At 38.9% G+C, this 288,358-nt stretch overlaps 1 protein-coding gene and 1 non-coding gene across 2 annotated transcripts in view; one reads left to right on the forward strand and one right to left on the reverse strand.

Annotated features, from left to right (window-relative positions):
* LOC141596968 (germin-like protein subfamily 1 member 16) overlaps nt 1-1,954 on the reverse strand; it is a 2,050-nt gene extending 96 nt beyond the window's left edge. Inside the window, exons 1-2 of the mRNA XM_074417252.1 lie at nt 1,723-1,954; nt 1-710 (exon numbers count right to left, since the gene is read on the reverse strand). The exon at nt 1-710 is cut by the window's left edge and continues 96 nt beyond it. Of these exons, the coding sequence (XP_074273353.1) occupies nt 118-710; nt 1,723-1,858 (729 nt within the window). The 5' untranslated portion in view covers nt 1,859-1,954 and the 3' untranslated portion in view covers nt 1-117. The remainder of the gene's footprint in view (nt 711-1,722) is intronic.
* A 202,449-nt stretch (nt 1,955-204,403) lies between these two features.
* On the forward strand, nt 204,404-204,510 carry LOC141597685 (small nucleolar RNA R71). Its single transcript, XR_012522906.1, has one exon. It is a non-coding gene; the product is annotated as a small nucleolar RNA R71 (small nucleolar RNA).
* The last annotated feature ends 83,848 nt before the right edge of the window (nt 204,511-288,358 follow it).

Genomic DNA, 288,358 nt, shown 5'->3' on the forward strand with positions numbered 1-288,358 from the left:
AACACTTATTCGGTAGTCTAAATTTGAGACGATGATGCTAAAATTAAGTACTTGATACTAACGCACTATAAATTAGTGGCGCCAGATTAATTACTATCCTTACATTACTGCAACATTTCATGTGGCCTCCGTTATGAGCTTTAGCAACGATCTTCCGGTCTCAATACTATCGTCTTCATCAATAAACTGGTTATGAAGTTTCTGTATCACCTTCTCATTCACCTGGAATGCTTTTGTAAGAACGTCACTAAAAATAGGTGGTGTAGTCCCGAACAAAGCGTTAGCAATATTAGTTCGACCCGGGTTTTGGCTACCAAAGCCAGCTATAGCCAATGCATTTGTCCTACCAATATTCAATTGAAAGTGTATTAAACCTTGAGGAAAAACCACGACGTCACCCTTTTTAATGACCGCATCAAATAGCTTGTTGTCGGTTGTCACAAATCCAATGTATAGGGTCCCCTCTAACACCGCGAAAATCTCCGAGCCGAGAGGGTGTAAATGAGGCTGGTTTAGCCCGAACGGGCCAAAGTCGATTCGGCCTATGGATATTCCGAGAGTGTTTACCGCTGGAAATAAAGCGTCGTTGATTAAAAGTGCGTTTGCTGCTAGTGAGTTACTTGTGTTACTAGGTATGTCAAAGCCTTTGTACAAGAAATCTTGTATAGTCACGTCCTTGGGATTCTTGCAAAATTTGCCATTGATAAACACTGAAAAAATAAAGAAACGAGGTTAGTAGCAATGTGATTACTGGAGAAGGTCTTAATTCTCTTATTGTTCCTGGGCAGCCCGGTGGAGGAGGTGAGGTGGTGGGCAGTGATCAAATTGATAATGGTTAATTTAGGTTTCTGGAATGTTAGAGGCTTTAATAGCCCTGCATATGAATACAATTTGACTATTTGGACTGGTAGAGAATAGAGTACCGAAAATTTCTATAAATAAAGTGCATAATAGGTTAGGTAGAAGTTGACCTTTAATTACTAATACTGGAATAAAGGAATGAGAAAGAATTTGGCTCATATAGAACCTTGAAATTTACATGGTGGATCTTATTCGTAGAGAAGAACAAGTTATACATGTCAATGTCACCTATCTGCCTACTAGTTGTTGGTGGTGGTTATCTTTGGTGTATGGTAAAAATAGAGTGGCTGGAAGAACAAGTTATACACCTCAATGTCACAATACTTTTCTTATTTTTTTTTTTGGTAAGGTTTTATACTTATTTTAATCAACTTTCCGCAACACTACCCACAATGTCTTCCCTCTCTCCAATCACCTCACTACACAACAATACTTTATACTTATTTTATTCAAACTCTTAAATTTTGTACCAATGCCGAATAGGGATGATTATGCGGAATAGGAGGGAGTATATATATTTAGTTCAAGCTTGACCTTCAGAGGATAATTCTGAAACTATTATAAAATTAACTTGGACTTTTAACTTTTAGAGTAAATATTAATATTTCAAAATGTTTGTTTCCACTGTTTCAATCATTTGTATACCTATGATTAAAATCCTTAATTAAAAAAAATGTTTGGTGATAACGAGAGTATATAGATAACGATACATTGGCTATGAGCCTATGAGTACAGAGTACAAAGTTTAGGATTGACTAGCTAATTAATGTTTACATTTTGGCTGAGTTAAATGATGATAATATGGCAAAAAAAATTTAAATGCTTATAATTCGTGTTTACGAGTACAAAAAGGGCATGCACCTGAGGATTTATAATCGTCAACACCAACACAAAAGTCTTGAAGAGGAGGAGGATCAGCTGCATTAACAACGTGAATAAAACTAACAAACGCCATGCAAAAACCAATCATGGCTAACATTATTATATTCTTCTCCATATTATTATTATTATTATTATTATTATTATTATTATTATTATTATTATTATTGTTGATTGGTTAGACTTTTTCCTCAATAAAATAACTTGTTATTATGATTAATTCACGAGGAGACTCGTTTTTATAGTGGCAAGGTGCCTTACTTTAGAGGTAACCACGCACCAATTACTCTACAACTATACTCCCTTGGTCCCGATTATTTGTTATTCTATTTCATTTCGGGTGTCTTATTCAATTATTTTCCTTTCTATTTGAGAAATGTATTTAATAAGTAAATTAATCATTCACACTCATTTTAATCCACTTATCATCTAATAATTGTCTTCCTCTTCTTTCTTTAATCTTTGTCCAAAACCAAATGACAACAATTATCTGAGATCAAAAAAGTATTTATTATCCACTATTACTCATATTTTTTGAATTTAAATATTTATAACATCACATTAAGCACAAATATGTCTCTTGTTATTTTATGATAAAAAGTTTTTTTTTTCACTTTTGTCTAGCTAAGAAATTTTTTATTATAAACATTCAACAACTTTTATGATAAGAAATTAAGGCTATAAATATATTATTGGTAAAAATTTATAGGATAATATCATTAACTTGGCTAAAATTTTCAAGGGACTCAGATTCAAACCTTCTCATGAGCAATCTTATGGAGAGTTTATGACTTCAGCCAATGTTTTTCAGGCTTCGAGCATGTCACTCCCGCATGGGCTTACCAGGTGTACATACATGTCTTGCAAGCTATCATGTCACTACAAGAAATCCTATTTCGGGCAACTTAAAATGGCGACTGACAAAAATAGTCGCCAAATTGGCGACTGAAACAAATTTCGGGCGACTGAAATCAGTCGCTAATTTGGCGACTACCAAAATCCTTCAAATTTTTGGACCTGACGACTGATTTTCAGAAAGGGCGACTGAAATCAGTCGCCAAATTGGCGACTACTCCGCTTCAGTCGCCAAAGTAGTCGCCCGCTCAACGATTATATCGACACACGCAGATCCTTTCTCCCCTCTCTCATACTTTACCAAAAAAACATAAACACACAAAACAACTCAACCGCAAACAACAAATCCGACTTGTACCCGACCACCACTCCGACCACCGCTCCGACCACTGCTCCGACCACCATTACTGTGACGACAAGGTTCATCCTCTCTTTTATTTCGGTTCATCCAAGGTATAATTTTTTTGTCTTAAATTTCAATTACTTTGTTTAATTTTAGATTATTTTGTTATTGTAATTAATATTAGGATGATTTGATATGTTTATATAAATATTTGTATTCATTATTAGGTTTTAAATTGTAATTTAATTAGGTTTTGGTGAAATTGGGATTAAGGGTTGTGTAAATTGGGGGTTTTGATAGTGATGATTGTGGTTATAGTAGTGTTGTTGATTTTGATTAATATTAGTTTTGTTAGTTTTGTTAATTTTGTTAATTGGTTATATTGTTTAGTGAATTAGTATAATGTTAGTAAGGTGGAAGTTATTATATGTTATTAATGTTGAATATAGTAAGGTAGTATAAAGTTTTGTTTTTTAAAGGTAGTAAATTATTTTAATTAGTTTGATGTGGAGTATTGTTAAAGGTAGTAATAAATTAGTATGGTTAGTATAATTTTAGTTAATTAGTATAAATTAGTATAATTTTAGTTAATTACTATAAATAGTATAAATTAGTATAATATTATTTAATTAATATAATTTTAGTTAATTAGTATAGTTAATTAGTTTGTATGGATTATTGTTAAAGATGGTTCTATGTTTTATTGTTAAAATTATGATTTATATATTATTTAGATTAAAATGAATAGATTGGAACGTGGATGGATGTACGAAGAAAGAGTAGATAAGAAGAGACGTCCTACCGCTAGATTTATAAAGGGGGTTCGTGGATTTATTGAATTTGCTAAACAAAATGATCAATATGATTTGGTAGAAAATAAACTTAGATGTCCTTGTACTAAAGGCAAAAACGTGAAATATCTACATGACATAGAGGTAGAAGAACATCTTTATACAAATGGGTTTTGTCCAAACTATTACAATTGGATTTCTCATGGAGAAGCATATTCTCCCGAACAACATCAAATCCAACAAAATGAGAACCCATATAGAGATATGGTTGTTGATGCCTTTGAGTCTAATATTTTCAATAATGACGATCATCTTGCAATGAACGAAGAAGAACCACCAAATCCACAAGCAAAGGTCTTTTTTGACATTTTAAAAGCTTTTGAACAACCATTATATGAAGGGAGAAAAATGTCATTGTTACAAGCCGCCTCTAGGATAGTAACCGTGAAATGTGAGTTTAATATGACATTTAATGCCGTTGATGTCATTGCTTCTTTGCTTGAGGATGCTCTCCCCGAAAATAATGTCATGACTCGAAGTTTCTACAATACCAAAAAAATAGTTAAAGGTCTTCAACTTCCGCATCAAAAGATTGATGCATGTCCCGAAGGATGTATGCTTTTTTGGAAAGATGATGCTTTCCTTGACAAGTGAAAGAAATGTCAAAGAGATAGATATGAGAGAAGGGAGAGAGATATTACTTTGAGGGGAAAAAAAGGCAACAAGGGTTGTGAGAGAGGTGGAAAGAGTAAGAAACCAATATCAATAAACCCGCCATTAATTTACTTTACACTCGCTCCAAGATTTCAAAGAATGTATGCAACAAAAAAATATTGCCGAACAAATGAGATGGCACAAGGAAAATCCTCGTACTCCGGGAAAGATGTGTCATCCGAGTGATGAGGAGGAATGGAAGCGTTTTGATATGATCTATCCTGATTTTGCCGATGAACCCCGCAATGTGCGTTTGGCTTGTGTACAGATGGGTTTTCTCCATTCAATTAGTTTGGTAAATCTTATTCATGTTGGCCTGTAATGGTCACTTCATACAACTTACCACCTTGGTTGTGCTTGAAAAAATAATTTATCTTCCTGTCACTTATTATTCTCGGTCCAAAGAATCCAAAAAGTAATTTAGATACCATTGGTGGAAGAGTTGAAACATTTGTGGGAAGTTGGTGTGGAAACATATGATGTGTCCAAAAAGCAAAATTTTCAACTAAGAGCTTCACTTTTATGGACAATAAATGATTTTCCCGCTTATGGAATGTTATCGGGTTGGTCTACTGCTGGGCAAAAGGCATGTCCTTGTTGCATGGTGTAGACACCTCATTTCTGCACCTCCCGCAAACCACCCGGTGATGATTGGGCCGCATGTTTGATTCGCGGAACGATTTGTGACAATTCGTAAGATTATCGTCAAGTGTTTGCTCAAATATTAATGTCACCTCTTAGTTGTCATCTACGTCCTGATACGGTCATTTTGGCAGTAATTAGAGTACATTCGGAGTTCGGGTCAAAAACCGTCTCCATTTTCTGATAACTGTTAAATCCCGAGTCAGAATGTTCTGGAATGTTCCGGATATTTCTATTCCATATTTCATAAATTCTATCTTTTGGCAAATAATATCCCGTAATATTCATAAGATAATCGAATTATTTCCGTCCTACCATAACTCAAACGCGGAAATCTTTCTTCAGCAGGAGGAAACCTCTCGGGAATAGACAAGCAGTCTTTGCGCTCTTCCAAGGGACGCAGGATGGGGCTGCTGCGCCTCTTCCCAGGCCCTTCTTTGCATGATTTACATATCTTTTTTATATCTTTCCGAGATTCACTTCCAAAGAGTCTCCGAAACCCTAATTCCTTCACGTGATTAGTATAAATAGGAGCCTTCGCTCCTCATATTTCTCACGCGAGTGTCCGCCCTTCTCTTCTCCCTTTGCATTCTAGACTTTGTTCTTACTAATTGGCGCCTACGTGCTTGGACTTCCGACCACTTAAGCTCGGATCCTTCCGGGTACCAGCCTCTCCGTTGCATGACCGACCAATTTGACCAACTACACTCAATCAACCTTAATTAATCAATCGTTTTCCTCTTACGAGGGCACTCTCTTTGCATTCGCGTCGAGCATTCACTAGTCGATATCTTAGTTCGTCTCGTTTCGTCAACATGTAAATCTGAGGGTGTATAATCCTCTTTTATTTATTGTATTTTTATTTTATCGTATCACTCATGTAAGATTTATGTCGAATACACCATTAAAACCGATTTCTAAAACCGTGCTTTAAAACTGTTTTTGCGGATTTCCGATGTAAATAACAGTCGAGAAAGGACGCAAAGAATCGCTGCGCCTCTTGAAGGAGCGATTCTTTGCGCCTCTTCGTGAGGCCGCCGCAGTTCTGCTTCCTTTCTTCTTCGTTGTCCTCTCGTAATTCGTATTCAAATCTTTCTTTTGCTTATTCGTCGTTAATTCTTCGTCTTAATGTCATAGTAATTCACATGTATATTTATTATTCATCATAAATATGTTTAATTCATCAAATCCGACTTAAATCCCTTATAATTCATATTTGCGGGTTTCCGTCATTAAATTCAAACCCGTATTTTAGAGATTCAATTTGTTCATATTGAGTTTCTGGAATTCGCCATTGATATAGTTTTCATCTGCTTATTCGCATATTCGTTGTATATCCGTCATATTTAGCCTAATTGACTTATTTCAACAGAGGACTCATTAATATCTTCATCATAATCTCATGTAATTAATTCGTTTACATCCGTATCATTCATGTTTATCGCTTTTATGACCATCATTCACATGTAATTAACCTGTTAATCACTTTCATCCGAGTAAATATCATCAATTAATCCTTTAAATCACCAATCGGCATTAAAGGCTTGCAATTACGCTTCACGGCCCGGATCGAGGAAAGGACGGACGCGGCGTCACGCGCCTATTCCAAAGGACGCGGCTCTGCTGCGCCTATTCAGTTGAGCTCGCCTCGAACTCCTTTCCGCCTTGACTTAGTTTATTAGTTTACGTATTAATCTACTATTAACCGTATTATCACCTTCTGACTTGTTCGTTCAATTATTCTTTTATTCCTTTTTCTCAAATTATCCGTTTTAAAGGTATTTTCGACATAAATCGCCTATCCTATTGTAATTATTGTAATTTTCATTATTGTAATTTATAATTATCATATTTCTTGTATCATTTGTATGCTTTCACATGTAAATCAATATTAAATCCAACTTTGACATAATTGTATGCCTAACTAATTACGTGTCAACCGACTTAGTTAATTCTCACATGTTAGGATTAAAACTTGGATGTTGCATTGCATGCATTATAGCCGACGATATATCGAGTACGAATAACTTCCCTAATCATTAGTAGAGGCCGCTATCGAGGCGGGCGGGATTAGCTGTTCGATCAAAAGAGCTTCCTAATACGTACCCTCACCCCTTACTCCAGATCTCCGTGAGCACCCGTGTTCATTGGCATCCACGAGAGTCATTCTAGACATAGAATGCTAAGGGTAACGATTGCTTAGTGTTCATGTCACTACTTTGTGTCTTGACAAGACACGAGGTATTCGAACGGTTCCAATTTCCCATAAAAATTGGTGGCGACTCCATACAAAATGCAAACGCTTGTCCCCGTTTCTCACCAAAGCGCCCGTGGGCGGCCCGTCATCCACGGTTTGGCGACTCATTGGGGATAATACACTTACGTGTAGCAAGGGTGAAACTTGAACAAGGTTAGGGAATAAGTTTGTACAAGACAATTGTCGGTTTTCATAACTCGGTCTTCCTAGATCGTTTATTCGGCCTTCCTAGGCCCAACCCAACCCATTCGACCAATCGTCCCGTCTAAACGGTCCTAATTCTTATTTGGGCCTAAGGATGGATAGCGATTGACGTCATCCATACCATGATGCTTACTCTTGTTTGTATCAAGGGCCTTCACTACTTGAGGAAATGGACTAGGAATCGGCCTTACTCTTGTTTGGCACGAGCCTCTCCCGAGACCGGGTTTGATGGTTCGGTATGGCAACCCACCCTTTTAAACCAAAACCCTTTTAAATGCACTCAGCATCCCGTTATAATAAATGTGTAAACCTTACGTGATCACCACTTCTAAACAAAACCATGACGAATTTTCAAAAAAAAAAAATCAAAATCCTTATTTTCAAACAAGAATTTCGAAAAGTAGGCCTTTAATTAGCGCAAAATCCGGTCAAAACTCTGTCCGTTTGCCGCGTCAAAATTCGGGCCACAAGCCCATTTCAAAACCTCACTTCGAGTCCACTCCTACAACTACACTACAGTTGGCTAGGACACACATTTTCAAAGACCTTGTCTTTCTTCAAAACTCACTCAACACAAGTGGCACACACCCACTTCACGAGTCAAAACTTTTCCTCTTTTAGCAAGTGTAATAGAATGGTCGATCGTGTTTTGATTCGTCGCCGATCTCTTATCCAGTTTCCAAGATGCCAGGATCAAGTGATGAAACAAATCTCCAGCAAATTCAAGAAAGTAATGATCGAATCCTAGCCGCGATAACCCAAATGCAAATCACTCAAGAACAAACCTATGACCGCCTTGAACTTATCGAAGGCCGTATCTTTGATGTAGAGGGAAAGTTGCCTCCCCCTAAAAGTGAAATACTACGTTTCTCCGATGACGAGTCTAAAGATGAGAATCCTGTCCTAGGGACAACCGCAGCTGAGAAGAGACTTCAATACCTAGAGGAGCAATTGATGTACCTTAAGGGGGATGACATTTATAGGGAAAACAATCGCAAATATGAAGCCGTCAATTCCAAATTGCCCACTAACTTTAGCATGACGGATATCCCTAAGTTTAAAGGACATGAGAACCCTTTGAACCACATCCGCGCCTTCAAGGACTACATGTCTATCAAAGGCATCAAACCCGAGATGTTCTTAAGGATCTTTCCTTCATCTCTTGACACCATCCCAAAGCAATGGTTCTACACTTTAGATCACAAAAAGGTCGCTACTTGGGAAGACGCCGCAATCGAGTTCTCGAAACAATACGCGGATAATGCCGAGATCCAAGTCAACATGCGTACTCTAGAGGTTCTTACCCAAAATGACAAAGAAGGATTCACCGACTTCCTAAGTAGGTGGAGGAAGACTAGTACTCAACTAGTTGAACGCCTGGATGAGCCTACTCTCGTGGAAAAGTTCGTGGATAATCTCAAACCCATATATGCCAACCATTTGAGATATCAAAACATCAAGACTTTCAAGGACTTAACCGTACTAGGGACACGAATTGAAGATGACATCCGTAAAGGACTCTTGTCCAAAACGGTAGGTAGAGGATATCAAGGGTCCACAAGTCGTTCATACGGCTCTACTAGCAAGACCGACGAAGTTAACCTTCTCGAGCCATCCAAGAAAACTAGCCCACCAAGGAAGTTCACAAACCTTGGGGATACGTACTCCAACGCTCTAAAAAGGCTAATGAAACAAGGCAAACTCCAACCCATTGGACCTACTCCTGAACCCGAAAAGAAGTCCCAATTCTGGGATGAAAACTCCTACTGTGAATACCATAGGGGCAAAGGGCACGACACAGAAAAATGCCATAAGTTGAAACACGTGCTTCAAGATATGATTGAAGATGGTCGACTTCCAATTCCACCAGGAGGTAAGCCCAACAACACTCAGAATCCTCTTGGAGTTCTAGTGATTACAAGTGACGAATCTACCTTAGATTGCTCACACCTCATTTCTCCCACCGAAAATGAAATTCATGCAATTGAGAAAGAAAGGCTATACTCTACTATCTCCCCTACCATTTCCGACTTCATCGCATGGGCAAGGAGTGTAGATAGACAAGTGTGGGAACTAGAAAACATGGTAACAACCTTACGCAATCCTAATGTAATACCTAAAGAACGCATACCATTGATCTTCTCTCAAAATGCCACTATACAAGAAGTAGTCGCCGTGGTTGATAAACTAGTCGATCAAATCATACAACTAGAAAGTGATATCATGAGAATGAAGGAACTAGCTGCAGTCAATGGGGTTTGGGCCGATGACGATGAAGACGAATACCTTATTGAAAACTCCTTGGTCAAGGAAATAGTCCAAAATGGTGAAGACCAAGATGTGGATCACCTAACTCGTTCGGGTCGCCCATATCAAAGCACTACTCAAAACGGTCCAACCAACGTCATCACACCAAATGACAACGAAGATGACCCCACTGACCATTTGCTCAAGCAATTACAGAAAACCAAGGCTGATCTTTCAGTCTGGCAACTAGTGGCAAGCTCATTTCCGCACGCGCAAGCTTTACTGCAAGCTTTGGCCAAATTGAATGTAGCGCATAACTCCACTCCCGAAGACGTAGTCAACTTGGTCTTCCAAGAATCACCGAGGCTAAGTAATCCTATTACTTTCTCAGATGAAGACTTGCCACCTTTTGGCGCTAGTCACAACCTTGCTCTATACATCACTGTCATTTGTCTAAAGAAGAACGTGCCAATGACTTTTGTAGATGATGGCTCCGCGGTCAACGTCATACCCCTCAAAACGGCATACAAGCTAGGCATGAAAGAGTCGGATTGGACTCCCACCAATCAAGGTGTACGTGCATATGACGGTACACGACTTAAAAGTGGTTGGACTTGCTAGCCTAACCATAGCCACGGGACCAATCGAACGAAAAGTTAACTTCCAAATAGTGGACATCGAAGCTTCATTCAACATACTTCTGGGAAGGCCTTGGATTCACGCTTCCAAAGCGGTAACATCCACCCTTCATCAAAAGATCAAGATCCCACTAAATGGCAAAGTTGTGACGATCACCTCGTCACCCATCAAGGCAATAATCGAGAAGCAATCAAACAATCAAGTCCTTGCGGATCCCATATACGAACTTGGGGGCTTCCAAAGTGTGAATGTCATAGAAAGTGAGTTGGCACCCTTATACTATAATCCCTACTCCAACTTGGTGGTCAACCACATACTCAAGTCTCAGGGATACTTCCTGGAATGCCTTTAAACCCAATTTGGAAGAACACCTTCGCACCATACAAGAAAGGCAATTCAACAAGGATACCACTTGGACTAGGGTACAAACCCACAACAGAAGAAGTTCTCGAAATGCTCGCTCAAGTCCAAAATCGCAAGCACGTGGGAGTCCAAATGAGACCATATATCCCCACTCTAAATGGGTACTTCGTCCAAGAAGGAAGTTCAGAACCCTTTCATGGATTTCCCGAACCTTGGCATTATCTTGAGAGGAAGTTAGCAGGAATCGAGATCTTTCACGATTGCTACTTCATTCCTCCCGAAACGGTTCCTACCGTCAAAACCCGTCAAGCACCTTGCTTCGACGAACAAGCTGTTAGCCTATTGTTTGGAGAGGACCGATTCATTAGGGCCGCGCAGGATGAGATCATTACTATGATACTTCAGGTTGATCGCTTCAACCCCACGCGTTGATCACGAGAAATCGACACAAAGCAGTGAGAAAGGATGGAGAAAATCTATCAAATGGACCAACAACCAAGGAAGACTCTTCAAGCTCTCTCTCTTTGGAGAAGGAGAGATGTTCAAAGGAGAACCAGGAGAAGACGATGAGTTCGAGTCGGAGTCGGAGTCGGAGTCGGAGTCTAGAGAAGTCATTAGAGAGTCTACTCCTGTGGTCATCCCCACTCCCTTCGTTTCTCCTAGCTTAGCCTTGAGTAGTCACGGTAGTTGGGAATGCCCCCCATTCTGTTCCTTTGCCACCACCGACCATGGATCGGTTGGCTTCTTTGTTTCAACTTTACTCAAATCTTAATATGAATAAATCAGGTTCTGCTTACTCTCTGTGTTCTTTCGAGTGCAATGCATTTACGATGATACCGAGGATGACCAAGACCGGACTTGACCGAAATACCTCCTACGTAGCCAAAGAAATATTACGGGGAAGGGGAAGGGGGACCGGTAATAGAAGATACCGAACCCATCAACGTAGGAACCGAACTAGAACCCAAAGAACTTAGGATAGGGACTACCTTGAGCTCCAAGAAAGGGCCGATTTCATAGACCTCCTAAATGAATTCAAAGACGTTTTCGCTTGGTCCTACAAAGACATGCCAGGGATCGACAGGAATATCGCCGAACATAGGATTCCGATTAAGCCGGGTTTCAAAACCGTGTGAAACGAAGCTTCGACCAATGAGAACAGAATGGGCTCTAAAGATTAAGGAAGAAGTGGATAAATAATTCAAAGCCGGGTTCATCAAAGTTTCCGAGTACTCACGATTTGGGTAGCTAACATAGTACTGTGCCCAAAAAGGATGGGAGAATCCGTGTTTGTGTTGACTTTGGGGACTTGAACAAAGCAAGTCCGAAAGATGACTTCCCTACCTCACATTGACATATTGGTGGACAATCTGCAGACCACGATTACTATCCTTCATGGATGGATATGCGGGTTATAACCAAATCAAGATGGCCATGGAAGATATGCACAAGACCGCATTCGTCACCCAATGGGGAACATATTGCTATCTGATAATGCCATTCGGATTGATTAACGCAGGAGCTACATACCAACGCACCGCAACTACACTCCTACATGACATGATGCACAAAGAAGTTGAGGTATATGTAGATGACATGATCGTCAAATCCAAGGAAAGAGAGGGACATATTGCGAACCTTCGCAAGTTCTTCGCGAGGCTACGAAAGTACAACATGAGACTCAATCCTCAGAAATGCACATTTGGGGTAACATCCGGCAAACTCTGGGATATGTCGTTGCTTAGCCAACGCGTATAGAAATAGACCCCTCAAAAATCAAAGCTCGATCGAAATGCCACAACCTCAAACGAGAAAAAGAAGTCGGAGGATTCTGGGAAAGGTACAATATATAAGTCGATTCATATCAAAACTTACCATGATTTGCGAGCCTATCTTCAAGAAACTCAAGAAAACAGACCACACCATGTGGGATGATGATTGTCAAAAGGCGTTTGACCGAATCAAGGAGATATTGGCTAAACCACCAGTGCTCATGCCACCACAACGAGATCAACCTCTTGGTTTATATCTCACAGTAACTGAAACTGCCATGGGTGCTATGCTAACTCAAATCGTAGGAAGTGAAGAAAGAGCTCTTTACTATCTAAGTAAGAAGTTCTTGGAATATGAGTGCAAATACTCGCAACTCGAAAAGACATGCCTCGCTCTTGTGTGGGCAACGAAGAAGCTACGTCACTACATGCTTAGCTACTCCGTCAAAATATACTCCAAAATGGATCCAGTCAAATACCTCTTCTAGAAACCCGTCCTCAACGGACGTCTGGCAAGATGGACTCTGATGCTCTCAGAATTCGACCTCAAATATGTGCCACTAAAAGTCATAAAAGGTCGCGCCGTCGCCGAATTATTCGCAGAAAATCCTATCAACGACGCACAAACCATAGATACTTGGTCGTTTCCCGACGAGGATATACTTCAAACAGACGTAGACTTTTGGGATCTATACTTTGATGGAGCATCAAATTTAAGAGGATTCGGAATAGGAGTGTTGCTCATTTCTCTTGAAGGTGAGCATACACCAATTGCTGTCAAACTCGACTTCGAGGTGACAAACAACGCTGCAGAGTATGAAGCCTGTCTCATTGGACTACAAGCGGCAGTAAGCTTAGGTATCAAAAACCTCCGAGTACATGGGGATTCATCACGATCATCAACAAGTTACAGGATCCTGGAAGATCCGAAGCGAAAGCCTCGCACCCTATCAGGCCAGGATAGACCAAGTGGCTCAATTCTTTGATCACGTAACCTACTTACACCTACCTCGAGAGGAAAATCAATTTGCAGACGCTCTTGCGAAACTTGCATCTTTGATAAATATGCCAGATCACATGGTGGAAATGCCTTTGTGCATCGAACGACGGTCGAGCGGCTTATGTCCATCAAATCACCGATGAAGAGGAAATCGCGCAGGAACCCTGGTTCCAAGCAATCCTAGATTTCAAGCTTAATGGTACCTATCCACCGGATATGGACAAAAGGGGACAACGTGCTATACGCCTATTAGCTTCCCAATACATTCTGATGCAAGGAGAATTATACAAAAGAACACCTCTTGGTGTAGTCCTACGTTGCCTTGATCATTCACAGGCACGAAAGGTGATGGAAGAAGTCCACGACGGAGAATGCGGTCCTCACATGAGTGGGCCTATGATGGCAAAGAAAATCACACGCTTGGGATATTATTGGACCACAATGGAATCTGATTGCATCAAATACGTGAGACATTGCCACAATTGCCAAATCTTCGGGAATGTACAACATGTCCCTCCTTCGTTGCTATACACGATGACATCTCCTTGGCCATTTTCTGCATGGGGAATTGACATAATCGGAAAGATAACCCCAGCCGGAACAGGAGGTCACTGTTTCATTCTAGTAGCAATTGACTACTTCACCAAATGGGTAGAAGCGGATTCCTACACTGCTCTTACGGCTAAAAATGTGGCAAAATTCATACAAAACAACATCATCTGTCGATATGGTTGCCCACATGAGATCATCAGCGATAATGGGTCACACTTCCAAGACGAAACCGAGCAATTGCTAGCCAAATATAAGATTAAGCATCACCACTCTTCGCCCTACAGACCACAGACTAACGGCGCGGTAGAGGCGGCAAACAAGAACGTTGTCACAATCCTCAAGAAAATGACTGACAACTATAGAGATTGGCCAAGCAAGATACCCTTTGCTTTGTGGGGGTACCGCACATCTGTTAGAACGCCCACTGGGGATACTCCTTTCTATTTGACCTACGGCATGGAGGCCGTACAACCAGTCGAGCTAGAAATACCATCCTTGCGTATTCTACTCGAAAGCCAAATCCCTGAAGCCGATTGGAAGAGGGATAGATATGAAGAACTCATCCTCCTGGATGAACGTAGGCTACGCGCCTTACATAACGTCCAAACCTATCAAGCACGTATCAAACGAGCTTTCAACAAAAGAGTTAGGCCAAGAAACATCAAAGAAGGAGACTTAGTACTCAAATCGGTTAGAGCTCTTTTACCTGTCGACCCAAGGGGAAAATTCAAACCTAATTGGGCCGGACCATACCTAGTCAAATCCATACTCCCAGGGGGTGCGGTTAGAATCACAGACCTAGATGGGAATGAGTTTTCAAACCCCACAAACCTTGACCAACTGAAATGATACTATGCCTAGAATAGGACAAAAACGCGCCTCGCGTAAACCCATGTGTCGCTCTTGTGGCACTAAATAAACGCCCCCGGCCGAGAAATTTTGAAATAAGCTAAGTGTCACTATGCTCTTGCATTTTGACAAGATTGTCATCCTCATATCATCAAATAAACTAAATTCGCACCTTGAGAACAAGCAAAAGCTCATGCTTATTTTCTATGTTCATTACAAGCTCTTGCTTCGAACAATTATTCTTTTACATTTACTCGAACTACGCGCAAGGGTTTGATTTCGCTTTTTAAGTGAATACGTAGGCAATCCTTCACGGGATTCAACCCGTTATACCTAAAATGTAAATAGAAGGACATTTGCATTGCATTTGAAATTCGACAAGAATAATAAAAGAAAATCACAGCGGTTTCATAACCATTTAACCTTTTTATTCCATTCGCTTTCTAATAATAATAGTACGCTACATAATAAAAATAGAATAGGCTAGGATTCTAAAAATCCCTCCTTTTTATTACAACAATAATAATAATAATCAAATAATAAATAAGGACTCGGGCTATTCCTCCATCTTCCCCTTGCCCTTGTCATTCTTGTCATATTTCTTGTCACGACCTCGAGCTGGACGCTCTTGCACCACTTCAGACCTAATCACCGACGGTCTTTCTCGAGGCCTGACTCTTCCATTCTTGCCAACCACCATTTCCGCAACAGCAGTAGTCTTTGATTTCTTCGAAGGATGAATGACCTGAAATCCAGCTTCTTCTTCTCCTTCTGTCAGATGCTTCAACTTCTCTTTCTCTCCCTCGCGCACCTTGTAGTCAAGAGGCTCGCGTTTCCTTAGTCTTTCGCGTTCTTCCGAAGTTGCAGCCTTTCTCCACCTCAGATAGGAATCCGACACCCACAAAGCATTGGCGGAGAAGCTCAAGAACCACATGTTCCTTTGGGCCCATTTGATGGCCCACTCTCTTCGGCTCTCGGTGGTAAGCGCTACAAAGATCTGCATGGAAGCAGTATCAAGCCCCGGATAGTCCTTCACCCGACTTGCCTCATCAATCTTTAGGAAAGATGCATACCACAACTCCAATCCCGGAATGTGCACGGACCTAGTGGGATCCAAAGAAGACACTCGATGAATGATTTGAGGTGCCACCGTGGTACAACCCACCTAATCAACGGGCCATCATTATTCTTGACTTGTTCTTCCAATAGTCGCGGACCGAGTGAAGTCCACCATGTACAACCGCGTCCTCATCGCAATCATACGGGAATGATAGGAAAGTGCATGAACCGGGGCTCGGCGATCGGAGCGTTCCATAAGCCAAACCTACCAAAAAGCGGTATTAGACACCAAAAAAAAACGAAAAACAAAAAAAAAAAAAAAAAAAAAAAAAAAAAAAAAAAAAAAAAAAAAACAAAAAAAAAAAAAAAAAAAAACAAAAAAAAAAAAAAAAAAAAAAAAAAAAAAAAAGGGTGTCTTTTACCTGTAAGATAACGGGACTCCCCAAAAATGGCAGATCGCGGTTGGATTTCCTATTGTCCAAACCCAAGATAATCTCCCCTAAGCATAAACAAGTGGGCTCTGCAAGACTCCATTTGCTCGATAAGACCCAAAAGACGGGGATCACCTCGCAAATCTTCATCAACGTGTCCATGGAAGACATACACATGCAACAAACAAAAGCCAAATGCTCTCCTCCTAGCAACATAAGAGACAGTGGGGTCAGCCCTGTTAATGAATCGGTCTACAAAGTCCAGCATTCTCACGCCTTTCGGGGTAACCAAGCGATCCACCTCGAGTCTAGTCAATCCGAGCAGGTCTCTGAATTTGCTCTTATACCCTTGTGAAGTGGAAGGAATGGCGGGTAAATGCTCGGGGTCCCACCCACCAACAAAGCAATTTCTTAGGAAAAGGACAAATATCACCACCGGGAACGCGAAAACATGACAATTTGGGTCCCGTGAGTCAAGACAAGCATCCAAGAACGGTTTTACAACCTTAATGAGTTTCAAACTCAATAGAGACCCAAGGTTATGAGCACCCATGTCGTGCTTCTCAATATTCGAGAATTCATTAGTCCATTCCTTCAAGCGGATCTCCAAAGTGTTCATGATGACAATTTTCTCTTAAAAATTTATTTTGGGAGTTTTTATGTGGATTAACGGAGAAGAGACGGAAGAATTATATAATTTAAAGCTTCGTCGACGCTTCTATTTATACTAATTGCTGTTTCCAAAAATCCGCCAGAAAAGACCGGCTTGGGAACAGTGGCGCTTTCTTTGCGCCTATTTCAAAGGACGACTCTCATGCTGCGCCTCTTCCCAGGTGCTCACTTTCTGCGATTTCGCGTTTGGATCTTTCCTAATTCTATAACGAATAATTTCCTATTCCTACGGGATTTTATTTTGGTAAATACGAGCAATTTACCATGTTTCAAGTTTCCTATTTTCGCGGGCACGCATTTCGAGGCGACGTCGACACCTTCGCCATTTTCATCACACTTTATTCTTCTTTTTATTATTATTTTAATTCATTTATTTATTCTTAGGAAATAAATTTCATTTTTTTTTTTTTTTAGGAAGTAAATTTCATTTTCAGGAAATAATTTTCTTTTGTTTTCATTTTTTTAACAAATTTCAACATTTTCATTTCTACACTTACAGATCTCTCTTTTTTCTTTTTTTAGGGGGTAACCCTCCCTACCGTCCGGTCATTTTCGGCAATTTTTTTTTTTTTTTCATTTTTGTATCCTTTTGAGTATCATTTCTGCGCTAATTAAGACCATATGTGTATAAAATGTATGTTTTGGTGTGATTTTTAGTGTAAATTTCGGCGACATGATGGCGTAAACCGTTGTCTACCAAACCTGTTCAAGAACTAACCTGCATGTACAAGCAACACAACCCAGCAGCAAAGGCACTCAGGCCATCATATATACAAATGTACAAGCAAACTGGGGGCTTGCGCCCCAAACCAAGTCCAAAGTCCAAGCAAACTGGGGGCTTGCGCCCCAAACAAGTCCAAAAACATTCAAAATCAAATGTACAAGTCTACGAAACTACGCAGAACTACTGCTGGACACCCTCCAACTCAGCAACCCTCGCCGTAAGAGCAGCAATCTCGGCGTCCCGAAACTCGAGCTCCCTCGACAGACGAGTTGTCTCCTCCCGAGACTGGGTCAACTCTCGCTCCAGCTCACGACCAGCCTGTAGACAACAAGAAATTGGCTCATGTCAATCAACTCAAACAAAGCTAAAAATCAAAAATCAAAATAAATCAAATGAGGTTCATACCTGACGACCTCGACCACCGACGAGTGCCTCGATGGCGGTAGCTCGTAGCCGGTTGGCCACCCTCCATAGTGCCACGAACCGAGATGGCGCGACCTGCATTTCAAAAGAAATTCTCAGTAAAGTGAACAAGTTCAATCAAATGTGTTCTTACACGAAAGGTATATAAGCTGGAGGCTCACCCTCCGAATCAGATGCTGTCAGTCGTCTAGGCCAGCATCCGTCACAGCTACGTCAAAGTCACGCAACTCGGAGATCGTCGTCCTCCCAGTCGCGTCAGTGTACTCAAGGGTCTCGGGGTACACTGGGGGCTCGATGCCCGCCGCCTCAACCTCCTGCAAAGACCAATAGCTCTCATTAATCGATGATCTTTCATCATAATTCCCGAAATCAAATCAAGAAAAGTAAAGGATACTCACCACTACTGGCCAGTACGCCAACCTCCCGTAAAGGAACGCTGAGTAGTCCTCGCCCGGCAGAAGAAGGTCGTCGCCACTGGCACCAGCCAAGTCCGCCTCCCTCTCAGCCTTAGAAGGCTCCCTGAACATCGTCCTCGGAGGATCAACGGGAACCGTCAACGCGCCCCGAGAGCACTGATACCACACAGGACCCATCGACGTCCACAACAGCAGCCGACTCGGGCTCCTAGGTCGAAGGACCTCAGCGACAAAAGGAGGCGCTCCAGCGTACTACGCCCAAGGTCTGGGCACCCACTGCGACAAGATAAAGCAAAGATCATTCCTATGATCAAGCGGAAGCAAAGGACAAGAAATATAAATACGAGTGGGATACTCACGCTGCTCAGCTGAAGGGCGTTCACATCCCGCCGGTAGACATTGTGAGAAGAGCGCTTGCTCTTCGTCCGGCACATCACCCAATCCCTCACCACGGGATCGGCCTTCTCCAGCGGCTCCGTCCTCTTCGGCGCGAGACTCGGGAAGTAAGAGTACACCCATGCCTGTAAAACAGAATAATCAATGACGATCTTTCGTGATTCAATAAAGAAAGGAATTTACTTTGGTCTAAAGGAAGGTTCATACCTCCAACAGTAGTCCAGGTCCGACAGCGCCAGGAGAAGTCCCCTTCTCCATCAACTCCGGACGAACCATGGCCCTCATGAAGCGGATGAGGACTGCAAAACGAGCAGTGACCCAGTCCCAGCGTCCTAGGGAACTCAGGTCAGAAAGAAAGGGAAGAAGCTTCGTCGATAGCCTCTCGCCCTTGTCTCTGAGGTAAATCGAAGACAAGAACCACCAAAGCCACAGACGAGCCCCGCTCGGTGCAGACAAGGAGGAGGAGCAATCTCCCTCCCATTGATAAATCACCGGCGCCGGGTCTTCCCGCAAAGTAGTCTCGAACGTAGGTACTGGGTACCAAACAAGATCGCAACAGCCTTCGGCGACAGGGTTCCACCCGATCAATCTCCTCGCCTCGGCCGAATCCGCCCTCATAGTGAGTCTCGGCCACACCATCTCCTCGGCCCCACACGGACGCAGAAATCATGCCGTAGTCCTCCAGAGTAACTCCCACCTCACCGAAAGGCACGTGAAACGTGGAAGTCGTATCCCAGAATCGATCCAAGAAGGCACGGACCAGGCTAAGGTTGGCCCGCAACTTCCTCTTCACGATATCCCTCCAGACCTGAACCAGAGGACCGAACGCTCCACGCTCGATCATGGCCCACTCCTCCGCCGACAGCCGCTCGTAGTGCTCCATCGCTGTCGTGTAACCCGAGAACGACCTGATGTTCCCGGCCTCCTATTATGATTTGAAACAAAGCTATCTTTAGTTTTGGATGAAATTTGCAAGAAGTTTGGACAAAAAGAATGAAAGAGAATAGGTAATGAGTAGTGAATTCTTATTTACCAAGCTCTTCACCGTCTGTAGGACGGTGACCCTCTGCGCCCCACACGAGGTGCCTACTCTCCCGGAGTCTCAGCCCACGCAGAGCTCCCCTCGACGACGACCTCCTCGCCTGACGTTGGCCCGTCTCGGGGCCTCCTCCTCCTCCTCGACGGCCTCCTCCTCGTGAGCCTCGTCTCCAGTGGCCATCACCGCAGCGGTGAAGGCCTGCTCTAAAGCCTCCTCAACCGTAACAACGTCTATCTCCATGGGAGTCCTCCCAGAAGTAGAAGCCTCATCACCTGCAACATTAAAGTAAATTTAGGCCGCGTCACATGACGACAAGCCTTTGTTAAGGAGTTTTCGAGCCCTCAGAGCCCTGAAAACTGCCCTTTCCATGCCATCCTTGGCCATATTCCCACCAACCCAATAACTCATGTGATAAATTGGGTCAAGTCAAGTCCAAGTCAAAACCTAGTTCCGAGTTCAAGTCGAAAATTCGGCAAAGATTTCGTTATAACGGCGATTATGTCCTAGAAAGGTGCCCTGAAAAAGTTGTCACAAACCAAAATTCCGAGATGGTAGAAAGTTTACCCATCATCCAAGGATCCCAAATATCAAATTTCATCGCCAGGGGCAATCCTAAGGCTATTTTCGAAGCAATTTACGGTTCAGCTGTAAAACTGTCTCAAAATTCGCTCAAGGGCTCAAAACTCGATGAAAATTCAAAGCAAATACATGGTTATGTTCCTAACATTGCCTACTATCCGTTTCTAACATCAATTTGGCAAAGCAAATCCAGTTGGGGGAAAAGCCCCAAATTTTCGATCAAAAGGGTCGAAAACCCTAGTTTTCGCGGCTCAAAATTCAACAAATATAGATGATTAATGCAAGATTAAGACACATACCTCGATTAGTCATGTTTAAAGCAAGCTTTTGAATCAAACCTCGACGGAAGTGGTGAAGATTTGAGAGAGAAATTGAAAGAATTGAGTTTCGAAATAATGAAGTATAATCCTTCTGATTTCGCGTTTTTACGCGGAAATAGCCAATTTGGGGAAAGGACGCAGCAGGCGCTGCGCCTCTTCCTTGTGTTCCCTCCATACGAATTTTCAAAAATTCGTTATGAGTTCGTTATTTGTGGGCCCATCTTTGGTGCGCCTCTTCTTCAACGCTATTATATTCTTTTGGTCCGTTTCGATGATTTTCTTTCGTTCCGGCCCGCATCATTTTATCCAGCGCAGCAGTATTTTGCAGTATTGCTCAAAATCATTATATCCAGCGCAGTAGTATTTTGCAGTACTGCTCACTCAAGATTTCTCCCATGACGATCAAGATGTTCCTAGTCGTCACGATATTCCCCAGCAAGAGTTTGTTTGAGACCGACGCAAGCAGATTCAACCTCAAGTTTTGCCAGAGTTCGCTTGAGACCGACGCAAGCGGATTCCCCAGCAGTTTCTACCGACGTCCTGCTGCTTTCAATATTTCTTGTTTCCCCGCGAAGTTCGATTAAGTCTCAGGTATGGTCTCTTCTTATGGCTGGCGAGCCTCCTTACGTAGTCTAATGGACTTTAAACGACCCTCCCCGATAGTCGACAGACTCTAAAATGTTCCCGACGACAGGTCCTTGGTTCAGACCCCTTGAGCCGCCTCGCGTCGCCATAGTCGTCAGGTTGTAATCTTTGATTGACCTGATGGCTATACTTTGACTTTCGCCTTGTCCAAGCCTCAGTCAAAGTGGGGGCTCTGTTAGACACCTCATTTCTGCACCTCCCGCAAACCACCCGGTGATGATTGGGCCGCATGTTTGATTCGCGGAACGATTTGTGACAATTCGTAAGATTATCGTCAAGTGTTTGCTCAAATATTAATGTCAACCTCTTAGTTGTCATCTACGTCCTGATACGGTCATTTTGGCAGTAATTAGAGTACATTCGGAGTCCGGGTCAAAAACCGTCTCCATTTTCTGATAACTGTTAAATCCCGAGTCAGAATGTTCTGGAATGTTCCGGATATTTCTATTCCATATTTCATAGATTCTATCTTTTGGCAAATAATATCCCTTAATATGCATAAGATAATCGAATTATTTCCGTCCTACCATAACTCAAACGCGGAAATCTTTCTTCAGCAGGAGGAAACCTCCTGGGAATAGACGCAGCAGGTGCTGCGCCTCTTCCAAGAGACGCAGTGGCTGCTGCGCCTCTTCCCAGGCCCTTCTTTGCATGATTTACGTATCTTTTTTATATCTTTCCGAGATTCACTTCCAAAGAGTCTCCGAAACCCTAATTCCTTCACGTGATTAGTATAAATAGGAGCCTTCGCTCCTCATATTTCTCACGCGAGTGTCCGCCCTTCTCTTCTCCCTTTGCATTCTAGACTTTGTTCTTACTAATTGGCGCCTACGTGCTTGGACTTCCGACCACGTAAGCTCGGATCCTTCCGGGTACCAGCCTCTCCGTTGCATGACCGACCAATTTGACCAACTACACTCAATCAACCTTAATTAATCAATCGTTTTCCTCTTACGAGGGCACTCTCTTTGCATTCGCGTCGAGCATTCACTAGTCGATATCTTAGTTCGTCTCGTTTCGTCAACATGTAAGTCTGAGGGTGTATAATCCTCTTTTATTTATTGTATTTTTATTTTATCGTATCACTCATGTAAGATTTATGTCGAATACACCATTAAAACCGATTTCTAAAACCGTGCTTTAAAACCTGTTTTTGCGGATTTCCAGTAAATAACCGTCGAGAAAGGACGCAGCAACTGCTGCGCCTCTTCGAAGGAGCGCAGTTCCTGCTGCGCCTCTTCGTGAGGCTGCCGCAGTTCCTGCTTCCTTTCTTCTTCGTTTGTCCTCTGTAATTCGTATTCAAATCTTTCTTTTGCTTACTCGTCTGTTAATTCTTCGTCTTAATGTCATAGTAATTCACATGTATATTTATTATTCATCATAAATATGTTTAATTCCTCAAATCCGACTTAAATCCCTTATAATTCATATTTGCGGGTTTCCGTCATTAAATTCAAACCCGTATTTTAGAGATTCAATTTGTTCATATTGAGTTTCTGGAATTCGCCATTGATATAGTTTTCATCTGCTTATTCGCATATTCGTTGTATATCCGTCATATTTAGCCTAATTGACTTATTTCAACAGAGGACTCATTAATATCTTCATCATAATCTCATGTAATTAATTCGTTTACATCCGTATCATTCATGTTTATCGCTTTTATGACCATCATTCACATGTAATTAACCTGTTAATCACTTTCATCCGAGTAAATATCATCAATTAATCCTTTAAATCACCAATCGGCATTAAAGGCTTGCAATTACGGCTTCACAGCCAGAACTGAGCCAAGGAACAGACGCAGCGTCTGCTGCGCCTATTCCAAAGGACGCAGCTCTGCTGCGCCTGTTCCAGGTTGAGCTCTGCCTCTGAACTCCCTTTCTGCCTTGACTTAGTTTATTAGTTTACGTATTAATCTACTATTAACCGTATTATCACCTTCTGACTTGTTCGTTCAATTATTCTTTTATTCCTTTTTCTCAAATTATCCGTTTTAAAGGTATTTTCGACATAAATCGCCTATCCTATTGTAATTATTGTAATTTTCATTATTGTAATTTATAATTATCATATTTCTTGTATCATTTGTATGCTTTCACATGTAAATCAATATTAAATCCAACTTTGACATAATTGTATGCCTAACTAATTACGTGTCAACCGACTTAGTTAATTCTCACATGTTAGGATTAAAACTTGGATGTTGCATTGCATGCATTATAGCCGACGATATATCGAGTACGAATAACTTCCCTAATCATTAGTAGAGGCCGCTATCGAGGCGGGCGGGATTAGGTGTTCGATCAAAAGAGCTTCCTAATACGTACCCTCACCCCTTACTCCAGATCTCCGTGAGCACCCGTGTTCATAGGCATCCACGAGAGTCATTCTAGACATAGAATGCTAAGGGTAACGATTGCTTAGTGTTCATGTCACTACTTTGTGTCTTGACAAGACACGAGGTATTCGAACGGTTCCAATTTCCCATAAAAATTGGTGGCGACTCCATACAAAATGCAAACGCTTGTCCCGTTTCTCACCAAAGCGCCCCCGTGGCGGCCCGCTGTCCACAGTTTGGCGACTCATTTGGGGATAATACACTTACGTGTAGCAAGGGTGAAACTTGAACAAGGTTAGGGAATAAGTTTGTACAAGACAATTGTCGGTTTTCATAACTCGGTCTTCCTAGATCGTTTATTCGGCCTTCCTAGGCCCAACCCAACCCATTCGACCAATCGTCCTGTCTAAACGGTCCTAATTCTTATTTGGGCCTAAGGATGGATAGCGATTGACGTCATCCATACCATGATGCTTACTCTTGTTTGTATCAAGGGCCTTCACTACTTGAGGAAATGGACTAGGAATCGGCCTTACTCTTGTTTGGCACGAGCCTCTCCACAGACTTCGGGTTTGATGGTTCGGTATGGCAACCCACCCTTTTAAACCAAAACCCTTTTAAATGCACTCAGCATCCCGTTATAATAAATGTGTAAACCTTACGTGATCACCACTTCTAAACAAAACCATGACGAATTTTCAAAAAAAAAAAATCAAAATCCTTATTTTCAAACAAGAATTTCGAAAAGTAGGCCTTTAATTAGCGCAAAATCCGGTCAAAACTCTGTCCGTTTGCCGCGTCAAAATTCGGGCCACAAGCCCATTTCAAAACCTCACTTCGAGTCCACTCCTACAACTACACTACAGTTGGCTAGGACACACATTTTCAAAGACCTTGTCTTTCTTCAAAACTCACTCAACACAAGTGGCACACACCCACTTCACGAGTCAAAACTTTTCCTCTTTTAGCAAGTGTAATAGAATGGTCGATCGTGTTTTGATTCGTCGCCGATCTCTTATCCAGTTTCCAAGATGCCTGGGTCAAGTGATGAAACAAACCTCCAGCAAATTCAAGAAAGTAATGATCGAATCCTAGCCGCGATAACCCAAATGCAAATCACTCAAGAACAAACCTATGACCGCCTTGAACTTATCGAAGGCCGTATCTTTGATGTAGAGGGAAAGTTGCCTCCCCCTAAAAGTGAAATACTACGTTTCTCCGATGACGAGTCTAAAGATGAGAATCCTGTCCTAGGGACAACCGCAGCTGAGAAGAGACTCCAATACCTAGAGGAGCAATTGATGTACCTTAAGGGGGATGACATTTATAGGGAAAACAATCGCAAATATGAAGCCGTCAATTCCAAATTGCCCACTAACTTTAGCATGACGGATATCCCTAAGTTTAAAGGACATGAGAACCCTTTGAACCACATCCGCGCCTTCAAGGACTACATGTCTATCAAAGGCATCAAACCCGAGATGTTCTTAAGGATCTTTCCTTCATCTCTTGACACCATCCCAAAGCAATGGTTCTACACTTTAGATCACAAAAAGGTCGCTACTTGGGAAGACGCCGCAATCGAGTTCTCGAAACAATACGCGGATAATGCCGAGATCCAAGTCAACATGCGTACTCTAGAGGTTCTTACCCAAAATGACAAAGAAGGATTCACCGACTTCCTAAGTAGGTGGAGGAAGACTAGTACTCAACTAGTTGAACGCTGGATGAGCCTACTCTCGTGGAAAAGTTCGTGGATAATCTCAAACCCATATATGCCAACCATTTGAGATATCAAAACATCAAGACTTTCAAGGACTTAACCGTACTAGGGACACGAATTGAAGATGACATCCGTAAAGGACTCTTGTCCAAAACGGTAGGTAGAGGATATCAAGGGTCCACAAGTCGTTCATACGGCTCTACTAGCAAGACCGACGAAGTTAACCTTCTCGAGCCATCCAAGAAAACTAGCCCACCAAGGAAGTTCACAAACCTTGGGGATACGTACTCTAACGCTCTAAAAAGGCTAATGAAGCAAGGTAAACTCCAACCCATTGGACCTACTCCAGAACCCGAAAAGAAGTCCCAGTGGGATGAAAACTCCCTCCGTGAATACCATAGGGGCAAAGGGCACGACACAGAAAAATGCCATAAGTTGAAACACGTGCTTCAAGATATGATTGAAGATGGTCGACTTCCAATTCCACCAGGAGGTAAGCCCAACAACACTCAGAATCCTCTTGGAGTTCTAGTGATTACAAGTGACGAATCTACCTTAGATTGCTCACACCTCATTTCTCCCACCGAAAATGAAATTCATGCAATTGAGAAAGAAAGGCTATACTCTACTATCTCCCCTACCATTTCCGACTTCATCGCATGGGCAAGGAGTGTAGATAGACAAGTGTGGGAACTAGAAAACATGGTAACAACCTTACGCAATCCTAATGTAATACCTAAAGAACGCATACCATTGATCTTTTCTCAAAATGCCACTATACAAGAAGTAGTCGTCGTGGTTGATAAACTAGTCGATCAAATCATACAACTAGAAAGTGATATCATGAGAATGAAGGAACTAGCTGCAGTCAATGGGGTTTGGGCCGATGACGATGAAGACGAATACCTTATTGAAAACTCCTTGGTCAAGGAAATAGTCCAAAATGGTGAAGACCAAGATGTGGATCACCTAACTCGTTCGGGTCGCCCATATCAAAGCACTACTCAAAACGGTCCAACCAACGTCATCACACCAAATGACAACGAAGATGACCCCACTGACCATTTGCTCAAGCAATTACAGAAAACCAAGGCTGATCTTTCAGTCTGGCAACTAGTGGCAAGCTCATTTCCGCATCGCCAAGCTTTACTGCAAGCTTTGGCCAAATTGAATGTAGCGCATAACTCCACTCCCGAAGACGTAGTCAACTTGGTCTTCCAAGAATCACCGAGGCTAAGTAATCCTATTACTTTCTCAGATGAAGACTTGCCACCTTTTGGCGCTAGTCACAACCTTGCTCTATACATCACTGTCATTTGTCTAAAGAAGAACGTGCCAATGACTTTGGTAGATGATGGCTCCGCGGTCAACGTCATACCCCTCAAAACGGCATACAAGCTAGGCATGAAAGAGTCGGATTGGACTCCCACCAATCAAGGTGTACGTGCATATGACGGTACACGACGAAAAGTGGTTGGACTTGCTAGCCTAACCATAGCCACGGGACCAATCGAACGAAAAGTTAACTTCCAAATAGTGGACATCGAAGCTTCATTCAACATACTTCTGGGAAGGCCTTGGATTCACGCTTCCAAAGCGGTAACATCCACCCTTCATCAAAAGATCAAGATCCCACTAAATGGCAAAGTTGTGACGATCACCTCGTCACCCATCAAGGCAATAATCGAGAAGCAATCAAACAATCAAGTCCTTGCGGATCCCATATACGAACTTGGGGGCTTCCAAAGTGTGAATGTCATAGAAAGTGAGTTGGCACCCTTATACTATAATCCCTACTCCAACTTGGTGGTCAACCACATACTCAAGTCTCAGGGATACTTCCCTGGAATGCCTTTAAACCCAATTTGGAAGAACACCTTCGCACCATACAAGAAAGGCAATTCAACAAGGATACCACTTGGACTAGGGTACAAACCCACAACAGAAGAAGTTCTCGAAATGCTCGCTCAAGTCCAAAATCGCAAGCACGTGGGAGTCCAAATGAGACCATATATCCCCACTCTAAATGGGTACTTCGTCCAAGAAGGAAGTTCAGAACCCTTTCATGGATTTCCCGAACCTTGGCATTATCTTGAGAGGAAGTTAGCCGGAATCGAGATCTTTCACGATTGCTACTTCATTCCTCCCGAAACGGTTCCTACCGTCAAAACCCGTCAAGCACCTTGCTTCGACGAACAAGCTGTTAGCCTATTGTTTGGAGAGGACCGATTCATTAGGGCCGCGCAGGATGAGATCATTACTATGATACTTCAGGTTGATCGCTTCAACCCCACCGCGTTGATCACAGAAATCGACACAAAGCAGCAGAAAGGATGGAGAAAATCTATCAAATGGACCAACAACCAAGGAAGACTCTTCAAGCTCACTACTGGAGAAGGAGAGATGTTCAAAGGAGAACCAGAAGACGATGAGTTCGAGTCGGAGTCGGAGTCAGAGTCAGAGTCGGAGTCTAGAGAAGTTATTAGAGAGTCTACTCCTGTGGTCATCCCCACTCCCTTCGTTTCTCCTAGCTTAGCCTTGAGTAGTCACGGTAGTTCGGGGAATGCCCCAATTACTGTTCCTTTGCCACCACTGACCATGGATCAGTTGGCTTCTTTGTTTCAACTTTACTCAAATCTTAATATGAATAAATCAGTTCGCTTACTCTCTGTGTTCTTTCGAGTGCAATTGCATTTACGATGATGCGAGGATGACCAAGACCCAGACTTGACCGAAATACCTCCCTACGTAGCCAAAGAAATATTACAGGAAGGGGAAGGGGGACCAGTAATAGAAGATACCGAACCCATCAACGTAGGAACCGAACTAGAACCCAAAGAACTTAGGATAGGGACTACCTTGAGCTCCACCGAAAGGGCCGATTTCATAGACCTCCTAAATGAATTCAAAGACGTTTTCGCTTGGTCCTACAAAGACATGCCAGGGATCGACAGGGATATCGCCGAACATAGGATTCCGATTAAGCCGGGTTTCAAACCTGTGAAACAGAAGCTTCGACCAATGAGAACAGAATGGGCTCTAAAGATTAAGGAAGAAGTGGATAAACAATTCAAAGCCGGGTTCATCAAAGTTTCCGAGTACTCTGACTGGGTAGCTAACATAGTACCTGTGCCCAAAAAGGATGGGAGAATCCGTGTTTGTGTTGACTTCAGGGACTTGAACAAAGCAAGTCCGAAAGATGACTTCCCTCTACCTCACATTGACATATTGGTGGACAATCTTTGCGGACCACGATTACTATCCTTCATGGATGGATATGCGGGTTATAACCAAATCAAGATGGCCATGGAAGATATGCACAAGACCGCATTCGTCACCCAATGGGGAACATATTGCTATACAGTAATGCCATTCGGATTGATTAACGCCGGAGCTACATACCAACGCACCGCAACTACACTCCTACATGACATGATGCACAAAGAAGTTGAGGTATATGTAGATGACATGATCGTCAAATCCAAGGAAAGAGAGGGACATATTGCGAACCTTCGCAAGTTCTTCGCGAGGCTACGAAAGTACAACATGAGACTCAATCCTCAGAAATGCACATTTGGGGTAACATCTGGCAAACTCCTGGGATATGTCGTTAGCCAACGCGGTATAGAAATAGACCCCTCAAAAATCAAAGCTCTGATCGAAATGCCACAACCTCAAACAGAAAAAGAAGTCAGAGGATTCCTGGGAAAGGTACAATATATAAGTCGATTGATATCAAAACTTACCATGATTTGCGAGCCTATCTTCAAGAAACTCAAGAAAACAGACCACACCATGTGGGATGATGATTGTCAAAAGGCGTTTGACCGAATCAAGGAGATATTGGCTAAACCACCAGTGCTCATGCCACCACAACGAGATCAACCTCTTGGTTTATATCTCACAGTAACTGAAACTGCCATGGGTGCTATGCTAGCTCAAACCGTAGGAAGTGAAGAAAGAGCTCTTTACTATCTAAGTAAGAAGTTCTTGGAATATGAGTGCAAATACTCGCAACTCGAAAAGACATGCCTCGCTCTTGTGTGGGCAACGAAGAAGCTACGTCACTACATGCACTAGTAGAAAAAAGCCCTATTGCGTCACTTGAATTACGTCGGTTCTATAAAACACGACGTAAAAGGTACTTATTTTTGGCGGGAATGCATTTTTTGCCTTTAGTTAAGCTATTTGCGTCAGTTCTATAAATAAACTGACGTAATAATTGCGTCGGTTATGGTGCAAAACTGACGTATTTGATAAAATACATCAGTTGTTTTCTTTAACCGATGTATTTGATAATATGTTTTTGCATCATTTTTAATTGAAACCGATGCAACTGATATTTAATTAAAAGAAAAAACCACTCTTAACCCTCATACTGATACAGTCTCGCTCTCAAAACTAGCAGCCTCTAATCTCTATCATCAAATGCTCCTACCAATCACCAAATCCTATTTCTGCTACTTCTCGATTGTCCCACCACCACCTTTGTCCCCTCATCGCTCCTCTCGCACCACCGCCACCACGCTGCCTGCCTCTTTGCTACTTCTCGAGTAACTTATTCCCATATCCCTTCGGCAGTTTCTCCTAGCTTGAGACTTCCGATTCATCGATCCCCCTTTCCTTGCCTCGCAACCACTCGACGCTCGATTGCCACCACAGGTTCGTTTTACATGTGATTTTTCTTTTTTCAGATTTTGATTCATATTGGTATTTAATATCTAGGGTTTTATCATCATATGGTTGTTCAATGGATATTTTTTTGATAGTACGATTGAGTTTTAAATCTCTCATTTTCAGCCTCCATTAATCAATCTCTCACAAATCGTTTCTTTAAACCCTTCATTTTGTTAGGATATCGAGAGTCGAGAGAAGAGGCTTTTGGCAGTATAAAGCCCAATTGGTTATTCAAATTAACGGTGATCGTCGGTGCCTTTGTTAGAGTTGAGAAGGAAGCATATCCCCAATTTGCAATTTCCCTCGTAATATCTGCGATTTAAATACAAACAATGGCGGATACCCTCGCTCTTTTCTCCTCCCGTCTCAAATCCAACGGGTTTCGTTCGATGTTCCTGGCTTTTAATTTAATGCATAATAATGTTTGTAATTTTCATTTGGATTTGCGACAGATTGGAGGAGTCGACACTTGAAATTCGGACCGAATCTTGTCTTCATCTAAAGATGTTAAAGAAATGCAAAGCATCTCCGGACTCATCTTCTTCAATTTCTCACTTCACAATCTGTAACAATTATTCGCCATTCCGTCGAAAAACCCATCCTACACGGAGCTCTCTACTCTTGACTTCTTCCTTCGCGCCTTCCTCATACTTAATGATCTACATGTCTTTTCATTTTGAGCACCTTTCGCTATTATCGTTTTCGAATGTCTTTTCATTTTGAGCATGCTTTTTTATCGCTATTATCGTTTCTAAGGTTTTAAATAATCGCCACCATAAGCAGTAATTGTGGTACAATACAGATATAATTATGTCTATCTATTTTGAGGCTTCTTATGATTTTATCGGCGAATCGAGCAGCGAAGGAAATTGGAATGGAGATTTCGAGTGATTATTGCGCTTTCTTACGATTTTTGAGACAGCAAAGGTAATTACTCTTCCTCGTAATTTCTAATCAAATTATGTAAACCCCGTAATCATTCGGTGTTGATTTTGTTTGAATAAGGAGTTTTTATATGTTAATACTCCATTACTTTGTCGAAGCCTGGTAATGACCGGTGCGAGGAATGTAAAAATCCATTTCGGTGTGGCCACAATAACCTTAACCTAAGCTACCCTTTCTATGATGGACAAAACCGTCCTTCATATTGTGGTTATCCCGATTTTCAGATTGATTGCGGAGATTCTTCTCTTCCTGAAATTTTAATGTCATCAGACATTTACTACCTTCTCAATATGAATTCAACTTGAGATCATCAGAATCGTTGTTTCAAAAGTATAATTACACGATTAATGGTGTTTGTCCACGAAATTTGAACATAAACTTGACTCTTTACAAATATGCACCCACAAATGATATCGGTTTAGAATTTGGTGTAGTTGTCGATCATTGAATCTTGTATGTTAGCTTATGATGAACGCCAATTGTGGAGTAATTTTTATGCCGGATATTCTACTTCCCCACCCGTTGATTTGATTTTCGTACGTTTGTTCAAAATATGAGGAAAACAATGAATAAACTACTAGCATTTTGAAATGGAAAATGGATGAAGTATCAAGAAGGCATATATTTGTGAGCTATGTAAATAGGCTTATATTTGCTAATTTAACATATGTACATCATTACTCCAACAAGACATCCACGATTATTAAATACGTGGAACTATATCGGATCAAGTGTGTCTACGCTCATCAAAATTTGTGTGACCTTATTTTTATTTGTGAACTATGTAAATAGGCTTATATTTTCAGTTTCTTATTTCTTTCTTTTATATTTATATGCTTTCTTTGAATGTTGATCATATATTTTATACTCAACCTTGCTAAGTGCCATTTTCGGTAAGTCTGTGTTTCTCATTTGATGTGTTAACTGTTGGCTGGTCCTAGATGTCTTGTCGAGTACTAGGCAATTTACTTGTATAAAGAGATGCATCTACATTTTATGGAGTGGGAAATGATAATAGTTGGTCAAGCCAGGGCTCAATGTCGGCTACCGACATCAATATTTGATCAGTTGTTGAATAATTTGGTTGTCTGTGTCATGTAATTCAACATATTATGGATCCCTCCTCTTTGTCAGCTTGTTTTGATAGTCGAATAGTGGTGAATTTTGTGAACCTGCTAATGACAATTCCATATAGTTCTAGAGAAGGCGGCTCTAGACTCGCCAGATACCATCATACTTTATACCTTCTCTTGGGCCGCCCCAAATGGTGTTCATATTTGGAAAACATGACGGTAAATATTGGGCGTCTTGGCATTTAATATGTAACTTCAACTCAATATTTCTACCTGTTCATCTGATAGTACTTAGTAATCCTTTTTGTTCTTGAAATTATGCGTTTGGGTGGCGAGTGTTAACTGTTACTTATATATCTAATCTATTTGTACAAATGGGTTATATTTTCAGGAAGAGCTGGAAGAGACTGGCCAAACAACTATATATGATGACTACAAGTTCTTGACCAGAGAAGAACGGAGATTAAATCTTGTTATACAAAAAGGTAAGATATAGTCATTGTTGTTGCCTGTGCACTCGACCCTCGTATGTGGTTAGTTTACTTTTGTCATTTTAAAAATAAATAGCCAGTGCATACTCTTGGATATTTATCATGTATGCAATGACATTACCCCTTCTAAGCTTCTATTATTCTCATTCTTTGATCCAATACTAACAAGGGGATTATTTGGTCTTGTGTTTGGTGGTTATTGCAGGCAAAATCATTAGCAGAACCGTTTGATTATAAGGCCGTTTGATTATAAGGCCTATACTGACAAGCGCATTAAATAAAAGATGATGGTGAACCAGGTATGCATGGCTAGTCCCTACCCGTTCCTCATATGAAAAGACGGTGGCACCGACACAAAGATAATCCTCGCTTATGAACAAGTCGAGGGCTATAATGCCAAGTGGGTATTGGTGTGCTTATGAACAAGTCGAGGGCTATAATGCCAAGTGGGTATTGACACCAGGCTCATGTTGTCATATTTATCCAAACTCAGACGGACTTATTATGTAAAGCCGAAAATGGGTCTTACGTGAGTGCATCCGCTCTAGAAGTCGGCGGATGTCGGTTAACTTTGTTATGATCACTCGAGTGCTCGGGTGGTGGTTTTGCGGATGGCGCACCTAAGCCCCTATAGCACCAGGTCTAGCGTGTGTATCTTGATGAGGATGCATCGAGCAAATGTAAGCCGCAGCCCTGCTAAATAACACTACTACCAAAAGCTCTTGAATAAGACCGGTTTTAATTTGAATAACATGATTATTGTTTCGTAAAGTAGCTAGTTTACTACTAGCGATTGGATTTGAAGAAATGTATATGATGTACTGGATTTTAATTTGAATAACATTGGTATTCATTGAGCTGTGAACAATTTACTTTGGGTAATTGGATTGTGATTTTATGTAAATTCGGCAAACAAAAATATATATATATATATATATATATATATATATATATATATATATATATATATATATATATATATATATATATATATATATATATAAAGCTTTAGTAAATTACGTCGGTTTTTGAAAGAAATAATGCAAATGAGAAAAATGAATTGGCCCTAGAACAAAATATCAATTGCATCAGTTATTATAACAAATGACGCAAAAAAATAAAGCAAATACATCGGTTCTATAAAAAACTGACGCAAATGTTGAACTATTTGCGTCAGTTGTACATATTTATTGCGTCGATTTTTGAAACATAACTGACGCAAATGGTAATTTTTTGCGTCGGTTTTCAAAGCACAACTGACGCAAATGTTGAACTTTTTGCGTCAGTTCCACAACTGACGCATATCAAATACGACCCCTCGATATACGTCAGTCGAAAACCGACGCAAAAGGCCATCCACAACTGACGCAATAGGGGTTTTTTCCATTAGTGATGCTTAGCTACTCCGTCAAAATATACTCCAAAATGGATCCAGTCAAATACCTCTTCTAGAAACCCGTCCTCAACGGACGTCTGGCAAGATGGACTCTGATGCTCTCAGAATTCGACCTCAAATATGTGCCACTAAAAGTCATAAAAGGTCGCGCCGTCGCCGAATTATTCGCAGAAAATCCTATCAACGACGCACAAACCATAGATACTTGGTCGTTTCCCGACGAGGATATACTTCAAACAGACGTAGACTTTTGGGATCTATACTTTGATGGAGCATCAAATTTAAGAGGATTCGGAATAGGAGTGTTGCTCATTTCTCTTGAAGGTGAGCATACACCAATTGCTGTCAAACTCGACTTCGAGGTGACAAACAACGCTGCAGAGTATGAAGCCTGTCTCATTGGACTACAAGCGGCAGTAAGCTTAGGTATCAAAAACCTCCGAGTACATGGGGATTCATCACTGATCATCAACCAAGTTACAGGATCCTGGAAGATCCGAAGCGAAAGCCTCGCACCCTATCAGGCCAGGATAGACCAAGTGGCTCAATTCTTTGATCACGTAACCTACTTACACCTACCTCGAGAGGAAAATCAATTTGCAGACGCTCTTGCGAAACTTGCATCTTTGATAAATATGCCAGATCACATGGTGGAAATGCCTTTGTGTATCGAACGACGGTCAGAGTCGGCTTATGTCCATCAAATCACCGATGAAGAGGAAATCGCGCAGGAACCCTGGTTCCAAGCAATCCTAGATTTCAAGCTTAATGGTACCTATCCACCGGATATGGACAAAAGGGGACAACGTGCTATACGCCTATTAGCTTCCCAATACATTCTGATGCAAGGAGAATTATACAAAAGAACACCTCTTGGTGTAGTCCTACGTTGCCTTGATCATTCACAGGCACGAAAGGTGATGGAAGAAGTCCACGACGGAGAATGCGGTCCTCACATGAGTGGGCCTATGATGGCAAAGAAAATCACACGCTTGGGATATTATTGGACCACAATGGAATCTGATTGCATCAAATACGTGAGACATTGCCACAATTGCCAAATCTTCGGGAATGTACAACATGTCCCTCCTTCGTTGCTATACACGATGACATCTCCTTGGCCATTTTCTGCATGGGGAATTGACATAATCGGAAAGATAACCCCAGTAGGAACAGGGGAGGTCATTGTTTCATTCTAGTAGCAATTGACTACTTCACCAAGTGGGTAGAAGCGGATTCTACGCTGCTCTTACGGCTAAAAATGTGGCAAAATTCATACAAAACAACATCATCTGTCGATATGGTTGCCCACATGAGATCATCAGCGATAATGGGTCACACTTCCAAGACGAAACCGAGCAATTGCTAGCCAAATATAAGATTAAGCATCACCACTCTTCGCCCTACTGGACCACGGACTAACGGCGCGGTAGAGGCGGCAAACAAGAACGTTGTCACAATCCTCAAGAAAATGACTGACAACTATAGAGATTGGCCAAGCAAGATAACCTTTGCTTTGTGGGGGTACCGCACATCTGTTAGAACGCCCACTGGGGATACTCCTTTCTATTTGACCTACGGCATGGAGGCCGTACAACCAGTCGAGCTAGAAATACCATCCTTGCGTATTCTACTCGAAAGCCAAATCCCTGAAGCCGATTGGAAGAGGGATAGATATGAAGAACTCATCCTCCTGGATGAACGTAGGCTACGCGCCTTACATAACGTCCAAACCTATCAAGCACGTATCAAACGAGCTTTCAACAAAACAGTTAGGCCAAGAAACATCAAAGAAGGAGACTTAGTACTCAAATCGGTTAGAGCTCTTTTACCTGTCGACCCAAGGGGAAAATTCAAACCTAATTGGGCCGGACCATACCTAGTCAAATCCATACTCCCAGGGGGTGCGGTTAGAATCACAGACCTAGATGGGAATGAGTTTTCAAACCCCACAAACCTTGACCAACTGAAATGATACTATGCCTAGAATAGGACAAAAACGCGCCTCGCGTAAACCCATGTGTCGCTCTTGTGGCACTAAATAAACGGCCCCTGGCCGAGCTGAAATAAGCTAAGTGTCACTATGCTCTTGCATTTTGACAAGATTGTCATCCTCATATCATCAAATAAACTAAATTCGCACCTTGAGAACAAGCAAAAGCTCATGCTTATTTTCTATGTTCATTACAAGCTCTTGCTTCGAACAATTATTCTTTTACATTTACTCGAACTACGCGCAAGGGTTTGATTTCGCTTTTTAAGTGAATACGTAGGCAATCCTTCACGGGATTCAACCCGTTATACCTAAAATGTAAATAGAAGGACATTTGCATTGCATTTGAAATTCGACAAGAATAATAAAACAAAATCACAGCGGTTTCATAACCATTTAACCTTTTTATTCCATTCGCTTTCTAATAATAATAGTACGCTACATAATAAAAATAGAATAGGCTAGGATTCTAAAAATCCCTCCTTTTTATTACAACAATAATAATAATAATCAAATAATAAATAAGGACTCGGGCTATTCCTCCATCTTCCCCTTGCCCTTGTCATTCTTGTCATATTTCTTGTCACGACCTCGAGCCGGACGCTCTTGCACCACTTCAGACCTAATCACCAACGGTCTTTCTCGAGGCCTGACTCTTCCATTCTTGCCAACCACCATTTCCGCAACAGGAGTAGTCTTTGATTTCTTCGAAGGATGAATGACCTGAAATCCAGCTTCTTCTTCTCCTTCTGTCAGATGCTTCTCCTTCTCTTTCTCTCCCTCGCGCACCTTGTAGTCAAGAGGCTCGCGTTTCCTTAGTCTTTCGCGTTCTTCCGAAGTTGCAGCCTTTCTCCACCTCAGATAGGAATCCGACACCCACAAAGCATTGGCGGAGAAGCTCAAGAACCACATGTTCCTTTGGGCCCATTTGATGGCCCACTCTCTTCGACTCTCGGTGGTAAGCGCTACGGCGATCTGCGGAACGGTATCAAGCCTCGGGATAGTCCGCCGGCCCGACTTGCCTCATCAATCTTTAGGAAAGATGCATACCCCGAACTCCAATCCGGAATGTGCACGGACCTAGTGGGATCCAAAGAAGACACTCCGATGATTTGAGGTGCCACCATGGTACAACCCACCTAATCAACGGGCCATCATTATTCTTGACTTGTTCTTCCAATAGTCGCGGACCGAGTGAAGTCCACCATGTACAACCGCGTCCTCATCGCAATCATACGGGAATGATAGGAAAGTGCATGAACCGGGGCTCGGCAATCGGAGCCGTTCCATAAGCCAAACCTACCAAAAGCGGTATTAGACATCAAAAAAAAAAAAACGAAAAAAAAAAAAAAAAAAAAAAAAAAAAAAAAAAAAAAAAAAAAAAAAAAAAAAAAAAAAAAAAAAAAAAAAAAGGGTGTCTTTTACCTGTAAGATAACGGGACTCCCCAAAAATGGCAGATCGCGGTTGGATTTCCTATTGTCCAAACCCAAGATAATCTCCCCTAAGCATAAACAAGTCGGGCTCTGCGCGACTCCATTTGCTCGATAAGACCCAAAAGACGGGATCACCTCGCAAATCTTCATCAACGTGTCCATGGAAGACATACACATGCAAAGAAACAAAAGCCAAATGCTCTCCTCCTAGCAACATAAGAGACGGTGGGGTCGGCCCCGTTAATGAATCGGTCTACAAAGTCCAAAGATTCTCACGCCTTTCGGGGTAACCAAGCGATCCACCTCGAGTCTAGTCAATCCGAGCGAGGTCTCGAATTTGCTCTTATACCCTTGTGAAGTGGAAGGAATGGCGGGTAAATGCTCGGGGTCCCACCCACCAATAGCAGCAATTTCTTCCGGAAAAGGACAAATATCACCACCTGGGAACGCGAAAACATGACAATTTGGGTCCCAGTAGTCAAGACAAGCATCCAAGAACGGTTTTACAACCTTAATGAGTTTCAAACTCAATAGAGACCCAAGGTTATGAGCACCCATGTCGTGCTTCTCAATATTCGAGAATTCATTAGTCCATTCCTTCAAGCGGATCTCCAAAGTGTTCATGATGACAATTTTCTCTTAAAAATTTATTTTGGGAGTTTTTATGTGGATTAACGGAGAAGAGACGGAAGAATTATATAATTTAAAGCTTCGTCGACGCTTCTATTTATACTAATTGCCGTTTCCAAAAATCCGCTTGAGAAAAAGACCGGCTTGGGAACAAAGGCGCGGGGCCGCGCCTATTCAAAGGGACGCACTCATGCCGCGCCTCTTCCCTGTGCTCACTTTTCTGCGATTTCCGCGTTTGGATCTTTCCTAATTCTATAACGAATAATTTCCTATTCCTACGGGATTTTATTTTGGTAAATACGAGCAATTTACCATGTTTCAAGTTTCCTATTTTCGCGGGCACGCATTTCGAGGCGACGTCGACACCTTCGCCATTTTCATCACACTTTATTCTTCTTTTTATTATTATTTTAATTCATTTATTTATTCTTAGGAAATAAATTTCATTTTTTTTTTTTTTTTTAGGAAGTAAATTTCATTTTCAGGAAATAATTTTCTTTTGTTTTCATTTTTTTAACAAATTTCAACATTTTCATTTCTACACTTACAGATCTCTCTTTTTTCTTTTTTTAGGGGGTAACCCTCCCTACCGTCCGGTCATTTTCGGCAATTTTTTTTTTTTTTTCATTTTTGTATCCTTTTGAGTATCATTTCTGCGCTAATTAAGACCATATGTGTATAAAATGTATGTTTTGGTGTGATTTCCGTGTAAATTTCGGCAGCATGACGGCGTAAACCGTTGTCTACCAAACCTGTTCAAGAACTAACCTGCATGTACAAGCAACACAACCCAGCAGCAAAGGCACTCAGGCCATCATATATACAAATGTACAAGCAAACTGGGGGCTTGCGCCCCAAACCAAGTCCAAAGTCCAAGCAAACTGGGGGCTTGCGCCCCAAACAAGTCCAAAAACATTCAAAATCAAATGTACAAGTCTACGAAACTACGCAGAACTACTGCTGGACACCCTCCAACTCAGCAACCCTCGCCGTAAGAGCAGCAATCTCGGCGTCCCGAAACTCGAGCTCCCTCGACAGACGAGTTGTCTCCTCCCGAGACTGGGTCAACTCTCGCTCCAGCTCACGACCAGCCTGTAGACAACAAGAAATTGGCTCATGTCAATCAACTCAAACAAAGCTAAAAATCAAAAATCAAAAGAAATCAAATGAGGTTCATACCTGACGACCTCGACCACCGACGAGTGCCTCGATGGCGGTAGCTCGTAGCCGGTTGGCCACCCTCCATAGTGCCACGAACCGAGATGGCGCGACCTGCATTTCAAAAGAAATTCTCAGTAAAGTGAACAAGTTCAATCAAATGTGTTCTTACACGAAAGGTATATAAGCTGGAGGCTCACCCTCCGAATCGATCTTTGTCGATCGTCTAGGCCAGGCCAAAGATCCGTCACAGCTACGTCAAAGTCACGCAACTCGGAGATCGTCGTCCTCCCAGTCGCGTCAGTGTACTCAAGGGTCTCGGGGTACACTGGGGGCTCGATGCCCGCCGCCTCAACCTCCTGCAAAGACCAATAGCTCTCATTAATCGATGATCTTTCATCATAATTCCCGAAATCAAATCAAGAAAAGTAAAGGATACTCACCACTACGGCCGACGCCAACCTCCCGTAAAGGAACGCCGAGTAGTCCTCGCCGCGAGAAGAAGGTCGTCGCCACGGCACCGCCCAAGTCCGCCTCCCTCTCGGCCTCGAAGGCTCCTCGAACATCGTCCTCGGAGGATCAACGGAACCGTCAACGCGCCCGAGAGCACCGACGAGCCAAACGCTCGCCCGGATACCACACGGGACCCATCGACGTCCACAACAAAGCAGCCGACTCGGGCTCCTAGGTCGAAGGACCTCAGCGACAAAAGGAGGCGCTCCAGCGTACTCCGCCCAAGGTCTGGGCACCCACTGCGACAAGATAAAGCAAAGATCATTCCTATGATCAAGCGGAAGCAAAGGACAAGAAATATAAATACGAGTGGGATACTCACACGCTTCGGTGAAGGGCGTTCACATCCCGCCGGTAGACATTGTGAGAAGAGCGCTTGCTCTTCGTCCAAGACATCACCCAATCCCTCACCACGGATCGGCCTTCTCCAGCCGCTCCGTCCTCTTCGGCGCGAGACTCGGGAAGTAAGAGTACACCCATGCTCGTAAAAAGAATAATCAATGACGATCTTTCGTGATTCAATAAAGAAAGGAATTTACTTTGGTCTAAAGGAAGGTTCATACCTCCAACAAGTAGTCCGTGTCCGACGGCGCCAGGAGAAGTCCCCTTCTCCATCAACTCCGGACGAACCATGGCCCTCATGAAGCGGATGAGGACCGCAAAACGAGCAAAGATGACCGGTCCGGCCCTAGGGAACTCAGTCGAAAGAAAGGGAAGAAGCTTCGTCGATAGCCTCTCGCCCTTGTCTCCGAGGTAAATCGAAGACAAGAACCACCAAAGCCACAGCACGAGCCCTCCGCTCATTTGTACAAGGAGGAGGAGCAATCTCCCTCCCATTGATCGTCACCGGGCCACGGGGTCTTCCCCGCAAAGTAGTCTCGAACGTAGGTGCGGGTACCAAACCCAAGATCGCAACACCTTCGGCGATGGTTCCACCGATCAATCTCCTCGCCTCGGCCGAATCCGCCCTCATAGCAGTCTCCGGCCACACCATCTCCTCGGCCCCACACGGCTGGACGAGAAATCATGCCGTAGTCCTCCGTAGTAACTCCCACCTCACCGAAAGGCGGGTGAAACGTGGAAGTCGTATCCCGCAGTAATCGATCCAAGAAGGCACGGACCAGGCTAAGGTTGGCCCGCAACTTCCTCTTCACGATATCCCTCCGGACCGAACCGAGGACCGAACGCTCCACGCTCGATCATGGCCCACTCCTCCGCCGACAGCCGCTCGTAGTGCTCCATCGTTGTCGTGTAACCCGAGAATGACCCGATGTTCCGGCCTCCTATTATGATTTGAAACAAAGCTATCTTTAGTTTTGGATGAAATTTGCAAGAAGTTTGGACAAAAAGAATGAAAGAGAATAGGTAATGAGTAGTGAATTCTTATTTACCAAGCTCTTCACCGTCCTGTAGGACAGGTGACCCTCTGCAGCCCACACGAGGTGCCTACTCTCCTGTGTCTCGGCCACGCACAGAGCTCCCCTCAGCTGACGACCTCCTCGCCTGACGTTGGCCCGTCTCGGGGCCTCCTCCTCCTCCTCGACGGCCTCCTCCTCGTGAGCCTCGTCTCCAGTGGCCATCACCGCAGCGGTGAAGGCCTGCTCTAAAGCCTCCTCAACCGTAACAACGTCTATCTCCATGGGAGTCCTCCCAGAAGTAGAAGCCTCATCACCTGCAACATTAAAGTAAATTTAGGCCGCGTCACATGACGACAAGCCTTTGTTAAGGAGTTTTCGAGCCCTCAGAGCCCTGAAAACTGCCCTTTCCATGCCATCCTTGGCCATATTCCCACCAACCCAATAACTCATGTGATAAATTGGGTCAAGTCAAGTCCAAGTCAAAACCTAGTTGCGAGTTCAAGTCGAAAATTCGGCAGCATTTCGTTATAACGGCGATTATGTCCTAGAAAGGTGCCCTGAAAAAGTTGTCACAAACCAAAATTCCGAGATGGTAGAAAGTTTACCCATCATCCAAGGATCCCAAATATCAAATTTCATCGCCAGGGGCAATCCTAAGGCTATTTTCGAAGCAATTTACGGTTCAGCTGTAAAACTGTCTCAAAATTCGCTCAAGGGCTCAAAACTCGATGAAAATTCAAAGCAAATACATGGTTATGTTCCTAACATTGCCTACTATCCGTTTCTAACATCAATTTGGCAAAGCAAATCCATTTGGGGGAAAAGCCCCAAATTTTCGATCAAAAGGGTCGAAAACCCTAGTTTTCGCGGCTCAAAATTCAACAAATATAGATGATTAATGCAAGATTAAGACACATACCTCGATTAGTCATGTTTAAAGCAAGCTTTTGAATCAAACCTCGACGGAAATGGTGAAGATTTGAGAGAGAAATTGAAAGAATTGAGTTTCGAAATAATGAAGTATAATCCTTCTGATTTCGCGTTTTTACGCGGAAATAGCCAATTTGGGGAAAGGACGCAGCAGGCGCTGCGCCTCTTCCTTGTGTTCCCTCCATACGAATTTTCAAAAATTCGTTATGAGTTCGTTATTTGTGGGCCCATCTTTGGTGCGCCTCTTCTTCAACGCTATTATATTCTTTTGGTCCGTTTCGATGATTTTCTTTCGTTCCGGCCCGCATCATTTTATCCAGTATAATGAAGATTTTTGATATTGCTCAAAATCATTATATCCGGTAGCAGAGTATTTTGCAAGATCTTGCTCACTCAAGATTTCTCCCATGACGATCAAGATGTTCCTAGTCGTCACGATATTCCCCAGCAAGAGTTTGTTTGAGACCGACGCAAGCAGATTCAACCTCAAGTTTTGCCAGAGTTCGCTTGAGACCGACGCAGCGGATTCCCCGGCCAGTTTCTACCGACGTCCTGCCGCTTTCAATATTTCTTGTTTCCCCGCGAAGTTCGATTAAGTCTCGGGTATGGTCTCTTCTTATGGCTGGCGAGCCTCCTTACGTAGTCTAATGGACTTTAAACGACCCTCCCGATAGTCGATGACTCTAAAATGTTCCCGACGACGGGTCCTTGGTTTAGACCCCTTGAGCCGCCTCGCGTCGCCATAGTCGTCAGGTTGTAATCTTTGATTGACCTGATGGCTATACTTTGACTTTCGCCTTGTCCAAGCCTCAGTCAAAGTGGGGGCTCTGTAGACACCTCATTTCTGCACCTCCCGCAAACCACTCGGTGATGATTGGGCCACATGTTTGATTCGCGGAACGATTTGTGATAATTCGTAAGATTATCGTCAAGTGTTTGCTCAAATATTAATGTCAACCTCTTAGTTGTCATCTACGCCCTGATACGGTCGTTTTGGCAGTAATTAGAGTACATTCGAGTCCGGTCAAAACCGTCTCCATTTTTCGATAATCGTTAAATCCCGAGTCGAATGTTCGGAATGTTAGGATATTTCTATTCCATATTTCATAGATTCTATCTTTTGGCAAATAATATCCCTTAATATTCATAAGATAATCGAATTATTTCCGTCCTACCATAACTCAAACGCGGAAATCTTTCTTCAGCAGAGGAAACCTCCGGGAATAGACGCAGCAGGTTGCGCGCTCTTCCAAGAGACGCATGTGGCTCGCCGCGCCTCTTCCCGTGCCCTTCTTTGCATGATTTACGTATCTTTTTATATCTTTCCGAGATTCACTTCCAAAGAGTCTCCGAAACCCTAATTCCTTCACGTGATTAGTATAAATAGGAGCCTTCGCTCCTCATATTTCTCACGCGAGTGTCCGCCCTTCTCTTCTCCCTTTGCATTCTAGACTTTGTTCTTACTAATTGGCGCCTACGTGCTTGGACTTCCAACCACGTAAGCTCGGATCCTTCCGGTACCGGCCTCTCCGTTGCATGACCGACCAATTTGACCAACTACACTCAATCAACCTTAATTAATCAATCGTTTTCCTCTTACGAGGGCACTCTCTTTGCATTCGCGTCGAGCATTCACTAGTCGATATCTTAGTTCGTCTCGTTTCGTCAACATGTAAGTCTGAGGGTGTATAATCCTCTTTTATTTATTGTATTTTTATTTTATCGTATCACTCATGTAAGATTTATGTCGAATACACCATTAAAACCGATTTCTAAAACCGTGCTTTAAAACTCTGTTTTTGCGGATTTCCGATAAAACCGTCGAGAAAGGACGCAAAGAATCGCTGCGCCTCTTGAAGGAGCGATTCTCGCCGCGCCTCTTCGTGAGGCTGCCGCAGTTCCTGCTTCCTTTCTTCTTCGTTTGTCCTCTGTAATTCGTATTCAAATCTTTCTTTTGCTTATTCGTCTGTTAATTCTTCGTCTTAATGTCATAGTAATTCACATGTATATTTATTATTCATCATAAATATGTTTAATTCATCAAATCCGACTTAAATCCCTTATAATTCATATTTGCGGGTTTCCGTCATTAAATTCAAACCCGGATTTTAGAGATTCAATTTGTTCATATTGAGTTTCTGAATTCGCCATTGATATAGTTTTCATCTGCTTATTCGCATATTCGTTGTATATCCGTCATATTTAGCCTAATTGACTTATTTCAACAGAGGACTCATTAATATCTTCATCATAATCTCATGTAATTAATTCGTTTACATCCGTATCTGTGGACAAGGCCCTCGGGAACTGCGTCCGCGGGATCCACACTAGGCATAATCGACTCGAGGTTCTTTCGAATCGAATTAAGACATATTAGAGTCGCCACCAAGTTTTTTGGGAACTTGGAACCGTTCAAGTCAACTTTACACCTTTCATCGAAAAGCATAAAGCCAATCGACTACGAGTGATTAAAGATAAAGACTTGTACCCTATATCACTCGATTTGAATGACTCTCGTAATCCAATGGTATTTAGACGGATCCACAAACCATAGATCTTGAGTAAGGGGTGAGGGTACGTGTTGGGAAGCCCATAAGGACACCCAACCCCGCCCGTCAATAACGGCCTCTACTAAGTCAAGTGTCGGATTTCAAACAAGGTCATAGCTACTACGATGTATGATATGCAAACGTTGTTTTAACCCTATCATGCGACAACAATTTCTATGTCGTTTTAGATGCAACTAAACTAGCTTTGTCAAAGTTGTAATTTAGCATGTGGGTTGATTGATCTAACAACATACAAAACAAAGCAAGCAAGGCTTAAGGGGGAATGGGGGAGCCGTTGGGATCTACCTATTACAAACCAGGCATTTCATGCCGACACAACAACAAATTAAAGATACAACTCGATCTAAATACAAAGCTATACACACGACGCAATACACGGCCGTTTGGCCTAGAAAACCGTGCACAAGAGGGGTGACTCACGGCCTACATGACACACGGCCTTGGGTCACTCCTCGTGATGTGTGCTTTCGCTCAATCTCATCGAATTAGACATAGGGCCACGCGCCAAAGCATGCATTAGCATAAACCGGGCCATGTTGCTTTAAACAACATGCGATTTACTACGCTTCTACAAGCATTGGGGAACAACCGTCTAAACAAACAAGACTAAGGTTTTTTTTGAAGAGGTTTTGACTCAATAAAAGAAAACTAACTCGAAAATTACAACTCGATAAACAAACTATAAATTACAAGCTACAAAACAACAAAGAACAAACGATAAACAAGGAAAGAAAAACGAAGAGAGAAAGACGAGAGACACGGCCTACTCACGGCCCAAACCAACGGCCACCCTCACGGCCAAGACAAGGCCAACCTAGTTCCTAAGTTAGGTTCATTGGTTAGATCGAATGATTGCGAAACGGATTAGAAAACGAGTTAGAAAACAAGTTATAAAACAGGTTGATCGATTGAGAAGAAACGCGCGAGTGTGTTATTCTACACGGCCTAAAGGGTCCAATTAGGTCAGATATCATAAGATTAATGCTTACTCGTCGAGTGTTAATAGGAAGGTGCTAATCATGCACTCCTATGCTAGCGAGAAATCAAGTGATAAGAAAGATGTATTCAATTAGGTTATAGAATTGTTAATTGATTTTTAAAGCTATGTCGATGCCACCTAACATGTCTAATTAGGTTATTAAATTAATCTAATGTCGTCTAAATATGTCATATGTTAACAATCAGAGGTTAAACTAAAATACAACGGGTCCTAGGGTATGTCGAATTGGCCGAAATAACAAAAGGGGTCAAAAGCGAAGAGCGAAGTTAGAAATCCGTTTATTTATGCCCTACCTTGAACACGAGGATATGTAAATGAGACGGGGGTGTACGACCGACTGAAGTAGCGGTTTATTTTCCCATCTCAAGTCAACGCGGGTGTTCATGGTGGTACTTTAACTCATACTCGGACTAACTAGTTTCATAATTAATTAGAACAATCGATAAACAAAACGAAAAACAAACAAAAACAAGACAATAAAAAAACAAGCATAAAACAAACGAAATAAAAGGGAAAAGAGGAGGATTTGATGCACCCTCAACCTACATGTATCGTTGACACCGTCTTGGGTCGTAATCGATGGTAGATTTTATCTCGAGAGGCCGTCGTCGACGAAGAAACAAAGCAACACGCGTTTTTTGACAAATCTGGACAGCAACTTTCAAACGATGATATCTCCCTCGTTTCACGACGAAAATTCGATTTAAAAGATGTTTTGAAAACGAGAAAGAGAGGAGAACAGATATCTTAAAGAAACCTCTGCTCGTTTTGAGTTATTGGGCACCAAAAACGAGCACAAACAGAACTGGACAGACAGGAACAAACCGCGAAAACAGAGTGTATAACACTCTGTTTTTCGAGGGATTTCGTGTACTCTCAAGGGCAATTTGGCTCATAAATCTTTGTCTAATGTGTAGATGGATGTTATGTGGTTAATTAGGAACAAGAAACTCGAGTTTTGATGGAGGTTTGAAGGAGGAACGAATTGTTTTTCGAAGAGGACACACAAACTTTTTCAGTTTGGATGTCGGTTTTGTGGAGGGTTTTTGAGAGGCAATTAGGGTTTTTTTATGAGGTTTAAAGCTTGTGAGTGAAGGTAGGATGTATGGAGAACTTAGAGGAATGAATGTATGGTGAAGGGGTGGTATTTATAAGGGTTAAAGTAGGGTAAAAGAGAGGGAGAGGCAATCGGGCTTCATCCCGTATGGCTGCTGTCCAGCCGGTTTTGGGAGGGTTTGAGAGGGGTTTTCTTGGTGATTAAGCTAGGATAATATGGGTAGGATACTAGGGTATGGGTTAGGGTTAATGGGTACGGGTCTTGGTAGTGTTTGGAGCGGGTTTTGGGCTTGGGATTGAGCTGCCAAAACAGGGGGCTGCTCGGTTTAGTGCGGGCTGTTTGGGGCCTGTTTTGGACGAGAATTTGGGCCGTGGTTAGGGGGTTCGAACAAGGGTGGATGGGTAGAGGCTTGGGTTGGTTAGTGTACTCGAGATTCGTGCCAATTCGTAAAGGAAACGGGCTCAAAAACCGAGCTAAAAACGAGCTCCAAAACGCTTGGTCAAAACGAGTTTTTCTCGATTTTTAAATCGATTTTTCAAATCAATTAACACATTAAAATAAATGATTTTTCAAATCAAATATACTCATAAAATGATTTTTCAAATCAAATATTTATTTTATTTTCAATAAAATAAATTTAAGAAAATAAATTCAAAATAAAATAAAATAAATTGAATTCACCTAAAAAACCATAATTTAAATATCATTTAAATTAATAAAATGAACTCACTAAAAAAACATTAATTTAAATATCATTTAAATTAATAAAATACTTCATCGACGACGCCCATTCTACCTCGTAAAACGAGCTCCAAATAATGACAATGACAACTAAAGAATACATGTGTCCTATCATCATCGGGTGTTTGTCGGGTTCTCTATAAATTCCAATATCGACGGATACGGGTATCTACAGTATCATTCATGTTTATCGCTTTTATGACCATCATTCACATGTAATTAACCTGTTAATCACTTTCATCCGAGTAAATATCATCAATTAATCCTTTAAATCACCATTCGGCATTAAAGGCTTGCAATTACGGCTTCACAGCCAGAACTGAGCCAAGGAACAGACGCAGCGTCTGCTGCGCCTATTCCAAAGGACGCAGCTCTGCTGCGCCTGTTCCAGGTTGAGCTCTGCCTCTGAACTCCCTTTCTGCCTTGACTTAGTTTATTAGTTTACGTATTAATCTACTATTAACCGTATTATCACCTTCTGACTTGTTCGTTCAATTATTCTTTTATTCCTTTTTCTCAAATTATCCGTTTTAAAGGTATTTTCGACATAAATCGCCTATCCTATTGTAATTATTGTAATTTTCGTTATTGTAATTTATAATTATCATATTTCTTGTATCATTTGTATGCTTTCACATGTAAATCAATATTAAATCCAACTTTGACATAATTGTATGCCTAACTAATTACGTGTCAACCGACTTAGTTAATTCTCACATGTTAGGATTAAAACTTGGATGTTGCATTGCATGCATTATAGCCGACGATATATCGAGTACGAATAACTTCCCTAATCATTAGTAGAGGCCGCTATCGAGGCGGGCGGGATTAGGTGTTCAATCAAAAGAGCTTCCTAATACGTACCCTCACCCCTTACTCCAGATCTCCGTGAGCACCCGTGTTCATTGGCATCCACGAGAGTCATTCTAGACATAGAATGCTAAGGGTAACGATTGCTTAGTGTTCATGTCACTACTTTGTGTCTTGACATGACACGAGGTATTCGAACGGTTCCAATTTCCCATAAAAATTGGTGGCGACTCCATACAAAATGCAAACGCTTGTCCCCGTTTCTCACCAAGCGCCCCCGTGGGCGGCCCGCTGTCCACACATGGAAAAGAGTAAAGCATTTTATCTCCCTAATTACAAAAAAATAAGTTAGTTTGATTGTCATAGACACTTCTTATCGGAAAGACATGGACATAGGAAGAACAAGAAAGCTTTCTTAAAAGGTAAAGAGGTGCGTGACGATGCTCCGGATCGACTTCCGGGGGATGAGGTATGGGAGTTGATATGTCATTTTCCAACTACTGTTGATGGTACAGAAGAAGAGTTTAAAGAGTTGAAAAAAAAATGGTTGGTTTAAAAGAAGCATTTTTTGGGACCTTCTGTACTGGAAAACAATGTTAATTAGGCACAACTTGGATGTAATGCACATAGAGAAAAACTTTTTTGAGCTACTGATCCATACGATTATGGATGTAGAAGGAAAGTCATGTGATACTATTGCTGCAAGAAAAGATATAAAGAAATTTTGTGACCGTCCCAAATTGCACATTCGGAGAGACGGGTCAAAGCCAAAATCCATTTTTACTCTTGACAAAGCTCAAAGGAAGGTATTGTGTGAGTGGTTATGAAAGTTGAAGTTTCCAGATGGATATGCATCGGATTTTAAACGATGTGTTGATATGAAGAAGCTAAAGTTGCAAGGCTTGAAAAGCCATGATTGTCATGTCTTCATGGAACGATTATTATCCGTTGCTTTGAAACATCTTCTCCCGACTACCGTGTGGAATGCAATTGTTGAGATTAGTCAATTTTTTCGAGATTTATGTTCCTCCTCAATATGCGTTGATGACATGATACGTCTCGAAGAGCAAATACCAGAAATATTGTGTAAACTTGAGATGATCTTACCTCCTACATTTTTTAATTCCATGGAGCATCTACCGGTTCACTTGCCTTATGAAGCCAAAGTTGGAGGACCCGTCCAATATAGGTGGATGTATCCATTTGAAAGGTAATAAAAGTTAACTAGTATTATTGAAATTATAACTATTATTCTTTTATACACTTTAATTTTTTAACTTTATCAACTTTTAATTAAGCTCTACAATTATATTATAGGTTTCTTAAACACATGAAGAAAAAAATTGGTAACAAAGCTCGGGTAGAAGGTTCTATATGCAATGCATATTTAACAGAAGAGATTGCAAATTTTTGCTCACTTTACTTTGAAAAACATATAGAAACCAAGGCAAAATACTTGAACATTGACAAAGAGGATGAAATTGATGCAAGTTTACCCGAGTTTTTTCAAACTCATGATGATGAAGGTTGCTCAACAATTGGAGGAACAAGATATTTGGATGACAAAGAATATAATCGTGCTCACCTTTACGTTCTATCTAATTGTGAAATCTTAGAACCATATGAAATGCAATTTGTGACTGATTTCATGAAAGAGAATCCTAATGTGAGGAGGGATGATGTTTGGAATAAACACGAGGAGCAATTTCCATCATGGTTTAAGAAGCATGTTATTGAGTTGAATATCGAAGATGATTTGATAAGGAGTTTAGCCTCTGGTCCTTCACGAATGGTTAGAACTTGGAATCGATACCTAGTTAATGGATTCAATTTTCATACATTCAACTATGGTAAAAATAAGGCTAGATGCAATTATGGTGTCACTATTTCTTCTCTTGATGACAATGACTATTATGGTATAGTAGAGGAAATATTTGAGATGTGTTATAATGGGCGTGACCGTGCTTATAAGACTGTCTTATTCAAGGTTGAATGAAAGGACAATTCTATGGCCGGAACAAGAGTACATGAACGTTACAAACTTGTAGAAGTGAATCATACTAGAACATATTCTAAGTATGACTCTTTTATACTCGCACATCAAGCTCATTAAGTGTATTTCTCTTCTTATCCATGCACGAGGAATGATAGAAATCAAAAGCAATGGTGGGCAGTCTTTAAGACAAATGCAAGATCAAAAATAGATACCTCTTTTTTCCAAGAAGAAGTAGTATCAAATAGCACAATTTTGTCTTCAATTGAAGAAATCAGTTACGAGAATGAGAATGAAGAGGGTGAAGAGTTGGAAGATGAGGAAGAGGAGGAAGAGAATGGAGAAGATGTAGAGTTGGAGGAGTGGGAGGAGGAAATAGATAATGATAATGATGATGATGATGATGATGATGAAGAAGTTGTTGATGATGATGATGATGATGTTGATGATGATGATGAGGAGGAGGAGGATGAGGATGAGGATGAAACTGATGAAGAAGATGATGAGAATTAGTGTTAGTTATATTGGTAAATTTACTAACAACATTGTTTAATTTTATTTTATATTTTATTACAATTATGTTTTTATTTTACTAACAACATTGTTTAATAATTTTTTTTTTGCAATTGTAGATGGCAGGAGGTCGCGCAAGACGAGGTAGACAGCGAGGCGGATATAGTCAGCGTGCTAGTACGTCTTCTTTAGAGGAAGAGGAGACGGAGATTGAGCAGCCGTCAGTCGAGGAAGCGACCAATGATGACTCATCAGATCAGGGGCCCGAGATTCAGTGGACTAATGATGGGAAGATGATACTTGATCCGGCTGGTCTTTGGTAAGATATATGTTACTCATATGTTCATTTCATATACTTCATTAAAGTTACAATATTCAGTCTTTGTTTAATATAAACTCGTACTTGTATTTAACATATTGTATTTCAGGTTTAACTGCAGAACGGTTGTTAGTGGTTGTTCGGCAAGTACGAAACATAAGATGACAGGGGATGTTCCTACTTGTTGGTCTGACGCTACGCCCCAACAAAAAGAAGAATGGTTCAATATCTTTCGGGTATATTTTTGTATATATTTAATTTGTTAATTTATATCTAAGTTTCAATTAGTAATTTATACTAATAAAAACTTTTTATAGAAATCCTTTGATTGGCCGGCAGGATTGGAACATATTGTCCGTGAAAGGTACAATCATATTTGTACTAAAAGATATAGAGATATCATCTATAAGACTGTGAGGAGGAAAAAGGAGCCCAAACATTTGAAAGGTGTGTATTATTTTATTAGTTTGATTACTTGTATTTAGTTATAATAAATTTACGTGACCATTTTATTTTTTCTAACACTATTTTGAATTTTAGGTGACGCATATGAAGGTCTAATGAAGAAACGTGAAATCCCGGAATTTAAGATCAAGTCGGAGCGATGTTCACTCAACAAAAGAGGAGGAAAGAAAGAAGGCATTGTTGAGGCTACTCACTACGGGGGATCTCGTTCTTTCTTGGATCGTGTTTTGGGAGTAAGTATACATAATAACACCTTAGATTATTATTAAAAAAAATTTAACGTGAAAACCATGAATTTATGCCTTGTTTTTTTTTAGAAGGGGAAGAGAAAAGGTAAGGTAGAGATGACGGCTCCCGAGCTCTTTGCAGACACGCATAGCAAGGTTGATGATTAGGATATTAGGCATTGGGCTAAGGCGAAAGACAAGGAATTACATGTAAGTTTCATTTAATTAGTCAATTTCCCTTAATAACATTATATATTATAGGTAAATTTTTCATGAAAAAATAACCTTTAATGATATTTGATTTGACTTGTAGGATGCTTATTTGCGTGAAAAAGAGAACACCCCCGATAGGCCCGATAATGATATTTGGTTTGACTTGGTTGAGGGGTACAAAAAGGGCTCGGTGTATGGAACCGGAGAAGCTCATGGAGTTTTCTTCAAGGCGCCAAAAGCAAGGACTTCTTCAAAGTCCAAACAAACTTATGAGCCGGAAATTGTAAGTGTCTTACAAGCACAACTTGATGAAGAAAGGCGCCAAAATGCCGAAGAAAAGCGCCTAAACGCTGAAAGGGATCAACAAATGCGGGAAATAAAAGCAAAGTTCGACCAGATGGAAGTCTTCTTCAGTTCGTGCAACTCCGGTCCCCGTCCCCATTGGCAAGATCCTAATGATCCATCCGGAGGAGGTGGTTTTGGCGCGGGTGCTTTTTTTCTTTGTGCTTGACTTATGTGCCCCTTTCCCAAACCTTAAGAACATGGTAGTGTTAGTTAGACTTGTGACGGATTTGGTTTGATAAGGATTTGTTGGTAACTTGTTAACTTGGTTTATTCTCATTTTATATATGAGATTTGGTTATTGGTGTTCTATTTGTGTTGTGTTGTGAGTTTGGTTTGCTCAAGTTGGTAATATAGTAATAGAAATGCAGGTACGAGCAATGAAAAGGATTGGGCAGTATGAAAAACCGAATTTTCATACCAAAATTACAGTGGAAATGGCGACTGAAATGTATTTTTGGCGACTACTTTCAGTCGCCAAAACAGAGCACCAAAAAAAACGATATGCGAGTGCAAAGGCGACTACAAGCGATCGAAAGTAGTCGCCAAATTGGCGACTGAAAGGCAAAGTAGTCGCCAATTTGGCGACTGAATATCAAGAAGGGCGACTGATTTCAGTCGCCATTTTGGCGACTACTTTACCATTCACTCGCCAAATTGGTGACTACTTTCAGTCGCCAATTTGGCTATATGGCGACTACTTTGTCAGTCGCCAATTTTTGACGACTTGATCGCCGATTTCCAATTGGCGACTAAGTGTTGCTACAGTGCTCTGGCGACCAATTTCAGTCGCCATTTTCGTTTTAGCGGCTGATTTCAGTCGCCAAACGTAGTCGCCCGAAATAGAATTTCTTGTAGTGTGTGTATTCGAGAGTTTATCCAGTACGGACCAAAATAGAGGCGACGGGCTGACCAAAATAATGAGATAACAATTTTAAAAACAGATAACACCCTAAAAATAAACTCAATGTATATTGTTCATACATTGTACGAGATCTATTGTGATTCTAATTACTTTTTAAGGTCTAAAACATGAATTGCCCGCCGCCTTTGTTTTCTTATGGTTTAGGAGGGGTCCTTTTTTTTTTTTGCTTTCGGACTCTTCTCTACCACCCTTGGTATTATTGGTGGGGATTAATTTTTTGGTGGGGGATTGTATTAATTATTGATATTTTTAACGGAATTGATCAAGAGTATTAATATTTTTTTTCGGGGTATTGAAAGCAATTGAATGGGTAGATTTTTTTATGTTTGAATTTTTCTTTTACAAAAGTCAGAAATCAAAATTCATTATCATTTATTTAAGAGATGAGAAGCTTTGTCACTCACACTAGCCAAATTTATTGAATTATTGATATTCAGCCTCCACTTATCACATGAAATTTCATAATTTTTAAAGTTCACGAGAAATTTTTTGAGGAAAAAGTCTAAAAGTGAATGAAGCCATTAAGTTATACTCCCTCTTATTCACTATATTCTTCCCCTTTCCTTTTTGCACAAGGAATAAGAAACTAATTTTGGACCACACAAAACATATTACCCCACATGTAATTTAATTTGGGCCACACAAATCAACCCAAAAAAAGAAATAGGGAAGAAAACCCGAATAATCCGAATAAGGAAATAAGGAAGAAAATGGTGAATAGAAGGGAGTATGATCTTTCTTATGACTAGTAGTTTAATAATAGAGTAGTAAAAAGTACATGTCAAATCGGTGAACCATAGTATTAATAAGATGAGACGCAACAACTGTTAATCCGGGTAAAAACGGAGTGAAAAAACATTATAAGTTGCAACCCTTTTACGAATACTCCTGCACGACACTCGGAAATTTGAGTCGAGCACTTAACAAACTGTGTCATTGTTTTATAGTTTTGACACTCATTAGATACTCTAAGATATAATTTAAAGACATTTTATGATAATGCCATGGTTATTATTTGTATACATGACTTACTTTTTATAACTGTTAATAGATGGGTTATTAATAATCTAACTGTTATGTTTGGATTAATTAGCATGTGCTAGTTTAGGACTCCTCCGTAAATTAATCGATTGTCATTCTTTGATTTTGGAACAAAGATCAAGAAAAGAGGAGCGGGCTAATTATAAGATAACATGTGGACCAAATTAAGTGTGAATGATCAAATTGCTCATCAAATGCAATTCTAAAATAGAAAGGACAACAATTGATTGAGACACCAAAAAATGGAAAAGGACAACAAACAACCGGGACAGAGGGAGTATAATATTTAATTTTTTATTTAAAATTTAATATTCCTTCCGTCCCGGTCAATTGTTGTCCTTTGGTTTTGGCACAAAAACCAAGGAATGAGGAATGAACCAATTACTAAATGACAAGTGGAATAAATTGAGTGAGAATGATCAAATCCTCATTAAGTTCATTCTTAAAATAGAAAGGAACGCAAATGACTGAGACACCTAAAAATAAAAAAGAACAACAAATGACTTGAATAATAAGAGAGTACCATTTTTTCTACAAGAGATACTATCATGGTACGTTAGAGTGTACGCACGACACAAACACACACTTGTAAGAAACTACGGAATACTCATATCATTTTTCAATAATGAAGAAAGTCGAAACTTCTATGATTTCAGACAGTAAATCGTTAAAGTGTACATAATAAGAACATTTCTTATTTGTAACGGACATTTATTTTACAAGCTTGTGACATTTCACAAGTTGCAAATGAGAAAATAAGTGAAAGAGTAAGTGGGAAACAAATTGTGAGAGGTTATAAGTTTGTGACAGTCACGAATAAGATTAATGAGCTCGTTACACAAATAAGATTAATGGGCTTGTTACAGTCGTTAGTTGACGCTTCGACCACCCAATGTGTGTCTGCAGAAGAAGTCAAGAACTAGTTATCGGAATAGTGGTATACGGTACGTGGTATAACAATTGACTTATATGGTGCGATCTAGTGACTACTTAGTGGTGCGATATCTTCGTTGTGAGACTTGGTTATGGACTTGTGGTCCTATGCACTTGTCTTGTGGATGTGATTTCAAATGAATGGCTGTAATGTAATAGAGATATTCTCATGTTGATAACATCGTAGATTGGTGAATAGTTGATATACTAGGTCAGGAAACTAGGAAGAATATGTCATTTGGAAAAAACTAGATGTGAAATCGGAATTTTAGTAAATAATTTTCTCATATTTATTTTGAGATAAACACACTTTCATTGTCACTGTAAAAGCTTTTTTTTTTCCTAAAAGGTTCATAAAAAAATTTCTATAGTTGCCCCTTTATAATATACTTAAATTAATTAATTTCCATTAGGTAAGTTTTTTTTTTCTTTTGCTAAAATGTAAGTGGTATAATAATTAAATGAAATTTACATAGATCACGTCTCGAAAAGTAATAGGAACATGCTGTTATCACTTAGAAAAGTTGAACATAATCAAAGCCAAAATACAGGGGCTAACTAGTACTCCCTTTGTTCCGATCATTTTGAGGTGTCTCAGTTAATTATTGTTCTTTCTATTTTAAAAATGAATTTGATGAAAAATTTTGATTATTCGCACATAATTTGATCTACTTATCATTTAATATTTAGCCTCCTTTTTCTTTCCTTGGTATTTATGCCAAAACAGAGGACGGTAATTAATCAAAACGGAGGAAGTATTAATTCTCACAAACCATTTGAAATCCTTCCCTTTAGAAGGAACTTGATCAATTGGTTACATCTTTGTTTCACCTCATCTAGATATGCTAGACAATGACACTAGGACTTCCAAGGTCTTCATCTATCATGCACTTGTTACTTTACTGTCGTACATAATTTACACAGGCACTAAAAACAAACCAAATTTACCTCTTTTGCATCCTTCTTTTAATACATTTAATTTGAAACCATATTTCAATACTCTGAATGATTCTGGACCCATACTCATATTGAAAAAATAAATGCTAAATTATCTCTTCAGCAACTTAACATAGATAGCAATTAAAGACTCTCAACTATCCCTAAGTTCATCAGCTTCACTATTGTATTCAATGCAGACCTTTAAACCAGCTAAGAAATCATGTTGTGTCTAGGAACAAACCATGCATTCCAGACTTGATGCTGCCAGTTCACCTTAGTACTAGTATCCCTAATAGCGTCATATTCATTAGCTATTTTCTGGTCTTTAGGAGTTGTTGAAGTATGAGACTTTTAGCGTATTCTAAAAGTTTTCCGAATATTCTAGATTTATCCGGAATATGCTAAAATAATCTAGAAACAACTAGAATAGTCTAGAAGAGTCATGTATGTTCTATGTTTATGTAGAACAACCTAAAACCTTTTAGACATGTGTATAAGTGGTAAGGGCTACATAGCCCAGTATGCCTGCAGCCACTCTAGAATGTTGTTTGGGCCGCATTGAGCCAGTAGGAAAGCAGGTCCATTAGAGCTTGCATGATAGATTGGGCCGAATAAACCAATGGCCACAAGGAGTCCGTAAGCTAAGAATAGTCAGAGAGATTTCAGGGAGATCTCAAGGAGATTAGGGAGAATAGGGTTCCGGGTAGCCGATCATGGGAAGAAGTCTAATAAGATCCCACTACTACAAATGAGCACTTGGGCCACGGCTAAATTCGTGGCGCAAGTGTTAAATTTCCGTGGCTAAATCATTTGGCCACGAGAATACCTTCCGTAGCCCAAGTGGCCGTGGCAAAGAGATAGCCACGGGAAAAACAAGAACGTGGCTATTATTAAATTTTTGGCCACGGATTCCCTCGTGGCTAATAACTCCCGTGGCCAAAAACATTTCCCATGGCGAAAAAATAATTCCCGTGGCAAACAATATATATGAAAATTAAATAAATAAAATGTAAAATAATTTTTTTTCACGATCGATATTTTATCATATATGGAACCGTGAATCTCGGTATTGGTTTCGCTAGTTAACTCGATACATTAGAACGTTCTTTGATTTCACCAGTCATGCATTTGCGCATATCAGAGAGGCTTCCCAGGAGGTCACCCATCTCAACACTACTCTCACTGAGCACGCTTAACTGTAGAGTTCTTTTGATGTGCTATTGATATTGAAAGTTAACTTTGTTGATATAATTAGCACTTTGAATCCTTTAATGTATAATTTTTTTTTTCTTTCAAAATTTACCTCTAGTACTATTTAATTAAAAAAATGTTACATGATTTACGAATTTTTGCGGAGAAAACATTATTTTGCAAAACAAACAAATTTTCGATGTTACCCTCCCGACTAATGATTTTAACGTCATTCTTTTTTGTCCAAGTTAGCAAAAACATTTTCTCTAAAAAGTAAACTTAATTGTGTTTTCCTAACATTTTTTTTATTTCTTTAGTTTATCGACATTCTTATTTTTATTTCTCTTGTACTCATTTTTTTAAATATTGTTTTACGCAAATTCTATTGTATGATCGTCGTACCTACGATATGAAAAATGTAACCATTTTTTGTAAAATAATGACCACTTTTTATAACTAAAGGTTTTTTTTGCCCCAAAGTAATCACTTTTTACCCAAAAAACAAGAAAAACACTGTCGTACAACAGAATCGCTTATTTTCTTAAACTGATTTCTCTTTGTTATGATTTATTGTTTCTTTTCTAAAAATTTTCACATTATTTGTACATGTGACATTAAATTATAATAATTTCTATATTTTCTCCGTGATACGCTCATTTTCAATGAAAAAAATTTCTCCATATTGAATTTGGGTAAATTGATAAAAAATTATAATCGTCAACATGTCATCTCAAGGTATGTATTTCCTCTTGAATCCATTTGAGTTTGTTGGTCTTTTGATTGATTGATTTAGGGCGGAATTTTGTACCCTTAAAAATCGATTTGGGCGTTTTTGACTGAGCCCATTTCGAGTGAAATTGATGATTGTATTAGGTTAGAAACCTGTTTAGGAGTATAGGGGTGCTTTTAGTTTGCAATTTGGTCCCCGTTTACGTCCCCTATGCTCGAAAAACGTGAGTGAGGCGAAGAAACCGTCTCATTTCACAATGCCAAGTTTATTTGCTTGGGTAATGGGTCCCACTAGGTTGTATTGTAGTCATGAAAGACTGTGTTTGCCATCGTGGACCTTTGTCGGGTGTTGTGGGCAAAAATTGGAATTTTCGCTTTTGAAGCGGTCCCCTGTCTGACGAAATAAGCGCCTGTCTGGGCTTGAATTGAGTCAGTTTGTCTTGAAGTGGACCTTATTGGTAGTTTAGGTCGCTTTGAGACGTGGTAAAATCACGTTGCCTCGTTGTGGTCATATTTTGAAATTTTGACCGGTTTGCGCTCAAACTGGCGTAGAAATTGCCTTTTTGAGCTGTGGAAAAATACCCCATTGCATCGGGAACGTATTTTGGGTCGTTGGCGGACCTTGTGTGGGTTATGAGATGCCATTTTTGTTTGTTGTTGTTTTGACTCGTCTTTTGCTTGAAAACAAGGGCGAGTCGTTTTTTGTGCGTTTTTTGTAAATTGTTTTGTTTGGTTAGGTTTGGGCGGGATTGCCCTTGTTCTGCTTTGAAGTTTTTTTTTGATTTGTCCATTTTACGCCGTCGTAATGCCGAAATTTCGGCTGACGTTCTTTGTTTGTTCTTTTGATTGCAGGGGAGTGCTCGGGACCTGTCAGGTCCATTGCTGAGGTCTTGGAGGGGGAGGATGATCCGGGAGGAGCATAAGCGACCGGGTAGGCTGCTGGAGCCGAGGTGGTGGTAGAGGATGCTTCCGTAGAGAAGGGGAGGCGGCTGACGTGGCCGACTTGTCCTTTTCATTGTGGCTCATAGAGAGGATGGCTGATGATTGGGGGTCAACACCGGGGTGGTGCGCCGCATCATGGTTCTTGGCCTCCTTATCATCCAAAGTCTGCCAGACACTGTCTTCTTTTTTGTCGTCGAGCAGGAGCGAGGTATTACCGTCATGGTAACCACCTTTGCTTCCGTTGTTGCTCCTCTATTTCCCGTGTTTCTCCTTTTCTTTTCCGTTTGGAAGGATAGGGAGTGCTTAGTTTGGTAGGTGGCAGATAGCCCCCAGTTCGTTGTTTTAGGCCGATTTAACGTATGATAATTATGCATCGGATCCCGTTTGTACGGTCAGTCGCTTGTATCGAACGTGCGTCGATGTATTTTGCATGTGGCGGTTTGTATATATGTGTTTTTGAATTGTGGTTTATTTTGTGATTTTGGCTTTTTGTGTTGTGTTTCAGAGAAGCGCTGTCGGTTGTCAGTTCCCCTTTTGCTTTGCACCAGTTCCTGCATCGTTAGTGTAGAAAACAGGCGACAGGTAGCACATACGCATAAACGTGAACACGTAAAAAAGACATTTGATTGAAAACAAAATTTAACCTCGATAAGTCGAAGTTAAAATTGGAATTCGAAATTTGGAATGGTATTTTGAAAAATTCCGCGACGAGTCATCGCGTTCGGACTTATTAAAAAGAAATTGATTTTAAAATTGAGCAATTAACTCGTGTTTTGAATTAAATTGCATCGAAATTATTGAAATTGATTTGTAACTCGAAAAAAATTCGAACTCAAACCGCCAGGGGTGAATTTTAGAATAGATTTTTTTTTTACGAGTGTACTTGATTTGATTTTTGTGAGATCAAGACTCGAATTCGTGAGTGCTTGAATTTTTGAGGAAAACTGATGTTGTGTTATCATTTTTCGATTTTTATTTTTTGCTGGGAAAATTGCGAAAAAGCGAAATTTTTTTTCGGAATTTCGACTGACATGGAAACGATCCGTCGCGGATCGGGGCGACAAGCCCTTCCCCCTTTAAAAAAAAGAAAGAAAAATCCGTATGTTTAAAGCTGCGTCGTGGAAACCGTGTCGGATTTCGTAAAACGCGAAAACAAGGAAATGTGAGTGTGAGAAAACAAAAAATGTCCTGGACCATCCCGAAGAGGCGCGAGCATTCCGGGGGAGGTTTGAGGTGTTAGGAGAAAACACAACTTGAAAGGGACAATTCAAGGTGGGAATCCTGAGAACAGGGCCAAAGAGGCGCGAGCTGCTTGGCGATAGGAGCTAGCTCTCCCTTTTTTCTGAAAAACGCCCTGATTGTTTTGTATAAATAGGTATGTTTGTGCTTCATTGTTTCATCTTCCGAAACACGAAAAACATCTCTACAAAACTTCTTCTTCTTCCACAAAAATATTTCATGGATGCCTTTGAGAATGCGTTGCGACAATGGTGCCGGGATTTGTCGCCTCCCGAGAAGTATCAACTCATTTGCATGGGAGTTGGTAAATTGTTGGTTCTTCATCAAGTCAAGGTGCAATCCTCATTTCTCGAAGCATGCTCTCGGTTTTGGGATTCGAAACATCATGTTTTCGTTTTCCCGAAAGGCAAAATTTGTCCTCTTGCCGAAGAAGTTGGAGCCATTGGTGGGTGGTCGGGTTGTGTTCCGGTGCTTCCTCCGACTCGGTTGTGTTATAAGGAGAAATTCCGTTCAATGTTGGGTTTGTCGACAAGTCAAGTCAACTTTCTTCTTGCTCCTCATGGTGTGGATATGTTGGCTCTCATCAACATTTTCTCGAACCGATTGGATGCCAATGTTTCGGAGGTGGCTAGGAAAAGGGCTCTTGCCTTTTGCCTTGTCCATGTATACCTCTTTGTTGATGCTTTGAAGAAGGAGGGGCCAAGATGCTATGGTAGCATGACCCTTGTACATGTAGTTGAGCAAATGGAGCATGGTAGAGATCCATCATGGTTGGTACTTGGCGAGATCATCCAAGCTTTAGACAAGGAGGGCTCTTGTGGAGAAGCTCCCTCGTTTGAATCTCCAAGGATCCTCCAAGTGTGGCTATTGGAGAGGCTAAGGTATGTAGAGCCTCCGGTTGATTCTTCCTCTTATTCCTTCCGTCACCTTACCATGAAGAAGAAGTCGTACTCGGATAGCTTTGCTTCCACCGAGGTCTATTGGGCCGCAAGATTGGAGGAGGAGGGTGGTCCTCATATCCGTTGGGTGGTGCCATGGTGGCACTTGAGGTCCTTCACGGGGTTGCCCGCTTCGGGTGTTAGTCCTCGTTCTTTGATGGTGGTGGGTTTGAAGGTTGCTTCCTTCATTTATCCCGAAAGGCTCATGAGGCAAGTGGGGCATCAACAAAAGGTGCCCGCTCAAGATACCCTTGTCCAAGAGAATGTTTTCCGAAACTTCGAGCTTGTGGAGGTCTTCGAAAGATGCTGGGCCACCCGGCCACTTTGGGACGTACCAAACCCGTTGCCAAGACATGGGTGACTCCCGCTTATGTCAAGTGGTCAAGAGCTGCTACCTTGGAGGAGAGGTCCAAATCCCGTAAGGACGAGGTTATTGACTTGAAGTATCGAGAGGTTGGCAAGGCCAACCGTGCCTTCTTTGAGGATTATGTTGATGGAGCTAGCCCGGATGTGATGAGACCACCAAAGAGGAGAAGCTCGGAACCCAAAGATGTAGTGGGCCGTGCATGGGCTCGTTTTGGATCGAGCATGGGGTCTTGCAAAAGACCGGAGGCCGTCGCCGTTGTAGATCCGTTGAGGATCCGTTCCAAAGAGGAAGTTCATGCTAGGTGGGCCAACAAGAAGAACAAGGGGAAGATGTACCCCGAAGGAAAAGGCAAGGGTAGAATGGAAGAATGAAGACCTCCATTACCCACTTTATTATTATGTTGTATTAGTGTTGTGAGTTTTTATTATGTTGTATTAACTATGTATTGTGTGTTTTGTGCTAGTTTTACTATGTGAGGTGTTTTAGTTGACACCTTAGCTTTGACAAGTTGTAGACTTGCCGAGCTTTATTTGTTATTGAATTTGTAATTCCTCCCATTATTAATTAAATAAGAGGATTGCTTGTGTCAAAAGAAAATTGTGAACGCTTGTTTCTTCCATCCATTTCATAAAGGCAATTCGGCTCGAATTATCCTTAACATTTGCACTTGGGAAATGGGATTTTTGTAGGAAGGGAGAAAGGCTTCTTTTTTGTATTTTTGTGGGGAAGGGAATGTTTTTTTCCTTTCTCTTTTTTTTTTGAAAGTTGATATGAGTGATTTTTGTATGTGGGTAAACATAAAGGAATTTTTTTTGATGGGGATGTATTTTTTGATTAAGGGCATGGTTGTATCCTTCTTGTGTAAGAAAGGACTGCCTACGTATCCATCTAAAGAGGTGAAATCAAACCATGATCGTAGTTCGAAATGTGTTGTAATTTTTGATTGGGTTTTGTGGTTGTATCCCTCATGTATAAGAAGGACTGCCTACGTATCCACCTGAAGAGGTTAAATCAAACCATGATCGTAGTTCGAAATGTCTTGTAATTTTTGATTGGGTTTTGTGGTTGTATCCCTCATGTATAAGAAGGACCGCCTACGTATCCACCTGAAGAGGTGAAATCAAACCATGCTCGTAGTTCAGGGGGTTTTGTTTGAGTGCAAATGGATGTTGCCTTTGACAGATCAAAAGACATTTGAAACGGGCAAGGTGCCACCACTTAGACTCGATAAAACATGCAATTTCAAATCAGAATGCGTTGAGGAACTTAACTTGAAAAGGGTTAAGGTGGTTGCTAGTTGTAAAACTAGGGTTAGGTCGTTGGTTGCTACGGTTTAAGGGTAATATTTCTTGAGTTGGTCTAGGTTGGTCGGGTTTGTAAAATCCTCCCCGTCTTGGTCACTCAGTCTCACTGCGCCCCCCGAAAGTATTTTCTTGACCAAGTATGGCCCGGCCCAGTTGGGTTTGAACTTTCCCCTCGGATCGACGGGTAATGGTGCTCGAACTGACTTGAGGACCAAGTCGTCCTCCTTGATGTTCCCGGGTTTAACTTTCTTGTTGAATGCCCTTTGTATAAGTCGTTGGTATAGCTGGACGTTGTGCAAGGCGTTGAGCCGCCGGTCGTCTATAAGAGTGAGTTGTTCGTACCTTCGAAGGGTCCATTCTGCCTCAGGGACTTGACTCTCCAGTAGGATGCGTAGAGAAGGGACATCTAACTCTACCGGTTGAACCGCCTCCATATCGTATGCTAGGTAGAAGGGTGTAGCGCCTGTCGGTGTTCGGATGGAGGTTCGATATCCCCAGAGTGCGAATGGGAGTTTGCTCGGCCAATCGCGGTAGTTGTCTTGCATTTTATTGACAATGGTAACAAGAGTTTTGTTCGCTGCCTCCACTGCTCCGTTGGTTCGGGGACGGTAGGGGGATGATCGATGTCGTTTGATCTTGTATTTGTCCAGCAAGGCCTGAGTTTCCGCCCGGAAGTGAGAGCCTTGATCGCTGATGATATCATGGGGTACCCCATATCGGTAGATGATGTTGTTTTGTATGAATTTGGCGCTTGTTTGGCGGTCAAGACTGCATATGACTGTGCTTCCACCTATTTAGTGAAGTAGTCGATGGCGACAAGGATGAAGCAATGCCCCTTAATGCCTATCGGGTTAAATTTGCCGATGATGTCGATGCCCCAGGTTGAGAAAGGCCAGGGTGATATCATGGTATATAAAAGGGATGGTGGTATGTGTTGTATGTTGGTTAAGATTTGGCAGTTGTGGAAATGTTTGACGTAGTTACGACAATCGGCTTCCATGGTGGTCCAATAGTAACCTAACCGCATGATTTTTCGGGTAAGCATCATTGCGCTCATGTGAGGGCCAGATTCTCCGTCGTGGACCTCTCCCATGACTTTTTTGGCTTTGTGATGGTCAATGTAAAGGAGGAGAATCACCTGGGGTGTTCTTTTGTATAGTTGATCTTGGTTTATCACGAATTGTGATGCAAGTAAGTGGATGGCTCTTTGTCCTCTTTGGTCAGAGTTAAGAGGGAATTCATTTTTGGTTTTGTAGTTGAGGATGGCTTAGTACCAGGGTTCGACATGGTTTTCCTCGTCGCTCTTGATGGCGCAAATGTGAGGTGGCTCGCTCCTTCTCTCGACACATAGAGGCATTGACGTCATGTCTTCAGGTATATTGACGAGCGCGGTAAGTTTCGCTAGGGCATCGACAAATTGATTATCCTCTCGTGGCAAGTGGAAGTAGTCAACTTGGTCGAAGAACTCGGCCTCTTGATTTATTTTCGCTCGGTAGGGACCTAAGCTGTCACTTCGGATTTTCCATGATCCGGTCACCTGATTGATGATGAGCGAGGAGTCGCCGTGGACCGTCAGTCTCTTGATGCCAAGTGTTATGGCTGCTAGTAGGCCGATGAGGCATGCTTCATATTCAGCGGCATTGTGGGTGACGGCGAAGTCTAGCTTGACTGAGATCGGAACATGTTCTCCTTCTGGCGATATTAGAAGGATTCCTACCCCGAAGCCTCTCAGATTAGATGCACCATCGAAGTATAGGTCCCATGCGTCGGAGTCGCCACAAAGGATGTCTTCGTCAGGAAGTGACCATGTGTCGGTCGCTGGATCCTCGTTGACGGGATTTTCTGCCAGGAAATTGGCGACTGCCCTTCCCTTGATAACCTTGAAGGGTACGAACTTGAGATAAAATTCAGACATCATGAGTGTCCATCTGGATAGCCTTCCGTTTAGTACGGGTTTCTCGAAGATGTATTTGACCGGGTCCATCTTGGAATAGATGTGGACCGTGTAGCTGAGCCTGTAATGCTGCAACTTCTTTGTTGACCATACTAGGGCAAGGCATGTCTTTTCCAGTTGGGTGTATCTCGTCTCATAATCGATGAACTTTTTGCTGATGTAGTAGATGGCTCGTTCTTCACCGTCGACTGTTTGTGCTAGCATTGCTCCCATGGCAGTGTCTGTGACAGTCAAGTATACGGATAAGGTAATCCCTTGTTGAGGTGGCATGAGGACAGGAGGTTTGGATAGGATTTCCTTTATCCTGTCGAAGGCCTTCTGACAGTCGTCGTCCTAATCGGTGTGATCAGAGGTGCGAAGCTTCTTGAAGATTAGTTCACAAATCATGGTGAGCTTGGCTATGAAGCGGCTGATGTATTGAACCTGATTGAGAAATCCCCGAATCTCCTTCTCATTCTTAGGCCGTGGCATTTGCTGAAGGGCTTTGATTTTGGTTGGATCAATCTCAATGCCTCTTTTGCTGACGACATGTCCCAAGAGTTTTCCGGAGGTGACCCCGAATGCACATTTCTGAGGATTTAGTCTCATGTTATACTTCCGTAGACGAGCGAAGAATTTCCGGAGGGCGCTGATGTGGCCGTCCCGTTATCTTTATTTGACGATCATATCATCGACATATACCTCTACTTCCTTGTGCATTATATCATGTAGGAGAGTGGTAGCGGTTCTTTGATAGGTTGCTACAGCATTGATGAGGCCGAAGGGCATGACCGTGTAGCAGTATGTACCCCACTGTGTAGTGAATGCAGTCTTGTGCATGTCTTCCTCAGCCATTTTGATCTGGTTGTGCCCAGCATACCCGTCCTTGAATGATAGAAGAGCATGCTCGGCGGTATTATCCACCAGAATGTCAACATGTGGCAAAGGGAAGTCGTCCTTTGGACTCGCCTTGTTCAGATCCCTGAAGTCGATGCAAACCGGAATCCTCCCATCTTTCTTCGGTACAGGAACAATGTTGGCCACCCAGTCAGAGTACTCAGACACTTTGATGAACCCGGCCTTGAACTATTTATCCACTTCTTCTTTGATTTTCAGGGCCCATTCATGACGCATTCGGCGCAGCTTTTGCTTCACGGGTTTAGCTCCGGGTTTAATGGGTATCCGGTGCTCTGCAATTTCCCTGTCAATCCCAGGCATATCTTTGTAGGACTAGGCGAATACGTCCTTGTATTCGTGGAGGAGGTCAATGAACTATTTTGTTTCCGAGAGGTCAAGGCTTGTCCCTATCCTAAGTTCTTGAGGTGTGTTGTCGGTTCCTACGTTAATAGGTTCGGTCTCCTCAATGATGGGGGTCCTGGTTTCCCGTTTGTCAAGTTCTTTGGCTAAGTGAGGTGGGTAGTCACTCGAGTCAAATTCCTCATAGTCATTCAGAATTGCATTGCAGTTAAATTGAGACGATTCATAAGCAATCTTAGCGTTCATTAAGTTGACACGAGCGAAACGCTCGGAGAGGACAGACATGTCATGGTCAATCAGAGGTGACACAGCAGAGGAGGTGGCCCCTGGAACAGGCTCCAGGTTGTCACCTTCTATGGGAGTGGGGATGACCCTAGTTGACTCAGCCTCTAAAGCAGCCACAAGCTTGTGATAAAACAGCGGGAAGGGGACCTTGACTCGGACATCAGGAGTCTTAGGAGCTATGACAGACTCATACTCCGACTCAGACTCAGATTCTTCTCCACTTCCCTCTTTGAACATAGGGCCTTCTCCAGTTGTGATCTTGAGAATGCGGCCTTGGCGATCGGTCCAGTTGACGGTCTTCCTCCAGCCTTGTGTAGCTTTCTCCGGGTCAGTATCGGAGATCAAGGCGGTGGGGTCAAATTGGTTGTCCTTCAGGGCGATGTTGATGATGTCCTCATAGTCGAGGCGCTTGATATTATCCTCTCCAAAGAGGAGAGTGACCGCTTGTCCGTCGAGGCATGGGGATGATTTAGACTCGGTTGATGCAGCTTTGGTGTTGTTGGGGATGAAGTAGCAGTTCTGGAAGACTTCTACACCCGAGTGTCTAACCTTAGCCACAGAGTTATAGATCGGCTCAGGAAAGCCATGGTAGAGCTCGGACTCTCCCTCGGGGACAAAGTATCCATTGAGGGTCAAATGATAGGGACGATGGATAACTCCGTGCTCCTTGCGCTTCCGAACTAGGAGGTTCATCTCCTGGATATCCTCACTGGTAGGTTCATAGCCCAGCCCAAAGGGGATGTTGGGGATCTTAACTTGTTTTAAAGGAGGTAAGGCGCTCTTCAGCGGATAGAGGGCTAGACCCGGGAAATAACCCTGGCGCATCAGAATGCGGTTGACTGTGAGGTTGGCAAATGGGTCACAATCAAAGGGTGCTGATTCGTCAGTTATGGCATTCACAGCTTGAAATCCCCACATCTCGTTGTCGTCCTCTTCAATGGCTTGGGAGGCTATTCCCTTTTTCATGACGGCTTTGATCGGGGAAGCAGGAATCATGATCTTTTTTCCGTTAAAGGGAACCCTGATTTTCTGATGAAGGGTAGAAGTAACCGCTTTGACGGCGTGAATCCAGGGACGTCCTAGAAGCATATTGAAGGAGGCGTCAATGTCGACTACCTGAAAACTGGTTTGCCTTTCCAGGGCGTGGTCCGGTTGCGACGGTTAGTGTGATAAGCCCTGCGACCTTACGACGAGTGCCATCATAAGCGCGTACTCCTTGATTGGTTGGGACCAAATCAGCCTCTTTGATACCCAGTTTGTGAGCCGTTTTGAGGGGAATGACATTAACCGCAGATCCGTCCTCCACAAGAACCATAGGCACATTCTTTTTGAGGCATTGTACTGTGATGTACAGGGCCAAGTTGTGGTTGGCTCCGAAGGGAGGCATATCTTCGTCAGAGAAGATGACTGGGTTGCTCAAATCAGGGACATCCCTTGTCATGTGTGCCACCACTTCTTCCGGGGATGAGGTAGAGGGCACGGTCAGTTTTCCCAAGGCTTGTAGTAGAGCTTGTCGATGCTCGAAGGACATGGCAATCAGTTGCCAAATTGAAATTTCGGCTTTTGTCTTCTGCAGCTGTTTGAGGATCGAATTCTCGAGAGCCTTGGGTTGAGTGTCCACGTCCGAGACAACCTGGTCGCTCGTTGTTGGAACGACTGTTGGGTTTTGATAGGGCCGTCCGGATCGGGTATGATGACCGATCTCTTTCGCCTATTTCTCTTTCCCTGGGACAATATAGACATCCTCAACATGATCTCTCCAGATGCCATTGATTTTGGGATCTCGAGGGTACCTTGGAGGGGTATTCCTCGGTGGGGAGTTTTTGTGAGGGAAATTTTTGTCAGGGTAGTTTTTGTGAGGGAAATTTTTGTGAGGTTGATTATTGTGGGGGTGATTATTGTGAGGGTGATTATCGTGAGGTGCATGCCAGATTGGTCGCAGGAGCAATCCATCCTGGTGAGGGTAGTTTTGGGTGCCCGGGGGACTTTCCCTTGGGCGTGGCGTTGGAGGATTGAAAATCAGTCGGTGGTAAGCATCGTCAAGTCGGGTAATCCTTTCGGAGAGACTGGCTATAGCTTCCTCAACTTGTTGGAACATGGCAAGCATGGTTGCTGCACTGAACACAAATACCCCGTCTGAGGCATCCCTCTCAAAGGCATTCACCTCGTCATCAATTAGCAGGATGAGGTTTGAGCTGTCCAAGGTCGGTTTATCATCGGAGATAGCATGGATTCCCAAAGGGTTTGTTTTGTTGTTCGGTTTAGTCGGTGGAGGCAAAGGCAATTCCCCTTTCTCGATCATGTCTTGGATGATGTGTTTGAGCTTGAAGCAGGTTTTCATGTCATGCCCTTTCCCTTCGTGGTACTGACAGTAGGCATTAGGGTTCCAGAAGCGGGATTTCATAGCATCAGATGGATCCGGGGTGGGTCCGATCGGTTGTAACTTCCCTTGGTCCATAAGCCTTTTCAGGGCGCTTGCATAAGTTGACCCTATATTTGTGAACACTCTTTGGAGGCACCCAGCTCTCTTGGCGGTTGGTTCAAGGAGGTTGACCTCATTAATCTTGTTCGTCTGACCATAGTGGCGAGATCCGGTTGATGTGGACCCCTGGTAGCCTCTACCGGTGGTTTTGGTTAGAACACCCTTTCGGAGGTCGTCTTCAATGCGTGTCCCAAGGATTTTTAGATCCTGGAACGTCTTGATGTTTTGGTATCTCAGTAAGTTGGCATACACCGGGCGGAGATTATTGACAAACTTTTCCACCAAGGTTGACTCACTCGGTTTGCTGACCAACTGAGTGCTTACCCTCCTCCAACGGGTTAAGAACTCGGTGAATCCCTCCTTGTCGTTTTGGGTTAAGACCTCAAGAGTACGGGTATTGGCTTGGATTTCGACTTTGTCGGCATATTGCTTAGCAAATTCAACTGCAACCTCATCCCAGGTAGTGAGGTTCTTTGGGTCAAGGGAGTAGTACCATTGGCGAGAGATTGGTTCCAAGGATGATGGAAAGATCCGGGTGAAAAGTTCATGTTTAACCCTTTTAATGGTCATATAGTCTTTGAAGGCTCGAATATGATTGAGAGGGTCCTCCACTCCCTTGAATTTGGGCACATCGGTCAAGGTAAAGTTGTCAGGTAGTTGATCCCCAACAGGTTCAAACCTTCGGTTGCTCTCAAGATGGATATTGTTACCCCGGGCTAGGAGTTGTTCTTCCAAGAGCTTGAGCCTTTTATCAGTTTCAGTCAAGGGCGGAGTGTTGTTCTCTCCAGTTTCCTTGTTTTCCAGGGTGTCGATACGGGTCTCAACACGATCCAGAGTGACCTTAAGAGCAGTGAGTAGGCTGGCTAGCTGAGCAGTTGTGACATCTCTGTTGTCGTTGTTGTTGTTGGACGAAGCTGAAGACGGGGCCATGGTTCTGAGGCAAAAAAACGGCTCACATTATAACTCAATCTGACACGGTTCAAAGACTGAATGTAAACAACACAAAGGACGGGACAAAGATCAGATTCAACTAGACGAGGGTGACCGTGTGTGGTACCTCAGTGCTGACTCAATTTATGACGTGACGGTGTTGACCGGACTTTGACACGCGTCCAACGTAATGGCGTGACGCCGTTGGACGAGTCTCGTGGCGAGACGACTCATAAGTAAAGACCCATAGGTACGTTTGCTTCGACTCGATAGACACGAGGCGGAATTAGAATGGTGGACTGAAGTTTTCAAAAATAGAAATTTTCAAAAAGATTCGTTTGTCTCTTTATGGACGGCATCGGAAGATAGGGATCTCTGCTAGTCGGTCAGTTGGAAAGGTTGTTTTAAGTATGTTTGCAAAAGACGGTTTTGAGTTTTAGTCGGCTCGGAAAACAATGTATTGTTTCCCAAGACGGTTTTTGAAATTCAAAATGTATGTTTTGAAAATCGAGTTTGAAATGTTTGAAAAGGTGTCGGGGACGGTGCATGGTCCTCGGGATCTCGAAAGTGTCTCGAGAAAAGGGTGTGTGCTTTTCTCGGTTTTTGAAAGAGCCATTGTCGGCGCGAAACGGGTTAGAATCCGTGTCTAGACGCGGTGATTATAACGGCGTAAAAAGGTGATTTGAAATGGTTGTAGAAAATCGAGTTTGAAATCGTCATTATGACGGCCTAGGAAGGCGTGTCAAAATGGTTATAAAAACCGGGTTTGAAAATCGTCATTACGACGGCCTAGAAAGGCCTGTTGAAATGGTTATAAAAACCGGGTTTGAAAATCGTCATTACGACGGCCTAGAAAGGCGTGTTGAAAAGCAACGGTCGGCGAAAGACCGATGTTTGAAATGGCCATTATAACGGCGCAAAAAGGTGTTTTTGAAAGTTTGAAAATGATACGGAAGGACTTATGATCATATAACACATAAGCACTCACAGTTTCATTATATTATGCATAATGCTGACACGGGTTTTGGCTTAAAAGGGTGGGTTACACACCAAGCAATCAAACCCCGATTTGCGAGAAGGATACCAATCCAAACAAAATTTGTAAGGAGGGTGCCCTAGCCTCGTGCTCGAAGGTGATGAAAGCTCTTTGACGAAACAAAAATCTGTAACGTCAACAGTATGCTTGACTCAACCGGGATTCGAAACGCGGGGATGATAAAACTCACGCCGACGAGACAAGCCAATTGGTCGAAAAGGTTTAGGTTGTGGGCCCGGACAAGGAACACGACCGTGACCGTAATATCAATTAATGCATTCCAACCAAGACCTCGTTCGAGTCTCGCCATCTAGGGATCACAAAGACACAAGTGTCCTAGTTTTCCCCAGTGGAGTCACCAATCTCTGGACATGGCCCAACTGCACGCCCAGCCGATCTGTGGACATACAACGGTCTTTTGTAAGCCACGCTTAGCGGCGTAAATGTATGCTTTCGACCGGATCGTTTTAGATCGGTCGATTTCGTGTCGGCAAGGTTCACAAAACGATTAGAGATGTTCGGAGTCACCACCAAGCATTTGTGGGATGCTTGGAACCCGTTCGAATCAAATTGATACCTCGGTCAAACGAAGCACAAAGCCGTGTTTGACATAGGTACTAAAGATAAGGAATCGTCCCTCTTTAGCATCCTATCTCTAGAATGACTCTCGTACACCCTGGATAAGGTCGTCCACTATCCAAAGTTTCTGAGTAAGAGGTGAACGTACGTATTGGGAAGCCCTTTAATCAAACACCCACTCCCGCCGCGGTAGCGGCCTCTACTAATCGATCTTGGTTGGTTGAATGCAAAAGTTGATAAAACGGTTTAAATGCATGAATGCGCATCCAATATTTTAAACCTAACATGTGAGAGATTTCTAAGTCGATTGATTTAATCCAAATATCAAGTATAAGATGTCGAGTTGGATTTATGGTTGATTTCCATGCAAGACGGAAATTAAACATATTTACCAAATTAGGTTTATGGTACATAACGTGATCCATTTGTCTTAGTAATACGTTTTGCAAATACGATATTTGAATGAGCGAATTAGTCGTCTGAACCGTCCTATATCCGGGTTAGCCGGAGTTGGGATCGTCCTACACCAATGCTGGAAGGGGAACAGACCCTGCATCAGGTACCCAGAAGAGGCGCGAGCCTATTGGCGATGTAAGGGGGTCTCCCCTGGTTTGAAAATAGAGAAAGAAGTGGTCTGTTTAGGCGCGGGTCAGTCAACGGTATATGACGTGTTCTGACCAATGAAAAACGTTTATAAAACGTGTTGAAAAATGGGTATTTGAACCGTTTTGGTTTGAAAAGGCCGTTTAGGCCGCTTTTGTGTTGATTTGAAGAATGAGACTTGAATAATCGTCATTGTTTTGATGATATTCGATGTCGGGTTCGATTTGCAAGCTTGACATGAATAGTTTTGAAAATGATTATGAACTAATTGTTTTAAGTTCATTTGAATATAATTAGTCAATATTCGTCATCGTACTCGGGTTAAAATCCGACATGATATGTAGAACCAAGGATGACTTTGTACTGGTGACTAATACATTTATTTTGAAAAATGTAAAGAAATGGTGAAAGGCTTTAAAATACCCTTCAAAATGTAAATAAATGAAATAAAAGGCTTTAAAATACCTTTTAAATGTAATTAACCAAATATTATCACCAAAACACGGATTAAACCGTCATGGTATTAAGAACCAAGGGTGAAAAATGTTTTATGGTTAAAAACTTGTAAAAATAAAAAGGATTTAAAAATATTTGAAATGGTAAAAACCGTTTACAAATATGAAAATGAAAAAAAGCGGAAGAGAAGAGACCGAACACGGGTTAGACTTATGGCTGGGCAGGGTGCTTTAGGCGCGAGCCTATGTGCTACGTAAGTAGCCTCTGCCTCAACCAACAAGTCCGGTTTTGGTTCATTCTTCCCATGTTTTGGACCATGTTATGCATGATTTAGCATGTTATAGTCATGAAACAAGTAAAGATATGATAAAAAAGGATTTTTACACCCTCATACTTACATGCTTGGCTTATGGCGAGAAACCGACGTAAGTGTATCAACTCGTTTGGTCGGAAAAGGCTCGGTTTAAAACCTTTTTAGTAAGTAAAAAGAGTGTTTTGTTAAGTTTAGTGATGGTGTAGTGGTCGAAATGGTCGGTCAAGTGATTTAATGCACGATGACGGTACCAAACAATGTGTAAGGCTTGTGTTTACGATCGGTAGGTCGTAAACACGTGTCGAATTGTGACTTAGGAAGTCGAGTCGAGAATTTCAAGGGAGAAAAGAGGGGGCAGACACTCGCGTTAGTTCTCAAATGGTGGCATTTGAGGGGTATTTATAGGAGAATGAGTGGTTGTGTGAGTTTTGAGCGACGTGGCCACCTGGGCTGCTCAAAGAGGCGCGAGCCACGTCGCACGTCTTCGAGGTGTCTTGTCGCTTTCACACAAATGCAATCATGATTTGTTCTATCCTAGGATTTGTATGTACATGTTTGGTACTTGACCATTCATGATCCCGGGAATCTTAACATGGAAGCATTTGAATGGTTTGTTTTTTGTGTTTGACTCGTCGTTGGAGTCGGGATTTGAATTTTGAGTCGGTTTTTGGTCCGGTGTCGGTTTTGACTGTAGTTAGTGTCATTGCGACCCCATAGTCATGCATTAAAACTCCAGGTACTTTTCAAAAGTTTTGAAATATTTTATTTTCGAAATTGTTTTAAGTTTTCCAACATAAAGTTGTACATGAACTGTCAATCAAACGCTGTGATTCCAAAGCATGTTGTAGTCCGATAATCATCGGGTGTTTGTTGGAGTCTCAGCAGATACTGGGTATCTACAATATGATCAAATTCAAGTACGACCTGCTAGATACCTTGCATTGAGTGGGAGATTGTAATAGGACAAGAGAATTGGTGACGCACACTTGTCTCGGACAAGTGGGAGATTGTTGGAGTGAGTGTCCTCAACAATAGTGCGATCACATGATTTGAATATAATTTGTAAATCTCAAATAAGAATACACAAGGGATGATTCTTGTAACACCCCCATACTCCAAGTGCCTTACCAGGACCACCCAGGTATAAGGATGCTACCATCTCGGTTACCCGAGGCAATGATAGTCAAATAAACAATAATGAAACAACGTTTAAATAGAAATACTTTAGTGAAAGGTTACAATCCAAAAACCAAACCAAAATACGAATACATGTTCTCAAACCAATTGTCTACAGAGCTAACTGAAATGTTTATGAAAACTACTAAGCTACAGCGGAAGACTTCTATCATCAGACCGTGGCACATCCCAGCTATCCCAGTACTCAACTCATACCTGCTCAATATCTGCTCACCATCCCCGAATGGATCACCGCAGGTTTTAAAATAATAAACCGGGGTCAGTACTAATCACACAATTTATATAACCAACAATACAGTAATCAAGACAGCTCAAGCAGTCACACACAATCACCCACTCCAATCAATATCCGTCACCGACTGTCCACTTTGGACCACCGATGGGGGACCGCCGTACCCACCAAATCCCCGCTCATCATACCGAGCGATAACCCTGTCCCATTAATGTGCAAATCCCCTTCCGTGGCGGGTTCCACGAAGGGCGAAACTAGGGCATGAAGCCACTCCTGCAAGTGACTGCACTCAGCCGAGAAGGCATCTCGAGAACCAGAGGCAAACAATCACGATCACAATACAACATCAACAACCGTCTGAATCAATCAACAATCACTAACTACAGCACAATCACCACACATTATGTAACTAATACTGAGTAGGGAAACCCTACCTGGAAAGCACAACACAATCAGACGATCTCACAGCTGATATCAAAACGCTTCCTCTACGAACCCTCCTCCTAACATACAAACATATAATCACTACCAAGCATAAAATACCACAAAACCCCCAATTCCCAACATTAGGGTTTAACCAACTTTAAAGAAATACTATAAAAACGGTATACAGGTCTTACCCTCGACGCAAGGATCACAACGGTATAAAGAAAGATAAAATCCGACCTTCCAAGCTCCGGGATTTGCCAACAATGCGATTAAAGCGAATGACGTAGTTTGATTTCTCTTTTCACAGTAATTAGGTTTTAAAAAGTGTTTAAGAACAATGACGGAAGTTATTATATACTTAATCGCATTATTAACAAAACCCAAGAAAACAACCACCGTAAACTGGCTACTCGATCGAGTATTTAAGGTACTCGATCGAGTGCCCCCTTACTCGATCGAGTACCCACGTTACTCGATCGAGTACCCAATAGGTCAGAAACTATTTTAATCTGCAACTCGCCCTTACTCGACAGAGTAAGGCCTACTCGATAGAGTACCCCAAGACTCATAAATACGTAGTATTACAGTCTTCCCTCCTTAAAAAGAACTTCGTCCCCGAAGTTCAAACCACAACAAAACAAAGACACACACTACGCACTCCCGACTCAACAACCAAAACAAAACTTAACATAAAACATGTTACTAACCCAAACTCAACCCGACTCAACGACAACAACTATACCGACACAACATAAAAAGGGTATAGAAACTCTTAAAAACTCTTTGCGATCATCTCCTACCCCCACTAAAATAAACAGGGTTACGTCCCCGTAACCATACATACCTGATCAAAAAGGAAAGGGTAACGCTCTCTCATGGCATCTTCTGCCTCCCATGTAGCTTCCTCAGTCTCGTGGTTAGACCAAAGGATTTTAAGCAAAACTGTCTCACCACTCCTAGTCTTCCTAACCTTCCGGTCAAGAATCTGCTTAGGTACCTCAAGATATGATAAAGACTCATCTAGCTCTAAGCTCTCTGCCTCTAACACATGTGACGGGTCACTCACATACTTCCGCAGCTGCGATACATGAAACACATTATGCACTCTCTCTAACGCAGCCGGTAAAGCCAGACGATATGCAACCTCCCCAACTCGCTCTAAGATCTCATAAGGCCCGATGAACTTCGACTCGGCCTTGCCTTTCTTCCCAAATCTCATAACCCCACGCATAGGAGACACTTTCGGAAGAACCTTATCCCCAACTCGAAACTCTATATCCCGGCGATGTAGATCTGCATAACTCTTTTGCCTATCCTGAGCTGCTCTCATCCGTTCCCTGATCATCTTTATCTGTTCAACCATCTCATGCACCATCTCTGGTCCTAGAACCACTGCCTCAGCACTGTCGTCCCAACATATCGGACTCCTACACCTCCTCCCATATAAAGCCTCAAACGGTGCCATGCCGATACTAGTGTGATAGCTGTTGTTGTAAGAAAACTTTATCAAATCCAACCTCTGTTCCCAGCTACCACCAAAGTCCGTCACACAAGCTCGTAACATATCCTCAAGAGTTTTGATTGGTCTCTCAGTTTGACCGTCTGTCGCAGGATGAAAAGCTGTACTCATGTTCAAAGTTGTTCCCAAAGATTCCTGCAACTCTTTCCAAAACCTTGAGATAAATCTCGCATCTTTGTCAGACACTATGTCCTTAGGGACTCCATGCAACTTTAGCATATTCTTTCGATGAGCCTTAGCCAATTGTGCTTTAGTCCATGTATCTTTCATTGGTACAAAGTGAGCTGACTTGGTCAGTCGATCCACTATCACCCATATCATGTTGTTACCCTGTTGACTCTTTCACAAACCCACGATAAAATCCATAGAAATGGATTCCCACTTCCACTCAGGTACCTCTAAAGGCTGAATCTTACCTTGTGGTCGTCGCTGTTCCCCTTTAACTCTCTGGCATGTCAAACAACGGGCCAAAAACTCAGCTGTTTCTTTCTTCATCCCAGGCCACCAAAACGTGTTCTTCAAATCCTTGTATAGCTTGTCACCACCTGGATGTACTGAATACGGTGTACAATGTGCCTCTGTCATGATTGTCTTTTTCAGCTCCTCATCATTAGGGACACACCACCTACCATCGAACCTCAAACTACCATCTCTATCAATAGAGAATCGAGACACTATCCCTTTCTCTACTCCAGCTCTCCACTCAACCATCTTAGGATCCAAAGCCTGTTTACCTCGAATATCATCATAAAGATCAGGCTGTACTGTCAAATCTCCCACAACATCCCCTCTCTGTATCTTATGTATCCCAAACTTCCCCACCTCATCTCTCAACCTCATCAAAGATAGAGCTGTACACAAGGAATGTACACCCTTCCTACTCAAAGCATCTGCAACAATATTGACTTTCCCTTCATGGTAGATAATATCCATGTCATAATCGCCAATAAGCTCCATCCACCTCCTCTGTCTCATGTTCAACTCCTTTTGAGTGAAGATGTATTTGAGACTCTTGTGATCCGAAAATACCTTAAAGGTCGCCCCATAAAGGTAATGTCTCCATATCTTGAGAGCAAACACCACTGCACCCAACTCTAGATCATGTGTAGGGTAGTTCTCCTCATACGGCTTCAATTGCCGAGAAGCATAGGCAATCACCTTACCGTTCTGCATCAACACACATCCCAACCCATTCTTTGAGGCATCTGTATAAACCTCAAAGTTCTCGATCCCTTCAGGCAATGTTAAGATAGGAGCTGTGGTCAAACGCTCCTTTAATGTTTGGAACGCCTTCTCACAACTCTCATCCCAACGAAACCTATTCTCTTTCCTCATCAAAGCTGTCATAGGTCTAGCTATCTTGGAGAAATCTTTCACGAACCGTCTGTAGTATCCAGCTAAACCCAAGAAACTCCTGATCTCAGCAACATTCTTTGGTGCTTCGCACTTTGTCACTGCCTCAATCTTTGCCGGATCCAAAACTACTCCCTCTTTAGAGATCACATGCCCCAGAAAAGCGACTTTCTTTAACCAGAACTCACACTTGGACAGCTTAGCATATAACTCATGCTCCCTCAAAGTCTGCAACACAATCTTTAGATGTTCCTTATACTCCTCCTTAGTCTTAGAGTAGACTAAGATGTCATCGATAAACACCACCACAAACTTGTCCAAAAACTGTCTGAAGATTCTGTTCATCAAATACATAAACACAGCCGGTGCATTAGATAACCCAAACGGCATCACCACATACTTATAATTGCCATACCTCGACGTGAAAGCTGTCTTTGGTATGTCCATCTCTCTAATCTTCACCTGATGGTACCCCGACCTCAAATCAATCTTGGAAAAGACTGATGCACCACTCAACTGATCAAACAGGTCATCTATCCTTGGCAAAGGATACTTGTTCTTCACCGTCACTCGGTTCAGCTCCCTGTAGTCTATGCACAACCTCAAACTCCCATCTTTCTTCTTCACGAAAAGAACTGGTGCTCCCCACGGCGATACACTAGGTCTAATGTATCCTTTCTCTATCAGATCATCTAACTTTTCCGAGCTCCTCCATCTCTTTAGGACCCATCCGGCACGGTGCCTTAGAGATTGGCCCCGTCCCCGGTTTCAACTCAACCGTGAAATCTATCTCCCTCTTCGGTTTGCAACCCGGAATCTCTCCTCGGAAAAACATCATCGCAAACTCTCCCACCACCGGTATCCGATCAAGCTGTCGGACTCTCTATCCGGTCATCTCTCACATGGCACAGGATCAAAGGGCATCCCTTACTCAGATAAGACTTCAAGGTGACAGCTGCAATCAACTTAACTTTGGGTTTGACCAGAAACCCACGATAAGACACACTAACACCCTTAGGCCCTCTCAAAGACACTTTCTTTTGATGACAGTCTATCTTAGGTTTATACTTTCCCAACCAATCCATCCCGACTATCATCTCAAAACCGTCAAAAGGAAACTCTAGCAAGTCTACAGGTAAATCAACTTGCCCAACTATCATAGATACATCTCTAAACAACCTCCCACATGCTACAGACTCACCCGAAGGTATAAAAACTTTCTCGCTTACAGACTCATATACCCTCAAACCCAACCGTTTAACATGACTCGAAGATACAAACGACTGAGACGCCCCCGAATCAAAGAAAATAAAGGTATGAATACCGTTAACAAGAAAAGTACCAGTGATAACATGTGCATTATCCTCAGCTGCTTTCTTGTCCATCATGAACAACTTTCCACTGGTCTTCTGTCCACCTCCCTGGACAGTACTGGCTGATGTGATCGGCTTAGCACCCGACCCCTGATTGTTGTTGTTGTTCGTAGATAGTTTCTGATAAGAATTACTGCCATTGCGGTTACCTCCACCCTGATAGCTCTGACTTCCCCGGTTAGACCATGACCCACCTGGTCTGTTGCTCGCATAACTCTGTGCAGGTCCCTGAGAATAGCTCCCCCGAGCCGATCCCTGAAGAGCTCCCGGTGCACTCGTGCACTCATGTCTCTTGTGGCCTACACCACCACAGCCATAGCAGGTCATCCCCCAACTACCACTACTACTCACACGGCCACGCCCAAAGGAAGCCCCAACACTGAATCCTGACCCAGAAGAAAACCCTCTAGCTTGGGTGTGGTAGCCTTTATTATGACTAGATTGGCCACCACCCTCACTCTCAGCCTTTCTTTTCTCACTCACTCTCTCCTGAGCCATCTCCACCAACCTCTCAACTCTCCCAGCCCTCTCATAAGCTTCCTTAACATCGGTAAGGACTCCCACCGGTAACTTATCCATAATCTTGGGTGTCAAACCTCTCTCAAACCTTAGCGCCAGGTTCTCCTCACTCAAACCCATATCCTCAGCATACCTAGAATTCTCATTAAACTGCTTGTAGTACTCAGCCAACTGACATATCAGATGTCATCTTAAACCCATCAATCTCTTCCCTCAGCTTACTCCTCACATGCTCCGGTACAAACTCTTTCCTCATAGCCCTCCGAAACTCTTCCCAAGGTATAGCAGGTAAGCCCTGGTTCACATACATCTCCCTAGCACTCACCTTCACCGTATCCCACCACTTGCCAGCTGCTTCCCTCAGGTAGAACGCAGCTTGTTCTACTCTCATCTCATCAGGACAGTGAACCAGGTCTAGTATGTTCTCTATCTCACGATGCCAGTTGTCAAGAAGGTTTGATTCCCCGGTTCCCGTGTACTCTTTTGGGTTAAACCTCGCTATATAGAGACTGATCTTAGAGTGATCAACCACCTTATCCTTATCCTTTCCCACTTTCTTTAAGGCCTCAGTAAGAGCATCTTGGTGCTCCAACATCTTAACGACATCATCTATGTTCATGGTCTCAGCTCTCGCATAATACGCGTTTCTCTTGGGCGGCATATTGAAACTATATAAGAAAGGGTAGACATAAACACACGCACTAAAACCTCAAAACACGAAAGCGGACTGCCTAGAACACACACGATCGAGTGCCTAAACCTACTCGATCGAGTAAGAGGCTACTCGATCGAGTGCCCACCATACTCGATCGAGTGCCTCAACATCAGACCCCAAACAGACCTTCTGATCTCTAACATACTCGACCGAGTAGCCAGGCTACTCGATCGAGTGATTCCCTACTCGATCGAGTGCCCGAGGTATTCGATCGAGTGCCCAAAAACACGATTCTGGTTGCAAAATCGTCAAATACCCACTCGATCGAGTCATGCTAACTCGAATATGCTACCCGCATGCTATATCATATCCCATCATATAAAAAAACTTTATAAACACAACACTATATCATACTTATGTTGGAATATGTGTCCTCCGACAATAATGCGATCACGACTATTGATCATGATGATCACATGTTTAAATCTCATTATAAAGAATACAATTGGGAAGTAATATTGTTACTGTCAACTGGTCAACATATATCGGTAATGATTGGCTGACTAGAGTTTGACATTACTGTCGTGTGACGGTGGTGATCAGTTGACCCCCTAGGTCATACCTATAGGGCAACACTCTTAATTGATTATTTAATTAATCGTATAATGTTACGAGTTAATTAAATTACTTGAAAATTGACGGACGATTTTGGAAGTATAATTTACGTATCATTTTGAAATGTGATTAAATGAGATACGGTCTGAGTAATTGAATTGTATCATTACTCGGATGAGATTAATGTTTAAAGAAACAATCAAAAATTGAATGAATTATTATAAATACAATCTGTTGTGATTTATAAATGGTAAAATTTTTGGCACAAGTAATTATGAAATTACTAAGTCGATTTTTGTATGTGACGTATTTTTGATGATACGTTGATTTTTAATATGTTAAAAATACATAACAAATTTATGTGACATGTGACATGTGACATATTGACAATTGACAAAAATAATATGGAATCCATATTAACTCAAGTGGGCCGAAAATTAGAGGAGTTTTAAGCTAATTATATGTTGATTATAATTAATGGAGGGCATGATGATTACCCTAGTAACTAGCCATGCAACCCTATGGTTTATTGTAAAGAACAATTTTTCCATGCATTGGCTCTCCTCCCACTACCCTTGTCCGGTTTTTAAGAAGAGAAAAACATTTGGTTTTTCTCTTAATTTTTACCTCATATACAATAATGTAATTGTATTGTTCATTCAATTTTTACTCATCCAAAATAAGATTGCTAGAGAGATAAAAAGCTCTCTTATTCTTCCTCATAAAAACCGAAAATATCAAGTGTATTGTAATATTTTTGGGTCATTTTTCTACTAAATTAATATTGTACTAGTTCTTATAATATTAATTAGATTAAGAGTTAAGCTTTGGGTATTATTCCTAAGGAGAGATCCTACACTTGGATCTTGTTCTTCCATTAAAGGAAAGCTCAAGAACAAAAGAGAAAGGTGATCTCTTTTGTGCCCTTAAATCCGAAATCAACAATGTAAGGACATGACTTCTCTTCTATTATATTATTTGTTTGCATGCATAAAATCCGCTTTAATTTTATGACAAATTATTTTAGACATATATGAGTATGTTAGTATGTATATGAATCTACATTTCCTTCAATCGGTATCAGAGCCACGGTTGTTTGCATGCAAATTGGTTAAAAGTTTTTCCGAGTTATAAGAATAACAAATAAAACTTGTAAAATTTGTGTTATTATGATATATCACGAAATTATTACATGCATGTTAATATTTCTGGTCCTAAAATGTTTTAGGACATTTTGGTTAATTTTTCGGATTTTTATTGTTCATATTTTACAATAATGGCATTTAAATATGATTTTATGAGTAAAAATGTCATTTTTGGTCTAAAATTAGCTATACTTCGAATTTTAAGTTGATTTTTGGATATGTTGTCACATATATTATTTTGAGATAACCTGTAAATTTTCATATTTTTTGGACTTGTTATGCTCGAAAAATGAATTTCTCATCATTAAATTCGGATTTAAGTGAAAAATAGGTTAATATGAGTTAAATTTTGAAACTGGTCATATAAAATTAATATGTTGTCACATGAAATTTTACAAGATGTGTGTAAAATAATTGGCTATAAAGAAGTCTTTTTGCATGATTTATGGATTTTTGAAGAAAAATAGCATAAATAGTGACATTATTAGTTGAAAATTAATAAAACATAATCTATGACTTAGGAAAAACGTCTAATGTTGCATTTTATCATATTTTTCAGATCTAAAATTGAAAAGTTCATGAAAATAATTTTTCCATGTTTTTATGATTATTTTATTAAAAATCGATAAACTGCAACTTTGTTTTTCCGGGGGAAAATTTCGATATTTTAACCTAAGATTTTGAACATTATGAGTGTCATGGTAATTTTCCAGAATGTTCATGAATTTAAATTTCAAATTTCAAATTTATTTGAAATTTTGTGATTTATTTGAAGTTTAATAGCTTATTTTTGTAATTTTTGGTCCATTTATGAACAATTTTATAAAATATGGGTTAATTATGGTCAAATTATTAGTGAAGACTAAATTTTGAGTCCTAAGAGGTTAGGGTAATTAACTTATGCATAAATATGAGTTTATGTATTTTTGTGATTATAAAATGTTGAAATCACGCAAATCCGTAAAAACCGAGTAATATACGATATTGGCTAATTAAAAGGTGATTTAGCATAAAATTGAGCATGTTCATACATATTATAATGCTGCATTTTCTTTATGATTGTCATAATTTTAATTTATGTAATTTTTGAATTATGTAATTTTACTTAGTATGGCCTTAGATTTAATTGGTATTTCCCGAAATGTATGGGAATATCGATTCGGTTGTAATTTATATTGTGATCTCGTATCACCGTTTTGTAATTTAATAGATTTATTTTATTTTAGTTACAAATTTATAATAGGAAATTATGTAATTTATTATGTAATTTTATTCATTCCGGAGTTCCAAAAGACGGATTTCTTCAAGAATGGCGATACATAAAGACGGTGTTACCTCGAGATGTGTGCCACAACCGAAGTTCAAGGGACCAATGGAGTTGGTTTCCGAATATGTAATAGTTAAATAGTTTTTCTATTTTAGGAAAGGCCATACTAGGATTTATTTATCTTTATGCTTGCATTTTATTTTATGTCACATGCATCGCTAAATCGCCATAACTAAACATGCATTGTCTTTTTATCGAGTTTATCGACCGTGTCAATTAGAATTATCGTAGTTCACCGCTTTAGTTCACTTAAAACGTGATAGATAATAAATTGACATGACCTCTCGCTAAAACTATCAATTGAGACATAGCCTTACCAAATAGTAGAAACCATGAAAACCTATTTCGTGAGGGAGTGCACTCGGCCACACCGGGTACAAACCTTGTTACGTAGGGGAAGTGGGTGATGAATGTTAATCCACCGAATTCATGTTGATGAGGGATGTATCGGCCCCACCGTGCCCAAGTTAATGTGGGTTTGGATCATGGACACATTTATTCGAAATTTGGATTGAACTCAACAAAAGTATTTGATAAGGGATGTATCGGCCCCACCGTGCCCTTGTCGATGTGTTTTGGGCTAAAGATAAATGTTAATGTAATTTTATCGACCAAGAGTTATAAAAGTAGAATCGATTAAAGAGTTAATCCACCGAGTTATATTGATAAGGGATGTATCGGCCCCACCGTGCCCAAGTTAATATGAATTTGGATCTTGGAATCATTTATCATAGTTGGGTAGAGGTCACTATGTAAATGCTATACTTGTTTACAAGTATTAATAAAACGATAAATGTTAAGTTTTCCACTATTCCGTTTTTATATTGTTCTATTTCTTTACCACAATTCATATACGATATCATTTCGATTTTGATACAAATCTCCATTAAAACATCGTAACTAAAGACAAAATTTGAATTTTCTTCTAAAACCTCAAATGAACCATTGTTAAGGATCTCTTGTAAAGAGTATAGATTAAAAGTTGTTCATTATCAAACATGTTTTTGATACTTGACTAACACATCTACTTACAATGGATTATTATTCATATACTTAATTGAATTAAGTACCTTGAAGCGATTTGGTAATTAGTTTTGTCAAGAATTCATAATTGACCAAAATAACGCAACCACCTCAATGAAAGTTTTATGACTAAAACGAACAAATGAAGAGTGATCTTCGTGAATTCATTTTTGCTTCTCAAAGCAAAGACTCATTGAATTAAGTGAGAGCGTTCTCTTAAACTGTTAAGATGAGGAAGAGGTTCAAGAAGTAAATGGAATTGATACAAGGTAATGTTAAAAGTAAAGTCATTGAGGAATGACGATACTAAACCTATCAATCCCGACCGATAAAGTTTCCATTGTCTTAAATGTTGGACACGAGAATGGAAACTACCCCAAATTTTTGAAGAATTATCAAGTTAGTTGTGGGACATCTAATGGGACCTTCTTCTTTAAATTGTTTATTTGATTAAACATAAAATTTTGCTAGTACTACTTCGTCAATATTAGAAACCAATGGAGATTTTGATCATTGTACTTGATACATAGGATGATTAGAATATGACGACTAGCAACAATAATATCGAGAGATAGAGTAATTGTGTACTCAATCTAGTTTTTGGATTTAAAGTTGTACTTAATTATGACTATTAAGTGCATAAACTCTAAATAAGAATATAAACTTGTTAAGATACAAAAGAGGTTTTCACCTTTGTGACCCTTTACACCATGATTTGATGTATGGCTAGCCCATCATCAAGGTGATAATATTTTAAACCAAACTAGAATGATATATCATGAAGATTATGTAAGACTTAAATTGGTAACCCAAGATTAAACCTTAAATTTTGGAATGATGAACGCAAAGAGTTATCGAGTACTCTTGAAACCATTAGATTGTTAATGATATATGCGTATCTTGTATTCAAAGCAAGATGTCTCGTGCCTTTTGGTTGAAAAGGAGATCGAGGTTGTAAATCATCGATCCAAAATAGGTTGATCATTTTCTTTTACCAACGATTTAAGTTGACGCTAATATGTTCACTTAATAAGGTAAATAGAGAAATATTTGAAGAATTTCAAAGAGTCCAAGGAATTACGATATAGTCGTGATGGGATTATCAAAGTGAAGACTTTGATATAAGCCAAATGAATTGTGATATAGTATCACAAATTAATCTCTCTTAGCACACATTATGGAATAATGTGTGGTTGGATAAAAATCCAAACGCTATTCGATATGGTTTGGACTTCAATCAAGTTACCTTGGGTTACTTGATTCCTCTTTGGGAATTTATCATTTTGTCTAAATTATTTTCCATTAAATCATATGAGATATGAAATGGTAATGTACCATGTTTGTAAGTTTTCACAAGAAACAAATGCTCATTTTTCCCTTGCAATTATCACGAGTACGACGGGTTGTTGGGAAATGTGTCCTCAACAATAGTGCGATCACATGATTTAAATATCATTATTAAATCTCATTTCAAGAATACGGAAGGGATGATACATAATATATATAGTCAACTGGTCCACACATATCGGTAATGATTGGCTGGCTAGAGTTTGACATTACTGTCGTGAGACGGTGGTGATCAGTTGATCCCTTGAGGTCACACCTAAAGGACGACTCCCTTAATTGAAAAGGTTAATTAGTTGTATGCCGATACAGATTAATTAATTCCTTAAAATTGAACAAATTATTATCATAAGAGAGAAAAAAATGACATCTTATTATAATGTGATTAAATAAGATTTTATTTAGTAATTTAAGAAGTTATATTACTAATATTAATCGGTGTTTGCGAAACATGCGACATGAGAATGATAAGTTAGTTATAATTACAAGATATTGTGAATTATACTAACTAGTAATTAAATGACCATTTTATGAGAAAGTAATTTTATATTACTAGTCAATTTGTTAAATATGATTTATTTAATTTATAAATGATATTTAATTTGTTAAATATGCATTTTAAATTAAAACATGACATAAGACATGTCACATGTCACATGACATACAATTGTACAATTGACAAAAATAAAATGGACTCCATATTACAACTTAGAAACCGAAATATGGGTGAGCATGCTTAGAAGTTTGTCTTTTTCTATTTGTCTTATTCATTTGTCCATGACACTTGATAGTGACATGACAATAGACAAAGTCTTACACTAGTTTGTCTTATGAAGACAAAAAGCAAAAATTAAAGGGGCTAAGACCTCCCACCCACCGGTTTTTGTATAGAGAATTAGAGAGGATTTTTCCTCAATAATTCATTACTCTCTAATGTTCTAAGAAAACATAAAACCTCTCTCTCTTGTTCTTCATAAAACCAAGTTTTATGAATCTAATTTGTTCTTATTAATTACTAATAATACTCGTAGTAGTATATGAGTTTTAGTAATCAAATTTAAGGTAAACCACATTATAAACATCTAGTACATGTTCTTTTGTGGGATTAAGGGATTGTCTTGGGTGCTACTAATTGGAGAATCTCTACTTTGGGATTTTGTATGTTCATCCATTATTGGAAAGCTCAAGAATCAACAAGAAGGAGATCTTGTTGGTGCCCAATATGACCGAAATTATTATGGTGAGAAAATGTTTTCTTATCTTCTTTTATTAAAGTTTGCATGCATAAAATCCGTTTTAATTTTATGACAAATTAATTTAGACATATATGAGTATGTTAGTATGTATATAGATCTACATTTCCTTCAATCGGTATCAAGAGCCACGGTTGTTTGCATGCAAATTGGTTAAAAGTTTTTCCAAGTTATAAGAATAACAAATAAAACTTGTAAAATTTGTGTTATTATGAGATATCACTAAATTAATCCATGCATGTTAATATTTCTGGTCCTAAAATGTTTTAGGATATTTTGGTTAATTTTACGGATTTTTATTGTTCATATTTCTCTATAATGACATTTAAATGTGATTTTATGAGTAAAAATGTCATTTTTGGTCGAAAATTAGCTATACTTCGAATTTTAAGTTGGTTTTTGGATATGTTGTTACATATATTATTTTTAGATAACCTGTAAAGTTTCATAATGTTTGGACTTGATATGCTCGAAAAATGATTTTTTCATTATTAAATACGGATTTAAGAGAAAAATAGGTTAATATGAGTTAAATTTCGAATCTGGTCATAGAAAATTAATATGTTGTCACATGCAATTTTACAAGATGTGTGTAAAATAATTGGCTATAAATAAGTCTTTTAGCATGATTTATGAATTTTTGAAGAAAAATAGCATAAATAGTGACATTATTAGTGAAAATTAATAAAACATAATCTATGACTTAGGAAAAACGTCTAATGTTGCATTTTATTATCTTTTTCAGATCTAAAATTGAAAAGTTAGTGAAAATATTTTTTCCATGTTTTTATGATTATTTTATTATAAATAGATAAACCGCAACATTGTTTTTCCGGTAAATTTTCGAAATTTTTAACCTAAGATTTTGAACATTATGAGTGTCATGGAATTTTTCCAGAATGTTCATGAATTTAAATTTTGAATTTTGAATTTATTTGAAATTTTGTGATTTATTTGAAGTTTAAAGCTTATTTTTGTAATTTTTAGTCCATTTATGAACAATTTTGTAAATAAAGGTTAATTATGGTCAAATTATTAGTGAAGACTATATTTTGAGTCCTAAGAGGTTAGGGTAATTAACTTATGCATAAATATGAGTTTATGTATTTTTGTGATTATAAAATGTTGAAATCACGCAAATCCGTAAAAACCGAGTAATATGCGATATTGGCTAATTAAAGGCGATTTAGCATAAAATTGAGCATGTTCATACATATTATAATGCTGCATTTTCTTTATGATTGTCATAATTTTAATTTATGTAATTTTGAATTATGTAATTTTACTTAGTATGGCCTTAGATTTTAATTGGTATTTCCCGAAATGTATGGGAATACCGATTCGGTTGTAATTTTTATTGTGATCTCGTATCACCGTTTTGTAATTTAATAGATTTATTTTATTTTAAGTTACAAATGTATAATAGGAAATTATGTAATTTATTATGTAATTTTATTCATTCCGGAGTTCCAAAAGATGGATTTCTTCAAGAATGGCGATACATAAAGACGGTGTTACCTAGAGATGCGTGCCACAACCGAAGTTCAAGGGACCAATGGAGTTGGTTTCCGAATGTGTAATAGGTTAATAGTTTTTCTTTTTAGGAAAGGCCATACTAGGATTTATTTATTTTATGCTTGCATTTTATTTTATGTCACATGCATCGCTAAATCGCCATAACTTAACATGCATCCTTATTTTATCGAGTTTATCGACCGTGTCAATTCGAATTATCGTAGTTCACCGCTTTAGTTCACTTAAAACGTGATAGATAATAAATTGACATGACCTCTCGCTAAAACAAACAATTGAGACATAGCCTTACCAAATAGTAGAAACCATGAAAACCTATTTCGCGAGGGAGTGCACTCGGCTACCCCGGGGTACAAACCTTGTTACGTAGGGGAAGTGGGTGATAAATGTCTAATCCACCGAATTCATGTTGATGAGGGTTTCATCGGCTACCCCGTGCCTAAGTTAATGTGGGTTTGGATAATGGACACATTTATTCGAAATTTGGATTGAACTCAACAAAAGTAATTGATGAGGGTTTCATCGGCTACCCCGTGCCCTTGTTGATGTGTTTTGGGCTATAGATAAATATTAGAGTAATTTTATCGACCAAGAGTTCTAAAAGTAGAATCGATTAAAAGGTTAATCCACCGAGTTATATTGATGAAGGTTTCATCGGCTACCCCGTGCCTAAGTCGATATGAATTTGGGTCTTGGAATCATTTATCATAGTTGGGTAGAGGTCACTATGTAAATACTTTACTTGTTTTTCAAGTATTAATAAAACGATAAATGTTAAGTTTTCCACTATTCCGTTGTTATATTGTTCTATTTCTTTACCACAATTCATATACGATATCATTTCGTTTTTGATTCAAATCTCCATTAAAACATCGTAACTAAAGACAAAATTTGAATTTGCTTCTAAAACCTCAAACGAACCATTGCTAAGGATCTCTTGTTAAGAGTATAGATTAAAGTTATTCATTATCAAACAGGTTTTTGATTCTTGACTAACACATCTACTTACAATGGATTATTTTTCATGTACTTAAATGAACTAAGTACCTTGAAGCAATAAATTGTTTTGGTAATTAGTTTTGTCAGAATTCGTAATTGACCAAAATAACGCAACCACTTCAATGAAAGTTTTAAGACTAAAACGAACAAATGAAGAGTGAATCTTCATGAATTCAATTTTGCTTCTCAAAGCAAAGACTCATTGAATTAAGTGGGAGCATTCTCTTAAACCGTTAAGATGAGGACGAGGTTCAAGAAGTAAAGATTATAATGGAATTGATACAAGGTAATGTTAAAGGTAAAGTTGTTGAGAATGACGATACTAAATCTATCAATCCCGACCGATAAAGTTTCCATTGTCTTAAATGTTAGACACGAGAAAGGAAACTACCCCAAATTATTGAAGAATCAACAAGTTAGTTGTGGGACATCTAATGGGACCTTCTTCTTTAAAAGTGTTTATTTGATTAAACATAAATTTTGCTAGTGCCACTTCGTCAATATTAGAAACCAGTGGAGGTTTTCATCATTGTATTCGACACATAAGATGATTAGAATATGACGACTAGCAACAATAATGTTGAGAGATAGAGTAATTGTGTACTCAATCTAGTTTTTTGATTTAAAGTTGTACTTAATTGTGACTATTAAGTGCATAAACTCTAAATAAGAATGTAAACTTGTTAAGATACAAAAGAGGTTTTCACTTTTGTGACCTTATACACCACGATTTGATGTATGGCTAGCCCATTATCAAGGTGATTATATTCTAAAACAAACTAGAATGATATATCATGTAGATGATGTAAGATTCAAATTGGTAACCCAAGATTAAACCTTAAATTTTGGAATGATGAACGCAAAGAGTTATCGAGTACTCTTGAAACCATTAGATTGTTAATGGTATATGCGTATCTTGTATTCAAAACAAGATGTATCGTGCCTTTTGTTTGTAAAAGGAGATCGAGATTGTAAATCATTAATCCAAAATAGGTTGATCATTTTTTTACCAACGATTTAAGTTGACACTAGTGTGTTCACTTAATAAGGTAAATAGAGAAATCCTTGAAGAAGTTCAAAAGTTCAAGGAATCACGATTTAGTCGTGATGGGATTATCAAAGTGAAGACTTTGATATAAGCCAAAGGAAATGTGATATAGTATCACAAGTTAATCTCTCTTAGCACGCATTATGAAATAATGTGTGGATGGATAAGAAATCAAACGCTATTCGATATAGTTTGGACTTGAATCAAGTTACTTTGAGTTACTTTATCCTTTTGGGGATTTTATCATTTTTGTCTAAATTTTTTTTTTCCACTAATATCAAAACATATGAGATATGAAATGGTAAGGGTACCATGCTTGTAAGTTCTCACAAGAAACAAATGCTCATTTTTCCCTTTCTATTTTCACGAGTACGACAGGTTTGCGGCTCATGAAGCTGTCTTTCTAAAATACAAGTTTATTTTTAGAAGACAGAGTGGGAGAAATTATTCAAAGAGCCACAAAGATGTTATGTCGCAAGAAACTCGTCTTTCTTGGCTACGTGAGAATTTTTACCGTGAGAAGTTTTGTGTAAAACGTTGTCGCAAGAAACTGGTCTTTCTTGGCTACATGAGACGTTTTGTGTAAGACATTGTTTCTTCAAAACCTAGGAGGTTAAAATTCGTCACTTGTTAAAAATGATGAATTCATGTTACTTTTAAGAAAGTAAAGAGCTTATAACTTACAAAAGAATTTGTTTGATTCAAGTTGATTACTTCTAGAAAGTAATGAACATATGACTTACATAAGAGTGTTTATGTCACAACTCAATATAAGGCTTAGAGCCATGAGAATCCGAAATAAAAGGCTTGATTAGTGACAAAGGGTTTTGCACTAATAAAGAGATAATTCAAAGCAAGATTGGTTGCAAAGAGTTTTGCACTAATTGAAATGCTTAAGTATATTTGGATCTTCTTAGGGATTGTGTTTCAATATTATGAAATACATAGCGAATGAATCTAAAACCCACTTCTTCAATAGAAGGAATGTATTCAATACATATCATGAGTTTAGTAGATTCTTGCAATCCTAAGATAATGTGAAACTTAAGAGAGGGTCTTAAGTAGGACATCAATGAGTTAGAATCAACATTTTGATCATGTGATAAAATATTTCTCGATAAGTCGAGAAGTTGTGGTTATACATGAAGTTTAGTGGGAGTTACGGAAATTTTAATTAGTCCGATATGTGGATGACATATTGATCATTAGGAATGATTTAAGACTTTTGGAGTATTATAATACATCTTGAATATCCGGATTTATGAAGATAAATCCACATGATATTAGAGTCAGTAAGAAGTCTTATGTTGATAAGATTCATGACTAGTTCAATTAAATTGAACATATTTGATTGATTTCATTTGCTTCTGCTGCCGAATCAATTAAAAAGAAATGATGTATAACACTTCATATGCTTTAAGTATGATGAATTGTTTTCAAAATCGAATTTAAGTAATCTTTACCAAGTGAGCTATAAAGATTACCCTTAAGTGCTTGCAGAAGCATTAAGGCTATGATGCAAAGTGTTTATGATGCAATATTGTGTAAGGGTGTTACACAAGTGACAATTGACAATTGAGATTGCGCATGGTTTCCGACAAAACCATAATCAAAACACATTAAGATGGTTAAGATACCATTGTGGCAATGTTTATTAAGAAGTAGATTTTCTAGAATCGTTCTAGGCAATAAAGAACAATGAGAGATATTTATAACGGAAATTGAGTACACTTGCGATCATGTGATGTGCAAGAAGGATGAGTCCGCTTACACTTTGTGAAAACAAAGTGGGAGCTATTCTAAGGATAAAAGGCCTATGTCTTGATTGGATCTCGACACGTACTCAGAAAGTTTTGTGATGCAAATGTATACATTACAAAGGAAAACGAGTATGTAGTAAGGTTGAGTAAGGTACAAGAAGTTGATAAAACCTACTAACCAAAACCTTCTCAAAGGCTAAACATGATGAGTCATGTCATTTCAATTGAATTGAAATGAACAACTACGTACAAGATCAAATTAGATTATAGAATATGAAATAGTAATCAGGCATTGACTATTCATGTGTGATAATCGCATTTGTCGTTCGAGTTTTATTTTAAAACTCTTTTATTATACTTTGTTACATCCAAACGGGTTGTAGAGACAATTGAACCCCGTTAAAGTGAACACGGATTAGCATAGTATTCGCCCATAGTCACTTGTATGAGGTGACGTCTCGAAGTGACTAGAGTGTGATGCGATTGATGGCAAGTTCAAGTGCCATACAGTCATGTGAGATGACTAGTCGATCACATAGGCAGACTGTTGGGAACACTTTGTCGGGCAGTGACCGCTTATAGAGTTCTGGCAAATTTATAAAGCCTGGTCGTGGCGAGAGCTACTATAGTATTCTAATGAGTCGATTCTTTGACTAAAGACTATTCGCCTAAGATGGCACGATTTGAGATTAACTTTGATTTGTGTTACTACGACCTTCGTAAATGGGGTCAAATGGGCATATTTTGGGTTATGATGGTGTGGCTAGTCGAAGGGAATAAGTGCGATAGGAATTGTCCACCCCCTTGTCGGGGTTAAAACAATATCTCAGGGCCACTCGAGGAGTAATGAATCGGAAATACGTGGCCACGCTCGGAAGGTATCTATGGTAGATAAATTCCGGTCAATCGATTATTCTCGGATCGAGGAAACCACTCTCGATATGATCACTTGCAAGTACGACCCGAAAGACACCTTGCATTGAGTGGGAGATAGTAATAGGACAAGAGAATTGGTGGAGCACACTTGTCGAGGACAAGTGGGAGATTGTTGGGAAATGTGTCCTCAACAATAGTGCGATCACATGATTTAAATATCATTATTAAATCTCATTTCAAGAATACGGAAGGGATGATACATAATATATATAGTCAACTGGTCCACACATATCGGTAATGATTGGCTGGCTAGAGTTTGACATTCTTGTCGTGAGACGGTGGTGATCAGTTGATCCCTTGAGGTCACACCTAAAGGACGACTCCCTTAATTGAAAAGGTTAATTAGTTGTATGCCGATACAGATTAATTAATTCCTTAAAATTGAACAAATTATTATCATAAGAGAGAAAAAAATGACATCTTATTATAATGTGATTAAATAAGATTTTATTTAGTAATTTAAGAAGTTATATTACTAATATTAATCGGTGTTTGCGAAACATGCGACATGAGAATGATAAGTTAGTTATAATTACAAGATATTGTGAATTATACTAACTAGTAATTAAATGACCATTTTATGAGAAAGTAATTTTATATTACTAGTCAATTTGTTAAATATGATTTATTTAATTTATAAATGATATTTAATTTGTTAAATATGCATTTTAAATTAAAACATGACATAAGACATGTCACATGTCACATGACATACAATTGTACAATTGACAAAAATAAAATGGACTCCATATTACAACTTAGAAACCGAAATATGGGTGAGCATGCTTAGAAGTTTGTCTTTTTCTATTTGTCTTATTCATTTGTCCATGACACTTGATAGTGACATGACAATAGACAAAGTCTTACACTAGTTTGTCTTATGAAGACAAAAAGCAAAAAATTAAAGGGGCTAAGACCTCCTACCCACCGGTTTTTGTATAGAGAATTAGAGAGGATTTTTCCTCAATAATTCATTACTCTCTAATGTTCTAAGAAAACATAAAACCTCTCTCTCTTGTTCTTCATAAAACCAAGTTTTATGAATCTAATTTGTTCTTATTAATTACTAATAATACTCGTAGTAGTATATGAGTTTTAGTAATCAAATTTAAGGTAAACCACATTATAAACATCTAGTACATGTTCTTTTGTGGGATTAAGGGATTGTCTTGGGTGCTACTAATTGGAGAATCTCTACTTTGGGATTTTGTATGTTCATCCATTATTGGAAAGCTCAAGAATCAACAAGAAGGAGATCTTGTTGGTGCCCAATATGACCGAAATTATTATGGTGAGAAAATGTTTTCTTATCTTCTTTTATTAAAGTTTGCATGCATAAAATCCGTTTTAATTTTATGACAAATTAATTTAGACATATATGAGTATGTTAGTATGTATATAGATCTACATTTCCTTCACGGGTTTGCGGCTCGTGAAGCTGTCTTACTAAAATACAAGTTTATTTCTAGAAGACAGAGTGGGAGAAATTATTCAAGAGCCACAAAGAATATTATGTCGCAAGAAACTGGTCTTTCCTGGCTACATGAGACGTTTTGTGTAAGACATTGTTTCTTCAGAACCTAGGAGGTTAAATTCGTCACTTGTTAAAAATGATGAATTCATGCTACTTTTAAGAAAGTAAAGAGCTTATAACTTACAAAAGAAATTGTTTGATTCAAGTTGATTACTTCTAGAAAGTAATGAACATATGACTTACATAAGAGTGTTTAAGTCACAACTCAATATAAGGCTTAGAGCCATGAAAATCCGAAATAAAAGGGCTTGATTAGTTGCAAAGGGTTTTGCACTAATAAAGACTGTTTTCAAGGCTTGATTGGTTGCAAAGAGTTTTGCACCAATTGAAATGCTTAAGTCTATTTGGACCTTCTTAGGGATTGTGTTTCATTATTATGAAATACATAGCGAGTGAATCTAAAACACACTTCTTCAATAGAAGGAATGTATTCAATACATGTCATGAGTTTTATAGATTCTTGCAATCCTAAGATAATGTGAAACTTAAGAGAGGATCTTAAGTAAGATATCAATGAGTTGGAATCAACATTTTGATCATGTGATAAAACATTTCTCGATAAGTCGAGAGGTTGTGTTTATACATGGAGTTTAGTGGGAGTTACGGAATTTTTTAATTAGTCCGATATGTGGATGACATATTGATCATTGAGAATGATTTAAGACTTTTGGAGTATTATAATACATCTTGAATATCCGGATTTATGAAGATAAATCCACATAATATTGGCGTCAATAAGAAGTCTTATGTTGATAAGATTCATGACTAGTTCAATTAATTTGAACATATTTGATTGATTCCATTTGCTTCCGCTGCCGGATCAATTAAATGAGTAATGATGTATAACACTCCATGTGCTTTGAGTATGATGAATTGTTTTCAAAATCGAATTTAAGTAATCCTTGCCAAGTAAGCCATAAAGATTACCCTTAAGTGCATGCAGAAGCATTAAGGAAGTAAAGCAAAGTGTTTATGATGCAATTTTGTGTAAGGGTGTTACACAAGTGACAATTGACAATTGAGGTTGCGCATGGTTTCAGACAAAACCATAATCAAAACACATTAGGATGGTTAAGATACCATTATGACTATGTTAATTAAGAAGTAGATTTTCTAGAATCGTTCTGGACAATAAAGAACAATAAGAGATATTTATAACGGAAATTGAGTACACTTGCAATCATGAGATGTGCAAGAGGATGAGTCCCACACACTGTGAAAACAGTGGAAGCTATTCTTAGGCTAGAGGACCTATGTCTTGATTGGATCTCGACACGTACTCAGAAAGTTTTGTGATGCAAATGTATACATTACAAAGGAAAACGAGTATGTAGTAAGGTTGAGTAAGGTACAAGAGATTGATAAAACCTACTAACCAAAGCCTTCTCAAAGGCTAAACATGATGAGTCATGCCATTTCAACTGAATTGAAATGAACAACTACATACAAGATCAAATTAGATTATAGATTATGAAATAGTAATCAAGCATTGACTATTCATATGTGATAATCGCATTTGTCGTTCGAGTTTTACTTTAAAACTCTTTTATTATACTTTGTTACATCCAAACGGGTTGTAGAGACAATTGAACCCCGTTAAAGTGAACACGGATTAGCATTGTATTCGCCCATAGTCACTTGTATGAGGTGACGTCTCGAAGTGACTAGAGTGTGATGCGATTGATGGCAAGTTCAAATGCCATAAAGTCATGTGAGATGACTAGTCGATCACATAGGCGGATCGTTAGGAACTTTTTGTCGGGCCTAATGACCGCTTATAGAGTTCGGGCAAATTTATATAGCCTGGTCGTGGCGAGAGCCGCTATAGTATTCAAATGAGTCGATTCTTTTGACTAAAGACTATTCACCTAAGATGGCTCGATTGATTAACTTTGATTTGTGTTACTACGACCTTCGTAAATGGGGTCAAATGGGCATATTTTGGGTTATGATGGGTGTGGCTAGTCGAAGGGAATGAGTGCGATAGGAATTGTCCATCCCCTTGTCAGGGTTAAAACAATATCTCAAGGCCACTCAAGGAGTAATGAACTGGAAATGCGTGGCCACGCTCGGAAGGTATCCAGAGTGGATAAATCCGGTCAAACAGTTATTCTCCAGATCGAGGAAACCACTCTCGATATGATCACTTGCAAGTACGACCTGAAAGACACCTTGCATTGAGTGGGAGATAGTAATAGGACAAGAGAATTGGTGACGCACACTTGTCGAGGACAAGTGGGAGATTGTTGGAATATGTGTCCTCCGACAATAATGCGATCACGACTATTGATCATGATGATCACATGTTTAAATCTCATTATAAAGAATACAATTGGGAAGTAATATTATTCTTGTCAATCGGTCAACATATATCGGTAATGATTGGTGACTAGAGTTTGACATTCTTTTGTCGTGTGTGACGGTGGTGATCAGTTGACCCCCTAGGTCATACCTATAGGGCAACACTCTTAATTGATTATTTAATTAATCGTATAATGTTACGCGTTAATTAAATTACTTGAAAATTGACGGACGATTTTAGAAGTATAATTTACGTATCATTTTGAAATGTGATTAAATGAGATACGGTCTGAGTAATTGAATTGTATCATTACTCGGATGAAATTAATGTTTAAAGAAACAATCAAAAATTGAATGAATTATTATAAATAAAATCTGTTGTGATTTATAAATGGTAAAATTTTTGGCACAAGTAATTATGAAATTACTAAGTCGATTTTTGTATGTGACGTATTTTTGATGATACATTGATTTTTAATATGTTAAAAATACATAACAAATTTATGTGACATGTGACATGTGACATATTGGCAATTGACAAAAATAATATGGAATCCATATTAACTCAAGTGGGCCGAAAATTAGAGGAGTTTTAAGCTAATTATATGTTGATTATAATTAGTGGAGGGCATGATGATTACCCTAGTAACTAGCCATGCAACCCTATCGTTTATTGTAAAGAACAATTTTTCCATGCATTGGCTCTCCTCCCACTACCCTTGTCCGGTTTTTAAGAAGAGAAAAACATTTGGTTTTTCTCTTAATTTTTACCTCATATACAATAATGTAATTGTATTGTTCATTCAATTTTTACTCATCCAAAATAAGATTGCTAGAGAGATAAAAAGCTCTCTTATTCTTCCTCATAAAAACCGAAAATATCAAGTGTATTGTAATATTTTTGGGTCATTTTTCTACTAAATTAATATTGTACTAGTTCTTATAATATTAATTAGATTAAGAGTTAAGCTTTGGGTATTATTCCTAAGGAGAGATCCTACACTTGGATCTTGTTCTTCCATTAAAGGAAAGCTCAAGAACAAAAGAGAAAGGTGATCTCTTTTGTGCCCTTAAATCCGAAATCAACAATGTAAGGACATGACTTCTCTTCTATTATATTATTTGTTTGCATGCATAAAATCCGCTTTAATTTTATGACAAATTATTTTAGACATATATGAGTATGTTAGTATGTATATGAATCTACATTTCCTTCAAGTTAAGCATACTATGCTACTCAACTCTTCATATGATTAACGAAACAACTATATCATGTTATCAAACGCCACATAGTAAACATCCAACATGCTTCTTATTCCAACAACAGTTCTATATGTCTCATCAATCTTTCATTCATATTCTCAACCTTCTGCTCCAAACATCCAACAATTACAACACACTTCATCACATCCACACACAAGCGAACAAACAACACATACGACTTGACATATATTCCCCCCATGTGACCGGTTCAAAATTGTAGGGCGAGTTCGCGACTTTAGGATGTCTCCCAAGCCGTTGCATTAGCTCCTACAACCTTTACCCCAGGTTCATTTTAATTGACTCCCTATATTCATTAGGTTCATTGGTTACAGGTTTCAGGATCGTCTCTCTGATACCATTTTGTAACACCCCCATACTCCAAGTGCCTTACCAGGACCACCCAGGTATAAGGATGCTACCATCTCGGTTACCCAAGGCAATGATAGTCAAATAAACAATAATGAAACAACGTTTAAATAGAAATACTTTAGTGAAAGGTTACAATCTAAAAACCAAACCAAAATACGAATACATGTTCTCAAACCAATTGTCTACAGAGCTAACTGAAATGTTTATGAAAACTACTAAGCTACAACGGAAGACTTCTATCATCAGACCGTGGCGCATCCCAGCTATCCCAGTACTCAACTCATACCTGCTCAATATCTGCTCACCATCCCCGAATGGATCACCGCAGGTTTTAAAACAATAAAGCGAGGTCAGTACTAATCACACAATTTATATAACCAACAATACAGTAATCAAGACAGCTCAAGCAGTCACACACAATCACCCACTCCAATCAATCTCCGTCACCGATCACCACCCGGACCACCGCCGATGGGGGACCAGCCGTACCCACCAAATCCCCGCTCATCATACCGAGCGATAACCCTGTCCCATTAATGTGCACATCCTCTTCCGTGGCGGGTTCCACGAAGGGCGAAACTAGGGCGTGAAGCCACTCCCGCAAGTGACTCCACTCAGCCGAGAACGCATCTCGAGAACCGAGGCAAACAATCACGATCACAATACAACATCAACAACCGTCTGAATCAATCAACAATCACTAACTACAGCACAATCACCACACATTATGTAACTAATACTGAGTAGGGAAACCCTACCTGGAAAGCACAACACAATCAGACGATCTCACAGCTGATATCAAAACGCTTCCTCTACGAACCCTCCTCCTAACATACAAACATATAATCACTACCAAGCATAAAATACCACAAAACCCCCAATTCCCAACATTAGGGTTTAACCAACTTTAAAGAAATACTATAAAAACGGTATACAGGTCTTACCCTCGACGCAAGGATCACAACGGTATAAAGAAAGATAAAATCCGACCTTCCAAGCTCCGGGATTTGCCAACAATGCGATTAAAGCGAATGACGTAGTTTTATTTCTCTTTTCATAGTAATTAGGTTTTAAAAAGTGTTTAAGAACAATGACGGAAGTTATTATATACTTAATCGCATTATTAACAAAACCCGAGAAAACAACCCCGTAAACCGGCTACTCGATCGAGTATCTAAGGTACTCAATCGAGTGCCCCCTTACTCGATCGAGTACCCACGTTACTCGATCGAGTACCCAACAGGTCTGAAACTATTTTAATCTGCAACTCGCCCTTACTCGACAGAGTAAGGCCTACTCGATAGAGTACCCCAAGACTCATAAATACGTAGTATTACAGTCTTCCCTCCTTAAAAAGAACTTCGTCCCCGAAGTTCAAACCACAACAAAACAAAGACACACACTACGCACTCCCGACTCAACAACCAAAACAAAACTCAACATAAAACATGTTACTAACCCAAACACAACCCGACTCAACGACAACAACCATACCGACACAACATAAAAAGGGTATAGAAACTCTTAAAAACTCTTTGCGATCATCTCCTACCCCCCTAAAAGAAACAAGGTTACGTCCCCGTAACCATACATACCTGATCAAAAAGGAAAGGGTAAGACTCTCTCATGGCATCCTCTGCCTCCCATGTAGCTTCCTCAGTCTCGTGGTTAGACCAAAGGATCTTAAGCAAAACTGTCTCACTACTCCTAGTCTTCCTAACCTTCCGGTCAAGAATCTGCTTAGGTACCTCAAGATATGATAAAGACTCATCTAGCTCTAAGCTCTCTGCCTCTAACACATGTGACGGGTCACTCACATACTTCCGCAGCTGCGATACATGAAACACATTATGCACTCTCTCTAACGCAGCCGGTAAAGCCAGACGATATGCAACCTCCCCAACTCTCTCTAAGATCTCATAAGGCCCGATGAACTTCTGACTCAGCTTGCCTTTCTTCCCAAATCTCATAACCCCACACATAGGAGACACTTTCAGAAGAACCTTATCCCCAACCTGAAACTCTATATCCCGGCGATGTAGATCTGCATAACTCTTTTGCCTATCCTGAGCTGCTCTCATCCGTTCTCTGATCATCTTTATCTGTTCAACCATCTCATGCACCATCTCTGGTCCTAGAACCACTGCCTCAGCACTATCGTCCTAACATATCGGACTCCTACACCTCCTCCCATATAAAGCCTCTAACGGTGCCATGCCGATACTAGTGTGATAGCTGTTGTTGTAAGAAAACTCTATCAAATCCAACCTCTGTTCCCAGCTACCACCAAAGTCCATCATACAAGCTTGTAACATATCCTCAAGAGTTTTGATTGTTCTCTCAGTTTGACCATCTGTCGCAGGATGAAAAGCTGTACTCATCTTCAACGTTGTTCCCAAAAATTCCTGCAACTCTTTCCAAAACCTTGAGATAAATTTCGCATCTCTGTCAGACACTATGTCCTTAGGGACTCCATGCAACTTTAGCACATTCTTTCGATAAGCCATAGCCAATTGTGCTTTAGTCCATGTATCTTTCATTGGTACAAAGTGAGCTGACTTGGTCAGTCGATCCACTATAACCCACATCATGTTGTTACCCTGTTGACTCTTTGACAAACCCACGATAAAATCCATAGAAATGGATTCCCACTTCCACTCAGGTACCTCTAAAGACTGAATCTTACCTTGTGGTCGTCATTGTTCCCCTTTAACTCTCGGCATGTCAAACAACGGGCCACAAACTCATTGTTTCTTTCTTCATCAGACCACCAAAACGTGTTCTTCAAATCCTTGTATAGCTTGTCACCACCTGGATGTGTGCGAATACGGTGTACAATGTGCCTCTGTCATGATTGTCTTTTTTTCCTCCTCATCATTAGGGACACACCACCTACCATCGAACCTCAAACTACCATCTGTATGAATAGAGAATCGAGACACTGTCCCTTTCTCTACTCCAGCTCTCCACTCAACCATCTTAGGATCCAAAGCCTGTTTACCTCGAGTATCATCATAAAGATCAGGCTGCACTGTCAAATCTCCCACAACATCCCCTCTCCGCATCATATGTATCCCAAACTTCCCCACCTCATCTCTCAACCTCATCAAAGATAGAGCTGTACACAAGGAATGTACACTCTTCCTACTCAAAGCATCTGCAACAACATTGGCTTTCCCTTCATGGTAGATAATATCCATGTCATAATCGCTAATCAGCTTCATCCACCTCCTCTGTCTCATGTTCAACTCCTTTTGAGTGAAGATGTACTTGAGACTCTTGTGATCCGAAAATACCTTAAAGGTCGCCTCATAAAGGTAATGTCTCCATATCTTGAGAGCAAACACCACTGCACCCAACTCTAGATCATGTGTAGGGTAGTTCTCCTCATACGTTTTCAATTGCCGAGAAGCATAGGCAATCACCTTACCGTTCTGCATCAACACACATCCCAACCCATTCTTTGAGGCATCTGTATAAACCTCAAAGTTCTCGATCCCTTCAGGCAATGTTAAGATAGGAGCTGTGGTCAAAGGCTCCTTTAATGTTTGGAACGCCTTCTCACAACTCTCGTCCCAACGAAACCTATTCTCTTTCCTCATCAAAGCTGTCATAGGTCTAGCTATCTTGGAGATATCTTTCACGAACCGTCTGTAGTATCCAGCTAAACCCAAGAAACTCCTGATCTCAGCAACATTCTTTGGTGCTTCCCACTTTGTCACTGCCTCAATCTTTGCCGGATCCACAACTACTCCGTCTTTAGAGATCACACGCCCCAGAAAAGCGACTTTCTTTAACCAGAACTCACACTTGGACAGCTTAGCATATAACTCATGCTCCCTCAAAGTCTGCAACACAATCTTCAGATGTTCCTCATGCTCCTCCTTAGTCTTAGAGTAGACTAAGATGTCATCGATAAACACCACCACAAACTTGTCCAAAAACTGTCTGAAGATTCTGTTCATCAAATCCATAAACACAGCCGGTGCATTAGATAACCCAAACGGCATCACCACATACTTATAATGGCCATACCTCGACGTGAAAGCTGTCTTTGGTATGTCCATCTTTCTAATCTTCACCTGATGGTACCCCGACCTCAAATCAATCTTGGAAAAGACTGATGCACCACTTAACTGGTCAAACAGGTCATCTATCCTTGGCAAAGGATACTTGTTCTTCACCGTCACTCGGTCCAGCTCCCTGTAGTCTATGCACAACCTCAAACTCCCATCTTTTTTCTTCACAAAAAGAACTGGTGCTCCTCACGGCGATACACAAGGTCTAATGTATCCCTTCTCTATCAGATCATTTAACTGTTTCCTGAGCTCCTCCATCTCTTTAGGACCCATCCGGTACGGTGCCTTGGAGATTGGCCCCGTCCCCGGTTTCAACTCCACCGTGAAATCTATCTCCCTCTTCGGTGGCAACCCCGGAATCTCCTCTCGGAAAAACATCTCGCAAACTCTCCCACCACCGGTATCGATCAATCGTCGGACTCTCTATCCGGTCATCTCTCACATGGCACAGGATCAAAGGGCATCCCTTCCTCAGATAAGACTTCAAGGTGACAGCTGCAATCAACTTAACTTTGGGTTTGACCAGAAACCCACGATAAGACACACTAACACCCTTAGGCCCTCTCAAAGACACTTTCTTTTGATGACAGTCTATCTTAGGTTTATACTTTCCCAACCAATCCATCCCGACTATCATCTCAAAACCGTCAAAAGGAAACTCTAGCAAGTCTACAGGTAGATCAACTTGCCCAACTATCATAGATATATCTCTAAACAACCTCCCACATGATACAGACTCACCCGAAGGTATAAAAACTTTCTCGCTTACAGACTCATATACTCTCAAACCCAACCGTTTAACATGACTCGAAGATACAAACGACTGAGATGCCCCCGAATCAAACAAAACAAAGGTATGAATACCGTTAACAAGAAAAGTACCAGTGATAACATGTGCATCATCCTCAGCTGCTTTCTTGTCCATCATGAACAGCTTTCCACTGGTCTTCTGTCCACCTCCCTGGACAGTACTGGCTGATGTGATCGGCTTAGCACCCGACCCCTGATTGTTGTTGTTGTTCGTAGCTAGAGTTTGACGTTAGTATTGCAATTCTATTATAGTCAACTTATCAACATTAATCAGTAACGATTGATTGACTAGAGTTTGACGTTACTGTCGTGTTGACGGTGATGATCAGTTGATCCCTTAAGGTCACACTTATAGGATGAGACCCAAATAAATAATTAATTAATTGTATTCGATACAGATTAATTAATCCCTTATTTATATGAGTTGGATTTTGTATCTTATTGTAATGTGATTAAATAAGATTCGATTTAGTAGATTAATATATTAATTCACTAAATTATGTGGAGGTTTTATAAATATTTCGAGGTAGAGGTAATTAGTTATTTAAATTTATAAGAGGTTGTAAATTTAACTAACTAGTTATTGTGAGACCCATTATATGTTGATATAATGGTAAAATATTACTCAATAAGTTGAGTGAATATATGTTTATTAATTTGTCACATAATTGTTGTATGATCAAATTAATATTTAATTATGTAAGATAATTAAACATAAGACTTATAAGCATTTGTGGGACAAATATTATGACAAAAATGGACCCATATACACTCAAGTGCACCGTCCAAAATGGTAGCATGTTTGAGTTTTTGGTTTTTTCATTTTGTTGTTGGAAAGATGCTCCAACATCTTATGATATGCTTTATTCACTAGCCTACTACCTACACTTATAGAATATTACAAAAGACAAAATGAGAAAAAGAAAATGCTCTACATAAGAGCATTTTGGACGGCACAAGTAGAGGAGAGGGAAGAACAATTGTTGTTCTCAATATTTCTCATTTTATTCTCTCTAAATCCTCATCTCTTCCTCACATGCAAAAACCTCTAAAACCACTCAAATACTAATATTTGTGATGTATTACTAGTGTAGTAGTATTAGTAATATTAGTAATAATTAAGGGTACATTACTACATAATATCTAGTTAACATTAATAGTAATTTTGGGTTATAATCTTGGGTGCAATCAAAAGGAGGACTTCTAATTTGGAGTCTTGGAGGATCATCCTAATGCATATTGTAGCTCAAGAACAAGAGTAGGAAAGAGTCCTACCTTGTGCCCAAATTCGACCATCTTCATATGTAAGGAAAACATTGTTTTCTTTCTTATCTCCTTTATTTTGTTATGCATGCACTAGATCCACAATGACAAAGTTAATATGTTAATTAAGGCCCTGTTCTTTCTGGCTTTTTAGAGTTGAATCGAATGAGCCGAAATGAATGGGGAGGAATCGAATTGAATTGAGTGAGCTAAACGAAGGAATGGAGTCGAGTGGTGAAATGAATCGAATCGAATCGAATCGAATGGAACGAATTTGAACTAAACTAAGCTGATTGGAGATGAATTGACTGAAATAATAGTAATAGTAATAGTAATAGTAATAGTAATAGTAATAGTAATAGTAATAGTAATAGTAATAGTAATAGTAATAGTAATAGTAATAGTAATAGTAATAGTAATAGTAATAGTAATAGTAATAGTAATAGTAATAGTAATAGCAATGATAATGATAGTGATAGTGATAGTAATAGTAATAGTAATAGTAATAGTAATAGTAATAGTAATAGTAATAGTAATAGTAATAGTAATAGTAATAGTAATAGTAATAGTAATAGTAATAGTAATAGTAATAGTAATAGTAATAGTAATAGTAATAGTGATAGTGATAGTGATAGTAATAGTAATAGTAGTAGTAGTAATGATAATAATGATAATGATAGTAATAATTGTAATGATAATAATGATAATGATAATGATAATGATAATGATAATGATAATAATAATAATTTGAATGATTTACTAGGTAGCCACCATGAACCATGGTTCACCATCAATCTAATTAGTTGAAATAATGGAGCACCGATTTGCTAGATTGATGTTCAAAGTCTGGCCGTTTATCATCCTAATTTGACTGATTAGGTAGCCATCACGAAGCACCAACAATCCTAATTTAATTAATTAAATAAATAAAAATTGACAGGCCCTAATTTCATCTTTAACAAATAAATAAAATTTGGTTGATTAATTAAAACTCAACAAATAATATTAATAATTGATAACAAGTTAATTAATTTATTATTTGACAAATTAGAATCCATCTTATAAGTTTTAAGTCATTTGAGCAATTAAATTAAGTTTTAGGGAAAAATATTGATTTAAGAGTTCACTTGGTTCAGTTTTAGATGAAAATGATACAAAATAGAACGTTATGAAAAAGTTTATGTGAAAGAGTAAAGTTCGTATATGAAAAAATAATTAGATATTAATAATAGTAATATTAAAATTAACAATGATATTAATAATATTATTAATTAATATTCATATTAATATTATTAATAATAATAGTAATAGTATTAATTATATTAATATGAAAATTATTGATTTTAATAACCATAATATTCATAATAATAATAATAATGAGGATGATTAATTAATAATAAATTGATAATAATAATGATGATGATAATAATAATAACAATAATAATAATAATAATAATAATAATAATAATAATAATAATAATAATAATAATAATAATGATAATAATAATATTAATAATGATAATAATAATAAATAATAATAATAAATAATAATAATAATAATAATAATAATAATAATATTGATAAATATATGCCTTTTAGGTGACCACACTGGTTTACCTTGTAGTAGGATTAGGATCTGTATTTGCACTCTTTATCTATTAATAAGAGATCCTAACTTTCTGCAAAAAAATATTGATAAATATATAATATTGATAAATATATAATATTAATAATATTAATAAAAACTATTAAGATTAAGATTCGCAACATTGAAATTGGCTGAATTTAGTTGAGCTGAACTGAAGTGAGCTGAGCTGAACTGGATGGAGCTGAGCTAAGTCGAATCAATCGAATAGAGTTGAATTTGAATCGAGCCGAATCGAATCTGGAATGAATCGAATGAATCAATAGAGAGCCGAATCGAATCGAATCGAGCCGAATCGAATCGAGAAATCGAATCGAATCAATAGAGCCGAAGTGAAAATAAGCCAGAAAGAACAGGGCCCAAATCACTATTAGAGATGTCTAATAATAGGTATATGAACCTAACAAATAGGTTCTCCATTGTGAAGTAAATGTTGTCTTATGCATATCTTCCTCTGCCATTTTTATCTGATTGTTACCGGCATATACATCCTTGAAGGACAATAATGCATGATTCGCGGTATTGTCAACCAAGATATCGATGTGAGGTAACGGATAATCGTCCTTCGGACTAGCTTTGTTCAAATCCCGAAAATCCACGCACACGCGAACTGTACCATCCTTTTTCGGCATTGACACTACATTGGCGACCCATTCCGAATACTCCGACACCTTGATGAACCCTGCTTTGAACTGTTTATCAATTTCTTCTTTAACCTTTAAGGAACATTCTGAACGCATTCTGCGTAACTTCTTCTTTACCGGTTTAAACCCTGGTTTGATTGGGATGTTATGCTATGCAATTTCCCTATCAATTCCCGGCATGTCTCTGTAAGACCACGCAAACAGACTTTGAATTCACCCAAAAGATCGACAAACCCCTGTTTCTCTACGGGATCTAAGGTAGATCACATCTTATGTTCATGCGGTTCTTCTATGGTTCCAACTTTAATGGTTTCGGTATCTTCGATTACCGAGCTTCTCTGATCGTACTCCTCCAATCCTTTAACCAACTGCGGAGGTGGTTCCACCTCCTCCTCTTCTTCTTCTTGTTCGATTTCGATCTCATTCTCAATGTCATTACTAAAACAATTATTTTCAGAAATTGAATTGCAATGTAAATAAAACAAGTCGTAAGCAAACTAGTTCATATTATTATTACTTTGAAATTGCGTGAAATGCGCTAACATTTGGGCCAACTGATCAGGGGTAAATGGAGGAACAACGGAGGTACCCGAGATAGGCCCCAAAATACCAGAACTAGGAGAGGGTACAACGAAAGGAAAGACCGGGAAAGGGGTGGCTTCGACACCTGACTCCTTAGACTCAATCGTAGGACTCTCATCAGACTCGGACTCAGACTCAGACTCGGAATCAGCATCTGGCACAAATATTTCTCCTCTTAGGGGCAGAAGAATCTCTTATTCGAGATGCAGAAATTGCCTAAGTCCATCTTTGTCTGGGATTCCAGATCTGACATCCTCTTTGCCGAACGGAACCACCACTGGTGCCAGACCTAAGCTGCTTTACTCACTGCCGTTGCATCCCAACCACATCTAGGTAGTATATATCCCACTATTAGATATGCTGAAGAAAGAACCTTGTAAACGGGCGACCTCTTGTCCTCACTATGAAAGGTTGCGGGTTCGGAAGGATTTTTGATGAATTTTGGATAGCGTGAGGCCCATTGCTTTCTGTTTTCCTCCACGCTTTGCTGCAACTTTAGATTCCAAGGCTGTGACATCTTTTCTTTCATTAACTTATTCATCCTATCGTTTTCCAGCTGCAGAGCTTGTTCCCAGGCAGCGTTATTTTCCTTAGTCTTTTGTAGTTGCTTAATGAGGGAGGCCTCTGAGGTCAACCCATAACTAAGAACCTCGACTAAGGTGGGCTCCTTATCTTTCGAAATGGTAGCCTGACTGGCCTTCTCTACCCGAAATGGCCGGCCTGAACGAGTCAAATGATTGGATTCGAGAGCTTCATTTCTCATTTTCATAATTTCATTCTAAGTAAGTGGGACAGTTGTACCTTTAACCAGATACACATCATCTTTATTATCATCCGAAACGCCATTAATCTCTGCGGCACTCTAGAGAAAATGTGGCGTACATTTGATAGCAAAGTCCCCGACTTGAATCTTGTCACTTAAACTTGGAAGGTACTTCGAACAATCGATGAATTCCCTCCCCACAAAGAACCCATTAAAGCAACATATCAGGCGAATCAAGTAGGTTAAATCGACATTGTCTTCGACAAATATCCCATTCGCGTGATCACCAAATGGTATGTTGTTAGGCTTAACGGTTGGAATCGAAAGCATTTGATTCTCGATCATATCTTGAATTTCATGTTTGAGACGGTAACAGTTTTCCGTATCATGACCTTTGCCTCGGTGGAAGGCACAATAAGCCTTAGAATTATGGGACCTTTTCCGTTGTTCCAACGGTGGTTCTTGAGTAGGACCAATAGGACCCAGTTTCCCTTGGGCCGTAAGTCTCTCTAGGGCATATGCATAAGTATACCTTATATCAGTGAATGCACTTAGGCCAGAGCGCTGCGGTTTCTTATGAGTTCCTCCCGAGAAACTAATTGCTTCAATATGATTGGAAGTAGCCGGGATCTTGGCCTTAGATGATGAGGCACCTTGGTATCCCTTAGGCTTTTCTGTCTCATTCTTCCGGAAATCATCCTCAATTCTTATCTCGACTCGAATAAGTTCCTTAAACAAGCCAAAGTTTTGGTACTTGATTTCATTTCGATAAGGGGGTCAAAGATTCTTCACAAACCTATCAACCATTTCGGTTTCATCTGGCTTTTTAGTCAACTTTACACTTTCATCATGCCACCTTGCAAGGAAATCAGTAAATCCTTCCTTTTCTTTCTGCACCATAACCTCTATTGTTCTCATATTGGTCCGGATTTCAACATTATCGGCATAGTGCTTACAGAACTCCACTGTGATGTCTTTGAATGTAGGGAAGTTCTTAAGCTCAATATTGTAGAACCACGCCTTCGGGTGTTCTTCTAAGGATTGGGCAAAGATCTGGGTGAGCATATCAGCAGGTACTCCCCTTAGTGCCAAGTAATCCTTGTAGGACTTAACATGGTGAACTGGGTCTTCTGTGCCCTTGAACTTGGGAATGTCTGTGAGCACAAAATTGGTAGGTAACTTGTGTAAAGCTTGGGAATAGACCTTAGCATTTTTGAAATGGATGCTCTCTCCCCGAGAGAGTTTCATCTGGTCTTCAACCAACTTAAGCCTTTTTTTCGAATTCAGTAGGTGGAGAAGCCACTGGTTCTTCCACGACGTGCTTGGTCTCAATAATAGTCAAACGAGCCATCACTTGTTCCAAAGTATCATTCATCTTAGTCACTAGAGCTTCCATTGTTTTCTTTATGGTCAAGGGTGGCCTTTCTACAAGAAAAACCCCGAACTAATCAATATTCGAACCGAAACCACCTGCACAGCTAAGGACTCGACTCATAGACTTAATCATTGACCCAAACATGACTCAAGGGCTAGCTCAGACCCGTGAAATGAACTAAGTGGCTCAGTTGCAAAGAGTCTCATGTGTGGAGGGGGTCTTAGACCTAACCACGGCTATGACTCGACTCAAACCAACTTCAAAGACTTAGACTGGACACCGACTCGGTGTGACTAACCCGTGATTTAACCAACATGGTCCATGGGCTCGTGCAAAACACCTAGTATGGTCTACATGGGACGTTTTTTTGTGCTTTGAGTCAGATCAACTGGTCGACATGCATGACTCGGACCCAAGAGTGAGCTTGGGTGACCCAACTGTGTCGTGTTCTAGACAAGACACGGTTCACTTGAACCTTAGACAAGACTAGGCATGCCTAACAAGGACAACCACAAGCCTAACTAGGCTAGACCTCACCTGACTGACTCAAACTCTATCCAAGGTTTGGGTTAGGTTCGGAAAATGGTTCATTTGAGTTTCAAAATTGAAGAGGATTGAATTAAACTGAGCTTTTAAATGGACATCATGCCGGCTATAAAAGGCTTATTTTGGTCAAAATTCTAATCTTAATTTGGCAGCATTCCGACTTAAAAACATTCTATTTTCAAAAGAGGTAAGTTCAAAAGTTCGGGTTTGAAAACTTGGGCTATTATTTTCGAAAAGTTGGGTTGAACGCGACTCAAATTTCGGAAAAAAACAAACGGGTTTCTTCCTTTTTGAAAAAAAAACGTGATTTTCAGAAAAAAAAGAAGAAAAGGAAAAAAAAGACTCGACACGGGAATGCCATAGCAAGTAATCATTCACATACAAGCATGAATGCATGAATCCTAGACTCAACTAAGTCTCGGTCGGTCTTCTAATTTGGGTCTATGGCAATGATCCCACTTCAGCTTGCAAGTCAAGCCCCCTAATAAACCTATAGCTTATGGTAGAATATGTACTTGATGTTTCAGTAGAGACCACCTTGATACTTAAACCGGGCATAGTGGGCGTCATCCCTTTACCCTGGGATCGGCCCAAGAGGGAGATGGCCCGATCCTAAAGTCTCAAATGGTTTTATGCATGATAAAAAAGCAAACAATCACTAATTCAATTGATTGGACACTTTTTAACTTTTCGAGTTACATTATCCCCAGCGGAGTCGCCAAAATGTGGATGTCGGAATTTGATGTATTCACGGCGGTTTTTCAAACACAAGAAGTCGCCACCAAATTTAAGGAAATTTTCAAACACAGAGATAACGGATTCGTGTGAAATTACGTGTTGGGAAACTCGTTCAAACACCCAACCCCGGCCGTTGTAAACAACGGCCTCTACTAATCCCAAACAATTGCCAATATTAATCGAACTAGTATTTGTCGATGTGCATCCAAATCATATTAAACCCTAACATGTGAAAGTAATTCTAGTGGTTTAAATGCACATAACTTCGTCAAATGATTTAAACATGTGAGTTCATTAAGCTATTCTAGCATAAAAGAACAAACAAAGAGGAGAGAAAGAAACATCTTACTCAAGCGGCGCTGTAAAAACATGGGTTAGATTACAATAACAATTGCAATAAAACCAAAAAGCAAACTAAGAAAGAATTAACAAACACCTAAACAACGAAACAAAGGCCTCTTGGCCGAACCATAAACACGGCCAACATGGCCACCAAGGGTGCATACATGACCTATTCTAAGTCAAGTCGGGTTTCAAACAAGTGACATATGATGACATAATAATATGCAAATGAAAAAGAAGCAAACATGCATCCAAATCAAACAATTATTTCACAAACGATTAGCATATGAACAAGTCAAATTAGAGGACTAATTCTTAGTCTAAAACGGCCTAGAAAACCGTGACAAAGGGTATCCCACCCGAAAAAAAGCGACGATGCGAGCAATCATGACGATAATTGAACAAACATGCTTACAGTTTCAATTAAATAACAATTAAAACAATTAATTCTAAACATGCTTTTCTAATCATGTGAATCATGTTAATCATACATAAAATAGACTACTTCTTAGCCTAGAAATTCGAGCCATATGAGACAGACACACGGCCTACATGTGAGACAAACAAATCAACATAAACAATTCTAATTCATGCGATTTCATGCAATTATAATTAAATAAACCTAATTAATTAAACTAACATGTGAACAAGCAACCAAATTAAATCATACAAACTGAAAGAGTTAGTGTGCCCATATGTCCGGAATATTATATAACTGATTAATTCTATGTGGCTACAATGTTCTGCTAGGAGCCGCTTGTAGTCTGAGTCCTAAATGAGTTAGGATTCGGGTAGTATTAATCGGTCCTACAGGGTCACACACTAGATGAGTTTTGGGCAATTATAATTAATATAGATTAATTATTATAAAGGTAATAAGAATAATAAAAGATTATTCTATTAGACTTTCCATATCCTAGATAGTCTAGGATTCTCCTTGAACTCCCTATATATAGAGATATAAGGGGAGATGTTTAATGATTAGTTTTCTGAAAGACAAAACCTCAAGGGAGAAAGAAGAGAGAAAATTGCCCTTAAATTTATACTAGCATACATACTCATATTGTGAGGATACCGGTAGAGGCGCAACACTTAGGGCATTATTGTGAGATGGTCTCACAGATTATATTTCTATTCAAGGAGCTGCAATTTGGGTTTTATTATACTTCTTCTTATTAGAATATTATTGGAATTCTTCCGCATCCAAGTAAGTTTGCTAATCACCCCTTTTATTTAATCTTAATACTTAACATGCATGAAATCTTGAGAATTCTGTAATTCAAATCTGTTGAAAATCGTTACAGAACCCTTCGGTGGTATCAGAGCGAACATGTATTATTAAGTATTAGATTAAAAGGTTGCGTCTTTAGATATAATTGTTGTATCTATGTTTTTGTTCTAGTGTTACAAGATTAGGGCTTTTAAATTGAATAAGTTCAATTAATGCAATTGTTGTATGTTGTTAAACATTAAATTTAGGATTGTATCGTAATAGATGTTGACTTTTATCGTAATATTTGATATTATGATGTATTCCTTTAATTCGATTAAAAGAACCTAATTTAATTGATTTTAACAAAGCCTTAATTTGTTGTTAGATGCCTATTTTAAGAGTGTCTTAAAATCTCCAATTTGATTGGATCTAATTAGATTAGATATGTAATAAACCCTAATTTGATTAGGTGATTAAATTGTTTAATCAAATTTTAATTTTGATTAAAGAAAAAAAAATACTGTTCTCGAAACACTATTCACGCGCGGGTACTGTTCACTGCTACTGTTCGCGGAATGTTACTGTTCATCAGTTCAGAGTGTCAGATTTTGATGTTACAATAGTGTTTTTCGAGTATAAACAGCATTCTAAACAAGACTGCACAGCAGGGTCGGCGTTTTTAATCCAAATTATGACGTCTTGATAGACTTTAAGGTCGTTTTTGATTAAGAATTATGATTTTGATTTTTCATAATTTGGTTTCGGGTTTTAATCAATTTGATTGATTGATTGTTACAATGTTGTATTGATTTATGTTTATATCTTTATTTAATGTATATATACCCTGAATGATACGTATCATCTACCCATGTTTACATGTTTTTGTATAAGATGTTTAAAACCAAACAATTATGAATTGTAGACGATTATGAATCGTTTTCGGGCTCTTAACTTGACTTGTTCTAATTTACAAATGTTTGTATATTACTTTTTACATATGATGTTTAAAATTAATTGAAGCCTGATGTGTTAATTAGAACCGCTAGGTTCCCTTATACCCTTTTCGTAAGAGAACTAGCGCCATGTTTAGGACCCGTGTCATGTATGACTCGATATTCCCTCAATAAAAATATTAAGTAATGCCCTTCCAAATTAATGACTGTAAAATACTTATATCGTTTGAAGTATTGTCTGCCAAAGTAGAGTACTCCTTCTATATAAGGTGAACATGTGGGTAACAGTTACCTACACGTGAGATTTGGTTCACTTAACAAGGTCATCAAAACATTTTTGGACTTTAGGGCAAATATTCAAGTCACATAAAATGTTACCTGACGACTAGGAGTCGCATTTGGTGCGATTGACATATGATGTCTACCTTGATATGTGTAATTTGGGCGATGAGCCAAAGCTCACTCAAGTTATATATGATGGGGGATTCTAGGATACTATGCACATATGAGGGTTGTGTGTGTAGTAAATCTTAAAATTGTTTAAGAATGTCGTACAAATTGTGTGTCTTAAATTGGTTAAGATAATAACAGTGTATTAATATATCGATTTAGTTTTGCATATGTTGATAGTTATAATTTATCATTGTTGTCATGTTTTTCAAGTGAGTTGAATCGTTCAAATTCATAGATTGGTTTCTTTGAGAATTGTTCTCAATTAGGCAAAGTGAAGTTTGTTTTCAAAATAAATTTTGTCAAACCATACATAATGCTAATGTATAGTTTAGACTATATACCGAAAGTCATAAAGATGACAATTCGTACAATATGTGTCAATTGTTTAAAATAATGGAATGGTTCCCTGATGCCCGTCGTTGTGTGCACCAAAAATAATATTTATAGTCCAAACTACTACTATAGCTAGTGGCAGTCAGGGTCGAACCACAAGGAGGCGATGCAATCAATAGTTGTTCTATTTAAGTCCAAAGGTAACAGTGTGTGGGGGGTTTTGATTTGAGTTGGTCTATAACTAAAGGCAGTAAATGAAATGTAAACTAAATAAACGGATGAAATCAAATATTAAAAGGGTGCTAAGATGGTAGGTTCACCATAGTTTCGGCGGCAGCATACTAAATAGGTCTAAAACAAACACGTGAGACAGGAAAATAAGAAGTCCTTTCGGTCCATTCTTACAGGTAGCATCTTTCGATCTCGCTACAGGTCCCTAATATCACTAATACTGACTTTTGTCCTGAAAAGTGATTTAAAAAGCTAAACTAACTCATCTTTCGATCTCATTAATCTAGTCGTCTTAATTAGGTAGGCTATCTTCCTTCCCTATCATTCGATCTTTATTGGGTCGGTCAATTCCTAGGCATTCAACTAGTCGCGTGCACTCGATTCGTCAAACATAGCAATTAACTTAATTAAAACGAAACTAATACTCACGTGGCCAGTCGATCGACCAGGGAGGCCGGTCGATCGACCATGGCGCGTTCTAGGTCTACTATTCTAATGCCGTCTATGCTACAGATTCCCTACATCCTAGCACAAGGGATTTAGTTACTCATACTAGAAATAATAACAGCAATAAACTTAACAATTAAAACATTCGAATTCATGCTTAAATTAATTAAACGAACAATTAACATAAAACAATAATTTGGCTTCGGGAGATCTAACCTAGCAACCCTAAACTATCCGCAAATTAAAGCAATGAAACTGAATATAAGAACGGAAGAGTACCGTGAAAGAAATCGCAGAAGAAAGATCAAAACCGAATGCAAAAAGAACTTTATTGACGGAAAATAATCTAACTAATGAATGTTTAGAACTTGATGATAAAACTGAATTAAAGCTTGATGATTATTCTAAAAACCTAAGTTACGTTATATAGAATATCGCGTAAAACTTATTCCTAAACCTAATATACAATGGGCATTGGAAATCTCGTTCTATTAATTCACGTCAGAATTAACGGTATGGTCGATCGACCATAGCAGACGTCGATCGATCGACCGAACTATCTTTGAATAAAGAGTTTCGTAAGTCGTGCGTTGGTCGATCGACCATGAAGGCCAGTCGATCGACTGTTTTAGCTGATAGTCCGCTTCTAATTCTTCATAAAATTATCTTTCAGGCCTCGAAATGCGCACCAAGCTCGTTCCTTGAGTAAATACTTCACGTCAAATGCAATGCAAGGTACTCGGGGACGGATTTAGCTTGATTTCCGCTGGATTCTTCACATTTCTGCAATAATGTACAAAAACACGAAAGTAGACGGAAATGGGGAGAATTGTAGCATAAACTACATAAATGAGTTCTGAAATGCGTGTAAAATGAGGTGTAAAACATCATATAAATGACACGCATCAAACTTCCCCAAACCAAAGCCTTGCTTGTCCCCAAGCAAGAACTAGACTCGATCCTAAAAACCTAATGGAACGAGTTCAATCTCAGAGCGAAATGCAAACCGAATAGCCTAAACCAATTTAATGCAACAACTAACAATCAATTAGCAATATGAATCATGCAAACGAGTTATGTAGTCGTTAAAAACTGCTGAACCGTCAACTGTATAGACTTATCAAATCGGACTTAGGGAACCAAATCACAACAACATCCAACTTCTCGCTCAAAATTCAACAATAAACCCGGCGCCAATAGCAAGCACAAAACTCACAATCTCCATAATTAATCAACTCCCCATAAGATATGAATGCAACATGGGAGCAAAAATCGCCATTTAATAAAGACTTTGAATTATGCGATTGATTTTCCTTTCTTTCTATACTCGGACTGCAGTCGATCGACCAATGAGTCCAGTCGATCGACCGTCCTCTACAGTATACATTCGTTTCTCTTTTATTTATTTATTTTTTATTTATTTATTTTTTCTTTCTTTCCTTCCTTTTTCATCTTCCCATCAACATCTCAAAAGAGCATATGCCACCAAAAATGTAGTAACAATCCCAAAAACTAAACTACTAGCTTGACAAGGGCAGGCTAAATGTAGGATGTAGTTAACGGGACAAAAAGGGCTATTTTTGGCAATGTGGAGCTTATGGGAAAAATGGATAAAGGAAACCTCTTCCACATATGTCAACTAACCACAAACCGAATGCATACAGGTATTAAGCAGATTAAGTTCATATTTATGCACATTGATGTAACATGTCTCATAAGGAGTAACTACTCACAATACTAGATAAACTTGACATGAATGACACCAGTTATAGGCTCTAAATCTCAGAAAATGATGTAGTTTGCCAAAAATCTAAGTCAATTCTCAAGTTCAGCAAGAAATTAACGAAAACTCGTAGATTATGCATATATGATTCTACTAATAACGTGTTAATTAGAAAGGCTTAGGCAAAAACAGCTGAAAATGCAATGTCATCATTGAAATACTACCGTTCCGACTCGACCTATATGCTAAAATAAACGTGCAATTTTTTTGAAATTTTTGAAATTTTTGAAATTTTTTTTGAAATTTTTTTATATATAAGAGAAAATAAACAACAATGCAAGAGAAAAATGTAAACGTGAATGCAAGCAAATGAAATGCAACGCAAAACCCTTAACTTCCCCAAACCAAATCACACAATGTCCCCATTGTGCAAAATCATATAGTGAAATAAAAGGGAAACGGGAATTTGCGTTATTATAACGAAATAAGACATAAAGGAAGGACTGGGAAACTCACAAGACTTTAAGCGCAACAGGAAACCTCCCCAAACCAGCGTGAGCTAGGAGGTTTCAGTAGCCAGCAGTGCTACCAATAAGGTACCTGAAAAGAAGCGAAAGTACCGCGCATAAAACCGAGAAAACAATGTTGAAGCGGTAATTATGTGCAAAAATTAAAAACGGAAGAAAACAGAAATATGTCGGAGAATAAAGTGGAGAGAAGACTGAACTCCGAAATCGACCAAACACATCAGGGGAATGATCGAAAACAAGTACAGCAGCGCAGGGCGGTCGATCGACCACATCACCCAGTCGATCGACCAGAGTGAACAGGAATAGAAGCTCCTGGAAGTCGCAGCTCAGTCGATCGACCATACATGCCAGTCGATCGATTGGAAAACCTGCTATAACTTTCTGATTTCTTCGAATTAACTCAATAAATTAAGCCAATGTCGTCTATAAACCTGCAAATGCACATAATAACGCGCCCAAAATTGCGCAAAACCCAAAGTAACGGTCTAAAGTGTATAAAATCATAAGCAAACTTACGAAAATGCGAAGTCTCGCGCACACAAAAAACGATAAATAGAAAAGAGTTTAACGAAAGCAAATAAAATGTTTATAAAGTCTTAACCAACTAATAGTTGATCAAGAACGGCCACGGAATAGCCCACTTGCTCGGCTTCTGGCTACAAGAAGTGGCCTCTACAGTGCTCATTTCCTCAGCTGCACTCTTCCCAACTCCAACATCCGCAGAACTCAACGGATCAACAGCTTCAACATCTTCCCAAGCAATGACCTCTTCTGGCTCATCAAAGTCCAAGTCTGACTCCATCACTTTGACTAGCTCCTCATCGGGCTCCTCATCAGTGCCATAGCTAAGACATCCTATACCGCCTCTTTGAACGATTGGCTCCCTCACAGCTGGAGCAACATGCGGCTCTTCCTTCCCCAAACCAGCTCCTGCAATATCCAAAACAGAAGAATATTCCTCCAACTTGCTCCCAATCTGGGGCGGAGGTGTTATATCAGAAACAGGCATAGAGGCAGGCATATCAGGAAGCACAAAATAGGATTTCTTCTCAGAAACCGTATTACAAGTGACTGGCCACATGGGGTCTTTCTTCTTAGCTGTCTGGGCAAAGACAATGGAGTGTTTCCCTACTTTGAAGGTTAAAGTCCCTGAGCCAACATCAATAACTGCACCAGCAGTGTGCAGAAATGGTCTACCCAAAATGATAGAAATGTGGGCATCCTCGGGCATATCTAGTACAACGAAGTCAACAGGGAAGAAGAACTTTCCTATTTGCACAGGAATGTCCTCTAAGACTTTTATAGGCTGGACCGCAGAGCGATCAACCATCTGTACTGTCATGTTTGTGACTGCAAACCTAGTCAATTTCAACTTCCTAGCAAGACTCAAGGGCATGACACTAATACTGGCTCCTAGGTCACATAAGGCCTTCTCAATAGAAAAGGTGCCAATACTACATGGGACTGAAAAGCTACCTGGGTCTTCTAGCTTATGAGGTGCAGTGTGGGTCAAATAAGAACATGACTCCTCTGTTAGTGCGACAGTATGCACAGTTTCAAGTGACTTCTTCTTAGACAAAACTTGCTTCATAAATTTCATGTAAGCAGGCACTTGATTAACTAACTCAAGAAAAGGAACTTGTACGTTTTAGCTACAAATAACATTTTCAAATTTGTTAAACGATACCTGTTTCTTCGTCGGCACTAATCTCTCTGGATAGGGGGCTGAAAGAAGCAACTTAGCCCTCTCCTCTAGGTCTCGCATGCCGGCATCGGTGGACTTAGGCTGAAAATCCACTACCTTCTCTTTGTTGAAGCTCGAACCTTCTTCAGACCGTCTAAAAAATGAACCATTAATCGTCATCGGGTCATACTTCGGAACCGAGACTGACTCATCAGCATTTAGGTCTTGCCTCAATATTTTCGGAGTAGTCGTACCCCGAAACAAGTGGTCCCTCAAGTTATTTGGCATTGGAGGATGAAAAGACTCACCCTCAACAGCGTTGTCAGTCGATCGACCATGCATTTCAGTCGATCGACTGAGTTCTACAGGAATAGAAGCTGTTTCTTTTCGCGATCGGTCGATCGGTCGGGTATCGTCATCGATCGTCGACATACCCGCTCGATCGTCTTTTTCTTGTTATTATTCGTTATAGCTTTCTTCTTGCTCGGTTCCGCCTCATCTTTTTCAGTGACGTCCTCAACCATAGCGGGCCCATCAAGGGTAGACCCACTCCTCAAAGTAATAGCATTAAGGGTCTCCTTTTGATCAGTCTGCGTCGGTAAATGTCCCGGAGCTCGAGTTGTATTCTTGCTTGCCAATTGAGCAATTTGGCTCTTTAACATTTTCATCCTGGCCTCTCTAGCTTGAGAATCTTTCAGCAACAAATTTTTCAATTCCGCAAATTCGGAACCTTGGGACTGTTGCTGCTGCTGAGGAACATACGGAGGCTTTTGATATGGCTGCTGCTGCTTATGAGGGGGCACATAATTCTGCTGATGCTGCTGTTGTGGAGGTGGGGTTAGATTTAGGACATTTTGGCTACTCCACCTCAAATTCGGATGGACATTCGGTTCAAAATAAGTATTTGTCTGCCTATAATGTTGAAAAGCAGCACAAGACTCATAGGGATTAGGACAATGGTCTGAAACATGTCTCTCAGCTCCACATCTTTAACAGACGAAAGGACCGTCTGGCACAGCATTCACTTGATAGATCCCTCCTTTCGAAGCTCCTCCCAACTCGTACTTATCAAATCTCGCCGTAAGGGCCTCTAATGCAGCTACAGAAGGGGATTCAGCACTCCTCCTTTGATTTCCCCTGGAATTTCCATACTCAGCTTTATGGGTGGCCAAATCATCAATGATTTTTCACCCCTTAGTCTCTCCCACACTACTACAGATACAGGCTATAACAACGGGTAAAAACCGTTGTAAAAACAAAAAGCGGACGTTGTTAAAGCGGCCATTGTAGAAGGTATTTACAACGGTTTGGTTATTTAATGAAACCGTTGTCTAAAGTATTCACCACGGTTAAAAGCCGTTGTTGTTGGGTGTTCTCCGTTGTGGAAAGTGTTTCAAAATTTTGGAGGGAATTATATAACAACGGTTGTCGTATTTATAACCGTTGTTGTAACTTTCCCTCCAAAATTGTGAAGTCTTTTGACAACGGGTTTATGGTACATACCCGTTGTTGAAATTGTTAGTAACAACGGTTCTTTGTTTAATACCCGTTGTTGTAATTTTACCTCCAAAATTGTGAAGACTTTTAACAACGGTTCTTCGATTAAAACCTGTTGTTGAATATTATGCGCGGGTATCTGCGAATGTCATTCACAACGGTGTTATTTTTATTAACCGTTGTGAAAGGTATTCACAACGGTTTTTTTTAGTAACCGTTTTTATTACGAACTCCTAATGTTTTGAAAAATTAAATTTGTTTCATGCCATTCAAAAACCCGCATATGTCAATGACACCATATACAAAGACCAACATAAATCACAGTTTGGGTTCATTAGAACTCAATAGATTCAATTCAACACAACAAAGAAATTGCATCATATATATATATATACTTACAAGGAGTTGAATTTACATGAACTAATCATTCCCTAACTTCAACAAAAAATTTACTAATAAGTTGATCTAAACTCTGAGTATCATGCATTTCTAATATATTCTAAGACGTAGTTGCCCCACATGTCTCTTACCTCGTCTATATCTACACTTGAGTACCGCTCAACTGTTGTGACGGGTTGATTGCATACTTGCGGAAAAAACAAAGAGAAGACATTATGGTATATATAGCAACAAGCAAGACAACATTAGCAACATCATGGCATATATAGCAGCAAGCAAGACAACATTAGCTCTAATTTAAAAAAAAGTAATAAACACATGTTTAAATTATTACTAACCTTTTCTGGAATAAGGAGATATCTTCGCCTAATAATCTCCAACATGAACCGACAAGCGTAGTATCCACATTGTATGCTATCCGTCAAGTGGCGAGGGCCTATTATTACATAAAAAAAACAGACGAGAGAAGGCTCACATCAGAATCTTGAACTTTAGGTATTGTATTAGTATTAAACACATATTTTGCACTTAATGTTATTGTATTTGAGCACGTACCCCTGTTATCGTAATAAAATCAGGGCCAACATCAGAATCTTTCGTGGGTTGATCCTGCTCGTTTGCTCTTTTCTTCTTAAAGGCCCTTTTTTTAAAAAATAAAAAAGGAGGCAGAAACTAATTTTTTTAGGGGCAAAAATATGAAAGAGCTTTTTTCTATAAATAAAAAATGAAAATGTTATTATAAATAAATCAGTATTATAAACTTACATATTAATCAAGTGCTTAAAAGTCTCGCTTGGTTGATGATGTAAAGAGTCCAACCACAAAACTTTATTCCTTGTCAGCATGATGGCTGCTAGCACCCAATGAGTCCTACATCAAGAGACATCATCATTATTAACAAGTACATATATTAGTTATGAAAATGCAATTGTAGGGGGAAACGTAATATTAATTTGTTTATTACCCTTTTTCATTATAAGCGCCAAAAATTAGCTTCTTGGTTGTCGCCAATTGCTGAGCAATATAATCTACCCGTTGTTCGAACGAGAAATCCGGAATAAATAAAGATAAAACATAGGGGCACAGGAATTCGTATTGATCAGATGGAATATTCTTCTCGGGGATCACTCTCAATTTCAATATCCTACATTATTACGGTATTAATTCCGGTATTTAAAACACTATCTAGTAGTCAGAATATTAGACTATGAAATTATTTATTAAGAAACTTACTTCATCCAAACAAATATGTGTGCTATATCAATCTGGTCTAGGCCAGCCCATACGGCTAGCAGATCCTAGATATAAGCGCTTGGCGCTCAGCCCCTAGAATATCCTCCTCGAGCGGAATAACTATCAATTGCTCGGTGGCTATGCGATGGCCAGCCTCCTCATGCAGTCTCATCATCGTCACCATTCTTACTTTTTGCATGTAATCCTTCCCTTTATATTGTGTGGAGTTTAAACTCCTAACTTTCAGGTCCGGGAAAGAATGAGTCTTTGATTTTGTGCTACTACCACCAGCCTACACATGTAGTAGATAATTAAAATAATAAAAAATCCAAAGGTAACATATCCTAGTTAGAGTAATAAAAATAAAAGCGTACTTAATTAAATACCTCGTCAACCTGCTCTTTCAATGATGAGGTAGTAGTAGCAGGTAAGACTGGCGGGGACTTAGGCTTATCAGTCTTTTTTGTCCCCTACACAAAATTACCATGCTTTTTATAAATACAGACAAAATATAAATAAAAGGGAGCGAGGTTAATTTTTAAAAAAATGGAGAAGTTAATTAAATACCTCATCAAGTTGTTGTCTCGACGAGGTCGTTGGCATGTCTGTGGACTTAGGCTTATCCGCCAAAGCCGTCTTTTTTGTTCCCTACAAAAAAAATAACATATAAATTTAACATATAAAAACATTCAACAATTAAAAATGTAACATATATATAAAGGTATTTCTTCTAACCCCAACTGCTTTCCGCTACTGAGGCGGCGTAGATATCTTCGCCAAGTAGATGTGAGTTTCAGGCCATTGGATGAAACTTCCAAGCGCATCTCCCAGAATGGTAATGTCGTCACGAACTGGGACAGGCAGTTGAAAGTTTTCATGGCCTGGAAAGACCGTAGTTATCTCTACTTTTCTATGATTCGGCAAAAGTTTTTCGCCATGAACTACGATTTCATTCTGCAGATTTGGTTTCTACGAGACCCGACCAACACGCACATGTGGCTTTTCGGTTTTAGGGTCAAGAAGAATAACGGCCTCTTGTTTACGGCTGAAGAATATACACATACATTATTATATCTTTGCAAAAACGCTTCAAAATTCAAAAGATTTTGCAAAAACGCTTTCTGTCTCAGGCCAATTTTTGCACAAACTTCAGCATTCATATAAATTTAACTAATTAAACACTTCATGCATACCTTTATCGAAAACAGGAACCGACTTGAAGGGGATGTATCTTGTTTTCCATCAGCCGTCTTCTCAAGTTGCATCTCCTTTTCGGACCCATTATTTACCTAATAAAATTAACCAATTCAATGGCACCATATCAGAAGTTATAGCATTAGAGCGGGCGGTGAACACACCCCGATCTTACCCAAAAAAAAAAACAAAAGAAAAATAAGGAAGTATTAGGTACCTGATCGGCTTTAGTTGTTACAACTTTAGAAGCATTATTAGGTACTGATGTTTTGAATCTCGTTGACCGATACTTCCTTCTCATGTATTGCCAAGGTAGTAGCGGCCTCTTGACCAATCTGTTGTACCTTATTATTACCCCTTTAGAAATGACATCCTCCATCATCTTCACTTCTTCTTCGGAAAGCTTACCTCCAACATTCAGCTTTAGTAGTACGGATGCCATTAATCAAGTCGCTTGCCAAGAATGTAATGTGTCAGCAATTTTTATCCCAACAATAACATGTGAATTGAACTTAAATGAAAATAATAGAATAAATGTTACCATGTCACCTTCTCGGACTTAGTCTTCTTTTTCTTCTTTATCCGGGCAGTTTTCCCATAATATTTCGTTACTCCAACCTGTAACGGGACGCCCCTCAAACGACCTGGATGTTCGGGTCGGCCGATCGCTCTAGCAAGAACGTCATTACGGCCACTGGGAGTGAATTTCCCTTCTTCTACCTCTTTCAATACGTTGTCCTATAATATATTAAATAAACTTCAAATTATATTTGTGACTAAAATAATAAAGTTAGTAATGAACTCGTCTTAATAAAATAATGCTTACTATGTTGGCCAAAACTTCCTCATCATATTTGTCACGCGACGACCGGGATCCTTTAGGCGTGTGCCCTTCTTTATAAGTTACATGCCGATCCACCTCTTTCACTCCCTTTGCCACCTACACATTAACATGGTAACATTTATACACGTAAATGTGTATCAATGCAAGTCCAAGTGTGATTAAAAAAATAAAGTCTCACAGGGAATAATGCATGCTACTTACGAGGTTCTCTTCTATCTTTCGTCAGAATCGCCTCGAGAACCATAGAATTTCCCCTTCTTGCATGAAATGTTAGCACGATTTCTTCCGCTAACGGCCTTCAAATAATTATATAAAAGCGCAAGTAGATGAGATAATAAAAAGATTATATAAAGGACTCATTAATTAAAAAATGATAGGTAAATCGTTAAAAGGCGAGGATATTTAACTGAAACTTCTCGTAGTTCTCATCTTTTTGAAAAGATCCCATTGTTCCGCTTGATGGTGGGACACTTGTTTTCGGTGGGCTCTTACGCATCTCCCCGTTGCCTTGTCCACATACAACCAATCTCTAGCAACGCCACACCTCCACTGCCTGTGGACATCCGCTGCCTTATGCATTAAATAGTCATCATGGCTTTTATCGGGTATAATAAAGCCTTCCTTTACACGAGCCAAGTATAACTCCGCCAATTTTGGATTCAAAGTTCTAAAATCATCTAAATGGATAGGCACAAACTGTCTTGTGCAAGTACCAATCCAACTGGAGAAAAGACCCGCATTTGGACCAAAGAGGGAAACCCATCTCACTCCATGTTATTTGGAACTACTGTTTAGCGGCTATAGTCGCAAGGACTTTCGGCACTTCGTAGCACCCTCTCACCAGGCTTATTATCACCAGGCTCATTATTCTTTTGACTTCTATTACGTTTTTCACCCATGATAATCCTAAAACCCAAATATGAATGATATAGCTGGAAATGAACAACTTAACAACGTACATGCAGAGTATTATCTGAAACCCTAAACCCTAATAGGAATGAAAATTTAAAACAACAGATTGAGCTTCTAAAATCCTAAACCCTAATAAGAGGAGTGAATTAGATGATGCGGGATGATAAAGATAACAAAAAAGACGAAAAACAAACAGATGCATGAAAAAGAAACAAGATGATCGTCTTAAAACCCTAATGACGAAACAGAAAATTAAAGTGAACATACCTATTGATGATGATGATAAAGAGAAGGAGCAGGATGATAAGGGAAGGCAACGGAATCGGCGTCTTAAAGCGGGCGACGGCGGCGAGAATGTAAAAAGCGAGGAAGAGAGAAGAATTAACACAGGATACCAACGGTTGAACTAATAATGTTGTGTGTGTTTGTGTATGGCATGCTGTATGGGTTTCTATATTAGTTTTTTATTAAGACAAACTATTGACAACGAGTGCTCAAAGAAGAAATGTTGTTATATGTTAATAACAACGGGTCAATAAAAGTCAACCGTTGTCAAAAGTTTATTACAACGGTTAAAATATACCCGTTGTAATATATTTTCACCAAATTTGCGCCAAAATGAAATATGTCAAAAAAATCATTAACAACGGGTAGAGGTACTACACCCATTGTTGAAAGTATTAACAACGGGTAATTTAAATATAACCGTTGTTATTGTTGAACCTCTTTTTTTTTTTTTTTTAAATTACTGTAATTCTATTACAGTCCAAACCTGTAACAATACATACCGTAATAAAGAAGCACCATATATTCGCAACATTATTCAAAGAATTTCAACACCAAAGATCCACATCTAATAATAAGATCAAGAAAATAAGACAACACCAGCATGCATGCATACTGTGTCCTGATGAACTATCTCAGGATCGGGGACGTTTCTTGGACGTCATAGTTTCTTCGTTAACCCAAATACCTTCACCATGATCATCACGCATATAGATGCTTTCAGTGTCCTCATGATCAGTGTCAACATCGTCGAAATAAGATACAGTGGTAGACTGATCTATTCCCTCAAAAACGACATCCTGATCATCATCACCATTATCGGATGGACTACACCTTCTACTTCTTATAGACAGTACAATAGACCACTTCTTATCCATAGGATCAGTGACATAGAACACTTGTTTAGCTTGGGATGCCATTATGAAAGGATCATCCTTATTATTGCCAACCTTACCCAGATTGACCAACGTAAATCCCATCTTATCCTTTCGGACAAAATGGATGTTGTTATCAACCCAGTTACATCGAAACAAAGGCATTGTGAAATCAATGTAATCTAGTACCAATATTTCTTGAATAACACCATAATAAAGGCATTTTCCCCAAATAGGCTTTTTATCTTTTGAAGTAGCAAAGTGCATTGCCTCAAATTCAGAACTCACACCACTATTTTGCATTGTGCTCACCTCATCTTGCTCGCGGGTGTAAAAAGTATATCCATTAATGGCAAAACTGTTGTAAAAGGTGACCCTGGCATTTGGACCTAAACTAAGACGTAGTAACCTAGGAGAGATGTCATCACCAGTTTGATCAATACACTGTAAGACAATATTCCTAAACCACTCTGGAAACGTCTTCGTATGCTCGTTCGCAATCCACTTCTCGGTCTTGTTTTGGTGATCGTATTTGAGCTCATCTTTGTGTTGTTGAATATAAGGTTGCACCTCATCTTCGTTGTTTAGCACATACATGTGTGCTAAATGCAACATTTCACGTGTCACAATTTTTTCAACCCGGCCCCTAATACCTTTTCCGGTCATCCAGTCACTATGACGATTCTTAGGAACGCCAATCAACTCCTCAGGGGAGAGATGAGCGTAACAATATGAAAGAGCTTCGTCTAAAATAGCGCGTTCAGTAATACAACCTTCCGGACGATACCGATTAGACGATAGTCCTTGTAGACTTTCATCAATCTTTCGAAAGGATACTGGTATCTCATGTTGGGAAATGTGTCCTCAACAATAGTGCGATCACATGATTTAAATATCATTGTTAAATCTCATTACAAGAATACGCTTGGGATGATTCTATTATATATAGTCAACTGACCAACATTTATCGGTAATGATTGGTGACTAGAGTTTGACATTACCGTCGTCGTTGACGGTGGTGGTGGTGATTGATCCTTGAGGTCACACCTAAAGGACGATTCCCATAATAGAAAAGATTAATTAATTGTATGACAATACGAGTTAATTAATTCCTTAAAATTGACTAAAAGGTAGTCGAACAAATTATTTAGAGAAAGTTCGAGTTTTGAACTCAAGGCACGGAAATTATTATTTTATTATGCGATAATTGAATAATGAATTATTTGAGACAGGAATTAATAATTAAGCGGTTAATTATTAAATTTGTACTAATCGATTAATGTGATTAATATTGGTACGTAAAATATATGTGCAGATTGTACACGTATATTTGCGGAGTGATGTTAGAATAAATTAATTGGGAATTATTTAAAACATGAGACGATGTTTAAAATAAAATTACACGTATTTGTGCGACAAATATAAGAACCAAAATGGACCCGTAAATGGGTCATTTTGGACCGTGTAAAATGTGCCTTGAATTGTGTGCACTAGACACAATTAGACACACATGAGACAAGCCATTGTTTTTGATTGGCTTTTGTCTTTTCCATATTTTTCTCTAATCTATGCCAAAAGCTATTGGGCATAAATAACATCAAAAATTGCACTCCCCATGCTCTATTGATGAACTGTCCAACCCTCTCTCAATTTGCAAGAGTAGTGTTTTTCTTTTTCACATGTCTTTGAAAGGAAAATACTCTAACCTCTCTCTAAATTCATAAAATTGTTTTTATGGAAATTTGTTCTATATTTCTAATATATTCTCAAGATTACAATGTAGTAATCATAAAAATATTAGAATAATTTTAAGGTTACTTATATTATTATCTAGTTAATAATAGTGTAAGGATTATGGGATTAGTCTTGGGTGCAACTAATTGGAGGCATTCTACTTTGAGTGCTTGGAGGATCATCCTAACATATGGAAAGCTCAAGATCAAGTGGAGGAAGGAGTTCTCCACTTGTGCCCTTTATGATCCGTTTTATGGTGAGAAAATGTTTTCTTATCTTCTTAAATTAAAGTTTGCATGCATAAGATCACTAATTAATTTTATGACAAATTAAATTAAAACATATATGAATATGTTAGTATGTATATAGATCTACATTTCCTTCAATCGGTATCAAGAGCCACGGTTGTTTGCATGCAAATTGGTTAAAAGTTTTTCCGAGTTATATGAATAACAAATAAAACTTGTAAAATTTGTGTTATTATGATATATCACGAAATAATTACATGCATGTTAATATTTCTGGTCCTAAAGTGTTTTAGGATATTTTGGTTAATTTTTCGGATTTTTATTGTTCATATTTAATAATAATGACATTTAAATGTGATTTTATGAGTAAAAATGTCATTTTTGGTCGAAAATTAGCTATACTTCTAATTTTAAGTTGGTTTTTGGATATGTTGTTACATATATTATTTTGAGATAACCTGTAAATTTTCATAATTTTTGGACTTGTTATGCTCGAAAAATGAATTTTTCATTATTAAATACGGATTTAAGAGAAAAATAGGTTAATATGAGTTAAATTTCGAATCTGGTCATAGAAAATTAATATGTTGTCACATGCAATTTTACAAGATGTGTGTAAAATAATTGGCTATAAAGAAGTCTTTTTGCATGATTTATGAATTTTTGAAGAAAAATAGCATAAATAGTGACATTATTAGTGGAAAATTAATAAAACATAATCTATGACTTAGGAAAAACGTCTAATGTTGCATTTTATTATCTTTTCAGATCTAAAATTGAAAAGTTAGTGAAAATAATTTTTCCATGTTTTTATGATTATTTTATTATAAATCGATAAACCGAAACATTGTTTTTCCGGTAAATTTTTCGAAATTTGTAACCTAAGATTTTGAACACTATGAGTGTCATGGAATTTTTCCAGAATGTTCATGAGTTTAAATTTCAAATTTCAAATTTATTTGAAATTTTTGGATTTATTTGAAGTTTAATAGCTTATTTTTGTAATTTTTGGTCCATTTATGAACAATTTTGTAAATAAAGGTTAATTATGGTCAAATTATTAGTGAAGACTATATTTTGAGTCCTAAGAGGTTAGGGTAATTAACTTATGCATAAATATGAGTTTATGTATTTTTGTGATTATAAAATGTTGAAATCACGCAAATCAAAAACCAAGGTAATATGCGATATTGGCTATTTAAAAGGCGATTTAGCATAAAAAATTGAGCATGTTCATACATATTATAATGCTGCATTTTCTTTATGATTGTCATAATTTTTAATTTATGTAATTTTGAATTATGTAATTTTACTTAGTATGGCCTTAGATTTTAATTGGTATTTCCCGAAATGTATGGGAATATCGATTCGGTTGTAATTTTTATTGTGATCTCGTATCACCGTTTTGTAATTTAATAGATTTATTTTATTTTAGTTACAAATGTATAATAGGAAATTATGTAATTTATTATGTAATTTTATTCATTCCGGAGTTCCTAAAGACGGATTTCTTCAAGAATGGCGAAACATAAAGACGGTGTTACCTTGAGATGCATGCCACAACCGAAGTTCAAGGGACCAATGGAGTTGGTTTCCGAATATGTAATAGTTAAATAGTTTTTCTATTTTAGGAAAGGTCATACTAAGATTTATTTACCTTTATGCTTGCATTTTATTTTATGTCACATGCATCGCTAAATCGCCATAACTAAACATGCATCTTCTTTTATCGAGTTTATCGACCGTGTCAATTAGAATTATCGTAGTTCATCGCTTTAGTTCACTTAAAACGTGATAGATAATAAATTGACATGACCTCTCGCTAAAACAATAAATTGAGACATAGCCTTACCAAATAGTAGAAACCATGAAAACCTATTTCGTGAGGGAGTGCACTCGGCCCTACCGGGGTACAAACCTTGTTACGTAGGGGAAGTGGGTGATAAATGTCAATCCACCGAATTCATGTTGATGAGGGTTTCATCGGCCATACCGTGCCCAAGTTGATGTGGATTTGGATCATGGACACATTTATTCGAAATTTGGATTGAGCTCAACGGAAGTATTCGCGACCGTAGTTGCATGTGTTCCGGGCTATAGATAAATATTAGAGTAATTTTATCGACCAAGAGTTCTAAAAGTAGAATCGATTAAAGTGTTAATCCACCGAGTTATATTGATAAGGGTTTCATCGGCCATACCGTGCCTAAGTCGATATGAATTTGGGTCTTGGAATCATTTATCATAGTTGGGTAGAGGTCACTATGTAAATGCTTTACTTGTTGTTTACAAGTATTAATTTAACGATAAATGTTTTGTTTTCCACTATTCCGTTATCATATTGTTCTATTTCTTTACCACAATTCATATACGATATCATTTCGTTTTTGATTCAAATCTCCATTAAAATATCGTAACTAAAGACAAATATGAATTTGCTTCTAAAACCTCAAATGAACCATTGCTAAGGATCTCTTGTAAAGAGTATAGATTAAAGTTATTCATTATCAAACAGGTTTTTGATTCTTGACTAACACATCTACTTGCAATGGATTGTTATTCATATACTTAATTGAATTAAGTATCTTGAAGCGATAAATTGTTTTGGTAATTAGATTTGTTGAAATTCGTAATTGACCAAAATAACGCAACCACTTCAATGAAAGTTTTAAGACTAAAACGAACAAATGAAGAGTAATCTTCATAAGATTCAACTTTGCTTCTCTAAGTAAAGACTCATTGAATTGAGTGGGAGCATTCTCTTAAACCGTTAAGATGAGGACGAGGTTCAAGAAATAAAGATTATAATGGAATTGATACAAGGTAATGTTATAGGTAAAGTTGTTGAGAATGACGATACTAAACCTATCAATCCCGACCGAATAAAAGGTTTCTATTGTCTTAAATGTTGGACACAAGAAAGGAAACTACCCCAAATTATTGAAGAATCAACAAGTTAGTTGTGGGACATCTAATGGGACCTTCTTCTTTAAATGTTTATTTGATTAAACATAAATTTTGCTAGTAATACTTCGTCAATATTAGAAACCAATGGAGGTTTTCATCATTGTACTTGATACATAAGATGATTAGAATATGACGACTAGCAACAATGAAGTCGAGAGAAAGAGTCATTGTGTACTAAATCTAGTTTTTGGGTTTGGAGTTGTGCTTAATTATGACTATTAAGTACATAAACTCTAAATTAGAATACAAACTTGTTACGATACAAAAGAGGTTTCACTTTTGTGACCCTATACACCACGATTTGATGTATGGCTAGCCCATTATCAAGGTGAATATATTCTAAACCAAACTAGAATAATATATCATGAAGATGATGCAAGACTCAAATTGGTAACCCAAGATCAAACCTTAAATTTTGGAATGATGAACGCAAAGAGTTATCGAGTACTCTTGAAACCATTAGATGGTTAATGGTATATGCGTATCTTGTATTCAAAGCAAGATATCTCGTGCCTTTTGGTTGAAAAAGGAGATCGAGATTGTAAATCATTTATCCAAAATAGGTTGATCATTTTCTTTTACCAACGATTTAAGTTGACACTAGTGTGTTCACTTAATAAGGTAAATAGAGAAATCTTTGAAGAAGTTCAAGAGTTCAAGGAATCACGATTTAGTCGTGATGGGATTATCAAAGTGAAGACTTTGATATAAGCCAAAAAGAAATGTGATATAGTATCACAAGTTAATCTCTCTTAACACACATTATGGAATAATGTGTGATTGGATAAGAATTCAAACGCTATTCAATATGGTTTGGATTTATATCAAGTTACTTTGAGTTACTTGATCCTTTTGGGGATTTTATCATTTTTGTCTAAATTATGTTTCCACTAAATCGAATCATATGAGATATGAAATGGTAAGGGTACCATGTTTGTAAGTTTTCACAAGAAACAAATACTCATTTTTCCCCTTCAATTATCACGAGTACGACGGGTTTGTGGCTCGTGAATTTTGTCTTTCTAAAATACAAGTTTATTTTTGAAGACAGAGTGGGAGAAATTATTCAAGAGAGCCACAAAGAATGTTATGTCGCAAGAAACTGGTCTTTCTTGGCTACATGAGACGTTTTGTGTAAGACATTGTTTCTTCAAAACCTAGGAGGTTAAATTCGTCACTTGTTAAAAATGATGAATTCATGCTACTTTTAAGAAAGTAAAGAGCTTATAACTTACAAAAGAAATTGGTTGATTCAAGTTGATTACTTCTAGAAAGTAATGAACATATGACTTACATAAGAGTGTTTAAGTCACAACTCAATATAAGGCTTAGAGCCATGAAAATCCGAAATAAAAAGGCTTGATTAGTTGCAAAGGGTTTTGCACTAATAAAGAGAGATTTCAAGGTTGATTGGTTGAAAAGGGTTTTTACACCAATTGAAATGCTTAAGTCTATTTGGATCTTCTTAGGGATTGTGTTTCATTATCATGAAATACATAGCGAGTGAATCTAAAACCCACTTCTTCAATTAGAAGGAATGTATTCAATACATGTCATGGGTTTTATAGATTCTTGCAATCCTAAGATAATGTGAAACTTAAGAGATGATCTTAAGTAAGACATCAATGAGTTGGAATCAACATTTTGATCATGTGATAAAACATTTCTCGATAAGTCGAGAGGTTGTGTTTATACATGGAGTTTAGTGGGAGTTACGGAATTTTTAATTAGTCCGATATGTGGATGACATATTGATCATTGAGAATGATTTAAGACTTTTGGAGTATTATAATACATCTTGAATATCCGGATTTATGAAGATAAATCCACATGATATTAGCGTCAGTAAGAAGTCTTATGTTGATAAGATTCATGACTAGTTCAATTAAATTGAACATATTTGATTGATTTCATTTGCTTCCGCTGCCGAATCAATTAAAAAGAAATGATGTATAACACTTCATATGCTTTGAGTATGATGAATTGTTTTCAAAATCGAATTTAAGTAATCTTTACCAAGTAAGCTATAAAGATTACCCTTAAGTGCTTGCAGAAGCATTAAGGAAGTAAAGCAAAGTGTTTATGATGCAATATTGTGTAAGGGTGTTACACAAGTGACAATTGACAATTGAGATTGCGCATGGTTTCCGACAAAACCATAATCAAAACACATTAAGATGGTTAAGATACCATTGTGGCAATGTTAATTAAGAAGTAGATTTTCTAGAATCGTTCTAGGCAATAAAGAACAATGAGAGATTTTTATAACGGAAATTGAGTACACTTGCGATCATGAGATGTGCAAGAAAGATGAGTCCCGCACTGCGAAAAAACAAGTGGGAGCTATTCTTAGGCTAGAGGGCCTATGTCTTAATTGGATCTCGACACGTACTCAGAAAGTTTTGTAATGCAAATGTATACATTACAAAGGAAAACGAGTATGTAGTGAGGTTAAGTAAGGTACAAGAAATTGATAAAACCTACTAACCAAAGCCTTCTCAAAGGCTAAACGTGATGAGTCATGTCATTTCAATTGAATTGAAATGAACAACTACGTACAAGATGAAATTAGATTATAGAACATGAAATAGTAATCAGGCATTGACTATTCATATGTGATAATCGCATTTGTCGTTCGAGTTTTACTTTAAAACTCTTTTATTATACTTTGTTACATCCAAACGGGTTGTAGAGACAATTGAACCCCGTTAAAGTGAACACGGATTAGCATTGTATTCGCCCATAGTCACTTGTATGAGGTGACGTCTCGAAGTGACTAGAGTGTGATGCGATTGATGGCAAGTTCAAGTGCCATAGAGTCATGTGAGATGACTAGTCGATCACATAGGCGATCTGTTAGGAACACTTTGTCGGGCAAAGTGACCGCTTATAGAGTTCGGCAAATTTATAAAGCCTGGTCGTGGCGAGAGCTACTATAGTATTCTAATGAGTCGATTCTTTTGACTAAAGACTTTTCACCTAAGATGGCACGATTTGATTAACTTTGATTTGTGTTACTACGACCTTCGTAAATGGGGTCAAATGGGCATATTTTGGGTTATGATGGTTGTGGCTAGTCGAAGGGAATAAGTGCGATAGGAATTGTCCACCCCCTTGTCAGGGTTAAAACAATATCTCAGGGCCACTCGAGGAGTAATGAACTGGAAATGCGTGGCCACGCTCGGAAGGTATCTATGATAGATAAATCCGGTCAATCAGTTATTCTCCAGATCGAGGAAACCACTCTCGATATGATCACTTGCAAGTACGACCTGAAAGACACCTTGCATTGAGTGGGAGATAGTAATAGGACAAGAGAATTGGTGACGCACACTTGTCGAGGACAAGTGGGAGATTGTTGGGAAATGTGTCCTCAACAATAGTGCGATCACATGATTTAAATATCATTGTTAAATCTCATTACAAGAATACGCTTGGGATGATTCTATTATATATAGTCAACTGACCAACATTTATCGGTAATGATTGGCTGACTAGAGTTTGACATTACTTTCGTTTGACGGTGGTGGTCGATTGATCCTTGAGGTCACACCTAAAGGACGATTCCCATAATAGAAAAGATTAATTAATTGTATGACAATACGAGTTAATTAATTCCTTAAAATTGACTAAAAGGTAGTCGAACAAATTATTTAGAGAAAGTTCGAGTTTTGAACTCAAGGCACGGAAATTATTATTTTATTATGCGATAATTGAATAATGAATTATTTGAGACAGGAATTAATAATTAAGCGGTTAATTATTAAATTTGTACTAATCGATTAATGTGATTAATATTGGTACGTAAAATATATGTGCAGATTGTACACGTATATTTGCGGAGTGATGTTAGAATAAATTAATTGGGAATTATTTAAAACATGAGACGATGTTTAAAATAAAATTACACGTATTTGTGCGACAAATATAAGAACCAAAATGGACCCGTAAATGGGTCATTTTGGACCGTGTAAAATGTGCCTTGAATTGTGTGCACTAGACACAATTAGACACACATGAGACAAGCCATTGTTTTTTATTGGCTTTTGTCTTTTCCATATTTTTCTCTAATCTATGCCAACAGCTATTGGGCATAAATAACATCAAAAATTGCACTCCCCATGCTCTATTGATGAACCGTCCAACCCTCTCTCAATTTGCAAGAGTAGTGTTTTTCTTTTTCACATGTCTTTGAAAGGAAAATACTCTAACCTCTCTCTAAATTCATAAAATTGTTTTTATGGAAATTTGTTCTATATTTCTAATATATTCTCAAGATTACAATGTAGTAATCATAAAAATATTAGAATAATTTTAAGGTTACTTATATTATTATCTAGTTAATAATAGTGTAAGGATTATGGGATTAGTCTTGGGTGCAACTAATTGGAGGCATTCTACTTTGAGTGCTTGGAGGATCATCCTAACATATGGAAAGCTCAAGATCAAGTGGAGGAAGGAGTTCTCCACTTGTGCCCTTTATGATCCGTTTTATGGTGAGAAAATGTTTTCTTATCTTCTTAAATTAAAGTTTGCATGCATAAGATCACTAATTAATTTTATGACAAATTAAATTAAAACATATATGAATATGTTAGTATGTATATAGATCTACATTTCCTTCATCTCAAGTACACGGGCCCAAGGTACAAAATCTCCCTAACCAAGTGAATGGTCAGATGAATCATGATAGTGAAGAAAGAGGGTGGAAAATACATTTCCAACTGACAAAGAGAGGTTACAACGAGGTCCTGCAATGAATCCGCGTCATCGGGATCGATGACTTTCTCGCATATGGACTGGAAGAAGAGACAGAATCTAGTTATAGCATATCATACCTTTTCAGGTAAAATGGAACGAATAGCCACAGGTAGTAATTGTTGCATCAAAGTGTGACAATCATGTGACTTTAACCCGGTGAGTTTTAGGTCTTGCATCGACACTAGGCTTTTGATGTTCGACGAATAACCATGTGGCACTTTAATTCCATTCAAGCAAGCACATAACTCTTTTCTCTCATTCCGTGAAAGGGTAAAAGCTGCTGGCGGTAAAAATGTACGATTACCTCTCTTCTGTGGTGCCAACTCTAGCCTAATACCCATCATTTTCATATCTTCCCTAGCTGCGGCGTTATCCTTTGTTTTACCAGGAACATTCAGAAGGGTATTGATAATATTATCACAGACATTTTTCTCAATGTGCATGAAATCGAGGCAATGCTCGACCTCCAGTCAGGCCAATATGGAAGTTTATCAAAAAATATGGATCTTTTCTTATACCCACGAGTAGACAATTTAGAGCCGCTCTTCTTCCCATAATCTATCTCAATATGCTTTACTTTCGATAAACTTCATGCCTACTCAAAATTCTAGGAGGTTGACGAAGTTCTTGTCTTCCATTGAATGCTTTCTGCATCTTGCGATAACAATGGTCATGAGACAAGAACCTCCTATTTCCCATATACACATACTTACGAGAAGACTTCAAGTATTCAGACTCGATATCCTCCCCACACAATGGACAAGCCTCTTTCCCATGAACTGTGTGCCCAGAAAGGTCGCCATAAGCCGGATAGTCAGTTATTGTACACAATAACATCGCTCTCAAATTGAAAGTTTCGTTCTTATATGCATCAAATACTTCTATCCCACTATCCCACAACAATCGCACATCATCTAGAAGAGGTTCCAAATATACATCTATATAATTTCCAGGTTGTTTAGGGCCGGAAATTAACAACGACAACATCAAATACTTTCTTTTCATGCACACATATGGAGGTAAGTTATAAATAGCCAACACTACTGGCCAAGTACTATGTTGGCTACTCATGTTTCCATGTGGGTTCATTCCATCAGTGGACAGCGCTAGACGTAAGATTCTAGGTTCATTGCCGAACTCGGGATATACTTAGCGTCGAACGATTTCCATTGCTTACCATCTGCCGGGTGTCTTAGCTTTCCATCATTTATTCTTCCTGTTTCATGCCAAGTTAACATTTTTGCATCATCGGGATTCGCATAAATCCTTATGACTCTTGGTATCAATGGAAAATACCACAACACCTTAGCCGGGATCCCTTCCTTATCTTTATAACGCCACTCCAAACATTTAGGGCAATTGGTTAAGTTTTGATATAATTTCCGATACAATATGCAATCATTTGGACATGCATGTATTTTCTCATATTTCATACCCACTCCTCTTATTAGTTTTTTTGCCTCATATGTCTTAACAGGTAGAACATTACCATCAGGAAGCAACTTCTTTATCAAGGCTAAAAAACTAGTGAAACACGTGTCACTCACCCCATTTGCCCCCTTGATATTATACAACTTCACCACAGCCGACATTTTTGTGAACTTACAACCAGGATACGAGAGGTGCTTGGACTCACACAACTTCTCATACATGTTGTTAAGGTCATCCCAATTACTAGTGTCATCACCTACATCTTCAAAAGCAATGGACTCATCATCATTCTCTTCATTATCTATAGACCCAACATTCAACTTCTCTACTTCCAACTCTTCCAACTCAAAAAACTCGGCAAACTTAGGATCATCAGTTAGCTTTTCGTGTACCTCAACATCATCTTCTTCAGAGTTATTCTCTTCCTCTAATGATTCCCCATGAAAAATACAAAGTGTATAGGATCGACTAAATCTCCACTTTTCTAGGTGTATTTTAACGTCCGTAAAAGCCATATAGCTAATATTACCACATCTTTCACAAGGACATGCAATACTCGAAGAACCTTTCAAATTATTCGAAACGAATTCATAAAATTCAGCTAAACCATCCTTGTAGGTGCGGTCACTCATATTTGCATCAATCATCCAAGTTCGAGTCATTATTCTACATTCGTAATAATAGGCAACTAATTCAGAAAATACAATAATAGGCAAACAAATAAACGAAATTCAGGAAAGCAATTAAGCTAAATTATTAACAAATTAGATAATAACCCAAAAAATCCTATATCTAGTTATAAGCGTTGCTAAGAAACATATATATACCTGATTGATAAACACGATGAGGGAGAGAAGACGTGACAACAGTGACGGAGATGAAGACAGAGAGACGATCAGGGAGGAATGGAGGATGATATAGTAGCAGTATTAGCTTGTGTTTGTAGCGTATAGCGGAATAAAGCAATATGTTGTTCTTAAGATTTTCATAATATTAATAACAACGGTTATTGAGTCTACAACCGTTGTTAAAACGTATTAAAAACGGGTTCTAATATAACCGTTGTGATTACTTTTCACTAATTTGGCGCCAAACCATTAACAACGGTTAAAATTTAACCGTTGTTATTAGTTTTTTCATTAACGACGGTTGTTTAAGTATGACCCGTTGTTAAAACCAATAACAACGGTTAACAACACATAACCGTTGTAATTAATTTTGGTAAAATTCGCAGAATAAATTCTACAACCTGTTTTGATGATTTTCGTGAATAAGCATTGTTAAAGGGCCGTTGTGGTTGCCTGTATTTGTAGTAGTGCCACATTCTCCTGGAATCTACCATTAGCTGCCGCATCCAGGATAGCCCTCTGATCGTCATAAAGCCCATTATAAAATTGATTGCATAGGCTCCATTTCTCGAACCCATGGTGTGGTATGGTTCGCACCAGCTTCTTGAAACGGACCCACGCCTCATGAAAATTCTCATCAGGACCCTGTTTAAAGCTCGTGATCTGAGCTCTAATGGCATTCGTCTTCGAGGCAGAGAAATATTTCTTGTAGAATGCCAAGGCCAGCGAATTCCAGTCCGTTATCCCATGAGCAGCTCGATCCAGGTCTCTGTACCACTCCCTTGCGGCATCACGAAGAGAGAATATAAACATAGTTTCCTTCACCTGGTCCTGGGTCACACCGGTTGGTGGGGGTATGGAACAACAATAATCAATGAATGTCTCCATGTGCTTAGCTGCATCTTCATTTGCAGCTCCCCCGAATTGGTTTCTCTCAACCAATTTGATATAGGACGGCTTCGGCTCGAATTTCCTATCCGTCCCTGGTAATGCAAATCCCTTATAGAGATTCTCAGCTGTCGGCTCAGAGTGACTGGCTATACTCGCTTCTTCAGCCATGTCTGGAGATATGACAGTCTCTGTTGAGGAAGTAGAAATAGGTGACGAAGGTGGATCCTCCTCAAACAGCTCGTTCTCATAGTAACTAGACAGAGTACTCAGCTCTTCCTCTATCGGCAATACTCTAGATGATCGTCTCAACTCACGCAAAGTCTTCTCAATCTCAGGATTGAACGGTAGTAATTCACCACCCTGTGATCTGCGCATAAGAAGAAACTACAAGTAGAATATGAGAATAGTTTAAGGAACAAATGTCCCTTAAACTAAGAAAAAGACTAAAAATAAAACAACTAAAAATTTTAAACAATTGCCTCCCCGGCAACGGCGCCAAAATTTGATGCCCGTCGTTGTGTGCACCAAAAATAATATTTATAGTCCAAACTACTACTATAGCTAGTGGCAGTCAGGGTCGAACCACAAGGAGGCGATGCAATTAATAGTTGTTCTATTTAAGTCCGAAGGTAACAGTGTGTGGGGTTTTTGATTTGAGTTGGTCTATAACTAAAGGCAGTAAATGAAATGTAAACTAAATAAACGAAGGAAATCAAATATTAAAAGGGTGCTAAGATGGTCGGTTCACCATAGTTTCGGCGGCAGCATACTAAATAGGTCTAAAACAAACACGTGAGACAGGAAAATAAGAAGTCCTTTCGGTCCATTCTTACAGGTATCATCTTTCGATCTAGGTACAGGTCCCTAATATCACTAATACTGACTTTTGTCATGAAAAGTGATTTAAAAAGCTAAACTAACTCATCTTTCGATCTCATTAATCTAGTCGTCTTAATTAGGTAGGCTATCTCCCATCCCTATCTTTCGATCTTTATTGGGTCGGTCAATTCCTAGGCATTCAACTAGTCGCATGCACTCGATTCGTCAAACATAGCAATTAAATTAATTAAAACGAAACTAATACTCACGTGGCCAGTCGATCGACCAGGGAGGCCGGTCGATCGACCATGGCGCGTTCTAGGTCTACTATTCTAATGCCGCCTACGCTACAGATTCCCTACATCCTAGCACAAGGGATTTAGTTACTCATACTAGAAATAATAACAGCAATAAACTTAACAATTAAAACATTCGAATTCATGCTTAAATTAATTAAACGAACAATTAACATAAAACAATAATTTGGCTTCGGGAGATCTAACCTAGCAACCCTAAACTATCCGCAAATTAAAGCAATGAAACTGAATATAAGAACAGAAGAGTACCGTGAAGGAAATCGCAGAAGAAAGATCAAAACCGAATGCAAAAAGAACTTTATTGACGGAAAATAATCGAACTAATGAATGTTTAGAACTTGATGATAAAACTGAATTAAATCTTGATGATTATTATGAAAACCTATGTTACGTTATATAGAATATCGCGTAACACTTATTCCTAAACCTAATATACAATGGGCTTTGGAAATCTCGTTCTATTTATTCACGTCATAATTAACGGTATGGTCGATCGACCATAGCAGCCGGTCGATCGACTGAACTATGCTGAACAGTAGCTCCTGTAAGTCGTGCGTTGGTCGATCGACCATGAAGGCCAGTCGATCGACTGCTTTAGCTGATAGTCCGCTTCTAATTCTTCATAAAATTATCTTTCAGGCCTCGAAATGCGCACCAAGCTCGTTCCTTGAGTAAATACTTCACGTCAAATGCAATGCAAGGTGCTCGGGGACGGATTTAGCTTGATTTCCGCTGGATTCTTCACATTTCTGCAATAATGTACAAAAACACGAAAGTAGACGGAAATGGGGAGAATAGTAGCATAAACTATATAAATAAGCTCTGAAATGCGTGTAATATGAGGTGTAAAACGTCATATAAATGACACGCATCATTCCCGCTTAGTGAGAAAAATATGTGGAATGATCCACTTAGTCCACTTGTCATTGTTATGACATAATTCTATTGATAATTTGGATTACTTGGATATCCTTCTCATCAAAGGTTGATGATGAAATTGTTTCAGTTCTTCCTTTAGTTATATTCAACTCATTGTGAATGATGCATGTAACTTAGCAGATTTTTCACTTAGTGACAATTAAATTTCATATCAAGAAGAATAAAAAACTAATGTTCTTTGAGTTCATCAGTAAAGAGACATTGAGATATGAGTTTAGACACTGGTAATAGTGGAATGGACAATCGTTGTCAAGTCCAACCTGAAGATCAATGTCTAAACATGTATGGAATCATTTAGTGATTAACGTCATTATTGTAATGACAGATAGCATTGGAAAGATAGCTTTTAAAAATGTATCGAAGATCTGCGAAAGCTATTGAAGTATGACTTCTAAATGAAGTATGCATTTTATAGAAGTAAAAGTTACTACAAATATTCTACTATAAGGTATAAGATACCAAAGATGATATTTACATTGTGAATGTAATGTCATGTGGAGTAGGATAATGTTAAAGAATGAAATAGATCTACGTATATAATGAGGAAATTCATTATGCGTAGAAGTTATTCATTTGAATGTTGTTTTATTCAAAACTAGATTTATTTGAATAATAGTTAGGCCCTGTTCTTTTGGACTGAAATTTTCTCAATCGAATGAATCGAATCAACTTAATGGAGCCGAATCACTGAATTGAATTTAATAGAGTGAATCGAATCGAATCAATCGAATCGAGCTGAATCGATCTCAATCGAATGAATCTGAATGAAATAAAAATAAAAGATTATAATAATAAAATTAATACCAATAATAATAATAAATATTATAACAATATTATTCATTATTATTATTATTATTATTAATATATTAATATAATATAATAATAATATAATAATATATATAAAAAATAGTAATATAATACTAAATATAGTAATAATAATAATAATAATAATATATTGGTAATATAAATGATAACATTATTAATAATAATATAATATTAAATAATATAATATATTAATTATAATAACTAAAAAATAAATACGATAAGTATAATATAATATAAATATTATAAATAATTTTTACAATTAATATAAATAATAATAATAATAATAATAATAATAATAATAATATTATTATTATTATTATTATTATTATTATTATTATTATTATTATTATTATTATTATTATTATTATTATAATATTCAATGTCTATGAGTGTAGCTATAGCTGCAGAATCAAGGAAGCTCTTGCTGTCTGGTTGGGGAGATCTTTTCCTAGTCTTACTGAGCTTCAGAATGGTAGGAAAGACAGTCTACAATGGAAAGCAATGGCGATGGTATTCAATGTCTATCTTTACACTGTCTGGCACCAGAGAAACAATACAAGACTTCAACATTCTGTTCTGAGGCCTGAATTGTTATCTGCTCAGATTGAGGAGGTTGTTGGATGAAGAGGGTGCAGTAAAGCTGGTCCTGGACTGTCTCACATCACCAATGGCTGGTAAAGCTGCCTTGTAGTATAGTGAGGCCTGGTTTGTGTTAAGTCTGGTTGGATGTAAGGTTCTTTTTTATGAGCTTGCTGGGGTTTGAACCCCTATCCTTGTATATGAAACTTGAGGTTTTGATATAATATATATACTCACATATCAGCTAAACAAAATAATAATAATATATGTAATATAATAATAATATAGGTAATATAATAATAATAATAATAATAATAATAATAATAATAATAATAATAATAATAATAATAATAATAATAATAATAATAGTTATAAAAGTAAAAATAATAATAATAATAATAACAATAATAATAATAATAATAAATATTAATACTTTATACTACAATATTGCCATTAATCATAATAATATAATAATAAATAAATATATTAAATATAAATAAAATAATAATAAAAACAATAGTAATATAATAAATATAATAAATATATATTAATATATTAATAAAAATATTAAATAGACTAATATAATAATAATAATGATAACAGTAAGAATATAAAATAAGAATTGTATTACTGAACTGAACTGAACTGAACTGAACAGATCTGAACTGAACGGAACTTAATATAGCTGAACTGAACTGAACTGAACTTATAAGAACTGAAATTAAGTCCAAAAGAACAGGGCCTTATTCTTACATTTTGTAGATACCTCATTTCTACACCTCTCGCCAACCACCCAGTGATGATTGGGCCGCATGTTTGATACGCGGAACGATTTGTGACAATTCGTAAGATTATCGTCAAGTGATTGCTCAAATATTAATGTCTACCTCTTAGTTGTCATCTACGTGCCGATACGGTCGTTTGTGATAATTAGAGTACATTCGGAGTCGGGCCTAAAACCGTCTCCATTTTTTCGATAACCGTTAAAACCCGAGTCGAATGTTGGAATGTTCCGGATATTTCTATTCCATATTTCATAAATTTTATCTTTTAGTAAGCAATTTCCCGTAATATTCACAAAAGATATTAAGGAAAACCGGATTATTTCCGTCCTACCATAACTCAAACACGGAAATCTTTCTTCTGCAGGAGGAAACCACTTGGGAACAGACGCAGCAGGTGCTGCGCCTCTTCCAAGAGACGCAGTGGCTGCTGCGCCTCTTCCCAGGCCCTTTTCTGCATGTTCCCCGTATCTTTTTCATATCTTTCCGAGATTCACTTCCAAAGAGTCTCCGAAACCCTAATTCCTTCACGTGATTAGTATAAATAGGAGCCTTCGCTCCTCATATTTCTCACGCGAGTGTCCGCCCTTCTCTTCTCCCTTTGCATTCTAAACTTTGTTCTTACTTTTTGGTGTCTACGTGCTTGAACTTTCGACCACGTAAGCTCAGATCCTTCTGAGTACCAGCCTCCCCGTTTGCATGACCGACCAATTTGACCAACTACACCAATAATCAACTTAATTAACTTAATCGTTTTCCTCTTACGAGGGAACTTTCTTTGCATTCGCGTCGAGCATCACTAATCGATATCTTAGTCCTTCTCGTTTTGTCAACAGAGGGTGTAAATCTCTCTTTTATTTATTGTATTTTGTTTTATTGTATCATCAATTGTAAGGTTTATGTCGAAAACACCATTAAAACCGATTTCTAAAATATGTTTTAAAACCTCTTTTTACGGATTTCCAGTAGATAACCGTCGAGAAAGGACGCAGCAACTGCTGTGCCTCTTCGAAGGAGCGCAGTACCTGCTGCGCCTCTTCGTGAGGCTGCCGCAGTTCCTGCTTCCTTTCTTCTTCGGTCATCCTCTGTTTATTCGTCAAAATCCTTTCTTGTTTCTTTTGTTTGTTAATTCTTCATAATGATAGCATATAATTCACATGTATATTATAATCATCATCATTAACATGTTTTAATCATCACAAATCCGACTTGAATCCCTAATAATCCAATATTTGCGGGTTTTCGTCATTAAATTCAATTCCGGGTTGTAGGGATTCAATTCATCAATATTGGGTTTCTGGAATTCGTCTTTGATATAGTTTTCATCTGTTTTGTCACACGTTCATCGTATATTCATCATATCTAACCTAATTAATCGATTTAATTTGTTTGACTCATTAATATTTTTCACTTCTGTCATTATTCCATCTTGTAATTAATTCGTTCAATCCGTCTTATTCATGTTTTACTGTTTTCATGACCCATTCATATGTTAAATAACCTATTAATCACTTTCATCCGAGTAAATAATTTAATTAATCATTAAAATCACCAATTAACATTAACGGCTTGCAATTACGGCTTCACGAGCGACCGAGCCAAGGAAAGACGCGGCGTGTCTGCGCGCTATTCAAAGAACGCAGCTCTGCTGCTGCTGTTCCGGTGAGTTCGTCTCTCGAACTCCGTTTACGCGCTTTGACGTAGTTTAATTAAGTTTACGTATTAACTAACTATTATCCGTAATATCACGCTAATTCCTGTTCGTTCATCTATTTCATTCTTTTATTCCTTTTTCTCAAATTATCCGTTTTGAAGGTATTTTCGACATAAATCGCCTATTCCAATGTAATTAATGTAATTTTCATTATTGTAATTTATAATTATCATATTTCTTGTATCATTTGTATGTTTTCACATGTAATTGAACATAAAATCCTACTTCGACCCAATTGTATGCTAATTACGTGTTTACCGACTTAGTCTAATTCTCACATGCTAGGATTAAAACTTGGATGTTGCATTGCATGCATATAGCCGACGATATATCAAGTACGAATAACTTCCCTAATCATTAGTAGAGGCCGCTATCGAGGCGGGCGGGATTAGGTGTTCGATCAAAAGAGCTTCCTAATACGTACCCTCACCCCTTACTTCAGATATCTGTGAACACCCGTGTTCATTGGCATCCACGAGAGTCATTCTAGACATAGAATGCTAAGGGTAACGATTGCTTACTGTTCATGTCTTTACTTTGTGTCTTGACATGACACGAGGTATTCGAACGGTTCCAATTTCCCATAAAAATTGGTGGCGACTCCTTACAAAAATGCAAACGCTTGTTTCCCAAGCGCCCCCGTGGCCCCCGCTGTCCACACATTTGTCGTTAGAAAATGTTACTTCTTTCACGTTTGGACATAAATTGAATTAATGTTTTATAAAGAACAATTGTTGTTCTCTTTCTTGTTAAGACAATTTTAGTTTTGTTCAATCTCATCTATGACATGAAATACAAAAGGGTTCAAGTCTTATGTCTCGAGTTTCATGCGCTTACAACATTTTCTTATGAGCCAAGAAACAAGAAACATTCAAAGAAGTTCCATGATGATGGAAATCTAAGCCTTGTTGATTTGGATCAACTATGGCAAGTGGATTTTGTTTAAATGGTGGAAAAACTATAACGTGCCTCTAACTTGTTAAGATGGCAATCGACAAGTTTGGTCACACATATTCAGATATGTGTTGATTAATTAAGTGATGTTGTTAAGGAATGAGATTCTAATACTTCATCATAATTACTATTTTTAGTAATTATGCATATGTTCCTACAATGAACATTAGTCTGACCTTTTAAATGGTTTACTTAAAATAGACTCAGACTGAAGTAAAGGTCAACTTAGGAAGATAATCAGTATCGCTCGATTTGATCGAGATGGGGAAACTTGAACCAAATGTTTATGATCATCATAATAGTAATGAAATTGTTTCACTACTAGTCTTAAGAAGACAATCTAAGTTTCACAGTAAGAATATTAGAGAAAAATTGTTTTTCTTAAAGGACATCACTAACTAAAATTGGTATGTGGTAATTTGGGAATGTCACAAAGATATAACTATGCGGGTTCGTCCCAAATGAGAAATATCATACTAATTTTATTTTGATGGTGGTCTTTTTCTAAATGATTGTGGAATGTTATATCTTATAAGATAAGAAGAACCCCATTTTGATATGGTTCTGTCTATGATGAGTCATGCAGATCTCGCTATTTTATACGCTTGAAATTATCTAGGTACACAATTTAAAAAATTTTTCCATCTAAGTCAATGAATATACATTACATATCAGATATGTAAGGGAATTGTTCCTATATAGTATTTTCTTAATATTTGAGGTCTTTAAAACTTTTTTTTTTAAAAAAATAATAATTTTCTGAAATTTAGACTCAAATTTGACATGTTTTTGTGGGATTATCCTAAGGTAGGATATTAATTCTACGTCGCATTCAAGTACAAAGAGTTTGTTACTTGAAATTATTTTCAATGGGAATGTTGTCTCTAAAGAAACAGTGGGAGTAGAATATTCTTGAAAAGATCAAGATTCATAGTAATTCTCATCAAATGTTGATGGAGATGGCTAAGATCCATGAAGAGTCATGGATGTACCATCTATGAATAAGCCCGCATAAGTTTGACTTTAAAGGAAGCAATAATGAGATCCAACTCAAAAGGTGTAAATTGGCTAGAGGACATGAATCCAAAATGATTTCATGTATCATTACAAAGTTTTGGACTTAGGTTGATACCCCGATGGTGCTTTAACCATATAGAGTTTGGATTCTCCTAGCACATGTCAACATACATGAAATGAGATTGGACAGGTATACGTGAATAATGTAGTTTTCCTTAATGGAAATATGCAATAAGTTGTGTCAGACACACCTTGAGATTCACGTTATCAGAGTGTGCTAGGCAAGTGAGAACGTTTTTGAAACGAGTATCCAGAGGTTGGAATTTTCGATCTCAATAAAATGATTCAGAAGTGTTTTGAATTATTTGAGATAAGGATAATTTTATATGTACACGAAAGATTTGGGAGTATAATTCGCTTTTATGGTTTGGTATGTTAATGACATACATATTAAGGAAACAACATTTTTATCAATGAGACTTGTAAAGATGTTGTTTTTATACTCGTATGATGAGTGGATACCAATCTAGTCTTGATGACTATTATGGACAACATGAGAAATAATCATTGTAAGTTGGTTACATTGATATCAATTTCAAATAGACAAGTATGGTTCCTTATTGTAATCTGGATACATTTTGTTTAAATGAAAGTAATTATGTGCTGAAATGGTTTCAAGTACGACACTATGACTAATTTTACAACTAAAATGAGTACTTTGTTGCTTATGAAGCATTGAATACAGTGTGTGGGTTGGAAATCAAACATATACACAACTATATACTTTGTTGCTTATGAAGAAACAAAGAGTACATTTGATTCAAGAATCAAACGTGTGCTATTGATTTTACTTTATTCAGATAAGGTAAATTAAACATATGTAAGATAGTAATTGATGTAATGGCTGCATGTCCCGTAAAAAACCTCTTTCGCAATTATAATATGAAAATTCATAGCACTGCAATTTGTATAAGACGCATTAGCGAGTGGTCTTGATACTACCAAGAATTCTTTATTTTAGTGGGAGGTTATGTTCGATATGATTGATACGTTTGTATGACATGTTCTTTTATATGATAAAAGGTTGATTTTGCATTTAATTATCATATAATTGAATGTTTGTCCTAAAATAGTATACATTGTTTAAACAGATCACCAAGTGCGTGACTTGGTTATGGAACTATGTTTTATAAGATAATGCATTTATATGTGTCTCTAATCAGGGCATAATGAAAGGGACACTAATTCCTCATAATGATTAGTTGTGAGTTGGTTGATGACTACGTTCCGTAAGTCATGATATTGAGATATCAAACCAGGCACATGGATACATGTTTGGAAGGTGTATTAGACTGACCCGTCAAAGAACTTTGTTAAGGTTTCGCTTAGTATCAACAAAGTTTCTTTCACCGTTTGGTAGTCTTTAGATCTGAGTCTTTGACTATTCTGTACATGTGAAGTGCTAGTTTTGACATCATCAAATGTTAACCGTGACTGGTGGCTATAAAGGTGATGGTTGAACTTGTCATAGAATGTGTGATAGAAGGTGGTTGGACAAAATGGGATTTGCTCCTCCTTTGAGAAAGGAGTTTATCATCTTCGGCCTCTCGAAGAGTGGGAATTGTATAAGTGCATGGCCATGCCCAGACGAGGTGAAAGTCAGTCGTCTGTTGTAACAATTAAACTCAAAGATTCGAGAAAAGAGATAGAGATTTATAGGGATGACACTTCTCCTACCCTATTCTCATCTGAAGAGATAGAAGCAAATAGATTATGGTGCCTTATAGAACATAAGTGCAAGTGGGAGACTGAAAGAGTTAGTGTGCCCATATGTCCGGAATATTGTATAATCGATTAATTCTATGTGGCTACAATGTTCTGCTAGGAGCCGCTTGTAGTCTGAGTCCTAAATAAGTTATGATTCGGGTAGTATTAATCGGTCCTACAGGGTCACACACTAGATGAGTTTTGGGCAATTATAATTAATATAGATTAATTATTATAAAGGTAATAAGAATAATAAACGATTATTCTATTAGACTTTATTCCATATCCTAGATAATCTAGGATTCTCCTTAAACTCCCTATATATAGAGATATAAGGGGAGATGTTTAATGATTAGTTTTTCTGAAAGACAAAACCTCAAGGGAGAAAGAAGAGAGAAAATTGCCCTTAAATTTGTACTAGCATACATACTCATATTGTGTGGCGCAACAATTAGGGCGTTATTGTGAGACGGTCTCACAGATTATATTTCTATTCAAAGAGCTGCAATTTGGGTTTTATTATACTTCTTATTATTAGCATATTATTGGAATTCTTCCGCATCCAAGTAAGTTTGCTAATCACTCCTTTTATTTAATCTTAATACTTAACATGCATGAGATCTTGGGAATTCTGTAATTCAAATCTGTTGAAAATCATTACAGAACCCTTCAGTGGTATCAGAGCGAACATTTATTGTTAAGTATTAGATTAAAAGGTTGCGCCTTTAGATATAATTGTTGTATCTATGTTTTTGTTCTAGTGTTACAAGATTAGGGCTTTTAAATTGAATAAGCTCAATTAATTCAATTGTTGTATGTTTTTAAACATTAAATTTAGGATTGTATCATAATAGATGTTGACTTTTATCGTAATATTTGATATTATGATGTATTCCTTTAATTCGATTAAAAGAACCCTAATTTAATTGATTTTAACAAAGCCTTAATTTGTTGTTAGATGCCTATTTTAAGAGCGTCTTAAAATCTCCAATTTGATTGGATCTAATTAGATTAGATATGTAATAAACCCTAATTTGATTAGGTGATTAAATTGTTTAATCAATTTTTAATTTTGATTAAAGAAAAAAAAATACCGTTCTCGAAACACTATTCACGCGCGGGTACTGCTCACGGCTACTGTTCGCGGAATGTTACTGTTCATCAGTTCAGAGTGTGAGATTTTGATGTTACAATAGTGCTTTTCGAGTGTAAACGACATTCTAAATAAGACTGCAAATCAGGGTCGGCGTTTTTAAGCCAAATTCTGACGTCTTGATAGAATTTCAGGTCGTTTTTGATTAAAAATTATGATTTTGATTTTTCATAATTTGGTTTCGGGTTTTAATCAATTTGATTGATTGATTGTTACAATGTTGTATTGATTTATGTTTATATCTTTATTTAATGTATATATACCCTGAATGATACGTATCATCTACCCATGTTATTATGTTTTTGTATAAGATGTTTAAAAACAAAGAATTATAAATTATAGACGATTATGAATCGTTTTCGGGTTCTTAACTTGACTTTTTCTAATTTACAAATGTTTGTTTATTACGTTTTACATACGATGTTTAAATATTAATTGAAGCCAGATGTGTTGATTAGAACCGCTAGGTTCCCTTATACCCTGAATGATATGTATCTCTTACTTGATGGGCAAGGCTAGAGGAAAGCATGGAGCTCAAGAAACAAGCTCCAAGAGCCCGCAAAAACAGAGCACGAGAGAGGGCTCGGTTGGCTTTGTTTGGGCTCGTTGGGCATAGTTTCGTGGTTAGCTAGGATGGGTCATGGCCTAGGACTAATCGGTTAGGGATAGGGCATGGCTAGGACGTGGCTAAGGGCTAAAATATGGGTGTTTGATGTTGGGTTTGGGCTGCTCAAAACAAAGGACGGGTTTGGTGATGGGGCTGTTTTGAGCTCGGGTTCTGAGAGGAAAAGGGAAGGGTTTTGGGTTTCTTATGGTGGGGTTCTAAGGCTGGCCTAAGGGGGGAGGAAATGGGTTGAAAGTTGCCTCGAGATTCGTGCCAAAACTCGGCTTAAATCCCGTCAAAAATCTCTTCACAAAACACTTCGAGAACGGGTTAAAAAACCGCTTTAAAAACTCGAACTTTCAAATTAAATAAGACGATAAATAAAAACCGTCACAAAAATCACATTTGATCTTTTTAAACCAAAAAATCAAAAATAAACAAATTTGAATTTTAAACCAAAATCAAATAAAAGCCTTTAGAAGCAATTTATAACGATAAATCGTAAATAAAAACTCCCGACTAGAATTACATTCAAATCGAATGAAATAATTTATATTTATTCCATAAATCAACCAAAATATTAAATAAATGAAATAAAAACTTTATTTCATAAATTTTCAAAGCACAAATGTAAAGAAATAAATAAACCTTTATTTTAAAAGAAATTAAAATGTCAATTTGACCCTTTAAATTAACAGAAACCGTCGACGTAACCTTGCATAACACCCATGTGACATATCCTCATCACGAGTGCGTCACTTTTAGAATACATATGTCCTATCGTCATCGGGTGGCTGGCGGGTTCTCTATAAATTCCCATATCGACAGATACAAGTATCTACATGAGTACATTTCCTACTGTAATATGAGATGTAATATATTAGAAGGATCAATCATCTTAATCCTCCCATTGTGGTTGCCAAAAACTTGTTTGTGTGAAACAATATTAGTACCTTAAGGTACCTTGGAGGTCGTAACTACCCTCCTACACTTTGTGATCCACTCTTAAATGTAAGGGTTTGAGACACGGTTTTAGAAGCGTAATCTAATAAACAACGCTAATTACTTATAATAATTTATGTTGGACCGTATAGTTATTGATTGTGTTTTGATAATGACAAGTGTTCTTAGTTATATATATACTCTTTCTCGTAATCGTTTGTTTAGTCTTTAATAGATTGATTAAAGTTTACAATTTAAGCAAGTAATGTTATATCAACCTTAGTTATAACATTGAAAATTTGTGAAGCATTGTTCAAGTAATTTTATAGCAGCTTGAGCTATAACATTGAAGATTCTTAAAGCGTCATAGTAACTGTAACATGTTTTAAGTATGATGATCACTCAAGCAAAAGGCTCGATCAAGACTATAACAAGCTCAAGATAAAGAGCTTATGATCAAGATAAAGAGATGATCCTACCACTGAAGATCTCCAGGAAGATTAGCTAGTATAGGACATCGTCTAATAACGGTATCTTAAGAAGTAATATTGGGAAGGTAAAGTTATAGCTATTTCACCTATAACTTTACTTACCAAACTTAAGGTTATAGCCATTTCTACTATAACCTTGGGTTGTATTTTAAAGGCACGATTTTAATAGTTTTAAAATCAATTTTCAAAAGATAAAATTCTTTAAATATGTTTCGAAATCATGTGTGTATATGATAGAGATAAAATACGGGTTATTTAGAATGAATAATTTACGTTATCCTATTGGTTAGTAAAACGACTTATGAGTTATCATGCTACCTAGGGTTTGATAAATTATTTAAACCTAACCCTAATCTACTCCTTGATATTTTGACCTAGGGTTTCGGCTAAGATAGGCTTATGAGCCGTGTGGAGGCCGAGTTAACTCCCTATGCAAGTAAATATTATTAAGTTAAATCCATAATATATTGCTATAAGATATTCTCATATATTATCAATTATATTAAATTTACATTATTTACTTAATCAAAATATTTAGTAGATTAAATTAAGAAGAGATAAGATTTGTTTCTTATAAGACAAATTACCATGCCTCAAGGCACACTTAGGGTTTCGACCAAAACCCTAGTTTCTCTCTTCTACTATATATATGCATGATGTTCATGGATTCAAATCAGCTTTTCGAAATATAAAAATTCCTTGCAAACAAATTAAGTTTAAATTCTAAACGAGTATTTTATTTGTTTTGCATTTGAAAATCTTTTACGAAAAGTCGTGCTTTTTAATTTGCATATTAATTCTTAAGGTTACGTTATAAGATAATAGTACTTCATATTGTTTCTACTCGTTCAGTTGTGTGAACACCTAGAAGAACAATCAAGTGCTTTGTTAGTAACTTAAGATAGTCAAAACCGAATATCTAGTGACATTCAAATTGAGTTATAGCTAGAGTTAGTTATACGAGTGGGTTGATAATTTTGTAATCCGGAGAAAGGTAAAAAAATTATTAATCGAGAATAGTGGATGTAGGCTTCGACGTGTGAAGCTGAACCACTTCAAATATCGCGTGTCCTTGCAATTTTCATTATCGTTCATTTCATTACGTTAATAATCGTTTAGTTAATTAGTTAAAGTTTAATCAATAAACTTTAAATAATTAATTACTTAGATATAAAATAAAAAGTGGGCATAAGTTTTTAAAAACTCAATTCACCCCCCCCCCCCCCTCGAGTATTTCGACTTGGATAGACTCTTCAATTGGTATCAGAGCCTCGTGCTCTTGATTGCGTAAGCGCAAAGAGGATGATCCATCTATCTCTCTATCTTTTTATTTTATTTTATTTCCGCTGCCTTACATGTGTGAAATGGATTCCAAGTATCTTAAGTGTCCTATCTTTTATGGGAAGAATTATGGGCTTTGGAAAAACATGATGACACACTACATAAAAGGACATGATTGGGAGTGCTGGAAGATCGTTCAAAACGGACCAAATAAAATTTTGGTCGTTGGATCTACTTGATGTGACTCATATTTTAGCACATTTAGTCCTCGAATTAGCCTCGTTCCTATGCTTTCTAGTACATAATTGAGTCATTTACTATCTTTAGTCTCCCATTTTGCATATTCTTTGATGTTTTGTTCCCTTGGTAGGAGAGGAGTGCAAACCTTGCATTTACATGGCGAAATTAAGCTAAATTGATCGCACCTAATGACCAAGCAACAACGGGAAGACAATACTAGATGGCCTATGTAGATAATGAAGTAGATTGGGCAATGACGAAAGGATCCATGCCTCAACAAGATCCCCGCGGATTGTTGAGGAACGCAGAGAAAAGAAGCTGTCTGACCCAGGATCCGAGCGGATCAGAGACGATCCGAGTGTCTCCCTCTACCACCATCCGAGCGTCCCGTGCTGAAGACTCTGGTCCTGAAGCAAGATCATCCGAGCGTCTCCCTGACAATCCGCTCGTATCTTACTACAGAGAACCCGTGCCTACGCTGGAGACGCTCGTCCCGTGCCAAGACCAGCAAAACGGAGATGCTCATCTCCTTGGAGAGGAGCATTTCCTCAACTTTTCTTGAGGACTTAATAGTCATTTAAGCTCTTAGTAACCCAAATTTTTGTACCTAATCTTTAGTATAAATACCCCTTTGTACTACTTAGATTATGATGAAGTGGTAATCAATTAGTAATCATTCCTTAATCTTGTAATCAACTCTTAATCTAGTCTTAATACAAATCTCAATACTTAATCTTACCTTAATTTCTCTATTGTTCATCATTTATTTTGGGTAATTAGAAGATCATTTGGGTTTATTGGGAGATTGACAACCTTCCCTCAATCATCAAGTACTTCTATTATTCTGTGCATTATTATTTTGGAATCTCCATAGATATAATTCTCTTAATCCTTGCTTTAATTATTGTTAATCATTTTCATTCATTTATCATGTTTTGCCTTGTTAATGTGATTGACAACCTTGTTAGCATGTTAAACTTGATCATGAGTGAGTAGTTTCCTTAGCTAGGGTTAATGGGTAATTAGGGGAAACCAACATGGGGAATAATTTATGCTTAATCTAATATGTTCACATAATATGTTTGCTTGCTTGTTGTGATTTTAACTTATGCACATGTTATGTTTGATGAAATGCGAGCCTATGAATCCTTGCATTTTTTACCCATCACTTCTCTTTTCAATGAGGCTTGTAAGACGTAAACCAACTCGAGCCTCATTAGACCATGCATAATGTTGAATAGGAAGGATTAAGTCGACTTGTAGGTGTTGTACAATCTAATCGATTCTGCTCCGGGACCCAAACCTTCTTAGGGATTGTAAGATATACACTAACTCGATCCCATCACAATAATAATTGTTTGCTTATAATTTGAGAACATGTTTGTATGATCAACTCCCATGTATTACCATATGAACCCATGATACCCTAGTGCCTTTAATCAATTGTTTACACCTTCATTCTATTTACCTTGTTTTGTTTTTATTGTAGATTAGTTTTAATTGATCTCTTATCTCAACCCCAAATTGTGACACCCTAAGACACGACCATTTACAATTGAAAATCCTACATCAATACCCATCCCTTGGGATCCGACATTTACTTACCTCTTTACTAATAGTAGTTGGTGAAGTTATAAATATTGTTTTGGTTGGTAACTTTTGACGACGAGTTTTAAACCTTCGAACCAAAAATGGCGCCGTTGCCGGGGACGGTGCTAACTTGATTTGATTTTCTTTAATTGTTTTTAGTTGTGTCTTTCTTTACCTTGGGGAAGTAAAACTCCTCAAGGTACTTCTAACCTTTTTCTCTTAGTATATTTTGCAAAATGGATATTATAGATTGTTTTGTTGAGGACCACATGAGTATCCCTTTCATCAAAGACCCTTTGCAAGCATTGGAAGCCTTAGAAGCAAGTGAGGCCAAAAATAAGCATTGGGAATTAGAAGTAGATCTCCTAGAGGCCGCTCTAGCTAATGAAGAACTTACTTATGAGAAATCGACATTGATACATGACATTCTTATGGAAGCATCCCAATCCACTAAGGAAGAACAAGCAATCGAAGATCATACCACACAAGCCGAAGAGGTAGATGAATTTGTCATGGAATTTGAGTATGACGAGGTTGATGAGCTTGAAGAACAAGTCAAATATGCTATGAGGATGGAATGTATAATGGAAATGGAGCAAATCCTTAATGAAACTTCAATGGAGGAAAGTGAGGTACCAACTTCAACTCTAAAACCTCTTCCCCCAAATTAGAAATATGCTTACCTTGATGAATCTAAACTTAAACCCGTGATTGTTAATGACAAACTTGATGAGAACCAATTGGAAAGTTTGCTTGATGTGTTAAAACAACATGAAAAGGCTATAGGTTATAGTCTAGATGACCTTAAAGGAATAAGCTCCGACTTTTTCATACATAGGATTCATCTAGAGGAAGACCACAGACCTACAATCCAATCCCAAAGAAGATTAAACCCCATATGAAAGAAGTTGTAAAAGCAGAGGTTATGAAATTACTTGATGCGGGAATCATATATCCTATATCAAATTCTTTGTGGGTTAGCCCCGTTCAAGTGGTACCCAAGAAAGGAGGTACCACGGTGGTAACAAACGATAAGAATGAGCTAATACCCACAAGGAAGATCACCGGTTGGTGTATGTGTATTGACTATCATAAATTGAATTCCTCAATAAGAAAGGATCATTTCCCCTACGATTCATTGACCAACTGCTTGAGAGATTAGCCTCTAACAAATTCTTTTGCTACCTCGACGGGTACTCGGGATTCTTCCAAATCTCGATACACCCGGATGACCAACACAAGACCACTTTCACGTGCCCTTATGGTACTTTTGCTTAAAGGAGAATGCATTTCGGGCTATGTAATGCCCCCGCTACTTTCTAAAGATGCATGATGAGTGTTTTCTCTGATTATCTAGAAACCATAATGGAAGTTTTTATGGACGATTTTAGTGTTTATGGAAAATATTTTGACTCATGCTTGCATAATCTTTCTCATGTATTGCAAAAATGTGAAGATGTTAGTCTTTTTTTAAATTGGGAAAAGTGTCACTTCATGGTCAATGAAGGTATTGTTTTGGGTCATTTAATCTCGGAAAAGGGCATCGAAGTTGACAAAGCCAAGGTTGAGGTGGTAGAGAAACTCCCATCTCCCGTGAATGTTAGAGGGGTGAGAAGCTTTCTTGGTCACGCGGGTTTTTATCGCCGTTTCATAAAAGATTTTTCAAAAATTGCGAAACCCCTCACTCAACTTTTGCTTAAAGATGCCCAATTCCAATTCACTGATGAGTGTGTTGAAGCCTTTAATAGAATCAAGGAAGCACTTATCTCGGCACCAGTCATCCTACCACCAAATTGGGAATTACCGTTTGAGATCATGTGCGATGCAAGTAACTACGCCGTTGGAGCGGTTCTTGGCCAACGGGTAGGAAAGGCTTTACATGTTATCTATTACATAAGCAAGACTCTTGACTCCGCACAAGTGAGCTACAATACCACCGAGAAGGAAATCCTTGCCATTGTCTATGCCTTAGACAAATTTCGTTCCTATTTGCTTGGATCGAAAGTGATTGTTTTCTCGGATCATCGTGCTCTTAGACATCTCTTGATAAAAAAAAGAGGGAAAACCAAGATTTCTGAGATGGATTTTGCTACTCCAAGAATTTGATTTAGAGATAAGAGACGAAAAGGGAGCCGAGAATGTGGTGGCGGACCACTTGTCAAGAATTCGATTCCATAGTGATGAGGGAGAGACACCGATCAATGACTCTTTCCCCGATGATATCTTAATGGCCATCCAATCACAACTTGAGAGGCAAACCACACCATGGTTTGCCGACTATGCTAACTACATTGTGGGAGGAGTCCTTCCTCCAAATTTGAATTACAATCAAAGGAAGAGATTCTTGTTTGAAGTAAAGAGGTACTTTTGGGATGATCCCAATCTTTACAAGGAATGTAGTGATGGACTTTACCGAAGATGCATACCACAATGGGAAGTTCAAGGTGTTTTGGAGGGATGCCATTCGTCTCCATATGGAGGACATCATGGAGCACGAAGAACTATTGCTAAAGTCCTTCAATCGGGCTTCTTTTGGCCTACCATGTTTGAAGATGCTAGAGAATTTATTCTCCATAGTGATCCTTGCTAAAGAATCGGGAATATTTCTTGGAGGAACGAGATGCCACAACGAGGAATATTGGAGGTAGAAATTTTCGATGTATGGGGATTTGACTACCAAGGACCATTTTTATCATCTCAAGGAAACAAGTACATTCTTGTAGCTGTTGATTATGTATCAAAGTGGGTAGAAGCAATTGCTACTCCAACCGATGATGCCAAAACGGTCACTAAACTCCTCAAGAAAATTATCTTCCCAAGATTTGGAGTTCCTAGGGCAATCATTAGTGATGGAGGGACACATTTCCATGAAAAGAAGCTTACATCTCTTTTGGCAAAATATGGTGTTCAACATAGAACCGGCTTGGGATACCATCCTCAAACAAGCGGTCAAGTTGAAGTTTCAAATAGAGAGATCAAACAAATTCTTGAGAAGGTTGTTAACAACACCCGTAAGGATTGGAGTATGAAGCTTGATGATACTCTTTGGGTTTATAGGACAACCTATAATACTCCCATAGGAGCCTCCCCTTACAAACTTGTCTATGGGAAAGCATGTCATCTTCTAATTGAGCTAGAATACAAAGCTTTTTGGGCAATCAAAGCTCTCAACCTTGATCTCAAGCTAAGTGGCCCAAAGAGGATAATGCAAATCCAAGAGTTGGAGGAATTCCGACTACAATCCTATGAGAATGCCAAGATTTACAAGGAAAGGACAAAGTTGCTTCATGATAAGAGAATCAAGCAAAACGCCTTGTACAAGGGAGACAAAGTCCTTCTATTTAACTGCCGATATAGACTTTTGTTGGAGCTTGTGTCCTCCACAAATTAGTGTGATAACATTTGTAAATCTCTTACAGGTTCACAAGGGTATACTTCGTATTTTAATCAGTTGATTAACGATTACCTAATAACGGTTGGCTTGCTAGAAAGTTTGACGTTATTATCATACAGATGGCGGTGATCAACTGGTCCCTAAAGGTCACACCTATAGGATGTGTTTGAGAGATGTGGTTATAGAAATATAATCACATTGATGCCTTATATGACTAAACAGTTAGTCAATGTGTTGATGAGACAAGTATTTAATGAAGATTAAATAATATTAGTTGAGACGAATTAACTGTCAATTCGTAAATTGAATATAATAAGTTATATTTAATTAAATGTATGTAATGTTAGCTTGGACGAATTAATCTGTTAATTCGTAATTAAATGTAATAGGTTATATTTAATATCAACAAGATGAATGTGTCATAGTGGTAATAGTGAGGGTACTCAAACCAAGAGGTCATGGGTTCGATCCTCACTAGATGACAATTTACACATTTTATACATTTTTGGAATAACCGAAAAAAAAAATTAACTCTCCTAATTTCGGTAAATGGGCCGAGAATATTAGGAAGAAAAATTCTACCCTAATCTCCTCCTCATACACGGTTAAAGGGGAAGGGGAGTGAATTTTTCTTAACCTAATTTTTTTCACTCATTCTCTTGCCTCTCATCTCTACGAAAAACACAAAAAAAAAAACCTAAAAATTATTTAGTTAATTTTTGGATCGATTCTAGCATAATCAAAGGGCATTTCTCATATCGTCTTGGGTGCAATTGATAGGCGAATATCCACTTTGATATTGTTCTTAGGCCGTATTTTCTAGGACCGAAGGTTATTTCTTAATCCTTTACAATTTTGTTTATGCAATTTAATTTTATGACTAGTTTCATCATTATAATTCGTTATAGTCCTTAAAATTAAAGGGATGCATACAGATATATCCCACAAGTGGTATCAGAGCTTAGGCCACGAATTTATTTTTGATGATTTTCATAAAATTGTTTGTAAACAATAATTAGGGTTTGCGAGAAAAAAAATATAATCGGCTGGATTTTTTTGAGCCGTGGAATCTTTTTTTTTCCGTTTCCGTTACTGTTCACGGATGAACAGTATTATTAAAAAAAAAAATTATTTTCTGTTTTTTTCTTTCGGTTTCTCCTGAAAAACCGATTAAAGTTTTTTTTGCGACTGTTTTTGTTTATGCCGATTTGAAAAGCATCCGAGAAAAGAAAATTTTTTTTCCTGTTACTGTTCACGTGGTTACTGTTCACACAGGACAGATTTTAAAAAAAAAAAAAATTGTCTTGTTTCGGTTTTTACAGATAAAACCGTGTACAAAATAAGAAAAGGGCTGTTTTTTTTGTTTTTGCTGTTTATTTTTGTTCCAACCGAAAAAGAAAAAAAAGGTTTTGCTGTATTTTTTTTGGCCGTGAGCAACAAGAAAAAAAATATGGAAAGCTGTTTTCTGTTTTTTTTAGCCTAGCCGTGCTGAAATTATAAAAAAAAACAAAAAAAAAATCTGTTTTTTTTTTTGTTCAGCCGAGACCAATAGAAAAAAAAAGGATTTTGTTTTTTTGTTTTGATTTTGGCCAATTGATTATTGTGAAACGGTTCATAATTAATAGATATCTAATTATTTTAAAGCAGTTTAAAATATTGATGGATTAAATTCATATTACAAGTTTAATATGAATTAAGATTGAAATTAATGTGATTAATTGAGGAATTGTCACTTAATTTAATTTAAATAGGTGGTTTGGATAAATTAATCAACATAATTAAAGAATTGTGTCATGTATGTTGAATTTATTTTTAGTTGATGTTTTTTTTGCTGAATGAATCGTTGAATGAATTTATTTACGTATTTTTTTTGCAATCGGTTGTAATTTGTAATACTTAGTGTGACCTTAGTCAAATTATGTTTTCGTAATGAAGGAAACATGATTTTTTATGTAATTATGAGATCTCGAATCTCCTTTATTTTTCCTTTAGTTTTGGGTTTTGAAATTAGAATGTAATAAATAGGTTTATTATGTAAATTTATTTATTGTAATTTTCGAAGAAGACTAAAGATGGAGATTAGAGCTCACTCCCGCTACATGGATCAAGATGGAACATCGAGACAAGCTTCTCGGGTCCAGGGATGGATTCCAAACTTGTATTTTATGTTCATTTTGATAGGATAGGCCACACTAGGACCTTATTATTGCTTTTACGTTATTCATTCCTATTGCTTTTCATTCACATGATAGTTTATGCATCATATTCCGCCTAAAACCAAACCACCTACTACTAAAATGCACGAAAATTGACACATATAGGTTGTATGTTAGTTTTCATAGACATATAGATGTCACATGTTTATTAAGCCATCATCTTAGTTTACTCATTCACGCATGCTAGATATTAGTTCACTTAAAATGAATTAAAATAAAGTTGATGGGATCTTCCTCTAAAACGGAAATTGAGATTAGTCTTTATGAGGGCAAACAACTATGAATCCCTTCTTCGTCGGTAGGCATAATATGACCCCTTCTACGTTGGGTAAGTAGTTTGTGTTGACTTAGTTTATTTCAACATTATAGTCCGAAGAGTTTCTCGTGATTATGATGGACTAAAGATAGAATTTACAGAAATTTATCGACCAAGAATTCTAACGGTAGAATTAGCTAAAAGGTTAGCTTATCAATTTACAGATAATTGAGTCTTGGGATCATTTATATAATTCTTGAGGAAGGTCAATTGTATAAATGTTTTGAGTCTTCGCGTTATGACATTAGATCATTAGACTTAAATTAAAATCGATGCACATGCTTATTATTTATTCTTCTTTTCGCAGTGTAGAACACGTTTATTTTACTGTTACAACAAAATGTCTGGAAATAACGCAATCCAAATGCCTAGTGCCACACTTGGACGCGAGTCCTGGCTGAAAATATTCATGGACCAGATGAATCAGTTCACACGTCTGAAAAACGACGGGTCCACCTTTGCGGACTGGGAGGCGGCACTACGGAATGCTGCCATTGCTGACGGTAAGCGCAGGTACTTATCTGAGCCAATACCGGTAAACCCAGGCCCCAATGCAGGAGTCAACGAGTCACTCGCTTATAGTGACTTCGTTATGGAAGCAGGTGCGATAAAGAATGTACTCATCTTTGCAATGGAAACCAATTTGTAGAGACGCTTCATTGCCCAGGGTGCAAACAAGATTTTCACCACGCTCACTAACGAGTTCTCAAAGGCACCGAGAATCGTTACTTATGAGCATACCTGTCGCTTCTTTGATGTAAAACTCCAGAAGGGCCAACCGGTTAGCCCACACATTTTTCACATGATTGAGAATGTCGAGAAGCTGGAAGCACTTGATTGTAAAATCAGTGAGAGCATTGTCATAGACCGAATGCTTCATTCTCTTCACGATGGTTTTGCCCTTTTCAGGGCGAACTACTACACGAATGACTTGAAAAAGAGTCCTCATGAGCTACACTCCCTTCTCGTACAGACCGAGAAGGATATGAAATTGAGTAGGAGCATGAAGCAGGATGTTCTCACGATTTCCAACTAGGGTAAAGGTAAGGGCAAGGCTCATGGCGACCTAGCTGTAGGTAAGCCAAAGTTTAAAAAGCCAGGAAACGGTAAGAGTGCGCCCGGTGAGACTAGTGGCTCACAGGGTAAGGCAAAGAGCAAGGGCGCTGACATTGAGTGCTGCCATTGTCACAAGACTGGAAATTGGAGGAGGAATTGTCCCGTGTACCGTGAGGACATCAAAGCAGGCCGCGTCGTTCCTGTTGGTATGTCATCTTATATTCATATGATTGAGATTAACCATGCGAGTTTCGGAACTTGGGTACTTGATACTGGTTGTGGTTCTCATCTGTGTAATCATTTGCAGGGCCTAAAGAACATCATACCTCTCGAAAAAGGTGATGTGGACCTGCGAGTCGGGAATGGAGCACGAGTTGCTGCTGTCTCGAAGGGAACATATGTAATACAACTCCCTAGTGGTTTTGAGTTATTTTTAAATAACTGTTACTATGTACCCAGTTTGTCTAAGAACATTATTTCTGTTTCCGTACTTGCTAAAGACGGTTTTGCATTTTCAATAAAGGATAATAGCTATATTTTCTCTTTTAATGAAATTATTTATGGTAAAGTAGTTTCCATGAATGGAATTTACATCTTAGATCAAACCACGGAAGTATTACACATGAATAATAAGAAGTTAAAGGTTGGTGACAAAGATCAAACCTATCTATGGCATTGTCGAATGGGACACATAAATGAGAAACGTGTGAAGAAACTCGTCGATAATGGGACTATTCCCGCATTCGATTTTTCTACATATGTCACGTGTGAATCATGTCTCATTGGCAAGATGACTCGAATTTCCTTCAAAGGTGTTGGAATGCGCGCTAGTGACCTATTAGGACTCATACATACTGACGTATGTGGACCTATGTCAATTACCGCTAGAGATGGCTATAGATATTTTATCAGTTTCACGGACGATTTAAGTAGATACGGATATGTCTACTTAATGAAGCATAAAAGTGAGTCCTTTGAGAAATTCAAGGAATACCAGAACAGGGTACAGAACCAACTGGGTAAAAAGGTTAAAGCACTCCGTTCAGATCGGGGTGGCGAATATCTTTCAAATAAGTTTGATCAACACCTTAAAGACTGTGAAATCGTTCTACAGTTAACTCCACCAGGAACACCTCAATTAAATGGTGTGTCCGAACGGAGAAATCGAACCTTACTTGATATGGTTCGATCCATGATGAGTCACACGGTAGTGCCTGATTCATTATGGGGTTTTGCTCTTTTCTCAGCTGCTCTTATACTTAACCGAAGTCCGACTAAAGTTGTCGACAAGACTCCATATGAAATGTGGAAGGGAACGGTCCCTAACTTGTCCTTTATTCGGGTTTGGGGCTGCGAGGCTTATGTCAAGTAGAGACACGAGGATAAGCTCGGCCCACGATTGGTCAAGACATACTTTATAGGTTATCCAAAAGGAACATTTGGTCATTACTTCTATTCGCCTACCGAACATCGAGTTTTTGTTGCGGCTAGTGCGACGTTCTTAGAGAGAATTTCTCGAGAACAAGACGAGTAATAGAACCTTCAAGCTGTCGGAGATTCCAGAACCAGCAACCGAGGAACGGATGGAGGAAGTTGTTCCTCCAACTGATGATACGGTTAATATTCCTGAGGAACCTAGGAGGTCAGGTAGAGTCTCTCATCCTCCGGACAGATACATTGGTATGGTCGAGGAGAATGACGTTTTACTCCTAGAGAGTAATGAACCCGCTACCTATAAAGGTGTTATGGACTGTTCCGACTCAAAGCTATGGCTCGAAGCCATGTAATCCGAGATGGACTCCATGTATGAGAATGACGTATGGGATCTAGTTGATTTACCTAATAAGGTAAAACCTCTACAGTGCAAATAGCTTTACAAAATAAAGCGTTCTGTAGACGCGCAACCAGATACCTATAAGGCACGACTAGTGGCAAAAGGTTTCACTCAAGTGCACGGATTTCATTATGATGAGATTTTTGCACCTGTAGTCATGCTACGTTCCATTTGGATAATCTTAGCGATTGCTGCTTTTCATGATTATGAAATTTGGCAAATGGATGTGAAAACCGCCTTCTTAAACGGTTATTTGGAGGAAGAGTTGTACATGGTGCAACCCGAAGGTTTCATAGATCTTGAACATCCTAAGAAAGTATGCAAGCTTAAGCGTTCCATTTATGGACTTAAGCAAGCTTCTCGGAGTTGGAATCATCGTTTCAACCAGGTGATAAAAGAGTATGGTTTCACTCGATCAGTCGAAGAACCATGCTTGTATATCAAGTCGAGTGGGAGCAAAATTGTATTCTTAATATTGTATGTCGATGGCATACTCCTGATTGGGAATGACAATCCTCTCCTATCTTCGGTTAAAGAATGGTTGAAGAACCATTTCCAGATGAAAGATCTGGGTGAGGCACAACGCATTTTGGGAATCCGTATCTACCGAGATAGATTACGACGGACGTTATCACTTAGTCAGGAGTCTTATTTGGATAAGATTCTTGAGAAGTTCAGCATGACCAACTCCAAGAAGGGGAACCTTCCAATGACGTCTGGGATGCAGTTGAGCAAGTCTCAGTCACCCACGTCGCCTGAAGGGATTGAGCGCATGAGTCGTGTTCCTTATGCATCAGCAATAGGATCAATCATGTATGCCATGATATGCACACGTCCGGACGTGGCATATGCATTGAGTATGACGAATCGGTACCAAAATAATCCAGGTGAAACACACTAGATAGCTGTTAAAAATATCCTCAAGTACCTACGGAGGACTAAGGATAGGGTATTGACTTATGGAGGCGATACTAAGCTATGCGCAATCGGTTCTGTGAGATGCTAGCTTCCAAACGGATCGAGATGATTCAAAATCTCAGTCCGGGTTCGTCTTCACTCTTAATGGTGCTGCGGTCAGCTGGAAGAGTTCCAAACAGAGTGTTGCAGCAGATTCTACTACTGAATCCGAGTACTATGCCGCTTCGGAAGCAGCTAAGGAAGCGATATGGATGCGTCAATTCTTACAAGGACTTACGATAGTTCCTAGTTCGAATGACCCGATCACCATCTATTGTGACAATAGAGGTGCCATGTTCCAGGCTAAGGAGCCAAAGTTTAGCAACAAATCTAGACATGTACATCGGAAAGCTCACCTGATCTGTGATTACGTGGCGCAAGAAGAGATAGTGATTGACAAGATTGCGATGGATGATAACATCGCGGACCCTCTCACTAAACCGTTGAATTTTGATAAGCATGAAGGGCACGTTATTTCCATGGGAATTAAACGTGTTCCTGAGTTGTAGTAGTCGATTATGGATTTGATACATTATCTTTTTCATATACTATTTATAACTTCATCATTTTATAATAATATTTTGTTTTTCATGTGGATTGTACTGACAACTTTGAACACCACAAAGTGAACTGAATTACATTATATTTGTTTGGTCCATAATCGCCCATATGAGCTGATAACTCCGGCTATTATATTGTGCAGTCGATTGATGGTGGGTTCAACGAGCCATAAGTCAAACTGTTGACTGATCGATCACAAATGCGAGATTATAACGATACCTCGTAGGACAAATTTTTGTGACAACGTAATGGAGTCCTAAATGTTTAAAAACATTCGTTACCAGGTCGTGGATAGGACATCCATTGTGTTCCTAGAGTCGATTCTTTTGACTATCGACTGTCTCTTGAGATTAAGGCAGTTTTTGGGTGACTTTGGTTTCTTTCTCACGGTCTGCCGTAACTGGAGGCTAAGTAGATTTTTTTTGAGTCATTTCATACTGTGCTTACATCGGCAGGATTCGAGTTGAGGAAAATATCCAACCCTTATCAGGTATAGTTATTTCTCAGGGCCACTCGAGGAGTTGTAACAGAAATGCATGGCCATGCTCGAATGTTGATTCGTTTATCAGTTAAGTTACTCTCTAGTCGGGGAAACCACTCTTGATGATGATCGCTTGTAAAATACGACCTTTGTGAATACGGATTTGCAAATTGTTTTACATTGAGTGGGAGAAATTTTAGGATATGAGAATCTTATCGCACATACACTTGTGAGGACAAGTGGGAGTTTGTTGGAGCTTGTGTCCTCCACAAATTAGTGTGATAATATTTGTAAACCTTTTACAGGTTCACAAGGGTATACTTCGTATTTTAATCAGTTGATTAACGATTACTTAATAACGGTTGGCTTGCTAGAAAGTTTGACGTTATTATCATACAGATGGCGGTGATCAACTGGTCCCTAAAGGTCACACCTATAGGATGTGTTTGAGAGATGTGGTTATAGAAATATAATCACATTGATGCCTTATATGACTAAACAGTTAGTCAATGTGTTGATGAGACAATTATTTAATGAAGATTAAATAATATTAGTTGAGACAATTAATCATCAATTCGTAAATTGAATATAATAAGTTATATTTAATTAAATGTATGTAATGTTAGCTTGGACGAATTAATCTGTTAATTCGTAATTAAATGTAATAGGTTATATTTAATATCAACAAGATGAATGTGTCATAGTGGTAATAGTGAGGGTACTCAAACCAAGAGGTCATGGGTTCGATCCTCACTAGATGACAATTTACACATTTTATACATTTTTGGAATAACCGAAAAAAAAAGAGAAATTAACTCTCCTAATTTCGGTAAATGGGCCGAGAATATTAGGAAGAAAAATTCTACCCTAATCTCCTCCTCATACACGGTTAAAGGGGAAGGGGAGTGAATTTTTCTTAACCTAATTTTTTTCACTCATTCTCTTGCCTCTCATCTCTACGAAAAACACAAAAAAAACCCAAAAATTATTTAGTTAATTTTTGGATCGATTCTAGCATAATCAAAGGGCATTTCTCATATCGTCTTGGGTACAACTGATAGGCGAATATCTACTTTGATATTGTTCTTAGGCCGTATTTGCTAGGACCGAAGGTTATTTCTTAATCCTTTACAATTTTGTTTATGCAATTTAATTTTATGACTAGTTTCATCATTATAATTCGTTATAGTCCTTAAAATTAAAGGGATGCATACAGATATATCCCACAACTTTTTCCCGGGAAGTTGAATTCTAGATGGATGGGTCCCTATGTGATTACCGAGGTAAGAAAATATGGAGACTTTGAGATAAAGTCGGAAGATGGGAACAAATTCAAAGTCAATGGCGAAAGGTTGAAACCGTATTATCAAGGAGCATTCATTGAAGAAGTTGAGGTCACCCACCTCGGACCTCCCCCTCCATGAGAAAATCATCAAAGAAAGAGAGTTTGGTGGAGTCCTCTCCAAACCACCATTTGTAAATATACTAACTCTTTTCACTTGTATTTTTAACTTTATTGCATTTTAATAAGAAGCATGGTTCTTGACATGAGAGTGGCTGAGGGAGGGTCACTAACCCTTTTTGATGAATGAAGGATTTAGAAATTCAAGCGTGGGGAAGCACTCTTATTAATCGAGGAAGAAGAAGACCAAAGGAAGAGATTCCCACGGGCAGACCTGAGCCCGTGAGAAAAACAGGCAACCCGAGCGTCCCAGTACGGATCCGAGCGTCTTAAGCATATACCCGAACGTCCTGGGCGCTATCCTATCATCTTGGAGTACCTGGAAGTTGGAGAAACTGCACTGACAAGCAATCCGAGCGTCCCCAGAATAGGTCGCTCGTCTCAAAAAAAGACGTTCGTCTCGTTGGGGATCGAAGCATCCTGGCTACATCAAAATATGGGATTTCACTCTGACCATGGATCCGAGCGTCCCGTATTTGATCCGCTCATCTCCTGGAGCTATGATCCAAGCGTCCCGTGCTCGATCCGCTCGTCTCCCTACCGTCCTGCTCTTTTATTTTCTCGACAATTAAAACATCTCCCCACCACACATTTCGTGAAACCTCATCCTTCCTTCCTCTATAAAACATAAAACACCCTCACATATAACCCACAACACATCAAAAAGCATTCACTTATCTCTCTAATTCAAAAACCCCAAAACCTATCAAAAAGCTCGTCTCAAAAAAAGATGTTCTTTGTAATTTGGGGTCCTTTTTAAACCTTGTTGAGGTGGGTAACGACTACTTGACTCTATTAATGCAACACATACACAAGCAAGCCTATGAAGACCGGGTCAATGCATATAGAGCTCAATATCCACCCCTCCTACACTTAGCTAGGCAAGGACTCCTTGACCCATCATGTCCTTTGCTTAGTTGGGCGGATAGGGAAGTGTTCTTTACTAATGCTCCTAGGGATGCTAGCACGGGTGATGAGGACGTTGTTGTTGAGAGTGGTGATGAAGAAGATGAAGAAGGTGAAGAAGAAGAGGGAAGTGAGGAAGAAGAATATAGTTCAAGTGATGTTAGTGAAGAAGTTGATGATGAGGATGATGACGGAAGCGATGTCGCCATGAGCGACGATTGAGGGATTAGACAAGCTTTTGGAGGATACCACTACCCATTTTTAATTTATTCTTGATCATGCGTATAGAGTCCTAGCACCACATAGAAGACTCCCACCTCGGTCTCATTGAGGTGTCTTTTATTGCTCCCACCACGAAAAATCCAAAATGACAAGTTTAGTTGCATGCATAACATCTTTTATGCATGAACTCCATCACTCTCACTTGGTTTGGAGAAGTTCAAGCATAAGCATTGAGAGTTAATTTAAATTATGCTCTTAAACCAAACAAAAATTCATGCATCATATATCATAGCTTAGTTTTCATTCACTTTTGTTCATATATCATATAGTTTGCATTTAGTATAGAAATCATGCATTTTTATATAATTTGCATAATTTCCTATCGTATTGGCCATTGAGGACAATGCCCATACTAGTGTGGGGATGGGAAATTCTAACATGACTTATAAAACAAAAATGATACTAACGCGACTTATAAAACAAAAATGATAAAAATTGAAAATTTTTGAAAAATACAAAAACATGTCCTTTTTATTTTATAAATTATAAAAAAACCATAAAAATTTGAAAAATGCAAAAACCCAAAAACATGTTCATTTCCCTTATAGTTTAGAATTGTATATATTGTATATACTTGTTTGTTTGCTTGTTTGTTTATCCTTTTTCACATTGATCGACTACGCCACATCCGAGACATGAGGATATTGAAGACCGCATGGTTTGATCTTTGCAATCTCCTTTTCCCTCTTTATGTTAATGACTATGTGACTTTATTTTGATTGATGCGGTATAAACAATGTGATTATATGATTGCATTTAGATTATATGGCATACTAGTTGGTAGAAGCATATGCATTAGGTTGTATAAATGTTAGTTGCATCATGGCATATAGTTGCATTTAGGAAAAGATTTTGTGAAAGCATCTATTTGGGAAGCTTGACACTTGTAGATACTTTTTCTTCTTGAGACTTTGCTTGTTAGAATACTTTTAAAACACCCTAGGATGTGTCATGCTAGTATCCTTTGACCCATGGATTAAGGCCTAGTAAAGAGTACCTTGTGGTGTGATAACTCCTTAGCTACCGTTTATTCCAAAGTGACCCTTGAAACCATGCAACCATCACCCATGTTCTACCACATTTTGTCATCAAAAAGGGAATGGGCACAAAAATTGTTCAAATTTGAGTTCAAGAATTGAAATGAAAAGAAAAAAAAAAGTTTGCAATTGCATCAAAAGAAAAGAGGAGTAACACAAATGAAAACTACTATGCTTCAAATATAAGGCACCCTCGTTACTAATTGGGATGACTTTGAAAATGTTCAAAAGAAAATGTAAAAAGTTGAAAGTTGTCAAGTATTGAAATGCCGAACATCAAAAGAAATGGCAAAGAAAATGTTCTCAAATGTCAAATGCCACAAGAAATTGGGGGGGGGGGGGGAGAATAACAACAACAAAAGCAAAATCCCATATGAAACTCAAATACTATCGATCCCTTTTCCATCGAATCCACTTTTGTGCATGGTAGAGAGGGGACGACCCTTCTTCTTGTTTAGGCAAGAAGGGAAATTCCGCGATTCTCCAGTGTTTCTAACACCATAGGGAGACTACTCTTGACGAAAGCATTTAACAATTGAGGACAAAGGTACCCTAGTTTGACACAACTTGGAGGTGATTTATTAGTATACTCATAGGCTTAGTAACTTGAATAAATTGTATCTATAATGGAATGTGTACCCTTAGAATTGTTTCCCTTATAGATAATTTCCGCCACTTAGATGAGGAAAGTGTCTATTCATTTTTGTAGATGCATCCATTACTTGTTTTATGTGCGTTAATGACTGGATGTATCGCCATTTTGGCAAGACTCACCTTGCCTTGCAAGAAGGCATCCTACCTCATGGTTGTCTTGTTGTGAGTTGAAGGGGCGGACTGAGACCCGCTAATTGTCTCACATCGGCTATATTAGTAGATTAGTTTGAATAAGGGTCCTAGTTTTTGTCACCTCTTTACTCGGGACGAGCAAAGGTTCGGTTTGGGGATGTTTGATGTGACTCATATTTGAGCACATTTAGTCCCCGAATTAGCCTCGTTCCTATGCTTTCTAGTACGTAATTGGGTCATTTACTATATTTAGTCTCCCATTTTGAATATTCTTTGAAGTTTTGTTCCCTTGGTAGGAGAGGAGTGCAAACCTTGCATTTACATGGCGAAATGGAGCTAAATTGATCGCACCTAATGACCAAGCATCAAGGGGAAGACAATACTCGATGGCCTATGTAGATAATGAAGTAGATTGGGCAATGACGACAGGATCCTTGCATCCTCAACAAGATCCCCATGGATTGTTGAGGAACGAAGAGAAAAGAAGCTGTCTGACCAAGGATCTGAGCCTATCAGAGACGAACCGGGCATCTCCCTCCACCATCATCCGAGCGTCCCGTGCTGAAGACGCTCGTCCTGAAACAAGATGATCCGAGCGTCTCCCCTGACAATCCGCTCGGATCTTACTACAGGCAACCCGTGCCTATGCTGAAGACGCTCACCCCGTGCCAATACCAGCAAAACGGAGATGCTCATCTCTTTAGAGAGGAGCATTTCCTCAACTTTTCTTAAGGACTTAATAGTTATTTAAGCCCTTAGTAACCCTAATTTTTGTACCTAATCTTTAGTATAAATACCTCTTTGTACTACTTAGATTATGAGGAAGTGGTAATCAATTAGTAATCATTCCTTAATCTTGTAATTAACTCTTAATCTAGTATTAATACAAATCTCAATACTTAATCTTTCCTTAATTTCTCTATTTTTCATCATTTATTTTGGGTAATTAGAAGATCATTTGGGTTTATTGGGAGATTGACAACCTTCCATCAATCATCAAGTACTTCTATTATTCTTTGCATTATTATTTTGGAATCTCCATAGGTATAATTCTCTTAATCCTTGCTTTAATTATTGTTAATCATTTTCATTCATTCAACATGTTTTGCCGTGTTAATGTGATTGACAACCTTGTTAGCATGTTAAACTTGATCATGAGTGAGTAGTTTCTTTAGCTAGGGTTAATGGGTAATTAGAGGAAACCAACATGGGGTATGATTCATGCTTAATCTAATATGTTCACATAATTTGTTTGCTTGCTTGTTCTGATTTTAACTTATGCACATGTTATGTTTGATGAACTGCGAGCCTATGAATCCTTGCATTTTTTACCCATCACTTATCTTTTCAATGAGACTTGTAAGACATTAACCAACTCGAGCCTCATTAGACCATGCATAATGTTGAATAGAAAGGATTAAGTCGACTTGTAGGTGTTGTACAATCTAATCGATTCTGCTCCGGGACCCAAACCTTCTTAGGAATTGTACGATATACACTAACTCGATCCCATCACAATAATAATTGTTTGCTTATAATTTGAGAACATGTTTGTATGATCAACTCCCATGTATTCCCATATGAACCCATGATACCCTAGTGCCTTTAATCAATTGTTTACACCTTCATTCTATTTACCTTGCTTTGTTTTTATTGTTGATTAGTTTTAATTGATCTCCTATCTCAACCCCAAATTGTGACACCCTAAGACATGACCATTTGTAATTGAAAATCCTACATCAATACCCGTCCCTTGGGATCCGACCTTTACTTACCTCTTTACTAAGAGTAGTTGGTGAAGTTATAAATATTGTTTTGGTTGGGTAACTTTTGACGACGAGTTTTAAACCTTCGAACCACTACTGAAGGCACTACCTATGAGAAGAAGGAAGAAGACTATATTGAGGCTGATTACAAGAAGGCTGAGAAAAAGTCGAAAGAGACAAGCTTGTTGCAAAACGGTATGACAACGACTGAATTCGATCGTTTTTCTTCTTGCACATCAGCCAAGGAAATATGGGATGGTCTTGAAGGAAATGTAGATTCATATACATACTAACATACTCATATATGTTATAAATTAATTTGTCATAAAATTAAAACGGATTTTATGCATGCAAACAACAATAAAATAGAGGAGAAATCATATCCTTACTTTGATGATTTCGGTTAAATGGGCACAAGAGAGATCACCTTTCTCTCTTGTTCTTGAGCTTTTCCTTATGGAAGAACAAGATCCAAGTGTAGGATCTCTCCCTAAGCTTTATACCCAAGGCTTTCTCTTAATTTAATTAATATTACAAATACTAGTATAATATTAATCAAGGTAGAAAATTGAACCAAAATATTATTTAACACTTGAATATTTCGGTTTTTAAGAGAGAAGAAGAGAGGATTTTTCTTCTCACTAGAACTATATATTTTGGATGATAAGTTAAAATGAATAATAATACACTACACTTAGTATATTATTAGGTAAAATTATAGGAAAAACAATGATGGGTTTTGCTTCTCAAAACCGTGTAAGAGGAGAGGCTTTAGGAGAGCCAATGCATGGAGAAATTGTTCTTCACAAGGAACAATAGGCTTGCATGGCTAGGCTTGCTTTTTAATCATTGTGTTTACCACTAAATAAAACAATTAATTAGCTTAATACTCCTCCAATTTTTCGGCACTTTACATAATATGGATTCCATATTATTTTTGTCAATTGTCAATATGTCACATGTCATATGTGACATAAATTTGTTATGTATTTTTAACATATTAAAAATCAACGTATTAATAAAAATACGTCATATACAAAAATCGACTTAGTAATTTCATAATTACTTGTGCCAAAATATTTTTACCATTTATAAATCACAACACATTGTATTTATAATAATTCATTCAATTTCGATTGTTTCTTTAAACATTAATTTCATCCGAGTAATGATACAATTCAATTACTCAGACCGTATCTCATTTAATCACATTTCAATTTGATACGTAAATTATACTTCCAAAATCGTCTGTCAATTTTCAAGTAATTTAATTAACTCGTAACATTATACGATTAATTAAATAATCAATTAAGAGTGTTGCCCTATAGGTATGACCTGGGGGTCAATCGATCACCACCGTCACACGACAAGTAATGTCAAACTCTAGTCAGCCAATCATTACCGATATATGTTGACCAGTTGACAGAAACAAAATTACTTCCCAATTGTATTCTTTATAATGAGATTTAAACATGTGATCAACATGATCAACAGTCGTGATCGCATTATTGTCGGAGGACACATATTCCAACAATCTCCCACTTGTCCTCGACAAGTGTGCGTCACCAATTCTCTTGTCCTATTATTATCTCCCACTCAATGCAAGGTGTCTTTCAGGTCGCACTTGCAAGTGATCATATCGAGAGTGGTTTCCTCGATCTGGAGAATAACTGATTGACCGGATTTATCCACTCTGGATACCTTCCGAGCGTGGCCACGCATTTCCAGTTCATTACTCCTCGAGTGGCCCTGAGATATTGTTATAACCCTGACTAGGGGTGGACAATTCCTATCGCACTCATTCCCTTTGACTAGCCACAGCCATCATAACCCAAAATATGCCCATTTGACCCCATTTACGAAGGTCATAGTAACACAAATCAAAGTTAATCTGAAACTGTGCCATCTTAGGAGAATAGTCTTTAGTCAAAAGAATCGACTCATTTGAATACTATAGTAGCTCTCGCCACGACCAGGCTATATAAATTTGCCAGAACTCTATAAGCGGTCATTAGGCCCGACAAAATGTTCTTAACAGTCTGCCTATGTGATCGACCAGGCTATATAAACTTGCCATCAATCGCATCACACTCTAGTCACTTCGAGACGTCACCTCATATAAGTAACTATGGGCAAAAACAATGTTAATCCATGTTCACTTTAACGGGGTTCAATTGTCTCTACAACCCGTTTGGATATAACAATGTACAAGGTGAGTTAATAATAACTCAAACGATAAATGTCGACATCACACTCGAGTAGTCAATATCATATTACAACCTTGTGATGTATATCGTCAGTGTAAACACTTATTGATTGCAATAGAAGTTTAACATCCCATGTGTCCATGTGTTCAAACTTCTTACACTTGCAATCTCCTTTACATTCATGTCCTCTCTCACAGCATGAATCTTACCAAGTACACATCAAGGTTCCTGACCTTGGTTTCAGTTCTTTAACTTGAAAGAAACTTCTTATCGACTATCACATAACGAACGAATTTGTGATGAATAATATAACTTGTTCTGATCAAGTATTCCATCCATACACAATGCACTAGGTATATGTTTTGTAGAATCTTGTAACAATTGACAAGATTATTCAGCTTAGCACTTCTCACAAGTCCTAGCTCAACTAGGAAAGATTATCTTTGAATAACTTCTTATTCAACCAAGCATCTTTCCAAAACTTCTTATTTCTCTTTCTGGGCTTGAAAGATTTAGGATTCTCATAAATCCTCATATGTGCTCGAATTTTCAACAATATGTGCAACTTCTTGACACACAATAGAACATTCCGTCAATCACTGAAATCGCTCATCGGATTCTACTCGAGAATTCATGACGTTTCTATTATGGCTTACCAATCAATCATCATGCTCTTATGCATATGATTCATAATTGGACATGTATATGATTATTCTAATGGCGGAAACATTAGTTACTAATAATCATGAGATCAACCGTTCATAGGTTCAATGAACGACCATGACTGCTAATGGTAATTCCATTTTCATCTACATGAATAACCTATGTGAATGTTGATATGATGTGTATCTTTTAATACTAATCCAACATCTCTTGATGTAATTGGATTCATCATTGTCCATTTTCATCCAGAATTGAAAACTCAAAAGCTTCTTTATGAAAGAAGGTATTTGCTCGTCATTCTTTAATGAGTGATGAGTTGAAAACATTCAAAGGATGATAGATCCCACTAAATTCCATGTCTTCACATGAGAATTTCCTAACTCCCACTCAATTCTACACATTTCGAAATTTACTTCTCAATCAAAATTCATCAAGAATTGAAATATTAATTGCATTGCCAAGTTATTAGGATAAAACCATATATGTTCCCATCATATCCTTTCAAAATGCCTATTTTGAAGTGGTCTTATCTTAACCTTACGGAAAGAGATTTTAAATCTCCAACACACTCATGTCATAATGATGTGTAGTAATGTCATTTTCAAATATAAACAATATTTAGAATACATCCTTCGCAAATACCCTTTTGGAAGGAGGTTTAACCATTTCATAGTGAGGTTAAGCATGACATCTGCGTGGTTAAAACTTTGGCCATTGAAGATATCGGTATATCAATCCTTGCTACTCGATCATAACTAGTATGTTACTATGATTCATTTAGGCTCTTAAGTAAATCTCAGGGTTGAAACTATTGGTCAAATGTTTCATAAACTTAGTCAAAAACTTGTTAAGACTTTACATTAGTCATTTTTCTTCCAAAACTTTCTTTTGGTCTCCTCGTGTAGTTATCTTGAGAATATTCTCATATGTTTACTACACATGGTTTCTTTAGTCCTATAGAACTAACTTGAAACCATAGATCTCATCTATTCGGCATACTATGTAAATAGATACACCTTTATTCAAATCATTTTCTCTTGCATAGATCTTCATTTACACAAGTACACAATTTTATCTTGCCTTGTGTGTTGTGTCCTCATTTTACTCCCACTCTATCTTTAGAATAAATACACTAAACATTCAAAGATAGTATATGAGACACAAATTAATGATGTTGAAGTATAAGGAGAACTATCTCATAAATAGACTAATAGTTATTGATTTCATATGTGTACTTGGTGATTGACATACTTTTAGGAGAGTTCATAGACTCAGAATCACTTTATAAATGATCATACACAAGCCTTAAGCATGTGGACATATAATGAAACCCGTCATTATAATTGTCTATTAGATCACCTTTAAGTGAATAATCTTATGTTTCAAAACGCAAGCATTTAAAGATGAAATTTTAGAACATAAAGGATAAATGATAAAAACGGGTGACTTGGGTTGCAAACCAAGTCACCATCATCCAAAATACAACTCATTATCCAAAATACTTTTCCATGTCGAACACGGAAACTTAAAGTTCTAAAATCCAAAACATTACTTAAAATAAGACAATGAAAAACAAAGCTCCATAAAAGCTATCCTTAGCTTCTCCATGGTTTCTTAAGCTTGTTTTTCTTTTCCCTTGTCTTTGCTTGGTGGAGGCCCTATTTACAATAAAAAGGGAGATACATTATCACAACTTTGCATCATAATACCATAGTTGAATTAGAAACATAAAAGAAGGTTAGTCATTTACCTACTGGAGTAATCTTTCCAGCTTTGATATCACCAAGGTATTTGGAACAATTTTTTTTCCAATGTCCCATGCCATTACAATAATGGCATTTATCAAGAGGACCCTTCTTGACTTTGGAGGTGCTAGCTTCACAAGACTTAGCTTTGGTGAATGTGGGAGCTTGCTTTTTACCCTTTCTTCCACTCTTCTTGAACTTCCCCTTACTCTTTGTGCTTATGTTAAGCACATCCTTGGGAGGGTTCACATTTAACCCCATGTCCCTCTCGGCTTGCACAAGTAACTTGTGCAACTCCTCAAGAGACACATCCTTGTCTTGCATGTTGAAATTCACCCGGAATTGCACATATGCCTTGACTTTGGATAAGGAGTGTAGAATCCTATCTACGATGAGTTCTTAGGGGATTTCAACCTTTTGAATTTTCAAGGTCTCGACAAGCTCCATGAGTTTGAGCACATGAGGGCTAACCTTTTGGCCCTCTTTGAAGTCGAGATCAAAGAATGCCGCGGCCGCCTCATATTGGACGATCCGCGGAGTTTGTGAAAACATGGTCACAAGTTTGGAGTAAATCTCATTAGCATTGCCCATTTTGAAGGCTCTCCTTTGGAGGTCCGCCTCCATCGCAAATATCAAGACATTTTTCATTGCGGCGGACTCCTTTTGGTAAGTCTCATAGGCTTCCCTAGTGGCCGCGGTGGACCTAGTGGAGGGTTCGGGTGGAGAGGCCTCGATAAGGTAACGAAGCTTGTCGTCACCTTCGGCGGCTAATTTGAGTTGGGCATCCCATTCGGAGAAATTTGACCCATTCTTTTCAAGTTTACATCGATCCATAAAGGATCGGAGCCAAGATGAACTAGCGAGAGGTGTAGCATTAGGAGTTGGTGTTGGTGTTGCCATTTGTTATGAAAAAGAAGTGGTCTACAAAACAAAATATAAGGAGTAAAACAATTGTCGTTTTAATAATACTTGTAAAATGTATGATTTAAACAAGTTTTATGCATTTTTCTAGTGACCTCTACCCAACTAGATAAATGATTCCAAGACCCAAATTCATATCGACTTAGGCACGGGGTAGCCGATGCAACCTTTATCAATATAACTCGGTGGATTAACCTTTTAATCGATTCTACTTTTAGAACTCTTGGTCGATAAAATTACTCTAATGTTTATCTATAGCCCAAAACACATCAACAAGGGCACGGGGTAGCCGATGCAACCCTTATCAATTACTTTTGTTGAGTTCAATCCAAATTTCGAATAAATGTGTCCATTATCCAAACCCACATCAACTTGGGCACGGGGTAGCCGATACATCCCTTATCAACATGAATTCGGTGGATTAACATTCATCACCCACTTCCCCTACGTAACAAGGTTTGTACCCCAGGGTAGCCGAGTGCACTCCCTCGCGAAATAGGTTTTCATGGTTTCTACTATTTGGTAAGGCTATGTCTCAATTAATTGTTTTAGCGAGAGGTCATGTCAATTTATTATCTATCACGTTTTAAGTGAACTAAAGCGGTGAACTACGATAATTTTAATTGACACGGTCGATAAACTCGATAAAAATAAGAATGCATGTTTTAGTTATGGCGATTTAGCGATGCATGCGACATAAAATAAAATGCAAGCATAAAAATAAATAAATCCTAGTATGGCCTTTCCTAAAATAGAAAAACTATTTAACTATTACATATTCGGAAACCAACTCCATTGGTCCCTTGAACTTCGGTTGTGGCACGCATCTCGAGGTAACACCGTCTTTATGTATCGTCATTCTTGAAGAAATCCGTCTTTTGGAACTCCGGAATGAATAAAATTACATAACAAATTACATAATTTCCTATTATACATTTGTAACTAAAATAAAATAAATCTATTAAATTACAAAACGGTGATACGAGATCACAATAAAAATTACAACCGAATCGATATTCCCATACATTTCGGGAAATACCAATTAAAATCTAAGGCCATACTAAGTAAAATTACATAATTCAAAATTACATAAATTAAAATTATGACAATCATAAAGAAAATGCAGCATTATAATATGTATGAACATGCTCAATTTTATGCTAAATCGCCTTTAAATAGCCAATATCGTATATTACTCGGTTTTTACGGATTTGCGTGATTTCAACATTTTTATAATCACGAAAATACATAAACTCATATTGATGCATAAGTTAATTACCCTAACCTCTTAGGACTCAAAATTTAGTCTTCACTAATAATTTGACCATAATTAACCCATATTTCATAAAATTGTTCATAAATGGACTAAAAAAAAACAAAATAAGCTATTAAACTTCAAATAAATCACAAAATTTCAAATAAATTCAAAATTCAAAATTTAAATTCATGAACATTCTGGAAAAATTCCATGACACTCATAATGTTCAAAATCTTAGGTTAAAAATTTCGAAAATTTACCGGAAAAACAATGTTGCGGTTTATCGATTTATAATAAAATAATCATAAAAACATGGAAAAAATATTTTCACTCACTTTTCAATTTTAAATCTGAAAAAGATAATAAATGCAACATTAGACGTTTTTCCTAAGTCATAGATTATGTTTTATTAATTTTCAACTAATAATGTCACTATTTATGCTATTTTTCTTCAAAAATCCATAAATCATGCAAAAAAACTTCTTTATAGCCAATTATTTTACACACATCTTGTAAAATTTCATGTGACAACATATTAATTTTCTATGACCATATTCGAAATTTAACTCATATTAACCTATTTTTCACCTAAATCCGAATTTAATAATGAAAAAATAATTTTTCGAGCATTACAAGTCCAAAAATTATGAAAATTTACAGGTTATCTCAAAATAATATATGTGACAACATATCCAAAAATCAATGGAAAATTCGAAGTATAGCTAATTTTAGACCAAAAATGACATTTTTACTCATAAAATCACATTTAACTGCCATTATTGTAAATTATGAACAATAAAAATCCGAAAAATTAACCAAAATATCCTAAAATATTTTAGGACCAGAAATATTAACATGCATGGTTTAATTTCGTGATATATCATAATAACACAAATTTTACAAGTTTTATTTGTTATTCTTATAACTCGGAAAAACTTTTAACCGATTTGCATGCAAACAACCGTGTCTCTGATACCAATTGAAGGAAATGTATATTCATATACATACTAACATACTCATATATGTTATAAATTAATTTGTCATAAAATTAAAACGGATTTTATGCATGCAAACAATAATAAAATAGAGGAGAAATCATGTCCTTACTTTGATGATTTCGGTTAAATGGGCACAAGAGAGATCACCTTTCTCTCTTGTTCTTGAGCTTTTCCTTATGGAAGAACAAGATCCAAGTGTAGGATCTCTCTCTAAGCTTTATACCCAAGGCTTTCTCTTAATTTAATTAATATTACAAATACTAGTATAATATTAATCAAGGTAGAAAATTGAACCAAAATATTATTTAACACTTGAATATTTCGGTTTTTAAGAGAGAAGAAGAGAGGATTTTTCTTCTCACTAGAACTATATATTTTGGATGATAAGTTGAAATGAATAATAATACACTACACTTAGTATATTATTAGGTAAAATTATAGGAAAAACAATGATGGGTTTTGCTTCTCAAAACCGTGTAAGAGGAGAGGCTTTAGGAGAGCCAATGCATGGAGAAATTGTTCTTCACAAGGAACAATAGGCTTGCATGGCTAGGCTTGCTTTTTAATCATTGTGTTTACCATTAAATAAAACAATTAATTAGCTTAATACTCCTCCAATTTTTCGGCACTTTACATAATATGGATTCCATATTATTTTTGTCAATTGTCAATATGTCACATGTCATATGTGACATAAATTTGTTATGTATTTTTAACATATTAAAAATCAACGTATTAATAAAAATACGTCATATACAAAGATCGACTTAGTAATTTCATAATTACTTGTGCCAAAATATTTGTACCATTTATAAATCACAACACATTGTATTTATAATAATTCATTCAATTTCGATTGTTTCTTTAAACATTAATTTTATCCGAGTAATGATACAATTCAATTACTCAGACCGTATCTCATTTAATCACATTTCAATTTGATACGTAAATTATACTTCCAAAATCGTCTGTCAATTTTCAAGTAATTTAATAACTCGTAACATTATACGATTAATTAAATAATCAATTAAGAGTGTTGCCCTATAGGTATGACCTAGGGGGTCAACTGATCACCACCGTCACACGACAGTAATGTCAAACTCTAGTCAGCCAATCATTACCGATATATGTTGACTGGATTTGAAGAACAAAATTACTTCCCAATTGTATTCTTTATAATGAGATTTAAACATGTGATCATCATGATCAACAGTCGTGATCGCATTATTGTCGGAGGACACATATTCCAACAGGTCTTGAATTGGCCTATGAAGGAATGTCAGCTGTTAGAAAATATCGTATTGACTTTCTGATTCAAAAATACGAACTTTTTAAAATGGAAAAGAATGAATCACTCGATAGAATGTCTGCACGATTTTCTACTATCATTAATGAGCTCAAAAATCTTGTTAGAAATTTTAACTCCGAGGATATTGCTAGGAAAGTACTTAGGAGTTTGACCAAGAAATGGCATCCCAAGGTCACGGTTATGGAGGAAGTTAGAGATTCCACCTCTCTACATTATGCAGAACTAATTGGAGCTCTTATGGCTCATGAACTTGTCTTGGATGACGACGAGGCCAAGTCCAGCAACAGTAAGAGCATGGCTCTACAAGCTTCTACTAAGGAAGATGTCGATGCTGAAATAGAGGACGAAACGGTTTTGTGTGCTAAACAATTCAATAAAAGAATTTTCCGAAATAAGCAAGAAAAATCGCTTAATAAGAACAGTACAACAAGTCCTATAATAAGAAAACTTATGAGTCTAAGATTACGTTTGCTAATAGAGGATCCTTCAAGTGTGGAGAATCCAGTCATATGATTAAGGATTGTCCCACATCGGAGAAAATTAAAGACAAAGCACAACGTGAGAAGACTAACAAAGAGTTCAAGCAAGTAATGATGGCATCGTACTGGGGAGATCTTGACACGGAGGACGACGAAGGATCTGAAGAAGAAGAAGTTGCTAACCTATGCCTAAGCAACGTAAGCCTTGACCTATTTTCAGACGATGATAAATATTTTTTTTTTATGACGAGGGGGTTGAATCCCCCCCGGGTCCATGCATTCCCGCACCACCACATGGACCATGTAAGCCACCCCCTTCGGGGGCTGCAGTGGCCAAGTGATCATCGCCCCAGCTGGTAGTCGATCCCGGGACCTCTCAACTCCTGCATTTCTGCAAGCTTCAAGGTTTAACCCGGCCAGACGATGATAAAGATAGCGTGGACTCCTATTGCTGCTTCTTAGGAGATTCAGATTCGGAAGAAGAAGAAGAGGTACACTATCTTGAACTCAAGAAAAGCGTTAAGAAATTGTCTAAGAATGCTTTAATCGAATATTTTGAGCAATCTCTTGATAAATGTCATGAACAAGATCTGGAGTTGAAAGATTTAAAAGAAAAAATTCTCGATATTGCTGAAGATAATCGTCTCCTTAAAGCCAAGGCCAAGCAGCTCAAATCTAAAGTTACAACCAACATGGCTACAACTTCAGATGTGACAAATGTCGAGAAAAAGTTTCTTGAGTCTAAAGTTATAGCTAATGAAGCTATAACCTCAAATCTGAAACTCAACATTAAGCATCTTCAAGCCAAGGTTATAGCTAATGAAGCTATAACCTTAGAATTGAGGAAAGTCAAAGGCTACAGCTAGAGAAGTTGTGATCTCAGATTAAAAAGAAGGAAATTGACTCTTTAACTCAGCAATTAAAGGAATCTAAAACCGTTATATTAAATACAAAAGGACTGCAAACTGAAATGGTACGAGTTCTTGACAACAGATTCCAAAACTTTCGTGACAATTATGAAGAGACTCATCCTCCCAAGGTTGTTGAGTCAGACCATTCCAAATTAAATAAAGAGATCCAGTCTTTAAAAGACTTACTCTTACATGCTAGAAAGGTCCACGAAAAGTGGGAAGGTAGCACACATGTCCTAAACTTCTTAACTGAGCAATCAGATAATAATATGAAAATGGGATTAGGACATGAGTGCTATGGTAATAGAGACCACTCTAAATGCAAATCAACTCCTTCCGAACGAGATTTCAGGAAGAGAAAATATGTCAATCTACCAGAATATTTGATTGGCAATTACTGTGGTCATACGGGTCATATCCAAGAAAACTGTGTCAAATAGGTTCAGGATTTAAGAAAAGGAATCAACTTTGTTACAGCAACTGACACTGTTTTACAGGATAATGACTTCCCCCATCTAAACCTAGTACAAGTAAAGAACGTAACAATAATCATCGTTGGCTCTATGATATGAGCTTTGACTTTAAGAAGGCTATCGAATCCAAACAATCAACTAAAACTAAAGAGTCTTTCAAAACTAAGGCTTCTCCAAAACAACATGAAAGACCACGTTAAAAAGAATCCAAAACGCAACCAAAGACGGTTCCCAGACAAACCTATTCATTTCCAAAATGAAAGATTATTTGACAATTTTGGGTTAGAAAAGATTTAGTGTTAAGAGGGACTAACGTCAAAGGACCCAACTTAGCTTGGGTACCTAAAAACTGTATCTAATTATTTTGCAGGTTGTGGTGAAAGAAAATAATCTATGGTACCTTGATAGTGGATGTTCAAGGCACAGTACTGGAGATGTTAATTTATTTCTTTCACTTGAACCCTTCGACGGAGGTAAAGTTACATTTGGTGACAATCAGAAGGGTAAGGTTATTGGTATTGGTAAAGTTGACATATCCTCCTCTCATGCTATTAGTGATGTTTATCTTGTTAGTGGTCTTAAGCACAATTTACTGAGTATCTCTCAATTATGTAACAAGGGAAATAAAATTGTTTTCATTCAGATTCCTGTCGAATAATAATTAAAGGAACAAGTAGTGTTGTGCTTGAAGGACAGCGTAAAAGGAATGTTTATATGATTGATTTAAATAATAATCCTACTAACTCATTTACATGCATGAAAGTTACAGCGGATGATCCTTGTCTTTAGCACAAAAGATTTGCTCACATTAATTAAATAATTTTGAATAAATTAAAGAGATGGGATTTGGTTGAAGGCCTTCCCTCAATCAAATTTGATCAAGAAACTTTATGTGACTCGTGTGCTCATTGCAAACATGTGAGATCATCGCTCAAACCAAAGAGAGTGGTAAGCATCAATGAACCACTAGAACTCGTACATATGAATCTATGTGGCCCAATGAAGGTAAGAAGTAGAGGCGGATCCAGGTATGTCTTCGTTCTAGTTTATGATTACTCTAGATATGTTTGGAAAATCTTTCTCAATTCAAAAGATGAAACTTTCGAAGAGTTTTCAGTTCTAATGAAGCTTGCCCAAAATAAGTATAAATCTAATTTAGTTTCTATTCGTACGGATCATGGCACCGAATTTGATAACCATGCCTTTATTGAATATTGTAGGGAGAATGGTGTTGGGCATTGTTGGAAATCTATATCTCATTACTTTAACATATTCATATATGTTTCAAATTTAATTTAGTCATAAAATTAATTAGATCTTATGCATGCAAACATAAGTAAATATAAAGAGAAATCATCATTCTTACATTGATATTTCGGATCAAAGGGCACAAGAGAGTTCTCCTACTCACTTGTTCTTGAGCTCTCCTAATATGGATGAACAAAGGATTCAAGTATAGAATCCCTCCCAAGGAATAATACCCAAGATATGCTCTTAACAAAATTAATATTATTAATACTAGAACAATATTAATTTAAATAAAATTGACCCAAAATAATTCGGTCCTCTTGGAATTTCGGTCAAGAGGAGGAAGAAGAAGGAAGAAATATTTTTATCTCTCTAAAAATATTTTTGATGATGTTAGAATGAATAATACAATTGATTCTTCTGAAGATAAGTGTATGTGCCAAAAGACAAACCCTTGGCATGGAGGGTTGGAAAAACCGGGTATGGGAGGGAAAAGGGCCAATGCATGAGCCTTTATTCTTCCCAAGAAAAGATTAGACTTGCATGGCTAGGAGACTAGGTTTAATTATATTGTTTTCCACTCAAATAATTCAACATAATATAAACACCATACTCCCTCCTAATTTCGGTCCAAATGAGATAAAATGGGTTCTATTTTATCTTTGTCAATTTGTTAAATTGTCACATGTTACAAGTCATGTAAAATTGTCATGTATTTTTAACATATTAAAAAATCAACGTATTAATAAAATACGTCATGTACAAAATCGACTTAGTAATTCACAATTACTTGTACCAAAAACACTTTACCAATTGTAAATTACAACATCTTGTATTTATAGTAAATTATTCATTCAATTCAATTATTTCCGTAAACAACAATTTCATCTAAGTAATAAAACAATTCGATCACTTAGACCGTATCTTATTTAATCAAATTATAATGAGATACGTAAATATTACTTCCAAAATCGTCCGTCAATTATAAGTAATTTAATTAACCCGTATCGTCATACGGTCAATTAATTGATCAATTAAGAGTGTTATCCTTTAGGTATGACCTAAGGGGATCAACTGATCACCACCGTCGCACGACAATAATGTCAAACTCTAGTCAGCCAATCATTACCGATATGTGTGGACCAGTTGACAGTAAAAATTACTTCCCGAATGTATTCTTTAAAATGAGATTTAAACATGTGATCATCATGATCGACAGTTGTGATCGCATTATTGTCGGAGGACACATATTCCAACAATCTCCCACTTGTCCTCGACAAGTGTGCGTCACCAATTCTCTAGTCCTATTATTATCTCCCACTCAATGCAAGGTGTCTTTCAGGTCGTACTTGCAAGTGATCATATCGAGAGTGGTTTCCTCGATCTGGAGAACAACTGATTGACCGGAATCATCCACCATAGATACCTTCCGAGCGTGGCCACGCATTTCCAGTTCATTACTCCTCGAGTGGCCCTGAGATATTGTTATAACCCTGACAAGGGGTGGGCAATTCCTATCGCACTTATTCCCTTCGACTAGCCACAGCCATCATAACCCAAAATATGCCCATTTGACCCCATTTACGAAGGTCGTAGTAACACAAATCAAAGTTAATCTGAAACTGTGCCATCTTAGGCGAACAGTCTTTATTCAAAAGAATCGACTCATTAGAATACTATAGTAGCTCTCGCCATGACCAGGCTATATAAATTTGCCAGAACTCTATAAGCGGTCATAAGGCCCGACAAGGTGTTCCTAATAGTCTGCCTATGTGATCGACTAGTCATCACACATGACTCCATGGCACTTGAACTTGCCATCAATCGCATCACATTCTAGTCACTTCGAGACGTCACCTCATGTAAGTAACTATGGGCGAATACAATGCTAATCCGCGTTCACTTTAACGGGGTTCAATTGTCTCCACAACCCCTTTGGATGTAACAATGTATATAAAGAAAGATAAAAGACAAATGTGATTGTGAACATGAACAAAAACAACACTTTTATTTCATTTCAAAATCTAACAAAAACTTGGTACACGTTTAAGTCCCATGGACGCAACATGTCCATCATGCTTAGCCTGCGATAAAGGCTTGGTGAGCGGTGATACCCGTCGTGAGGTGTGAAAAATAAGATTTATAATTTCCAATTACAACTATAGCTAGCGGCAGTCGGGTCGAACCACAGAGAGGCAAATGTAAATTCTAGTTGTCTAATTCTAGTCTAAGGTAACGATAAAGTGGGGGGTTTGATTTGAATTGGTCTACAGCTAAGAGTAAATAATAAACTAGAAAGACGGATTAAACAGATAAAGAAGGGGTACTAGGATGGTCGGTTCATTAAAGCCAGCGCAAAGATACTAAACAGGTCTAAATCGAACACAAGTGAGGCGGGAAACAAGAGGTCCTCTCGGTCCACTCTTAACAAATAGCATCTTTCGATCTCGCTATAGGTCCCTAATATCACTAATACTAACTCACGTCCTGAAAAGTGACTAACGGTCTAAACTATACCTATCTTTCGATCTCAGCACAGTTTAGTCATCTTAATTGGTGATCAAATAACTTTCCCTATCTTTCGATCTAATGGGTCAGTCAAAAATTAAGCATCTAACTGGTCGCATGCATTCGATTCGTTAAATACAACATTAAAATCAATTAAAACGAAGGGTAACCTCACGAGGTCAGTCGATCGACCGAGAATGTCAGTCGATCGACTGACACGCGAATCAGGCCGTGTTCAATACTTTGCCGCCTACGCTATAATTCGCCTACATCCTAGCACAAATAATCTAGCTACTTATGCTAAGGGTAAAAACAACAGTAACGATGATAAAACTAACTACTGAATTCATGGTTAAAGCGAGAAAGTAAACAATTAACATAAACAATGAATTGGTTGCGGGAATCTAGCTAGCAATTCTATACTAATGATGAAGTAAAACAATAAACTGAAATTAGGATAGATGAATACCGAATTTGCAGAGGAAAGATTAGGAATAATAACCAAAGATCCAATGCTTAACAATAATCCAAACCCTAATTCCAAAACTAAATATTACTGTATGGAAACTTGAGTCTAAATCGAGATACCTAAACTGAATGTTTATGTTACGTTATATAGCAAACATCCGTAACTTTTATTTCCAAAACCTAAAACATAGTGGGCTTATGCTTCCTCAGTCTTTTAAATTCTCGTCTGGAATAGCAGATTGGTCGATCGACTGCTAGGACTGATCGATCGATCGGTCTTGAGAAATGAGCTTCGGAACCCGGATGATTGGTCGATCGATCGATGGCAATGATCGATCGATCGCTTCGAGCTGCTATTGACTTCTATAAACTCGTGGACTTGTCTTTTGGGCCTTGAATTGCGCACCAAGCTCGTTCCTCGGGTGAATACTTCACGTCATATGCAATGCAGGATACTCGGGGACAGATTTAGCTCGATTTCCGCTGGATTCTTCACATTTCTGCAACAATGTACAAAAATACGGAAGTAGACGGAAATAGGGAGAAATGTAGCATAAACTACATGAATGAGCTCTGAAATGCGTGTAAAATGGGATGTAAAACATCATATAAATGACACGCATCAAACTTCCCCAAACCTAACCCTTGCTTGTCCTCAAGCAAGAACTAGACTCGTTCTAATGACCTAATGGAACGAGTTCAATCTCAGAGCGAATTGCAACATGTGAAGCCTAAACCATTTTAATGCTTTAACCAACAATCAATTAGCAATGCGAATCATGCAAACGAGTTATGAAGTCGTTAAAAACATGCTGAACCGTCAACTGTAGAAACTTATCAAATTGGACTCTCACGGGTCGCTCAAATCACTCAATAAGTACAGGTGAATATATGTAAGATAGAAAGAAGTAATTGTAATGACGCTCACCTAACTACGACCTATAAGAACATGCCTGCAATATAACATGAAAGCAATCTCTACAACCGTACATACACATTCCAACCAACAAGAGACCATGACACATGCCGAGGTATATATGTGGATATGTGAGGTATGGGTAAGAAGAGGCAAAATATTTATGGTAAAGTGGAGGTACAGGTGATCAAGCTAGTACCAAAACGGTACCAAATGGCAACATCCAATTTCTTGCTCATAATCAAATGAAACGGTGCTATAACAAGCACGAATCTCACAATCTCCAGGTATAAAAGTAATCAACTAGCTCCCCATAAAATATGAATAACACATGGGAGCAAAAATCGCTAAAAGATAAAGATTGAATTATGCGAATTTGATTCTTTCTCTTTCTCGAACCTCGGTCGATCGACCTAAAAGGGCAGTCGATCGACTGCTTAAACAGTACAGAACTCTCTTTTTTTCTTTTTCGAATCATTTTTTCATCTCCTTTTTTTTTCTTTTCTATTTCTTTCTTTCTTTCTTTCTTTCTTTCTTTCTTTTCATCTTCCCAATATTATCTCGAACAGAGCATATGCCACAAAAAATGAGTAACAACCCCAAGAACACAGACTACTAGCTTGACCAAGGCAGGCTAACTGTAGGATGTAGTAAATGGGACAAAAAAGGTATTTTTGGCAGTGTGGAGTTCATGGGCAAAATGAATAAGGGGAAACCTCTACCACATGTGTCAACTAACCACAGACCGAATGCGTACATGTATTAAGAAGATCAAGTTCACATTTATGCACATTTATGTGTCATGCCTCATAAGGAGTACTACTCACATTCCCAAATAAACCGGTCATAGATGTCACCAGTTATAGGCTCTAAATCTCAGAAATATGATGTAGTTTGCCAAAATTCTAAGTCAAGTCTCAAGATTCAGCGAGTAAATTAACGAAAACTCGTAGATATGCATTTATGATTCTACTAATAACATGTTAATCAAGCAAGGCTTAGGCAAAAATGGGTGCAAATGCTACTTCATCCTTGAAATACTACCGTTCCGACTCGACCTATATGCTAAAATAAACGTGCATTTTATGGAAATTTTTTGAAATTTTTCAATTTTTTTTTGATGTTTTCTGTATATATGAGAGAAATGAAATAAACAATGCAAAACAAAATGTAAACGTGAATGCAAGCAAATGATATGCGACGCAAAACCCATCCCCAAACCAAATCGCACAATGTCCCCATTGTGCAAAATCATGTAATGAAGAAAAGAGAAATGGGAATTTGCGTAAATTGAAATAAATAAACATGACGTGAAGTGGAAATCGGGAACTTACAAGACTTTAAGCGCAGCAAAGGAAACCTCCCCAAACCAGCGTGAGCTAGGAGGTTTCAGTAGCTAGCAGTGCTACTAAAAGGTACCTGAAAAACAAGAAAAACCCACGCATAAAATCGAGAAAACAATTTTAAAGCGGTAAAAGTGCGCACAAATGAGAAAATAGAAGAAATAAATAATTGGACGGAAAATAAAGTGGAGTAGAAAACTCCCTTAAGTCCGCATATCGACCAAACACAGCAGGGGAAAGGTCGTGAACAGGTACAGCAGCGTCCTTGGTCGATCGACTAAGGACAGCAGTCAATCGACCAATGTGTCAGGAACAGTAGCTCCTGGAAGGTGCAACTCAGTCGATCGACCAATGTGGCCAGTCGATCGACTGAAAGTACTGTTGTACTCCTCATTTCTTCGTATTTGTTCAATAACTTGAGCTAATGAGGTCTAAAAACCTGCAAGTGCACAATAATACGCGCCCAAAATTGCGCAAAACCCAAAACAAAATCTCAAACATATAAAATCCTAAGCAAGCAAAATAAAATGCGAAAGTTTTCGCGCACACAAAGGCAATAAAAATTGTCTTAACAAAAGCAAATGAACTGAAGTTTATAGAGAGCTCGATCAACTAATAGTTGATCAAGAAAGACCACGGTATGGCCCACTTCGTCGGCTTCTGGCTACTAGAGGTAGCCTCAACGGTGCTTATCTGAGCAGCTGCACCCTTCTTAACTTCCACGTCCGTATAGCTCAACGGATCAACATTCTCATCATCTCCCCAGTCAAGGATCTCTTCGGGCTTGTCAGAATCCAAGTCGGACTTTCTGGCTTTGACCGGCTCGTCATCAACAACTTCATCAATTCCATAGCTCAGGCAACCAAGACCTCCTCTTTGAATGATAGGCGTCTTTACAGTTGGAGCAACTTGCAGCACTTCCTTCCCCAAACCAGCTCCTGCAATGTCTAAAATAACAGATTCTTCCTCCTTTTTGCTCCCAATCTGGGGCGGAGGGGTTAACAGTAGTAATAGAGACATGCAATTCAGGAAGCACAAAGTACGATTTCTTTTCAGAAACCGTATTACAAGTCACAGGCCACATGGGGTCCTTTTTCTTAGCAGGTTGGGCAAAAACAACGGAATGCTTTCCCACTTTGAAAGTCAAGGTTCCTAGACCGACATCTATGATCGCACATGAGTGTGCGAAATGGCCTACCCAAAATAATGGTTATATGAGCATCCTCAGGCATGTCAAGTACGACAAAGTCAACGGGGAAAAAGAACTTCCCTATTTGGATAGGGATGTCCTCTAAGACCCTATTGGTGGACCGCAGATCGGTCACCATCTGAACCTGTCATGTCATCACTTTGTGAACCTAGTCAATTTGAGCTTCCTAGCTAGACTCAAAGGCATGACGCTTATACTAGCTCCTAGGTCACATAATGCCCTCTCAATAGAGAAGGTACCTATATTCCGAGGAACAGAAAAGCTACCCGGGTCCTCTAGCTTATGGGGTGCGGTGGGAGACAAGTAAGAGCATGACTCTTTAGTTAAACCGACAGTGTGAACATGTTCAAGCGACTTTTTCTTTGACAGGAGTTGTTTCATGAATTTAGTGTAGGCAGGCACCTGATTGACCAACTCAAGGAAAGGTACTTGCACATTCAAGCTACGAATAACTTTTTCAAATTTTCTTGAAAGATACTGTTCCTTTGTTGGCACTAGTCTCTCCGGATATGGGGCTGTAAGGAGTACCTTAGCCCTCTCCTCTAGGTTGCGCATGCCGGCATCCGTGGACTTAGGCTGGAAGTCCACTGCTTTCTCCTTGTTAAAGCTCGAATCCTCCTCAGACCGTCTCAAATGTGAGCCATTAACCGTCATCGGATCGAACATCGGAATTGGGACGGACCCATCAAGACTCTGGTCCAGCCCTAACACTTTCGGAGTGTCGTGCCCGAAACAAATAGTCCCTCAAGTTATCAGGCATCGGAGGATGAACAATCTCGCTTATCGTGATAATCTTGGTCGATCAACCACTCTCCTCTCGGTCGATCGACCAAGATGCATGATTCAGAAAGTCGCCAGAACCCGTATACCGCCGATCGATCGGCCAAGGGTGCATCGATCGATCGATCGATATACCTGGTAGACGCCTTTTTATTTGAATTGTTCGTTTCAGCTTTCTTTTGACTCGGATCTGCCTCATTCTTTTCAACAGCATCCTCGACCATGGCAGGCCCCTCCAGGGTGGACCCACTCCTTAATGTGATGGCGTTTAAGGCCTCCTTTTGGTTGGTTTAAGTCGGTAAGTGTCCCGGGGCCCGAGAGGTACTCTTACTAGCCAATTAAGCAATTTGGCTCTCAAGAAACTTCATCCCAGCCTCTCTTGCTTGGGACTCCTTCATCAACAAGTTCTTAAACTCAGCAAAATCAGAACTATGGGAATGTTGTTGCTGCTGCGGCACATAAGGAGGTTTTTGATATTGTTGTTGCTTTTGATGAGGGGGCACATAGGGTTGCTGCTGCGGAGGTGGAGTGGGATTCAGGACATTCTGGCTACTCCACCTCAGGTCGGGATGAACATTAGGCTCATAGTAGGTGTTTGTCTGCCGATAATGTTGGAAGGCAGCACAAGACTCAAAGGGACTAGGACAATTCTTCGAAACGTGTCCCTCAGCTCCACACCTTTCACGAGACATTTAAAGGACCGTCGACCTGACATTTACTTGGTACATCCCACCTTTAGAAGCTCCTCCCAATTCATATTTGTCAAATCTCGCAGTGAGAGCTTCAAGTGCAGCAACAGAGGAAGATTCAGCAGCTCTCCTCTGGTTCCCTCTGGAATTCCTATACTCAGCCTTGTGGGTAGCTAGATTGTCAATGATCTTCCACCCCTTGGTTGCTCCCAAATTTTTAGCAAATCGTTCATTGGCTGCAGCATCCAAAATAGCCCTCTGATCGTCATACAACCCATTATAAAAATGATTGCACAAGCTCCATTTTTCGAAACCATGGTGCGGTATGGTTTGCACCAGCTTCTTAAATCGGACCCATGCCTCGTGGAAGTTCTCATCCGGCCCTTGTTTGAAACTTGTGATTTGGGCTCTAATAGCGATCGTCTTTGAAGCAGAAAAGTACTTCTTGTAGAATGCCAATGCCAAGGAATTCCAGTCGGTGATCCCATGAACGGCTCGGTCCAGATCTCTATACCACTCCCTTGCAGCATCACGAAGGGAGAAGATAAACATGGTCTCCTTGATCTGGTCTTGGGTCATGCCGACGGGTGGGGGTATGGAACAACAGTAGTCAATAAAGGTCTCCATATGCTTAGCTGCATCTTCATTTGCAGCTCCCCCGAACTGGTTTCTCTCAACCATATTGATGTATGAAGGCTTTGGTTCGAACTTCCTGGCATCTCCTGGTAATTCGAACCCCTTATATAAATTTTCAGCTGTCGGCTCAGAATGACTAGCTATACTCGCTTCCTCGGCCATGTTGGAATTTCGGAGAAGTGACTGTCTCGGCTGAAGAGGTGGAAACGGGTGAAGACTGTGGGTCTTCCTCGAACAGATCGTTCTCGTGATAGCTTGACAGAGTACTCAGCTCTTCCTCTGTCGGTAATACCCTTTGTGATCGTCTCAACTCGCGCAAAGATTTCTCTATCTCAGGATCAAATGGTACTAGTTCACCACCCTGTGACCTGCGCATAAGAAGAAACTACAAAAAGAATATAAGAAAAGTTTAAGGAACAAAAGTCCCTTAAACTAAGAAAGACTAAAAATAAAACAACTAAAATTAGAACTATTGCCTCCCCAGCAACGACGCCAAAATTTGATACCCGTCGTGAGGTGTCAAAAATAAGATTTATAATTTCCAACTACAACTATATAGCTAGCGGCGATCGGGTCGAACCACGAGAGGCGGATGTAAATTCTAGTTGTCTAATTCTAGTCTAAGGTAACGATAAAGTGGGGGTTTTGATTTGAATTGGTCTGACTAAGAGTAAATAATAAACTAGAAAGACAGATTAAACAGATAAAGAAGGGGTACTAGGATGGTCGGTTCATTAAAGCTTCAGCGGCAAAAAGATACTAAACAGGTCTAAATCGAACACAAGTGAGGCGGGAAACAAGAGGTCCTCTCGGTCCACTCTTAACAAATAGCATCTTTCGATCTCGCTATAGGTCCCTAATATCACTAATACTAACTCTCGTCCTGAAAAGTGACTAACGGTCTAAACTATACATATCTTTCGATCTCAGCACAGTTTAGTCATCTTAATTGGTGATCAAATAACTTTCCCTATCTTTCGATCTAATGGGTCAGTCAAAAATTAAGCATCTAACTGGTCGCATGCATTCGATACGTTAAATACAACATTAAAATCAATTAAAACGAAGGGTAACCTCACGAGGTCAGTCGATCGACCGAGAATGTCAGTCGATCGACTGACACGCGAATCAGGCCGTGTTCAATACTTTGCCGCCTACGCTATAATTCGCCTACATCCTAGCACAAATAATCTAGCTTCTCATGCTAAGGGTAAAAACAACAGTAACGATGATAAAACTAACTACTGAATTCATGCTTGAAGCAAGAAAGCAAACAATTAACATAAACAATGAATTGGTTGCGGGAATCTAGCTAGCAATTCTATACTAATGATGAAGTAAAACAATAAACTGAAATTAGGATAGATGAATACCGAATTTGCAGAGGAAAGATTAGGAATAAGAACCAAAGATCCAATGCTTAACAATAATCCAAACCCTAATTCCAAAACTAAATATTACTGTATGGAAACTTGAGTCTAAATCGAGATACCTAAACTGAATGTTTATGTTACGTTATATAGCAAACATCTGTAACTTTTATTTCCAAAACCTAAAACATAGTGGGCTTATGCTTCCTCAGTCTTTTAAATTCTCGTCTGGAATAGCAGATTGGTCGATCGACGGCTAGGACTGGTCGATCGACTGGTCTTCAGTAAACAGCAGCTTCTGGAACCCGATGATTGGTCGATAGACTGATGGCAGCGGTTGATCGACTGCTCGAGCTGCTATTGACTTCTATAAACTCGTGGACTTGTCTTTTGGGCCTTGAATTGCGCACCAAGCTCGTTCCTCGGGTGTATACTTCACGTCATATGCAATGCAGGATACTCGGGGACGGATTTAGCTCAATTTCCGCTGGATTCTTCACATTTCTGCAACAACGTACAAAAATACGGAAGTAGACGGAAATAGGGAGAAATGTAGCATAAACTACACGAATGAGCTCTGAAATGCGTGTAAAATGGGATGTAAAACATCATATAAAAGACACGCATCAAGCGGATCGGCTCTGTTGTCATCCGTCCCAACCTTACAAATCGGAATTTTCTTTCTCTCAATGAAATCTCTTATTACATGATATTTTCTAAGTACATGTCTAGATCTATTACTAGACTTTGGCTCCTTAGCTTGGAAGATTGTCCCACTATTATCACAATAGAGAGTGATGGGATCATTGGCGGTAGGTACTACTCTTAGACCTTCCGTGAATTGCCTAATCCTCACAGCTTCCTTGGCAGCTTCTGATGCTGCAATGTACTCAGCCTCCGTTGTTGAATCCACGGTCACAGCTTCCTTGAAGCTTCTCCAGCTAACGGCACCACCATTGAGCATGAAAACGAAACCAGCTTGTGATTTCATGTCATCTCTATCTGTTTGAAAACTTGAGTCCGTGTATCCATTAACACGGAGTTCTGTGTCTCCTCCAAACACTAAGATAGAATCCTTAGTCCTTCTCAAGTACTTAAGGATGTTCTTGACAGCAATCCAGTGACTCTCACCTGGATTTCCTTGATATCTACTCGTCATGCTCAAGGCATACGAGACATCAGGGCGTGTGCATATCATGGCGTTCATGATTGATCCAACAGCGGAAGCGTAAGGGATCATCTTCATACGGTCAACATCATGGGGTTCGGAGGGAGATTGAGTCTTGCTCAATATAGTCCCAGTTACCATAGGTACCAAACCCCTTTTAGATTTGTCCATGCTGAACCGTCGAAGAATCTTATCAACATAAGATTCTTGACTTAGTGCCAATATCCTCTTGAATCTATCTCTATGGATCCAGATACCTAATATGCGTTGTGCTTCTCCTAAATCCTTCATTTGGAAGTGGTTACCTAACCACTTCTTAACAGAAGATAACATCGGAATATCATTTCCAATGAGTAGTATGTCATCGATATAAAAGATTAGGAACACAACATTGCTCCCACTAAATTTCATGTATAAACATGGTTCCTCAACACTTCGAGTGAAACCATTCTCTTTTATGACATGATTGAATCGATGATTTCAACTTCTAGATGCTTGCTTAAGACCATAAATGGATCTCTTAAGTTTGCACACTTTGTTAGGATTCTTAGAATCAACAAAACCTTCGGGTTGTATCATGTACACTTCCTCTTCTAAATGCCCATTTAGAAAAGCGGTTTTGACATCCATTTGCCATATTTCATAATCATGAAATGCGGCAATCGCTAACAAAATCCGTATGGATCTTAGCATGGCTACGGGGGCGAAGGTCTCATCATAATGGAGACCTTGGACTTGGGTAAATCCTTTTGCCACTAGCCTAGCTTTGTAGACATCATCATGTCCTTCTACGCCATTCTTGACTTTGAAAATCCATTTGCATTGAAGAGGTCTTGCCCCTTTAGGCAAATCTACCAAGTCCCAAACTTGGTTTTCATGCATAGAATCCATTTTCGACTTCATGGCTTCAAGCCATAAGGAGGAATTGGGACTAGAGATTGCGGCCTTGTAGGTGGCGGGCTCGTCACTTTCTAAAAGCAATACATCGAATGTTCCATCTTCTTCGATAAGTCCCACATATCGATCGGGATGGCGTATAACTCGGCCCGTTCTTCTAAGAGGAGGAGGGACAACCGCGTTACATGACGAAGGAACATCTTCTTGCGTCTCTACTTCGGTTTGTGGCTCTTGAACTTCATCAAGTTCAAAATTTCTCCTACTCTGTCTCTTAGAAATAAATTCTCTTTCTAAGAAGACTGCCTCGCAAGATACAAACACTTTGTTTTCTTAAGGTTTGTAGAAGTAGTAAGCTCGAGAGGACGAGGGATAACCTACAAAGATGCTTTTTTCGGATCTTGGGGCAAGCTTGTTGTCGGCCTTTGCCTTGACGTAAGCATCACATCCCCAAATTTTCATGTAGGATATATTAGGAACTCTTCCCGTCCACATCTCATATGGAGTCTTTTCGGTAGACTTCGTGGGACTATTATTCAAAGATCTAATTGCGGTTTGAATCGCAAATTCCCAAAAACGGGCCGAGTTTGGTAGCTCGGTTTGACTCATCATTGATCGAACCATATCAAGTAGGGTTCGATTTCTCCTTTCGGCAACACCATTGAGTTGTGGTGTTCCGGGTGGAGAAAGTTGTGATATAATACCACAACCTTTCAAGTGTGAATCGAATTCAAGGCTAAGATATTCTCCACCACGATCGGAACGTAGTGTTTTTACCTTTTTGTTCAATTGGTTCTCCACTTCATTTTGAAATTCCTTGAATTTCTCAAAAGCTTCACTCTTATACTTCATTAAATAGATATACCCATATCTGCTCAAGTCGTCGGTGAAGGTTATGAAGTAGTCATAATTTCCTCGAGCGGTGATACTCATTGGACCACATACATCGGTATGTATGAGTCCCAATAGTTCACTAGCTCGCGTTCCTTTACCGCTAAAAGGATTACGAGTCATCTTGCCAAGAAGGCAATATTCGCATGTACCATATGATGGATAATCAAATGGTGTAATCACATTACTTGAAATTAATCTTTTAATGCGATTCTCATTTATGTGACCTAATCGACAATGCCAAATGAACGATTCACTTGGGTCACTTGATTTGAGTTTCTTTGATTGAATGTTATAGATATCATTAGTCGGATTCGAGGTTTCCAAAATGTAAATGCCATTAATGGAAGAAGCTTGTCCTATAACCAAGTCGTTCCTAGAAATAGTACAACGATTGTTCTTAATGACAAAACGAAATCCGTCCATGTCTAACATAGCGATAGAAATACTGTTTTTAGAGTGTATAGGCACATAAAAACAATTATGTAAATACAACTCAAATCCATTAGGCAAAGCTAGTACATAAGTTCCTTTGGATTCGGCCGCTACTCGAGCTCCATTTCCAAGGCGTAGATCCACATCTCCTTTCCTAATCATCTTCACGTCTCTTAAACACTGTAAATGATTACAAAGGTGAGAACCACAACCGGTATCCAGTACCCATGTCGTAGTGGAAGTATAATTTATATCAATAACATAAATTTCCTTAGGAATTTTACCTTTTGGAACGATGATTCCTTCCCTTATATTTCGCAAATATACGGGACAATTCCTAAACCAATGTCCCATGCCATAGCAATAATGGCACTCATCTTCAACTTGCTTGAAGTTTTTCCCTTTCTTTCCCTTCTTCTTGAACTTTTTGCCCTTTGAAGCAAGAATTTGATTGCTTGAGCTCCCACTAGTTTTGGCATCTTTATCTTCCAGAGACAAAGATCCTATAGATTTTATGAGGCGGTCTTCCTGAGACCGGCTCACAAGAGGTCTAGTAGTAGTAGGTGGTCTAGAAGAAGTGATGAAGTTAAGGTTTCCACCCGAACCTATCCCAAAATGAAGTTCTCTAGTAGTGTCGAAATCATTGTTGGAGCAAACGTCGTCAAAAACATTGTGGCAAGACTCAATAGTTATCGGTGCGGTAGCGTTTGATGGATTCATTATAATGAACTACAAGTATGGAGGAAAAGGAAATATTAACATTTGTCTTTTTAATATCATACTTGTAAATAAATTAACAAGATATGAGCATTTATATAATGACCTCTACCCAACTATTATAAATGATTCCAAGATCCAAATTCATATTAACTTGGGCACGGTGTGGCCGATACATCCCTTATCAATATAACTCGGTGGATTAACGCTTTAATCGATTATACTTTTAGAACTTGATAGGCTTATCGCGTACCTATGCAAAGATAAATTCCCTAAACACAAGTAAATGTAGTAATAGGGGTCGAACCACAAGGAAACGGGAATTACGTTGTGAATTGCTATGGGTAGATTTTTATTAAGGTCGATTTAAATTTTGGTTTGGTTGGTTTGTTTGATGATTAATGAAAATTGTAATGTAAATTATATGATAAAAGAGAGTCTAAGGGGTTCGGGTCACACATGCAAGGGTAAATATACGATCATGATAAATTCGGTACTAATAACTTTGTCAATTGCTTAGGCTTAGAGACACCCACCTTACGATATTAGTGTCAACCATAGACCGGGTCCTAGAGAAACTCTCGTCCATGACTAGGTCGTCCTACTATACATGCTTTGTCTAATTCAATTCCGTGCCTCTCGACTTATAGAATGAATGAACAAACTTAATCAATTGAATAAGGCTTTTAAACAAAGATTAAACATTATGGCACAAGCATGTGATAGAAGCAATTTGGACAGTATTATTATTAACCTATTTTATCATGTTATATATTTGATTTATGCATGGCTCCCCTAGCTCTTAGACTAAGAGATTTAGCTACTCATATTAAGGTGTAAATTGTAAACTATATAAAGAGAAATGATAAACATGGTTGAGTGATTTATATAAACTAGATGATATAACATGTATAAGAAATAATGCTAATGTAATCTAAATTAAGTACTTTAATTCTAAACTATGTGTAAGCTAAGATAGAAATGTAAATTTGCAAATAGAAATAAGAATACCTTAATAGGGAAGAACTTGTAAAGGAGAAATGTATAATAACCAAATTCTTGAATAACAAAGTGCTTGAACAATAACTTGAGTACCAAATGTTGAAAGATTAAACTAAAGAAAGCTTAACAACTTGTAAACTAAAATGAGAAGACTAATGAGAGAAATATAAAGCTTAACGCTATGAAGAACAAAAATGAGACGTCTCAATGAGATGATCAAAGCCTTGGAATACCTGTCCTATTTATAGGAGAGGAGAGCATAACGTAAAAGCCAAGAGGCATGCAACCCCGATCGGGGCCACCCCACCCCGATCGGGGTCGTGTGTTTCCGGGTATTTCCTCTTAATTCCTCCCTTAATTGCTTGAGGAATCCTAAGAGCGTGATTAATGACCCTTAATGCACCCGGGTAAATGCTCCATCTATCATCTTTAGAGCTCCCAAAAAGCATCCTAAGCATGTTGGAATCTTATGCTTTCCACCTTGACTTGGACTTGGCCTTTGGGCTTTGACTTTGATTGTTGTCAATATTTGCATTATACATATTAATCCATCAATTTTTCCATGCAAAACCCAATCCAATGCTCCATGCTTAGTCCAACACTTGGTCTTGTTTAGCTTAATGAACTTAGTGTATAAAATGATAGGAAAAAGCCTCTAAATACTTAGATTCCTACAAAAACATGTTAAGACAAGCAAATACACTAGAACAACAAATATTAGCTTATGACACTATGATAAGTGCTAATTAACAAATAAAATGAAGCTAATATAGGGGATGAAAGTATATAAAATATGCACTTATCAAACTCCCCCAAGCTAAACCCTTGCTTGTCCTCAAGCAAGAAACCAAATCCCATCAATTGCAATATCCAAACAAGCTATGCAAAATGATTTAAAAACCCGAAACAACATGGGCAAGGAATAAAGCAAGACATGGTTGAGATTTACATGACGGCGCAGCATAGAAAACTTTGAATGAACCTTTAAGCTCTTGCATGATCTTTTGACTTATGGACTCTCACGGAACACTCAAACTCTTTTATATGTGAAAGGACAATTTTTGTGAATGAACACTCAACTATCCTCAACTTACAATAATGTGCCCGCAATCTAATATGGTAATCAATCAAAACTAGCAAGCCAAAATAATCAAATGCAAGCATGATAAAGAAGCCAAATGGGTAGGAAGAAGGCAATAGATATGGGTAAGAAGAGGGAACAAAAGAGTTATGGTAATGTGGAGCTAAGTCAAGCTAGCAACTACCAAAATGTAAGGATGCTCAATCCCAATTCTAACCCAATTTTTCAATTCAAACCAAAGAAATTTCTCCAAAATATGATGAATAATGCTTGAGAATTTCTCATATCTTTTCTTCTTCTTCTCTTTCTTTTCTTTTCTTGAGAATGCATACTTCTCTTTTTTCATGCTTTTTCTCATTCATTCATTTTTTCTTTCTTCATTTTTTTCATTTTCCAATTTTTTCAATTCTTCCATTTCTTTTTTTTTTTGAGCATTAAGACCAAGCTCACATGATTTCAAAACAACCAAACATATCCCAATGAGCACCCAAACACTATCCAATAAAGCTACTAGCTTAACAAGGGTAGGCAATTTCAATGATGTAGCTAAGGATAAATTTTGTGAAGGGGTAAAAAAGGCTAAAATATCATGTGAATGGCTCCAAAATGCTAAAAACAAATGAATGCATGCTTACCAAGAAATGACATAAAGACCATACTTGTGAGTTTTGATGTAACACACATTATAAGGAGACACCTACACTCACCTAAGTGAGACCAAATAAAGATGAAATGGCCTTAAAGGAGGTTCTACCTTATCAATTTTGTAGCTTGTCAAAAGTCAAGATCAAGCCTATTCGGTTCATTCTTCATCTCCCACCTACTATGTCAAGACATCCCCATGTAGCTAATATCCCAACATGAAAGAATAAATCATTAACTATAAGCCATTATTAGGATAAGCAAAGAGGAAAGTAGGCTACAAGCAAGCACAACGCAAAAATTTCTCTCAAAAATTTTCATTTTTTTTCAAAATTTCTACACTACATGCAAGCTACACTATATGCAAATGCAATATCGCAATATCTCCCCCCAAGCTAAACTTTACATTGTCCTCAATGTGCCAACAACTCAAAATACCCAATCAAACCATAAAAATGGCTCAAAGCGCAAAACAAGAAGGACTAGAGGTTAAGTTTAATGGGATGCAAGATCTAAACTAAAATGCAAAGCAATTAAAAACTTACTCGACTTGTTAACCTCCCCCAAGCTAGCATGAATTCGGGGGATGTAGATGTTTCCTTGTGACTAAGGTGAGAAATAGTGAAGAAAAATGGTAGCGAAAGAGAATGGAGGTACCATCGGGTTTCTATAAGAATGATAGAATGATTTACTCGTCACCCGCATAAAAAAAGAAAGGCAAAAAATTCACGGAACCACGACCCTGATCGGGGCTGGCAACCCCGATCGGGGTTGACTACTCCTTCGGGTTTTGACTCTTTTCCGCATTTGATTTTAATTCCTTCTCGTTTCTCGAAAACCACGTCCCCGAATGGGGATCTTGCATGGGGCTGCGTGCCAGATTCACTCTTCTCCATTTTCACCTATAAAAGACAAAAAAGGAACATTATCAAGTCGAGTATTTTATTACTAATCTACGAAAAACAATAAATTGCAGAAAATTAAAAACAAAAATAAATAAAACCAATAAAAATCTTGGGTTGCCTCCCAAGAAGCGCTGGTTTAACGTCCCGCACGACGTAAGAAGCTAATTGATTCAAGTTTCATCATTGAGCTTGCCACCAACCAAGCTCCATTTCATAGCTCCTTTTGCATTCCACAACCATTTGAAATTCTTCAAATAAAATTTCCCTTTCTTCTTTTTGGCACTCTTAGCAATAGTACCCTTAGCATCGTCACCTACAAAACAAATAACAACCATATTGTCCTCCAACGGATCCATTAGTAAGGAGCCAAGTGTAGTAGAGGCAAGAGAAGAGTACACAGTGTTAAATAAATAACAAGACTCTTGTAACATTGGGCTTCTAATGGTGTTGTTTTTGCTAAAGGAAACCCGGTCATCACCCACCCCCAATGTCAACCTCCCGTTTTTCACATCAATTAGCGCACCCGCGGTGCGTAAAAATGGCCTACCCAATATAATTGGGGCTTGTGAGTCCTCGGCCATATCAAGTATGAGGAAGTCAACGGGTATGAAAAACTTGCCAACTTTGACGGGTACATCTTCTAAGACACCTAAAGGTCGCTTTAAAGAACGGTCTGCCATTTGCAATGTCGTACTTGGGCATTTTAGAGCACCCATATTAAGTTTTTCATAAAGGGAATAGGGCATGACACTTACACTAGCACCTAGGTCGCAAAGGGCCTTATCAATGGTATATGTGCCTATAGTGCAAGGAATAGAATAGCTACCGGGGTCCTTAAGCTTCGGGGGAGACTTATTTTGTAAGAGTGCACTACACTCTTCGGTGAAAGCAATGGTCTCAACCTCATTGAAGGATGGCTTCTTTGAGAGGATTTCCTTCAAAAACTTTGCATAAGAAGGGACTTGGGTAAGCAATTCCATAAATGGGACGATGACTTGTAAATTCTTACACATTTCCATGAACTTACCGAACTTACCTTCTTCCTTGTGCTTTGCTAGGCGATGGGGAAATGGTACTTGACCAACTTCTTTTGGAGGAGCATCCTCCACATCATTCTCATACTCATTGTCATTGGGAACGCTCACCTTTGTTGTAACGGCATCACTCTCCTTAGCATTAGGAGAGACTTCTTCAACAATCACCTTGTCACTTCCTTTGGGCATAGGGGACTCAACATCCTTGGCATCAAGCTTGCTCTTCCTTTTTAGCATCAACAACCGGTGGGGAAATGGTACACGGTCCCTAATAAGAGGCTCTCCACTAGCCTTCTTTTGGTCATATCCCCCAAGCTTAGCCTTTTTAACAACCACCTCATCATCCAAAGTCATGGATGGCCCATCATAGCTTGAACCACTTTTCAAGGAGATAGAATTGACGGTCTCGTGTGGTTGCTCACCTTGGGGAGGAAGTTGACCGTTCTTTCTTTGAGAGCTAGAAGTGGCTAATTGAGCCACTTGTTGTTCTAACATCTTGACCGCGGCACTATGAGCTTGATCATTTTTTTGAATTTGAGCAAACAAGTCCCTTTGCATTTGGACTATCATGCCCTCAAGCTTACCACCTCCTTGATTGTTTTGTTGGCTATTTTGTGGTGGATTTTGTTGGTAATAGTTTTGTGGGGGCCTTTGTTGATTTTGATACCCCGGTGGAGGGATATACTTTTGTTGTTGAGGAACATAGGCCTTTTTTTGCGGTGGGGGTTGAGGGTTAAGCACATTATTGCTAGTGTAAGACAAGTTCGGATGAAATTTTGAATTCGCGTTATAAGTGTTGGAAAATGTACCCGGTGGATATGAACTTTGTCTAAAAGCTTGAAAAGCATTTACCTCTTCAATAGGAGCTCGGCAATGAGCGGCATAGTGACCCGCACCTCCGCAACCTTCACACACAACGATTTGGCTCGTTGAAGACATGGCATTGAGTTGTTGAATGGAATCTCTAGCATCCCTTTCCGCCAATTGTTGTTGGGGCAAAGCAATTTGAGCTAGCAAAACAGAGTTGTTAAAGGATTCTTCTTTACCTTTAGGTGGCACAACACGGGAATTGACATATTGGGCATCATGGACCGCCATAGATTCGATCGTGGCATGAGCAAGGTCGGTGTCAATTTGATCAAACCGCCCATAGTTGGCGGAATCAAGAATCCTTCGGGACTCGGCACAACATCCATTGTAGAATGTTATTGCTAGAAACCAATCATCTAGCCCATGATGTGGGCATTGCCTTTGAAACTCTTTGTACCTCTCCCAAGCCTCATATAAGCTCTCAAGAGCTTGTTGAAGGAATCCGGTAATTTGGCTCCTCAAAGTTTGAGTTTTCTCTGGTGGAAAAAACTTTTGATAGAAGGCTAGAGCCAAAGTCTCCCAGTTGGTAATTCTCATGGCGGTGCGGTCAAGGCTATTGATCCAAAGCTTGGCCTTGTCCTTCAAAGAGAAAGGAAAAAGTATTTCCCTTATTTGGGCTTGAGTGATTCCCGTTTGACGGATCATGGAGCAATAGTCACAAAAGTTTTGCACATGCAAATTGGGATCCTCCAAAGGACTTCCTGCAAATTGCTTCCTCTCCACAAGGCTAATGAAAGCCGGTTTGATCTCGAAGTCCGGCGCGGTGATTTGAGTGGTTGTGATTCCGGCCGAAAGCATGGCCGCGGTGGGCTTTGAGTGATCGGAAAGTTTCACCATCTTTTTGGTAGTAGATGATGATGGTGGTGGAGATGATGAACTTGAAACCTCATCCTCTTCAACGGTTTCTAGATCGTCTAAGTAAGACTTTCTAGCACTTTCAACTTGTATGGGAGAAGTGGCTTATTTCACTTCCCTCCCAAAACGTCGTCTTCTCCTAAATGTTTTCTCGGGATCGAAATCCGGTGAAAGCAATTCTCCACTTCGAGAGGACCTGGGCATAAGACAACAATTTCTAGGAAAATAATAAGTAACGGTCTCAAGAAACAAGTGTTCCCTAAGACAAAATAAAACAAGATAAAAATCGACAATTCAACTCGTAATAAAACCGTTTCCCCGGCAACGGCGCCAAAATTTGATAGGCTTATCGCGTACCTATGCAAAGATAAATTCCCTAAACACAAGTAAATGTAGTAATAGGGGTCGAACCACAAGGAAACGGGAATTACGTTGTGAATTGCTATGGGTAGATTTTTATCAAGGTCGATTTCAATTTTGGTTTGGTTGGTTTGTTTGATGATTAATGAAAATTGTAATGTAAATTATATGATAAAAGAGAGTCTAAGGGGTTCGGGTCACACATGCACGGGTAAATATACGATCATGATAAATTCGGTACTAATAACTTTGTCAATTGCTTAGGCTTAGAGACACCCACCTTACGATATTATTGTCAACCATAGACCGGGTCCTAGAGTAACTCTCGTCCATGACTAGGTCGTCCTACTATACATGCTTTGTCTAATTCAATTCCGTGCCTCTCGACTTATAGAACGAATGAACAAACTTAATCAATTGAATAAGGCCTTTAAACAAAGATTAAACATTATGGCACAAGCATGTGATAGAAGCAATTTAGACAATATTATTATTAACCTATTTTATCATGTTATATATTTGATTTATGCATGGCTCCTCAAACCCTTAGACTAAGAGATTTAGCTACTCATATTAAGGTGTAAATTGTAAACTATATAAATAGAAATGATAAACATGGTTGAGTGATTTATATGAACTAGATGATATAACATGTATAAGAAATAATGCTAATGTAATCTAAATTAAGTACTTTAATTATAAACTATGTGTAAGCTAAGATAGAAATGTAAATTTGCAAATAGAAATAAGAATACCATAATAGGGAAGAACTTGTAAAGGAGAAATGTATAATAACCAAATGCTTGAATAACAAAGTGCTTGAACAATAACTTGAGTACCAATTGTTGAAAGATTAAACTAAAGAAAGCTTAACAACTTGTAAACTAAAATGAGAAGACTAATGAGAGAAATATAAAGCTTAAGGCTATGAAGAACAAAAATGAGACGTCTCAATGAGATGATCAAAGCCTTGGAATACCTGTCCTATTTATAGGAGAGGAGAGCATAGCGTAAAAGCCAAGAGGTCGGGGCCACCCCACCCCGATCGGGGTCGTGTGTTTCCGGGTATTTCCTCTTAATTCCTCCCTTAATTGCTTGAGAAATCCTAAGAGCGTGATTAATGACCCTTAATGCACCCGGGTAAATGCTCCATCTATGATCTTTAGAGCTCCCAAAAGCATCCTAAGCATGTTGGAATCTTATGCTTTCCACCTTGACTTGGACTTGGACTTTGGGCTTTGACTTTGATTGTTGTCAATATTTGCATTATACATATTAATCCATCAATTTCTCCATGCAAAACACAATCCAATGCTCCATGCTTAGTCCAACACTTGGTCTTGTTTAGCTTAATGAACTTAGTGTATAAAATGATAGGAAAAAGCCTCTAAATGCTTAGATTCCTACAAAAAACATGTTAAGACAAGCAAATACACTAGAACAACAAATATTACCTTATGACTTTATGATAAGTGCTAATTAACAAATAAAATGAAGCTAATATAGGGGATGAAAGTATATAAAATATGCACTTATCAGAACTCTTGGTCGGTAAAATTACATTAACATTTATCTTTAGCCCAAAACACATCCGATAAGGGCACGGTGTAGCCGATTCATCCCTTATCAATACTTTTGTTGAGTTCAACCCAAATTTCGAATAAATGTGTCCATGATCCAAATCCATATTAACTTGGGCACGGTGTAGCCGATTCATCCCGCATCAACATAAATTCGGTGGGTAGACATTTTTCACCCACTTCCCCTACGTAACAAGGTTTGTACCTCGGTGTGGCCGAGTGTACTCCCTCACGAAATAGGTTTTCATGGTTTCTACTATTTGGTAAGGCTATGTCTCAATTGATTATTTTAGCGAGAGGTCATGTCAATTTATTATCTATCACGTTTTAAGTGAACTAAAGCGGTGAACTACGATAATTCTAATTGACACGGTCGATAAACTCGATTAAAATGACAATGCATGTTTTAGTTATGGCGATTTAGCGATGCATGCAACATATAAATAAAATGCATAGCATAAATTAAATCCTAGTATGGCCTTCCTAAAAAAAAATCTAATTAACTATTACATATTCGGAAACCAACTCCATTGGTCCCTTGAACTTCGATTTTGGCACGCATCTCGAGGTAACACCGTCTTTATGTATCGTCTTCCTTGAGTGACACCGTCTTCAAGGAACTCCAAAATAATAAATTACATAACAAATTACATAATTTCCTATTATACATTTGTAATTAAAATAAAATAAATCTATTAAATTACAAAATGGTGATACGAGATCACAATAAATTACAACCGAATCGATATTCCCATACATTTCGGGTAATACCAATTAAAAACTAAGGCAATACTAAGTAAAATTACATAATTCAAAAATTACATAAAATAAAATTATGACAATCATAAATAAAATGCAGCATTATAATATGTATGAACATGCCCAATTTTATGCTAAATCGTCTTTAAGGAGCTAATATCGTATATTAATCGGTTTTTACGGATTTGCGTGATTCAACCTTTTAAAATCACAATAAATTACATAAAATCATATTTATGCACAAGTTAATTACCCTAAACAACTTAGGACTCAAAATTAGTCTTCACTAACATATTGACAATAATTAACTTTTATTTCTTAAAATTTGTTCATTAATGGACTCAAAATTACAATAAAATGCCATAAACTCCAAATAAATCATAAAATTTCAAATAAATTTGAAATTTGAAATTTAAACTCATGAACATTCTGGAAAAATACCATGACACTCATAATGTTCAAAAAAACTTAGGTTAAAATTTCGAAAATTTATCGGGAAAAACATTGTTGTGGTTTATCGGATTTATCAAATATAATCATAAAAACATGAGAAAAATTATATTTATCAACTTTTCAATTTTAGATCTGAAATAGGTAATAAAATGCAACATGTGACGTTTTTCTTTAGTCATGAAGTATGTTTTAGCAATGATTTCCTAATTAAGTCACTATTTATATTATTTTTCATCAAAAATTCATAAATCATGCATAAAGACTTTATTATAGCCAATTATTTTACACACATCTTTTAAAATTTCATGTGACAACATACTAAATTTCTATGACCAGATTCGAAATTTATCTCATATTAACCCATTTTTCATTTAAATTCGATTTTTATCATGAAAAATCCATATTTCGAGCATAAAAACTCTAATAATTATGAAAATTTACAGGTCATCTAATAATAATATATGTGAAAACATATCCAAAAACCACTGAAAAATTTGAAGTTTAGCGAATTTTAGTCCGAAAATGACATTTTTATCATAAAATCACATTTTTAATGCCATTATTATATAAAATGAACAACAAAAATCCATAAATTAACCAAAATATCCTAAATATATTTTAGGATTAGAAATTTTAACATGCAAAATTTATTTCGTGATATATCATAATAAACACAAATTTATAAGTTTTATATGTTAATCGTATAACTCGGAAAAACTATAACCGATTTGCATTCAAACAACCTAAGGCTCTTGATACCGCTTGTTGGAAATCTATATCTCATTACTTTAACATATTCATATATGTTTTAAATTTAATTTAGTCATAAAATTAATTAGATCTTATGCATGCAAACATAAGTAAATATAAAGAAGAAACCATCATTCTTACATTGATATTTCGGATCAAAGGGCACAAGAGAGTTCTCCTACTCACTTGTTCTTGAGCTCTCCTAATATGGATGAACAAAGGATTCAAGTATAGAATCCCTCCCAAGGAATAATACCCAAGATATGCTCTTAACAAAATTAATATTATTAATAATAGAACAATATTAATTTAAATAAAATTGACTCAAAATATTTTGGTCCTCTTGGAATTTCGGTCAAGAGGAGGAAAAAGAAGGAAGAAATATTTTTATCTCTCTAAAAATATTTTTGATGATGTTAGAATGAATAATACAATTGATTCTTCTCAAGATAAGTGTATGTGTCAAAAGACAAACCCTTGGCATGGAGGGTTGGAAAAACCGGGTATGGGAGGGAGAAGGGCCAATGCATGAGCCTTTATTCTTCCCAAGAAAATATTAGGCTTGCATGGCTAGGAGACTATGTTTAATTATATTGTTTTCCACTCAAATAATTCAACATAATATAAACACCATACTCCCTCCTAATTTCGGTCCAAATGGGATAAAATGGTTTCCATTTTATCTTTGTCAATTTGTCAATTTGTCACATGTTACAAGTCATGTAAAATTGTCATGTATTTTTAACATATTAAAAAATCAACGTATTAATAAAATACGTCATGTACAAAATCGACTTAGTAACTCACAATTACTTGTACCAAAAACACTTTACCAATTGTAAATTACAACATCTTGTATTGATAATAAATTATTCATTCAGTTCAATTGTTTCCGTAAACAACAATTTCATCTAAGTAATAAAACAATTCGATCACTTAGACCGTATCTTATTTAATAAAATTATAATGAGATACGTAAATATTACTTCCAAAATCGTCCGTCAATTTAAGTAATTTAATTAACCCGTATCATCATACAGTCAATTAATTGATCAATTAAGAGTGTTATCCTTTAGGTATGACCTAAGGGGATCAACTGATCACCACCGTCGCACGACAGTAATGTCAAACTCTAGTCAGCCAATCATTACCGATATGTGTGGACCAGTTGACAGTAAAAATTACTTCCCAAATGTATTCTTTAAAATCAGATTTAAACATGTGATCATCATGATCGACAGTTGTGATCGCATTATTGTCGGAGGACACATATTCCAACAGGCATAACTTCTTAGAACCACGAACCCCACAACAAAACAGAGTTGTTGAGCGTCTGAATAGAACATTGGAGGACATGGCACGCACTATGTTGCTATGTAGTGGTCTACCTCATAATTTTTGAGCTGAAGCTATTAGTACTGCATGCTATATAAACAATCGTGCTTTGATTAGACCTATATCTAGATACCTCATTTCTACACCTCCCGCAAACCACCCAGTGATGTCTGGGCCGCATGTTTAATACGCGGAACGATTTTATGACAGTCCATAAGTTCATCGACAAGTGATAGCTCAAACACTCGAGTCAACCCCTTGGTCGTCATCTACGTGCCAATACGGTCGTTCTGACAGTAATTAGACTTCATTTGGAGTCCGGGTAAAAAACCGCTTCATTTTCTAAAAACCGTTTAAATGCCGAGTCGGAATATTCCGGAATGTTCTCGAATTCTCTGGATATTTAATCCTAAATTTAAATTAATATTTTTAAGAAAATATCTTTCCGTATTTTGTGTTTTGTGGAATAAGGAAGTGCATATCTACTGAAATTCAATAATAAAACGCGGAATTCTTTCTTGCTGAGGAGGAAACCTCTGGGGAAAGGACGCAGCAGGTGATGCGCCTCTTCCAAGGGTCACAGTAGCTACTGCGCCTCTTCCCCAGCCCTCTTTTCACGCTTTTCAAAGTATGTCCGTGATTTATTTCCATATCTGTGTCATTCCTAAGCTCTCTCATGTGTTTTATATTAATAGAGACCTTCGGCCGCCATATTTGGCACGCGAGTGTTCCGCCCCTTCTTTCTCTCTCTTTGCATTCTAGACCACACTATTGCTTTCGACGCCTACGTGCTTGATTAATCGACCACTTAAGCTCAGATCATTCTCAATCCCAGTCATGTTGCATAGACCGACCAATTTGACCAACTCCTCTTAATCAATCTTTTAAATCCTCCAAAGCTAAGAGGGCACTTTCCACGCATATTCAAGTCGAGCAATCACTAAATGTTAGCTTAGTCAATCTCGTTTCGTCCAACATGTAAGTCTGAGGGTGTAAAATCCTATTTTATTTATTGTACTTTTATTTTGTACCATTAATGTAAGGCTTATATCAAAAGCACGTTCAAAATCGTCTTAAAATCAATCTTTTAAAACCGTTCTTATAAAACAGCGGAGGACTGACGTCGAGAAGAAACGCATCAGGAGCTGCGCCTCTTCGAAGAATCGCAACACCTGCTGCGCCTTTTCCAGAGGTTGCCGCTGCTCCTGCTCTTCTTCTTCTCCCTCGACTTTCTGCAATTTCCCCTTTTCTCTTATTCTTTCGTTCCTTTTGTTTGTTTCAGTATATAAACATGCTTTTAACTAATCCTTTTTGAATTATAATGCATAATTCGACATAAATCCCTTACAATTCAATATTTTCGTGTTTTCGTCATCTATTCAAACCTGGATTTCAAATGTTCAATTTTCTCATATCGAGTCTTTAGAATTCTTTATTTGTACATAGTTTTCTTTATTTGATTTCAGTTTACCAAATTTAATTCAGTTTTCAAGTTCAAAGTCTCGATCTTTATAAAACCCGACATCATATAATAATAATAATTATATAAATCGCTATAAATTCTCGTCTTTAATTCGTTTTATGACGGTTCCAGATGCATGAAATCAATTAAAACACTTCAATTCGAGTCTAATATCAATAATCGATCTTAAATTTACCAACGAACAATAACTAACCCGCGGTTCTGACTTCACAGCCAGAACCCAACTCAAGAACAAACGTAGGAAGTGTTGCGCCTCTTCCAGAGGACGCAGCAGATGCTGCGCCTGTTCTGGGTTGGCTTCTGTCCCTGAACTCTTTCTCGCTTTGACGTAGTTCCTAATTACGGTATAAATCAACTTTTATCCGTATTATCACCTCTAATCTGATGTATTTTCATGTTTTAATTTCTTTTCTTTTCTTTTCATTTATTTTCTTCTTCGAAATCCCATCTTTGAGCGTGCCTTTGACGTAGATCAAATAACCTTGTAATTCTTGTAATTTTAATTATTTTACTTCGTTTATCGTAATTATTATCTTGTATGATTTAATTGTATGGCATTCACATGTAATTTAATCTTACATCTACTTCGACCCACATTATTTGCTGAAACACGTGTTAACCGACATAGTCTAAATTTCACATGATAATCTGTGTTTGTTGCATTGCATGCATTACATCGACGACATATCAAATATGAACGATTTCCCTAATGATTAGTAGAGGCCGCTATTGAGGCGGGCGGTATTAGGTGTTCGAATTAAATAGCTTCCTAATACGTACCATCACCTCTTACATCCGTGTTCATTGGCATCCACGAGAGTCATTCTAGACATAGAATGCTAAAGGTAACGAGTTCTTAGTGTTCATGTCATTACTTTGTGTCTTGACATGGCACGAGGTATTCGAACGGTTTCAAATTTTTCCACAATAAATTGGTGGCGACTCCACAAATGCAGGCTTATTTAACCTTTCACCGGTTTCAATGGCTCACAAATTGGTAACGGCACATGACGTTCTTTGGCAAACCAAGGTTCCATGGGAGAAGTGCCGCCGCCTCGAAACCAACGGGCGGGTGGGCGCGTCACGGGTGGCCAATGTCCCCAGTTTGGCGAATCCACTGGGGATAATACACTTACGTGTTACCCAGGGTAAAACTTGAATAAGGTTAGGGAATAGTTTATACGAAACAGTTGTCGATTTTCATCACTCGACCTTCTTAGATTGTTTTATTCGGCCTTCCTAGGCTTAACCCAACCCATTCGACCAATCGTCCTGTCTGGACGGTTCAAATTCTTATCTGGGCCTAAAGATGGATAGCGATTGACGTCAACCATACCGCGGTACATACTCGTGTTTGTATCAAGAAGTTTCACTACTCGAGGAAATGGACTAGGAACCGACCTTACTCATGTTTGGCACGGACCTCTCCACAGACCAGGGTTTGATTGCTTGGTATGGCAACCCACCTTTTAAGCCAAAACCCTTTAAATGCACTCAGCATACCGTTATAATGCCCATATGTATGTTTGTATCATATACATGATAACTATTTGTAAACAAAACCATGACGAAATTTTGTAAAACAAAATCCATTTCAAAACGTAAATATTTTCAAAATGGGCCTAAAACAGCGCAAAATAAGCCGAAACTCTGTCCAAATGTCAAGTCAAAATTCGGGCCTCGAACCCATTTAAAAACTCACTTCGAGTCAGCACTCCTACAACTACACTACAGTTGTCTAGGACAAACCTTCAAAATTTGTCATTTTCAAATCTCACTTGACACAGTGGCACACACCCACTTCACAAGTCGAGTCCTTTTTGAGTAAGTGTGCAAAAATGGTCGATCGTGTTTTCATTCGCCATCGATTTCTTATACTCAGTTCCAATATGGTGGGAACTAGGCATGGAAGCATTAATGGTAAACCCCAACCGTCCGTAAATTGTAATGATCAAATCCTAGCTGCGCTCCTTCATCTCTAGACAAGCCAAGACCAAGCTTATGATCGCCTTAATGTTATCGAAAACCGCATTGTTGCTGTAGAAACTAGACTTCCTCCTGCAGAGGATCCCATTCCCGACATGCTCGTACATGATAATATTCCACCCTTTGCTGCAAAGCCAGAAGTCAATCTTCCTCCAGGTCCTACTGAAGCTGAAAAGCGACTCCAGTATTTGGAGGAGCAACTAATGTATGTCAAGGGAGATGACATCTACGGAGAAAACAGTCGCAAGTATGAGGCAGTAAATGCTCAACTGCCAACTAACTTCAACATGATTGACATCCCGAAGTTTAAGGGGCATGAAAACCCCTTTGAACAGTCGCAAGGGAGATCCCGAAGTAAAAGCGACTCCAGTATTTGGTGGAGCAACTAATGTATGTCAAGGAAGATGACATCTACGGAGAAAAAAGTCGCAAGTATGAGGCAGTAAATGCTTAACTGCCAACTAACTTCAACATGATTGACATCCCGAAGTTTAAGGGGCATGAAAACCCCTTTGAACCACATTCGTGCATTCAAATATTATATGTATATCAAAGGCATTAAGCCAGAGATGTTCTTAAGGATCTTTCCTTCATCTCTTGATACTATTCCTAAGCAATAGTTCTACTCCTTGGATCACAAGAAAACTGCTACTTGGGACGATGCTGCAATTGAGTTAACCAAGCAGTACGCAGATAATGCTGAAATTCAAGTCAATATGCGCACTCTAGAGGTTCTTACCCAAAATGAGAAAGAAGGTTTCACCGACTTCGTAAGTAGATGGAGAAAGACTAGCACGCAACTCGTCGAATGCCCAGACGAAGCTACTCTTGTTGAAAGGTTCGTGGACAATTTAAGGCCAATTTATGCGAACCATCTAAGGTTTAAAGACTTAACTGTACTAGGAACAAGAATTGAGGATGACATCCATAAAAGGCTCTTGTCCAAAACGATAGGTCGTGGATATCAAGGCACAACGAGTCGTTCTTATGGCTCCACTAGCAAGACCGACGAGGTCAACCTTGTCGAATCGTCTACTACGAAGACTAATCCACAAAGGAAGTTCACCAACGTTGGTGACTCGAACTCCAATGCTCTAAAAAGACTGATGAAACAAGGAAAACTCCAACCCATAGGACCTACACCTGATCCGGAGAAGAAGTCTAGGTTCTGGGATGAAAATTCCTACTGCGAGTACCATAGAGGCAAAGGGCATGATACAGAGAAATGTTTCAAATTGAAGCATGCCATTCAGGATATGATTGAAGATGGGCGCCTGCCTATACCTTCTGCAAGCAAGCCTAACAATACTCAAAATCCTCTGGGAATTCTAATGATCACAACTGAGGAATCCACCTTGGATTGCTCATACCTCATTTTTCCAGTTGAAGATGAGATTAATGCACTATAAAATGAAGAGAGTTATTCCACCATCTCCCCTACTATCGCTGATTTTGTCGCATGGCCAAACAGTGTAAGTAGATAAGACTCACAGCTAGAAGTTTTAGTGGCATCCCTACGCAATCCAAGCACTATATCTAGGGAAGACATGCCAGTGGTTCCAACCTTATCTCAAGAATCCCCAATGCAAGAAGTGATCGCAGTGACCGACAATCTAGTCGAGCAAATAATCAATCTAGAAGCTGAAATCATAAGCATAAAAGAGCTTTATATCGTCAATGAAATATGGGCAGATGACGATGAAGATGTTTACCTCAAAGAACATCCTCTAGTCCAGGCTAGTGAAGATCAAGATGTTGACCACCTTACATGCTCAGGACGTCCATACTAAAATTTCACTCAAGGACAAACAAATGGTCCAGTTGCTACCAACACCAATGTCATCACACCAAATGATGGCGAAGATACATCTCCTGACCATTTATTGAGATAACTAGTTGCGAGTCCATTTCCTCATCGCCAAGCTTTACTGCAAGCATTGGCTAAATTGAATGTAGCACACGACTCTACACCCAACGACGTCATCAACCTAGTCTTCCAAGACTTCATCAAGCTAAGTAACCCAATTAATTTCTCAGATGAGGACCTGCCTCCCTTTGGCGTCACTCATAACCTCGCTCTATACATCACAATCCCATGCTTGAAAAAAATGTACCAATGACCTTGGTGGATGATGGCTCCGGAGTCAATGTCATACCACTAAAGACCGCATACAAGTTATACATGAAAGAATCAGACTGGACTCCTACTAACCAAGGCGTTCAAGCATACAATGGAAGGCGACGTAAAGTAGTGGGGCTAGTTAACCTTACTATGGCCACTGGGCCAATCGAGCGAAAGGATAATTTTCAGATAGTGGACATCGAGGCATATTTCAATATACTTCTGGGTAGGCCCTGGATTCATGCTTCCAAAGCAGTAACATCCACCTTACACCAAAATATCAAGATCCCTCTAGATGGCAAGGTAGTGACGATCACTTCGTCACCTATCAAAGTCGTAATAGAGAAAACGTCAGGCAACCAAATAGTTATAGATCCAGTGTACGAGCTTGGACGGTTTCAGATCATAAACCTTATAGAGAGTGAGCTGGCTCCCTTATATTTTGACCCATACTCCAAATTAGTGGTCAACCACATACTCAAGTCCTAGGGATACTTCCCAGTAATGCCACTAAACCCTGTCAGAGAAAATACCTTTGCACCTTTTAAGGAAGGTAACTCCCAAAGGATACCACTAGGCTTGGGGTACAAACCCACGAAAGCCGAAACCCTTAAAATGCTTACTCATGTTCGGAATCGCAAAAGTAAGGGAATCCAGATGCAACCCTATCTTCCTACATTAAATGGTTACTTCGTCAGAGAAGGGGATTGTGAACATTTTCATGCATTTCCCGAACCTTGGAGGTACAGGGGCATTCAACTAGCTGGAATCGAGGTCTTTCACGATTGTTACTTCATTCCTCCAGAAACGGTTCCTACCGTCAAAACTCGTCCGACACCTTGTATCGACGAACAGGCTGTTAGCCTCCTTTTGGAGAGGATCGATTCGTCAAGGCAGCACAGGATTAGATAATTATCATGATAATTCAAGACGACCATTTCAACCCTACAACACTGATCACTGACACCAACTCATATCAGCAGAAAGGATGGAGAAAGTCAATCAAGTGGACCAATAATCAAGGAAATCTCTTCAAAGTCACTACTGGAGAAGGAGAGATGTTCAAAGGAGAACCCGAAGACGATGAATTCGAGTCAGAGTCGGAATCTAAGTCTAGAGAAGTCGCTAGAGAGTCTCCTCCTGTCGTCACCCCCACCCTTTTGTTTCTCCTAGCATAGCATCGCCTAGTAACAGTAGCCTGTGGAATGTCCCAGCAACTGTCCCTTTACCGCCACTGACTACTGTGCAGATGGCTTCTTTGTTTTAGCTGTTTTAAAACTTTAATATGAATAAATCTGATTATGCTTACTCCTTGTGTTATTCTGAATGAAATTCTGTTTATGATGATAATGAGGATGATCCTAACCCAGACTCAATCGAATTACCTCCCTATATAATTAAAGAAATACTAGAAGAGGGGGAAGGGGAACCAGTCATAGAAAACACCGAACCTATCAACGTAGGAACGGAATTAGAACCCTAAGAACTTAGGATAGGGACGACCCTAGACCTAACTGAAAGGGCCAATTTTATCGACATCCTACACGAGTTCAAAGACCTCTTCGCTTGGTCTTACAAGGACCTACCAGGGATCGACAGGGATATTGCAGAACATCGCATTCCAATCAAACCACCTTTCAAGCCTGTAAAACAGAAGCTTCGTCGGATGAGGACAGAGTGGGCTCTAAAGATTAAAGAAGAAGTCGATAAACAATTCAAAGCCGGATTCATCAATGTTGGGGCTACGTACGAACACACCGCGACTACTTTGCTACATGACCTGATGCATAAAGAGGTGGAGGTTTACATGGATGATATGATCGTTAAATCTAAGGATAGAGAAGGGCACATCGCTAACCTTCGCAAGTTCTTCCTCAGATTGTGCAAATACAACATGAGGCTCAATCCTCAGAAATGTGCATTCGGAGTAATGTCGGCCAAGCTTCTGGGATACATCGTCAGCCAGAGGGGAATAGAAATCAATCCGTCCAAGATCAAGGCCTTAATCGAAATGCCACAACCCAAAACAGAAAAGGAGGTTAGAAGATTCCTAAGCAAAGTACAGTACATAAGTCGATTCATATTAAAACTCACTATGATATGCGAACCTATCTTCAAAAAGCTCAAGAAAACAGACCATACCATATGGGACGAAGACTGTCAAAAGGCATTTGACAGGATAAAGGAGATATTGGCCAAGCCACTAGTGTTATTCTAAATTTAAAGCTTAATGGTACATGCCCACCAGATATGGATAAGAGGGGACAGCGCGCCGTACGCCTACTTGCCTCTCAATACCTCCTCATGCAAGAAAGTTATACAAAAGAACACCACTTGGTGTCCGCTTGCGTTGCCTTAATCATTCACAGGCATAGAAAGTAATGGAAGAAGTCCACGATGGAGAATGCGGTCCTCACAGGAATGGACCTATGGTGGCAAAGAAGATTACGTGTCTAGGGTATTACTGGATGACAATGGAGTCAGATTGTATCAAATACGTCAGGCATTGTCACAACTGCCAAGTCTTTGGGAATGTGCAACATGTTCCTCCCTCGTTGCTATTGTGGACGTGCGCCCACCTGCAAGCCTAGCCGAACTGTGGACATACAACGATCTTTTGAAAGTCACGCTCGGCGGCATAAAAATGCTTTCGACCGAATCGTTTTAGATCAGTCGGTTTCGTCTCGGTAAGGGTCTCGGGACAATTAGAGATGTTCGCAGTCGCCACCAAGCATTTTTGGGATGCTTGGAACCCGTTCGAATCCACTTTATACCTCGGTCAAACGAAGCACAATGCAATATTTGACATAGGTACTAAAGATAAGGAATCGTCCCTCTTTAGCATCCTATCTCTAGAATGACTCTCGTACACCCTGGATAAGGTCGTCCACTATCCAAAGTTTCTGAGTGAGAGGTGAAGGTACGTATTTGGAAGCCTTTTAATCAGACACCCAATCCCGCCCGCGGTAGCGGCCTCTACTGATCGGTCTTGGTTGGTTGAATGCAAAAGTTGATTAAACGGTTTGAATGCATGAATGCGCATCCAATAATTTAAACCTAACATGTGAGAGCTTTCTAAGTCGGTTGATTTAATCCAAGTATCAAGTATAAGATGTCGAGTTGGATTTATGATTGATTTGCACTTAAGACAGAAATTAAACATCCATTTACCGTATTAGGTTTATGGTGCATAACGTGATCCATTTGTCTTAGTAAGGCGTTTTGCGAATATGATTTTTGAATGGGAAAGTAGTTATCTGATCCATCCTATATCTGGGTTAGCCGGAGTTGGGATCGTCCTAGACTAAAACTGTAAAGGAAACAGGCCCTGTGCCAGACGGCCATATGAGGCGCGAGCATGCCGGCGGTGTAAGGGGGCCTCCCCTGGTTTTGAAAATAAGAATGAAAAGGCTTGTTTAGGCGCGAGTTAGTCAACGGTTATATGCCGTGCTCTGACCATTTGAAAAACGTTTATAAAACGTATTGGAAAGTGGGTATTTGAACCCGTTTTGGTTTGAAAGGACCGTTTAGGCCGTATTTATTGATTTGAGAAACGAGACTCGAATAATCATCATTATTTTGATGATATCCGGTGTCGGGTTCGACTTGACATGGATAGTTTTGATAATGATCATGAACTAATTGTTTTAAGTTCATTTGAATATAATTAGTCGATACTCATCATCGTACCCGGGTTAAAATCCGGCATGGTATGTAGAACCAAGGATGACTTTGTGTTGGTGACTAATATGTTTGTTTAGAAAATCTAAAGAAATGAAATAAAAGGTTTTAAAATACCTTTTAAATGTTATTAACCGAATATTATCACCGAAACACGGATTAAACCGTCATGGTATTAAGAACTAAGGGTGAAAAATGCTTTATGGTTAAAAACTTGTAAAAATGAAATAAAAAGGGTTTGAAAATAGTTGAAATGGTAAAAACCGATTACAAATATGAAAATAGATTAAAGGGGAAAGACGAGAACAAACACGGTTGAGTTCTGACCTGGACACCCCATTGAGGCGCGAGCCTCTGTGCAGAATAAGGGGCTTCTGTCTCAGGCCAAAACTCAGTTTTGGCTCGTCTATCCCATGTTTTGGATCATGTTATGCATTATTTAGCATGTTATAGTCATAAAGAAAGTAAAGACATGATAAAAGAAGGATTTTTACACCCTCATACTTACATGGTTCGTTATGGCGAGAAACAAACGTAAGTGTAACAACTCGTTTGGTCGGAAAAAGATTCGGTTTAAAACCGTATTAGTAAGTAAAAAGAGTGTTTTATTAAGATTAGTGACGGTGTAGTGGTCGAAGTGGTAGGTCAAGTGATTTAATGCACGATGACGGTACCAAACAATGTGTAAGGCTTGTATTTACGATCGGTAGGTCGTAAATACGCGTCGGATTGTGACTTAGGAAGTCGAGTCAAGAATTTTAAGGGAGAAAAGAGGGGGCGGACACTCAAGTAAGTTCTCAAATGGGGGCATTTGAGGGGTATTTATAGGAGAATGAGTGGTTGTGTGAGTTTTGAGCGACGTGGCCACCTGGTCTGCTCAAAGAGGCGTGAGCCACGTCGCGGGTCTTCGAGTTGTCCTGTCACTTTCACACAAATGCAATCATAATTTGTTCTATCCTAGGATTTGTAGTCACATGTTTGGTACTTTACCATTCATGAATCCGGGAAATCTTAGTATAGAAGGTTTGAAATGGTTTGTTTTTTGTGGTTGACTCGGTTTGACTTGTTGTTGGAGCCGGGATTTGAATTTTTGAGTCGGTTTTTGGTCCGGTGTCGGTTTTGACTCTAGTTAGTGTCATTGCGACCCTGTCGTCGTGCATTAAACACTCCAGGTACTTTTGAAAAGATTTGAAATGTTTTATTTTCGAAATCGTTTTAAGTTTTCCGACGTAAAGTTTTACACGAACTGTCGATCAAACGCCGCGATTCCAAAGCATGTTATAGTCCGATAATCATCGGGTGTTTGTTGGAGTCTCAGCAGATACTGGGTATCTACAACTATATACTATGATATCCCCTTGGCCATTTTCTGCTTGGGGAATAGACATCATCGGGAAGATCACTCCAGCTTGGACAAGAGGCCATTGTTTCATTTTAGTAGCTATCGACTATTTTACTAAATGGGTCGAGGCAGCATCTTACACTAGCCTTACAGCCAAACATGTGGCAAAGTTCATACAAACCAATATCATCTGTCAATATGGTTGCCAACATGAAATCATCAGTGACAACGGGTCATATTTTCAAGCAGAAGCTGCACAATTGCTAGCCAAATATAAGATCAAGCATCATCACTCCTCGCCATACAGACCTCAAACTAATGGCGCGGTGGAAGCAGCTAACAAAAATGTCGTCACAATCCTTAAGAAAATGACCGACAATTATTGCGATTGGCCTAGCAAAATACCCTTTAAGTTATGGGGATATCGCACATCAGTTAGGAAGCCCACTGGAGCTACACCTTTTTATTTGACTTACGGCATGGAGGCTGTACAACTGGTAGAGCTAGAGATCCCATCTCTACGCATTTTGCTCGAAAGTTAAATCCCAGAGGCTGAATAGAATAGGGATAGGTATGATGAACTCGTCATCTTGGACGAACGGAGGCTATGCGCATTACATAATGTGCAGACATATCAGACACGTATCTATTGGAGTATGTGTCCTCAACAATAGTGCGATCACATGTTTAAATCTAAAATTAAAAATACATAAAGGGGTGATTCATTTATATAGTCAACTGAACAACATTAATCAATAATAATGCTTAGCTAACTAGAGTTTGACATTACTGTTGTTTGACGGTGGTGATCAGTTGATCCCTTAAGGTCACACCTAAAGGACAATTCCCTTAATAGACAAGTTGATTAATTGTATGATGATACAAGTTAATCAATTCCTTAAAATTGAACAATTCAATTATGAGAGAGAACATTTATAACTTATTATAATTGGACTAAGTAAGATTTATTTTTAGTAATTGAAATATTTTATAACTAAAATTGATTATTGTTTGTGAAACAATTGAGATAAGAATGACTGGTTAATTATAATTACAATATGTTGTGAATTATAATTATATGATACATTTTATTTATGTGATCAAGAATCACTAGTCGATTTGTTGTATGTAATTTAATTAATTTATAAAATGATATTTATTTGATAAATATGCATTAAATTAATTAATAACATGTAACATACTACATGTAACATACTACATGTAACATATTGTGTGACAAGTGACAAATTGACAAAATAAAATGGAGGTCCATTTTACACAAATGACCAAAATATGGAGGGAGTAGTAGTGGATTGTGGGTGATATTATTTTATACAAAAGCCCATACGAAATTAGGCGGAAAAACTCTATTACAGGCAAAACCACTCGATCGAGCAGAAATAAACCACTCGATCGAACAACTAAGCGACAAACCTTTCGATCGAGTGGAAATAAACCACTCGATCGAGTAACTCCTTGCAATGTCTTCTCGATTGAATACTCGAACTGCTCGATCGAGTAACCTTAGTATATAAAGCATTCGATCGACTAGAAAAGTAGTCGATCGAGCTATTTTGGCACGTTATACACTATGACACCTCCGAAACCAGCTCACGCATCTTCAAAGTGATAGATTCCAAGCTCCGGCTCCTTGTTCTCCATAAATGCATGCAAATGGGACGAGTTCAGGCTCGATTTATCGCCTCTTTTGTTTATTCCTGCAATTTACACAAAACGAACTAAAGTAGAATATTCGGGGGTATTTGTAGCTAATTGTCACGTAAATAGTACAGAAATGCGTGTAAAAATGAGGTAAAAACCTTATATAAAATACACGCATCAAATCTCCCCAAACCAAACCTTTGCTTGTCCCCAAGCAAACTATGAATGCAACTAAGAATAAACAATGGAACGGGACCAACGTATCAACTACAAATCACCCACCAAAACCAGTTTAATGCAACAACTAACAAAGTGGCAAATGATAAGTGCAAACGAATTAAATCAATGTCTCAAACTTACTTAACCGTCGACATTGCACGACTCAAAAGTATCGGACTCTCACGAGTCGTTCGTCACTCAAAATTAGGCACAAGGTGAGTATATATGTGAAAGATAGAAAGAAGTAAAGACACTCACCTAACTCGACCTAGAAGAACATGCATGCAGTTAACATGATTAAAGTCTCTACAACCATACATACGCATTCCAACCATACTAATGACCAAGACACATGCCAAGGACTTACATTTGGGTAATTGAGGTAATGGGTAAGAAGGGGCTAAGATGAATTTAGATATGTGGAGTTAGTAGCCAGGCTAGCAACAACGAATCCAAATATTGAACTGCATCCCAACTTCGTACTCAATATAATAAAACAAAACGGTGCAAATTCAATGCACTCAACTCACGATTACACCGTAAACTTGTCAACTCCCCATAAAATATAAACGAAACATGGGAGTGAAAATCATCATACAATTTCTCATTTTTCTCGCACATGATTTTTTTCTTTTTTTTCTTCCGTATTTCCAAATTTTTTGTCTTGTCATTCTTTTCTTTTTTTTTTTTTTCATTTTCATTCATCATTTTTTCATTCCCTTCAATTCTTCCACCATCTTCTGAAATCAGATAAAAATAACCAAACTGCAGTAAAGCATTCCAAACAGCTACCCATCACTAGCTCGGCTAGGGTAGGAAAAATTATAGTATGTAGCTAATAGGACAAAAAGGCAATTTGGCTATGTGGGGCTCATGGGTAGAATGAAATAAAAAGGGAATTGCCTCTCCTAACATGTGTCACCATCCACAGACCGAATGCATACAGGTATTAAGAAAACTAGACTCATGCTTATGCAAATTGATGTTACATGCCTTAAAGAGAGTACTACTCACATCCTAAATGAAACCGGTCCTGAATGTCACCAGTTTATAAAGCTCTAACCTCAGAATGTAATGTAGCTTGCCAATATATGAGTCAAGTCTATTCGTTCTGATAAGAGAGAAACAAAAACTCGTAGATTATGCACATTATCCTGCTAACTATATGTCAAGAAAATGCAGGGCTAAGGTAGGAATTCAATGTAGCGTCAAAGTTCAAACGTTTCGACTCAAATAAAACGTGAAATTTTTTGAAATTTATGTATTTTGGAAATTTTGAATTAAAAACAATGCATGCGAAAATAAACGTGCAAACGAAAATGCAAGAAAACATGCAGACACAGATATGGATGCATACCTCCCCAAACCAAACCGTACAATGCCCTCATTGTACCAAAAATAGGGAAAGAAATGCAAACTGAGGAGAAAAGGATAACTCGAGTCAGAATACTTACAAAATGTCGTGAAGAGGGACCTCCCCAAACCGACCATGAACATGGGAGGTCAAAGGAAGTCAAGCAGTAGCTCAACGGACGAAAAGTAATGCTGGAAGACAAAACTACTCGATCGAGTGACCTAGAACAGGTCGATCGAGTGATTTGGTGTCGAAAAGGGCTCGATCGAATGAAATGATCACTCGATCGAGTGACCGTGGAATTGCAGCTTGTCGATCGAGTAGAAATATTACTCGATCGAGTGATTCTCTTGGCTAAAGCTCTCGATCGAGTAGAAAAACCTCTCGATCGAGTACTTGCACCTGCAAAACACGTATAAGAGCATAGGGAATGTAGAAAAAGCATAGTTTTGTGTTCTAAAGTTCAACAAAAAGCTAAAAGCAAAGAAATAGTTCAACAAAAATACAGCAAAAAAAATCTGGGTTGCCTCCCGAAAAGCGCAGGTTTAAGAGGTCCCGCACGACCTTTCTGGCATCAATTAACTGGCGCGTCAAGCTCGTCGAAGTACAGGACTTCAACACGATTGTCTGCTTCAATTGCCTCGTGATAATGCTTCACATATTGCCCATTCACCTTGAACCGATTTCCCTCGGGGCTTTCTAGCTCAACGGATCCAAATTTAGTAACAACTGTTACCGTATAAGGACCACTCCACCTAGACTTCAGCTTGCCAGGAAATAATCGCAGTCGGGCATTAAACAGCAGCACCTTTTGCCCAACATGAAACTCCCGAGGTAGAATTCTTTTGTCATGCCATCTCTTCGTCTTTTCTTTATAAATGCGCGAGCTATCATAGGCATTAAGCCTAAATTCTTCCAACTCATCTAGCTGCAAAAGACGATTCTGACCACACAACTTAGGATCAAAGTTAAGCTCACGAATTGCCCACCAGGCCTTATATTCCAACTCAACAGGTAAATGACATGATTTCCCATAAACTAACTTATAAGGGGATGCACCAATTGGTGTCTTAAAGGCAATTCTGTAGACCCATAATGTGTCTTCTAATTTAAGACTCCAGTCCTTCCATGATTTAGAAACTACCTTCGACAAGATCTCTTTCAGCTCGCGATTAGAGACCTCAACCTGACCACTAGTTTGGGGATGATACCCCAAACCACGCCGGTGTTGGACACCAACTTTAGACAGAATGGAAGTTAGTTTCTTTGTTTTAAAGTGCATCCCCCCATCACTAATGACGACCCTAGGGACACCAAATCGGGGAAATATGACCTTTTTAAACATTTTTATCACGGTCTTGGCATCACAATGAGGTGAGGCAATTGGCTCGACCCACTTCGACACATAATCTACAGCGACTAAAAGGTACCTGTTACCTTTACTTGACGGGAACGGTCTTTGGAAATCAATGCCCCAGACCGTGGTGACCACAATAGGAAGAGGAGCGGAGTGACAGCCTTCCAGGACTACTTTGGCCTCCCACTACGGAATACACCATCTGTATAGACCGTCTGCACATTCCTTAAATAAATAAGGGTCGTCCCAAAAATATTGCTTAGCGTTATACAGAAAACGCTTACTCTGCTGATGAGAAAAGTCAGGCGGCAGCTTGCCATTGACAACGTAGTTAGGTATATCTGCATACCAAGGCTCTTGGTTAACAATAGACGATAATATAGCAAATAAAGTATCATCAGGGAAAGAGTCATCAATAGGTAAAGAATATTCCCCTTCTTGTCGCGACAGATGATCAGCTACAACGTTCTCAGCTCCTTTATTATCTTTAATCTGCAAATCAAACTCCTGGAGAAGGAGTATCCATCTCAATAGCCATGGTTTAGCCAACTTCTTAGCAAGGAGATGCCTCAAAGCTGCATGGTCAGTAAAAACAGTAACTTCTTACCCAATCAAATAAGAACGAAATTTCTCTAAGGCATAAACTACATCTAGCAGCTCTTTTTCAGTGGTAGTGTACTTCACTTGAGCCTCATCCAGAGTTCGGCTCGCATAGTAGATTGCATTTAAAGCTTTATCTTTATGTTGGCCTAGCACCGCTCCTAGTGCGTAGTCACTGGCATCACACATTATCTCAAACGGCAAATCCCAGTCGGGAGGCTGTATGATCGGCGCAGAGATTAAAGCCTGCTTTAACCTGTAAAAAGCAGAAAGACACTCGTCAGTAAATACAAAAGGGACATCCTTAAGTAGCAGCTATGTAAGTGGTTTAGCAATTTTTGAGAAATCCTTGATAAACCGGCGATAAAAACCGGCGTGACTAAGGAAACTTCTCACTCCTTTGACATTAACAGGAGGAGGTAATTGCTGAATCACTTCCACTTTTGCTTTATCAACTTCTATTCCCTTATCAGAAACTAAGTGCCCTAAGACAACTCCCTCGTTGACCATGAAATGGCACTTCTCCCACTTAAGCACAAGATTAACCTCAATGCAGCGCTGCAACACTTTATCAAGGTTAGACAGACAGTTAGAAAAATCACTTCCATAAACACTGAAATCGTCCATGAAAACTTCCATAATAGACTCAATATACTCTGAAAATATCCCCATCATGCACCTTTGGAAGGTGGCAGGGGCATTACATAAACCAAAAGGCATCCTGCGATAAGCAAACATGCCCTGAGGACAAGTAAATGTAGTCTTAGCCTCGATAAATGCGGGTGAATAGGAATCGAAAGAACCACGAATACCCGTCTAAATAGCAGAAAAACTTATGAGAAGCTAACCTTTCTACCATTTGATCAATAAAAGGAAGGGGAAAGTGATCTTTCTTGGTGGCGGCATTCGGTTTGTCGTAATCTATACACATCCGCCAACCAGTCACTACTCGAGTGGGTATTAACTCATTTTTGTCATTCCTAACCACGATAGTCCCTCCTTTCTTGGGACCACCTGCACCTGGACTCACCCATTTAGAATGACAAACAGAATAGATAATACTGCGTCGAGCGCCTTCATTACCTCGGCCATCACAATATCTTGCATCTTCGGTTTAGCTTGGCCGACCTGTCTCGCAAGGTTTGTGATCCTCCTCCAGCTCTATCCTGTGCATACAAATATCGGGACTAATCCCCTTGATATCATCCAAAGAATAACCCAATGCTTTTCTGTTTTTCTTAAGTACAGCTAATAAAGAAGTTAGCTGATTTTTATCAAGCTTAGCACTGACAATGACTGGATATCGCTCAGTATCATCTAAGAAAGCATATTTTAGATGATAGGGAAGAGGCTTACGCTCCGGCACCTTTACCTCAATGGAGCATAGAGTGCTAATCATCTGTTCCACTTGCTCACCCTCAGCGTCGGTGAGTTCACGCTCATCTAAATCGTCTATAAGAAAATCAAACACAACATCATTGTCATCTGGGTTATCTGCACACTCATCCAAAAGCATAAGAGCTTCTAGTGGGTCCGTCATAAAAGTCCCCGACCAGAAGTCATAAATAGACTCGTCAATAATATCAACAGAATAACATGTGTCCTCTATCATTGGCCGAGCGAAAGTGCTAGGCAGGCTAAAAGTGATCGCGTCATCCCCTACTGCAAGAGTCAAATGCCCTTGTTTGACATCAATAATGGCCGCAGCTGTAAGGAACGGTCTTCCTAATATAATTGGGGTCCGGGTGTACTCAGCTATGTCTAAAACAATGAAATCTACTAGTATAAAGAACTTGCCTATTTTCACAGGCACGTCCTCTAAGACACCCAAGGGTCGCCTAACAGATCTATCAGCCATCTGTAGGGTAATATTAGTCATTTTAAGATGACCCATAATCAATTTCTTGCAGACAGATAGGGGCATGACACTGACGCTGGCTCCTAAATCACAAAGAGCCTTATCAATAACCATATTGCCTATAACACAGCTAATAGAAAGCTACCCGGGTCTTTCATTTTAGGTGGAGCTTTATTTAAAAGTAAATTACTAGACTCTTCCATAAAAGAAACGGTCTCAAATTCACTTAGCTCTCTCTTACGCGTCACAATATCTTTCATGAATTTAGCGTAAGTAGGTACCTGGGTAACAAATTCGGTAAAAGGGACAGTTACCTGGAGGTTCTTCATAACGTCCACGAACTTACCGTACTGTCGCTCGACCTTCGCGTCCTTCAGACGGCTTGGAAAGGGCACTCTGGTAGCAATGAGTGGACCCGCGACTTTCTCTTTTCCTTTATCACTGCGTGACGTCTCCACAGCAGGGGAAGATGACACGGTAGCGGAATTAGATATCAAAATAGGGTCTCCGCTGCTTCAGGTACTCGATTAAGTATTTTCCTCACTCGATCGAGTGGTTTCATGTAGGCATTTACTCGATCGACCATCTTCATCACTCGATCGAGTGATTTCTTTTTCAGGCTTTCTCGATCGATCACTTTGTCACTTGATCGAGTGTTTTCTTCATCTTTTTCACTCGATCGAGTAAACATATTACTCGATCGAGCATCTATGATTTGGGCATTACTCGATCGACCATAATTATCACTCGATCGAGTGGTTTCATGGACTATTTCACTCGATCGAGTAGAAATTTCACTCGATCGAGTGTCTGAATAACACGCAGCAAGGATATCGTCTAGAAATTCATCCAAATCATCGTCCGGGGTATTATCAGCTATCACAACCCCGTCTTCTGGTACTTTTGGCCCCTCATGAGCAAGGCCGCCTTGGAGATTCGTAGCATTAACTTAGTCGCTTGTCGATGGATGGTTAGCTTGGTCTTTCGCGAGTGTTAACTGCGCGACTTGTTCTTTCAACTCCACTATAACGGTTTCATTCCTGTTGCATTTCACCAAAAGCTGTTGTGTTAAGCTCAACATTAGGGACTTCAATTCGGCAATTTCTCCATTCGTAGAAGGAGAGACCGGCTGCGGCGCCGGCGTAGAAGGAGTAGAAACACTTTTCATTTCCTCGTATAATTGAGAAAAAAGAACCCCTTGCTTGTATTTCTGATAAGTAAGGACACGCTCTATACTTGCCAGACAATCAATGGGATCATGCCTCTCCATGCCACATCTACCGCATATCTCCACATGCTCAGTAATTGCATAAACTTGTGCACTCTCACTCATAGCCTCCGTAATCTCCACATTACCTAGACTTTTTCTAGGACTTTCCACTGCAGCTGAAGCCAATTCGTTAGCTTGCCTACTCCCTTGGGGATTTCCATATTCGGCAACATGGATAACTATCTCTTCAATAAGACGCCACCCTTGATCATCCTCCACATTTTTAGTGAATCTCCCCTTAGCTACACTATCAAGAATAGCTCTCTGATTCCGATATAACCCGTTGTAAAATTGGGTGCAAAGGAACCAACGCTTGAACCCGTGATGAGGCACAGAACGGACAAGCTTCTTGAACCTAGTCCAAGCCCCATCCAAGTCTTCAGTAGGCAATTGCTCAAAAGAAGTAATCTGAGCTATCAAGGCATTCGTGCGCTGCAGTGGGAAATATCGCCTGTAAAAGGCCAAAACAAGAGAACTCCAGTCGGTGACACCGGTTGCTTCCCTATCTAAATCCCTCAACCATTCCCGGGCATCATCAGCTAAAGAAAAGGGATAAAGAACTCCCTTCACTTTGTCCTGTGTCACCCCAGCAGCAAGAGGAATGGTAGAGCAATACTTCGTAAATAGCTCTATATGCCTGCATGGATCTTCTTCAGGTACCCCCCTAAAGAGATTTCTCTCGACCAGCTGTATGTATGATAGGTGGATTCCAAAGGTTCCCGACTCGGTAGTGGGTAGTAAGAAACCTTTTGGGAGGGAATCCACATTAGGCTCTGAATGGCTGGCAATATTAGGCATCCTGGCAAATAGAGTTTACAGAGCGGAGTAGGTATGACGATGTTCTCTTATAGAACAGATAACCTGCAAAACTAATCAAAAACTTCGCAAAAATGAGATCAGTCTCAAGGAATAAATTCCTTGAGACGAGAGACAAACTCAAATAAAGCAATAAAATTGCGCCACCTCCCCGGCAACGGCGCCAAAATTTGACACGGCAGTCGTATACCTTTCAAAAATAACCAACTGGCTCTAACTAATATAGCTAGGGAAGTCGGGTCGATCTCCACAGGGAGATGGGAAAATGTCAGCTTTGTCTAAGTTCGTCACGGTAACCAAAATGGGGGTTTTAATTGGGTTGTTGTTCTAAACTAATGAGAATGAGAAAGAAAAAAAGACAGAGAAAAATGATTAAGCAGATAAAGAAAGCAGCAAAGACAGACGGTTCACCATGACCATTCGGTCAAGTAATTTAAGTCTCGGGTCAATGCAAGTATGGTCCGAGGAGCAGTGAATATCTCCTTCCGGTCTCAATTCGCCCTAAAGCACAAATAGTTTAGCTTCCGCCCTCACTACAATGCCTTAATGTTCGCTACGATTCTCACCCTTTCCAACCTTCCGGTCTAGGTCAAGGTTTACTATGATTTAAATGACTAATTGCGTCGACTCAATTAGACAGATACAAATAACTGCGGCGATTAACAACAAGGACTACACAAGCACAAAACCTAAAATGGCAATTACTATCCCTTCATAATCATGGATTCCCTAGTCTTAGCAAAGGGAAATTACCTACGCATTACTATCGAATCAACAACAATAACGTATAGATAATTGGAATTAAACATACTAATAAAGCTAATAAAGTTCGAATAGGGTAATGATGAAAGAAATAAAAGAAAGATACAAATAAAACAGCAATTATGATTAAGGGATTTAAAAAGGAATAATAATACCGATCACAAATCCGAATCCGAGTAGCAAAAGGGTAGAAGGAGAGTGAAATATGAAAGGAGCAGTGGAAAATTATAGAGTGAAAAGTGAATGAGGAAGAGTTACGCAGTCTACTGTATTTAGTAGTATACGAATATCCTCCTCTAAACCTAATCCATAGCCTAATTACAAAAGCCCATACGAAATTAGGCGGAAAAACTCTATTACAGGCAAAACCACTCGATCGAGCGGAAATAAACCACTCGATCGAGCAACTAAACGAAAAACCTTTCGATCGAGTGGAAATAAACCACTCGATCGAGTAACTCCTTGCAATGTCTTCTCGATTGAATACTCGAACTGCTCGATCGAGTAACCTTAGTATATAAAGCATTCGATCGACTAGAAAAGTAGTCGATCGAGCTATTTTGGCACGTTAGACACTATGACACCTTCCGAAACCAGCTCACGCGTCTTCAAAGTGATAGATTCCAAGCTCCGGCTTCTTGTTCTCCTTAAATGCATGCAAATGGGACGAGTTTAGGCTCGATTTATCTCCTCTTTGGTTTATTCCTGCAATTTACACAAAACGAACCAAAGTAGAATATTCGAGGGTATTTGTAGCTAATTGCCACGTAAATAGTACAGAAATGCGTGTAAAAATGAGGTAAAAACCTTATATAAAATACACGCATCACCTGGTCTTTTCTTCTGTTGCAGTATCAGCTTTAATGAATTTGCCTACTAAACCAGCAATTTTGGGAATGCACTTGCCCCAGAATTTCAATGGCAGATTATGGAACCTAATCCAAGCAGGAACAAGCTTGACATCTTCTTTCAGTAAATCAATATTCTCTGTCCAAGGCTTAACAATCAAGGGTTTATTATCAAACATATGATACCCTGCCATGAGTACAGCCTCCTTGTTTAAAAGGTCTACAAGTATAATTAAAACGATAGATGTTTATTAATTCCTTCACTTTCTATTTTTGTAGTCGAAATTGTTTTCTCAATTGCAATGGCAACTCCAATTTCATCCGCAACCACTAACTCCAACACTCTCACCAATGTTTCATGGCTCCGATCCTTCATGGATCGTTGTAAATTAGAAAAGAATGGGTCCAACTTCGCCGATTGGGACGCTCAACTTCACTTGGTCGCAGAGGGTGACGACAAGCTTCGTTACCTTACCGAGGCCTCTCCTACCGAACCTAATACTAGATCTACCCTCGCCAATAGGCAAGCCTATGAGACTTACCAAAAGGAGTCGGCAGCGATAAAAAATGTGTTGATCTTCTCAATGGAGGCCGAACTCCAAAGAATTACTATAAAGATTAGCACCGCTTATGAGATCTACACGAAGCTTGTGACCATGTTTTCACGAGCTCCGAGGATCATTCAATATGAAGCGGCATTCGCATTCTTTGATCTCAACATTAAGGAGGGACAAAAACTTAGCCCTCATGTGCTCAAGTTGATGGAGCATGTTGAGACTCTAAAAATGCATAAGGTAGAGATTCCAGAGGAACTCGTCATTGACCGAATTCTTCATTCCTTAAACAAGGTTAATGCATATGTTCAATTCAGGGTGAATTTTAATATGCAAAACTGGAAAGTTTCCCTTGATGAATTGCACAAAATGCTTGTGCAAGCCGAGAGAAACATGGGGCTAAGTGTTAGCACCACCAAGGATGTGCTCAACATTAATCAAAAGAGCAAAAGGAATTTCTAGAAAGGTGGCAATAAGGGAAAGAAAAAAACTCCCTATAAGAACAAGGGAAAGGCTTGTGAAGCTAGTTCCTCTAAGCCCAAGAAGGGTGATGTTTCGATTTCAAGTTTGGTATTTTGATACAAGTTGTGATGATTACCCTTTTTATTATAATTAGGGCATCCAAGCAAGGACAAAGGCAAAGAAATACAAGCCTAGAAGATCTTGAGGGAAGCTAGATGTAGCCGCCCATGGTGCTAGATCTATGGATCCTTTGCTTTATTTTACTTTGTCTTTATTTTTCGTGTCGTATTTTGAGATTTTAGAAATATTTTGATTTCCTTGTTCGACTTGGAAATTGGTTGTTTCCTTAAAACAATGCTTGTATTTTGGATATTGGTGACTTGGTTTGCAACCCAAGTCACTCACTTTATCATATCGTTTATTCTAAAATTTATCATCATACACTACGTGCATCGAGAAACATAAAGATTATTGACTTAAATTGATCAAATAAACAATTATGATGATTAGATCATTATATGTCCATAAGCTATGAATTCGATTCTCCTTATGCCATTGTTACTAAAAGTAACAACTTACTTATGTAAGATCAATTATAAAGTTATGTTGAGCTATTGAACTCTAAAAAGGGAAATTTAATTTACCAATTGGCTACATCATTTATAAGACTCCATACGAGTTATGGGAGGGCTTATGACTTCAAACCTGAAATAGAGATTCTATTTAACAGATGACATGGATAAGACTCGCATATTACGTCTGCCATAAAAGAGGTGGTCTTTTATATGCTAATGCGTCAGTCTAGAGAAACTTCTAATACCTCACTATATATGTTTGTAACTCACAAAGCTATCTCTTAAGAAGATAGATGTATTTCTAAGAGATAGAGTGGGAGTATATTAGAACGTCACAAACATGTCTTATAGTTAATGTGTTACTTTTTGAAAGTAATGGAACTATAATCTATTAAGATAGAGTGGGGGTATAGCTTAGTGGGAGTTTAGCACACATGTCTTATTGTTAAAATGTTGCTTTTCGAAAGTAATGGTATTATGACCTTGTCCCAAATCGACCTTGTTACATACGAGTCATAGCATTACAATCCAAAAATTATTACTCAAGAGTAGATTTACTTTAAGGCGAGGGTCTCTTTAAAGTAAATAGAGCTTTAGAGTACCTAAGTGCATAGATTGACATGAAGATGTTAATCAAGATAAATCATGTTAGGCATTGCCACATTTCATTTTGATGAACAATGGCAAATGATATTAAAGATTCACTTTTCTAAAATGGGAATTTAGAAAAGGAATGTGTATGGAACACAAAATCTTGGATAAAGATCTAAGAATCCAAACATATCATGCAAAGATTGCTGAATGGTCTTAAGCAAGCATTAAAGGATTATACTTTTCGTTCATGTGATAATTGAGAATTATTTCATTCACATGATTGACGAATCATGATTATACATGAAGTTAAGTGGGAGCAAGAATTATTTTTCCATGTCTTATATGTTGATAACATATTACTTATTGAGAATAATGTACCAATGCGCTCTTCTATGATAGAGTGATTGGGAGACTAGGAAAAAGTGCTATATATTTTAGATTTCTGAATCTATGTGAGAGAATATTGGCATAGAATTGAGAGTTTTATGATGATAAGATCTTTCATATTTGTTTAACATCAACAAGGTTGAGTAGGTTGTTCATATTGATGAAAGTGGAATTACTATGAGAGAGTCATAGTCATTCACTGAACCTAATTAAGTTGTTGATTACATGAAATCGTTTTCTAATGTTTCCGCCATTAGAACAATCATGTATGCCATTAAATGCACACGCCAGGATGAAGCATATGCTAGGCGCATAATAAATCAATGACAAGTTAATTCATAAGATGGTCATGCGAAAGCCTTAAAGAACATACTTTAAGATTCTTGAAGTGAGTCAAGGATTCGTTCATATGATTGGGTGATATACTAAGTTATGTGTTGAAGAGTTGCACAAACTTTAGTTTCCAAACCGAAAAGGGTTTGTCGAAATCCTAGGCTGATTTGATTGACTAAGGAGTAATAAACTAAAGAAGTGTTTTAGTTTCGACCATTGCAAATTCTACAAACAGAATCTAAGTAAATTGTGATAAAATGGTCAACATAGGGAATAAGAGTGAATCCCTCGGCCAATGTGATGTGACTCTTATTTGCGTACATTTAGTCCCTTAATTGAACCTATTTTGCATACTATTATAACATTTCATAGCCATTATATTCGTCAAATCTTTTCTACTTTGCTTTCCTAGTGTATTTTGTATGACTTGTAGGAAGGAGGACAATGAGGGAAAATTCCCGTCTCCCGTACACATTTGGAAGGTTGATGATGACCTTAGATGGACTAGTATGAAGAGAAGGCAAGAAAAACGACAAAGCAAGAATAAGGAGTATGCAAAGACTAAAGACCGTGAAGCAAGGAGCACACTGTGCAACAATCCGAGCGGCTTAGGCACTAAACGAGCGGATCCTCCTCTCATGATCCGAGCGTCCCGTGCAGAAGACGAGCGGATCCTCCCCTCATAATCCGAGTGTCTCCTCTCCTGGTCCGAGCGGACCGTGGCAGCACTAGCGGGATATGCTCATCTCCTCGCAAGACTTGCATTTTCCTACTTTAAAACTTAGCATTGTTATTTACTAATCTATCCTTACTTAACCTAATGATGTACTACTATATATACCTGTGGACGCGGGCCACGGGGGCGCTTGGGAAACAAGCGTTTGCATTTGTGGAGTCGCCACCAATTTATTGTGGAAAATTGGAAACCGTTCGAGTACTTCGTGCCATGTCAAGACACAAAGTAGTGACATGAACACCAAGAACTCGTTACCCTTAGCATTCTATGTCTAGAATGACTCTCATGGATGTCAATGAACACGGATGTTCACAGAGATCTGGAGTAAGGGGTGAGGGTACGTATTAGGAAGCTCTTTTAATCGAACACCTAATCCCGCCCGCCTCGATAGCTGCCTCTACTAATGATTAGGGAAAATCGTCTATACCTGATATACTGTCGATTATATGCATGCAATGCAACATCCATTAGATTAATCCTAGCATGTGAAGAATTAACTAAGTTGGTAAACACGTAATTTAGTCATACAATTAGGTCGAATCGGGATTTAAGTTCAATTACATGCGAAAGCATACAAGCAATACAATAAAGAAAATTACAATAATAAAAATTACAATAACAACATCGGGTTTAATGATTTATGTCGAAAATACATCTAAAACGGATAATTTAGAAAAAAAAAAAAAAAAGAATAAATAAATTAACGAACAGATTATTAGGTGATAATACGATTAATAGTAGATTAATACGTAATTAATAAACTAGGTCAAAGCAACACAGAAGTTCAGAGACAGAAGTCAACCAGGAACAGGCGCAGCAAAGCTGCGCCCTCTGGAAGAGGCGCAGCAGTCACTGCGTCTGTTCCTTGGCTCAAAGCCGGAATTGCAAGTCGTTAATATTCGTTGGTGATTTTAATGCTTGATTATATTATTTGCTCGGATGAAAGTGATTAATAGGTTATTTACATGCGATTGATGGTCATAAAAGCAATAAACGTGGATGAAAACGATTAGAATGAATTATTTACAAGATTAGTGAGGATTAATTAACAAATTAAAGAACTAAACAAATTAATTAGGTTAAATACGATGAATTAATGACGGACTAATGATAAATATGATAATAAACAGATGAGAATATATCAAAGATCGAATTCCAGAAACCCAATATGAATGAATCGAATTTCTACAACCCGGATTTGACTTTAATGACGAAAACCCGCAAATATTAATTACTTGGGATTTAAGTCGGGAATTTAAGAGATGAATTATATGTTAATGATGATTAATAATATACATGTCAAATTATTATGTTTAAATCATGTCAATGAAACAACGAACAATTGAAAAAGAAATAAAACAATCAAATCACCAAAGGACGAAGGAAGAAGAAAGGAAGCAGGAACTGCGGCAGCCTCGCGAAGAGGCACAGCAGTTGCTGCGTCTTTTCTCGACAGTTGTCCTATGATAATCCGTAAAAAGGGTTTTAAACAAAGGGTTTTAGAAATCGGTTTTAATTGTATTTTCGACATAAATCTTACAATATGATTACAATAAATGAATAACAACGAATAAAAGAGAGATTTACACCCTCAGACTTACATGTTTAACGAAACGAGATGAACTAAGTTAACGTTTAGTGATGCTCGACTCGAATGTAGACGAAAGTGCCCTCGTAAGAGGAATTAAAACAGATTGATTAAAGTTGATTATGGTGGAGTTGGTCAAATTGGTCGGTCATGCAAAACGAGGCTGGTACTCAGAAAGATCTGAGCTTACGTGGTCGAATGTTCAAGCACGTAGACGCCAAAAAGTAAGAACGTGGTCTAGATGCAAAGGGAGAAGAGAAGGGCGGACACTTGCGTGAGAAATATGTGAGACCAAAGGTTTCTATTTATACTAATCATGTGGAGGAAGTAGGGTTTTTCGGAGATACTTTGGAAGTGAATCTCGAAAAGATATGAAAAGATACGAAAAATAAGCAGAAAAGGACTTGGGTAGAGGCGCAGCATGCACTGCGTCTCTTGGAAGAGGCGCAGCACCCGCTGCGTCTATTCCCAAGTGGTTTCCTCCTGCGGAAGAAAGATTTCTGTGTTTAGTTTATGGCATAACGGAATAATTTGGTTTTCCTTAATATTTTGTGTGAATATTACGAGAAATTATTTTGCAAAGATTAAAAGATTTATAAAATATGGAATAGAAATATCCGGAACATTCCAGAACATTCCGACTCGGCATTTTAATGGTTGTCAGAAAATGAAGACGGTTTTAGGCCCGGACTCCAAATGTACTCTAATTACTGTCAAAACGACCGTATCGGCACGTAGATGACAATTAAGAGGTAGACATAAATGTTTGAGAGATCACTTGACGATAAACTTACGAACTGTCACAAATCGTTCTGCGTACCAAACATGCGGCCCAATCATCACCGGGTGGTTTGCGGGAGGTACAGAAACCAGGTATCTACAGAGCCCCCACTTTGACTGAGGCTTGGAAAAGGCAAAAGTCAAAGTATAGCCATCAGGTCAATCGAAGATTACAACCTGACGAGTATGGCGACGCGAGGCGGCTCAAGGGGTCTGAACCAAGGACCTGTCGTCGGGAACATTTTAGAGTCTGTCGACTATCGGGGAGGGTCGTTTAAAGTCCATTAGACTACGTAAGGAGGCTCGCCAGCCATAAGAAAAAACCATACCTGAAATTCTTTGAAACTCCAGGGAAAACAAAACGCGATATTGGGAGAAGATAGCAGGACAAAGTCTGGAACCGCTGGGAGAAATCTGCTTGTGTTCAGCTTCAAACAAACTTCGGAAGAATTTGGGGTCGATGTTGATCTCCATGTCTCGAGAGGAAGTGACTGTCGGTCGTAAACTCTCGCTGGAGGAATTTAATCGGGAACTGATCTCCATGTCTCGAGAGGGAAAGTCTATCCGTGTACTCTCGCTGGGGGAACAGAATAAAGGCGTGTCGAAACACCTGTCAAAGAGGGATGCTCGTTGTGACAAGCTAGGTCTTGGGTAAAAAATAAGGCGATAATTTGTTGTTGGCTTGGAAGATGTGGATCCGGGCGAAGAACATACGTCAAACGGACCAAATATGTGATGTAGCATCAAGGAAGAGGCGCACCAAAGATGGGCCCATAAATTAACGAACTCATAACGAATTTTTGAAAACTCGTATGAAGGGAAGCTGAGGAAGAAGCGCAGCAAGAACTGCGTCCCTTGGAAGATGCGCAGCACCTGCTGCGTCTATTCCTGGGCGCTTCTTTTCTGCGTAAAAAACCCGATGAAACAGGGGTTTCATTTCATTATTTCGAAACATAAAATCTCAATTACTCTCTCAAATTCCAACCATTTCCGTCAAAATTTGATCCAAAATCTTGCATTTGCCATGACTAATCGAGGTATGTGTATCAATCTTGTATTTATCTTCCGTATTTGCTCAAATGGGATCGACAAAATTAGGGTTTTCAACCCTATTTAGTCGAAAATTTGGGGCTTTTCCCCCAAATGATTTTGCCTTGCAAAATTGACTTTGTAAACGGCCAATTGGTAATATAAGGATCATAACCATGTATCTGTTTCGAATTTTCGTCGAGTTTTGAGCATTTGAGTGAAATTGAGACGGTTTCACAGCTGAACCGTAAATTGCTTCGAAAATAGCCATAGGATTGCCCATTTGTGACGAAACTTGATATTTGGAATCCTTGTGTGATGGGTAAACTTCCTCCCATCTCGGAATTTTGGTTTGTGACGGCTTTTTCAAGACACTTTTCTAGGGCATAATCGTCGTTATAACGAAATGCTGCCGAAATTCCGACTCGAACCCATGACTAGGCTTTAACTTAGGCTTGAATTGACCCAGATTACCACATGAGTGGACGGGTTTGTGGGAAAATTGCCAAAGATGGCGAGACAAGAGCGATTTCAGAGCTCCGAAAACTCGAAAATCTCCTAATCAAGGCTTGTCGTCACTTGACGCGGCCTAAATTTACTTTAATCTTGCAGGTGACAAGGCTTCTACATCTGGGAGGGCTCCCATGGACGTGGACACTACTGTTGACCCTTCTCAGGTGCTTGAGGAGGCGTTGGAGGAGGCTTTCACCGCTGCGGTGATGGTTGCTGAGGACGAAGTCCGGGAGGAGGAGGCTACTGAAGAGAAGGAGGCCCTGAGACGGGTCATCATTGGACGAGGTGGTCGCCATCTGAGGGGAGCACCTGCGTGGCTGAGACCTGGGACATTAGGCACCTGCTCTGGGCTGCGGATGGTCACCTGTCCTACAGGACGGTGAAGAGCTTGGTAAATAGGATTCATAACTCTTCATTCATCTTCTTTCATTTATGTTTGTCATTCCTTTTCTTCTTCATTTGAGCTAAAGATAGCTTTTGTTTCAAATCATCATAGGAGGCCGGTAACATCAAGTCGTTCTCGGGCTACACGACAGCGATGGGGTGCTACGAGAGGCTGTCGGCTGAGGAGCGGGCCATGATCGAGCGGGGAGCGTTTGGCGCCTTGGTGCAGGCTTGGAGGAATATTGCGAAGAGGAAGCTTCAGGCTAACCTCAGTCTTGTCCGAGCGTTCTTGGACCGGTTTTGGGACATGACCTCCACGTTTCACATGCTTTTTGGTGAGGTGGGGGTCACTTTGGAGGACTACGGCATGATTTTTGGTCTGCCGTGTGGGACTGAGGTGGTGGAGTGGCCAGAGACGGCCATAAGGGTTGACTCGGCGAAGGCCAGGAGGCTGATAGGCTGGAACTTGGCGCCGAAGGCGGCTGCGGTACCTGGCTTGGTGCCTAGTTCTTACGTGCGGGACTACTTCGCGGGGAAGACCCCGGCGTTGGTGGTGATCGAGGGGAGGGAGACGGCTCCTCCTCCCTGCACTGTAGAGCAGAGAGTCCGCTTGTGGCTCTGGTGGTTCTTGTCTTTAATTAACCTCAGAGACAAGGGAGAGAGGCTTTCGACGAAACTTCTTCCCTTTCTTTCTAACCTGAGCTCCCTAGGCCATAGGGACTGGGTCACTGCTGGTTTTGCGGTCCTCATCCGCTTCATGAGGGCCATGGTTCGTCCGGAGTTGATGGAGAAGGGGACTTCTCATGCTGTTGTCGGCCATGGACTACTGTTGGAGGTATGAACCTTCACTTCTTCTCATGAAAGATCATTTCTTTTTCTTATCAAATCACGAAAGATCGTTGCTGATTATCTTGATTTACAGGCGTGGGGGTACTTCTACTTTCCGGGCCTCGCGCCCAAGAGGACGAAGCCTGCGGAGAAGGCCTATCCCGTCGTGAGGGATTGGGTGATGTGCCGTACGAGGAGTCGGCGTTCCTTCCACGACGTCTGTCGATGGGAGGTGAACGCTCTTCAGCTGGACGGCGTGAGTATTTCACCTTACCTTTGACTGTGTTTCTTTCTCTTTGTTTTAGAACTGATCATAAGAATGATCCTTCGTTTGCTTTTCTAGTGGGTGCCTAGACCTTGGGAGGAGTATGCTGGCGCTCCTCCTTTCGTGGCTGAGGTCCTTCGACCTAGGAGCTCGAGCCGGCTGCTGCTGAGGATGTCGATGGGTCCTATGTGGTACTTGGCTGAGCACTTGGCTCGGCAGTGCTCTCGGGATGTCTTGACGGTTCCCATCGATCCTCCTTGGACGATGTTTAGGGAGCCTTCTCGAGGCCGAGAGGAGGTCGACCTGGTCGGGCGTCGGTGGCGACGCCCTCCTCCTTCCTGGTGAGGACAACTCGGCGTTCCTCTATGGGAGGTTGGCGTACTGGCCGGTTGTGGTAAGTGCTTTGCCCTCTTTCATTTTTGATTGTTTGAGCATATGATGAAGGATCATCGGTTAACAGAAATCATCTGACTTTGAAGGAGGTCGAGGCAGCGGGCATTGAGCCCCCAGAGTACCCCGAGACCCTTGAGTACACCGACACGACGGGGATGACGACGATCTCCGAGCTACGTAACTTTGGCGTGGCGGTGAGGGATGCTGGCTTGGACGATTGGCAGCATCTGATCCGGAGGGTGAGTCTTCTAGCCTATATAGTTTTCATGTAAGAACACATTTGCTCGAGTTTGCTCAATTGCTAAACATTTTCCTTTCGAAATGCAGGTCGCGCCATCCCGGTTCGTGGCTTTGTGGAGGGTAGCCAACCGGCTGCGGGCTACTGCCGTCGAGGCACTTGCTGGTGGCCGAGGACGTCAGGTATGAACCTTCCGTTTACTTTATTTTTGAGTTTTATAGTCTTCCTTTAAGCTTGAAATGATTGACATGAGTCAGTTTTGTCGTTTGCAGAGGGAGCGCGAGCTGGAGCGAGAGCTTGCCCTGTCGCGAGAGGAGACGGCTCGCTTGCTGAGGGACCTCGAGGTTCACGACGCCGAGGTTGCTGCTCTCGAGGTGAGAGTTGTTGAGCTAGACGGCGACGAGCAGTAGCTTTCTTGTTGTTTCTTGTTTTTGGCTGTATTTTTGTACATTTATACATTTTCGGACATTTGAATTTTGTTTTGGGGCTCGAGCCCCCAGTTTGGTGTACATATCCCTTTTTTGGTTGTATATATGATGGCCTGCGTGCCTTTGCTGATGGGTTGCTTTGTTTGTACCTGTAGGTTAGCTTTGAACAGGTTTGGTAGATGACGGTTTACGCCGTCATGCTGCCGAAATTTACACAGAAATCACACAGAGCATGTATTTGTACATATGGCCTAAATTAGCACAAAACAATGACTCGAAAATGCAAAGAAAGTATGACCAGAAATGCAAAACTTTGGTCGGAAATGACCGGACGGTAGGGAGGGTTACCTCCTAAAAAAATAAAAAATAAAAACATATAAGTTTGAAGTGGAGAGTGAAATGATTCCCCAAAAGGAAAAGAGGGAAAGTTCGAAAAATGATATAATGAAATTAAATACCAAAATGTAAAAAAAGAATAAATTAAATTAAATTGGTGAAATGACTTCCCAAAAAAGAAAATTAAAAAGAAATGTATAAGTGTGCTAAAATGACGAAAATGTCGATATCGTCTCGAGATGCGTGCCCGCGAAATTAGGAAACACGAAATATGGTAACTTGGCGCATTTACCAAAATAATAACCCGTATGAATAAAAAATTATTCGTTAAGGAATTTAGGAAAGATCCAACGCGGAAAATCACAGAAAGAGAGCTGAAGAAGAGGCGCAGCAAGAGCTGCGTCCCTTCGAAGAGGCGCAGCACCTGCTGCGCCTTTTCCCCAGTGTGTCCGTTCTGACGGATTTGAGGAAATAACTTTTAGTATAAATAGAGACGTAGGGGGAGGTTTTATTCACATAATTCTTCCGTCTTTCTTCGTCTTATTACACAAAACTCCCAAAATAAGCCTACAACATGAATACTCTTGAAATTCGTCTAAAAGAATGGACAAATGAGTTCTCTAGTGTGGAGAAGTATGACATGGGTGCTTATAATTTTGGAGCACTTTTGAGCTTGAAGTTGATCAAGGTAGTCAAACCGCTCTTGGATGCTTGTCTTGACTATTGGGATCTGAATCATCACATATTTGCCTTCCCTGGAGGCGACATTTACCCATTTCCTGAGGAGATTACTGCGATTGGTGGTTGGGATCCGGAACATTTGCCTGCTATTCCCTACACTTCTCAAGGGTATAAGAATAAGTTTAGAGACTTGCTTGGATTGGCCAGAGTTGATGTTGACCGTCTTGTGACTTCTAAAGGAGTGTGAATGTTGGATTTCATCGATCGCTTCATCAGTAAGGCTGATTCTACTGTTTCTTATGTTGCAAGGCGAAGGGCATTCGGGTTTCGCCTATTGCATGTATATGTCCTTCAAGGGCATGTTGATGAGGACATGAGGGGCGACCCTCGTCTTTTGAGCCTGATTGAGCAAATGGAGCTGCGCAGGAGCCCAACTAGTTTGTGTTTAGGAGAGATCCTACTGGGCTTGGATAACAGGAAAGCCCATCGCGACCTACCTTACTTCAGAAGTCCCATTATTTTGCAGGTAAAAGAATATTTTTTTGTTCTTTCTTTTCTCTTTTTTTTTTCGTTTTCTTTTCTTTTTTCGTTTTTTTTTCCGTTTATTTTCTGTTTCTAATACCCGCTTTTGGTAGGTTTGGCTTCTGGAGCGTCTTCAATTGATCGAGCCCCCAGCTAATGTTCCTTCTTACCATGCTCGTTCGATTTTGATGAGGACCAGGCTTTACATGGTGGACTTCACTCGAGTGTGCAACTACTGGGAAAACAAGTTGAAAAGTGAAGATGGCCCCTTAATTAGATGGATTGTACTATAGTGGCATTTCAAATCTGTCACTGGAGTATCTTCCCTGGATCCTACCCGAGCTGTTCGTATTCCCGGCCTGGAGTTTATGATATGCATCTTCCCGGAGAGGTTGATGAGGCAGGTTGGATTGAAGAAGATGATCCCGAAGCTTTACACTGTCCCGCAGACTGTCGTGGCGCTTACTACGGAGAGTCGAAGATAGTGGGCCATCAAATGGGCTCAGAGGAACATTTGGTTCTTGAATTCTTCTGTCAGTGCTCTATGGGTGTCAGATTCCTATATGTGGTGGAGGAAAGCTGCTACTCCGGAGGAACGCGAGAGACTGAGGAAGTGTGAACCTGTTGACTAAAAGGTTCGCGAGGTGGAAAAGGAGAAGGATAAGGATCTGACCGAGGGAGAGGAAGAAGCCGGGTTTCGAGTTGTTCATCCTTCGAAGAAACCGAAGACTTCTCCTGCCGTCAAGATTGTGGTTGCAAGAATGGCAAAGCAAGACCACGAGATAGACCATTGGTGATTAGGTCGGAAGTGGTGCAGGAGCATCCGGCTCGAGGTCGCGACCAGAAGTATGATAAGAATGACAAAGGCAAAGGGAAGATGGAAGAGTAGCCTATGTCTTTTATTATTATTTATTATTATTATTATTGTAATAAGAAGGTGGGGTTTTTAGAACCCTAGCCTATTTATTTTTATTATGATTTTATTATGTAACGTATTATTATGATAAATGAAATAAAAGAGGTTGATTGGTTATGAAACCGTTGTAGTTTTCTTTTTCATTATTCTTGTCGAATTTCAAATGCATTTGCAAATGTCCTTCTATTTACATTTAAAGCGATTAAGTGGGTTGTATCGCGTGAAGGATTGCCTACGTATTCATTAAAAAATGAAATTAAACCCTTGCGCGTAGTTCGAGTAAATGTAAAAGAATAATTGTTCTAAGCAAGAGCTTGTAATGAACTTTAGAAAATAAGCATGTGCTTTACTTACTCCGAAAATGTAATTTAGTTTATTTGATGATATGAGAATGACAAATTGTCAAAATGCAAGAACAAGATGACATTAGCTTGATTCAGCTTGGCCAGGGGCCGTTTATTTCGTGCCACAAGAGCGACATGTGAGATTACGCGAGGCGCGTTTTTGCTCCTACTCTTGGTCAGATTCCTATATGCGGTGGAGGAAAGCTGGTACTCCGGAGGAACGCGAGAGACTGAGGAAGCGTGAACCTGTTGACTACAAGGTTCGCGAAGTGGAAAAGGAGAAGGATAAGCATCTGACCGAGGGAGAGGATGAAGCCGGGTTTTGAGTTATTAATCCTTCGAAGAAACCGAAGACTTCTCCTGCCGTCAAGATTGTGGTTGGCAAGAATGGCAAAGCAAGACCACGAGAGAGACCATTGGTGATTAGGTTGGAAGTGGCGCAGGAGCATCCGGCTCGAGGTCGCGACAAGAAGTATGATAAGAATGACAAAGGCAAAGGGAAGACTGAAGAGTAGCCTATGTCTTTTATTATTATTTATTATTATTATTATTGTAATAAGAAGGTGGGGTTTTTAGAACCCTAGCCTATTTATTTTTATTATGATTTTATTATGTAACGTATTATTATGATAAATGAAATAAAAGAGGTTGATTGGTTATGAAACCGTTGTAGTTTTCTTTTTCATTATTCTTGTCGAATTTCAAATGCATTTGCAAATGTCCTTCTATTTACATTTAAATCGATTAAGTGGGTTGTATCGCGTGAAGGATTGCCTACGTATTCATTAAAAAATGAAATTAAACCCTTGCGCGTAGTTCGAGTAAATGTAAAAGAATAATTGTTCTAAGCAAGAGCTTGTAATGAACTTTAGAAAATAAGCATGTGCTTTACTTACTCCGAAAATGGAATTTAGTTTATTTGATGATATGAGAATGACAAATTGTCAAAATGCAAGAGCAAGATGACATTAGCTTGATTGACTTGGCAGGGTCGTTTATTTCGTGCCACAAGAGCGACACGTGAGGTTACGCGAGGCGCGTTTTTGCTCCTACTCTAGGCATAATATCGTTTTAATTGGCCAAGGTTTGTTGGATTGGTAAATTCGTTCCCGTCTAGGTCTGTGATCCTAACCGCACCCCCCGGAAGTATGGACTTGACTAGGAATGGCCCGGCCCAATTGGGTTTGAATTTTCCTCGTTGATCGACAGGTAAAAGAGCCCTAATGGATTTGAGGACCAAATCTCCTTCTTTGATGTTCCTTGGCTTAACCCTTTTGTTGAAGGCTCATTTGATACGCGCCTGATATGTCTACACATTATGCAATACACGTAACCTTCGTTCATCTAGGAGGATGAGTTCTTCATATCTATCCCTCTTCCAATCGAATTCGGGTATTTGACTTTCGAGTAAAATACGCAAGGATGGTATTTCTAGCTCGACTGGTTGTACGACTTCCATGCCGTAGGTCAAATAGAAAGGAGTAGCCCCAGTGGGCGTCCTAACGGATGTACGGTATCCCCATAAAGCAAAGGGTATCTTGCTCGGCCAATCTCTATAGTTGTCAATCATTTTCTTGAGAATTGTGACAACGTTTTTGTTCGCTGCCTCTACCGTGCCATTGGTTTGTGGTCTATATGGCGAGGAGTGGTGATGGTTGATTTTGTACTTGGCTAGGAATTGTTCAGTCTCAGCTTGGAAATGTGATCCATTGTCACTGATGATCTCATGTGGGCAACCATATCGACAGATGATATTGGTTTGTATGAACTTTGCCACGTTCTTGGCTGTAAGACTGGTGTAGGAACCGCTTCCACCCATTTGATTAAATAATCTATTGCTACTAGGATGAAACAGTGACCTCCTATTCCGGCTGGAGTGATCTTGCCGATTATGTCAATTCCCCAAGCAGAAAATGGCCATGGAGATTTCATGGTGTAAAGCAATGAGGGAGGAACATGTTGCACATTCCCGAAGATCTGGCAATTATGGCAATGTCTCACATATTTGATGCAATCAGATTCCATCGTGGTCCAATAATATCCTAAACGTGTGATTTTCTTTGCCATCTTGGATCCACTCATGTGAGGGCCACATTCTCCATCATGGACTTCTTCCATCACTTTTCGTGCCTGTGAATGATCAAGACAACGTAGGATTACACCAAGAGGTGTTCTTTTGTATAGCTCTCCTTGCATAAGAACGTATTAGGAAGCTAGCAAACGGATAGCGCGTTGTCCCCTTTTGTCCATTTCTGGTGGATAGGTGCCGTTGAGTTTGAAGCTTAGGATTGCTTGGAACCAAGGTTCCTCCGTAATTTCCTCTTCATCGGTGATTTGGTGCACATAAGCCGGCTCTGATCGTCGTTCGATGCATAAAGGCATTTCTACCATACTATCCAGCATGTTAATCAAAGATGCGAGTTTTGCAAGAGCATCCGCAACTTTATTTTCTTCTCGAGGTAGATGTAAGTAGGTTACTTGATCGAAGAATTGGACTACTTGGTCTATTCTGGCTTGATAAGGTGCCAGGCTTTCGGTTCGGATTTTCCAAGATCCCGTAACTTGGTTGATGACCAAAGAGGAATCCCCATGTACTCGAAGATTCTTAATGCCTAAACTTACTGCCGCTTGCAATCCAATGAGACAAGCTTCATATTCTGCAGCGTTATTTGTCACCTCGAAGTCGAGTTTGACAGAGATTGGTGTATGCTCGCCTTCAGGAGAAATGAGCAACACCCCTATTCCAAATCCTCTTAAGTTTGATGCTCCATCAAAATAGAGGTCCCATCAGTCTACATCTGTTTGGAGTATATCCTCATCCGGAAATGACCACGTGTCTATCGTTTGTGTATCATTGATGGGATTTTCTGCGAAGAATTCGGCAACGGCGCACCCCTTTATGACTTTAAAAGGTACATATTTAAGATCGAACTCAGAGAGCATCAAAGTCCATCTCGCTAGGCGTCCATTGAGAACGGGTTTTTCGAAGAGGTATTTGCCGGATCCATTTTGGAGAATATTTTAACAGAGTAGCTAAGCATGTAGTGGCGTAGCTTCTTCGTTGCCCACACAAGAGCGAGGCATTTCTTCTCGAGTGGTGTGTATTTGCACTCGTACTCCAAGAACTTCTTACTAAGGTAGTAGATGGCTCTTTCTTCTTTTCCTACGGTTTGAGCTAGCATGGCGCCCATGACCGTTACAGTTACCGTGAGATATAAACCAAGAGGTTGATCTCGTTGAGGTGGCATGAGCACTGGCGGTTTGGCCAGTGTTTCCTTGATTCAGTCAAATGAATCGACTTATGTATTTTACTTTGCCTAGGAATCCCCTAACTTCTTTCTCTATTTGAGGTTGCGACATTTCGATTAAAGCTTTAATCTTTGAAGGGTCTATTTCTATTCCTCGTTGGCTAACCACGTATCCCAGGAATTTGCCAGATGTCACTCCGAATGCACATTTCTGAGGATTGAGCCTCATATTGTACTTCCGTAGCCTCGAGAAGAATTTGCGAAGGTTCGCAATATGTCCCTCTCTTTCCTTGGACTTAACAATCATGTCATCTACGTATACCTTAACTTCTTTATGCATCATGTCATTTAAGAGCGTGGTTGCGGTGCGTTGGTATGTAGCTCCGGCGTTGATTAACCCAAACGGCATGACCGTGTAATAGTAGGTTCCCCATTGAGTGACAAAGGCGGTCTTATGCATGTCCTCTAAGGCCATCTTGATCTGGTTATATCCCGCATATCCATCCATGAAGGATAGCAACGCGTGATCCGCCGTATTATCTACCAATATGTCGATATGTGGTAGAGGAAAGACATCCTTAGGGCTTGCTTTGTTTAAGTCTCTAAAGTCAACACAAACACGGATTCTCCCATCCTTTTTGGGTACGGGTACTATGTTAGCTACCTAGTCTGAGTACTCGGAAACTTTGATGAACCCGGCTTTGAATTGTTTATCGACTTCTTCTTTGATCTTAAGAGCCCATTATGTCCTCATTCGTCGAAGCTTCTATTTCACGGGTTTCAACCCTGGTTTGATTGGGATTCTATGCTCTGCAATCTCCCTGTCGATCCCTAGCATATCTTTGTAGGACCAAGCAAAAACGTCTTTGAACTCGTGTAGGAGGTCTATGAAATTGGCCCTTTCGGTGGGGCTTAGGGTTGTCCCTATCCTAAGTTCTTGGGGTTCTAGTTCAGTTCCTACGTTGATGGGTTCAGTATTTTCTAACACTGGTCCCCCTTCCAACTCTTGTAGTATTTCTTTGGCTATGTAGGGAGGTATCTCGATTGAGTCAGGGTCTGGGTCATTCTCATCATCATCGTAAACAGAATTGTATTCAAGATAACACGAAGAGTAAGCAGAACCTGATTTATTCATATTAAGATTTGAGAAAAGTTGAAACAAAGAAGCCATCTGATCTGTGGTCAGTGGCGGCAAAGGGACAGCGGTTGGGACATTTCCCGAACTACTGTTGCTATTCGACACTAGGATAGGAGAAACGAGGGGAGTGGGAATGACGACAGGAGGAGACTCTCTAGGAACTTCTCTAGACTCCGACTCTGACTCCGACTCTGACTAGAATTCATCGTCTTCTGGTTCTCCTTTGAACATCTCTCCTTCTCCAGTAGTGAGCTTGAAGAGTCTACCTTGATTGTTTGTCCACTTGATCGATTTTCTCCATCCTTTCTGCTGATTGGCGTTGATTTTTGTGATTAACGCGGTAGGGTTGAAGTGATCGTCTTGAAGTATCATAGTAATGATCTCGTCCTGCGCGGTTCTAACAAATCTATCTTCTCCAAATAGTAGACTCACGGCTTGTTCGTCTAGGCAAGGTGCTTGACGAGCCTTGATGGTAGGAACCGTTTCTGGAGAAATGAAGTAGCAAACATGAAAGATCTCAATTCCGGCTAACTTCCTTTCGAGATAATGCCAAGGTTCGGGAAATCCATGAAAGAATTCTTGACTTCCTTCCCTAACGAAGTATCCATTTAGGGTAGGGAGATAGGGTCGCATTTGGATTCCCACATTCTTACGGTTTTGAATTTGAGCGAGCATCTCGAGAACTTCCTCTTTGGTGGGTTTGTATCCTAATCCAAGGGGTATTCTTTGTGAATTACCCTCCTTGTAGGGGGCAATGGTGCTCCTTCGGATAGGATTCAAAGGCATTCCCGGGAAGTATCCCTGGGTTTTAAGTATGTGGTTGACCACTAGGTTAGAGTAGGGTTTGAAGTATAATGGTGCCAACTCGCTCTCTATGACGTTTATGATATGAAAGCCCCCAAGTTCATGCACTGGGTCTGTAAGGACTTGATTGCTTGACTTCTTTTCGATGATTGCCTTGATGGGCGACGAAGTGATCGTTACCACCTTATCATTTAGTGGGATTTTGATTTTCTGGTGGAGTGTGGATGTTATCGCTTTGGAAGCGTGAATCCAGGGTCTTCCCAGAAGTATGTTGAAGGATGCCTCGATGTCCACTATTTGGAAGTTGTCCTTTCGCTCAATCGGCCCTGTGGCTATGGTTAGGTCAACAAGTCCCACCACCTTTCGTCGTGTACCATCATATGCGCGAACACCTTGATTGGTAGGAGTCCAATTTGATTCTTTCATGCCCAACTTATATGCCGTTTTCAAGGGTATGACATTGACCGCGGAGCCATCATCTACTAAGGCCATTGACACATTCTTCTTTAAGCAAATGACGGTGATATAAAGAGCCAAGTTATGACTAGCACCGAAGGGTGACAAATCCTTATCCGAGAAAGTAATAGGATTACTTAGCTTTGGTGGTTCTTGGAAGACCAAGTTGACCACGTCGTCGGGTGTGGAGCTATGTGCCACATTTAGTTTGGCCAAAGCTTGCAGTAAAGCTTGGCGATGTGGGAATGAGCTTGACACTAGTTGCCAGACTGAAAGATCAACCTTTGTCTTTTGTAGTTGCTTTAGTAGATGGTCGGTAGAGCCTTCTTCATTATCATTTGGTATGACTACATTGGTTGGACCGTTTGCTATGGGACCATTTTGTGAAGTATTTTGGTATGGGCGCCCTGAACGAGTGAGGTGATCTACATCTTGCTCTTCACAATTATGGACTATTTCCTCACTGATTTTGACTTAGTAGTGTTCAGTGAGATACAGATCTTCATCATCATCGGCCCATATTCCATTGATAGTAGCAAGTTCCCTCATTCTGATGATTTCAGCTTCTAATTGGATAATTTGGTCGACTAATTCATCAACCATGGCTACTACTTCTTGCATTGTAGTGTTTTGAGAGAAAACTAGTGGTGCACGTTCTTTAGGTGTGGCGTTGGGGCCACGTAAGGTTGTCACTGAACTCTCTAGTTCCAAGACTTGCCTATCCACACTTTTTGCCCATGCGATGAAATCAGTGATGGTTGGGGAAATGGTGGAGTAGTTCCCTTCATTTTCTATTGCATGAACTTCATGTTCGACTGGGGAAATGAGATGTGAACAATATATGGTAGATTCTCCATTTTTAATCACTAGAACTCCAAGAGGATTCTTAGTGTTGTTAGGCTTACCTCCAGGTGGTATTGGTAGGCGACCGTCTTCAATCATGTCTTGAAGTACATTTTTCAATTTGTAGCATTTCTCTGTATCATGTCCCTTACCTCTATGTTATTCGCAGTACGAATTCTCATCCCAGAACTTGGATTTCTTTTCTGGTTCAGGCGTAGGGCCTATGGGTTGAAGTTTCCCGAGTTTCGTCAATCTTTTCAGAGCGTTGGAATATGTGTCCCCTAGATTTGTGAATTTCCTTAGAGGGGTACTCTTCTTAGATGGCTCAAGGAGGTTAACTTTATCAGTCTTGCTAGTAGAGCCGTAAGAACGACTTGTTGAGCCTTGGTATCCACGACCTATCGTTTTGGACAAGAGCCCTTTATGAATGTCATCTTCGATCCTTGTCCCTAGTACGGTCAAATCTTTGAAAGTCTTTATGTTTTGATACCTCAAATGATTTGCATAGATGGGCTTTAGGTTGTCCACGGATTTCTCCATAAGGGTAGCCTCATCCGGACGTTCAACAAGTTGAGTACTAGTCTTCCTCCACCGACTTAGGAAATCGGTGAAACCTTCTTTGTCATTTTGGGTAAGAACCTCTAAAGTGCGCATGTTGACTTGGATTTTAGCATTATCCGCATATTGTTTAGCAAACGCGATTGCGGCATCGTCCCAAGTAGCGATTTTCTTGTGATCTAGCGAAGAGAACCATTGTTTTGGGATGGTGTCAAGAGATGAAGGAAAGATCCTTAAGAACATATCGGGTTTAATGCCTTTGATAGACATGTAATCCTTGAAGGCATGGATATGGTTCAAAGGGTTTTTATGCCCCTTGAATTTAGGGATATCCGTCATGTTGAAGTTGGTTGGCAACTTGGAACTCACGGCCTCATACTTGCGATTATTCTCCCTATAAATGTCATCCCCTTTAAGATACATCAATTGCTCCTCTAAGTATTGGAGTCGTTTCTCAGCTGCAGTCATACCCATGGGAGGGTTTTCGTCCCCGAAGTCAATCACGAAGTCATCAGCGATTTCACTTTCTCGAGGAGGCATCCTCGTTTCCACGGCATATATTCGGCCCTCAATGGTGTCAAGGCGATCATACACTTGGTCTTGAGTAACTTGGAGACGAGCTAGCGCGGTTAGGATTTGATCATTACTATCCTGGAGTTGATTGAAGTTCACGTCGCTTGTTCCAGGCATCTTGGAAACTGAATAAGAGATCGACGATGAATCAAAACACGATCGACCACTCTAGCACACTTACCTGAAAATAAATGTTTTGACTCGTGAAGTGGGAGTGTGCCACTTGTGTCAGTGAGTTTTGAGGAAATGACAAAGTTTGAAAAATGTTGGTCCTAGTCAACTTTAGTGTAGTTGTAGGAGTGGACTCGAAGTGTGGTTTTGAAATGGGTTTTGAGGCCCGAACTTTGATTCGACAATTGGACAGAGTTCGGCTTGTTTTGCGCTAGTATTGGGCCCAATTTCGAAATTTTACATGTTAAAGAAGGATTTTGAATTTTACAAAAATCGTCATGGTTTTGTTTAGAAAAGGGTGATCACATATGGTACAAATAATATAAAAGCATTATAACGGGATGCTGAGTGCATTTTGGTTTAAAGGGTGGGTTGCCATACCGAACAATCAAACCCGAAGTCTGTGGAGAGGCTCGTACCTTACAAGAGTAAGGCCGATTCCTAGTCCATTTCCTCAAGTAGTGAAAGTCCTTGATACAAACAAGAGTAAGCACCATGGTATGGATGACGTCAATCGCAATCCATCCTTAGGCCCAAATAAGAATTAGGACCGTTTAGACGGGACGATTGGTCGAATGGGTGGGTTGGGCCTAGGAAGACCGAGTTATGAAAACCGACAATTGTCTTGTACAAACTATTCCCCAACCTTGTTCAAGTTTCACCCTTTTGGCTACACGTAAGTGTATTATCCCCAACGGAGTCGCCAAACTGTGGACGCGGGCCACGGGGGCGCTTGGGAAACAAGCGTTTGCATTTGTGGAGTCGCCACCAATTTATTGTGGAAAATTGGAAACCGTTCGAGTACTTCGTGCCATATCAAGACACAAAGTAGTGACATGAACACCAAGAACTCGTTACCCTTAGCATTCTATGTCTAGAATGACTCTCGTGGATGCCAATGAACACGGATGTTCACAGAGATCTGGAGTAAAGGGTGAGGGTACGTATTAGGAAGCTCTTTTGATCGAACACCTAATCCCGCCCGCCTCGATAGCGGCCTCTACTAATGATTAGGGAAAATCGTCTATACCTGATATACTGTCGATTATATGCATGCAATGCAACATCCATTAGACTAATCCTAGCATGTGAAGAATTAACTAAGTCGGTAAACACGTAATTTAGTCATACAATTAGGTCGAATCCGGATTTAAGTTCAATTACATGCGAAAGCATACAAGCAATACAATAAAGAAAATTACAATAATAAAAATTACAATAATTACATCGTGTTTAATGATTTATGTCGAAAATACATCTAAAACGGATAATTTAGAAAAGAATGAATAAATAAATTAACGAACAGATTATTAGGTGATAATACGATTAATAGTAGATTAATACGTAATTAATAAACTAGGTCAAAGGAACACGGAAGTTCAGAGACATAAGTCAACCAGGAACAGGCGCAGCAGTCACTGCGCCCTCTGGAAGAGGCGCAGCAGTCACTGCGTCTGTTCCTTGGCTTAGTTCTAGCTGTGAAGCCGGAATTGCAAGTCGTTAATATTCGTTGGTGATTTTAATGCTTGATTATATTATTTGCTCGGATGAAAGTGATTAATAGGTTATTTACATGAGATTGATGGTCATAAAACCAATAAACGTGGATGAAAACGATTAGAATGAATTATTTACAAGATTAGTGAGGATTAATTAACAAATTAAAGAAGTAAACAAATTAATTAGGTTAAATACGATGAATTAATGACGGCTAATGATAAATATGATAATAAACAGGTGAGAATATATCAAAGATCGAATTCCAGAAACCCAATATGAATGAATCGAATTTCTACAACCTGTATTTGACTTTAATGACGAGAACCCGCAAATATTAATTACTTGGGATTTAAGTCGGGAATTTAAGAGTTGAATTATATGTTAATGATGATTAATAATATACATGTCAAATTATTATGTTTAAATCATGTCAATGAAATAACGAACAATTGAAAAAGAAATAAAACAATCGAATCACCAAAGGACGAAGGAAGAAGAAATGAAGCAGAATCGTTAGTCTCACGAAGAGGCGCAGCGGATCTGCGTCCCTTCAAGAGGCGCGGCGAGCAGCTTGCGTCCTTTCTCGACGGTTGTCCTCTGATAATCCGTAAAAAGGGTTTTAAACAAAGGGTTTTAGAAATCGGTTTTAATTGTATTTTCGACATAAATCTTACAATATGATTACAATAAATGAATAACAACGAATAAAAGAGAGATTTACACCCTCAGATTTACATGTTTGACGAAACGAGATGAATTAAGTTAACGTTTAGTGATGCTCGACTCGAATGTAGACGAAAGTGCCCTCGTAAGAGGAATTAAAACAGATTGATTAAAGTTGATTATGGTGGAGTTGGTCAACGTGGTCGGTCATGCAAAACGAGGCTGGTACTCAGAAAGATCCGAGCTTACGTGGTCGAAAGTTCAAACACGTAGACGCCAAAAAGTAAGAACGTGGTCTAGAATGCAAAGGGAGAAGAGAAGGACGGACACTCGCGTGAGAAATATGTGAGACCAAAGGTCTCTATTTATACTAATCACGTGGAGGAAGTAGGGTTTCGGAGAGACTTTGGAAGTGAATCTCGAAAAGATATGAAAAGATACGAAAAAATCGCAGAAAAGGACTTGGGAAGAGGCGCAGCAGGCACTGCGTCTCTTGGAAGAGGCGCACCACCTGCTACTTCTATTCCCAAGTGGTTTCCTATTGCGGAAGAAAGATTTTTGTGTTTAGTTTATGGAATAATGGAATAATTTGGTTCTCCTTAATATTTTGTGTGAATATTACGGGAAATTGTTTACCAAAGATTAAAAGATTTATAATATATGGAATAGAAATATCCGGAACATTCCAGAACATTCCGACTCGGCATTTTAATGGTTGTCAGAAAATGAAGACGGTTTTAGGCCCGGACTCCAAATGTACTATAATTACTGTCAAAACGACCGTATCGGCACGTAGATGACAATTAAGAGGTAGACATAAATGTTTGAGCGATCACTTGACGATAAACTTACGAACTGTCACAAATCGTTCCGCGTACCAAACATGCGGCCCAATCATCACTGGGTGGTTTGCGGGAGGTACAGAAACGAGGTATCTACAATACCCCATTTGTAATAATAAAAGGGAGTGGAAGGGGACACCAAGTATTCTTAGCTTAGATCAAGTTTCCTTAGATTAGATTAAGCCTTCATTAGGAGTAGATTGGAATGGATTACTCTTTTATCTATCCACAAATCATACATTAATCTTTCCTTAATTATTGTTCAAAGTTCATTATTGGGTAATTAGAAGATTATTGGGTTATTATTGGAGAATTGACAACTCTTCATCAATCATTCAAGTTTTCATCTATTATTCTTACTTTATTATTTGGAATCATCTTCATAGGTATAATTCTATTTACCCTTGTTTAATTACTGTTAATCATTTTCAGTCATTCATCATGTTTTGCTCTGTTTATATAATTGACAACCTTATTAGCATGTTGAACTTGATAATGAGTGAGTAGTCATTTAGCTAGGATTAATGGGAAATTAGGGGAAACAAACATGGGGAATGATTCATACTCAATCTAATATGTTTTCATAATTAAATTGCTTGCTTGTTGTGATTTCAACTTATGCACATGTTATGTTTGATGAAATGCGAGCCTATGAATCCGTGCATTTTTACCCATCACCTATCTCTTCAATAAGGCTTGTAAGACATAAACCAACTCGAGCCTCATTAAACCATGCATAAAGTTGAATAGGAGGAGACTAAGTCGACTTGTAGGTGTTGTAAAATCTAATCGATTCGGCTCTGGGACCTAAATCTTGCTAGGGATTGTAAGATATACACTAACTCGATCCCATCATAACAATAATTGCTTGCTTATAACTTGAGAATATGTTTGTATGATCAACTCCCATAAATCCCCTATGATATCCTAGCACTTTTAGTCATTTGTTTACATCTCTTAATTTATTGTTTGTTTTACTTCATTTCTTGCATTAGTTTAGACTCACCAACTACAAACCCAAATCAATTGTGACACTAGCATAAATTGAGATAGATAGACTTAGAACCCAAAGCACACCGTCCCATGGATCAACCTCGACTTAACCACTAACTAGTTGTTTGTTGAGAATATAAATGTGTTTGATTGTGAGACACGACGACACTTCCATCACAATGACTTTATCACAATTTATGAGATAACAGTGGGAGCATCTTTCGAGATAAAAGAGCCCGAGTCTAGTAAAAAGACTAGACATATACTTAGATAAATTCATGTTATTAGAATTGAATAGAAGGATATAGCAATTAATAAAGTTGGAATATATGGATATATGGTATATCCACTTGCCAAGCTTTTATTGTATTTCAACTAGTGTAAAAGGTACACTATAGATTATAAGATATGAAGTAGTAATAGTGTATTGACTATTCATATATGATAATCGCATTTATCGTTTGAGTTTCTTTAAATTCATCCATTACTTTGTTAAATCCAAATGGGTTGTTGAGACAATTTGAACACCATTAAAGTAAACTGGATTGACATAGTATTCGCCCCTAGTTACTTAAAGGAGGTGACGTCTCGAAGTGACTGGAGTGTGATGCGATTGATGGCAAGTTAAAGTGTCATAGAATCATATGGGATGACTAGTCGATCACACAGACATACTGTATGGGACACTCTGTCGGGTAGTGACCGCTTATAGAGTTCTGGAAATTCTTGAAGCCTCGTCGTAGCAAGAGCTACTATAGTATTCTTATGAGTCAATTCTTTTGACTAGAGACTATTCGCCCAAGTTGGCACAAATTTCTGATTGGCTTCGATTTATGCTCTACGACTGTCGTAACTGAGGTCAAATGAGTATATTTTAGGTCATGATGAACTGTGGCTATACGAAGGGAATAGTGCGATAGGAATTGTCCACCCCTTGTTAGGGTTGTTTGAAATCTCAGGGCCACTCGAGGAGTAGTGAACTGTAAATACGTCGCCACGCTCGGAAGGTATATACAGTAGATAATTCCGGTCAGACAGTTACTCTCCAGATCGAGAAAACCACTCAAGATATGATCAAATGCAAATACGACATGCGAGTTACCTTGCATTGAGTGGGAGTTGTAATAGGATAAGAGAATTGGTGACGCACACGTGTCTCGGACAAGTGGGATATTGTTGGAGTATGTGTCCTCAACAATAGTGCGATCACATGTTTAAATCTCAAATTAAGAATACGTAAGGGATGATTCATTTATATAGTCAACTGATCAACATTAATCAGTAATGATTGGCTAACTAGAGTTTGACATTATTGTCGTTTGACGGTGGTGATCAGTTGATCCCTTAAGGTCACACCTAAAGGACAATTTCCTTAGTACACAAGTTGATTAATTGTATGACGATACTAGTTACTCAATTCCTTAAAATTGAAAAATTCAATTGTGAGAGAGAATATTTATACCTTATTATAATTGGATTAAATAAGATTTATTTTTAGTAATTGAAATATTTTCATTACTAAAATTGATTATTATTTGTGAAATAATTGAGATAAGAATGAATGGTTAATTATAATTACAATATGTTGTGAATTATAATTATATGACCCATTTTATTTATGTGATCAAGAATCACTAGTCGATTTGTTATATGTAATTTAATTAATTTATAAAATGATATTTATTTGATAAATATGCATTAAATTAATTAATAACATGTAACATACTACATTTAACATATTGTGTGACAAGTGACAAATTGACAAATTGACAAAATAAAATGGAGGTCCATTTTACACAAATGACCGAAATATGGAGGGAGTAGTAGTGGATTGTGGGTGATATTATTTTATGTGATAAAATCATGGCTATTACTTACTAGCCTTACACCTACTCTAATTAGTCGTACACATCCTATTTCTTGTGAAGACCAAAAGCAAAAGCAAGATGCCATTTTTGGCCATATGCTACCTGGCCCCTTCCTCCTCTATATGAGAATTTGTTCTCATTTTTACATTCATTCATTCATCTTACATTTATACTTTGCTCATCTCCCTCACAATCTCTCTAAACTTGTTTTAGAAAATACAATAAATTGTTCATCATAAATTCTAATCACAATATAAGATTACTAGAGTAATAATAAGTATATTATTAGAATTAATTTAAGGATACAACTATATTAATCTAGTTAATTAATATAATAGTTTAAGGGATTTGTCTTGGGTGCAATCAAAGGAGAATCTCTATATTGGGATTTTGGAGGATCATCCACCATATTTAAGCTCGAGTACAAATAAGGAAGGTGACCTTATTTGTGCCCTATTTTCGAGCCATATGACAATGTAAGGGACATTGTTTTTTTTTATTTAATCTCTTATTTAGTTATGCATGCACTAGATCTAAAGAACTAACAATTAAAATTTTAATTTGTTCATTATTAGAAGAGTCTAATAATAGGTATGTGAACCTAACAGTATCCAACGAGCTTTTATAAACGGGTCAAGCCCAGGAATATCAAGGAAGGGGATCTAGTACTCAATTCAGTCATGGCTCTTTTACGTGTCGATCCACGAGGAAAGTTCAAACCTAATTAGGCAGGACCATTTTTGGTCAAGTTTATACTTTCAGGGGTGCGGTTAGGATCACAGACATACACGGGAATGAGTTTTCTAATCCAACTAACCTAGACCAATTGAAAAGATACCACCCTTAGAAATAGGATAAAATGCGCCTTGCGTGAACCATGTGCCGCTCTTGCGACACGAAATAAAAGCGGGCCCTGGCCTGCTAAAAAGCTTGTGAAATTTCGCTCTTGCGTTCTGACATTTTGAAATCCTCATATCATCAAATTGAATTATATTTCCTTGGGAGTAAGTAAAGCATACGCTTATTTTCTAAGTTCATTAGAAGCTCTTGCTTCGAACATTTTTTCTTTTACATTTTTTCGAACTACACACAGAGTTTGATTTCATTTTTTTTAATGAATACGTAGGCAATCCTTTACAGGATACAACCCGTCATTTCAAGATGTAAATAGAAGAACATTTGCATTCGCATTTGAAATTCGACAAGAATAAAAAGAAAATTTATAAAGTTTCTTAACTAATAAATCATTTATTCATTATTCCATAAATAATAATAGTATTCCAAATACATATAAATTTAAAATGCTGAAAATTAAAATACTAGGCTAGGAATCTAAAAACCCCGCCGTTTATTACAACTCAAAATAATAATAAATAATACTATAAATGACTAAGGCTACTCTTCCATTTTCCCCTTGCCTTCGTCACTTTTGCAAAGTTCATGTCTCGACCACGAGCGGGACGCTCTTGCGTTATCTCCGACCTAATCACCAACGTTCGTTCTCGCGGTCTAGCTTTCCCATTTCGATCCACCACCATCTTCTCGGCAGGAGCATTCTTCGGTTTCTTCGATGGACGGACGACCCGATATCCGGCTTCTTCTTCCTCCTCAATTAAGTACTTTTGATTCTCCTTCACCACTTCGCGGATTTTTTTAGTCTACGGGCTCATGCTTCCTTAGCTTTTCACGCTCCTCGGGAGTGCCAGCTTTCCTCCACTGTAAATATGAGTCAGATACCCATAGCGAGCCAACCGAAACTGGTATGAACCACATATTTATTTGGGCCCAACGAATTGCCCACTCTCAACAAGACTCCGAAGTATGCGCCAAGGCAGTTTGAGGGACAGTGTCTAGCTTCGAGATTTTTTGTCTTAGGCCCACCTGCCTCATCAATCTCTCCGGAAAAGTATGGACCATGAATTCCAAGCCAGGAACGCGAATCGACCGTGTCAGATTTAGAGACGATACTCCAGTTACCGACCTGATATGCCACCAAGGCACTATCCACCTGATTAAGGGCCCGTCTTCATTCTTCAATTTGTTTTCCCAATAATTTCAAACTCGAGTGAAATCCCACCATGTATAGCCTCGTTCTCATAGCAATGAATCGGGAGCGATATCCTATCACTTCAACTGGGGGCTCGATCTGCAAAGAAGGAGACAGGAGTTAATATCCCATATTCGGCCAAAAAAAAATGGACGAAAATAAAAACGGCTGAATAAGACAAGAGACGGGTTCTTACCTGTAAAATGATAGGACTCCTAAGATAAGGATGCTCGCGGTTCGCCTTACTATTGCCCAATCCAAGGATGGTGTCCCCTAAAATCAAGCATACTAGGCTCCTGCGCAGTTCCATTTGCTCCACTATGCCTAGAAATTGCGGATCACCCCTCATCTCTTTGTCCACGTGCCCTCGTAGGACATAGCAATGAAGAAGGCATAATCCATAAGCTCTACGCCTCGCCACATAGGAGATAGTAGGGTCCTCCCTATTTATAAATCGATCAACAAATTCTAACATACGGACACCTTTTGAGGTCACAAGACGGTCTACCTCGACCTTGGTCAATCCAAGCAAATCCCTGAATTTATTTTTATAGCCTTGACAGCTAGGAGGTACAACTGGAACACTTTCTGCATCCCATCCTCCAACCGCAGCAATTTCTTTAGGAAAAGGAAAAATTTCGCCTCCCGGAAAGGCAAATACATGAAAATTAGTGTCCCAATATTCAAGGCAAGCATCTAGAAAGGGCCTAATTACCTTCACTAGCTTCAAACTTATGATGGATCCTAAATTGAAAGCACCCATATCGTGTTTCTACACATTCGTAAATTCATTAGTCCACTCCTTAATGCGATTTTCAAAGGCATCCATATTTTGTTGGAAATTTTGAGAAAATATAGGAGGTTTTATGTAATAGACGAAGTCGAAGAAGAGAGAATTGTGAGAATAGAAGCTCAACCGAGGTCTCTATTTATACTATTTGCTATTTCCTAATTTCAGCTAAGGACGGACTAACTGGAGAAAAGACGCAGCAGTTGCTGCACCTCTTCGAAGGATCGCAGCTCCTGCTGCGCCTCTTCCCTAGACTTGTTTCCTCGTTTGACGGTCGTGAATCTTTCCTAATTCTGTTTTAAGTAAAATTTCCTATTCCTATAGGATTTAATTGGGAAATTCCGAATAATTACCAAATTTTTGTTTCCTAATCTTCACGGATTCGCATTTCGAGGCGAAATCGACATTTTTGCCAAATACGCACACTTACTAATTTTTTTGTTTTCATTTTTTTTCTGGGAATCATTTCACTCCCTGTCCTCAAAATGTTTCTAATACACTTAGACATTTCTTTTAAATTCTTTTATTAGGGGGTAGCCCTCCCTACCGTCCGGTCGTGTCATTTCGTCCATTTTCGGGCAGTTTTTTTCATTTTCATTGTTTTCACGCTTATTCAGGCCATTTAACTTTCCACGTTAATTATATATTATATGTTTTGCTATGTGATTTTCTACGTGAATTTCGGCAGCATGACGGCGTAAACCGTCACATGCCAAACCTGTTTTCAAAGCTAACCTGCAGATACAACAAACACCCAGCAACAAAGGCACACAGGCCATCATATATACAACTAAAATGCAACAACCAAAAAAATATGTACATCAAAATACTGGCTCCTGCCCAAAATGAGGAACAATGTACAAAATGTACAAACAACAGTCAGTAAACTAATCCTGACGACCCCTCGCCACAGCTTTGTCGCCTCAAGGGCAAGAATCTCGGCATCTCGGCCTCGAGCTCTCTCAGGAAGCGGGGTGTCTCCTCAGATCGCGCCGACCCATGCTCCAAGCCACGCTCCCTCTACACAGAAGAAATGGAGCAATATTTTACTTTAGTTCCCTTCACAAAGTTGGAAGTAGTAAAAATAAGAATTAAAGAATGGATACGGAAGGTTCATACCTGCCTCCCAGAGCCACCTGTGAGGGCCTTGATGGCTGTAGCTCGCAGCCGGTTGGCCATCCTCCACAGCTTCACGTGCCTGGACGATGTCACCTTCATTCAAAAACGGAGAAGGTTCAAGTAAATGCATTCCTATGTAATAAAGCATAAAATACTAAAGACATCCAAAGCTGGGGGCTTACCCTCCTCACGATATGCTGCCACTTGTCCAAGCCAGTATCGGTCACCGCCTCGCTAAAATCCTGGATCTCCTCATCATGCCCGTCAAGTCAGTGTACTCCAGTGTCTCTGGAAAAGCTGGGGGCTCGACCCTCACCACCTCGATCTCCAGCAAAGCTCAAGTGATTCATTATTTTTGTGATCATTCATCATTTATCAGTTTTATTAAAAACAACAAACAAGTATGCTTACCACGATTGGCCAGTACGATAACCTCCGGTGAATAAATTCGGCGTACTCCTCACCAGGAAGAAGGAGAGCATCACCACTCGTACTAGCCAGGTCAGCTGTCCTCTCAGCCTCTGAAGGCTCTCAAAACATCGGCTGTGGAGGATCGATGGGAACCTTGAAAGCGTCACGGAGCACTGCCGAGTCAAACGCTTACCCAAGTACCACACAGGCCCCATGGGCATCGTCAACAACAACAACCGACTCGAACTACGAGGACGGAGAACCTCAGCCACGAAAGCCGGAGCCCCAAAGTAGCTCTCCCAAGGCCGGGGCACCCACTAAAGCAAGAGAACGGGGAGGGGGGGTCATTCCTATTATCATCTGTAAGTAAAGAAAACATAAAATAAAGATCAAAGACACTTACGCTGTCTAAGCTCAGGGCATTCACGCCCTCCAACAAACATCATAAGAAGACCGCTGGCTCTTCCGATGACACACGATCCAGTCCCTCACGACGGGGTACACCCTCGGTACGTCTGTCGCCCTCGTGGGCGCGAAGCTAGGAAAGTAGGAGTACACTCACGCCTGCAGGTAAAATGATAATGATTACAAATCATTCTCTACAAAAATGATCTTTCATCTTAAAAACTGAAAAGTGATGATCTTTCATATTTGCAAGAAAGGTTCATAACTCCAACAGAAGTCCAGGACCGACAGTGGCAGGATAAGTCCCCTTCTCCATCAGCTCCGGACGAACCATGGCCCTCATGTAGCGCGTGAGGACCGCAAAACTAGGAGTAACCCAGTCCCAACAACCTTGGCTACTCAAGTCAGCCGAAAACGGAAGAAGCTTCGTTGACAGCCTCTCCCCCTTGTTTCCGAGGTAAATCGAAGACAAGAACCACCACAGCCACAGGCGAGCCCGCTGCTCAGCAGTACAAGGTGGTGGAGGCACCACGCGTCTATCCATCCTCACTCTCGCCGGAACCCTACCGCCGAAGTAGTCCCTGACGTAGGTACTCGGCACCAAACCAGGAACCTGGGCTGATCCCGCAGCCAGGTTCTAGCCGATCAGACTCCTCGCCTCGGCCGAGTCTACTCTCATGGCCGTCAACGGCCACACTAACGGCTCCTCTCCATACGGCAGGCCCGAGAGCATGCCGTAGTCCTCCAAAGTGACCCCAATATTTCAAAAAGGCATATGAAAAGTTGAGTTCGTGTCTCAGAACTGATCAAGAAAGCCTCGAATCAGGCTGGGGTTAGCCCGAATCTTCCTCTCCATGATCTCCCTCCAGCCTCGTACCAAGGCACCGAAGGCTCCCTGCTCGATGATAGCCTTCTCTTCCTCCGTCAGCTTCCCAAAGGCGTCCATCATAGTTGTGTAACCAGAGAAGGACCTCATGTTCCCATCCTCCTGCGTCAATTTAAAATAAAGCTTTCTTAAACACAAGGAAATGATAGAAACGAACAAATGAAGAAATGATGAGAAGTAAATAAAGGAAATGACACGCTGAAGGCTTACCATACTCCTCGCCGTCCTGTACAACAAGTGGATCTCAGCTGCATAAATAAGATGTCTACCATCCCATTTCTTGGCCCACTCAGGCGCTCCTGCGAGCTGACGGCCTGTAACACCCCCATATTCAGAGGAGCCTTACCTAGGCCTTCCTTAGGATATAAGGGCGTTACCATCTCGGTTGCCCGAGGATAGCAATAACCAAACGTCGATAAAAGAACTATTAAGTTATATTACAGGCGATTTAAACCAAAATACGATATAAAGGTACAACTCAAAGACTAATCACTATGACCGCCATATCTCGTGAGGACTCATCCCTGCCCGGACTCCAGCCATCAACAACATCAACACTGCTAAGACCGATCGCTCACCATAAGGGATCACGGCGGACACATAACAAACAAACAACCACACAAGGTCGATGATCGAGATAAGACGCAAAGCAATAACAACTACAACTAACAACACAATACGATGCTATCAGCCTCGCACACGCAATCACAACAATCCAACCAATCTCATCCATCGATCGCCCATTTGGACGCCCCTGCCAAGTGGGGACCGCACCCGTACCCACCAAATCCCCGCTCATCATACCGAGCGATAACCATGTCCATTAATGTGCACATCCCCTCCCGTGGCGGGTTCCACGGAGGGCGAAACTAGGGCGTGAAGCCACTCCCGCAAGTGAACCCACTCAGCCGAGGACACGCCTCGAGAACCACAGACAACAGTCACAACCACAATCACAATCATCACAATACAATTACTATGTCAAACAATCACAATACTATCACAACGACCGACACACTAGACGATCTACAGAAACTGAGTAGGCGAACCTACCTTTAAGCCATCGCAACCAATCCATGCCGACAGATAACATGTCCAGCGATCAAGCAACGCCTATAACCAGAATACAATTCTAGATTACTAACAAGCAAACCCTAACTATGAAGAACAAGGACACGGATGATGATTATGACATACCTATAAGGAGAAACTCAGCAAAAGACCGCTACCCGACTCAAGAGACGCTCTCCTAAGGCACAAGGATCTTCACAAAGGTTTCCATGGAGGTTTTGAGGTGAGGGGAAGGAAAAGAGGCGACTGAAAGATAGGAGGAAAGTTGCGGAAGTGATTTGCGGATTTAACAAAACGCGATATAAAACCCTCGCTGAAAACCAGGTACTCGATCGAGTATCCAACATACTCGATCGAGTGGCCCCCTACTCGATCGAGTAGCCTCTACTCTATCGAGTACCACTCTTAACACGCAGCCCAAGATGGTTTTGGCACACTTTTCTAAGACTACTCCCGCTCCCAAAGTCAGTCAACGATGGTCAAAGGGTCCCTAAAAGGGCGGGCATTACAGTCTTCCCCCCTTAAAAAGAACTTCGTCCCCGAAGTTCAACTCACCTATCTCCCGCTCGAGGCACGAGAACAACACGACCTCACCACTCTTTCCGCTCAAACCACAACTCCTTGGAAATACCATCCCCCCCCCCATGTCATCATCATCACTGTCTACATTTATACCTATCGATTCTTACCACTATCATGCAAGCATTATCACTGTCAACCGTTACTCTATATATATATATATATATATAACATCAAACTCGCAATGCGAATCACCACCCACGATCACCCAACATACGGTAACAACTATCAAACTATCAATCCAGAACATTTCTCATATCAACTTCCATGCGGTACAACTAATGCCACCATGTTACTTGGCAACGTGATTCAAATACGATTCATCGCACTATAACTATTTCTTCTTGACCGTCTCTTGAAACATACAACCACATTCACTTTAAAGAACTAAAGTAATCCGTTATACTTCAGAAATTTTTTGTAATTAAAGCAAAACATAATACCAACAACATTATAAACAAGCAAAACATTATTCAAAAATAGCCTTTTTATTTCGCGACCTTACTCTTCCCCTCTAAAAAGGAACTTCGTCCCCGAAGTTCACTACCCAATTTCAACGCATATTACTTATTATCTAATTCATGACATGGGTTAAAGCATATTATTTATTGTAGACATTACCCGCTAAGCCTAACTCGTTAAATTATAAATCATACATAACTCTCCGGGACAACTAGTCGCCAACGATAAAGCACGTTAACATTTCACGCACAGCGTATGACGAAATGTAACTTCAATGAATAAATGGTAAAAATGACATATTGTAATATTAAAACAACAAGAAACCGTCACCACTTCACTAATCGTTATCAAGATATATATAAAACCGAAACTTGACTTCCAACATATAAAATTAATGGTTCAAAGGTGTAACTACGCACTAATAGCCACATTAAACATTAAACTTGCAATTATAAAACAATTGGACATTTTAATTTTCTAAAACCTTCTGTAACAGTGCTACTCGATCGAGTATGTAGCGATACTCGATCGAGTGCCATGCTACTCGATCGAGTGTCTTGGCTACTCGATCGAGTAGCCTACAGGTCAGAATGCTTTTTATCCTGCCTCCCTGCAGCTACTCGATAGTGTACGGGGTACTCTATCGAGTACCTACAGGCCAAATTCCTCATAAAGCCTATCATAAGCTAACACATCTATATATAGCCGTCACATAACTTGGGTCGAGATGATTTCCCGACCCCAAAATCAATCCTGCAACATAGGTAAGTAATAAATCCGGCCTTATGGCCACAATACAAGTCCCAAAATCAAGTCTCAACGAAATTAACTACTAATGTCTAACCATACCACTAACCACTAAAACCAACCATCGCTAACAAGGATAAAACAAGGAGTATCACTCCTGCTGCTGCTGCTGCTCAAACATCACCTCATCATCACCACCACCAGAAGTACCTGCTCCCGATGACCCGATCCCCGCATCCACTCCTGCTCCTGCTCCTGCTCCTGCTCCTGCTCCTGCTCCTGGGCCCACGTACCATGGAGTCAAGCCACCGTATGGAAAGGACTGAGGTGCCCCCCACGTCGACTGATCCACCCCGTAGGAATGGAAAACCCCTGAGTAGTCCCCAACTCCACTCCACCAAACTGGATGCGGTCCCTCAGTCCCTATCCCCTGAGCGTACGCCATCTCGTGCATGTTCCGGAGTGTCAAGGTAGATGACACTCTATCTGCCAAGTAGCTGGATTGCGTCTCCGGGGTGTCGAGGTAAGGGTAGCACGGAAAAGGATGCGTCGCCGTGGCGCTACCGGGCCGTGGTCTAGTCTCCGAGGCCCTCTCCCTCACTCGTCGGGGTCCCCTCCCCAATCTGGGTCTCTCAACCACCGCAACTCCCGCATTCTCGCCCTTCGTCGGCTCCGGCATCTCCTCTAGGATGGTGCTGTCAATGAGATAGGTCTGTAGATGGCGGGGTCTGTCATCATCCTCCCCCCCCCCCCCCCTCATCATCGGAGTCCATCGTCACTACTGTCGGCTCCAAGGGCTCCGTGGGTGGGAGGTGCTCAGGAGCTGGAATCTTCATCCAACTCATGCCCCACACCCTCCACGCTAGGCTACCGTCAGCCAAGGTCCTCAACCATTTCAGGTCGAGATAGTAGTCACGATCCATGGTAGGCACTGGGGTAGCTAGAGGCACGTACTCCGAAGAAGCTTCAAAAGAGGTTAGCTTTTCAGCTAACCGAGTGGCAATAGCGCCACAACTCGTGCAGGGAAGAGGAAGAAGCCATCAAGGCAAGGGCAGCACAAACCATAGAAGGAGCATTAAAGACCACTTTCCTGGCCCGCTCCGGGTTGAGGTAAGACATTAGAAGTAAGACCTCATGATTATTCAATTTACTGATATCCTTTCTGTCATAGAGGAGGTTCGAAAGTGAACGGAGAAAGACCCTCAAGGTAATATGCTGAACGTCATTAATCAGCATGTTGCTCGAGGTGGGAGCTTGCTTCCCAGTCAAGCAAGGCATTAGGAGGCAGACGTCGCACTCAGCTGGGATATCGGTGATGGAGTCCTTGGGAGGCTTGGCCAACCCAAGGTGAGAGGCAAACAGATCCATAGTCAACATAAAAGCGGTACTCATCAATCTAAACTCAACGTCGGCCCCGCCGGGTCATAGCTAAAAGAGCTCATGAACTCCAAGGTAAGAAAAGGGTAAGTATGCTTCCTCAGCCTATACAAACCCGTGAAACCCAAGGTCTCGAATATGTGACGGACATCCGTCTCTATCTCCAACTCCTCTAACACAGTAGTGTCTATACACTTCGTAGGTCTTATTTTGCGTTTTTGTAAAGCTACAAAACGCTCCCTCTGCTTGAAATCAACAAAAACAATTGAAGGGTATTCGGAAAGCTCGGGTACCACAGTCCACTCCCTTCCCCATCTCAGGTGGATTACCCCTCCCCCGTTTACTTTGGCGGATTCCAAGGTTCAGTCTCGGCATCTGCTTTAGGCATATGTTCAAGCAACTTGTATAAACATGCAAATATTTATTTCATGTAATTTGAATTCAACATACTCAGCTAAGTACACAATTTCACCAACAAATTTGACATGTGAAGCACATAATTCATGCTATTAACCTTGAATATCACACTATGTACATACATTCGTCAACCGTTTCCAAATTTTGACATACAAGCTCATATTATGACTACTCATAAGCCATAGTTGTGAAAGAAATTATCATGGTGATTACATATGCTCAACAAATTCGAATATCCTAGCATGCTTCTAAAGGTTGTTCCAAACACACTTCTAATCACATGTGAGGCATTCTTACTAGTTCATGGACAAGAATAACTTAGAACATATCATTATCACCCTTCAATATTATGAACAACAACTCAATTAGAATTTTCAGACGGTCTTTACAGCTGTGATAATTTTGGCATATTTTCATCAATTTTTGTTTCTATTTTCATATTGAAGTTCAACTCATACTTATGATGTCAATTACAACATCAATTTTCAATTATAAATCACGAATTTCCATTTGAGGCACTTTTAAAACGGAGTTTTAAGGCAACTTTCTAAGGGTCAAATCATCAAAATCTATCCTCCAACATGATATAAACAATACTTAAGGCTCAATTCTACCATCTAACCATTGTAAAACAACCAAAAATCAATTTCAATTTTGGAAACCCTAGAAATTTCGATTTCAAATTTTGCAATTTCTAATCTAATTTACAGCAATTAGTCACCAACAAGCATGAAAAGGAGGCATGTGAATCATATTTCAACCATCAAAAACAACAACCTACCCATGTGAACCGAAAATTTCAGATTATTTCACCATTCTAACACATTCAAAGCAATAAATCGCATAAATTAGGAAGGAAAGCATACCTAGATTGATTAACAAAGTAAAGAAACGAAATTAAGCAAAGAAATTAACCCCAAGAATCACCACTAATCCAAGAGAAAGAGAGATTTTGAGAGGAATTAGGTTTAGCTATTTCGAAATATAGAGGAAGGATGAGGAGAATGGGGAAGAAATAGGAAGAATAGGGGTTTTATGAAAACCCGTAGGATTCGTTGTACAGTAACCTACTGAATCGAGTGCCTGGGGTACTCGATCGAGTACCACCCTACTCGATCGAGTAGGAGCTAAATCGTCGAGTATTTGCAGGAATTTTTCCCACATCCCGACATCATAGCTTCCTAACTGGATCGAGTGAGGTCTACTCGGTCTAGTAAACACCCGCACTCGGTCAAGTATAGCTAAGTACTCGGTCAAAAGTCCGAAGTAACTTGAAGATTCCTGCAAAACAACATGTGTGTCGATTCCAAACTAAGTTCGGAATTCGGCACCGATTATCGCCCTTGCTCACGCATTACCATCACTACGCACCGTCTCAACTATTAAAGCATACATTACCATACGCCACACAAATTGCCCAACTTGAATCATTTCTAAACATAATCCCGCCATCACAATACACTTAAACTTACTTTACATGTTACTACTAAACTCGTGTTTACTTCAATTTGAAGCGTATAATTAACATTAATTCTTTCTTTCACGTATCACATAAATGCATACTTTTCAAAACAAATCAATCTACCATGTTTCACATTCTATCATAAGCAATTCATCTTGCACGAATCAAACATGACGCAGCGGAAAAATTTCAACCAACAAGTAGGCATAAACGCATTACTATATGCTATGTCTCGAATTATAACTCAACTATACTATAACTATCATCATAGTGATTACTGCGGATTTATAAACTCGTAGATGACTCCCGTCATCATAAACTTATAGCAAACACCTACGTGTTCACTATTCATGTCACAACATTCAATTCCACATTTTCACGCATTTTTATCATGTAAACTTTTATCACGTATCTCATAACCATCATATAAGCTCACTAATCATTCAAAGAACTTCAATAATCTCATCAACAATTACCATACACGGCCCAATTATCACTATCACACCTCTATTAATTCTAACAAAGACTTAATCGGAGGTAACTCCGGCACAATTAACATGCATATCACACATAGACACACGGACTCCACATTCCCATACCATGTGACTGGCTTAAGTGTCATGGGGCCAAGATTTTGAAATGAGGGCGCCTACTCACCCAAAATCTAGCATCAGCTGGGGCTCCCATTACACATACACCAGGTTCATTTTATTAGACTCCCTACGTTCATTATGTTCATTTGTTAAAGGTTCCAAAATCGTCGCTCTGATACCACTTTGTAACACCCCCATATTCAGAGGAGCCTTAACTACGCCTTCCTTAGGATATAAGGGCGTTACCATCTCGGTTGCCCGAGGATAGCAATAACCAAACGTCGATAAAAGAACTATTAAGTTATATTACAGGCGATTTAAACCAAAATACGATATAAAGGTACAACTCAAAGACTAATCACTATGACCGCCATATCTCGTGAGGACTCATCCCCTCAGGACTCGACCATCAACAACATCAACACCTGCTAAGACTGACTGCTCACCATAAGGGATCACGGCAGACACATAACAAACAAACAACCACACAAGGTCAATACTGAGATAAGACGCAGCAATAACAACTACAACTAACAACACAATACGATGCTATCAGTCTCGCACACGCAATCACAACAATCCAACCAATCTCTCCATCGATCGTCCCTTTGGACGGTCCTTCCGTGGAGGACCGCAGCCGTACCCACCAAATCCCCGCTCATCATACCGAGCGATAACCCTGTCCATTAATGTGCACATCCCCTCCCGTGGCGGGTTCCACGGAGGGCGAAACTAGGGCGTGAAGCCACTCCCGCAAGTGACCCCACTCAACCGAGGACACGCCTCGAGAACCACAGACAGCAGTCACAACCACAATCACAATCATCACAATACAATTACTGTGTCAAACAATCACAATACTATCACAACGACCGACACACTAGACGATCTACAGAAACTGAGTAGGCGAACCTACCTTTAAGCCATCGCAACCAATCCATGCCGACAGATAACATGTCCAGCGGTATCAAGCAACGCCTATAACCAGAATACAATTCTAGATTACTAACAAGCAAACCCTAACTATGAAGAACAAGGACACGGATGATGATTATGACATACCTATAGGGAGAAACTCAGCAAAAGACCGCTACCCGACTCAAGAGACGCTCTCCTAAGGCACAAGGATCTTCACAAAGGTTTCCATGGAGGTTTTGAGGTGAAGGGAAGGGAAAGAGGCGACTGAAAGATAGGAGGAAAGTGGCGGAAGTGATTTGCGGATTTAACAAAACGCGATATAAAACCCTCGCTGAAAACCAGGTACTCGATCGAGTACCCAACATACTCGATCGAGTGGCCCCCTACTCGATCGAGTAACCTAGCTACTCGATCGAGTAGCCTCTACTCTATCGAGTACCACTCTTAACACGCAGCCCAAGATGGTTTTGGCACACTTTTCTAAGACTACTCCCGCTCCCAAAGTCAGTCAACGATGGTCAAAGGGTCCCTAAAAGGGCGGGTATTACACGGCCGCCTCGTCCGAGGTTGGCCCTCCTCGCGGCCTCCTCCTCCACTACGCCCTCCTCTGCCTCCTGAGTTGCTCCCATGGCAGTGGAAGGCTCAATGTCGATCTCCATGGGGTCTCTCCCCGACGTAGAAGGAACGTCCTCTGCAAACCGAAGTAAAGAAAGTGATGTTAAGCATTTTTTTAAGCGTTCTCAAGCGTGTCAAGCGTCTAGAGGCGGCTTTTCTAGCCATCTTTAGCTGGAATTTCCCAATCCTAACAACACACGTGGTAGTATGGGTCCAGACGAGTCTAAGTTCGTGCCTAGTTGTGGGTTAAAGTCGAAAATTCGGCAGCATTTCGCTACAATAGCAATTATCCCACACAAAAGTGTCCCGGAGAAGCTGACACAAATCAAAAATCTGGCATTATAGCAAGTTTACCCATTACTGAAGCGTTCTAAAACACCAAGTTTCATCCAAAATGGGCTAGCATAAGGCCATTTCCGAAGGGCTTTACGGTTTAGCAGAGAAACTGTCACATTTCGCCCTCTAATCCTTAATACTTGACGAAAATTCGAAAGGAATACATGGTTGTGTTTGTAATATGGCCAATTACTCATTTCTAATGTCAATTTTATGAGGCAAATCCATTAGGGATGAAAGCCCCAAATTTTCGACATAAATGGGTATATAAACCCTAATTTTTTACCCAAAAATCGTGCTCAAATGCAAATTAAAGCAAGAACAAGACACATACCTTGATTAGTCATGATTTATGGCAAGATTTGATCAAATTTTGACGGATTTGGTTGAGTTTTTTATGAAGAAACGAAATATTTTTGTTTTGAAATGAAAACCAAAACACGACTTAAGTCGGGTTTTTACCCAGACAGGAACGAGCTCAGAAAAGGACTCAGCACTTGATGCGCCTCTTCCAAAGGTCGCAGCTTTTGCTGCGCCTCTTCCTCAACGAGTTTTCTCGAAATTTCGTAAGAAGTTCGTTACAAGTTCGTTATTTGTGGGCCTAAGTTTCATGTGTCTTTTCCTCAATGTACGACTCCTTTTTGGGCGTTCTCTTCGTCCGAATAAAAATTTTCTTCAATAGACTAGAGACAACCACAACGTTTTGTTCTCCGAGAGAGTTCGTGATCACTAAATACAGTTTATTAGCTTCTCCTCTTTATCGGAACTTTGCTTACGATGACCCGAGCAGATTTTCTCCTGAGCGGTGCTAAGGACGCGTCGTTGTCGATTTACACTTTTCCTCAGCGATGCCAAGGGCGTGTCATTGTCGATATCTACCTTTTTCTCCTCAGCGGTGCCAAGGACGCGCCGTTGTCGATCTACAGCTTTATCTTTTCCTCAGCGGTGCTAAGGACGCGGCGTTATCGATTTAAACTTTCCTCAGTGATGCCAAGGGCATATCGTTGTCGATATATACCTTTTTCTCCTCAGGGATGCCAAAGGTGTGTCGTTGTCAATTCATTATTTTTTCCCTCCTCAGCGGTGCCAAGGGCACGCCGTAGTCGATCTAACGTATGATTCTTCCCCAGTAGTGTCATCAATATGTTCCCCGCGTGAGTTCGTTATCGCTTATAGCCCACGTACTTCTTAGAAACAGAGTTTGCTTGAGACCGGCACAAGCAGATTCCCCCAGCAGTTCCTCCCAACGTCCTGTTGACCGTCAGCTCCTACGCAACTCCCGAAGAACCCTTACATATCTTTTAGGTCTTACCCTCGGCTCCTACACAACTCCGGAAACATCTCGGGAAAGAAGTCTCAGGTATGATTTCTTGTTATGGCTGGTGAGCTTCCTTACGTAGTCTAATGGACTTTAAACGGCTCTCCCCGATAGTTGAAAGACTCTAAAATGTTCCTTAAGACAGGTCATTAGTTCAGACACCTTGAGCTGCCTCGCGTCGCCATAGTCGTCAGGTTGTAATCTTCGATTGACCTAATGGCTATACTTTGACTTTTGCCTTGTCCAAGCCTCAGTCAAAGTTGGGGCTCTGTAGATACCTCATTTCTCCACCTCCCGCCAACCACACAGTGATGATTAGGCCGCATGTTTAATACGCGGAACGATTTTATGACAATCCATAAGTTCATCGATAAGTGATAGCTCAAACACTCGAGTCAACTCCTTGGTCGTCATCTACGTGCCGATACGGACGTTTTGACAGTAATTAGAGTTCATTTGGAGTCTTGGTAAAAAAACGCTTCATTTTCTAGAAACCGTTTAAATGCCGAGTCGGAATATTCCGGAATGTTCTAGAATTCTCTGGATATTTATTCCTAAATTTAAATTAATATTTTTAAGAAAATATCTTTCCGTATTTTGTGTTTTGTGGAATAAGGATGTGCATATATACCGAAATTCCATAATAAAACGCGGAATTCTTCCTTGCTGAAGAGGAAACCTCTGGGGAAAGGACGCGGCAGGTGCTGCGCCTCTTCCAAGGGTCGAAGTAGCTGATGTGCCTCTTCCCAGCCCTCTTTTCACGCTTTTCAGAATATTTTCGTGATGTGTTTCCATATCCGTGTCATTCCTAAACTCTCTCATATGTTTAGTATAAATACAGACCTTCGGCCTCCATATTTGGCACGCGAGTGTTTCGCCCCTTCTTTCTCTCTCTTTGCATTCTAGACCACGCTATTGCTTTCAACGCCAACGTGCTTGATCAATCGACCACGTAAGCTTAGATCATTCTGAGTCTCAGTCATGTTGCATAGACCGACCAATTTGACCAACTCCACTTAATCAATCTTAATCAATCTTTTAAATCCTCAAAAGAGGGCACTTTCCATGCATATTCGAGTCGAGCAATCACTATACGTTAACTTAGTCAATTTCGTTTCGACAAACATGTAAGTCTGAGGGTTTAAAATCCTATTTTATTTATTATACTTTTATTTTGTATCATTAATGTAAGGTTAATATCAAAAGCACCTTCAAAATCCCTAACCTTTAAAAAGAGAGAACATTTGCTACTGTAGCGATGAATAGTGCTTGCCCATTGTCAACCGTCGATCTCTCACTTTCAATCTCATCCTTCCCTTCTAACATAACCTATTACTATCTTTCATTCATCGCCATTCCACCTTTTCATCTTTTCATCTTGCTGCTCACAACCTACTTCACAGCTTCATCATCATCAACCCTCTTCTCGATCTCAATCCGTCAAGCGTCAATCGAAAGCTTCATCTTTTTCGATCCTCAACACCTGTTTCAACAGTTTACCTCTGTTTTCTTTTGTTCCATTCTTCACATTCTCATTCGTCTCTTGCTTGCTTCTCGATCCAGTTCTCTAATCAACACCTAGGTGTTCACTTCTAATCTTAAATCTTTTTATTTGTTGATTTTCTAACACTAATCTGGTTTCTCTCCCGTCTTAATAACTTCTTGTTTAGTGGTTAACATGCCGCTGATATTGCAGTTTGAGCAATGGATCCGTAATTTTTACTAGAGATTAGGAACTGTTATTTAAGATTTTGGAATGGGGGTTTCGTTGTTGTACTGTGGTCGACGCCGGCGGCGTACTTTTGTTATTAATGTCATTATTATTATTGGTGCGAATAGTGTTGGTACTACTATTGTGTTTTTGTTTCTATTATTTTAGGATAATCAAAGGTATAATTATTGTTCTTAATAACATTATTATTTGTATCGTTATTATTTTTATTAGTGTTCTTGTTATTGTTGTTGTTATTAACAGAAGCGTTTGTTGGTATTACTTTAGTTGTTCTTATTGTTGCCGGAAGCAAAAGGATCGGTTCAGGCGTCTATGGCGCTCCCTTCTATTGTTTTGCCGCATTTTATTTAGCAGCATTGCTTACATTTGTGATCAATACTTGTTGTGATGGTTCTTTTTGGGTTGTCCATTAGGCCGGCCATTTGGTTGTGTCACCGGACCAAACAGTTTTTAGATGTGTTCATAACTGGAGATTTTTTATTGTCTTTGGCTGTGTCACCGTGCCAAATAGTTTTTAAATGTGTTCATAACTGTAGAATTTTTATTATCCTTGGCTGGTTTGGAGCTTTGGCCATATGTCTGGCTGTCCTGCTCATGTTGATTGCATCTCGTGTCCTCCATTACCATAGGGAAAGTTGTTATGTGTAACCAATTATTTTCTAAATGTAGTCCTTTTATCTTAAGCTGGTGCTAACGGGTCGTCCTCATCTGTTATTGTACTCTCAGGAACTAGCAGTTTCTAAGCTTTTGGCGCCTATTGACCTATGGTGTATTCGTATCCCTGGTCGGCTGTGCAAGAGCGTTTATGTATGCGAACTTTTAGTTCGATTTCTTATTACTTTTGACGTTACTTCCTCGGAATACGCTTACAGTTGTTCTGGTATGTTCAGGAAATCATGGTGTCCAGGCCGGCTCTAGGCGCTTACTGATATGTGGAATATTCGACCGTTTGGCTCTCTATACTAGGTTGTTAATGTATTCGATCCTTTAGTTTGCTTTCCCTTGCTGTTGTCGAAACTTCCTCGGTGAACGTTTACATCTAATCCCTACACTTTAAGAAGAGAGAAATTGGTGGTAATGTATTCTATCATGAATTTTATGGTTATTGTTGTTTTTTTAATGCAGCTTCCATATTCTTCTTGTCTTTCTGTTACTATTGGGTATTGTATTACTGTGATTGTTATTGTCGAAAGATTATGGAAGCTTCATTCGTTTTACATGAGTTGTACTATTGGTTTCTCAGTCTTTTGATCACTACACTGTCGTCTTTTCATTAAGTTAGTGTATTTATTTTTACCGAGTTAGCGTGAGTTTAGTTGAAGGTACATATGAACCTATTGGAACGAGGATTAAGTGACTATGGATTATGTGATGGTTATGGATTGGGACTGGAAAATTTTGGATGTTTATTAGTGACAACAGATTATAATACCAGCAGCAACGGGGCTTATTCGAGGTGGTTGTCAAACAATGACGAGTGTTATTAGAGCTAGAGGCAACTAATCCATTGTTGGGATTAATTAGGTCGGTCATTAGATCATATAACCAAAACCTCTCACCTATATTATACTCTGGAAACACAATTTAGCACTTGAGGTTTAGTGTGCCCTTTGTTTAGCTGGCGGTGGTACATGTGAGGTTGTTGGAATGTGGATTGAGTAACTATGAATTCTGTGATTGTTATGGATTGGGTCTGGAAAAGTATAGGTGTTGCGTTTGGGTGTTTCATGATGATAATGGTTTATAATCTCAGCATCGACGAGTCTTATTTGAGGTGGCTTTCAAATATCGGCGTGTGTTATTAGAGTTAGAGGCAACTAATCCGCTGTTAGAATCAGCATCCGTTGTTAAGATCAATAGGGTAGGTCTTGAGATCATAGAACTGAATCCTCTTGCTTATATTATACCTTGGTGACAGGACTCCCGCTTATATTATACTTTGGTGACATAATTTAGCCCCGACAGTTTAGTTAAGCCTTTTTTTAGTTGATGATACATGTGAGATTGTTGGGACATGGATTGAGTGACTGAATTATGTGTTGCCCACGGATTGGCTATAGAAATTTGCAGGTGTTGCATTTAGGTGTGTCTGAATGCTAATAGTTGATAGTCTTGGCATTTTCTTTAGTAGTAGTGATGGTGTGTGTGATCGATTCTTTTTGTGCTGGTTCTTTTGGGGGTGTTAATTGGGCCGCCCTATGATTTGGCTATGTTGCCTGACTAAATGAGTTCTTAATAAGTTCATAACCGTAGCTTTTTAATTGTGCTTGGCTGCTTTGGAGCTTTGGCCCTTGTCTGCCCGACATGGTCATGTAGATTGCATCGCGGGGAGGTGTTTTACATTGTTGTGTACTCATTGGTAGTTGTCCCTTGGGAAAGTTGTTATGGCTGACCAAAAGTTCGCAATGTGGTCATTTTATCTTAAGCTGAAGCAATCACTGGTCGTCCTAATCTGTTATTGTAAGTTCAGGTACTCGCGGTGCCCAAGCTTTTGGCGCCTATAGACCTATATGTATTCGTCTACCTGGTTATCTGTGTTGGGGCGTTGATGTATGCGATCTTTAAGTTTGCTTTCGTATTAATTTCAACTTAACTTTCTCAGTATACGTTTACAGATCATATCGCACGTTAAGGAGCTCGTAGTATCCAGGCTCTACGCGCCTACTGACCTATGGTGTATTCGACCATTTAAGTAATAATCTGTTTACATTGCTCTACTTACAGGTGTCCTTTGCTATGGTGGTTTCCCACGGATACATGGTGCCGATGCATGCCCTATGGTTAGCCTATAAGCTTACACGAGTGACCTGTTGCAGCCTACTCTAAATCGTCCGCCCACGTTGCCCTTATGTTCAGTTGTCTTTGAATCCATGTCCAACTGATGAACATTACCATTCCAACATTGCAAGGGGGGGTGTCAGATTTGATGTGCCGACACATTTGGTGGTGGAAATGCATTTTCCGCCTTAGCTACCACCCGATGGCTATTCGAAAGTCCTCTTTGCTTTCTCCGTCTCTCTGCTTTTCTTCCGGTGAATTTGTAAGTGAACACGCGTCACCGGGTAAGGGCAGTGCCATGGATGGAGGCCCTGGGGATGGAATACTGTGTGATTTTTGATATTTCTGAAAATCTCAAGACATTCCATATCTTCCTCCTATCCCTGTAGTTTTCTTTCAGGTTCATGGGTTTCAAGCATTTCGAAGACCTCTTGGTACTGAACTCCATGGTGCTGAATGTTGCGGATTCAAGAGTATTCATAAAGGTTTTTTTCTTTTTTTTATTTGTGTAATTTGTTTACGTATGCCTTACTTACTTGTAGTACCTTAAAGCCGAACATTTAGTTGCGCTTGTAGTGCCTTCAGGTTGCTGGTTGGTTGCCTTAATTGATTTATACATGTTTTCCCTTCTTATAGCTGATTGTTATTTTGATCTTAATTGAACTTAGGGGTGCTAAAGATCTGATTCCGGCGCATCGGAGGAGAGCGATGATGCGCTTTGAGGTTCTTTGATTGAAACGGCAACGCCAAACCACAAGTTTTGATTTCTTTGGCCTGGTCTCCTTTGGTTTATTTGTCGGCATCGATTGTATCGAAATTCTTAAAACTGTCTTACTTCTCTTTTCCTGGTAGTATACTGTGTATATGCGGTCACGGGGCGCGAAGTGTTGTTGGGGAGGGTCCTTATTTTTCACACTTACTTTTAACACTTTCTTTGCTTACCTTGCAGATTGCCAGGATGTCTTTTGGCGGCCTCTTACATGTTGAATCACCTTTTGGATTTGGATTTTATCTTCTTTGAGCACCGCAGATTTCAGTGAGCATCTTGGTTTTTCCCGATTCTCATTGCTTGTCTTAGGTCTGTTTTCGTATGTTTTCTTGCCTAGAGAACCTTTAACGTGGTCTTTTCCTTGTTGTTAGCGTCTTTAGGTTCGGTGATTTGTCTTAATTGATTTACGTGTACTTTTCCTTTTTCCTATTGATACCTATTTTAATCTACTCTTCTTCACATCCTCTACGCTAATTCCTCTCAAGCATTCACCTTTTATATCTATATTATCAACATCTTCTTCTTTCTCATTTTAGCGTCTTTAGGTTGTCGGGTGACTGTCTTAATTGGTTTACGTGTACTTTTCCTTTTTCCTGTTGATACCTATTTTGATCTACTCTTCTTCCCATCCATACGCTAATTCCTCTCACGCATTCACCTTTTATATCTATATTATCAACATCTTCCTCTTTCTCATTTTATTTATTAATTAATTTTTTACTTTATTTTTTTCGGCTGTTTTCGCATTTTGAGTTGTGCGTTCACCCATTGACGGTTCTGAAGGATGATTCATGTCAGCCGACCCCAAATCATTTAGGGATTAAGGCTCTGATGTTGTTGTTGTTATTTTTTTCGGCTATCCGAAATCTCCTCTTTGATTATCCCAACAGCTCCACTTTTCTTATTCCGTCGTTCTGCTTTTCTTCCTGCTTTTCTTCCGGTGAATTTGTATGTGAGCTCATGTCACCGGGTAAGGGGGAGTGCCATTAATGAAGACCTTGGGATTAGAATTCCTTGTGATTATTTATATTTCTGAAGATCTTGCTTATTTCATCTTTCTGCTTGTCTTCCGGTGACTTTGTAAGTGAACATGATCTTATTAAACTTGTAGATGTTTCATTGCCACTACAAGTTCCACTCATATGCTACTAAAGTGCAACACTTCACTTCTCATATCCCAGTCTTCTTTTGTCATCTTTGATTCTGTTGCTAAGACCAAAAGATTCACCTGGTGTCTAATGACAGAGTCTTTCAATCTTAGGTTAAGGTCATGTACGACCTTAAAGTTGTCTTGGAACTTTGATTTTAGCATGTTTCTTGTAAGGAGTTCTAACTTGTAAGCCATTTAAACACACAACTACTAGAGTTTTAGCATCCAAATCTTATTTTCAGACTTAAGTTTATATCCTCATGAAAATTGGAGTGTGTTCTCGATAATATAAAAAACATAGTCTGGATATTTTCTTTCAGTACATTTTACTATTTTAGAGGATTTTTGGCTTTTTATGTGAATCTAACATTCTACTTGACTGCAAATGTGGACTTGGGACAGTGCTGAGTGTTGGATGCAGCTATTTGTGGAAATATTTTCATGTTTTACGATTAAAATGAAGTGTTGAGGAATCAGGTCTTTCTTTCGCTTACAACTCTGACATAGGGGCTATGAGCACTACTTATCTCCCCAAAACTCCTTTTTTTGTTCGTAGCTAGAGTATACTGAAATCTGTGACCATCGGTTTTTGTGCTTCTTGTTAATGTTAATTTGTTATTGATTGTTGTGGATGAAGTGAGTCAGATATTGGGGGAGAATTGAGAATTTAATTGATTGAGAGGGATTATTTGATTTTTCAGTTCAGTTGCTCCCAACTAAAGTCTACAACCATACTATTCTACCAATGTCATTCAATGTATTTGCCTTTCTTAATACACTTTCTCCTTTCATTTTGCATCTCCTGATTTGGCCTTTCACTGTCCATTTTGCCCCCTAATTTCTCCTTTAATTTCTTTATTTCCAGGTCAACCTTCACCTCCTTCATCGCCCAAAGTATTTTCTACTTTACCTATCAATTATTCGATGCGCCTTTCTTATTTTCCATTCGTAACTTATTATTATCCTTTTTGTTTCTTTCCCCTTGAATAATTTTACCATTTATTTATTTTTCTTAGTTTGGTACCTAACCCATCCGGTTTGCATTTAGTGAGTTAATGGAGTTAATGAATCAATCAGTTAGCATCTTATTTATTTTGTGCGAGTTTTGATTCTTAATTATATGCTGTTTTTTTTTAAAAAAAATAAGTAAGAGTTTAATCAACGTGGGTAATGTGTGGTGTAGGATTTTCATGTTCAAAGATGCTACATTTATTTAGGAGGGGGAAGGGGAGGTGGATGAGGAGAGGGGGAGGCAGAAAGGAGGGAAGGGGAGGATGAGGAGGGTAAAGGAGTGAAAGCCTTTATTGAGTCTTGTCGTTCCTTGTAATCTTGTGGCAATTTATTTTGGGTTGCTTTGATTTGATAGGCTATGTTAATTTAGAGAGGATGTTTATTTTTCGGTTATATAATTTGGGTTTTTGGACAGCTGATTCAATTAAGGTCTTTTCTTGACTGGATGCGCTCGAGGACATATATTTGGTTGTTTTATAAGAAAAATATACGATTTGTTTTAGTCGACCTCATATTATATCCTATCTTCAAATAACCATATAAATACAATATCTTTTACAATATCATCCATGGAGATCATAGGTAAACCACAAGAGGATAAGTGAGTTACCATAAACAAAATCTCTTTAAAAGAACGTTGAGTGTCTTTTTAGTCCGCATTGTAATCTTTGTTGTGGTCTTGAGAAGGTACAAGTTAGTCTAAAAGTGAATCTTTTTGTGAATGCCAAACCTAGAAATTTTGTTGGAGGACATGGGTCTGAATCGGATATATATGACTGAGTAGATACTTTTTAATTTCACAAATAGTTTTCTCCAGATTCGTGTGATGTTAATTTGGTAGGATATGCTTATTGTTTGGTGGGGAGACGAGGGAGCGTTGAGACGGAGGGATATAGTGGGGGAGGTAGAGTGTCTATGTTTAATCTTCTTCAAATTGCTTTCACATATGTGGTCAATCCGTCATTTAAACCTACTCACATGGGACTAGGCGCATACCTATCACATAGTCACAAAAACGGGAGGGAGAACAACGAATGTTTGTTTGGCTTCTGTTTACTTTGAGAGGAAAACGCGGAGAGAGTTGGAGAGGGGAAGGGAGAATGACTCTTTTTTATTGTTCAGATTGGAGAGAAGGAAGGATGGAGATGTTGTCTTGGGCTTGGCTGAATTTGAGAGAAACTCTATTTGGTTTTGTTTATATTGAGAAAGAGGGAGGGAGGTAGAGAGAGGACAAGCACCATAACCTTAGATAGAAGTTGATGAGGATGAATCTAGAGAAGGCAATAGGATACGCTAATTATGACTTTGAACTATATTGTAATACCTACAACTACTTAATAATCTTATTAGTTTTGTTACTTTGTAAGATGGAATTCGAATGGCTTTTGGAGTGGCCCCTACAATTAGAAAAACCCTAAAAAGTGTTTAAGAATGGCAAACCACATGAACAGTGTGAACGTTTTTGTAACTTTTTAAAACCTCGACATATTTAAAATGATGAATACATTAATGATAATATGATGAATATATTAATTATAATTTAGTCCTAACTGAAAAATTACTGATTTGAAACTTGACAGGCCAAAGAGCTTTAGAATCTATTAGACTATGAAATAGGGTGAATCGCCCAGATACGCTATAGCCTATATGACCTATGCAATTTCATTATTAGAACTAATTGAATTGGTTTGCCATTCTTAAACCATTTGAGATGAGCTGCCGGGAAGAACGAAAGAGAGCAAAATGAATTTCTTTATCGTTCTGATTCAAGTAATATTTACTCATCATTCCTTTTTATTTTCCGCCACATAGTTCCTTTTTTTTGACGATTTACGTGTATTAATGTAATTTAAACTTAGTTGTTCATTATGGTTTTGATGATCCTGTGGAAGGGTATAAAGAGAGGTAAATGCCTTTAATGCTCATTGATACCAAATGAGGAAGTAGCCCGGATTCTAATTGGATTTTCGTATTTACCTTATAGGTTGGTAGTTTAAGTAACCTTGGCACCCTCTTGTCTTTGGTATAAGGGTTGAGCTTTGGGAATGGTGTCGTTTAAACTTTAGAACACGTAAAACTAATTGAAATAGTCGCTAAGAAGCTAAGAAACAAGTATGAAGTACATATTATTGAGGCAAGTCAACTAAATAGATAGGTAGCCAGTATAAAGGGGTGTAAATTAAGGGTGTAAATTAGGCAGATATCCCTCTCTAAGAAGTTATGATTTATGAACCTTTCATAAAATATGAATAAAATTGCAGTTCTAGACTAAAGAAATGGTAGTGTGAAATAGAGTGAAGGAGTAGAAAAAATTTGTTTGTTTGGGGGTTGATATGTTGGATTTCGTTTATTTTGGTCATGATCTGATACTTGTGGTTTATCCTAACTCTTCCGAGTTAGTTCGTAATATTGCTAATATAAGGAATGTATTAACGATTTAAATGAAACATAGACAGTTTTACTATTAATGTGCAGGATGACAGATTTGATGCAAGATATGGGGTTACTCAAATGATTGAATGCCGCTTGTGAGATTTTGTTGTAGTAATTGTTTTATTGCGTTACAATATTTTGGGTAGGCTCTTCATTGCTGCCCGAGTTTATAACACTTTTTTTTTGTGAATGTGTAAGCTATAACGCTTTAAAACTGTGGGTTCTACATTGGTCTATTTATAGTGTCTAGAGAAATTAAATTTTGCAAGGCATTCGGATGCTTTAGCTACTCTGCGTGTTTAGTACTATTCTGTACGGTATTCCACTAATTTATAAGGAGTTAGGTATTACATTCATATTGCTTTGTGTGTTTAGGAAAGATACTGTCATAGGCGTTTCGCTTAATATTTTACGATTGTAGTACTGTTGATGCTTTGCATTATCGACTTTTTTTCGCATGCTTACTACGTTTCGCTGGCGTTTACGGGCAGATGGGGAACATCCCTTTCTGTTCAAATGCATCCTCTCACCGTCGGATAAACGATTATCCAGATTGGGGATAAATCCATGTTGGTAATCAGAACATATTTTAGCGGGATATTAGAAACATATAACTACTAGAAACCCCTACCTTTTGGTGTATAATTATTAAGCTTTTCAGCAAACCTACATTGTACTAAATGTATATATTCCTAGCTTTGTCCAAGTTGAATGGCACCAATATTGTTTTATCCGACGTTTATCGTGCCTTTCTGATGCTTGTACGTGGTACCGCCTACGCTATACTAAAGCATTGACCTTGCCAAGATTGTATAGAACCGCTGAAGTTCAATCTCTGCACCGGTAGAGGCCAACCACGTTAACAAATTCACCTGCCAATTAAAGCTACGCAAACTTGAACTACACCCAAATACCATGAAACGCATGTCAAATGTTCGTCAAATTGAAGCTCCGGCGCGGCGCAGTGACTAGTTGTCTTAAAATAAATCTTTTAAAACTGTTCTTATAAAACAGCAGAGGTCTGACGTCGAGAAGAAACGCAGCAGTAGCTGCGCCTCTTCAAAGAGTCGCAACACCTGCTGCACCTCTTCCTGAGGTTGCCGCTGCTCCTGCTCTTCTTCTTCTTCCTCGACTTTCTGCAATTTCCCCTTTTCTCTTATTCTTTCGTTCCTTTTGTTTTTTTCAGTATATAAACATGCTTTTAACTAATCCTTTTTAAATTATAATGCATAATTCGACAAAAATCCCTTATAATTCAATATTTGCGGGTTTTCGTCATCTATTCAAACCCGGATTTTAAAGGTTCAATTTTCTCATATCGAGTCTCTAGAATTCGTTATTTGTACATAGTTTTCTTTATTTGATTTCAGTTTACCAAATTTAGTTCAGTTTTCAAGTTCAAAGTCTCGATCTTTATAAAACCCGACATCGTATAATAATACTTATATAAATCGCTGTAAATTCTCGTCTTTAATTTGTTTTATGACGGTTCCAGATGCATGAAATCAATTAAAACACTTCAATTCGAGTGTAATATCAATAATCGATCTTAAATTTACCAACGGACAATAACTAACCCGCGGTTCTGACTTCACAACCAGAACCCAACTCAAGAACAGACGCAAAAAGTGATGCGCCTCTTCTAGAAGACGCAGCAGATGCTGCCCCTATTCTGGGTTGGCTTCTGTCCCTGAACACTTTCTCGCTTTGACGTAGTTCCTAATTACGGTATAAATCAACTATTATCCGTATTTTCACTTCTAATCTGACGTATTTTCATGTTTTAATTTCTTTTCTTTTATTTTCTTCTTCGAAATCCCATCTTTGAGCGTGCTTTTGACGTAGATCAAATAACCTTGTAATTCTTGTAATTTTAATTATTTTAATTCATTTATCGTAATTATTATCTTGTATGATTTAATTGTATGGCATTCACATGTAATTTAATCTTACATCTACTTCGACCCATATTATTTGCTAAAACATGTGTTAACTGACATAGTCTAAATTTCACATGCTAGGATTAATCTTTTTTGTTGCATTGCATTCATTACATCGACGACATATCAAATATGAACAATTTCCCTAATCATTAGTAGAAGCCGCTATCGAGGAGGACGGGATTAGCTGTTCGATTTAAAGAGCTTCTAAATACGTACCCTCACTCCTTACTCCAGCTATCTCTGGACATCCGTGTCCATTGGCATCTTCGAGAGTCATTCTATACATAGAATGCTAAAGGTAATGAGTTCTTAGTGTTCATGTCATTACTTTGTGTCTTGACATAGCACGAGGTATTCGAACGGTTTGCAATTTTTCCAAAATAAATTGGTGGAGACTCCACAAATAAAGGCTTATTCAACCTTTCACCAGTTTCAATGCCTCACAAATCGGTAACGGCCCATGACATGATTTGGCAAACCAAGGTTCCATTGGAGAAGTGTCGCCGCCTCGAAACCAACATGCGGGTGCACGCGGCATGGGTGGCCTATGTCCACACTATTCTCAAGAAAACTTCTTACGAGCTTCTTAGAGGACGTAAGCCCAACATATCACATCTATGTTGCTTCGGGAGTAAACGTTTTGTCTACAATAATGGCAAAAATAGACTAAGCAAATTCGATCCTAGAAGTGACGAGGCTGTATTTGTGGGTTACTTGAATCATAGTAAAGCATATAAGGTTTTTAATAAGAGAACCCTATGCATAGAAGAAAGTGTTCACATTGTGTTTCATGAAAATAACATGTTTGACAAAGCTGAACAGGATGAAGAAGAAGATATGAACGAACCTGATTTTCGACTATCTAGGGATGATCTTCCAAAATTGGAAGAGGAAGATAAAGAAATTGAGGGGAACTTACACTTAGTCACAAATCGTAAGAGACTTGTCATCATCAAAAAGGGGGAATTTGTTGGACCATATAGTTATTGATTGTGTTTTGATAATGACAAGTGTGCTTAGTTATATATATACTCTTGCTCGTATCGTTTGTTTAGTCTTTAATAGATTGATTAAAGTTTATAATTTAAGCAAGTAATGTTATAGCAACCTTAGTTATAACATTGAAGATTTTTGAAGCATTGTTCAAATAATGTTATAGCAGCTTGAGCTATAACATTGAAGATTCTTAAAGCGTCATAGTAACTGTAACAAGTTTCAAGTATGATAATCACTCAAGCAAAAGGCTCGATCAAGTCTATAACAAGCTCAAGATGAAGAGCTTATGATCAAGATAAAGAGATGATCATACCACTGAAGATCTCCAGGAAGATTAGCTAGTATAGGACATCGTCTAATAACGGTATCTTAAGCAGTAATATTGGGAAGATAAAGTTATAGCTATTTCACCTATAACTTTACTTACCAAACTTAAGGTTATAGCCATTTCTACTATAACCTTGGGTTGTATTTTAAAGGCACGATTTTAATAGTTTTAAAATCAATTTTTAAAAGATAAAATTCTTCAAATATGTTTCGAAATCATGTGTGTATATGACAGAGAGGAAATACGGGTTGTTTAGAATGAATAATTTACGTTATTCTATTGGTTAGTAAAACGACTTATGATTTGTTTCTTATGAAACAAATTACCATGCCTCACGGCACACTTAGGGTTTCGACCAAAACTTTAGTTTCTCTCTTCTACTATATATATGCATGATGTTCATTGATACAAATCAGCTTTTCGAAATATAAAAATTCCTTGCAAACAAATTAAGTTTAAATTCTAAACGAGTATTTTATTTGTTTCGCATTTGAAATTCTTTTACGAAAAGTCGTGCTTTTTAATTTGCGTATTAATTCTTAAGGTTACGTTATAAGATAATAGTACTTCATATTGTTTCTACTCATTCAATTGTGTGAACACCTAGAAGAACAATCAAGTGCTTTCTTAGTAACTTAAGATAGTCAAAACCGAATATCTAGTGATATTCAAATTGAGTTATAGCTAGAGTTAGTTATACGAGTGGGTTGATAATTTTGTAATCCGGAGAAAGATACTAAAATTAATTATTAATCGAGAATAGTGGATGTAGGCTTCGACGTGTGAAGCTGAAACACTTCAAATATCGTGTGTCCTTGCAATTTTCTTTATCGTTCATTTCATTACGTTTATAATCGTTTAGTTAATTGGTTAAAGTTTAATCAACAAACATTAAATAATTAATTACTAAGATATAAAATAAAAAGTGGGCATAAGTTTTTAAATACTCAATTCAAGAGGAGAATCTCTACTTTGGGATTTTTGGAGGATCATCCTAATCTTAATTATAGCTCAAGAACTAACAAGTAGGAGAACTTGTTGGTGCCCATTTGGCCGAAATATTCATATGGTATGAGACGATTTCTTTTCATTCTTATTTATGTTTGCATGCATAAGATCTAGATTTAATTTTATGACTAAATTAAATGTAACATATATGAATATGTAATATAATGTGATTAATAATTTCTAACAAGCGGTATCAAGAGCCTTAGGTTGTTTGCATGCAAATCGGTTATTGTTTTTCCGAGTTATAAGATTAACAAACAAAACTTATAAATTTGTGTTTATTATGATATATCACGAAATTTATTTGCATGTTAAAGTTTCTGGTCCTAAAATGTATTTAGGATTTTTGGGTTTATTTAAGGATTTTATTGTTCATTTTATATAATAATGGCATTAAAATGTGATTTTTATGATAAAAATGTCATTTTTGGACTAAAAATAGCTAAACTTCGATTTTTTCAGTGGTTTTTGATATGTTTTCACATTTATTATCTACTGATGGCCTGTAAATTTTCATAATAAAATGAGTTGTTATGCTCGAAATATGGATTTTTCAAGTTAAAATCGTATTTAAATGGGAAAATAGGTTAATATGAGTTATATTTCGAATCTGGTCA

Source organism: Silene latifolia, chromosome 8, assembly GCF_048544455.1.
Source record: "Silene latifolia isolate original U9 population chromosome 8, ASM4854445v1, whole genome shotgun sequence".
Classification (NCBI taxonomy): Eukaryota; Viridiplantae; Streptophyta; class Magnoliopsida; order Caryophyllales; family Caryophyllaceae; genus Silene; species Silene latifolia.